Source organism: Myiozetetes cayanensis, unplaced genomic scaffold (assembly GCF_022539395.1).
Source record: "Myiozetetes cayanensis isolate MyiCay16 unplaced genomic scaffold, myiCay2020 scf2-11, whole genome shotgun sequence".
NCBI lineage: Eukaryota > Metazoa > Chordata > Aves > Passeriformes > Tyrannidae > Myiozetetes > Myiozetetes cayanensis.
Window position 1 is genome coordinate 48,340,746 of NW_026087411.1, and position 260,862 is coordinate 48,601,607.

At 38.8% G+C, this 260,862-nt stretch overlaps 2 protein-coding genes across 5 annotated transcripts; both read left to right on the plus strand.

The window, feature by feature from the left end:
* Positions 1-17,761: 17,761 nt before the first annotated feature.
* On the plus strand, positions 17,762-198,456 carry GRM1 (glutamate metabotropic receptor 1). 4 transcript variants are annotated; one of them, XM_050315114.1, is made up of 10 exons: positions 17,762-17,921; positions 18,328-18,460; positions 19,974-20,871; positions 52,695-52,944; positions 131,099-131,334; positions 154,721-154,967; positions 160,986-161,154; positions 163,021-163,147; positions 168,586-169,516; positions 196,258-198,456. In XM_050315114.1, exons 3-10 carry the CDS (start codon positions 20,109-20,111, stop codon positions 197,090-197,092), a joined length of 3,558 nt encoding a protein of 1,185 aa, XP_050171071.1. In that variant the 5' UTR covers positions 17,762-17,921; positions 18,328-18,460; positions 19,974-20,108; the 3' UTR covers positions 197,093-198,456. The 4 variants fall into 4 exon arrangements, with proteins under 4 accessions (XP_050171071.1, XP_050171074.1, XP_050171073.1 ...); XM_050315117.1 differs by lacking the exon at positions 17,762-17,921 and adding an exon at positions 186,096-186,180 and having other exon boundaries at positions 17,987-18,460; positions 196,293-196,441; XM_050315116.1 differs by lacking the exon at positions 17,762-17,921 and adding an exon at positions 186,096-186,180 and having other exon boundaries at positions 17,987-18,460; positions 196,258-196,406.
* A 36,417-nt stretch (positions 198,457-234,873) lies between these two features.
* On the plus strand, positions 234,874-258,631 carry RAB32 (RAB32, member RAS oncogene family). Its single transcript, XM_050315131.1, has 3 exons — positions 234,874-235,299; positions 252,527-252,804; positions 255,236-258,631. The coding sequence occupies exons 1-3, from the start codon at positions 235,071-235,073 to the stop codon at positions 255,383-255,385; spliced, it is 657 nt and encodes a 218-aa protein (XP_050171088.1). The 5' UTR covers positions 234,874-235,070; the 3' UTR covers positions 255,386-258,631.
* Positions 258,632-260,862: the final 2,231 nt, after the last annotated feature.

Consider the following 260,862-nt stretch of genomic DNA (forward strand, 5'->3'; position numbering starts at 1 on the left):
TAACGTGAGGAAGAGCTCATGTACTGTGCGGGTGACCAAGCACTGGAACAGGTTTCCCAAAGAGGCTATGGAATCTCCCTCATTGGAGATGCTCAAGAACCATCTGGACGCAATCCTGTGCCGTGGGTTCTGGGATGACCCTGTTTGAGCAGATGACCCACTGTGGTCCCTTCTGACCTCACCTACTCTGTGATTCTGTGGGTGAAACACCTGGGAGGAGAGAGGACACACTAAGGGCTGTTGAGATATGTGAGAAGAGCAATGTACAGAGTGGGTTTCTGGGTTGTCAGCACTGTGAAAAGGCAAAATCAGGTCAATCAATTTTTAACGATAAATACCACTTCAGTAAAACCTGTGAAAATATTTAATCCTCTCATGAAGCAGTTGATGGACTGCCAAGCCAGTGGCTTGGAGATGCCTTGGGAGGCTTTCAGTCTCCCTCCTAAAAGTAGATCTTGATAAAAGACCCTATTTTTTTTTTTTTTTTAATGGAGTTCTTTTATTTCTGGATGTGCCTTTTGGGATTTAGCTATTATGGAATCAGAATCAATTAGAATTGGAAAAGACTTCTGAGATCATTGAGTCCAACCTATGGAACACCACCATGCCAACTAGACCCTGACACTAGGTACCATGTCCAGCCTTAAACACCTCCAGGCCACTGACTCCACCACTTCCCTGAGCAGTCCATTCCAGTGTCTATTCATCCATTTGGTGAAGCAATTCTTCCTAATGTTCAACCTGAACCTCCCCTGGTACAGAGACTCTGTCTTCTCATCCTGTCCCTAGTTGCCTGGGAGAAGAAGCTGATCCCCACCTGGCTAAAACCTCATTTTGGGTAGTTGTAGAGTGATAAGGTCGCCCCTGAGCCTCCTCCTATCCAGGCTAAACAAGATCAACTCCCTCAGTTGCTCCTCATAGGACACATGCCCCAGTCCCTTCACCAGCTTTGTTGCCCTTCTCTGCACTCTTTCCAGCACCTCTGTCACAGTTTCCAAGAACCAGCAAAACCATGACAACCTCCATGTCCTTGCTGAAGTGAAGGGCCCAGAACTGGACACAGTACTCATGGAGTGGCCTCACCAGTGCCAAGTACAGGGGGACATCACTTCCCTGATCCTGCTGGCCACATTATTTCCTACACTGACCAGGATGCCTATTGATCCAATCCATAAGAGAATGAGTGAGCTGAAGTTATGTGCTACTCTACGAAGTTATGAAGCAACCTTGTCTCACTCCCCCCTGATATGCCACCATGTGCCTGGGCAGGTAGCTCCATCTAAAGGAATGACATTCAGGTTTATATTGAAAGATGTGAACATCAAATCTTCTCATTCTGAACTTGATGACAGGAGTCAGGACGGGCAGAGGACAGCAACTACCATCACGGCTACTGAGGTGAGGGGTCATGAAAGTGGCATACTGTCAGTCTGGGGCAGCTTAGATTCCCCCCACACGGGACCTCAAAGGTATGACTCCTCATACAAGTGTCCTGCACCTGCTGTTGATGACCTGATGCTGTGAGAAAGTCCCACAAGTGACTGCTGCTCACCTTCCTCCACGTCTGGACTCAGCCAGCAATGGGAAACAAGAGAGAAAATCCTACACTTCTAGAAACCTTATAGAAATAGCAGACAACAACTCATGATTCAGTGACCTCCATTAGCAGGATTATTCACAGGGCTCTTCCCAGGGCTGCAATCCTCTTAATGAGCCCTTGTCCTCTAGTTAGCTCTTCTATTTCTATGCTGTGTGTGCCTTCTATTAAATATTTCCCTCACAGGTTGGGATTTTTTCTTTCTTTGGTAGTGATGGTGGCTTTTAGAGACCTTTAATGTAAAGCACTTGTGAAACTGAACTTTATTTTCTCATATGTATGTCATAAAAACTGGTAACCGAGAAACGAACCCTTCTGCTTTCATAAGAGGGGGAAGACACAATGGCGTTGAGAGAGTTCCTGTTCTGCATGATGCTATATGTCTAAGCCTCTCTTTTTCTCTCACCCCCATTCAGTACTAAGTATTTTTCTTGGTTCTCAGAATAAACAACCTTGTCATGATCCTCCCACCAAGGGAAGGAGGAGATGATAACAACTTCAAACAGGGGAGCAGTTGAGAGCTGGTGGTTCCAAGGTAGCCATTGTCTTGGCACTGCTCAAACCTCTCCTGCCTTAAAGCTGAGAAGTCACTTCACAGATCTCCCTGCCCACTGATGGGGTCAAGATTTGGTATCTCTTATGACTTTTCAACACAGGAAGAGGAGGAAAGTTACTCAGTTTTGAAAATACCCTTGGCTAGAGGTGCAGTGAAACAACACCAGAGGCCCTTTAACAAGTAACACTTTTATTTGAAAGAGAATTCACATTTGTTAATTTAATGATAAAGGCACGTGAGTGGCAAAAGACTATATTGATAAACTTTGCAATATCATACGTGAAAGAAAATGGTGGGAAAAAAAGAGATAGAAAAGAAAAAGGGGTGGAGAAAGAGAAATCACTGGTCCTGGATCCGGTGTTGGACCAGCCAACACAGCTCTTTGGTGTGTAAGGAGTGCTCCTCCTGAAGCTCTTGGGTATACTCTGACAGAGTAGGAAGCACAAATCTTACCAGAGGTGTCTCTGCTTGGGGGAGGAGAGAGTAGCAAGTCCATTGATTTGTTTTTAAGGTAGTTGTATTCTCAGACATGTAGGATTTCATATGCCATTTATACTTTTGGAAGAAATGGAGAGTGAGACTGTACTGCTATGATAAATGGAGGTGGGGCCCACCAATTTACGTGTAACTAAGGGATCTCTAGAGTAACAAAGAGAAGGATTACAAAGACTGTGGGTCTAGCAAAAGGACAGAACAGAACCTTAGCATCACTCCCTCTTCCACCTGACTTATTGCAGTGATAATGGTCATATGTCCTCCCCTCAGCAAGCCATCTAATCTAACAAAATAAAAAGGAACAGTATAAAGAGAAGAGAATATGACATAACATGGGACCATGTGATTTTTTTGACCACACTTGAGAACACAGCCTCCCTTGCCTATGGATAAAAATTCCCCTATGCTCTCAGTAGCAACTCTTAAATCCCAGAAAAAGTAATCAAATAACGTCAGGAAACATGATGCTTTACAAAGGCTTTCTTTTTTGAGGGAGAATAGAGAAAACAGCATGTTAGTCATTTTGGTGTTTTAGGGTCCTTTTCATCAATGTTTTAGTTACAAAAGCAAACAGAAGCTTTTTAAAGAAAATAAAAATTGCATTTGTCTCCAGATTGGTTTCAGCAGAAAATGTGAATGGTTATAGTAAACGAATAAAACTGAGAGCAGACAGGCTACATTCCCTGCACTACAATGATTGTATGTTATGCTGAAGAGCTAATCATGCCATGCTTTGAGCTCTATTGATAAAAATCACCATATGATAGAAATGGAAAGATGAACACCAGTGGAGCCATAATATCATTCCAGTCTATTCCAGATTAATAAAATTTTAATCAGTATTCTGTACCCTGGTAGGAAATTATTTCTGTAGGTTCAGCCCTATCCAACTTCTGTAGTTTGGTGTTTTAATATAGCTGGCATAGTGGAACTTTGAAAGTGTTATCATAAAATTGCTACCATCCACAGCGTATAATACTGCTTTGGGCAAAAAAGTAGAGGATTTAAATACTTTTTTGGAGAGCTACAAAGAGCAGAGTATTATTGTGTGCCAGAGGCAATCATGTAAGCCAGTAAGCTAACTCCCTAGCATGAAAATAATACCATGAAGCTGCAGGATGGTAAGCCTCCCTTTGTTCACTTCTTCAAGTCTTCAGCTCTGTTTCTTCAAAAAAGAGAAGTTCAACGTACCACTTGTGCCCTTCTGCCTCTTATCACAGCATCTCCTGGGGAAATCTATCTGCTCCCCACAGAATAACACTCTTCAGGCCATCTGTCTCGGCTCACGTGTATGCACAGTTCTTGTACACACTTGTCCATCTGCCACTCAGCTGAGCTACGTGCTGGTTTTGTGAAAACCAGGTGATACACCTGACCTCAGGACTGACAGTAGCAGCTGATCAGTCACTGGTGGGAGTTAAGCCCATCTCCCTTTTTCCAAGAGAAAAGGACAGTTAAAAAGACTATCTAAATATAGAGCAGGAAAAAAAAATAACCATGTCATTGCATCTAGGACATCGTCTAGAGTTACTATGAAGGATTTGGAATCCAGTTCTTGGAGTTATTTAAATATATACACCTAAATAAGGTGTTTTCATCACTTTAATATTCCTTTTATAAGCAAAAATGCATAAAGGAAAAGTTTGCAGTTCCTGAGAAAAAACAAGACCTCTAATAAAACTGGAATTAAGTAAATAATTTTTTATAATAAAATCAGTAAAAGTATTGGGAAATTTAGTCTTAAAATATAGATGTTGGTAACATAATACATGGCATAGTGGTTTGGAGGAAGGCTGAAGGATGCTCACAATAAAGAGATATTTCAGGCATTGCCTATTAGGGATATATTTCTTGTCAGTGAAAAATCTTGGTTTTCACACTCTGGCAAGAGAAGATTTGAATTCATACCTGACTTTAATATAAAAATTAAGGAAATCAAAACTTCTTGCAAAATTCTTATCTATGTACTTTACTACGGACAAAAAAGGAAATAAAATTGAACTTGAAACAAAAATGTTCAGTCTTCTGGAACAATTTTATTTTGACCACTTTCCTCATAAAGAAGTGAGAAGCAGTCTTGGTATTTTCTGTCACAGAAAATATGAACTTTGTCAGGGATGTAATTTCTTTGATTATAAAATTAGAAGTACATAAAGATCTGCAGTACTCAAGCCACAAAACAATGCATTTATTTAACACAGATGAAAATCTGCGTCCACAGATGTTTTCTTCAAGTTTAACAAAGTTCAGTGTTAAAATTAGTTTATGAAGATTGATGTAGCTTCGTGGCAGAAGGTTAATAATCATTCCCTTTAGAGGGTGTTATATTTAATTATCTGTCCAAAATTCACCTTCGAGCCCACTTAGATTATTACCTGACTCAGAAAAAGCAGCAGGTTTCACAGGGGGTAGGCTGTGTACTCTGCACTGCCCAGCATTTGCTCCAGTTCTGGGCTGCAGGAGCAGGCAGTGCTGAATCATGGACTGCACAAGGCATGAAACATCCGAGGAGATACCACGAAGCTGTCAGCAAATTGCCCAGTACTTCAGGGTAGTTACACCTCATCTGGATGTTGTTAGTGCCAGACAGGATTTCTGGTAGAAGACATAGGGATATTTCTATCTGCAGTGTATGAGAGATACTATGTGGCACTACACCAGGGGGGAATTACAGCGAGGCAGTTCTCAGCCGGGCAGCAGAGCTGACTGCTCTCTCCTGCTGATGGGATCTTGTCCCTTATAACTGTTCTCCGAAAGGCACAGTAAATCTGGAGCAGGAGAGGCCCAAGTATGGTAGTACAAGGGTGATGCTACTGTTCACAGAGAAATGTTAAGAGCCTCTTAGAAGCCTCTAAACCCCTTGCCATGTGGGGCACTGTGGGTCCCTGTAGCAAGTCTGTAGTAGAGAGGTGCCTGAATCATCCCTGAGCTGACTTTTTACTTTGGCCTGGGGCATTGACTCACTAAGGCAGCAACTTTAACTGATGCGAGAGAATGTTTTCTCTGGATATAAATGTCATAGTATTTCCAATATTACATACGTGTAGGCTTATTAATCAAACTATGTGCATGTCTGTGGCCTAAAATTTAGAAATGCAATGAGCAGTGAAAAATGAGACATTAGTTTGGGGTTCCAAATGCATGTTTGGTTTTGTTTTCTTGCATGGTATTGCAGGAAGCCCAGCCTAGTGGGGAGCTGCTGGAATGGCCCATGTAAATGAGCAGCTCTGGTTCATGATTTATAACTAGCACAAGTAGTGCAATCAATTTAAATACTTTGATAGTCACTTATTCCAATTACAGACATTTTTAATTGAATTTTAATATTTTTTCTTTAATCTCCAGTATCTGTAGATATTCTCTTGTCATTACTCTCTGCTTTGCCTTTCCCCATTCATCCATATCCAGCTGTATGGATTGTGTTCTAGCTCTAAAACAATAATAAAAAATAATTCCATGTGTACTGTGCTCTCAATAGTGTAGGTGCATGATCTGTTAAGTAGCACTATGGTCCAAAGTTTGTACACAAATTTCAATAATAAACCATGCTTCAGCCCAATCTCTTTTGTGCTTTCAGTGGTTTTTTTTCTTTTTCTTTTTTTTTTTTCCTTGTTTTTTTCTAAAGCATTTTCCTACATGGTGTCCCATCTGTGTACCACAGGATTGTTCGTGCTTCTTAGCTTAGCTTTGTAGAATCCACAGTCTCTGACTGGGGAAATGAGTCAGCAGAAATGACTGTGCATCACTGAACACAGTCTCAGGGAAATGAAAATCCACCTCATCACACAATAAAACAATGAAATATTACATCTCACCACTCTACTTGAGTAAAAATAAACCTTTTTAATTGAGGAAGTAATTGGAAGCTGCAGAGATGAGAGAACAAGTTTTATTTGAAAAATGATTGTGAGAGAAAGTAACCGGGTCAGAGCAAAATAAATAGTTTCCTTATTTTTGGCAACAAAGTATTACTTTTCATTAACTTCAGTTTTGTTTCTTTAGGCAATAGGAACAGAATACAAAAATGTTGCAAAAAATATTCTCCTGAGGTGTTTGTAGACCTGCAGATGTTCCTGATTGATGAAGTCCGGGGTCTGCAGCACAGATGGAAAGTGATAAATGATTAAAGTGTTAGAGGATATGAATAACAATACTACAATGTTGCATGTAGAGATATCAGCAAAAACAAGGAATGCTTATCTTCTGGCTTGACAAGCATCTTGTTTATGGCTTAGTAATTTTGCAGTAGTTCTGACTCCTGCCCAAAGCATAAGTTAGTGTTTCTGTCAGGGCTCTGGGACCACCACCAGCCCTGACTGTCCCTTCCTGGTCACTCTCCTGAAGGACAACTGTGGGGATCCCCCGCCAGGGAGCCCTGTAGTGTCTAGTCTGCAAGGCGAGTGACAAGGGTGCTTCTACTGCAGGCTAGGGATGGTTTTTCCCTTCACCTGTGCTTGGAAACTGCATTTGAAGCCTTCCAGAAAAGATTAATCTGGAGGGAAATGCCCATATTATCCAATTTTAACCCCAATGACTAGAAAATTGGCAGTGCTTTGTGAAGCTCCTTGTGGGGTCTTACGAAGAGAGAAGAGTCAGGTGAGCATCCTACACTTGATGCTGCCCTGGGGTAGGTCCAGCCCTGGGCACGGATCAGTGCATTGTTAATGAGTGTGATGTCAGAAGACCTGAAGGCAGACATCACTGGTCATGCCAGGTTATTTACAGGGAACCAGCCACTTATCTTTATTTATAAATTATGCACCAAAAGTAACCCTGGATGCCAAGTTTTATTTTGCTTTGCTACCTGCTAACTCCAGAAGAATTATCTGCAGCTGGTGGTGTTGTTTCAAAATTTTGTTCCTTGTTCTTAAGCGAAATAAACAGCATCATTTGAGAAGGGAAATAGAGGTAGCATCTATACCTCTACAGATTTTTTGTCCCAGCTTCTTGTGACCTGAGTGCTTTTCTAGGAGGATTTTGCCCAGTTTGCCTGATTGGACTTGGGTTTGGTTTGCCCATTGAGGGTTTGGTGTGGTTTGACTTTTTAGTGCCAGGTTTCCCAGACAATAGGCCACTTCCACATTTGCTTCTGCACAGACAAGGTGGTTCCCTGGGGAACCAAACTGATTCTTCCCCATTCATGCCTTGCATTTCTAAGGGATTCTGGTGAAGTCAGCAAGATAACTTCGAGTGATCATTAAGATATGTGTAATGTGAAGTAACACAAGGACAATCTGCTCTCAAGTACTCCTATTTTTTTTTTCAACTGCAAACCCTTCCCTATCTCATAGCCCTAAAACCTTATATGCTAAACAAAAAGCTTTCTCCTGAATAACCAAATTCCAACACACAATTACCATCATTTTTGTAGGTATTGTATGCTTCTGTCCACAGAGTAAGAACTGCATCTAATCAAATTTATCCCATAAACTGTATAAAGAGTTGATACTCTTTAACAACATTGAATGCAGACTGACTTCAAAGTAAAGTTTTCTGAATACATTATCTATGCTATGAAATTAAAAGCAGCATCCAACTGACTAACAGCTTACTCTCACTCACATTTCATATCTTCAACCAAGGTAGTTAAAATGGGGAAACACATAAGGCAGTTTAATCTCAGCATGCTAAAAATACAATTTACAACTGTGAAATGTTAAGAGACTCTTTTTAACAACCATTAGAGCTTTCCCACACTCTCTCATGTTCCCTGCAACCTCAAGGAGCCACTATGGACTCTGGCCTTGCAGCATCATGTCCTCCTAGCAGGAACAAGTAGGCCAGGATTTCTGTCTCTTCAGCTGTGAAGGTCTTGAACTAGAAAGTATATACACAGGTAGAAGGCATAGCTGTGATGCATGGAAAACATGTGTGGTTCTTGAACTAGAAAGTATATACGTAGGTGGAAAGCATAACTCTGACGCATAGAAAACATATGTGGTCTTTGCTTCATAGAATAGTAGTTCCTTTGAACGTTTACAGGGCAGGCTTTTTTTTATTTTACTTCAATTTTTATTTTTACTGTATTAGAAATGAATAAACAAAATTAAAATTGAATGATATAATCGAAGCTGAAGGCAGTCTTCTTATCACATATCCCTGAATTCCTCTCCTTACCCTCACCTCAATTTCTGAAAAGAAAAATGAGGGCCCAAACTTAATAGCTGTGTTAAATGAGAGTGGAGTTAAGCATATATCCACATATTCTTTGGGATTAAGTTCTATACGTAAATTCATGACTCTATTTACAAGTAGCCACAAAATGAAAGCAAACGGGGAAGACTTTTCATGCAGATTTAGGTTGATGAATCAAATTTTAGTAGGATGTAGAAAATAGGTGGAAAATGTTGTATAGGTTATTTGAGCAGCACATGCTAGGTTGTCTGGCAAACGAGAGCAAGAAGGAAGAACAATGTACAGATTTGCATCCCCTGTTGACAGTGGCTGGAATTTAGAGAAAAATAGAACTTAGATAAAAAAAGATAAACTAAATGGAGGTGCCATTTAGAAATCAGAAACACAATAGGAATTAAGATGTTTATATGCAGCACTATTGAGCTTCAGTTGAATTTAAATAAAGATGTGGAAATCAATAGCTGTCTATTACTGTAGTGACAGGAGCTGCCAAATCAGCTGAGCTAGTTTGGGTTAATTTATTGGGGACTTGTGGTTTGCAGCTAAATAAAAAATGTAGTGATGATGAAAACAGTCTTTTCAGAAGCTGTTGCTAAGAGCAAGGAAAACAAAACCAAGTATATGCTATAAAAACAGGTACGTGCTATAGTTACTGAGAAAACATTCTCTAGAATAAATGTAAATGCTATACCATGAAATTAGTGTGTGCTTACATAACGGACTTGTACAGATAATTTCAAAACCACAGACATACAGTTTTCAGAGAATTGTGGTGAATATGTGGAGATTCTCTAACCACTATTTAGAAGTTTTCCCTTTAGTGAATTCTCTTAATTTAGTGAAGCAAATCTTGATTGCCATGCCCATTATTTATAGTATGGCAATGCAGCACCTCAGCCACTTCTTTTTCCTGTCCCTTCATCTATTCATTGCTGACCAAGTTTCAAGAATCACCATCTATACGCATGATTTACATACACAAGGGGAATAGTGGCTCCCTGAGGATCCCACTTGCCTACACAAACACAGTAATCAGCCTGCCTAATGATTCCTCCATGCTCCACCTCTGAAAAATCACCTCTCTTGAGTACTCAGAGGCACCCCATTCTCCAGCTGGCCTAGAGCTGTGCTGACTGCTCACCTGGTTGCAACTGCTGGTTGTTTCATAGAATCACAGAATCGTTTGGTTTGGCAAAGACTTTAAAGACCACCTAGTTCCAAGACCCCTGCCCTAGGCAGATGCTCCTTCCACTAGACCAGGATGCTCAAAGCCCCATCCAATCTGGTCTTCAACACTTTCAGGGATGGGGCAACTGCAGCTTCTCTGGACAACCTATTCCAGTGCCTCATCATCCTCACAGTGAAGAATTTCAACTGTTTCTTTCCCAGTGGGGGTATTTATGTCAGTCTACTTATTTTAGTCAACTACTGACTTTCAAAAACTTGACAAATGTATTTATCTTCAAGACTTTTTCAAATTTCATTGATTTTCCCCCCCTCAGCCACATACTGAATAATTTTTGGTATTTTGTGAGGCAGTGCTGTGGCACAGTTAGCACACTGGCCTTATTTCCTTAGACAAAGAAGATAAAAGTGTTCTTTATTGAGTGAGGTTCTTCTCTTTGAGTTTTCTTCACTGCTTCTGGCCTTCCTTTTTGATCATTTTCAATTCAGCCCCATGGCTACAGATAGTAAGTAAGATTTTTAAAAAGAAATTAATGGTTTTAGGCACATTCTTAATCTCCAAAGCATATAAGAAGGTCTGGTATTTCAGAACATTGTTACTTTATTGTTTGTAGAAAATCAGGATCTGCTATCTGCTATTACAAGTGCCTTGTAACTATGCTTTGCTCAGCAAGAGCCAAAAAATTATAGTAGTATGAGAGGAAGATATGCAGGACAGCACATCCAAGTATGATATTGGAAGCTCTGTGATCCAATGCATGAACCAAACATGAGTCATTAATCGTAAGTGAACTGGAGATATAAATAAAACATTGCCTAGTTAAAGAAAGGGTGACAAAAGGCAAATAGCTGTCAGAAATGCGAGATAAAAAGCACTGAAATGTACTTACTGAGGACAGGCATTCACAGTCAATGAATTCAAGCTGCTGGATCGGCTGGACCTTAGCCATTTTATCACAGATGGTGGTGTTACACTTGATGTTTGTTTTGCTGCCTTAATAAAGGCAGTTCTTATGATAAATACAGTGTTAAGTCAAACACAGTTGCATTGGTGGACAAGACTGAGAATGTCTGCTTCTGGAGGAACTGGGATACTGGAATTTAAAACACCCTAAAGAAACAGTTGTAGCAAGTAGCTGAGGAGCCAGGAACCCCAGTGAGGATCAAAATCTTGACATTCCTAAGTGTCAGGAGGCCACTGAGAGTGCAGCCACTTCACCATAAGGAAATCACAGAGAAAAAGCAATTAATATGTCATCAAAGACACAGCAGCATACTGTCAGGGAAGTGAAAGGTAAAAGAGTTACAACGATGATTCTAATAGATCCTAAAGTAATGAAATGCTTCCAGAAATGTGTTGCTTGGATAGAAAATCAAAATGATGAAAGTCTGTGTGCAAATTCTCTTATCAAGGCAATTCCTCATGACAACTATAAATAACTACTTTTAATAAATATATGTACTCTGATACTCTTTTTGTTTTTATTATAGTACAGAGTATGTCAGAACATGGTTAAAAACAGTGAGAACTATTTTTTACAGCACACTGAACTATCCTCTCTTTTTGTTGGTGTTGTACTTTTCTGAATCAACTTTTTGAACAAATACATGAAGTAATTTATGAATAGTTGGAGGAGCAAAGGTTGTGCACCATATCCTCATGCCGTTTCTGGGTATCAGATTCTTATTGTTCATGTCTTGCTTCAAGTAATAGCTACATTCTATAAATAAATGTAGTATTACCTAGTATTTTGTATCATGTTTCCTTGACTGAACCATTGGGTTCAGACCATGAAAAGAATTTAAACTGCACAGATATAAATATGTAAACAGTGCTATAAAAGTACATCTCTGTTCCCTTTTCCCTTTTCAGTGTGGAGGATTTTTCTATATGTGTTTGCAGGAATCAGAGCACTGCCAATACCTCTTTACCTCTTGTTCAGCATAATACGAATCTAAACCAGATTTCCTTCAGTCTGTACACCCATTAACTCACTTTACTCACTCCATAGTTTTTATAAACTATATAAACCAGCTAAAACCAATGCAGTCAGAATGAGGGCAAAGTCATGGCACCTCAATCCCTTTGAATTCACTCATGCACATCTCTGCAGCTCAATGTGTCTCAAACAACAGATCAATTTGGAGATGTATCTTTTCTTCAGCAACCCTTTAAAACATACACTTTTATAATGGTTTGACCCCAGCCAGCAACTGAGCCCATGCAGCTCTTTGCTCAGCCACGGTAAGACTAGGGAGGGAATTGAAGAGTAAAAATGAGAACACTGATGGGTTGAGACAAAGGCAGGGAAAGCAAAAGCCATGCACAAAAGCAAAGCAAATGAATGAATTCCTTCATCCACTGCTTCCCATGGGCAGGCAGGTGTTCAGTCTTCCCCAGGAAAGCAGGGCCCTATCACATGTAGTGGGGACTTTGGAGGATGAATGTTGTCTCTCTGAATGTCCCCCCTTCCTCCCTCTTCCCCCAGCTCTATATGTTGAATGTGATGCCTTATAATATGGAATATCCCTTTGTTTTGTTTAGTTGGGATCAGCTGTCCTGGCTGTATCCCCTCCCGAATTGTTGTGCACCCCCAGCCTCCTTGCTGGTGGGGTGGGGTGAGAGGCAGAAAAGGCCTTGGCTTTCTGCAAGACCAGCTCAGCAATAAAAAAACCACATCCCTGTGTAATCAGCATGGTTTCCAGGACACATCAAAAACACAGCCCCATCCCAGCTAATGTGAAGATAATTAACTCTACTCTAGCCAAAAGTACAGATTTACATTATTTTATTGAGTAACTACACAGTGATGTGCTACTCTATCATATTATCTACATTTGGAAAAGTAATCAAAATAGTAATTGTGGAACTTGAACAACAGGTCTTGAAGTTCTACTAATTGACATCTCTGAGTTCATTTACAACCAGGTACGGTGAGAACAAAATGAGTAAAAGCCAACCTACCTGGTTTTACAGAATCATTTTCACTCATCCTGAACAATTGCAAACATAGAAAGAAGGTGCAGGGTAGAAAATGAGACAATTTTAATTAAATGTCACCACAAAATCCTACTAATATTTAAGATATTCAGTTCCTCCATTCTTTATTTGCTATTGCAGACTTCAAAAATAGGTATTTATGGAAGCTGATAAAGTATCCTGTATAGCATGTTGCAGAAACAGCAATAGACTGTAATTGGGAAAATGATCATTCAGAGGTATTCAGCATGTTCCACTTCAGATCCATTAATTTGGGATATTTTTTTTTTTTTTTGGCATTGGAATGGTTCTTCAGTCTATATCAGGTATTTGTTACATGTAGTTTTATTGCTAAACTGATATTTTTAAAACTTCTTTGATTCTTTAGTCATGTGTAAAAGATTTCCATTTTGGAAAGACTGATAGCCTTTTTAATCTAGGATATTTGTGATTTTTAATATGGCTTTGTTTTACAAAGCATCTAGAAGGGCTATATGTGGAGAAATGAAGGATACAAGTAACAGCCAGTAAATACAGAGATGTTTTCTTCATTGCTAACTGTAACTATTGCTAAAATTTCAGAAATTACTAGGTACATGCAGGTTTCGCTCTGAGCAGTGCAGAGACGTCTTGTTACATTGTACAGTCTGAGTAAACTTTCGAGCTTTAAAAGTTATTTGGTTCTTTTTTAACTGCAATCTACAGCATAAGGTCTTTGAGGTCCACAGCTCCAGCCTGAAAGCCGAGATGACAGGAGGGAGCGGGAACATCTTTCCCTCATCTACACAGCAAGGACTTCCTTTCCATACGTAGGTGTTACCAGTTTTCTGTGGTACCAGACTGAATTCCTACAGATGGCTTTACACAGAGTTGTCCTTGAAAATCACTAGTAAATTTGGCTAGTGGATGCTTCAGATGCCGTATTTCCCACAAAGTACCAAATCTGTCTCCATAAGGTATGGTGACTTCTTATTAAATTCCTTGCCCTGTTAGTTACAATCCAATTAAGTGAACCTGTCTTAATCTGTATTAAATCCCATACATCCAAGATGCTGTCTTTCTCTTCATGCTTACATAAGTCCCTGTCTGGTGAGTTCAGCCAGAGTGATTCAGTCTGACATTGCCAAATTAAATTAGGAGTCTGTGGATTTTAAATTGAGAGTCTGAAGCTCAGGAATTATGGACCTTTAGCTTTGAAATGCACTTTTTTTTTTTTTTTTTTTTTTTGACCTGGTGCATCATAAGCTTGTTGGTATGCAAGTCCCAGCACAGATTTATCTATTTACTCAGGTTGTTTCTTAGGGGATGATTTCAGGGAAATCAGGGGATTTCAGGGTGAGGGAGTTTTATCAAAATTAATCGAGCTGGATACAATTGGTGGGTGTAGGAGGATGTTGTAAATATTATGTAGCATTTTGGCCTAGAGGGCACCCTAAGTACATTTTTGCAGTTAAGATATAAATACAGGAATGATTTGAAATATTATCCAGGGCTGAACAGTCATGTTGTTTAGTAAAGAAGACATTCAGCTTACCTCTCATTCACTTTTTGGGAGCCTTTCCATTGCCATCAGACCACCAGATTTTATCACTGGGTTTCACAGGAGCAGGTGCCCAGGAAACATCCAAGCTTTGATACATGTGTCCTCTCTATAAAGAGGGGAAACCTGATGCTTTTGGATATTGTATGTCATTGCTTTGAGGTTTTAGGCAAAAAAAAAATTTGCCAAATGAGTTGCCCTTGAGGAGAGACCAGGCCCTGCGTCTTCTGCACCATATACTTCCAATCGCTCCTCATAGCAGTCATCATGAAACATTTCTGCTTCTTTAATATTGAGTTATAAAAGCAATGAGTTACTTGTTTTTAAAAGTAGAAAGAATTAATCTTAGCTTATTCAGAGCTTTGTTATCCAGAGATGTAAAGATGTAAACTGCTGAACATCTGAATAAATCTGGTCTATTCATCTCTTCATGGAGTCTATAATCCTAGAGAGTGTAAAAAAATTCATTCAAGACATCCCTGAATGCTGAATTTTGCAGTGATTTAGATCTTACACTTGTTTGAAAGACATTTCAAATCATAACCAGGCAGATGCTTTTCTCCTCACTAAATCTTAGAGGAGAAATTCTGTTTACTTTAAAAGGATGTAAAGTCACCTAAGTCTGTAAAATATGCTCAAGACAGTGTGATTTGAGACAGGGGACTAGAGAGGATGACTAGCAAAGGAAGCTTTCAAATTTCTACAGATCCTTGTGTGTCTATGTCTGTAAAAAAAAAAAAAAAGAGAAGAGGAGAGTAACCCCATATAATCATAGGTGTGTGTAGAAGCTATTGCTAGTTTCTAAGTATGTCAGACGTAAGGCCAAAGTTTCATGGGTTAATCCTATTTAATTTTAATGGATCTACTAGTAGAAGGAACAGCTGAGCAATCAGACCTTTATGAATCTCCGTATATACTGACATCGATCCATTACTGTTCATTTCCTAGCAGCAGCAGCAAATAAGTGTAAGTAATCAAAAATGTTAAAAATGTTGTTGCTTTGTTTCTTACGGATAGGGTAAGTTACGAGCTTAAATATAAGAAAGGGGTTAAAAACAATGCTGTAGCTGGTACAGGTTTTAAATAAGAACCTGTGAGAAATGTTTACTTTGATAAGAGAGGAGGAGAAAATATAATGAATATATTAGTAGGATTAAAGTCGCTGTTTTGTCTGAATGGGCCTGCTAGATGATGATGTTGATGATGATTCTAAATCTTTGTTCATGAGCAAATAGTTCAGTATCTACTACAGAGGGCTACCTATGCATGTTTTGCATGCCCACTCTGTATATAGCAGGTGGCTTTTGTAAATCATGACAGGAAAGCATCTGAGTGAGCAGGATAAAAAGGACTGCAGACAATTTATTAGATAACTGGTATATATTTCAGTCTAATTCAGACAGGAACACATGAGCTTTCCACTTGTTTCCAAAGAAGAATAAAGTCATATAATTTTAGCAGCATTGATGCTTGCAGGATAGCTTTAAATGCCCAATAATTTAGCTGAGAGTCTGCACAAGTTGACAGTCAAACTGACTTGTCTCTCTTGGTAGGAAGTAAAGAAGGGAGAAGTTGTGTTTCAACAAACCAGGTTTCCAAGCTTCAGCCATCGCTACTCCAAAACAAACCCCCTTTCAAACTGTTTTCTACAATACACTGCCCTTTCTCTTTACAGCTGACCAGAACTTTTCAAGTAGAAAATGTTGTGTTGAAAGAGCTAATTTTGATGAAACATGAGTAGAAAAAAATATTTAAGAAATACTGGAATAGAACTTCCATTTTAAGTCAACAATTATTTTATTTGAAGTAAAAACTGTTCTGCACTGTATAAAATGCTTAAAAACAAAACAGAAAAAAATCACTTTGGTTGCCATCAAGACAGTATTTAAATCAACCTCCAAGAGATTTTTAAATTGTGATACATGGGAGTATGAAAATTGTTCACTTTTCCTCCATTTCACAAAGTAAAAATATTCAAAATCAGGTAATTTCCCACGACAAACAAATACTGCTTACAAGCCAGCTGTAGCCTTGTTTTGGTTTTGCCCTGATTCCCTACCTGTCTGATGACAACTCATATCTCTGCAAAAAATGCAGTCCCATGTAAAGCCTTCAACGTTGTTTACCAGACGATAAAGGTACTGTATGTTAAGAAATTTGGGAAGGTGGTAAGACCAGGAACATGGGCTGTTTCTGCCAGGAGAAATGTTAGATCTATGGGCCACAGCAGGATCAGGACGTAGGAATCAGGGACAAGAGGCAGTGGGATGACTTTGGCCTTTTTGAGGGGACAAAGGCAGCAGGGCCAAGTGATGCTACTTCCTCATGGGGAAAGCCTTTTTTTCTCCTCATAGTGGTTAAGGAAGATCAAAGCCACTGAAGGTCTAGTGCTCTTTCCCTAGCCTTTCCTAAAGCCTTTTGATACCCCAGATGTCTTCTTATGAGCCCTAGGCTTCTGCCAGTTCCCATCTACTCCCACCTGCTGTTGCAGGGGTTGGAGAGACAGCATTTGCAGCCACATGACAGGGCATCAGGACCTGGTGACCTACTCTCCAGTCTCAGCAAAACTCAGACCATTGCAGGAGGGAGAATAGCTCTGTGTGGCAGCCATGCACGAGCCTCAGCAGAAAGACCTGTCTTTGTGAATGCCAGGTTAGAGGGGAAGAAGACTACAGGGTGTTATACATTGGGAAGAACCATTAGGAGCATTTGCAAATGCTTTCCCTGCCAAAGCCAGAGGAGCAACCCAAAACTTAAACATTGGAATGATATGCTATCATGCTGCAGGTTCGTTGTGTCAAGGGCAGAGACTGAAGTTTAATCATTAAAGCATGGATGAAGGGTTAATTTTCTCCCCTTTTTGTTCATATTTGAATGTCCCTTCAGACTTTGTCCTGGCAGAACTGTCCTAGGCTGGCCCTGGGAAAGCTCCATGCCCAGAGGCAGAGGACAGGCAGCCCCTCTGGTCCTGGTTTTCTCCTTGAGTGACCTGCAGGGAAAGGGGGCATCAGCAAGCCCCTAGGCTGGGTCCTCCATAGTAAACATACCTCATGGATAAACACACAGGCAAATTACCAGCTGTGTGACAGTAAAAAAAGTGCAGATATTGATACAGGGATAAGACACTCCTGAGGCAGCATTTACTGCAAACCCTTCTCTGAACGAGCAATAGTTAAATGTTTGTCCTTGCTTCTTTCTTTCAAAAGTAGGGCAAATATCTATAGAGTTCCCAGTGGGGAGGTAATCTAACTTTAACTTTCATACAGTCAAGTAAAACACCCGAGACCTGTGTTAGGGATGCAAGCAGGTCGTCTGAATTATGATTTTTCAATCTGGTATTATTTTAATCTGGCATGCCTCTCATGTGCTTCATTTAGGTTCATCTTGACCTGAAAACTGCAATCTCAATGCCTTTATGTCTTTATCCTTACAGGTGATTTATCTTGTTGCAGTATCTTTTCTTTTTTTTTTTTTTTTTTCTTTTTTTTTTTTTTTTGCTCACTATAAATATTTATTTTATTAGCGAAACACTGCCCGTGAGGCAGATCGGCGCATTTCACTGTCTCGGGTCTCCCGAGCGCGGTGTGGGTCCCCTTCGAGCAGGAGCCTCTTGCTTTAACTCTCCCTCTTGCTAATTGAGGCAAGAAGATAATGAATTAAGAGCCGCGGGAGGTGAGATCCAACACTCACCCCTGCAGCCGCAGCGTGCTTCGGGTGATGCTTCCTTACTCGTTTACAAGACAATAGCCGAAGAAATTAAGGAGGGGGAGAAAATGACTGATCCTTCTCTATGAGATAATGGATGAGCCCGGGATGACCTGTTTTTTTTCTTGCGGTAGAGCGGTGCTGAAGACAGAGGGCACCCGCGCCCAGCCCACAGCCGTCGCCCCGTCGCCAGCGCACCAGCTCGGGGCGACCGGAGAGCCAATGCCCGCTCCCAGCAGGCAGGGAGCCACTGCCTCATCCGGCCAGGTACGTCTCAGGGGTGACCCTCCGAACGGACCGGGGACTCAGGCGAGGGGGTGCATGTACGGCAGGCAGGGCAGGCAAGAGGCACCGGGGAGCCGGGCTGCGGGGCTGCCTGTGGAAGGCGGCTTCAGGCGGCTCTGCTTGTCTGCGGGTGCGGACACATAGCCAGGACGGCGGCTCCCCCTGGGAGCATCGCCTTCCTCGGGACCGTCCCCAGCCTCCCGTGCCGATCGCCGGCCCCGGCACTCCTGCCCTGCGCCGGGAAGGGACGGGGAGAGGCGGCCATCCCGCGGCGGTGCGTGCCGCCGCTGGTCGCCGCGCCTCGGGGGGTGTGTGCGAGCCGGTGTGCGTGTGAGCGAGTGTGTGTGCGGGTGTGCCTGCGGGGACACCGCGGCGGCAGTGCAGGGCTGGGGGCAGAAGTTTTGGGTAAGCGCCCCGCCGTGCTGGCGGGCGGCCGAGCCAGCGGTGGTGGGACCGGGACAGCGGGACACTGAGACATTGGAGCACTGAGACAGCGGGGTGCCGGGACAACGGGACAGGGGGCCAGCGGGACGGGAGGCGACGGGACGGGGAGACAGCAGGATGGGTGACAAGTGGGGTCGGGGCCCGCGGTCCCACAGCTGCCCCAGGTGCCGGGCTCTGTCCCAGGTGCTGACGGCTCGTCGTGCAACAGGGACTCGGCCCGGCCGCTCTCCCTGCTCTCGCGCGGCGGTGGCATCTTCCCTCCCTGTCACGGCATTTCAAGCCACCAAGCCCTGCCGCCGGGCTCGCCTCTGCTCCCTGCCCGAAGCCTGTCTGCACGGCAGGCGTGCCCGTAAGGCACATCAGGACTTTGCCAGCAGTTGCCTTAGTAACTAAAATGTATTTTCACCTGCTTTCGTGTGTGTGTCCCTGGCTGAACTACAGTTTTGCCCCCTGCACATAAAAAAGTTAATCTAAACTGCAAAGTGGTTCCTTTCTTCCTCCCTTCGCTGACCTTTAAATGACATTTCCCGTGGCTGGCAGAGCAGACTGTTCGCTTTCTCTTTTTACCCACGTTATGTATTGAGAAAGGAAATTTCTAAACTGAGAAAGATGCCTTCAGGTAGTCAGAAAGAGAAGGGAGAAGCGCTTGTCACCCCGCTTTTAGGGGTAGGGCCTCTGAGGCCCCAAGTAGGGCTGGGGCTCTTCCCCAAAGAACTGCCTACCTCCTGAAACTTTCAAAACTTCCCGGGGCGGAGGTTGGGGAGTGTGTGCCGTCTGGAGGTGCAGGAAGTAGCCTCCTTTTCTTGAAAAGCAGATGCAAAAAGAACTGTAGAAACTCAACATATGTGAATATGTGCGGTCTTATATCAAGGCAAATAAATACATATTTTAATCCATGTTGAAGCTTCCTTTTCAGAGGCTTACCGAAGCAAATTGCCCCGGGTGTTTGCGAAAGCGGTCATCTCAGACTGCGAGAGGATGTTTTGTCGAGCTGTGGTTTGACGTTGATTTCCCAGTTAACCCATTTTATCACCTATTTCTATGCCACCAGGTTAAAAATCACTAGGATGACGGCTGTCTTGGCACCTTCGAGAGTGATACTGTGAGGTTTCGCTGTGATGGTATTTGGAGCAACTTGGGCGTCGTCGAGGAGAAGCAGATGCCTTTTCCTACATGTCCTTAAACCATGTGCAGGCAAGAGGAGCCCATGAAATTCGTAACCTGGGTCTGGATGACATCCTGCAACAAAATGATTGGCGTGCTGCTGGTCTTTTTCCCTGCTCTGCTCCTGGAGATGGACGTGCTGCCCAGGAGTGCCGGGAGGAAGGTGCTTCTCTCTGCAGCGTCCTCACAGCGGTCGGTGGCTCGGATGGACGGGGATGTCATCATCGGGGCCCTCTTCTCTGTCCATCACCAGCCGCCGGCTGAGAAAGTGCCCGAGAGGAAGTGCGGGGAAATTCGAGAGCAATACGGCATCCAGAGAGTCGAAGCCATGTTTCACACTTTGGATAAAATTAACGCCGACCCGGTCCTGCTACCTAACATCACCCTGGGCAGCGAGATCCGAGACTCCTGCTGGCACTCCTCAGTAGCCCTGGAGCAGAGCATCGAGTTCATACGGGACTCCCTCATCTCCATCAGGGACGACAAGGACGGAGGCACCCGCTGCATTTCCGAGTCGCAGCCCCAGCCCCAGACCAGAGTGAAAAAGCCCATCGCGGGGGTCATTGGCCCCGGCTCCAGCTCAGTTGCTATCCAGGTCCAAAACCTGCTCCAGCTCTTCGACATCCCCCAGATCGCTTACTCCGCCACCAGCATCGACCTGAGCGACAAAACGCTGTACAAATACTTCCTCAGGGTGGTCCCCTCCGACACGCTGCAAGCCAGGGCCATGCTTGACATAGTCAAGCGTTACAACTGGACCTACGTCTCCGCCGTCCACACGGAAGGTGGGTATGGGGCAGCACCCTGCCCCCCCGGGCCGGCCCCGGGACGCTGCGCCCTCCGCGGCGGCTCCGCAAGGACGCGCCGGGGATGGGTCACTCGCCGGGACCCCGCGGGGGGAGGCCCCTCCCCTACACAGTGCCGGGCGCTGCCATCCGCGGAGACCGTGTGGGGAACGGGGAGAAGAGTGTGGGTGCGGGGATGCAGTCTGGCAGCGCAGGAAAGCCCGCAAGAGAACGGGCATCTCCCCGGCGGTCCCGTCCCCGTCCCCTCCCTGGTTCACACGGAGTGGTTCACGTGTTTCTAAATAAAAGTTAACAGATGTGAGCAGCTGGATCTGGGGCGGACAGCCGCGGCGGGGCCGGGGGCTGTCCGTGGGGCGGGTGAGTCTGTGGGCCTGACACGCTCGATCTCTACCATCGCGGGAATTTTGGCAAAAGGGAGTCAGGGCTCAGCAGGGATTCCTGGAATAGCTGCTGGCTTTACTGCATGGGAACTGATTTCCTGGGACTGCGAGCACTGAGGAGAGAAACACGAAATCCCTCCGCAGTCCAGGTAGTCCCTGCAAAATCAGGACCCGTGGGAAAGGGCGGGCAGCCTGTCAGGAAGTCCGGGCAAGAATGTTTGCATGCAGCTTGAGCAATAGTGAAAAATATTGCTCTGTACAATATGTTCTTGCTCAACAGGTTACTTAATTTTAAATATCAAAAGAAAAATATTAATAGTAAAGGTATTTTTAAAAGGAGCCGTTGGTGTACAGCCAGGTTAGGAGCGCCAACACAAATTGTAGAAGAAATTGCATTTGATAGAAAAGGAACTCTGTGATATATTATTATGATATTTCTGTGGTCCAGTTGTGGTCCTCAAAATAGGGTTTTTTAAGTATACAAAATTGCAAACCTGACCATATTATTACTGTAGCTTTGCAACTGTTCTGTTTATCTGAGTGTATCTCTTATATGGATTTGATTTATGATTCCCTCTGGTTACTGAGCTGACTCCACACCTTTCATTCTCACAGAGATGACTAAGTAAAAAGAGATAGGAACATATATTGTGATGAATAAATAAAAGATTCTCCAGGAAGAGTTGCATATTTACAACATTCAAAGGGGAATTGGATTGATCTGAACACCTGAACCAGAAAGTGCTGCAGTTTGAGGAGGGGTGGAGGAGATGTAAGAGCTGAAGAATGACCTGACATTTGCAGTTCATTTATGCCCTATTCAGAGGAGAAAACGAACTGCTAGCAAGAGTCGGAAATGAGCTATCAAGATTCTCTATCGTTGACAGATAGGATTAGATCTTGTGGAAAGACAGGATGACAAATAAACATGAAACGGGTAAATTCCTTGTTGATGTAAATAGCCATTTCTCCCTTCAAGGCACTTCGGGGAGCTATGCTAACTCACTGTGCCCGAGGAGCTGCCTCAAGGGGCCGGTTCCCTCTCTCTCCCACTCTTCTTAAAATTAGTGGGCCTTACCTCTTCTGGAAAAGACATTTTAAAAAAAGATTATTATAAGTAGCAATTTCAATCATTACTTCTGAGAAATTTTAATTAGATCCCTATTTTTATGAATGTTACTGACTGATGAAAAATAATTGTTGCAAGATATTTTTAGACTTTGAAATGATCCTTTGGAAAATAGGCGCAGCCCACAAGGCAGCACTCTCCTTTTAGGAAAGGTCAAAAGGATTTTGCAGATAATGAAGCTTAGATTAATATTTGCTATTATTATTATTATTATTAATCTCTATCATCTATTCCTTTATCATTAGAGTTGAGCTACAACTTTCACTGGAAATATGTAGCAAACTTTAACTTCTGCTTTTCTTTCCAAACAGACAGGTTATTAACCCCCACCTAGCTACTGCTGGGTTGATTACAAAGTCTTCTTTTTTCTTTTCTTATTTAAAAGGAGATTAGTATTCATGAAAATCCGTGTAAATTGTTACATTTCTGTTGTTTCAAATCCCAGGCATCCACTGAGAGAGATCTGCTTGCTGGTTTGTTAAAGGTGAGATCATTCTTTGCAGACAACACAAAGCCACTCTGAATAATAGTCTGTGCGAAGAGGAACTGCTCCATCCATGCTATGTTTGGAAATACAGGGATAAAGAGTAGTCAGAAACATTCCTCCTCCACAATTACTCATAGGCCTCAACACTGTCTTTATGGTGGGCTGCAAAATGTGCTGGGAGGAATTCTAGGGTATCACGGGTTGGAGAAGCTCTTCAGAGGGGACTGTGAAAAAGTGGCATATTTCTAGGAAATGCATAGGTTGACACTGTGAAGAAGTAAATTCTTTTGCCCTCTGGGTACTCCGGATCCAATCTGGCCCCCTCTCTAGAGCGGCAAAGCTGCTTAGTTCCCACGCAACCTCTGGTTCTCATGGGGATGGGCAGTGCTCAGCTCTTGTAGGTGCCCAGCCACAAGGGGATGCAATGAGACCACTGAGCTGACTGACCGCCTCTGTCAGTGAGCCATGGTCCTCAGTCCTCACCGACACAGAGCAGGGTCAGGGAAACAGCCCAGAGAGATGAGCCCTTTCCCAGGCTGAACCATCCAGCTCCTTTGTTTACCCTTCCTCTACTCCTGCAGTTTAGCTGAAGTTATTTGAATGCCCGAAACAATACCAGTGTACACAATTACAGCTTTAATTATAATAAGAAATAAATACCACACAACTTTTGAGCAATGTTAACATGAAGCCTACACATGCCATCAGGATGGACATGAAGAAGTCACCCATGTAGGATGTTGTCTTTAAGTAGTTTGCATTTGACATGAAGATTTATTCTTCATATGTTAATATGATAATTGATTAATAGTGATGACTTTTAACAACATTCAGTCTTTACACTCTAGTACATGAAGTTGCATGGAGATGTGCCAGACCTGTTGGGGCTTTTTGCACAGTGGTTTGTTTATTAAGAAGTTTAAACACTATATTTGAGTAAAAATTCCTGAGTTAGTGAATAAAATCTGCTTTCAAAGGCCCACATTGCTCCTTTTCGATTAAAATTGACACATACAACTACACATTAAAGAACAAAGAAAGGGGGGTTACTAAGTTTGATTATTTTGTTATGTATCTCAGCTGAGCATAGTTGTTCATCATGAGACTGAATTTTTTCCAGAGTGGGCAGCAGTCATTAAATGATGCAAGAAATCTGTGCATCTGCTGGCTGAAGTCTGTTGACTGTATAGTAGCTGCACGGCATTTTCAAGGCTATTATTTTTTTAAGTTTTCTTCAAAGGTTGTTCAGTGTTGGAGTTCTTGGCACGTTTACATCTCAGCTGTAAGGCTTGGAAGTCATTCTTATCTTGAAATGCACTTAAATGGATACTTAACTCTGAGCCAAAGCTTCCTGTGGAAATCAAAGCCATCAAAAAGCACATGTGCTAAATTGGACATGATCTTGAGTGTGATAAGGGCAGAAGGAGCTACACTTGCTAAGGGTTACTTTCCAAGTGAGAAATGCTGGTCTTCAGTGAAACAACCTCCAAGTCAGGGATCATTCTCAACTAAACCAGGCAGCCGCTTGTTATTTGGTCATTCTGAAGAATTACAGGGGACACTTTTCTCCTTGCCTGGAGAACAACCCTCTGGCTGCCTTCAGAACTTGGCAAGAGATAGCAGGCATCACTGCTGTGCTGCTTTCATGCTGAAGGCACAGAAGTTAATAGGGTTGCCACCAGAAAATGTAGAACGGTTGTGAGACTGCTGTAGGTCACACTGACTTCGAAAACCCAAAAGACAGTTGCACCCTGGCTAGTGATCAGCAAGAAGTCTGCACCGAATCCCTCATGTTCAAGTGTTCCTCTTATGCATGGAACCTGAGAGATAATGGGGTAAGAAGTCTTACTGTCACCTCATCTCCTAAGTGCATCACTTCTGAATAAGCAAATAGAAGTACTTAGTACTTAGCACTTAGTGCCTGTGCCCAGCTTTTTATTTAAACCATTACATGCCAGTTAGTTAGCCTTATAAAATGTATGTGAGATTTTTGATTCTGTGAAAACAAAATCTAAACCTGCAGAACAGATGTTTGAGTGTTCTTTACAATTTACGGATCATGCTTACATTTTAGTGTACAAATACTCCACCATAAATGAAATTTCCAGTCCAACAGATTAACATGCAGACTTTGCAGAAGAAGCTGTGGAAATTGAGTGATTAAGTTAATTGCACCAAATTTGAATTGTTCAGAAATTAATTAGAGGACAGTGAGATGTTTCTGGTCTTGATAAAATTTTCTCAGATTTGTATCGCCAGGCTGTTTCTTTTTCTTGAGTGTAAGGTTTAAAATGAACTATGATGAAGCAGATGGCACAACTTTCAGATCAAAGTAGATGGTAAGTACATTATCTTCACAATGATTTTTGATAACCTGACTACTGCACACTGTCTATTGTAGTAACGTACAGGAAACTCATAAACATGGTTATATATGTTGGAAAAAGGATAGAAATAAATAAAATTTTGATAAAGAACACTTTATCAAAATTCACTGGAAATAAATTCTTTCAGTAGAACCCACTGAAGTAGCTTTAGACATTCTAGAAGATAATACTTCTGTTCAGGATAGGTGGGGCTCTATTCATTAAACAGCTCAAAGGAATAATTTTCGTACAATAGTGTTTAATTTTTCACAAGGTATTTCTAACTATGTTCTATTATTAATTCTATGGTGTCACTCAATGATTAATACTTTTTGATAAAATTATTGTCAGGCTATAAAGAACAGGAATTCCAGTTCAAATGTTTGAAAATTCAAAGTGTACAGTATTTCTATAGGTACCAATAATTACCAAAATGCTCTTAAAGGTTAACCTGATGAGATGGTATGACTTATGCTGAGGTGTGTGTTCACAGGTGCACATTTCAATCTATTTTTTTCTGCATTTAACTAGTTTCACTAACCATCCTCAGAGGTTTTGTGACATGAAAAAAAGGAGAGTATATGTCCCAAGGAGAACAGAAATTAGTTTCAAAACAAGTAAAAACTAGAATATTCCCTTCATTGGATGTGCTGGGAAAATCATTTACATAGATTTACACTGACAAAATTATTTCGGGTGACAAACACTGTGGAGATTAAAAGAAATTCCTTCTTGAAAATATATTGTTTCTCAGTACCCCTAAATTCACAAATAATATAGCTTTTCAACTGACACAACTGGCAGCTGCATGAGTTAAATAATCTCAAAAGACTCATCGAACTCCTGTACCTGCCTTCTCAGCAATACTGCTAGAGATGATATTTATCAGTCAGCATCATGGGTTCATTTGTTCTTTACTTCTATTTTTTTCAGCATTATGCCCTTGCTCTCAGATTTTTATGTCCCAAAATTCTTGTTAAGTCCTGTGAGTTTCTTTTAAAAATATTAAACAGACTTGACCTTCTCAAAAAGCTATGTGAAAATGCCTCTAAATTATTCCTTTGAACTAATGGTTCGTAACATGATGGTGCTTGCACAGAGGTTTTTCAGAGAAAACAAAGAGCTATGTGGAGTAAAATCATATAACTAGAAATAGTGTCACCCACTGAGAAGGATGTTTCAGGGGTCTGATGCATAAGTGAGCTGGTAACTGTAGTGGGAGACCAGAAGCATTGCACCTGCCACATGCAGCCCAGAAAAATACTGATCAAAGTCCTCACTAATTCGCTGACCCATGTGAAACTAAGTGGGAATTTCAGTGTATCTTCATGTGTGTCTGTAGATTAAGCCACTGTCACAGATGACAGTAATTAACACCTGTGCTGGCAGTCTGAACTGGAGGGTCAGGAACCGATTGGACATGAGCTACAATGGCATTGCACCTGAAGAAACTGTCCCTTCCCCTGTGGGTAGCTAAGGAATGCTAAGGGATGTCACTGGAGATGGTTGGAGCAAGGTGTGCAAGGGACAAACGCCATCCAGCGGGTAACCGGCTCAGGTGTGCTGGCTAATTTTTCAACTGTATCTTTTCTTAAACACTAGTATTGCTATTATTACTACTAACGTGCATCTAAAAAACAATTTCTAGATCTGGTTTTCCAGCCCAAAGTTGGCTGTTCAGAGGGGTGACAGGAGCCTTGTGATCCTTGAAGCCATTGTAGCCATTACTCTTTTGGGCTGTAGTCCCAGGTCCTGTCCAGTCCAAAGGAGTGCTTACAAGCAGCTATTCATGGGCCCCTAAAGTACCCTAAAGTCACTGAAGTCAACTGAGTTTATATCAGTCTTAATTCTTTGCCAGAGAAGAAACACTCAGAGGAAGAGGTCCATTTATTAAAATCCTGTCCCAATTAGAATAGCTCACAGCACAAATAAATGTTGTGTAAGAAGTGTCTTGATCATTGTTTTGTACTTCTAATTCCAATGTGAAATGTGGGCAAACAGAGCAATATTCAGTCTTCAGGATGGGGGTACACCATGGTTAAAACTCACTTGTGAAATAACATTTTCAGTATTGGTCTCAGACCTTTCCTGATAAGATTCCAGTAGTCCATTACCTTTTTAGCTACCACCATACACTGAATGGATGTAATCCAAAAATACATTAAAATTACCCCCAAACCTTCTTCCTAAATGGTAAAGCTAGTTTCTGAGGCCATTACACACAGGGTTTTCCTCATGTGTAATACTTTTAATTTATTAACACCAAATTTATTTTCTACACTTTGGCTTCTATTTGTTAGCCAATTAGTAATCCAGGACCTTCTGTCATATTCCATATTACTTCTATTTCTGCAAGAGCTTTTAAAAAGAAACCTCATCAAAAGCTTTCTTAAATTTTAAGTACTCTATAGTGATTGTATCATTCATGCAGTGAATGTTCAAACAAAGAAGTTTAATTAACTGCCGAGGTATGTATTGTCTCAGAAAAGATGTGTTTGTTTTTCCTTGATATGGCATATTTATTTATTTGTGCCTTACTTTTTTTTTTTTTGTTATTGTTCCTATCAGTTAGCTCTGTGCAGGAATATCTAAAGTCTGCAGAAATACTGTGTCTGTTCACTGGATTACCCTCTATGCCTCTGTGCTCCCATAAATTCAGTTAAAAATGAAAACTGATATGTGAAAATATAAAATTACTTTTTTGCACTTCATGACTTGTTTTGGTGCTAAGGACACTTTACCTGGTGCATGCCACAACAGAAAATTAGCTGGTATAGGCAATTTGTTAAATGCTACCTTATAGATTTGTTTTAAAATACGTTGTATTGATACTCTGAGACAATGGTTCAGTCCTATCCTACATAAGGAATGACCTTTGTATGAGAACCATCCTATCTGCCTTCAGAGGCTGTGCAGACTGAGAGAATTAATTTAACTTTTCTGTTGTGGTTTTATCTTCCCTGAGTGCTCTTTTTATATAATTGGTTATCACTGAATATCAGGCAAGTTTCCCATTTCTTGAATATTTGAAGAATGGTGGGTTATTAGATTCTATGCCTTTATGTCCCAGAATTGTTTCATCTTGTTTTATTGTGGTTTTGTATTTCAGTTGTCAAGGTATACTCTGTTCTCTTTCCCTCATTAGGACACAACTTAGATTTTTTGAAATATTTGTTTTATTTTTATTTAGTTTGGTCTTTTTTAGTGTTAATAGCATTAGGAAATTTACATTTCTGCTTTATCATGCCAGCTTTTTTGATCCTTTTGGAACTTTGGCTCTCAGACTCTCATATTTTTCTGCTTAGTCTCTGTGTGATTTATTAGTATTTCACTCTTTTGGCTGCACTTTTTAATGTCCTTGAAATTAGCTTTCTCATTTTTATATAATTTGTTTTGCTTTAAATTAAGTATTACTGTTAGTGATTTTTTATTTCACATGCAGCTTTTTTCCATCAAAGTATCACTAAAGTGCAGTCACAATTACAGGCTACGTTTTGGATAGTTAGGTCTTAACACTGTATATGGTTCAAGACTAAGTTAAGAGTTCCTTCTCCTTTTTTAAGTTCAACAAGCAAATGAGTAACACATATGAAAAAGAAACCAATACACAACATTTAAGATTTACCTTCATTTTCCTTTATCTAAACTATAGTGTGCCGTACTACATACAGAGCCAGGGTGTGTTAATAGCATTTTGGGACACGTGGGGTGCTTTTTAATGAAAAGTACTGTGCATCACAAGCTGTCCTTTCCTCTTGTGCTGAGCCACTGCCTAGGTGGCTTGTGCCTATCAAAAACCAGCGTGACGGATATTTCACTTTACTGAAAAGTCATGTTGTTTGTTATACAGTGCTATGGTCCTTTGTTTGAACAATTTTCATTCATAATCTCTCATTAGTGTTTTATAAAAAATTAATTTCTTGAAGGATATTTGAATTAGGCTAGCAACCATCCACGATTTATAGGTCCCTTCGAAATTTGGTAGTGATGTTGTAAGGGTAGATGTTTGGCAGTTCTGGTAGACAAAGCAGAGAAGGTCATGTCCCATGCTGGTGCAGTGGGTAAGTATAGCTGTAAGGTTCTTGATCCAGTGGTCATTGAAGTTAGCTGGTGGTCCAGTGGATCCTGAACGGGGCTCAGCATGGCTATCAGATGTTGTCTTTTCAGGTTATGGAGCCGACATTCATCAGTAAGTTGTAAAAATCCGCAGGAGTTGTGAATGCCACAACTAGGTGTATCTCATAGTTAATTGAAGGTAGTATGAATGTCTGTGAGAGTGAACTGTGTTTTTGTTGGATTTGCATAGATATTAGAGGATATTTAGGTACATATTTTTTTTTGCCACTAGAAGAAGGCTGAATCTAGTTCTTGCCATACAAATTCCCCACTGACTTTAACACTTGTTTCCCTTTGTGAATAGTTTGAGGAGCAAACCTTCATTTTCTTAAATGCAGTCAGTTGTTTGACCAGTAACTTTCATCCTGGTTCATCTGTGAATACAGATGGATTTGTAAAAGGTAGTAGTTTCCCAAACATTTATTTAAACAAACTTCATCCTGGCAAACTGCAATAAGAACCAGGCATGAATATTGCTGAAGTGACAGCTATTTGAAATCTGAATAAGTGTTCATAAACACTTTCTTAAAATGGATGGCCAGGCTACACTGAACATTGGGTGTCTTTTCCTATGTGGAGTAGAATGTAAAGGATAAATTTGTAATTAATTTTCAGGGAGTGAGAAAATCTTTCAAGTTTATTTATATAAGCCTTTCTTACCCACCTGGTGTTGTGAAGAGGCTTTAGCAAATGGAAGTTGGACATGTAGAAGTTCATGCTGGGTATTGAAAGTTAGTGATACTCCTATTGAGAATGTATTTCTCTTACTGCAAACTCTACATGCGTTAAGTCTCAAGTCTCTTGCCAAACCAGCAAGTATGTGAAACTGAATATTAATGCTGTTAAGGAATGAGGTATTATGAGCACTGGAAAACTGTATGATGATTTGAGAGCCTGGAAAGTAAAAATGGACTTCTATTGAACTCTTCAGAATGGGTTTTAATAGTGGGTCAAAAACATTCCTTTGGAAGATGCCCTTGTTTGCCTGGCCATGTTTCCCTGGAAGGATAATCTCCTTCAGGATCAGATTACAAACTACAGCTCTCAGCTATATGAAGCAAAGTGCTGAGCTATGACCGTTGCTGCACTGGAACAAAGGTGTACAAGATTTTAAGAAACAAAAAAAGGTGTACAAGATTTTGAGTGTTCCAGGCAGCAGCCCTGGCAGCCTGGATATCACTTTGTCCTTTCTTGTTCCCTTCCACCCTCAAGGCGCTACAATTATGGTCCTCAGGTGTCACTACATTCACTTGTAAATATGCTTAGCCTTCCTCCTTCGGGTGGAACATTCTTTGTTCCCTGTCAGGTTTGGCCAGGGCACTAATATCTGGCAGCTCAGCCTGGGCATACCAAGTGACACGGTGGCAATGTCAGGCACTCAGAGCCAGAATTCCTTCTCCTCTCCACACAGTGCCAACCTGCAAGTGAATTTGCTGCAATAACAGGAACGTTTTCCAGAAGTTGCTTATGGATTTGTCACTGACCTCAGAAAGAGATGAACAATACTAAACATGTGACCCTAACCATGCCTTAATGGTGTCCTCCAGTGTTGGCATCTTGCAAAAGGCAGTATAAGGATATAGGAAAAGTATCATGGAGACAGTAATGTGCAAAATTGATGTTGTGAAGTTAAATGAGGCAATGAATATTGATATCAATTTATTATGAAACAGCCAAAAATGCAGAGTATTGGGTTATGCCAAAAACCCAAATACAAAAGACAAATGAGCTTTGCCAGACAGCTCTGACTACCAAGACAGCAACCCCCAGAAAAATAATAAGATGGTGATTCAGACTTCAGCTGACAAAAAATTGTAATTAAATTAAAACCAATCAGTGTGACTCTATGAAAAATAGGTCTTCTCAAACAAGCCTGATTTTATTCCTTGATGAAAATGCAAACTTGGTAGCTACAGATAACAGTGTAGATGAAATATCTTAGATTTCTGTTATGGCGCTGAATTAGTATTACAGAATATTCTTATTAAAAATGCACTGTCCAATGTCAGAAAAACAGATGTCCCACAGAATTAAAATCAGTACACTGATCTCAGCTAGTAAAGTTTGACCATCAAATAATATTATGTACCGAGGTTGACAAAGGATCTAATGCCTCATTGTGTTTATCAATGACGTACAAAGCATAATTGCTGATAAGAGATGCAGATTTGTGAAACTGGGAGAAAAGAGAAGATTTAGATCTCTTGGTAAGCTAGGCACAGTCTAAGAAAATACATGCCAATACAGTCAAATGTCAACCACAAATACAGGAATAAAGCACATGTGCAACTTGCATATTGTGTTTTAAAACTGTGTTGTGAGAATTGTGTCCCTGAAAGAAGTCCTAAATACACTGTATGATTATAGATGAACTGTGTCAAAAATCCCAACTCAAAATACAAAAAGCTAATGTCAACCTTGAGAGACTGGAAACTTCACCTCAATCTAAGGATTATTAGTATCAAGTTCGCTGTTCTTTGTTCAGTTCTGATTCAACATTGAAAAAATAGTATTAAAATCTTGAAAAGAGATAGGGATAAAACTCTAAATTATTTGAGTGCTGAAAAATGTTCCCGTTATCAGGAATCTAAACCCACTTAATCTGTCTGTTTTTTTCAAAAAGAGATACAACTTAATTTATAAAAAAATATCAAAAGAATCCATTTCTTTCAAGGTAACAAAGACACTGGAAACTACAGGGCTCTGTATCCTAATGGTTAAATGCACAAGCACTGATTGCTGGTAAAGCAACAAATTCCAATTAGAAAAAAGACAAACATTTTTACTTGTGACAGTGGTTAACCACTGGAACAAATGACTGGGGAAAGTGACATATTTTCAGACTTTTGATGTTGTCTAATCAAAATTAGCTGCAGATATTCCGGACAGTTTTATTTGAAGTGCGTCTCACTGGACACAGCACAGTGGAATCTGGAGTGGATGGAACTATACAGGTGTCAGATAGCAAGAGCTGTCATGAAATCTTGTTCTTTTATGGATGGTTTTGATTATGTAAGGAGGCAAGAAAAAGGTTTAATTGAAAGAGTAGTTTAATATTATTGTACTTGTTCAGCTCCCCAGGAACATCCAAAGTATCCTGTGCTGTGGATGCTGATTATACAGGAAGAGAAACTCAGGACAGAATAATCCCCTCAGTTAAATTCAGCCACCTGTTTCAGTTTACATGCAGTATTTTAAATCAGTATTTGTCCTCTCACCAGCAGATGATGCCTGTAATGCATTTTACCCTTAGACTGCAGAGCCCTTTATTTCCTACTGGTTTTGTTTACTTTTCAGTTTCATATGGATTTTATACTGCACTTATTCTCTTTCTTCTGACATAGATGTTGTCCCTGTGACTGAAGAAAACAGCAAGTTTTCTAAAAGGATGTCGTGACATTTTCCAGTGGTCTCATTAATGAAAATACCACTTTGTACCTAAAATGATTTAATTCATGTGACAGCCCATGTAAAATAAATGAATAAATAAATGTTATGGAAGAAAAGAAGCTGATAGCTAGGTTTATTAACATTTTTACCCAGCAGTTTTTCTAGAAATGAATTCAGTGGTGAATTTTGGAGTATCTGTTTTAATTTTAACAGAGGAAATATGAACATCAATATTTCTGATTGTTTCAGAAACCAACCAGCATGTTATAATGGTATTTGTTTATGCAATGAACATAATAATGTCCTTTTACAAGGCAATTTAGAGTATAGCCATGTTTGAAAATTCACTGGCCTTGTCACACTTACTTGTGACTTTTCTACTGAGTCAAAATATATGTGAAATAATGAATTCCACTTTTGTCATAGCTGTGTTGTTATCTGTGAAGTGTGAAGTAGAAATGCACTGGTACCACAAAAATCCAAAGTCACATCACTGCTTTTTATAGTCCGTATCCTGAGGACACATGAATAATAAAATTCTCTTCGAAATTCTGGTAATACATCTCTATTAAGAGCTGTGATTTAGCTTTAATGAAGTCAATAGGAGCTATTGACTGAAATTTAGCCAAATGCCTGACTCTGTGGGATGATCTTGTAAGGTACAGAACACTCTTGCTTGATTTCAAAAAGCATGTGAACATTAGCTTACCTTTAGGTACTTGAATTATGGAGGGCAAGAACTAGGCAGACACTTAGACAATACAGTTTCTGGAGATAGTTCACATCACAGCAGTGCCCAGTGCCTTACAAGATGAGGCATGATATGCTTATTTCACAATAAAGACAGGCTTTCTACTGATAAAGCAGACATTTGAGAGTCTTGTAAAGGTCTGTGTAGTGGGTTAGGCTAGGGGGGAAATAATGAGCCTTAGAACTGTAGATATTAAGGAACTATGAAAGCTGATGAGTGGGTTAAATAAAGACAGGCTGCAGCCCGCTGGGGAAAAGGGGCAGAAGTTTGGATGTACTACTTTGAAGTGACAGGTAAAAGTTAGTTGTCAGTCTCTTTCTTAAATTAAACTGGAGTGCTGAAATGCCTAATTGGCTTGGCTTTCTAATTTGTAATTATTTTCTAATTTTATTAATAGAAGATAAAGGTAAGTAGGCAGCTAACTGATTTGAAACTTCATTGTATTTACCTATGTAAGAATTAGGATTTATTTTTAAGTATTTTATTTGTTTTGTTTTAATTAGTCATTTGCTCTATTGGATTACACTATGGTAAATGTCACCTGGATTTTTTTCCTCTCTCTTTTATAATGAATAACTTTAGAGTGCTGATATGTATGTATTTTAATTTACAAGCTCAGACAGCTCTTTTATCATAATACATGCAGGAAAATAACATGCAATGCAGAAAAAGAAAGGACCTATTTCTGTGTCTCTATCACATAAAGACTTCTGATATAAAAGGTTACTGTTTTGGTGTTTCCAGTTTCCTTATACCAGTTAGTATAAGTTAGTACAAACTAAATTTTAAGAAGGCTATCTTAAATTTTCTATCCCATAACAAATGCTAACTTAAAATAAGAATACACAATATTTTCTGAAACAGAAATTAAAAAAAAAATAGATCATATTTAGAATAAACACTATGTGTGCTTCATTTCTTAGTAGGCAGGTTTCATTTTGTAGCCAGAGCATGTAGGTGACTGGGAACTGCTGTGAAACAGAACTGGGTTGCCTTGTTTTGAGGAGAAATTTGAAATTCACTGAAATGAAAATATTCTTGTAGAATCATTTGCTTTCAGTGAATTCAACACTTTCCAAAGGGAGCAGAATCCAGCTCAAGAAACACCATATTCAGTGACTAAGTCACTCTCCTGTGTGTGTGTGTAAGATGTATTTTCTTACCCTCTTGTGCTGAAATTGATACTATATCGCCCACTTCTCTGATGATTGCCCTAAATGCTGACCTGCTTGATATGAACTTTTATGTCTACAGAGGCCTCATTGAGTTTGTAACATCATACTGAAGCTTTCACGACTTAGAGATAGCAGCATTAGCATTTTGAACTGCAGCCACTCAAGGACTTGGAAGTGTAAAATTTCTTAGTCTAGATTTATAGGCTAGAGCACTCTAATGGACAGTTCCTAGGTGGCATGCTTTGTGCTTAAGTAGCCTGAGTATCTGTGTGACTGACCGTGCTGATGAGGTATAAGAATATGTTACAGATAAATGAAATTTCATACACACCAGTTTGAAAGTTTATTCACTTTTAAAGATATTCCCAAGTGTTGTAGAAACTGTGGTGTTATGAGAACGTAATTTGTTTTGAAATAGGAGGTATATTTTAGGAATGCAGAGTAGAGACAGAAGTCCAGTTTTAGTGCCACTTGAGCAGAAGTTTCTCGAGACACAGTCCAACTCAAAATCACATGATTGTCCAAGCATCTCCCCAGCATTACCTTCAGTGTTTCCTATTATAATTACCAAGTCAGTAATTGCATCCCATGATGGATTCCAAGATTCCATGTGTGCAGCATTTTTAGTTCCTGAGAGTTTAAATTTGTGTTTAACTGCATATTTCATCGTTTATATCAAGTTTACTGATTTACTTAGATCAGGATGCATTAGTAACTTGTCTCCCAATCTTTCGGTCATTTGCAAATGTTATTGGTAACACTTTCATATTTTTGTTTTTTTCAGGTCCCTGATTAATGTTAACTAATAAAATCTAACAACAAGTCCATATGGGACACAATAAAGAGGCACCCATTCAATTAGTGTTCCTTTACTACAAGTATATGTTGAAGCCTACCAGTCAGACTTCAATCTATGCAATACTGATTCTTATAATTCCATGTTCACCGTCAAAATGTCATGTGAAATGAAGGTAGATGTCCTGCGGAATCTAACTGTACTGCATTGACATTGTTACTTTTTATAACCATGCTTGTAAATCCAATGATAAAAGATATTTTGAATAATTGGAAAGACGTAGTTTCCCCATACATATAATGACAGGCAACTCTTTCATTGACCCACTCCCTTAATTTTTTTCCTACACAAATTCCATGTCAGCTCCTGAATTGTTTTGTCCAAAATGGATGTCAGGCTGACAGACCTGCAATTATTCAGGTTAACTCACTTATTCTTTTCAAGTATTGCACAACACTGCCTTTTCAACTTTCTGGCACTTTTCAATTTCCAACAGCTACTGCAAAGAGTTTCTAGTAGTTCAGAGAGCTTGTCAGCAACTTTTGTCAGAAGTTATCTGAACACATCCATTTAAATGCCTGCTTTTTGGAGCTGCCACTTGATTTCCTTGTGAGTTGGGAAGGGAAATTACCATTCATCATCACCACCAACACCGTCATCATCTTCTGGTATGTATACATTGTCTGTCTCCCAAAATACAGAAAATAAAAGCTTATTAAATGCTTCTCTCTATTCTGCAGAATACCTTCTAGCACTGACCCATCATCATTACCCTTTTTCTTTCTTTCTTTTCTTTCTTTTCTTTCTTTTCTTTCTTTTCTTTCTTTTCTTTTCTTTCTTTTCTTTCTTTTCTTTTCTTTCTTTTCTTTCTTTTCTTTCTTTTCTTTCTTTTCTTTCTTTTCTTTCTTTTCTTTCTTTTCTTTCTTTCTTTTCTTTCTTTTCTTTCTTTTCTTTCTTTTCTTTTTTTTAAGTTCCCAGCTTCTGAAGTTTCTCTGTTGGACCTTTTGGTCCTACTGACTGTAGCCAAATGACATTACATTTTTTCTCTGAGAAAAAGGCCAGTTCAGATCCAAGGAAGGAAAGTGGCTGGGATGTCTTACTGGGAGAGGCAGAGAAAGGCACAACTCTGTTGCCCAGTTTGATCTGGAAGGCAGAGCCAGTTGGTGTCATTAAGGGCAAGAGATGACACATGAGGTGCTGCTGTGGGAGTGACAGATCTCAAGAGCAGCAGTGAGGAACACTGGCCTTCGCATCTCCAGATCTGCCAGGAGCAACCAACCTGCTGTTCCAGAGCTTTCACCCAGCCCTGTATGCTGAGACCCCTCCTCCCACCTGCTCATACTTTTGGCAAACTTTGCATCAGCTCCAGCTACAGAGCTCTGTGTGTATGTAGCAGATAGATGGTGGTTCTGTGTGTGCAGAAGATGGCAAATCTCTGATGGTGTTGCTGAGAAAGGTTGCCCAGTCAACATTTGGGCTGCTTGAGTCATTGTTGTGCCTTTAGTGGTGCCCACACTTGGGTTTGGCATTGAAGAAAGACATGTTTTGTCTCTCAAGGATGGTAAATACAGCAGTCATTTCAGGGGGATTGTCTATTCCTAGAGCAGAGTTATGAAATATCTCAACTCTATGAGAAAATAAAGAAAAGTGGTCATTTGTGACTAAAAAAAAAATCTAATAGCAACCCACTGGTTAAAGACAAAATAGTTCATTCTTCTATTGCTGTATATACATATGTGAACATACAAAAGTGCTTCAGATGTTTTTCACTGACATACTGTTTTGTGTTCATCAGTCTGTCTTGATATCCATTCAAAATAAAATACTATTTAGGAGGGAAGGAAAAAACCCAACTAATCCACTCAAATTAAGTTGTCAAGACAAAAATATCTTGCAGAGATCTAAAGAAATGTTAAAAATCCAGAAGATTTCTGCCTTTACTTTTCTTCAGTTTTGTTAGATTACAGTGCAGGCAGCATGTCAGAAAAGCAGCAGTGCTTGGGAGAAAGCATTTATCAACTGCTAACAAGAGGATGAAGGAAAATTGAAATGCCATTATAGCCTTATTCTTTGTTAAAAGTGAAATACTAAATTTTCCGCTAATTCATTTTGACAGATGATATTCTGACAGAGCTGACATCTATAACAAAATGTGACTAAAGTGGTTGCAATTCAGGAAGTGATGTTTCTTTTTTTTTTTCCCCTGGCACTATATCAGTGTAAAAGTTAATTCAGATTTGGATTTATTTTTTCTTGAATCCATTTATCTTTGATCATCAATACTTTTTGTTATAGGCAGACATCTACTTACAAAAATAGCAAACCCATTCATTAGCTTCATAGATTGTAAGCAAAATGAAGTAATTAATCTGATTAACATTGCCAAGGGAAACTGTTGCATCTAACCTCTCTTCCCAGGCAATTTGTGAGGTGATATTAAATCACAACCTTGTTAACAACCTTTTCTCTCTCAGTTTGGATTTTTTTCATTGGTAATGCAAGCATTTTGTTATAACTCTTGATGAGATTTAACAGAAGATTAAGTCTTGGGAGGAAGGTGGAGCAGAGTACTCTTGCAAGTTACTTTTCTATAAAGCTTCAGTTACAGCTCTCTTTGGGATATAGGATTGAAAGCAAGGCTGGCAGTGTTCCAACAAGATATTGTAGAGGTATTTCGGGTATAATTATTACTCAGGACTGTTTGCTGGTTGTTGAGATAGACTCTAATCTGCAGCTGAGAAGAGCCAAGCAAAACTCATCACAATAGGATTTTAGTCCAGATAAAGGCCCTGCTGTCCCTGAGCTTTTTTTTAGATATTATGATGAGGCTTTTCTATTGCTCACTGAGTGAAAGTGATTACAAGGAAAGCATCAATCACAAATGCTTTTAGCAAGCAGAACAGGGTGTAAAGCCACAAAGCCACTGCACTAGTGAAGAGGTCAATGAATGCTTACATGAAGAGATGTGATTCTCCCCAGGCAGGTGTATTAGCACTGTGCCACCAAACTTGGTCCCAGTGCCATTGAGAACCTAGCTGCTCAGTTGTCTTTCTGAGTGTTTTTTTTTGCCCACAACTGAACTGTGAAAAAATCAGATACAGTTTATTTTGCTGTAGGCTGCTACGCAATAGATTATTTCAGGAGGTTCCTATGTGTTAATTCAGTAAAAAAAGTTTGCTTGCTTTTCCCTTTTTTAATAATTGTAGTAATAATGTGTCAGACAATGTATTAAAAGTAGTATCTTTAAATATTATTTTTAGATAAGAAGTTAAATGTACCTCTAGCAGAATCTAGTGATTTACATTTTTTATCAGATCCTGTTTTGTTTCCTCCCTAATCTCTTAACTTTTAGCATGTCTTATTGGTTTGATATGCCCACTTTGTTGGCTAAGGAAGATGCAGTAAGATAGTTCAGAAATAATGTCATTCTATATTGGAAGAATTCTCAGAGGCATTGTATAAGCCTGCAATCCACAATTTTTTCATCAATCATTCACTTGAGCCTCTGTTTTTGAAAAATAAAATCAATATATATTCAGTCTAGATAATTTCGGACTTTTTTTTAAAGGGGCATTATGTTTGGTTTTAGGTAAATAAGAGCTTGAAATTTCTCAGAAAGCACTGATTTAAGATTAGGGCAGCCAAACTATTTAGGTAAAAATGGAAATCCTAAAGCAAAAATGCTATACCAAGAGTTATCAGCCAGAATAAAGCCTCTTCACAGAATCACAGAATATTCTGAGTTGGAAGAGACCCACAGGGGTCGAGTCCAACTCTTAAGTGAATAGCCTGTACAAGGGTCAGAAATAAAATACATATCTTTCACGTCTGATGACCTTTAACAGACTTCAAAAGCTTCTTGCAGAGTGATTCATCTTTTCTTATTCTTTGGTCATCTTGCCTTGACACTTTCACTCACTAACAAGATGTACCTGATGGTCCGCCAGAGTTCAGTAATGATTTCTGGGATTTTTTATGCTGCTTTTAGATTTTCCCAGTCTGTATGCTGAAGTTTTTTTTTTTAATTAATCTCAGAAGAGATAATGAATTTGTCTCTTAGGTTCCCAAAAGCCCAGGAGCGTCCCTGGTCAGCTATGCATTTGTGCTTTTAAGTGTGGCCCCACTGTACTGCTGTATTTATCCTGCTAATACAGTCCCCTCGCATCTATAGAGACAACAGGCACCAAAGAATACAAAGAGGAACATTAGAACCAAGAAAGGAAAAAGAACACAAGTGTTGCTGGTATTTACTAAAATCTCCAAACTTATACAATTTTAATGCTGTGGTCTTTCTCTGTATTGAGTCAGGTGGCATTTTGAAACTGTCAAAAATTTAAGCCCTAAGTCCCTCTGCTGTTTTTGCACTTGTATGTGCATTAACCCCAGGTTCAATCAGTGAAATCTGCATCCTCAGTACAAAGTAGGCTTTTGCCCTCACTCTGTCATTTAAAGTGCTTTCCAGCAGCTTATAAATAGTCTAGTTACCAAAGCTGGAAATTGAGATCTGCCTAAAGAATCTCCTTCTCATAGTATGTTAATATGCATAACCATATGCTTTTCTGATTACATTAAAACCTGGACAGATGAATATGATAAGATTGTAGTTCCTTTGAAAATACCATAGCAATGTGGGATATGTCTTTAAGGATAAAGCTAATCTTAGACACAAAATCTCATTAAATACAACACCTAATTGTTATTATGTAGGAGGGAGGACTACAGAAAAATCTAACAAATATACTATAAGTTCCTGCAAATTCAGGCCATAATTCTGAGGTTCTTTGTTGCCAATGATTTTTCAGGAATGAGCTTGCTCACAGTTGTGCCGGTAATTCCTGTCATCAGACTGGCACTTCAAGAGCAGCCTTCTGTATTTGTACTCACCCTTCCAGATGCATCAAAACCACACTGACAGCCCTCCTCCTCTGGTAAGGGGCTGCACTGACAGCTGCCAAGAGGCCTTCACATTAACAAACAGAGTCAGTCCATACTGTCTTTAGTGGGCATCTTTTGCTCAGTGTCCATATGGGAAGAGCTACAGCTTGAAATGAGTTGCTTTTCATTGCTCATCGAAGCTGTGCATATCGCATACATGAGGGAGTTTCTTATCTCTTTACTCCTCTGGGTAAGCATCCTAGAGGGGTTTAAACTGAATCCATAAAGGAAATAGCCTGAAATCTGTGACAGCAGTTTGTGTATGATTTCACTTACCACTAGCAGTGTTTTCTCCCTTCCTTCCCCACTGATGTTTTATCTGTGCAATCAGGAAGTCTTGAGCTGGATCCTGATTGCACGAGAGGAAATGAACAGTGGCTAATTTCAATATTACCATCTGAGGCTCAAACAGTTTCAAAGGAGAGAGAGAAAAATTTGCATCTAGACCATATCTTAAATAAAAACACTGTTCACTATTTATTTAACACATGAATGGTGAAAAATATAGCAGCATTTTAGGAACAGAGAAATTCTGCTGTTAATGAAACAGCTAAATACTTTCTACACTGTCTAATTCTCCTAGCATGTAAGTGGGATCTGAGCAGACTCACAGATGCCCCAAAGTTTCCTATTCCAAGCAGCTGTGGTTTTGTTTTGGTATACAGTTACATACAGAAACATCACTCTCTTAATCCAGTGTAATCATAGAGTCCAATAGGAGACAGCTCTTCAAAACTTGTGAAGATGAAGGTGTCCTTTAGGATCACTGTATGAAAATCAGCTACTCAAAAGACGAGTGCATGCAAAACATACAAATAAACTATTAAATTGCATGAATAATACTGCAAAGAAAGATAACATTTAGAGTTAATAAAAGGGACATATCATTACCATCCAAAGTGGTATGTGTCTTGTATATCTCCTAGTTACATCTTAAGAAGAATCATTATTTTCTTTCCACAACAGCATGGGAAGTGTCAAGATTTTCCAAGTTATTTAGCTGAAATCTTGGTTCTGTAGTAACAATCATCAAATCTAACAAATATCTTGCTTACTACTAAGGACAGGAGATTATGTGGGACTAGTATAAAGGACTAGCAGGTCTTTGCCATGCCAGAAGTGCTTTCTTGGAGGGAAAAAGTTTATGTGAAACCACAGTGGTGTACAGGATTTGCAGTAGCCTTTGCACTGCTGATTTTTTTTTCCTCTAAGAAGACTCATTTCTCCTCTCTAGCTATTTAACACTTTTATGAACCTTTTATGAGCTTGCTGTTATAAATAGCTTCTCTGGTTTTTTGCTTCTTTTAACACTTGGCCACCTTAACACCTCTGTTTAATACTAATTTGTGCTTCTGAAGCTTAGTGGTAATTAAATTAATTAAAATAGAAAGTGAACTTTTCACCCCTTTGGAAAAAAAATGGGACAAAGAAAGAAATTAAAGTGTCCAATATAATTAGAAACTCAAAATTTGTTTATTTTTTTGATCTCAGACATGTTTTTGTATCAACACCAATTCACTCATTTGCATTTGGATTAGATACAAGAAGCAGATGATATTTGGCCTGAAAACATTCTACATGTCTGAAGGATTCAGTATCTTCTCACTCAATGTTGCTTACATCTTGTCACAGAATATTATGTTATTTCACACCAGAGGCACATTAGTGATGTGAGGTTATACAAAGTAGTCATGGTTTAAGCCTAATCAGCAACCAAGCCCCACACAGCTGCTCACTCACTTCCCTACCAGCAGGATCAGGGAGAGAATCATAAGGGTAAAAGCTGGAGAACTTGTGGGTTGAGATAAAGACACTTTAATAGGGAAAGCAAAAGCTGTGCACACAAGCAAAGCAAAACAAGAAATTAATTCACTGTGGCCCACGAGCAGGTGCTCCCAAGGTGTTTAGCCTTCCACAGGAGACCAGGGCCCCATCACATGTAACACTTGGGAAAACAAATGCCATTACTCCAAATGTCCCCATAGATGCTTCCTCTATCTTCCTCCTACCTTCTGTACTGAGCATGATGTCATATGATGTGGAATATCCCTTTGGTCAGTTGTTGTCATCCTGTCCTGGCTGTGTCCCCTCCCAACTTCCCATGCACCTCCAATTTCCTCGCCATTGTGGCAGTAAAAGCAGAAAAGGCATTTGCTCTGTATGAGCACTGCTCAGCAATAACAAAAACCATATCATATTATCAGTCTTGTGTTCAGCACAAATCCAAAACATAGCCCTGCACTAGCCACTGTGAAGAAAATCAACTCTACTCCAGACGAAACCGTCATGAATACCAAAATGGAATTTCTAGTGTCTCTTGTGCTTTTGGATCATACCACCTTGGTGCACAGCCAGAGCTTCAGGGACTGATTTTCTAACACTCCCAGCATTAGAAGTATGTCTGTTGAATTGCTATATTCCTTCTTGTCTAAAGTAATATGTTGCTGGAGAGAAATATATGGAGTCTTTTAATGTGCGGATCAGACCTTACAATACTTGTTGTCACGGGATCAAGAAGCATCCATGTTGTTTTTTATTGTTTCAGTCCAGGCAGAAATGTCAAACACCCTGAAAAGTGCCATTGCTCCTCTAAACCCCTGATGAAGACCTCCATCAAAACTCCTGTCACACAGTGGGCTTTGTTGTTTCACAGCTCTGAAGCAACCATGAAGACTGCCTGAGGAGTCTCCATAATGTTTTTGCTGAAAAGATCACATCTGCACAGCTGCAGATGCATGCATTTTTCCTGGCTCTGGGCTGTGAGATCAGAGCCAGCCATGCTGATGCTGCCCTTGGGGCACTGTTGAGACTGAAAGCTTTATTTCTTTGCTGCCAGCAAAATGCCAAACCTGAGGCCAGTAGGCCACCCAAATCTGCCTCACACTGTGCCACCTCACAGCCTGCTTCATCAGCAGTTAATTACAACATTCCTGTACAGCTTGTACGCAGCAAACTGTGCAAGCATGGCTGTCTTACTCTCAGTAGCTGATGGTTTTGGATGTGCTCAATATATGCACAGCCTCGATCTCTCTTCCTGCATTTCCACCTGTCACCTTGCCATCTGAGGTTAACTGCCTCCCCGTGCTCTCCCTCTCCTTCTCATCTTGAGTTCCTCTCTCAGTAATTGGGACACAGCCTGACAGAGGTGCCTGCTGTGCCTTCAGCACCCTTGGGAGCTAGGGCAGCACAGCTGTCAGGGTGCCAGCTGCCCCTTGTGGGGCCAGCATCCCTGCTCTGCCAGCTCTGCCCTGTGTCCAGGGCATCTCCATATACCCGCTTTGCTGGTGCCTGGTTTCTCTTGTCCCTCACAGGACCAAGGCAGGAAAAGACAAGTTGATGGGAGCAAGCAGAGCTATGTCTTGCTTCCCTGGTGCAGGCAGAGGGCTGTGGTAATTTTTTGGGCCTTTGAGAAGAGCCGTTCCCCTCCCCCAGCACATCTTTCCGGGAACATTCATTTGCAGACAGAGAGATGAAGTCACGAGGGGATGACACACTCAGATTCAGATTGTTTTGTGCTGAGTACAGAAGGTTGATAGGATCTTCTGGATGATCGTACAGGTTGTGAGTCCCCAGAAGCCACTCCTCGGGAAGTATCTGTAAGCCACAGGGTTGTGGTAGAGGAGGAAGAAAAACGGCAATGTCTGCAATGTCTGAGAAAAAACCCAATATTTTTGTCTTTCTCAGTGAAACGTCTTCTCTTCTGTTTCTTAACCCAACAAAGGGTCCTTCTCTTTTCCCTCCAATGAGCCATTTTACAAGCCTGTATAGCAGCACTGCCTATGTCTCCCTAAGGATTCACAATGTGAACCTCATCAGGAGAGCTGGAAGGGCCCCCTCTTGCCAATCCTAAGGTCTCCCCCATTTGGTCCAGAAGCATGTGAGGTGGCCTGGGAGCATTCCTGGATGTGGGCATAGGTGTGGGAGGATTCTGGATGCCCGAGGTGCCATGCCTGGGGTGCAGCCTGGCAAAGCTGCACATGGATGCAGATCTACAGCCCTTCTTAACTGGCATGCAGGATCTCGTTGTCTCACATGTTCAGGATTATTACTTTCTCCTACTTGCATTAACCATTTTTTTCTATCTTACAAGACTGCCATTCTGCAGTTCACTCCTTTATATTGCCAAAATTGCCCTAAAGGTCGTGAGCATTTTTCTCTGTACTTCAGGTCAGTAGCATATTTGTTTCAATGATGTGTGTTAACAGCCAGTAAAGAGAAAAATTTAATAGTTCATTTGTCTCTCTTAAAAGTTACTAATCATCTGATAGTGTTGCCACTGAAATTTCACTTCAGTGGGAATAGGTCTGAGCAGTAACTTTTCTTTAATGAGAAAATGAGTACAAAATACACTTTGAAAAGTAATCCCATTTCTAACATACTTTCCAGATACCTCTTAAAGCCATTGATAATGCAGGTCATCAAGAAGTGTTCATACTCTTACTTACTCTTTTTGGAGCATTTCATGATGTTTGGCCTTTCTAAGTGCCAGCTTATGAAAGAATATAATTTGTGAGTGTCTTGATTCACACACACACACACACACAAAAGCCATCTCTAAAAATTATAGGGAAGGTCAGAAACTGATTGCTCTGAGCCAGCAGGTTCAGAAACCAGATAAACAGTAAAAATGTTTTTAAATTTCCATTAATTCTTTATGGTCAAACTCTCATTCATGGTAGGGTATTTGTTCACATGATTTTTGATTGCTCAAGGTTTAAGTCTTGTGCTTGAATGTGAGCTAACCTAATTGCATAAATGCCAAAGCATGGGAACTGAGCATATACTTCATTCCCTCTTCTTGAAATGTTTGCTCATTTAAAAATAAAACACCAAACATCAAAATATTGTTCTTCTACTTTGTTGTCCCTTTTAGGTATCCTTTTTATTTTTGTAAATGATTTTACTAACCGTAATATTCACAGCAGGCTTAAAAAATATTCATAGGAGTTGAAACTTTATTCTTATGTTTCCTTTCTCTGGACTCATCAAGAAACATAAAAAAATATGTGACGCCTTTTTCAACCAATGCCAGCCAAAAGAACCAACCCACAGTTAATGTTAGGCATCATTAGATTATTTTCAATACTTTCTGAACAGAACTGGAAGCTTCTTATTCATAAGTCATGAACAGAAAGACTAAGTTCAGCAAGTAAAGTTGTTACAAGCACCAGGTGTCTGCCATATTTGGAACTGAAATACTTTCATTAGAAAATAAAACTCTAAAACTTTTTAGATTCATAATAAATAATCACTGGTTGTTTGCTTTGAATACATTTAGGGGGAAAAACTACATGAGACCACATTTTGGCATTTTTCTTATTAAGGAAGTGTCATTTAGCACCAATGTTCTCATTACTTCAGACTAACTTCACCTGTGACTGTATTTCTGACATGAATATCAATTAGCTGATCAAGATGATGCATCTGCTGATTTCAGGATGAAGGTTTAAATACAACCACTTTACTCAGTGGAAGAGTTTTACTTTTGTCGTGGTCTTCTTTACTAAGGTAACGAATCACAACAGTGAGATGTTGACAAAATATGTGTACTTGGTAATTAATGACAAAAAGTAACCTAGCATTTAATAAAATCATGTGACTTTTCTTATTTGAAATATAATCTCATTTCTCTAAGAAGTTGAATTTTGTTAGGAATAGTGTACTGTTTAATGGTTATAACAATCACCTAGTTCACCCTCTCAGCTTCTGTTTTTATGTTCTCCCTTGTACTCAGTTTTATTTGACATCAGAAAACAAAAAGACTAGTCTGGCCTCAAGAGCTCACTTTCTGCACTTTTAGAAGGGCCTGAAGAAAATAATATGTAAGCACAGATGGTTGAGATCTGTAGTCTACCAAAGATGACTCAGTTCATTCATTTAACATATCCTTCTGGTTTTTGTAATGCTGGAGTGCAGTTGCTTGGAAATCTCTGGTGAATCCGGAAAACTTTGTTACTGTAGCTTAAAAGAAGACAGAGTGTTTACAATGCTGTTTCAATTTCTAATAATGAGTCCTTCTCCATAACTAAAGTACAGTGAGGCCATTATTCAACGCCAAGTATCTCCAGCAATGTCGAAGGAAATGCATGGAAATGTGAGGGAAATGCTGACTTCCACAGAGCCATGAGTTAGCCTGGGAGGCAAGCTGGTGGTGGTAAGGAGGTCTTTGATACCTATGGGTGGTAGCAAGCTAAAACCAACTTTAAAACTGAGAAGAGGAGTAGCTGGACCCCATCTAATCTAGAAGTGAACAATCCAGCTGGTCCTCAGGAGGGGAAAACCTGTAATGAGTATCTGTGATGTTCAACTTGTATTCAACTGTCTTAGGGACCAATGTTTGCAGGACTTATTTGTCTCTTCTTTAAAGCCATGGCACTTAAAAAAATTAAAATAGCCACTTCAGCATTCTTTGTAAAGCAGTTTTTGGTTTTCCTTTTTCTGCAAACCACTAAGAGTGAAAAAAGTGGTAGAGATTTTCCTTTTAAGCTTTGTAGTTAGACTGGAAATGTAGGTCTTGCGAAGTTTTTTCTTTTGATATTTTCTCTGCTATTTTGTCCTGGCTGGTAACAGAACTGGAGACCGTGTCCATACAGAATTTTTCTTATTGTATAGTGGCCAACCCTTTAGGGTTTGTGAGAAGCTCTCATATCCTAACTCACCTGCTTTGAAGTTGCTCCTTAAAAAAACACCTGAGGTGAGATATACTCAGTGAAGAAAGAAAATTACATGGAGAAAGCTATCTGAACTTTGAGAAGAAATTGTGTGGTGAAGGCTTTAGGTGGTAAAGTCAACATTAAGTAAAGAGAATTCACTGAAAAAGGAAAAACAAATCATATTTGGGATAACTGATAATTGGTAAAATGTAGCCCCTCGTGTGATAGCCTGGAAAAAGATATTCTGGGGAACAATAGAAGTGTTGAATCTTCACCCTTTTCACAGTGATGAAGAAGTCTGGCAGAGGTAGGGACGGTGCCAGTTCAATGGCCCTGAAAGTTGTGTGCCAGCAGGGCTGCTTTCTACAAGTGTAGCATTTATGCTTGGGATAGACCAAAATAACACACATTGGCAGATCCATTTATACAACTTTTCATTTTTTTGTTTGTCTGTTACATTCAGGGAATAAATATGGACTTTGGCTTTTATTTTTAACTCTTCTAATCAAAGGTGTGGACAAATAGATGTAAATAACTGAATTATTACAGCTTAGAAAAGGGCTGCTTCTCATCTGACATACATTAGCTGATTATTTATGTGGTCCCAACTTGTTACTAACATACTAGTTTAAATCTGATGACTGAACTTTTTTAGTTTGCAATGGACTAAGAGTATACACACAATTATTTAATATAGTTATACTGATAAGAATTACATTAACATTAGATAACTCAATTTTTTTTTCTTCTAAACTGACCCTATTCAAAGATGCTCATGTGGCATAGGGAAGCACAGCATATTATAAGAGAGAAAACGGTCACTCTTTTTGCCTTTTTTTTTTCTGTTCAGTAGTCTAAGACTTTCCAGTCTCCTCACACTTGTATTTGGCAACTATACAGTTACTGTCATATTTCATACCATAACTAGTTTTTACAAATTAGTTGTTGCAATGTGTCAGGAAGTAACTTGGTAATCAGATTGTGTGCTTGCTCTGCTCTTCTCAAATTATCTGCCTTTGCACTAGCAAAGCTTTTCAGTAGTTATTCCTTGCTGTTATGTCATGCAGTCCTCTTGTTCTCATCTAATTCTCTCTCTACCAAAAAGAAGTTAATTAGCTGAAGAAAAGAGATGCCTTATAGTGAATCAATACTGAACACTGAAAAAAATTTCATGCCTCCAGCAATCTACAAGCTTGGGAGAGGTGAACAAACAGATTATAATGTTGAGAAAGGAAAGAAGAGCACAGAGAATAGTTTAGCGCTTGTTATTTTGAAAAGAGGGACCTTCTTGTGATATGACTTACCTCTGTGGTACCCTGCGATGTAGGTAGATTTTGTGGTTGTATCATTAGTGCATTGCCTTTGCTGTGTGCCTCTGGGGTGTATGTTTTTATTTTTTTGTGTGTGTTCACCTTTGATCTAGGTGGTAGTTGTTGTTGTTTAGAGGAATAAATACAGTAAATAAGCCCCTAAAGGTGAGGAATAGGTGACCTCATCTGAAGAGATTGCTCTTGGCTCAGGTAGGTGAAATAACTCTTGCTCCCTAATTTTTATAATTTAAGTGCATTGGAGCATTCTTCCAGGCATGGTTCTCTGCTGTTGATTTTGTTGGTTTTGTAGGTGTTTCTCTAAAGTGGTCTTAAAAAAAGACCGCTTGGTATTTCTTATTAACACTGAAAGCAGAGTGAGAAAGAACAGTGTCAGTCTTATTCTTCAGCATTATGGTCTTCTCTAAGATTTTTTCTAAACAGGTATTAGCCTGTATTTCAAGAGAATGTTCTCTTCAGCACAAATATGAGTGGTTCGCATTTCCTTATGTTATCATATAACTAATCTCTATCCTGGAATGAAATGAGACATGGATTTATGCTGGTCACATTGTTTTGTGGCTTAGGAAGACCCATGCAGCCACTTAAAAAGACAGACTCCAGGATTCTCATAAGCACCTCATTGCAGAGTTGTTTCTACTCAATTTCATAAATGAAAAAATAAATGGTTCTCTTGACAAAGAGAATGGGGAAAAATTAGGCAAACAGCTATAATAATAAAAAAGAACATAAGCCTTTTAGATAGAGCTCATGGGTTCTGCTCCCCACACTACTCAAGTGTTAATATAAACAAATAGTGTTACTTTCAGTATAGCTGTGTCACAAATGTAATATTTATCGGCTCAGAGGAGCAATTTGTGAGGCTGATTTTTTGTTAGTTTCTTCTTTTGTATGTCTTCTGTTGATCAAGAGAACATCTTTGATTTTTGCTACAGTATCTTAATGTTTTTGTTAACATATTTAATGCATGGAATGCAATAAGTGAGAATAATTACCACTACATGTAGCTCTCAGCCGCATCTTTAGATATGTGGATCCCTCTTAGAAATAACCTTATCTGGGATCTTTGCAGTGGGGAAGCAAAGCTTTCCTTGGCACTGAGAGAAGAGTGTTATGAAAATGCTCTTTGTTAAATTGCAGCCATGACAGATTTAAAATTTAGCCTCATGCTTCTGTACAGACTCTGCTTGAAGCATATAAGGAAAACATCTGGGTTTTTTGAATAGGGTACAAGTTGAACAGAGCTTACAGAAATTGTTAAAAATTCATAAGGTATTTGTGGTGCTCAAAGTATGTTACTGGCTTGCCTAGTTTTGGGTAGGGGTCAGAAAGAAAATCAGTTGTTTGTAGTCTCACAATAATAAGTACTTTTACTTTTCATGCCTGATTCTGATAGCAAAGGTCAGTTGCAGATAAGCTTGGATCTTTTCTGATCTTTTCTTCAATGGCTCTTTCAAAGGAAAAAAGGTCCTCAGCCTGAGGCCCTCTTGCAACTCTTCATTGACTACAATCACACAGAGATTTATTTCATTACATGTTTCCCCTCTCAGCTCTCACCTGTATGTGGACTGAAATGGGTGTACCCACCAAGCTGGTACAGATGGCTGTGTTCTTGGCTGTTGCACAGAATTAATTGGTGTTTTCTATTCTATATATGCCCTTACATTGTACATTGCCCAGTAGCTGAGTGCATTAAACAATGTACGTAACATCTGTCACACATTTGTTTTCTCCCTGATGCTTTCCCTTGGGGGGAAAGATGTGCAGCATGTTGTCTTGCTCTGGGAGCACAGCAAACAGACTTTAGGAGGACCTCCTGGGTCAGCAAGTCTTGTCTCTGGCTGTTGTAGACTTCTTACTTTACATTATGCTCTTGAGAGCTGAGAAAACTCCAGTCTAACATCAGATTTCTTTGTGCTGCTGCTGGAAAGGTGGTACAGTATTTTCATGAAAGGATTAGAAAGCTTTCATTTTTAGCTGAGAATTTTCTGCCTTGTGATTTGCTTATTTCATCTTATGTCCGTATTGTTATTGATCTTAATTAGCTTTTCTCCTAGACTTTCTAGCACACTTACTGAATTTATAGACAACAGTCTTCCTCTTAGTGCATATTTTGGTAGGCTGTTGTATTGTTGATACAGGTGTGACTATGTTTGAGATAATTGTTATTTCATCAAAATTAAAGCTGAGAAAAATCATTCCAAGCAGATTAAATTTTTCGTTTCTTGAAATCATTAACTTGAACTACAGCAGAATTAATGCTGTATTGATGTATGACAAAATCCCATCTTACCTCAGTGTTTAGGTAGGAAACATGCTAGATTTATTTTCTAGTACGCATTGCCTAAACATCTAATGAAATTCAGTTTAGTCCCCCATCTCACCCTAAGCAAGACTTGAAGAATAATCCTACTGATTTCAAAGGAGTCTATGTTGAACAAAGCTCCACATAAAATTGGGAAATACATCCCAATTTTCTCCCAAAGCATAAGGTGTTTGCTAATGGCAAATCAGTGATGAGGTTGTCCTGCCTCATTCTGGGACCTGAGGCAAGTCATCAAAGCAATATTGCTCAAACCATACTGCTTTGAGGAGAATCCCTTGGTGACTGCAGCTTATGGCCTTGAAATACCTGGAAATGCCTCTATCTGTATCCTTCTCAGCATATGACAATCCCTATACAAGGCCTCATTATTTACCCCTGTACAGGATTGTGAGATGGGACTGCTGAGCCCACAGGGTGGTCTGTCTGGTGGTGTGTTCCCACCAGGCACGGCTCTTCCTCTCTTCTCTCCTCCCCACAGTTCTGCATTACTCCTGCTCTGGAGTATGTCTGGCTCACAGAAAAAAAGAAGACTGACCTGATTGCTGAATCTGGTGTTGAGTCACAGGCTAAAAAAGAGGCCATTCTGCTGTGTTTCAAATTTGTGAGAAACTAGGGCGGTTCAGTGAAAAGGGCTGGGGAACTTCAATTTCGTGTTTGACTCTAGATCTAAGAGGTTTATCTGCAGTCTAGTATGACTATGACTGCCATAGTGGAGCTGATCTACGGTAAATGATCCATGTGTCTGGGAAAATGCACTCACTTCTACTGTTTTTATACACAAATGCCTGTACTGTTTCATGAACATTCTTTCTGATGGCTATGCCTTTTGAACAGTTGTTGTTGTTTTTGTTTTTGTTTTGTTTGTTTTTGTTGTGGTTGTTTGTTTTTGTGTGTATGTGTGTATGAAGGAATTTAGGCTGATTCATAAGTCTTTCTCTTTGCAGCAACAGTTTGAAATAGCAAATGGGGAAGAGGGACCTTTTCAGTCACCCCTTGCTCAAAAAGGTCTGGGTCTAGAAGAGATCAGCATATCAGATGTTACTCTCTCCATAAATTAAGGAAGCATTTGGGATGTGGATAGCATCAAATTAGTGCTTCTTTTTTGAACCATTGCTTGTTACTGTTGATAGATATATTTTTTTGTAATCCATCTGTTCCTCTTTCCTAATGGATGTTCATCATAAATCCTTTGCTCATGGCAGGCATAAAATATTCAAAGAAAACTTGGTGTTTCACCTGTCTCCATAGTTAAAGGCAGTTTGAGTTTTGTAAAGCTGTTGATTTGGCTTCCAAAGTGTATAAATAGAAGTGAATTTGAGAATTGGTTTTTATATTGTTTGCACCTCACTGTTCAAATATTTCTATACTAGGAAGGGTTTCTTCTGAAGTTGTTTCAGATAGAAGTCTCCTATTCTAAGAGAGACATCAAGACTAAATATTAGCTATGATGAACACTGGTCAGTCAAATTGGTACAAGTGGCTTTCAAGATGTTACCAGATCAGTGTGTTTTAATTTGCATCCATCTTTCATTCACTTTTATGAGCATGGACTACACATAGTACAGAATGGCTTGGAACTGAATCCTTTTTTCTCTTTACTATAACTGTTTTTCTGGACTAGCACCACTGTCATTTTTGCCATAGAAATGTTAATAAAATTTTATTCTCACTGTCTGATCTGTCTTTATCCTCTCTTCTACCTATCCATCCCTTGTTTTCCTTTAATACCCATTGTTAAATCAATGTAAGGAAAGAAACTTGAAGTCTCAAGGTCAGTGAAAACCTACTGATACATGGATATCCTGTTCCACTGAACTCTGAGTATGCTCAACTTGATGGATTTCCTTTGCTCTTCTTTCTGCTAATGGTAGTTGATTTTGGGCAGGGAAAACAATCTCTTTCCCATCACAGCCCCCCTTAATTGGTTAAATGCATTATATAATCTAAGTTTTTTTTTTTTTTTTTAACAGGAAATTATGGGGAAAGTGGAATGGAAGCTTTCAAAGAGCTGGCTGCCCAAGAGGGTCTCTGCATTGCTCACTCTGACAAGATCTACAGCAACGCTGGGGAAAAGAGCTTTGATCGCCTGCTCCGCAAGCTGCGAGAAAGGTTACCCAAGGCCAGAGTGGTGGTTTGCTTCTGCGAGGGAATGACAGTGAGGGGGATCCTCATTGCCATGAGGCGCCTGGGAGTGCTTGGGGAGTTCCTGCTAATTGGAAGGTAAGGCTCTGGGATTTCTCTGCCTCTCTTCTCCCTCTCATCCTGCAGGCGGGCATTTGATTTCAGAACCGTGCAGCTTAGCTACCTGCAATTTCCATATTTACTTGTCTAATGAATGAGTAGAAGTGGCAAGATGGTAGAGCAGATCTCACGAAAGGTGATATGATTGTGTATGCCAGCTTAATCAGAGGTGATACCTTTTGCTGAAGTAAATGCTAATTACTAACTCCTTTATATGGAGATATGATGTTAGTGTTTTTGTGTTTTTGCACACTCTAAGGGAATGTTTCATGTACAGAATTTAGAACCAAAGTAGGGAGTGAAAGGTCCTAGTTTCAGAATGTGATCTGGAAGTGTGACAGGACTATATTTCATGTGTTTAACTAAAGATGTCTCTTGGTAATTTGAAACCCCAAATTATTGAATGCTTTTGATTACTTGAACTTTTTTCCAGTCTTGTGATTACAACCTGGCATTCTCAGTTGTATATTTTGTTCTGATCTTTTCTGTTGAAAGCTGGGGCACTAATATTATGCTGACTTGTTTGGTTTTTAAAACATCAAACTTGCTGATGCCTAAATTAGGATATATGTGTGTTTTTATATTACCAGAGTAAGAGTGCAGATGTGTTGGACAGACAAAGGGTGTTTTAATAAAAACAGGAATGATTGCTTTTTTCTGCTAGAGTTTATCTTTATAGGTATTCACAGAACTATGATAATTTTAGTTCTATGACATACAGTCTATCCACATTTCCATTTTCGTGATAGTTCTTATTTTGAGGCTTCTTTGACTTCCACCTTGATTTTTGCAACGTCTTTATGTCCTTTTTTCAGTCTTGATAAGTATTGTTCAAATGATGAGGACTGATGTTTTGTCTTCTTTATTAGATTGATAATGTCTGTTTTATTACTTCTATTTACTGTTTGATTCTTTCTTATTTATTATTTTAAAATACCTTCAAGAAATGTTTAAAGTAATTCCTTCAAGGCCTTTGACGGTTGTGTTCACACCTATTCAGCTTCTGTTGTCATCTTATTTCATCAGGCTTCTTTTTGCCCCTTTCTTTCCCTAAAGTCTTTGTGTCTGTCATTGTCATGACTGGAATCCTCTCCTTTTGCTCTGTTATAATATTGGTCTCCCACAACTGTATTGTTCCTCAAAACCCACAGTTATGATTTCTGTAAGTCAGATAGCTAATCTGGCCCAAGCAACAGTTTGAAAACAACCGGTCACTGTTAAATTTTTTTAGTTCCAGTCTTTGTTTGGAATGTATTTGGAGCAGAGGCGGTACTTCTAGAACGTTGTGAAGATAAGATGTAGAACATCTGGAGAACCCTTAGCTTTAAAATGAAACAAAGAGTAAGGTGGTATTGCAAATGGTATCATGTTCTAGACTGTGTACGTGTGGTTCACAGGCATCATTCAGTTGCATCAACTGAAATGAATAACGGAATGTTTCACTACCGACATGTTTCAACTTCAATTTTCAGTTAATGTAAGAAACTGACTATAATAAAATCAGTCTGAGTGACAGCATCTCTCATCATCACAGTTAGGCTTCGTGAACGAAGATTTGAGAAGGGCTCTACCCACGCTTGCTACAAGCGCGCTGATGGCTAAAAAGGCCAATGTGAGATAGACAAGTCCGGTTGCAGAAGGCACAGCAGAAAGACTCCCCAGGTGATACAGACGAGACGCGATTCTTTCTGCATTGTCTCTGGTCTTTTAGTAAATGCCCTGGAGCTTTAGGTAATGCTGTGGTTTCTTCACGTATTATCGCTGTTATTGTGTCCCGTTGTTCACCTGATTTTGGTGCTCCCTCTTGATGCTGTCCATACAGAGAGCCAACAAAGGAATTAAGCCTCCTATATTGACCACCAAACCTAGGTACTTTGGTAGTACAAACCTTAGTTTTCTCTTAGACCATTTACTTGATCCCCATACTCCTTGGATGTGTGGAATATTTCACCTTGAAATTTTGATGATAAGCCTTTACCAAACATTGTGCTACTCTATGTATTTCAGTTGTTTGTCTTAGAATCTACCTAACAGTGTTGCTTTGAGCTTTTTGTCAGGAATGCTTACCTATTAAATGCTAATAATGAAATTTCTTTGGGAATCACAATGTATTTTTCAGGTAGATTTCCACATACCCTTCTTTTATGATTGCAATTGAGTTCCTTTTAGGGCTGGGTGTGTTGTGCCAATCGTAAAATAAGGCAGTTATTGCTTTGCACAGTCAGGATTGTGCCCATTAGCTGGTTGAAATGGTATTAAAGGACTTGCACATTTTTTGTGCCTGCAGAACTAAAAGAAAAGACATTTTCTTTGAATTGTCCTAATTAAGTGATTTTTAAAAATGGCAAAGCAAACTGGCGAATAAGTAAGTTGCAGCAAAACTGAAGTGCTATGAATTTGGTCATCTATATACAAACAGGAACTAAGGCACACATTCACATTACTCTGACATGCTGTTTAGCCTTTTTTATTCGAGTACCCAGCTAAGCAAAAAAATCAAAAGCCTTTTAAGAACATTCTTTTAATTGAGGGAAGTGGGAGTGAATGTGAAATCAAGTTTTTTTCTAATAGTGAGCTAAACAAAGGCTTTAATTTACCCACAGGTTTATTATCAGCCACATTTTATCAACCTCAAACTCTGCTCTGACTCACTATAAAGAGGAAGCCTTTGCAAAGAAACACCTGGCTAAATAGCTCTCTTCCTGCTGCATCCTCAGTATTGCTGTTGATCAAAGCAGAAAGGAACAGCTTAGCTTAACTAAATTCAAGGTATCAGAAAGAGAGCTGGGAACTAAATTTGACTTCATTTTAATCTGAATTTCAATCTCCTGTGTTAGTGAGTAGAAAGGGAATTTCATTTTCTGAATTTGGAAGGAACCTGGAATTAGGATAAGACAATAGAATAGGTTACAAACTGGCTTGAGGTAGTATGGTAGATGTTCTGAAATTGATACACTGTTCAAATGTAGTGGAGAATTCAGTAAGAAAATTTAGTAAACTATTACATGTATAAATCTATATGATAACTATAAATCTTAAAAGTGACTGACAATGAAAGGGAAAGAAAGAAAAATTGATCATGGCTCTTTATATAAAAAGAATTATTAGAATAGTATTGGAGTAAACAAAGACAAAAATTATGCCAAGAAAATTAACTGTACTCTTAAGGGAGTTCAGGTGATAGTTCTTTTAGCAAAAATTAGTTTTGATGTAAGGAGATTATGTAGAAAGATGCTCAACATCATGTTTCTAATCATGTTTATGCAGGCCACTGGGTTTTATATTACTTAGTAAGCACCAATTAGATTTTGTGAGAATCTTGCAAGATGGATGAATTTCCTATATATCTCCTGGTATGGTGCATCAAGATAAGGCATGTAACTGACTTTTCAGCCTCTGTGTGGGTAATGCAAAGCAAATGAAAACCACAAACAAAATACCCAGTTTGAAGAGGTACTCCGAGATTATTGGAGAATTTTTTAGGTAAATAGTTGGAAATTAAAATGCTCTTTCCCAATTTGATCTCCTTAAGTCCTCCGATGGTATGTGTAAAAGCATGAGTAACTTTAGAAAGGAAGGGATATATTAGTGCATATGCTGTTTTTCAATATAACACTTTGTAATGGACTATGTACAGCTTTACTTCTGTAGGCTTTCTGAGCTTCCTGGTGTTTTATGATCTCCATTAATACGGTTATATGGGCTGTTGTAGAACTATGAATTGTAAGTCCTGGTAGGGTGACCTTTCCTGAAAGCTTGAATGCTTGGCGGTGAAGATATGGTTGGATTCTCTGCTATCAACGCTGTGCTTTATGGAGGGCAAGTCAGGCCTTTTCATATGTCTAATAAAACCCATTTGGCATAGGTTGACAGAGCTTTCAGGATGAATAGTGTAATGAAATTTTTCCTGACTGCCCTCACCTCAAAAGCCAATATTAATAATGGTGGGTTTGGCATTTAACTTCACACTTTCTGGAATACTGACAAGGCATTACCAGTGTAAGATGTTTGGTCCTATTATCCGACATTGTTGGATAGGTGGAACTTGATTGCATCCAAGTGTAAGAGTAAACAACTTGGTGAGTTGACAGTGAAACATACCCTGATGTAGTCAATCCCTGGGCAACCAGGGTGTGTGGGAGGATTTTGGCAGGTGCTTAGTGCAGTTATCACCTTCCAAATACTGGGATTTTACGCCTGTACAGACATGTAATTCCATTGAATTGGTACAACACTTGACAGAAGAGTGCCTTGCCTGTCTGGACCAGACCTATCAGACTCTAGCACTGAGTCTATTGAGCCTTTCAGCTCCATCATAGCAGAGAAAGGAGGGCCTCACCATTTGAGGATACCATGGTTAAGGCTGGGACCAAAACCGTATTTACACTGATGACCTCAGTTGTCAAAAAGAAAAACTGGTAGCAGAAATTGACAGGTCCATAACATCCTTCAGTAAGGGAGGAGGAAGAGTCTAGTCAGGAAGCTGGTTCTTCACCAAGGAAGCATAAGGAGCAGGTGGCAGAATCTTCTCACAATTTGATTCTATTTTAATTGGCAATAAATTGTCTTAATTTGCCCCAAACTGAACCTCTTTTGCCTGTGATGGTATCTATTAAGCAATCTCCCTATCTTTATTTTAACCTGTGAGATTTTTCACCCTATTTTCTACCTTTCTTCTTTTGAGTGGGTGGTTGAGTATTTGGCTACCCACCACAGAGGACACAGGTTGCACTGCCAAAAGCATGACATCATGTATTTTTCTTTCTCTTTCAGTCAGATTTGATATCACAAATTAAATAAATAAGCATATCACAAATACCACATTCCATATGTGGCTAGGAAGACTACTGCCTCTTCCTCCCAGAAGACTCCCTTGTGCCAGTGGCTCATGCCTTACCTGCAAAATGACAGAGAATATTCTACTGTTAGACTATGATGTTCTTCATAAACAAGAAGGATATCTATCGAAGGATATTACTTGTTTTTCAAGTTAGACTAGCTGAAAGGAAGATACTGTACTCTGTTCTCCAATGCACAACAATGTCTTAATTGTGTTTAATTCTGTTTTAAAAAAATTATTGTTATTAGCTATTTTTAAGCACTTTAAAGGGTACAAAAGAAATCAGTAAGAGCCAACAGTATATTGTCAATGGGGAAAACCCCCCTGGCTTGTGCTAGCTTATATTGTCTAGGATAGGTTTGGGCCTTGTAAAACTGAAAGGAAATACTAGATATGACACATTGTTGCTCATGATAGTGTTTTGCGCCAACCTGCTGTGAATGGAAATGTGGTATTAAGAAAACTGGTAATAATCCAGCATTGCCAAATGTATAGAATAGAACCCAAACCACTATCATACCACGTGTGGTTTTTCTGAGAGGGCAGTCTGAGTGGTAAAACTCAGTGGCTCAAAAGTCCAAAGTAAAGATGACAACAAAATTGGCATGCTGGAAAAAAAGAGGAAGATAGTAATTTAAGAACCAAAGGTTTACTTTTCAAGCATTTTGCAATAGGAAGAAGTCTGGTTTATCTTTCTGGTACCTCCATAGCCAAAGATGCTTAAAATGACTCTTACTTATGACTCTGCTGTTGTTGACACTTCAGGTTAGTGGAAGACTGTTCAAATAGGTGTTCAGATGTAGGCAGAGATTTAGCTTTTTCGGGATTCAAATTGCATTCATAAAATATCAATGTTCAAATACTTTCAAAATCTAACTGAAGTTGGCATTTAAGCAAAGTATTGTCAATTTAAATAGTCCCTCGTGGCAACATCAGACCATTTCTTGAGCATTATCAAGACTGGTTATAAGACCCACTGCTAATTCTAAAGTCTGAAACCTCAGAACATTTCTATAAAAATTTTTATATCTTATTCATTCAAGGTTCAATTTGTAGTTGCAATCTAACACCTGTTTACTATGATGAAAATTTATAATTGGTGTGGATGAAAACAGCATTACATGATGCAAGAAGACTCTGAACGAGCATGTTTTGTTTACCTTCTAACTTAAAATAATATCAATCCATGTTAAAGTGGGATTGCATGTCAAGTGTCAATTCAATAGGCATATATTTGAGCAGAACTGCATTTTATTTGGCTTTCCATGTAGTTTACATTTAGAGGTCACCAATAACCATTGGTTGCTTGACAGTGATAATGAATTAGATATAACATCTGGGATTTTAGGAGCATTTCCGTGCTTATCTTAATAACAGAAGCAATGTTCACTTACACAAAGACAAAATACAAGAGGGGTACCAGTTTTTTTGTGGTAAAGTGGGATTTATGTTCTCCAGTGGGCAATTTTTTAAATGGGGTGCTTTTTCATTCTTTTCACGTCTTGCTTTTATGTGACATGAGTTAAACTAGCTTTTGTATATAATCAAATCTCCTTCATATTGCCATTCATAATTAGTTTCAAAAACATGTATTAACTCCATGTAAATTCCTGTCCCAGATTGTCCAAGAAAGACATGAAATATTAGGTCTCCAATAGCTTGAAGACATAGGAAAAAGTCCAAACTCTTCATCACAGTCTTTCTGGGTTGATTTTTTCATATGATCTTTACAATTTTCTGTTTTCATATGCCTATGTATACAAAGGCTTCCTGAAATGATAGAGTTTATAGGGATTTAAAGCAGATGTGAAATGGTATGTTTTAGTTGTACTTCAGTGCTTGCAGACTATCTGTGGTAAGAAATAATTAATGGAATATAATATTTAGATAAGATGCAGCTTTTGGTGTTTTTTGTTCTTGGACAACAGTAAAAAGTCACTTTGATTTCTATATAGGAGTTTGAGGGAAAAACAATATCCAGACTAGTCTTCTTTGGAAGACTAGTTGTCATGTATTACAAAAAATAAATACAGCAATTTACCAAGACCAGAATACATGCATAAGACTAAAATGGAAGCAGCATTAATAAATAAAATACAGATATATACATTAAGATATTTTAATAAATACTCAATTTTTAAAAGAGATATGAAAGGCTGGTAGTTTAACAAACAGGACATGTGAAAACATGTTTTATGGCAATGTGCACTTTTTAATGGTAGTCATTAATATACCTTTTTCATAAATGATTACATTGAGAGGAGAAAAGGGAATGGGTTTTTCTTGTTTCTGAATGTGTAGTGCAATTGATCATAAAAGCAAATGAGTGCTGTCTCACTTGCTTAAGTCACTGGAATGGTGAGGAATAGAGGAAACGGAAACATACAACCAAGCGTCTTGAAGCACATGACAAAATGTTATACTTGAACTTCATGATGTCTAAACTTGTAGAGACAAAACCCTCATGTGTCTAGATTTCTGGTTAAAACTTCTGTGATTCTAAGGCTGTGTATGCTTCTTACATAGCAAAGGAAAACTAAGACTTGGTTCAGTGTTTTCAAGTTGTCTTGGCAGGGAGAGTTATCTAAGTAGAAATGTTCAAGAGAGTGAAAGGAAGGAACAAGCTTGGCAGAATTAATTCACCCTTAAATTTTCTGCAGTCTTCCAACACTGAAAAAGTGCAATATCTCCTTGTTGTCTATGAACTAATATGGATGTGTTGCTGACGGATTATTTCTTAGATAGTATATGTTTTATCATGCCACTGCAGAAACCAGGAGCTAGATGGCTGCTGCTCACCTGGAAGAATATGCTGTACTTTTGTGTGAATGAATCATCTTGAATGATGCTACTTCAAGGGTCTTTGCATAATTTATGTGAGGCCAGACTTTTTCAGGCATGTCTCTATGAGGCTGGATTAAGAACCAAAGCAGTTAATATTTTTACTGACAATAGTTAAAATAAGACTCTAATACTGTGACCTTTGTAATTTCTAGAGTTTGCTTCTGTTCTTTTTAGTGCTCAGATAGAAATGAAACTTAAAGAAGTTCTAGAAAGAACATAAGCAGACCCCTCCCCTAAAATATAAAACTCCATAATTTTTTGTCAAGTTTAATTAATTCTAAGCAACAAATTGATCACTTTTTCCAAGAAAACCAGACATTGAAGATGAATCTTTCCTGGAATATTTAATTCTTTAAATTGTAACATTCTATTCAACAGTAATTATTTTCACATTTCCTACCAAGTCTTGGTATAAAAATAGTTTTTCTTCTACCAGCATAGAAATATATACCACCATTTCTAGTAACAGGTCCAACTTTTGGATCACTAGAAAAATGCTTATATTAGGGGTTATTTATTGACTGAAGGTAATGAGAATTGCCTGAGCTGTGATCATGCAAACAACACTTATTTTGACAGGGAAATGCACATCAAAGAAAAAATAATTTAGGCTGCAATTTAAACAGCTTTCTACTGCATCCTGGAAAAAGTAAATGAAAAGCTTTAGAGATCCTGCAGATAATCAGCTGGCTGCATTTTCAGTGCAACAATTTACTGCTTGTTTAAGCCTTTGGCTTATTGACCAGAGAAGGTAAAATAAATAGCAGGATAAGATGTTGTGGGGAAAGATCATATATATTTCCATGCACTACCTGTTTTTCATTAATTTTTTTTCCTTTCCCTTCAAGAATGCCCTTAACCTAATGGAGAACCCCTGCCACCCTTCCAAGTCAGGAAAATGTGCACAGCTTTCGGCAATCTGAGGAACTGAATTCAGCTGAAGGGAGGCTAGCCCTGAAGTGTCTGTATGAACATGCAACATGGAAATTTTAGGTCATGGAAATGTTGTAATCTGGTAGTAAATACATAATGTCTCCAAAGCTGAAATTAAACTGGAATCAAGGCAATTGGCCTGTGTTGGTAGGTCCTCAGTCTGTTGCTTTTCTCCTGAAATTTTCAGCCAAGACAAATCCTTTTGATTTCTGAGGCATAGTAGTGCTTTAGGACACACAGATGTCAAGAACCCATTTCAAAAAGTCAAAGCTGGGTCTTTCATGTTTCACTATTGCCTCTTCAGCACTACCGGTCTGTTTTGATGTAGGATTGAAAGACTGTGGATTTGGCCAGGTCTTGACCACATTTCAATTCAGTCATTAGTATCTGCATCTTAGTTCAGTTATTTGTACCTCAGAGAGGGAGAATCAAAGAGAGAATTTTGTTTCAAAGGCTTGTGAATTCACTGCTGCCTGATAACTGAACTGGCACTTATTTTATCTGACTTTAAACCATATGCATTATTCACTATGAGCTATTTGTGGGTAAGCTTTGGTATCTAGGGCTTATACAGTTATTTTCCATGCTGGTGATTTGGCTGTAATTATTCGTTCTGTGGAGAACAAGTTCAAGTTTTTTTCCTCTTTGATTTCCTTGAGGAAAAGACAAGGCAATGCATTACAAGTCAGAGCTAGAAAAAAATATACTACTGTTGTTTAGTTTAGAAGAAATGGAATGCTATTTTTTCTGCTTTACAAAATAAAATTCAATTATTTGTTTTCCATCCCAAGAAGACATTACTTAGAAGAAGCTGAATATCAGGTCTTGCATGTTAACATAGGAATTAGGAAAAATGAATAATAGGTTACATTAAAGCACTTCTGTTTGGAGAAATGACAACATGAATGTGACTCCAGTTATGGTTTCTGCTGATTTCTCACAGGTAGTTGAATGACTGCTAGTTGCTATTTCTAATGGGAAATCTATGAATTTTCCCTGCTCTTTGTCCAGTGTATCTCTGAGTATTCAATCCTAGCTACCTCCTTATTGTTGTATATTACTTGCATTCTTCCGTTGTTTCTTGCATGGTGCTTTTTGTTCCTTGCATCTTCATCCATCCATTCTTGGTCTTTCTGCTCCATTCACCTGAGTTCCAAATTTCTTGCCAATTATAACATACTGAACTTTACTGCACCTGCTGTTTTTTGTATTAAGAAGTCTGTAATATTAGTAGAATTCGCTTTCTGTGAAGTCATGAGGAGTTTAGCATTTTCTTAATTAGAAATGGAAATAAGCAAAACTTGCTCTTGAAAATCCTGCTCATATTACAGAGCTACTTGAGGAACAGGCTACTTTCACAACTCTTTGTTTCATCTGTTTGTTCCTTTTATGTCAGGCAGATCAGCTTGTTACATCCAAAGTCATAATTAAATAAACCTGACAATTTAGGCATGATGTATCCTCTTTTTGATTGTGGATGTGCAATAGCAATCAACAAAGGACCTCACCCACAAAAGTATACATCTCTGCAAGACTGTTTTCAACTGTTCTTGGTGGGACTTTGTCTCGTTATTTTCATTAAAAAATACAGTATGAAGTATTTGTTATCATATTAACCACTGTTGCCTTTACAGACCTCCAATACTGTAAAGGAAATCAGCTTGAATCTGGTCTGACATGTCATCAGAATTTTAAAACTAAGTTCTGAGGATAAGCAGTGGTATAAAGAGGAAAAATAGGTCAGTGTTCTGACTTTGAAGGCTGACAGTTGATCATTTTCATAGTTGCAAACTGAGAAAATGTGAGGACTCACTAGGAGATAATATAAGCCAGCAAACCAGACACTGAAATCTATTGAAAGTACCACTGCTAAGACCAATGCCCAGGCTGATTGCCAGAGGAACAACTAGATTACAAAACTAGGTCCATTAATTTGCATGTATCTCAAATGAATTTGTCTCAGTAGGGTGATTACAATGTATTTTAAATGAACCTAGAGTCAGAACTGAGAGCTAAAGTGTTCACAGGAAACTCTTCACTGTCTCTCTGGTAAGCTTGAGAATAGAAAGAGAGGATGATAGAGTGCAATGACGTCTCTTGAGAGCTCTGTGTCTGGGTATGACTGACTTTTTTTTTTTCTGTTTGCCACTGTGTTTGTGGGAAAATCTTCTTAAATGGGAAGACTTAAGTAATTGCACTTAAGTAATTGCTACTCCAGCAGGGTAGGAGTTAAAGTTGTAGAAAGATGTAGGTACAATTAAGGTGGAGGAAATACAAAAGGCTAAGAAAGGAGAAGAGGTGATGCTAAAATGTGTGAGAGAAAAATTTGCATTGTAGGAAGAAGGCAAATAAAAGGGGAAGTGGGAGATGATGAGTTGTAAGAGTTTGTACATAAGATAGAGATAGGCAGTGACAGAGTTTTAATTTCAGGCAATGGCTATTTTTCCTGATCGAGATTGAGATGTGTTAAGATTCATGAAACAAGCAGAATCATGGTTACAAACTGGAGAGAGTAGTGGACTGCTAGGCCATCAGGATTCAACACAAGATTGCTTCTGTTGAACTGAACCTTTCCAGTAAAATACCGAGTGCTGAATTCTGTTTTCATGGTGTTGTGAATCATGAATAACCCTCTGGACAACAGTGCTGTTAAAGCAAGTGTGAAATGAGTATTGTTTGCTGATACAAAATTCTTACCTGTAAAAAAATAAAAATATCCATGTGTTCTAGGGTTGTGTTTGTCAGTGCTGAACATCTAGTGCTCGTGATTCAAACAAAGATCTTTTACTTCCATTTTTTTTCTCCTCTGTGAAGAAACATACCCCTAGGAGTATTTGCTCACTGGATGATTTGTTTCAAGCCAGATGATTGACATTCCTTGTAATTTTCATCGTTGGTATGGAAATTACAGACGTTGTGTTTGTTTGTTAATATCTCATTCTTGTTTAGAGCTTCCTAAGCTATTTACTTTAAGAAAAACTAAGTGGTATCTCACAGTTACCCACATTAGTCCGAATATGAAAGGATGTCTTCTTTGTACTTTACATTTGCTGACTTTTAATTAAATCAAGTCTTCCTAATGGAAGAGGGAATTGGAGTCCACCTGGATTAATTTTCGTCATTTATGTTAGACATAACATCATGTTTATCCTCATGTTGCTTTTTAACTAAATGCACTGTTTTCAAGGTTCTGCAGACTATGAATGCTTTGGGGAAAGGACAATCTCTTAGGTCTGTGAAGTACCAAACATGGAGGGGTGACCTTGGCTCATAACTGATTTACTGGTCACTGCTGCAACTCGTGCAAATAGTAAGAATATTTTAAAACTGAACAAAAATATCTTAGGAGAGAGTGTACAGGTTAGACCAAACACCAAGCAGAAGAGGGGGATAAATTATATGTACTTACCAAAACCCTCTTTTGATGTTCCATGGGGGCCATGACCTCACTGCTTAAGTGGAGCTGTTCAGGATCAACATGAGCAGCTGTGCCACATGTCCTGATGACCATGGAAAGAGGTTGGCTGGGAGCCTGGAGAAGAAAGTGTCTATCAAAGTGCTGTGGTTCTTTTAGGCTGTATGGGCCCATTGACATAAGCTTCAGTTTCACTGACAGAGCTTCAGAAACAGATTCTGCAAAGTGGTGGAGATCTACCTCAAGCCGTGCTCCTCCTTTTCCTGGCTTGAGCTGTAGTAAAGAATCTAGCTCGTCATTTTTTAAAAAGTGAAGTTTTCCTTTAAACCAGAATCCTTGGATTAGAGAAAATTGCTTCTGTGAGCCACTTGTAATACTCAGAGCTCCTGGTAATCTGTGCCTATGAGATTGCAGTTCCTGGTGCAGAACTGGGCTTTCCAATCTAAGAGTTGATGTTTCACTGCCAGGTGTTTTACTAGATTAACATTTTCTTTTCCTGCTAACCTCAAATCACTTTGAGTACCCTGGCAAGCAGAGCTTTGAGTACCTGCTCCTTACCTATCCAAATTCTTCAGCTCTCTGCTCCTGGCAACCTCTAAAATAAACTTCATACATTGTTAATGCTTAAGTCTGCCGCACAGTGAAAGCTGAAATAGTGGAGACATTGTAAGAATAAACTGAATCCAACATAAAAATAAGATATCAACTGTTACATTGGCTGCATTATTACATATTGTTTGTAACTTAATATAAAGCTCTGGGATCCATTTAAATGGAACTGCTCCAAATTTTCAGACTGAGAAGCAGAAGGAGCCTTGCTATGTAACTGAAATATCCCCATGAGGTAAGTAGTGATTTGCATCCTTCCCCTCTTGAAGGAGTCAGAAACTACTGACTGTTATGGAGTATATGGGAAGCTGAATGATAGGGACTGATGTACAGAGGGAGAAACAGCTGTACAGTACTCTAGGTGATAACTATGTGCTTGTCTTGGGTTTATAATATAGGAAGTCAATTTATGCTGCAGTGGGTGGTAGACAAAGAAAAACAAACCTCAGGACCAAGGTCTTTGGAAGGTATTCATCTCCAGTTGTTTTCTTCCCCTGCTGTTTTTTCAAAGATCAGTAGGATCTTTTTGCAAGTATAGTGGCTGAAGCAAACATTCTGGAGGCAATGCTTCTAACAACCTGAAACAACTTTTAATTACTTCAATAATTTGTTTTCCTTTCTCAGCAGGAAGAAAAAAAATTATTCTTCCCCAACCTGATCATTTTTGTTAAATCCAAAACAATCCTTTGTCAATTTCAAAACAAATATGCTGTTTCAAAATAGAAAGTAAGAATGTTTCTATTTTGAAAATACTGAAACTATATCTCCTAGAGAATGTAAAAACAAATTGTCATAATATTTAACACCCCGTTCTTTCCAAATTGGTGAATAATTTTCATTTCCCCATAAGCGTAATTCCCAGCAGATGTGTTATTCATCCATTTCTGTAGTTTACTAATGCTTTTGTAGTCCCATCTGATAGTGACTCCACAAATCAAAATCTCCCACTATTTTCAGTAGTCTGAGACTCCCTCCTGTTCTGGTGGATAATGCTAGTAATACAAACCTCTTTTTTTTTTATTCTGTGAACTGCACAAACACAAATTAAATAGACTCAAGGCCTTAGGACCATGGGACACTGCAACGTGCCTTATCAGCATCCTGAGCATCTGATATACCCTGAGGACATCAAAACCATTATCTGCTGGTTTGGTTTGGTTTGGTTTGGTTTGGTTTTTTATTTGGCTCCTGATAGAATGTCTTGGTTTCAAAATCCTTCCTTGAGGACAGCTTTCCCTTTATACTTACAGAACTTGGTAATCTTTGACAAAGCTATCTAGAAGACATCTTGGGCCAAAATGCCAAAAGGAAGATTTCTGTAACAGCATGAAATAGTACTGTGCAAAACACAAAGCTTCCGTCTGACACTGGCCTTAGGAGGTAGAGTATAAGGTATACAGTGTAACTGCTAGCTTCTCTTATCAATAATCATGAAAATATATGCATGAGAACATAAAATGAACACTCCCTAAACAACTTCCTAGCAAACAGCTGCAAACATGCATTGCAACATCATGGCTAGGCTTTGCGAACGAAGATTCGCACAACAGAGAAGCTCCATGATGTATGCAGTGCTCTGTTAGCAAAAGGAGGAGAGAACCAGAGAGGAGGTTGTTCAAGTTCACAGTCCTCCTGCTTTTCCTGCAGTACCAGAGCAAAGAGAGCAGTCACCCTAGGCTCTCTACATATGGCTTAGGCTGAGTTGACCTCGGAAGGTACTTGTCTCCCTGGACATCCTCTCTGCTTCCCTACTCCATTGACCACAGATGTAACATATACCTAAAGCTGTGCAAGAGATATCCAGGACTTCCAGCACTGCACAAACAGGTTGGAAAACATTTATACAAGAAGAAAAAACACGTTTTCTGTGAAACACTTCTGCTTTTCAGAACAGAAAACAATCCTGTGCTGACATCCCCTTGTTAACAGAGCGGTTCCTGGTAAAATAAATGACAGCTGGAGGTCACCTTTTGGTGTAGGTTGTTTTTATCCTGCAACACTTTGGTATTCCAGGAAATGTTGTGGTTCCTCCCATGTGGACTTCCCATTTCTGTCTTCAATTTTATTATTGAAGCTGTATGGGCAGGCACAGGAACAATGCTCTTGGTCTGCACAGATTTGCTTAAAAAAGGCACCAAACCTAAATTAAGCTCTGTTTTTAAATTATTTTTCCAATATTATATACTTAGAATTTAACCTTGTATTCTGGAGTACTGAATAGGTTTTTACTAGTATAAAATGTAAGAAATAAGATATTACAGCTTAAGAAGCAGCACAAAGTAACATTTAGTAGGGTAGCGAAGAATGAATAAAGCTGTACTCAACATACCTTTAGCTTGGCTTTAATCATGCTAATTAAATGACTGTACAACACAAAAGGGAAGAAGATTCAGAAACAAGAAATAAGCTGACTTGCTGGTCACAAAGGTCAAAAAGCCGGTAGGTATACTTATAAGTATTGTTTAGAATAAAATGACATGATAGATGTAGTCATGGAGGAGAGTGACACAATTTTATATCGGTGATAAAGTGTTGAGGTCTCTGAAAACATCATTCCTCTGGCTTTGGACCTGAATTTGCACTTTGGTCCTTGTCTGTGCGTGCAGCAAGATTTTATTTGTAATTTTGTATCTCAATTCAGGTATTTGAGGTAACAGTTCTTTGTAAGAGATAGGTCATCTGTTTGTCATTTTTTTCAATATATGATTTTCGTCCAATCTTTTTCTTCCTCTTATATTGTCGGTATAATCACATATTTCATCCAGCTGACATATGTAATTTCTTCTTTGTAAAAGTCTGTTGTATCTCATTTATTTACTCACTCTATGCTATATTTAATGCTTCATTTAAGTTCTTGTTTTGTCTCATACTTTAAGAACTAAAATTTCCTTGAAACATCACAGTTTCTTTTATAATTTTCAGAGTATACCTTTTGGCCAAAAAGGTGATGAGGGTTTGAGAGGACAAAGGCATGTCTATACACCAAAAGAGTTGTTAGCCAACAGATAAATTTGCATTAATGGAATACCTAGCCAAACTTTCAGAAGTGAGAAAGTGGCCATTTAGTGTGTGCTTCCTTATAATTTCTCCAGTCATATATTTCCTATTGTCTACATTCTAATGCCCCTTCACAAAATATGTTTAAAGTTGGAAAAGATGGACTTATATAATTTACATACCTTCTTCATTAGAAGTAGCACACAAGCTCTTTACTTGTAGATATAAAGAAGGTAGATTTATGATTTTGAGACATCTTTGTTCTGGATAACTTTCCATTTGGCTGTGAGATGGGAATATTTTTTTTCCTGAAGACACAAGAGTCTGTAGGAGATGAAGTTGTACTGGACAGTCTCTGTAAAAAAGATGAAGATAGGACTCTTCAACTAAGAAGCTGAAGAATCTTAGTGCTTTCTCTTTTTTAGGGAAAGAGAGGTCTGAAGTTGTATCCAGTGAGCTTCTTTCTTTGTACTATTTGGGTGGTGACCACTGACCCCAAAGCAGTGATTCAGGAAGCTATGACTCATAGCTAGAGCCAAAGTGTTGGCAGCTTTTCTGTCCTCTCAGAACATAAAGAGGAGGAATCTCTTGAGGCCTCGGTTTATCTCTGGGAACTTGGGCAACCACTGGACTCCTTTTCGGTTTGTGGTTTCTGTTGAGTGGCACAGAACAATTGATTTTTCTTATGTTAGAAGCCAGAGTTCTCCTGAAGCTTGCCGGCCTGTAGAGATAGAACCTGTCACTAATGTAGTGTATTGAACTTGCCTTCAAGTTTTTGTACTTTTAAGTGTTAATGTAGTGTGTTCAACCTTCCTTCAATTAATTTGTTTGTAGTTTTAAGAGTTAGGCATTTTATACTGGCTTCTAAATTTAGTTTTTGAAGTTTCTCAAAGAAAATGAATGTCAAAGGGAATCTTGGGGTTATTTTAGAGAGAAAACAGGACCTAGATTTATAAGGTTTTTATCTATATCAAAGTTAAGGACTGGTTTCATATATGTGATCATAGAAAAGCAATTTGGCTTCACACTGACAATCAGCTTGGTTTGAATATGCACTGCAAATTAAGAAAAAGAGTGTCTTAACTTTTCAACTTAAAATATGATTAATTTCCTGAATCTATTGTTTGTATTAGAAAATTAGATGATACACTTTTCATTTATACCAGCAATTGATACAGCTAGATGAAACGGTGATATATTTTGAAACAGGTGAATCAGTGATTTTCTTTCATAAAAGTATGTAATTAAGCAGTCTTCTTCTCTGACCTATGGGAGAAGAGGAACCTTGGCTGCAAAAAACATGTAAATAGCAGCCTTGTATTTTGAGGAACAAAGGGTGATATTTACAGCAAAGACAGTATATTATCAGTGTCATCATCTCTCTGTAGTTAACAGCAATTGTTTCCGAAGGGTCCTTCAATGTTACAAATTTTACCATTCAAAATCTGTAAAACAGTGAACCTTTGCTTTTGTTTTCTTTTTTTTTCTAATAGAAAAAATTTCTCAGTGTACAGTTGTGTATTCCAGATTGTCCAGATTCCAGCATAAAACCTGCTGACGCCATGTTAAATTTCAGTGGCTGAGGTACCAAGAAGAGCCTTTCCAGGTCCCACACTTTGCAAGGAGGGTTTCCTTGTCCCTGTTTTGTGTTTCTCTGCAGGACACAATGCACAGTTGTCTATGTACTGCTAGAGCCAAAAGATACATTTGGTAGGCACATGTGGCTGGCTCACAAATACTTCTCTATAATTTTCTTCTGCCTTGAGAAGGGAAACCACCACTTCTTCCTTCTTTTTCCATTTAATCAGTGCCATGCTAGTCTGCATTTTGGTAGTGTAGGAGAGTTTTCTGAACTGTTGAACATACCTAGGGATAGACTTTTCTCTGAGTTCTCAGCCCAGGACTTCTTATCTACTGAATTTCCCTTCTTCTATGTTCTTCCTTCTTGCTTTGTCTCTTCGCAGACATCTCCTGTCTCTGTTGGGATTCAATGCAAGTTAGAAAATCTTTCTAAGCACTTTCTTGATTACCAGCTGACATACTCCACAGCTGTACCAAAATGAAAAACTGTTCATCAACACACTATGACTGTTGTATTTGATGCAAGAGTCTTACTGATGGATAATTTAATGTAGCTTTGAGGCCAAAAGTTAGGTTTTGAGCCAAAGTTAGGTTTTTCAAGTGTTATGAAATTACTCAAAAAATATTCAAATAATGCTTCCCCATTGCATACATGTTAATTTATAAGGTGAATTAGCACTTATTTTCATGTTCTTTTCCCTTTTTGCCAAGAAGAGGAGCAGAGAGAAAATCAGAGAGCATATACTAATTAACATGTTCTAATAATGGAGTGAGCCTGTCAGAGTCCCAAGCACCGAGGTTTAGATAACTATCAGTTTCTTCTGCAGTTGCAATTATTCTACATCAACTGTTCTGTGACTGTCCCTTTTCCCCCGGACCACTGGGTAGAAGCAAGACCTGATGCAAGGTTTGCTGAGCCCAGAGAATCTATTTGGTATGTCAGTGTATGGAGTGAGGGAAGGAATGCAGTGTTGTGCTGGGGATACAGACACAGAGTTAAAAACCGTGACAGCTGGCATGGTAGGTTATGGCAAAGTAATAACTATCTACCATGTTTTGTGGACTAAAATTCAGAAACAGCTACTGGTGGCGGTCAGACTTGGCTAAATGCATGTTAGATTCATAAGAAAAAGAATCTTAATGTCTTGCAGTCTGGCAAGTGTTTCATTTATGGCAGTGTAGACCACTTACATAGGTAATGAATAACTTATATAATCAAATGACTTTTTAAAACCATTTTAATACATCAGAATACACACTCTCTAGAGACTGCTTTTAGGGTATGTTCACACTCTGTGGTTTCTACTTGCTTAAAAGATTAAAAGTCTGTGGCAAACATGATTTCTATTATTTTGAATCTGACTAAGTCCAGAGACAAACTATCTACAACCTAAATTTTATGCATGTGGTCAGCTCCCACTTCATTAATACTGATTTTTTTTTTTTTAATCACTCCTTGACATTTCTAGCACAGCTGACTTTTGGAAGATTTAGAGTCACTGAGATTGGTCACCAAAACTCAGGAATAAGAGTTACTACGAGAACAGAAACAAATGTTGGATTTCATCCTCATTCCCATCAGCACGAACACCCATTCTTTTTTTTCCCCAGCACATTTTGAAGCAATAACCTTCAATGACTCTAGCTGTAGCAGGTTACAGGCTATGTTATTGGCCTATCTTTCCTCAGGGATGTAAGGATTTTAATGCTACTTCACTTTGACTAATTTTTCTCAGTGTGGACTAGAGAATATATCTTGTTTTCGGCTTAGAGAGGAAAATGGTCATCTTTAGATAAAACTTGATAGGAAGAAAATCCTGGCTTATCGTTATTATTTCCACTTTGTGGCCCTGAGTAAACCACTCCTGTCTGGTCTTTTTGCAGTCTGTGAAATGGGCATAGTAATGCTTTTTTGTCTGTGCTTCTCTGTAGTAGAGTTGTGAGAATTAATGTGTTAATGCATTGCCATTCTTTTATGGATTAGAAGATCTGTGTGTATTCAGATGTTATATAGGAATACTGACTGTGATTGTATATTTCTCTCAGTTGTCCTGAAGTTAAAGCATGCTGAAAGTCAAACAATACTTTGGTTATATAAGGTTATATAAGGAAACTCACAAGAGACAAATGTGTGCTAGTTGGTATATATTAATAATTTTTGTTAAATTATTTTTGTCAAAAAAAAGAAGTTACTTTTCACATAGCATACTAGAGGGAAAACAGCAGAAATCTACATCCCTTACAGCCTGAACAGATATAGTATAACACCAAACACGACAATGCTCCTCATGAAAAATTATAACTGCCTTTGGTCTTCTGAATAATGATACCAAAAGATTTGCCTTCTTTTTTTTTTTTTTTTTTTTCCCCTAACGAGAAACTGGATTCATACCAATAAACATTCAGTAACAGGCACTCATTAGTATGGTGATCTACTCAGGAAGTTTTTACTTTCATTTGTATGGTCGGACCTCAATATTGATAAAAGTCTTCACATGTCATCACCTGTTCTATAAACTATCCAGTTCTTATGTATGCTGATATTTCTCAAAAAGAAATTATTTGAAAGCACCGAGATGAGTGTCTCTTACATAAATGGTTGTTTCTCAGTCATTATACATTTTTGTGAGGTTTTTTGTTTGTTTTAATTAAAAACTCTCTGTCATCAAAGGAAAAAATGTGGACCTCAAGAAAAAATATAGATATAAAACTTGGTTCTGAATTGAAGTAAGTATCTGGTATTGACAAAAAATGTACCATCAGTCAGTAATAAGAAATACCTAAGTAAGATGAAATAATTCTGTAAAGGGTTAAAATTTTGGATAATGGTGAGAAATGCAAAAATTAAAAAAAGTCATCTAGCATCCATTTGTCTTTAAATGCTACCCTACCAGTACTAATATTTATAGGAGTCGACTGTGTCCTGGGGAAGCTTAAGAATCTGAGATATTTCATTAGCAAGAATGATTGCATTTCTAAGCTTGCTAAAGTTCTTATTTCACAGTCTTGCTGGAATACTGTTAAACTTAACACAGTTCCCTTTCACAAGGGAGAAAAAAAAGATAGCGGGAAAAAAAGAAAAACTTCTGAATGTATTCTTTAATAATGTAGTATAACTTTCACTTTATGGATAATCGTACTTTCTACTGGCAAAGCTAAATCTGGAAGAGATGAACATTTGAATTCTTAGTTATTAAAATTTTAGTTCTAAAAATGAAGGTGAAAGGGAATGAATTAGGCTGAAATTCACTCTTTCTCTTACCCTAGTCTCTACAGAAAAATGCACCCTATATGATCAGGCCATCTACATGCCTAAAAGGCAACCTAGAACAAGTAGCAAGACTCTTAGCCAATTTCAAACAGATTTGGCAGAAAGTAAAGTTCTTCACATTCAAGTGTCAGTCTTGCCACAGCTGACAGTCGTGCAGACCCAAAAGCAGTGTTCTTTAGCTCCACAGGAGATAAAGTTCCCTCTTCTGCCTCCTGGCCAGTCAACCAGAGGGACTTCTGTTGAGTATGAGGTCAAGGAAAAGAAGCAGCAAGTTAAGGATCTGTGGTTATTCACTGAGGACTTTGTAGAAATGTAGCAACCTAACAGAGAGGGAATCAGTGTTTTGTTAGTTGTGGTGCTTGTGGAATTCATCTGTTACTGAAATAAATTGGTATAAATGACTTAGTACTGAATATCCTTTAGTAAAAGAGCTCATTACTGGAATCTGAAAAATCCAGTGAATTCTGATGTAAGGAGGATATAAGAAAAGATAAATGTAAGACAATTAGCATTGCATGTGGAGTTTCCTTCAGCTTTCCAGCATTATGTTTGCACTCAAACAAGTTGATACTGATCTTGTTTGAAAACACTTTTAACTCTTAAAAAAATTGGAGATTTCTTTCTTTTACAGTTAGTATTTAAAGACCTTAGTAAGACCTGTGATACCTGAAGCAGATTGATTACTCGACTGACTGATTGATATAGACAGATTGATTGATACAGATTGACACAATGTGAAGTCAAATACAATAACAACCTTGGCCAAAGTGAGATGACAAATGGATGATTTTGTTCAAAATAGAAAATATAACCTTTGGCACAATGAATGAGATTTGTTGACTGCTCAGAAATAGTATCTGCACACTACTACATAATAAAGTTAAAACGTGATTTAGAAAAGCAAGAGGTCTTGTATCAGAGAATTCTAGTTAAGCATTTGGTTAAATTGCAGAGTGTACTCTCAACTACCAAAGCAGAATCTACCAGAAAATTTGCTGGAACACATACACGCACTCACACATTCTGCTATTCTGAGCCTATACAGGAATTGGAATTAAATTCCTTTGAGCTAATGAATTCCAAAAGTAATGAAATGGCTGTTGTTGATTTGTTTGTTTTCTCTGAAGATGCCTTTACACACTGTGTTATCTTGCCAAGTACCACAAACTACATCTTTTGCCAGTTTTCTTGGAGTGTTTCCAATATTAGAGTAGCCTACAAAGCAAATTCACTTTTAGTGTTTGATCTAATATGCTTTAGTAATATATCAGTGAAGACATCTTCACACTGGAAAAACAGGAGCTGGACAGTCAATTATGATGTGTGATAATCACGGTTAGCTTTCATGGCACTGATAACATCAACGTAAAAAAGTAGCTTCCAGTAAAAAAAAAATGCAGGAGCCGTGTTTAGCTGTTTCTATAAAGAATATAGTTGACAGTTTGGGGATTCCTTTTGCCAGCATACAAGGACACAATAGATGGACGTCACAGATTTAAGTGTCTGTCCATCCTAGCAGTAAAATTCAGATGTTGGATTTGATATTTCATGTTTACATCTGGTCTCATACATCGATAAGAAAAGATAGGGACCCAGATGGCACCAGCCTTTTGGACAGTTCTTGAAAATGGGACAGTATAATTTCAACCAAGCTGAGTGATGGATGCCCTCTGCTCAGGACTAACGGTTGCTGTTGGCTACAGTCATCACATGAAGTGCATCAGAAGGAGGTGCCTTTTAATTTTATATGGTGAAAATGAGGACAATTTCCTAAGCATGTCAGTGTGGGCTCTTGCTACAGCTATGAGCAATAAAATTCTCAGAATTCTTCAATGTGAGGGACCTAAATGATACCTCAACGTCTTTGACAACTTGTAGTTCAGCATTTTGAAGACAAGAATGAGAAGCTAGATAGGTGAATGGAATGTGAAGATGACTCCCTTAGGTGTCACGTATCACAGATAAGATCTGATTTCCACTAATACCATTCTTGTTTGATACTTAAAATTACATATTTACATTTACAAGATATCAGAGTTTGTGTTGTACTTCATATGTTGTTATTTTAATGTTAGAAACCTCCTCAGCGAAATCTTAGAAACTGCCAAGCAGAGTAGCAAAAACAATATGTAAATTCTATTCACAAATCAGAAAAATATGTTTTTCCTTACTGATTTTGGGGGAGTGGTTATAATTTACAATCTTTTTTTTTGAGGAATTTTATTAGCTGTATTTGGCTTGGAAAATATATATCAAAGAGTATCTGCGGTTTAAAACTAGTCAAATAATGGAGGCTTCAAAATGTATTTTTGAATGTGAATACACAATATATCCTGCACTATCAATCCTGTCTTTGAACTATGAATGTTTTTTGTTGTCATACCAGCAGTTTGGTTGAAAGCTCAAATCTGCTAGACCTGTCTTCCTTGGATGTGAAGGACTTATCCTTTCAATAATTTCGACTCTATCACTTTTCATAAAATCAGCTCCTGTGAAATTCTGTATTATAAAGGACAATTCCACAATGGGAAAATATACCAATTCTTTCATGTAGTATGAATAGAGTAAGAAACAATTTCATATAATGATTTGGAGGCTTTGGCAGTGGACACTTTATCTCTTTTTGTTTGTTTGTTTTGGTTTTCTTTTTGGTTTTTGTTTTTTGTTTGTGGGGGTTTTTTTGTGTTTTTTTTTTTTTTTTTAAATTTTGTTTTGTTTGGTTGTTTTTTTTCTTTGGTTCATTTTCGTTTTGTATAGTTTTTTTTCACCAGGCTCCCCTGTATTCAAACAGAAAGCTTTTCTTTTTGTAAGGATTACATCACCCCTAAATCTTTCCTGCAGTCATGCAGTCTGTAATGGAAAAGATACTTCTTTGCTTAGCAACCTGGTGGATATACAAATCACAGCTTCCTTTTTTGGTTCCCATGCACCTAAGTGAAGTGCATAAATATTTTAACCCCAGACATAGCCTAGTGTGGGTTTGTTTTAAAATTTTATATGTAAACAATGAAAATAAAGATGGATGTAGATGCAAACTAGTGAAACAGCAGGAAGGAAGTACTCACATAGAGAAGAAATCACATGATGATGTCAATGTGTAGTGATTAAGTTAAAAAAAGTTTTGCATGAAATATTGTAGATCTTACGTGTCTTACTGGATAATGAAAACTTATACATCATTTAAGTGCCATCTTGCAGTGAAAGGAACTGGTTTGGGTTTGTGGTGATTATATGAGACCAAATACAAGATTAGAAGAGCAAGCTGTCTTTGAGATTCCTGAAGACAGGGTTTTAAATCCTTTTTAGACATTTCCTTTGGGATTTGGTCTGTTGGATTGTTCAGCTGAGCAGATGGGTCAGAAAGGGTGAGTGAAAGACTGGGGTGTGCTTGAAAATACTGTACATGTGTAGCTTGTTACTCCAAAGTATAATATAGTCAACTAGACATACAAATACATCCTTATGTGTATATCAGTATTTATGCATGACTCTTACTTCATTTCCTCGATCTTACATGGATGCATAACTCAACTGCAGTAGACTTAACTTCAGGCATGTTGCTCTGCCAGCTTTATCTAGCATATGGTGTTCAGAGGTAGATTCCAGATGCACTTTTGATGAAGAAATCTGTCGCTGTTTTTTTTCTGTCCTAGAAACCACTAGCTAAGTTTATTTTTGTCCCTTCAGATGACATATGTAACCCCGTAGCCCAGTAAATTTGAGGGCATTATTGCTTGTAGCAGGCCACAGGTTTTCTTCCAGGCTCTGTCTTGGCCTTTCTGGAGATTTATTTTAGATTGCAGCACCACTTATCTAATGACCACATGACTATTACCTGCATTTTTGGTGTTTATTTAGCTCTCTGTGATTGTGTGGTTGTGATGCTTACTGTTATTTCTGCAACTAGTACATAATAAGAAGCATTAATTGCATGTGGAATGAACTACCTGTAAGGCTAGAATAAACTGCAGTACAGAGCAGTAAAGGCATGGGGTGACAGGCAAAGGTCTTAAAAACACAGGTGTAGATTGATACTGGAGACTCCAGGAGTATGAGTAGCTCTCCAGTGACCAGTAAAAGAATGCAACCTTGGCAACTTTATACCTGAAACAAATTTCAACTAGAGCAGTAAAAAAAAAAAAAAAAAAATGTACAGTGAATTGACTTGCTCTGTGGACTTGCTCACCAATGAATAAAAAGCCAGGCATAGAGCATGTTAGCAAACATAAAAATTGCTCTGTGTGAGGAGGAGGAAACCATCTGCACTGCTGTCCTCCTGGAAAGATTCTCTGAATACTGAAGACTCCCCTTCTTTTCTCTCCTTCCCTTCATCCCCTCATCCCTCCCACAAGCTTTTGACTTAAAGAAGGTCAACGAAATGTGAAAGACTTCAAATTTTGGATATATATAATTTTATCTGTATACAATTATATATATGTAATACATTATATTACATTTTACATCACATTATGTAATAAGATTCTACTACCTTTATGACTAGACTAAAATTGAATTATTCAGGCTCTTAGGACTAATTAAACTGCCAATAAATTCTTTAGTTTGCATATAATGGGTGTTCCTTTGGCCTATAGCAAAATTTTTAGTGTAAGTGATGGGAATTAACAAATCTGTAATTTGGAAATGACGAATAGCAACACACATGCACAGAACATGTTATAACTGGTGGCACCCTCTGCACTGGAACGCTCTTTTAACCCTTTGTAAAAAAGAAAGCCTAAGTGCCATGATTAAGGTCATAGCTCAAAGACTCATGGGGTTTGGGTGGGATCTGGATGACTTCAGTTTAGCTGTCCATGGACAGGAGTGACCTTATGCACAATTCAGTGCTAGACCAGTTAAATAACTTCCGTTATAAATAAATTACCTGCACAACCCTGTATAGAAAAAAGATTTTGGAAATAAATAAATAATGTAAACAAATAAAAAGGAAAGATTGAGATTTGGATGGCTTTAATTAAACTGGATAGGAAGTATGTTTTGCAAAAAGTTTTTTTAAAGGAGAATACATTATTTTTCACTGTGTCCTGCTAGGCCATTCTGTGCTATTCATTTTGGGAGACAGCATTGCTTAGATGAATTGTAAATGCATGGATACACACACTGCAATCATGTGTGAGTTGACGTTCTCTGTAAATCCTTCTTAGATAGGATCTTAGATTCCCAAAAATGTTTTCCATTTGACAAAAGTTATCACTTTTGTTGTCTAACCAAAACTGCATATATTTTTCATTTTCATCATAAGACAGAGTCTGATTATTAGGCAACAGGCTTTACTTGTATTAATGTAAAAAAAAAAAAAATTACCCAGTCAGTCTCTTTTCAGCTAGCTTCAGTGAAAATCTTCATGCAATTGCTCACCAGTGCAAGAACACATCACCAATAGAATATAAGATATTTTTATTTGCATTTATTTGAATAAAAATTCATATATAATCTCCTTAAGCGGGGGAAATAATTACCTGTTTCATTTTGCAGAAGGGCTTAAACCTTAATGGTTTATTAAAGACTACTACACGTGCATACAAATCATACTGTAATACAGGTATTTTTCATTTGAAAATACTGATAAATTGCTTTCTAGTATCTCATTGGTTAAAGAAATGTAATGCTGCTTGCTCAGTCTCAAACTGGAGTGGTTAAGCCTGGCACTACAAAAGGAAATGTAGCCTTTCAGTATTGCTGAGCTAAATAAAGATAGTGCAGATGTGCTAGGTTGGTTGTTGCTTATAATTACTGAATGTTTCCTGTGGGTTTACGATCCATTTCTGGAACAGATAAAAGTCAGTGTCTGCACTGGAGCTGTATTTCTTCCTCAGAAAAGAAATACCACTTGGCAAATCTGTTTAACATTTGTTCTAAGAAAAAATTAGTTTGAATACTGTTATGGTGTAAAAGTTTAAAATGTATGATGCTCAGTTTTCCACTGTTGTTCTTCTTAATTAAGCTGTGTAGGTAAATGAAGTTTAACAAGTGCAAGGGCTAGATTCTGCACCTGGGAAGGAGCAATCCTGGTTGTGTGTATAGACTGAGGAACAGGAGGCTGGAGAGCAGTGATGCAGAAGGGCACCTGGGGGTCCTGGTCGATGGCAAGTTGAATATGAGTCAGCAGTGCCCTGGCAGCCAGGAGGGCCAACCATGTCCTGGGGGGCATCAGGCAAAGCATCACCAGCCAGCTGAGGGAGAGGATTGGCCCTCTCTGCTCTGCACTAGAGTGGCCTCACCTGGGATACTGTGTGCAGTTTTGGGCATCACAGAATAAGAAAGACACTAAGCTATCAGAGAGCATCCAAAGAAGGGCATTGAAGGTGGTGAAGGGCCTTGAGGCGAAGCCGTGTAAGGAGTGGCTGAGATCACTTGGTTTGTTCAGCCTGGAGAGGAGGAGACTTCATTGCAGTGTACAACTTGCTTATGAGGGGACAAGGAGGGGCAGGTACAGATCTCTTTGCTGTCTTGACCAGTGATAGGAGTCAAGGAAATGGCATGAAGCTGAGTTAAGGGAGGTTTAAGTCAGATGTCAGCAAAAGATTTTTCACCCAGAGGGTGGTTGGGCACTTGAACAGTCTTCCCAGGGAAGTGGTCACAGCACCAAGCCTGACAGAGTCCAAAAAGCATTTGGACAATGCTCTCAGGCACATGGTATAACTCTTTGGGTGTCCTGCACAGCACCAGGAGTTGGACTCGATATATTCTATGAATATGCTTGAGGTTGAACTAAACCGGTCAGGGCAGTTAGAGGGGGGTGTAAGGGCAGAAAAGCTCTCCAACAGCTCACTTATCACAAGAACTGTATTACAAGAGTTTCTTTAATAGCACAGTCAAGTTAGGTACTTTGCCCAGTGAAATCATCCCTGATATTCGGTTCACTCCTATGTAGGAGACCACCCCAAGGCCCTTTTACAGACTTTCCTGTATGAGCCTGGAGTTTCATACACTCAAAGCCAAGTTCTGCTTTTCCAGGTGAAAACATAATGCATTACTACCTAAGGGATGAATAGTACCCAAACATAGCACCCATGTTTACTTCTGCTGCCTTTACAACTGCCCCCTTTATTATGTTATTTTAATATGTAATGATTATAGCCTATTTTTCAGAGATATGGTTGAGATTTATGTATAAATTAAGACATCTAAACTGAAGTGTCTCAGTTTAGGTGTCCAAGTGTATGTCACATGACTGAGATCTCACTATAGTTACTGGAGAGCAAGTCAAGAGTCAAGACAACCTAAAAACTGAGTCTAGTCACTTGAAACAGTCACATGCTGCCTTAAACACTGTCTAGTCTCTGTTTCCTGCATTTGATTAAATTACCTTTGCAACTGTAACTTTGGCATTTAACTCACATATAGGTATATAAGTAGACATGCCTCCTTGTACACGCATAAATTTAGTTTTCATACTGTGAAAATGAATCACAACCAGTATATGTATTTTGAGATCCTGTAGCATAAGTACAATGTGTGGGATATAGGTTGTAATTGGCTTTAATGTAAGTGTTGCTGCAAGATTTTTTGAGAGACTGACATTGGTGAAATGACACTTAGACCTTCTATGAAAGCATAGTCTTAGTTTGTCCTTTCAAAGTAACTTTTATAATTTAAATGTTTCCTACACAATGCAAATAATAATAAAAAACAAATCCCAATTAATTTAGTATAGCATTATTTTCCTTGAAAGAGAACTTTTGTGTTTCTAAATTTCAAACCTACACGAGTCAAAACTATATTCTGAAATTACCTTCTGCGATTACCTTCTCTTACAACTGGGATGACAATTTCTATACCAAACCATGCAAGCATGAAGTGTGATTTAATTTATGAACATACCTTAAAAGAGGTCAATCCAGGTCTTCCAGTTTCTTAATTGTGTCTCCTGAACTGCAAATACCAAATGCTGCACACTTAAAAAATATGGCATGCTCAGGGAGTATAACTCCAGGGAATATGCACTGTGAGCTTTACAGAAATTCAGGATGTAGTGGTAGACTCAAATCCACAAGGATCTTTTGAGCATTTTAACTTCCATGTGAGATTTAAACTGGAGTATTTCCATCTGAATGTTCACTTGTTGTCTTGATTATTTGTAAGCAATTGGAAAGTATGAATGCAGTCAATAGCATCTAAATGTAAATAGGATGGAGAGGAATAAACACCGTAAGTTGGACTTTCTATTTTAAGCCAGCGTGAGGATACTCATATGTGTTCAACTCACTTCAGAGTAAGTCCTTCCTTAGCTGGTATCATGATCTGTTTAATATGGGTTGAACTGCAAGAAAACCAGATCATTTAGTAATGACTTACCAAATCCATTCTTCTTATGATATAGATAACTGACTCTTTGATAATTCTATTCTACAGTAGGTAAAGGGTATTTATTACGAGCCTACACTTTGACTGACAAGCCATGTATCAAAACTAGAAACAAGCAGATCTCTAAAGCTTTTCAGTTGCCTGGCCTGTGCAAAACCCAGTTGTGTTTCTATAGCAACTGCAGTGGGCCAGTAATGATGTCATCTCCCAACAACCAGCTAAAATGCATTGTGCTTTATTGCAAATACGGATACAGGTAAACATTGATTCATCTAATTGCTAGTATGAATAATGTTGCCACCTTCCTCAGCAATTTTCTACAAAGAAGAAAAGGACTCATACCTGACTGGTCAAAATATGAACTAAATGCAATAATTTGAAAGAGGGAGAAATATCTTTGTTTCCAAACTCTGTTATTTTCATGCGTGTACAATGTAGAAAACTACTGAAAATATTTTTTTGTGTTTGTAGTCAACTTGAAAAACTTTCTGAGGTGCTAAATGTAAATTCTGGGAGATACTTGTACTTTTTTTGCTGAAAATAATTACTCAAACTGAGTTACTGGCACACCTGCACGTGGCTGCCACTGTAGAGTGGAGCTCTCTGAATGATGTACAAGCCCAACACTGGATACGATAGTTGCTGTTTAATATTCTCTGCTGGCTAGACTTGAAAGAAGGCCTTTGTTTATCTCCAGATATTGGAAGGAACTATCATTTCCCTTGAATTGTTCTCCAAAAGTCAATGGGCAAGTACAAAGAGTCACAAAAAATGTCAAACAAATTTTATCATGCTTTATTAATTTATTATCAAACATATGTTGATAATTTTCTGCTTAATTCGTATAGAAGAGCTGCATAACATTTCTAGTAGGAACATTTTGGTCTTGCCCCAAAATATGGATTTCATTGTTAGTTACACCTTGCTGCTTGATATGGTTTCCACTGGTCTGGATATCTGCAGGCCTCCATTTTCAAGCAGAGACTCAGACAAAGTTTCAGTCCTTCTGGTAGGAGTTGTTCAGTGCTGTATGCCTACATTTCTGTATCTGAAAAATTACTGTCATTCTTTCAGCTCTTTCGATAAATCTATTATGAAAAATCTCGGTGTTTATGACCAAAAAGTATTTGACTCTTCCAGATTCAGCCTTCATTTGTATATTCATTTCTAGAAAATTAATTTGCTAATTAATCAGCGGTACTCTTAGCCTGTTTGGCAAATGAAAGTGATGTGTGGCTCCTATTTGGACAGATTCTCTATCCCAATCATTCAAAGAGCGCTGGTTTCTTTCATGGTGGGAGGAGAAGAAATGTGAGTTCTTCACTTGTCTTTTTGTATTTCTGTTGACTCTCCCAGAGAAGGAGATTTGGACAAGCTCTGATGCAAGGTGGCACATAGGTTGTCCTCTGACCACTGCAATATGTCTACCCTCCTTCCTCACTTCCATTTTTTGACTTCCTGATATTGCCTTTTCTTTACTCCTATTTTCAGTCCCTGCTTTGCACTGGTCTAATTTCCACAACTCTTTGCTTCTGCTCTAATCCAGGGTCTAAGTCAGCAGTTTCCTCCAGCTTTACTTTTCAGTGTCTTTCTCTAGCTCTGCCTTGGCTCCTTAGCTGCCTGTTCTAGTCCTGTCTTTGTTTCTTTCCTCTAATATTGAATGCAACAATAACTACTGCCCTCTACTACCTGCTATTATGATTTAGAATTTTTCTTTATGGTTATTTCAACATTTCCATTATTTCATTAGTCTGAAAAAAAACATACGAGCAAGAATGGCAAAGTGCAAATGTAATGACACAATCTTCAATGTAAAGGGCTTATTAAAAAAAAAAAAAAGCCATTGTCTAGCAACTAACCAGAAGAATGGAGATGACATACAGAGAAGATGTTATATCTGTAAAATTAGAGTTTTCTTATCTAAGTGATAGGATAGGTAGAGAGCTGCTTTACTTTCTGTGCCCTGAGAATGCTGTGATTTTTTTCCTGTGTACTTGCCAAGCCAGAGATGGGCTTTTGTGAAAACAGACACACATGACAAAGCTAAGCAGCAGTTGGACCAGGACTTAAGCTCTATGAGCAGATGTGAAATGAATCCTTAGGAATGAGAACAGCAAAATAAAGGCAAGAGTTGAAAATGGGCATAGACTGGGGACTAGGGAAGCAAAGAAGTGTTGAAGAACTAAACACCACATGTCCACAAAGTCTGAATGATAGCCTTGCTTTAGTCTCTTTAAGTCACAAAAACTGCTACTTACAGCATGGCCTGATCAAACCACAGAAAGAATATCATTATAGAATCAGATGGTTTGGGATGGAAGGGAGTTTAGAGACTATCTTGTTCAAGCCCCCCTCCTACCTCCTCCCATCACCTTCCACTAGACCAGTTTGCTCAAATGTCATTAGTGTTTCATCCCTTGACAGTACATCTTATGTCTTCTAGTTCCTTTCACACAGTTTTTATTTGAAACTGGGTGTTTTCCCTAGATAAAGTCCATTACACTTGCTGAAGTGTACTTACCTTATTAACCTACTTTAAGCTGAAAATAGGTAAGAAGCATATTATTCCTAGTACTGATATTTTAATTTTGTCCTCATAATTGCTTCAGTGAGTTAAGAAAGCAATTCTTTGGCTAAGTATCAGAGTCAGCTGTTAGCAGCACTGTAAGCTTGAAGATCAGGCTCAATATGCCTTCTGTATTTGATAGCCAAAGCATAAATAGTCTGTATTGGTCTTACGGTTTCAGCTAAAGATACTGACTGTCTTCTAGCAGATATTTTATGTGTTTGTCTCCATGGAATACAAGGGGACATAATGCTATATGTTCATCCTCACTATGGGTATCTATGCTCAGGATGAGGAACCTTTGTATCCCTTTAAGTGGCATGTTATACTAGAAATCCAACTTCAAAGGTTTTATGAGTTAGAGCACAAATTCAAATGAGACAAGTTTTCTGTCCTTGGAAATTGTCATTGACACAGTGAACAGCTTGCAAATCTGCGTTGTTCTGAAGGAAAATACCCGATCTAGTAAAGCGAGTTGTCCACCTGTGCCTGAATTTTCTGTGTGTATATTCAGATACATTGTTTTTGTTCTATCTTACAGCAGAATTAACTGGGTTGGTAAACTGGGTATGATTCTACCAATGTTAATTGTTTCAGCTAGCGAGTAGTTCAGTATTTTGGGTTAAAACTCTTACTGAAATATTGATTTGCTATTTTATTCTTGTGATCTGTATTGCTTGAAGATTTTTTTTTCCCAGGTAACCTTTCATATTCTGCTCTCTTGTGAAAATGTAAAGTCATGAAAAGCCATGCACATCAAATGTCCATAATATGTGGCACTTCCTATATGTTTCTAAATCAAAAAACCTAAAAAAATATGCCTCTGATAACTCATAACCACCAGCAATATCCCGCAATTCCTACTTGTTCCAGAAATTCTCTTTATTTAGAATGTTTAATCATATAAAGTGAAAGCTCACAGCTTGCAGTGTCCAGAACAATTTATAGTGGAAATGCCATGTTGATCAAAACCTACAGTGAAAGGTGTGAAGAGGCAATATGCACCTACAAGGCTTACAACTGGACAGTAGAAGTGAGGATCAAGGATGTTTCAAAAACTCCAAACCCACTTTGTGGGGTTTACTTCATCCCTCCAGTTCTTCCCATTGGCCTCCAGTTCTTCAGTCTTCCTAGTGAAAAGGTTGAAAGTCAGAGATCCAGGAATGGGTCTAATTAGAGCTGAAGCAATATATTCTTAAGTTTTTCTACCTACTCTGAAAAGTGATATACTTCCATACAAAGTGGATTAATCCAGTGATTTGTTTGTTACAAACTTTTTATAGTCAGTAATGAAATTCCCACTGATAATGGGGACTTGTAGTGCATTTCCAGTTTCACCTATATTTCTTCTTTCCTGATCTCTAGTTTTGAAATTACTGTTAAGTTTTGAAATGGTGTATCCTTTTAAAAAGCTTTTTTTTCTTCTGTAAATAAATTACCAACGTCATTCTATATTGCTGTTTTCTATTCATGTTTTAAAAACTCTGGTTCAGTTTATATTATTTTCCCATCTTCATTAGAATGTACAACTTCTTCCATTTTGTTAAAATTTTCAACATTCATCAGCAAGTTCTTGACCTTCTCTCTAGGGTTGTTAGTGGGTATGGATCTTTTTAAACTTCTGAAGGACTCTGTAGTACTTATATTGTGCTGAGTAAATTGTTTATTATTATTCTTTGGGCAGTCCCTGGGATTTTAAAAGAAGAGCAAATAATAAGCCATGAAACACTCTGATAAACAAACAACAAAACCCAACACACACCAAAAAAAAAAGAAAAACAACAAAAAAACCCACCAAACCCTCACCAACACTAAATCCAAACAGAAAACAGAGGGGAAAATACTTGCTGTTTTTAAGTGAGAGGATCAAAGTAGCAAAGTTGCTCTGTAAGTTTGTACTCTGAATTCTATTATATTTAAAACTACTTGTTTTAAAATTATAAAATTTGTATAACTCACAATACTATGTGTAGTATTGAAACTCTCTTTACCTGAAGAAAAAAAGGGATTGAAAGGTGAAGGTTGTTACAGTCTGCAGTTGTTCTGTAAACACTTCCTGAATATTTCTAACCTATGCAGTTAGACTGATTTCTGTTATATTAAATATCCTGAATATAAATACTGCAAAATGAAAGTTAAACATAACCACGTCACTCTAATAATGTGTCAGCATATGAAAATACAATGACCTCTGAATATATATATAAAAATACATATTTGTAAGCTTATTGAATTTCATTGATTGAAGTATTCAAAAAAGCATTCCTAATCTTCCATAAGGTTGTTTAATATTTAGGAACTTAAATACAATTGATAAACCTCTGGGAGAGCAATTTTAGGAAATACTGGATAACCTGGGTGGTGAGTCTTCACTCTTCTCAAAATAAAAAAATTCCAGATTGAAATTGTTCTTCTCTTTCAACATTACCAGGGGAAGCTGTTGCAAATTTATGTTCTTTTATCTTACATCTCATTAGTCTTAAAGGAAGAGATTAAAGGGCCACCAAAACCGAATTCTTTACTTATTATTTTTAAGAGCTTCTGAATTGTAAGTTTCTTTATTAAGTAGATAGATGTCACCAAAACTGTGTCATTTTCATTGCCTTTTCACAATGAAAATGTTGGACAGGACTTGGTTTCATTGATGTTGCATTCATCATAACTGAGATAAAAATGAATAATTTTTTGTGAAACAGTCAATATACCAATTATAGGACTATTTATTCACATTTCTTCATGCATATCCTCACACTATCCTAAGCCAGAAGCAGAAAAGCAAAATGGCAAAAGAAATCTTGTCCTTGAAACAGCTGAAATATGGTGCTGAAATGGATGAGGAAAGACCCAGTCATTTTCTTTAGACTTATGAAGTTGAAGTAAATGGTCTCTGACGTACTTTTATCTGGCGGTGCTTAGAAACCTCCAGTGAAAGGAATTACATGACTTTCCAAGTTAATTTGCTCCATTTTTTTCCAAAACTTTAAAAGGATTTTTCCAATACCTAATCTATATCACAGAAATTAATCCGACTACTACTGCCTGCTCCTCTGGACATGAACAAAATTCTGTGCTATGCTTTCACTACCAGATTTTACTTACTGGACATTGCTAGTCCTTAGTTTTCAAGAGCTGAAGTAAATCATTACCTTTAGCCTTTGCTAATAAATAATAATTTACATTTTTCATCTTACTCTGTCCTGACACACTACAATTTTTGACACTTCTTAATGGTCATGACTGGATAAGTACGTCAGGTTAGAGCATCAGAAGTGGCAGGTAGGCTGCAGCAATTATTTGTGGTGTCTTACATTCATGTCAGTGAATACGTCCTGGAAAAATGTTGCCCTATCACTTGATACTGGTTTTTAATTTTCAGTTTGTTATTCATTTAATATTCACCTTTGCAAATATTTTTTCCCCCCAGTTTGTTACCCTGACTTTCATTTTCTCCCTAGATATGCTACTTTCAGTTTGCTGTTAGTAAGTTGATTTTTCCAAGGTGACTTTGGATTCTGATTCCACTTTCCAGTATGTGTTCAATCCTTCTTAATTTGGGAGAACCATTTAATTTCAGACCTATTTTCTCTTTTCCAGTTCAAATGAAAATTAATAATAGACAATATATCACAGATTTCTGAACAAACACCTTTGGATCATTTGGATAATTTAATAATTTGATGGAGTGTCTTCTAGTGTCACAAGTCAGCTTGACACTTCTGTAATTCCCTAAATTCTCTCCCCACCCCCCCTCCTTTTCAAATAGGTATGTTCATCTTCCTTCAGTCCCCTGAGACTTCCCATATTCTTTTCATGGGGATCTGTCTTCCAGACAGTGCAGGGACTGCCACCATTCCTTAATACTAAAGAAAAATTTTATCTCACCTTGTAAAAGAGATATCCATAGTTTATCTTACAGCTCTAGAAGCTTCTCTCCTTGGCATCAACTTTTCTTGTTTCCTTTTGTTAATAATTGTGGTCAGCACTGACTAATCCTTTACTGAAGGCAGAGGCAAGAAAAATATTAGGTGCTGCATCATTTGTTCTCCTCTGCTGCTTAAATAATGGTCTTAATCATCATTCAAATGAACCTGTCGAACCTTTTTGTTCCTTTATATTTTTTAATTTGATTTTTATCCCTTCATACCTGCACTGCTCTTTTTATTTCTGTATTTGACACCTGCCGCTTATCTGGTTTTTGCCAGTTTCCACAGCACCAGAAGGTTGTGCCATTCTGCATTTGACACTGCCTCTCTCAGTAAATGGCACTTGTCACACACTTTTATTCATTATGTAGCCTTACTAGTATACCTGTTTCCTGAACTGGCTGAGGCTCATCCAATGAGAGAGAGAGAGAGGAAGCTCTCATTCCTTCTTTGTGTTGTTATAGTGCTGCATGTCAATTCCTGAATGCTTGGTCCCAAATTTATTTCTCTGCATTCTCAAATAATTCTTCATTTTTAGCTGGAAACAACTTCAAAATGTCATTTGCTGAGGGACTTCATTCACCTTCACAAGGAAAAAACGCTAGGGGTATCTGTGCCTTCACCCTCCATTAACTGTCTCGGCCACCACATTTGGATCAAAGGGTTTGTAGTCAGTAGGCTGTGTGTGTATTGTTCTAGTTCCTTTTATATCTGTGCAAAATATTGGACAAGCCTTTCTTTCACTGTATTATGAATTTTACATACTATTCTCAGCCTGATCAGAAAAAGGAATTACCTGTTGCTGTGAGATTTGCAGGTCATTCCTATGTGTCATATAGGTTTTGAGATTCAGCCATATGGCATCCTGACTATAAATGTTTTTTTAAAAATGAACTTTTTATTTGTATTTGATTCATTATTTTTAAGTTTCACTCACATCATAATGCCCATCTGCATAAGTGTATTTGTTTACAGGATATAACAACACAGAATGAGAAATAACTTCCTCATCACTGGAATAAATTTTTCAGCATATTCTCAAACCTCTCTCCCTTAGAAATGCGAGATAGGACAAACCTGATGGGATGTCACCTGTCATAATGGTTTAAATAAATTGTAGTTTCCCTTTCTCAACACAAACAAGCCAAAATCCCTAATTTTCAACAGACTGTTATACTATCTTTAATTAGTTTTCAGTAAATATTCAAACTTCATAATGGAGAAGCTTTAGTGAGCGTGTTATGTTCCTGTACGTCAATGACATTTATTGCAATCTAAAATAATTTGGTAGTTTTATGAGCTTCAACACAGTGTCAGTCAGTGCCTGCTCTGTATTCTCATGTAAATGCTCCTGTCAACAGGAGAAATCCTTGAAAAGAGAAAGAAGCAAGATGTTCTCTAATGTCTCATGCTGAAAAGGCAAAAAATACAGTAAAGAAAAAATAGTATGGTCCTTTTGCTATATCCCCTAATGGTATTTCCAGCAATTAGCTTTACAATGACGAGGGACCTGAAACAGGAGAAATTCTGTTTCTCTGAAGACTTCAGCAATACATTCCAGGTAGGGATAGAAAACCTGCAGCAACTGTTTTCTGTGAAAGACGCTTCAGGCTGATGAAAGGCCAGTGCTTTGCCAACTATTTAATTTTGATCTAAATTTCTTTGAAGATACTTTCCATGTCTAGGTGCTATCACTTGATCATATTATTGTCTACTTTATTATGGGAAGGTTGTAGAGGGTTCACATAGCTTGTTTCATGCTAGAAAATTGGTTAAAGTTTCTGATCTAGAGAAGGACTGCACAAAATACATCCACAAAACAGAGAGCAAGGCGAAAATTTCCTCTTGGGGTATTGCCCAGCCTGGTCCAGCAATTAGAAGTCCCTTGTGGAAGGGGACAGAAGAACCTTTGTGGAGCCAATGGTCTGATGAAACACTAGCCTGGAAAGCTGGAAACAGCTTACTTAGGCTTATATTTTGAAGACAAACACGAGAAGGCTGGCCCATTTAAAGCGATTTGATCAGCTCAGACTTCAGTCAGCCTCTCCCCATACCCTCACTACATAACTCATGCATTGTGTTGATCCAAGAATCCTTTTTTTCAGCACATTCGTTTTTCCATTATTAATAGTTAATGTTAATTAGTATCTTTTACTTTGTACTGAAATTAGTATGTTTTACTACGTATCTGTTCAATATAGGCTGTTATTAGACAGATAACAAATTCAACTGACTGCTTACAGTCAGGGATGGCACTTCACTAAAAACCTCTAACATAAAGTCTGAGTGTTATTCAAATATCAAAAGAGTATCCAAACAAAAGTTCTCTATTTAAGCCTCAGATGGAATTGCTGAGGTAGTGCGGCATGTGTTTGCTAATAGATGTGCCTCTGATTGTAGGAAGGCTAAGCTAACTGAAAGTAATTAATAATTTTATGTAAGTGTTAATGTTTTGAAGCTGACCTTCTGAATATTGAGGTTGTATTTTAATGTCAAAGATGGTATTTTGTAATTTTATTGCTACAACTTAGCTGCAATCATTAGAACTAAGGAAGCCCCAAATGTTAATTGGCAATGTCATTTGAGAGGTAATCGTAGTTTTTAAGCAGACAAAACCCACTCCCCAATGAGAATGCAAAAAAAAAAAAAAATTTCACACCTACGTTATTGCAGATCAAGTGACTAGCATTTTGTAATTTCTTTCTTGTTAAATCAGTTCTGACAAAAAAAAAAAAACTTACATCCAGACACATTTTCTAAGTTCTAAAAAGGTGTCTGAAGCCTCGTGATATAGAGAGTTCCATAATTTGTCTGATTTTCTTTATCCCCTTTAGTGAGTATGCAATTGAAAAGTTCAGAGCTGAGTAGTTTTAACTAAGAATTTCCTGGCTTGTTTTATTCTTTGTTTGATAAAAAAAATAAAAATCATGTGAAATGCATAATCAGTCCAGAAAATAGTGAGTGAAAGCTACAAGTTTTTTGCCTGATGTATTCCAGGTTATAGAAACAGACTCCACTGCATGCTCTTCTGTTTAGCATATTTTCCACACTTCAGTCTAGCTGAGACTACAAAAATTGAGAGTGATCATTGACTTCAGCAATGACTTCAAACACACTTAGAAAGAATATGGGCCTTTCAACAAGCTTAAACAAAGAATGTGAACCCAAGTTTCTGTCACTACCTGTGTGAACAGCTTTACCAGTAGGTCAGTGAGCAAAGGTAGATGATGCCCCTGCTTAATCAGATTCTGCCACCCAAGTGCCTGCCTCAAGAAGCCTGCAGTTGGTGCCCTCTGAGAGGACCAGACTGTGGACTCCTGGTCTACTGGCTAAGGAACCAAGGGCCTTCAATCGCCCAGCAGAGATGGTTACACCTCAGCTAAAAACATTCAGTTACTAACTTTATAACTCAAAATCACTCTGTTGATGGTTTTCATTCCTTTTATCTTTTCCTCTGCAGCACAGAATTTGAATCTGGTCAATCGGTGCTCTGAATCTGGCCCTTAATATAATGCGCATGTGCTATAAATGGCTGAGCAGTCCAAAGAGATGCATATTTACTCTAATTCCAGCTCTGGGAAAAAGCTCTAACATGTTCAAGATGATTCTGGCAATAATTGCAGTCTGAAATAAAAATTTCTTTCTGAAAAAGGAACCACTGCATATATTACACTTCCTAATGTTATTGAAAATTTTATGGGGAAAATACATGTCTGGGGACTAAGGTGCCTCATGTCTGATTGACTAACGCTAGGACAACACTGAAGAAACAATGCCGGCTTTATTGAAGTCACTTATGACTTGCTTTGAAGCAAAAGCAGTTTTCATTACTTCTTCTCCCCACATTCCCTTGTATATTGCCTTAGATTAAAACAAAATTGAATTGAGACATTGCTGCTACTTTACCACTGCTGTGTGGAGAGTCCCGCCAGCTGGCCAGCTCCTCAGTTGCCCATCTAATGTGTATCTGCAACTACATTTTCCTAATGTCTGGTACAATCATCAAGTTCTTGCAAAAGCACCTCAACAAATTAAAAGTTGGCTGAGGTGATTACAGATTCTGCGCTATTAACAGTGTCCATGAAAAATTTTTTCAAGTGCTACTACTGCTGGGTCTCACTGCCAGGGCAATGACAAAAGTGTATAGGATCACAGCTATATAACTCCATGCATCTACCTTTGTTGCTGTTTTTTGTAGTCACATGAGACATTTGTCTGTACAGTAAGTTACAGAAAGTAATTTCTGAATGATGAGCCAAAAGATAAAAATAAAAAAATTCCACCCTTCTGGATTAAAATTACACTTTTTAGATCTGGGTTTTTTTGGTAGTGTTGTTAGGTATTCTTTATATTTTTTCAAACAAAATATGGAGAGAAATCTCATAGGTCCATTCATTTAAGAACTGGTTTTAATGTATATCAGAAAATAAGTTTCTTCTTTTAGTGTTGGAACCACATCAGGAATGACATTTCACATAATCCATTTTCTGAGGCAAGTGCGTCTTAGTTCCCCTTCGCAAAAAAATTTCCCCTTGAAAAGAATTTTATCCTAAAATGTCACCTCAAAATGCGGTTTGAGAATATAAGACATGGGAATGTTTTGGTGACCACCAAAGAAACTGCAAAATGCTTAAGCCATTATAGTTAGCACTGCAGTCAAAGTGACCTGTGCAATTTTAAAGTTTTCTACTGTATTTACTCAAATTAATTTTTATTAGCAATTCTTCTTCTTTCTATTTGTTCTGCAGAGACATTCATATAGTTGACTCTTACCATTAAGATAGTTAACTATTTCTCAGAGTAGAAAAAATATATGTGTATGTATATATATCCTTGAGGAAACACTTGTTCCTTAAGTGCTTTCTTTTGTAATATTAGCCTCTGTAGCCTGAATTAGACTGCTAACCTGCATAAATTTTCCTCCAAGAAAAATAAATATGCTTGTTTTATAAACCACACTTTCTGTCATGCCAAGTTGCAACACAAACTGCACATACCAAATAAATTTGAATCGCTTCATAGTTCCTTCAGCATGTCTGTTTTCTGCAAGCTATCTGTCCTTTTGGACAGCTTAAGTAATAGCTGATATTAATGTTGCAACATGATGCTCATCGTCTGCACAAAACGTAGAATTCAGCTAAAGCGGTTTTAAGATGATGTATACTTGCTAATGAAGAAAAGCGAGGCAGATGGAAGTGGTGGAACCTAATGACTTGTGACAATTTTGTCTTGAGCAGTCTCATTGCTAGTTTGTTTTTCTGGGATTCAGTTTCAGGTGTTGTTTTGTTGGGCATAATCTGAACAAAAGGGATGACACAAAGATTCAGGTTTCACAAATTCTTTACCATCAGTGATGGAACTATGACACAATAGTGAGGTGTTTTCAACCCCAGTGGTGTATTCGATGTTATTTGCCACCAAAAAAAGAAATTCAGTCTTCACAAACCAAATAGTCATCAGAGTTCTTACTAAATAGAGAAGGTGTAGTTACAACAGTAGTATACTAACAACTGCCACCAGTGATTTGTGGTTCATTTTTCATCTGTTCAAATAGTGATGGAGCTAGGTACAAACCTTACATGCTAGAGATGGATCTCTAGGGTTCAGCAAATTGTAAGCAGTAAGAATGGCAGAGGAAAGAGTAGTTTCAGTCAATCCCAAATTAATTTAAGTTTGAGCTAAATCTAATAGATGATTTCATGTTGAATAAAGCGGTTGGAGAGTTAGACACCATTCACAAAGTTAGATAGAATGAACTTATAAGACTGTTTATAATCCAGTCATCAGATCAGTCATCTAAGGTTAACCAGACTGCTTCTACACATGTCAAGAATTAGAGGAAGGATGGGAAACAAAGTTCTCCATTGTTCTTCTACTGGGCATTTTGCCTCTGTTTGGGATGAAATTTGGCAGTCTGAAAACCGGGATGTTGTGTCCCAGAGGCAATGTAGTGTCCTAGGCTCTCACCCTCTCCAGTGAAGATTGTTGCACTTCGTATAAACACCTAAAATAATGATTGGAAGGGAACCTTATGTTCAGTCATGATTGCCAGTCTTTATAGAAAATCTCACTTACTCAGTGGGCATTTATAATGTTCAGCTGAGCATTATAGACAGTGTGAGTTTAAAAAAGAAAAAAACAAAGGAAAGCAACTAGCATGGTTGTTGTCCCAAAACAGGTTCTTTCACCCTGTGTGCAAGAGGCCAATCCACACACAGTCAAGATATTTGGTTTTTTTACAGTTCTGCATAGAATGGGGTGCTGGGTATTCACCAAGCCAGCACAACAATAACCAAAACTTTTCACTATTTATACATTTTATTAAAAAAAGGCAATAATGTTCATTGGCTACAAGTTACATAGTTCTCCTGTTAATTAGTATTCATTTTCTATTGGTTAAATGATTCCCCCACTTCTTATGCTAATTATTTCACATGCTCTGTCTTTCTATTCTTTTAAGTCAGTTAGTTTCTTGTGTTGATGCTCTGTCAGTCAATGGTTGAAATCTCCCCCTGCCAGAATTACTTTTGCCCAGTTGGAGCTGATTTCAGCACAGTTGCTGAATTGGTTTTGTTTGTTTCTTCCTTAACTTGGGAATTCTTCCAAAAATCCTTGTGGCCTGTAAATTCCACACTCTTTGTGTCCACTATCAGTAGTATGTCCTTCTTCCCAAGTTCTGTTTAACTGCCCCTGTGTCTGAGATCATTCAAGCATGTCAAAGTAATTTACCAGCAAGCAATTTATCTTTCTAACACTTGGACATCATGGTCATGAAATTTCTTTGTGTATGTGGCAACATCCTAAACACCACTTCATATTCCTGCTCTGAATTGGGAGGGGTGACATTCCAAATATGTCTTCCTATGGCCAGTGTCCTAATCTTATATAGGCATCTTTGTAATCTTACCCAAGACCTCTTCTGCATTCAACATTTTTCTTTTAGTAAGAAGATCCAGAAACAAATAAAGTTTTACTCGAAAAAAAATCACCTTAAGTTTTATGATAATCCTGAAATTTTGCTTTAAAATTTTGCTTCTTGATGTTGAGCACAATTAGGACATATCCTTGTTAATTGTAACTCCCTAAAGTAAGAAGCTATGTGCCTTCCAAATAATTAATATTTATATTTATTAATTAATATTTATTTTGGGTTATTTTAAAGAGGAGCTAGAAAACAAACTTATCCATCTACTACACTTTAAATCAAGCCAGGAACTGCTACTGCTGTTATCAGACTATGGCTTGACAACATAGCTGTTCCTTTAAATGTACTATTTGCATACTGTTTGTGTCTGCTGTGGCAGGGTTAGGGCCATCTCAGCAGCAATGCTTGGAAGAGGGATGAAGAAAAAAATGCTTTATATGCTGCTTACACCTGGGATATTTTTATTGTGTAGAAATGGCTGTGTTAATAAAGAGTGGGTACAAAGGATGTGTGAAAAGGTGTGAAAGCTTTCCAGATGAGGGGGTGTCCTCCTCAGGGAGTCCAGTGGTCCTGTCTGTCGTAGAGAGCCCCATGCTGGGGCTGCATGGGGCAGGTCTGAGGTGCACGTAAAATCAGGATGGTCTAATTCTGCTCTGTGGCTGCACTGTGAACTCTGTGGGTTAGATGTTCAAGCGGTGCTGAGCACACTGCCCCTTCACAGTCTCTTCAAAGCTGAGGATGAAACAGCTTGCAGGGGGTGGTGGTGGGAGACATGAGGAGGGGGATTACTGCTTTTCCTCAAGAGACTGTTGGCAAGAACTTTTTAAAAAGAAAATTTCGAGCTGATTTGACCTTGGCCTCTAAAAACTCTTTTCCCCCTCCTCCCCTCAATGAGATACATTGTCTTGCATGTAATTTATTTTTCTGAGTTGGTATGAGATGTCAGTTCCACTTGACTGCGCTTTTTGTAGAAAACGGCTTCTTTGCTATAGGTTCTCCGTTGGAAATCATACGATGGTGAGAAGGAAGACCTTGCATGTCACCCCTTTAAGCACATAAAGGAGCCATTTACACTATTAGCTGGTGAAATGATTATGGTTTTTTGTTCCTTTTTTTTTCTTCTTTTATGCTTTTGTTTTAAAAGGCAAGAAATAACAGCTTGTCTCTTTGAGACCAAATAACACTCTTTAAAAGCAGTTGCCAAGCAACCTACATTTACAGTTTTGGTGGGCTGCTGCATTTGCACTAAACTCTGGAACAGCAGCGAACCCTCCCCTTCCAACCCCAAAAATAAAATGAAGTTGAAATAACAGGCATACAGAAGACCCACCATTCTAGTGCTCAACAGATTTTTGGTACCACAAAATGTTTTTTTTACAGTGATATTCAAAGTGGAGCAACCTGCTAGTGTTGTAGAACAGCACATTCAGGTCAATGAAGGAGAATTATTTTTTCTTCCTAAATGCACTTGTTTACCACAAGTTTGAGGGTGGAAGCAGAAAAACAGTTGATAATTTTCCAGTCAAATACACAGAAGAAAATTTCACCCCAATCCCCAAGAAATGCTGTGAATCATGACTCCTTCTGGAAGGTGTGAGTGCACACATTTCCCCAACAGTTAATCTAAGCACCTTGCTTAGGATGAAAGGTGTATTCTAGGCACGTTCTAGAGTGCTACAAGGGGGATGGTTGGGGGCCACCTGGGGTAGGGAACTGCTTCTCCCACAGTTTTGCATGTTTTCTGGCATGTGAAATTTTTCAGCAGAGTTTTAGATGGAAATACAAATAGATACGTGAATAATGTGAGAAAAGTGTCAGACTATGGAATTGCCAATGAACCCATGTACTCCAACACAGAACTTGTCAAGATAGAGATGAGTGTACACACCAAATTCCTGTATCCAATCTTGTAATTGTGGTGATTTAACTCTGCACATTGTGGAGACATCAGAATGTGAGCAACAAATGTTAGTATGTGGGATTTTGCTTTTCCAAGAGGCAGATCAGAAGGTCTGAAGATAGCTGTTAAGGTCAATTCTAGACATTTTCTCCACTACAGAGTCAGACACAAGCAAGACATTCTCCTGAGCCCTGGAATCTGGAGATACCCCAGGATCTTTACCCCAGGAATTAAGTGCAACAGGTTTATGCTCTGATCTACCATTTCTCTGCTATTCCATTCAAACTGAAAAAAGCTTGTACAGAGCCCACAGACTCTCCTTTGGAACCACACCATTTTGTGCAACTCTATCATGTGCCTTTGGATATAATTTTCTTCTTTGTTTTCTCTTTTAAACTGCTGTACAGTGCTTCTGTGTACAATTAAAATTGTCTATTGCATCCTAGAAGTACATTTCATTTGGGAGGGAGTTTATTACAGCTCCTGGCAAGTTGTTAGCAATTCTGGGCTGACTGAAAAGTGAGCTTTTCAAAGATAATGGTTTTGAATGCCTTGAGTCTTCGTACTACCAGGAAAAAGACAATTAAATACGAAGATTGTAGGGGACTAAAAGGGCCTTGTTTCCTTTGGCTACTGAGTGCCAATTTCTTACTTTAATTTTATTATCAATTCTTTCTCTTTTCCACAAGAGAAAGGCACACAGAACCGCACAGATTTTAGTGCTCTGTTGGATCACTTTTGCCATGTGGCTCAGCACTGAAGCTAAGAGGCTTGTGGCCTCCATTTGGCATACTGTAAGGCTAGCAATACCTTAGGCTAGGGGTACCAGATGGACACAGCTCATTGCGCTCTTGAGGTAGGTTTTTGTCTGTAAAACACAAGAAGTAGAACACTGACGTATTGGTGCCTGCTTGTATTTCTGTCAAGGGCCGTGGAGATCGTTGTTTTTGCAGCCACTTAAGGTTGAACTGCATTTTTCACAAAAGTCTCAGACCTGTTATTGATGTCACTGATGCCTTCTCCAAATGACTTCTCCTGCACATGACCAATAACAATGGCAATGGATTCTGTCACAGGCCTGATAAAACATTTCAGCTCGTGTGACAGTCTGTGGAGAAGCTCCCTTAAAGCACTCAGAAAGCATTGTGCTTGCTTGCCTCCTGCTGTCAGCAGCACAAAAACGATTTAAGTGTCCCACATTCTTTTGACTATCTGTAGGCTTAGGTTGCTTTCTGCTCAGGGGAAGAAGGAGGACATAAAGTAGTAACTAAAGACTTAATTTGTATTGCATGACTAGGGTTTTCTACAAGAACCTTTCACAAAAGTTTAGTGGAATATTCATAGTTAAAGAAGGGAATATGAAAGACAACAAATTCAGAGTTAGCACAAAATCACAGAGTGGCTGAGGTTGGAAGTGACCTTTGGAGGTCATCTGGTCCAACTCCTTTGCTCAAGCAGGACCACCAAGGATTTGTTGCCTAGGACTATCCATACAGCTTTTGAGTATCTACAAGGATGGAGACTCCAAAATCTCCCTGGACAACCTGTGCTAGTGCTTGGTGAACCTTATATAGCATAACTCAGTGAAGATGACAACTCAGTGATTAAAAACTGTTGAATGGTACCTTTCACAACTATACAGTCTTGCTTATGTGGAGGTTTGGAATTATAGGACATAATTTTCTCTATCAATGTTTAGTTCCTTCCTATGTGCTACAACACTTACATTAAAAAGAATTGTCTAAAAAAGAAGGTCTGCATTCACAGAACTCAAAATAATCAAATTTAAATAATGTTCTGAGGTTTTTTTTTCAAGGCTTTCTGTGTTGCCAGTTCTTATGTTAAAAATTATTGGTAGGTATGGAACTTAGTCTGTCTTTTTGAGCATTAAATCAAATGTTACCTAATGTTTAAACCACTGAGACTGATTTTATCCCAGTTAGATTCTCTACAATTCTATAAGGCTGCCATAAGTATATTCCTGTTACCCTCAGTGGTGCTAATAAACACCTAGCTATTGCTATGGAAAACAGAGCCTGGTCTTCAAACTGCTTTTGCTATTAATATTATTTAAGGTAAACTAAGGTTTTCCTCTCTGCTGTGAGTACAATACTGTGTAGAATATTAGATTCCTTAATGACGTTTCAACTCTACCTGCAGACTGCAAAGCTGATAATTAACTCCATTCAAGCTTGCAGGGGTAAGAGGCTAATCATAGGGACTGTGTCCTTTGTAGTCTGGATACTGTTCCTTGTTTCGCAAACACTGTGCAAAGGGAGGGCACTGCCCTAATGTGTAAATGCCATCAACTAATTAAAAAAACCCAACAAAACAAAAAAAGATTTTTGTCAACATTACAAGGGTCATTTTGTAAATATTTCACCCAAAGTTATCCCTCTATTCTGTGGGAAACAGCAATTGCAGATATCCACATAGCAACATATGATGAGAGGCTGGTGGGGTTTCTTTCTTGCTGCTGGTAAGTGCTTACAGTACGGACCCCTTGCTTCTCGCTCAGATGTGACGATTGCACCAGTTTGTTACATCACAGGCAGGAGATATCAGAATATGAGAACCTTCAACTTGCTTTAACTAGTTATGGGCCTTAGCTATTTTAGTTTTTGTAACAGTATCAGACAACTTGTACTTCTGTGTAATTTACTACTGCAACTACTACTGCAGCTGACATACTATCAAAACACAATCAAAACACTAGCAATTCTAAATGAAGTGCTGTAGAACTAAAAAGAGACATTGAAATACTCACATGGATTTTAGGAATGACAAGTGTTTCACTGGAAAGTTCTTAGAGTGGAAAGAAATTAAGCAGGCCTTTGGTTTGTGCTGTGACCGATACGACAGATTTTTGTAGAGACTTCAGCTATCTGATTACATAAAAGCAGGGATAAGTGCTTTTGACATTTATTATTCACAAAAGACAGATATTTTACTTTGACCCACAATTTTATTCAATTTGTAACAGAATCACATTAAACTGAAAGGCTCTTTCATTTTTAGTGGTTTGTGAATTATTTGTTTTGAAAATTTTGCTATATGTTATGTATCTTCCCTTATGAATAGAAATAATGCTGTCTTCTTTCAACCACTGGATTTGGAGGCACACACTTTAAAGCCATTCTGTGGGTCAATTTTTATCTAGCAAAGATTAATTTTTATCTAGCAGCCCTCAAAAGGACTCATGTGAAAATTAAATGAGACATTTCATTTTTTTTTTTTCTAATTCAAGTATTTATTGAGTCATAGGAAACACTTTCAGGTTCAGGTTAACAGTCTTAATGGTATTCTGTTTCCAGGCTCAGGTATTCGGTAGTTCTCAGAACTCTAATTTAAAACAAATATAAATTACCATTGAATCAGCTTAACATATCCTGCTTTATATTAATTATTTCCATACATATTTGTCTGAATAAATGCTCTCTGTTGAGAGCTTGTTTTTATTTTGAAGTGGACAGTGAAAATAGATGTGTCATCTTGTTGTGGGTTTTGCTCTGGGTCAATTTTCATTTGTTTCTAGCAAATTTGTCCAACACAGCAACACAATAATAAAATTTATCATACTCAAGTCCCATGAAAAAGATCATGGAAATACTGGATTATACTTGTTTCCAACAAACTTTTTTGAAGGTAAAATTATAAATGTATCAAGTAAAATGTAATTTGAAAATTTTTTAACCACCTCCAATAATTTAATAGCAGCATGTGTCACAATAAATATTCCATATTCCTAGCTACAGAAGAGAAATGAGGTGTACATGCTGGCATACCCAGCCAATGTCCCAGATGAAATATCTACCCATAGTCAGTAAAACTTTTAAGTCATATTGATTCTGGAGGGGCTTGAGAACATGCCTAAAGCTGAGTACTCTGATGAGTAAGTATGAATTTAAGTGTGCTCTTAAATATTCTGCTGAGCACAGAACTGAACTTGTGATGTAATAGTGATCTATTGAACAGGTCTGTTGAGAAACCACTGAAATCAGCAATTCTCTGCAGGGCCATAAAAGCCTGTCATGGCGGAGGTTATTTGCAGGATTAGACCAGTATCAGAAGTAATAACTAGTGTTCATCCTCAAATTAAATACAAAGATGTCTTAATATTCATGGTTTGAAATGTGTTTAAAATTTTCTATAGTATTAAGTAGCTATACTTGGAGCAAATTGTTCAACAGGACTCCTTAGAAATGAACATGTATGCTAATATTTTTAAACTCTTAAAATTTTTGATGTAGGGTGCAATGCCAGTTGCAGCTGTGGCACACCGTTATTCAGAAGGTCTCTTTTGTTTTAGTATTCAACATTTATCTTTGCACTCAACAGCCATTAAAATACATCTACTTTTAAACCATAGTTATTGGTAGATCATGATATTTTTACCTTAATTTCTAACTTTCCTTGGTTTTGTTTTCGTTTACTTTGTTCTTAACCAGCACTTAACCAGTAACTATGCAATCTGAATGTCACTTTCTGTTTATTAGTTCATCAGCTTCTCAGGCTGATCCAGACCTCTCTCAAGTGAATAGAAAAACTCATGTGAACTTTAAATCTAGTTCAATATCTTCATGCTCTTTAGCCTTTGCTCCTGGTTAGATGCTTCTGTCCAGTTAAGATTTCCTCTACCATGGGTTATTGCTAATCAATTTTAAAAAATCATGACTTGTATAAAGTAGGGAAAAACATCTGTCCAAAACAGATATCTAATTTTGTGTTGATAAGAGTTGTCTCGAAAATGGCTATTCAAGCCACATATTTCATAGATTGTAGCATTTTTTCAATGAATACGTTAAAACACCTAAAAGAAAGACGGAATTCTTCATGGTGCAGGTAGACAGGGCACAATTATTCTCCTTATACGGCAGGACTTCACCCAGATGAATTACTTATTTTATTCTTTATTTTTTGCATTTTCAAACTTTGTGCAAAGTGTATTCTGTAGGTGCTCTAGAGTTTCATTATTGCTCACTATTGTTTAATCTTTATGCACTATAATGTTTGCCAGCATGTACAGTGAGAGTATTCCAAAGGAGGAACAATCTCTCTACAACTGTAGGACCATATCAGTTTTCAATATGTCCAAATTCAAGCAGAGGAAGATGTTTCAGGCTTCTCTCTCCTTCACATAAATGAAGTACCCTCCAGTTTTTCATGTGGCAGTAGTTCACAAGGATAAGTCCTCCTTGGAAATCACTCTGTAACTCTTCCTGCAACTTCAATTTATTTTTACCCCAGACATAAAACAGGAATAACCAGCAATAAATACCTCTCTGTACTGGTATTATCCAGAAATCATTGTCATCTTCTATACAGTTCTCTGTATTTGTCCCATTTGATAAACTGATTCTGGCTCACCAGGTCCACTGCAGAGACTCTAACAGTGCTACATGCTTTAGGCCTTTGATTGCTGGGTGGCAACAGCAGTTCATAGAGAAAAGAGTTCATATACTGGGGATCGTCCAGAAAGCTAATTCTGTGGGACAACTATTGCACTGGGTAATTTCAGATTTTGTCCATTCTAGTTTAGTGCTGTGAGAACTCATGCTGCTTCAATAACTTTGCTTCAAATCTGCTTCAGATCCTTTGCCAGATACCACTACTGCCCAGTCAAATGATGTTCAACCCAAAGTTTTTATAATGCCAAAGGTATTAGCTCCTTGACTCCTGCTGATTTTAACTGAAGCACAATAGCTTAATTTCTCTTTATTTCCCATGTGTCATTTTGAAAATCCATCCCTATAGACTGAATGATAAGTATAGGATGAACCTTATTTGCTAGACAATAGGCTATTCAAATCACTGCATTTTGTTACTCTTGTTTGCAAGGGTGGGTTTGTGGCCATTACCAAATGAAAAAGAAAAGGTCAGTGTGAGGAAAAAAAAAAGCTTCAGCTCTTTTCTAAGTGGAACATAAGTATTTCAGCTTGATAATTGTATCCTTCCCTGACCTCAAATGGTTCCTGAAGTTAAAAAATATATGCATATTGTCTGTGTTAGGTATTGAATGTACTTTTGGATAATGTCAATATTCTTGCTTAGGAAAAAGCTAAATAAATTCTGAAGCTGATTATCATACATGGAAGCTGACATAGTCACAGTTTAACATGCAGAAAGTGCTTGGATTTTTTCAACTTTGAGTGAAAACAAACAGAAAGAAGCTATAAATTCTTTTTTTTTTTTAATGATTTCCCTCAAACATCTCACCTGAGAATCAGTTTCTTTATCATAGCCATAAGGAGTATGCCCAAGGTGTGTGTTTATCAGTTGTAATTTCCTGTTGGATCCCTTCCTTAAATATCCCCCTATTTATGAAAGCAGCTGGAATTTGATTTTCTTTTCACAATATTACTGTGAGTCAAGATTAGCAGCTTTAAATTTGTGCTGAGGAGGTGGAAGTACATAGCAACAGTCATGCAAACATGACTACTGTAGCAGTCAATACAGAGAAACAGAATAATATTTCTGGACATTCTTAATTATTAATTATTTTATATGAGTTTGCCAAATTATCAGGTAAATTTATCAGCCCAAGCATGATATCTATTTTTTGCAGTCATTTACTGAGGCAGAATATTTTACCAATTTATAGAAAAATTACTTGTTAAGGACAAACAAAGAAGCAGAAAATGGTGGTAAGGCATCAGCAGATGCTGTACAGAAAAATCTGAAAGTAAACTTCCTAATCTCATGGACTACTCCAATGCCTATATCCTATTAAAAAGTAAAATCTGCTCATTAGCATCCATAGTAGTCATATGTGATCTGAATGAAATAGGCCCAAATTCCATTATCAACTCTGAAGTGATAAAAAACCTCTGTAACCTACATAAAGGGTTGAAATATTGTTACTTTTTTTCTCCCTTACTGCAATTTGAAGAAAATGTTTGCTTAGTTTCAAATGAGAATCAAAATTCAACAATGAAAAGGAAGTAAAAAGAAGAAAACAAATAAACCCCAACACTTTTATTTTCTTAATTGTTATACCCTAAGCAATACTTTCTTTGTGTTGTATTTCTCACGTGGACAGTAAAAACCAACATTTTGCTAAACTTGGTAGATTTTCAGGAAAAAATTCTTCCTTGAGAATTTTGATGTCTAACTTAGAACATGAAACTAAATCTCCTGAGCTTAAGACCTGCATTTCACTTTTGCATACACTGTTTTCCTATTTCATTTCACTTATATCTTTCAAACTTATTCTTTCTCGTCATTTGTGGCAGTCAGTACTGAACTTTTCTTCTACAATGTAGTTGAAAGCTTTGAAGGCATCTCATGGTATGAACAAAGAAATAAAAAAGCTGCATAGAACTGAGAATAGTAGATGCCCTTCAATGAGGTGAAGCACTGAAGAGGGCTAAGAGAACCTACACTTAGGTAGGACCCGTCTTCCTGTAGGAAACATGTGACTGTAGGCAGGCTGGGCATTTGAGGCTAGAAAGAGCCCTTATGAGGCAACATATGACAACATGTTGAGTAAGACCAAATTAATGCACCTTTACATAAGAACACTTAGTTAATAATGCCATCATGGAGCAATCTGTCTGCCCAAGGAATACCAAAATAAAGCAAAACCAAACCCAACACCACTTGCTGGCCAGTGGGTAGATGCCATCTGTCAAGGTAGGGATTAGCTACCACCGAATCCTTTCCCCAGGCATATCAGTACCTGTCAGCACTTCCAGAGGCATTTCATTCATGCAAAAACTTGAGCAAAGAACAGATACCATATAGACATTTTAATCGTACTCAAGCTTTCCATTTTAATTTTCTGAACTGTCACAACTGTTGTTTAAATGATTATATGTACAACTCAAATTGATTCTCTGTGGAATATAGGGCAAAATCTACATATTCAATGTCATATACTTATTTATGCTGGCCTGCATATACTTGGCCTGATTTGTTGTTATGAGGATCATTTCTTATTGGTGTAAAAACAATGATGGCATGAAAAGGATCTGGAACATAAATATGCAGTAATAGAAAGATGCATGAATCATCAAAGCTGTGTTCAGATCCTTAATTAATTTCTTGCCTGATATGGTTTCACAGGAGGAGATAGCATACAGCTTGTTATATTCCATTGCAAGGGGTTGTTGGGAAATACATTCTTAAAGAGATGGAAACAGCTGGAGGAAGAGGACATCCCTGATGCTCATGTGCACATACACAACGAGAACTACTTCATGACTTTTTTCTTAAAGTTATAAAGTAAATCACTTGGAATTAAGAATGCAATGAAGCACTACTTAATTACTTAACTATAAGGTTCTTTCTCCATAAGTCACTGACTTATTCAGTACATGCTGAAGACCTCCTCTGGGTACAGGCAAGGCTGTGTCAGAAGGCAACTGCTGTTTGGAATGACTCTGCCTCAGGGAATACTGAAATATCACACATGTAGAAAACAAATCAGGGGACAACAGGACAAGGAGGAGCAAGCTGGAGGACCATGACTGTGGGAATGATCAACTCCCAGTTGACTCTGAACTTGTGCAGGATTTGCTGCTCTGACTGGATCCCTACAGATCTATGGAACCCGATGAGATTCATCCCAGAATCCTCAAAGAGCTGGCTGATGTCATTGCAGAGCCTCTCTTCATGACTTTTGAGGGGTCTTGGGAATCCAGAAAGGTCCCAGCTGACTGGAAGCCAGCAAATATTGTCCCAATTTTCAAGAAGGGTAAGAAATAGGACCCCTGAAACTACAGACCTGTCAGTGTCACTTCAGTGCCTGGTAAGAACGTGGAAAAGATTATTCTGTGGAGTATTGAAAAACACCTGGAGGACAATGCAGTCACTGGTCACAGTCAGCATGGCCTCATGAGAAGGAAGTCCTGCTTGTCCAACCTGATTTCCTTCTACCTGATTTTCCTTCCTCCTAACCACCTAGCTGAAAAAGGAAAGCCAGTAGATGTAATACTTTTGAATTTCAGCAAAGCTTTTGATACTGTCTCTCACAGGACACCCAAATTAATCTGAATTTACTGAATTTCTCTAATGTTTCCATTTAGCTTCCATGAAGAAGAAATAACTAACACCCTTCCCCATCTTGCAAGGATGTTATGAAGCTAAATTAATTGTTAAGACATTTTTCATGTTCTGAACCTATGCAAATGAGAAAAATGCATAAGTAGTGGTGAAAAGGGTTTTTTTAATCTTTAATACTGTAGATGGCATTTTGATAGAACCAAAAATATATAAAAATTTGTGAAAACTATTAGATAATGTTTGCTTTGAAGACATGGAAATAATTATTTTTTGATTTCTCTAACAAAATATTTTCTCTATGAAAGACTGAATTATTTTATGTCAAGATTCTTGTAAATTATTCTTCTGTCTTTTGTGTCTGAGAGAAATTTGCATTTAAAAATGAGCTAAGTTAGACAAGAAAAAGAATGAAAATGTTAACCTAACACTGAAACAAAATATTTAAATTTGAACAGCATTTTAAGTTGACTTCACATAAGAATTTTAATCTTTTTGGTAACCTGCAAAGTCTAAGAATTGGGAGGGGAGGATGACATAGTTTTAAGGTTTAGACAACAACAGAAAAATGCATTTTGTTAGCTGTATCTAACAATTGGAAAAGTCACCATTCTGTCTATACCAGCAAACCCTAGAAGCAGCAGTACCATCTAGGTAGATAACAGTTACACTTTTGGAGAGTGACTGTTGGGACTAAAGAACCTTTCAAGCTGCCATAGAGGTCTCCTGTTCAATCTATTTGATCTCCCTACTCTGACCCTGATTTCAGTACTTTTTATGAGGGATCTCAGCCTGGTCTGACCTCAGAACTGACCCTCTTTTGAGCAGAAGATTGGACAAGAGCCCTTCCCTGGCCTCTGAACACTCAAGAGATTTGATGAGCATTGACTAGAGAGGTGGATTTTCAGACAAGAGTCTAATAAAAATTTTGTATGCCCTCACAAATTTCAAGATGGAAATTGAAAGCTTGCAAAATTTTGCAAAAATTCTCTCGTGACCTTCTTTTTAGAAGGCAAAACTATCTTTTGCTGCAACCATGATAGCAGAAATTACAAAATTGTTCTGGATGACATTTAGAAAAGCAATCAATAAAAAGGAAAGCCTGAGGTAAACAGTAGGCAGAGATAATTTCCATCTAGACAGGTATTTTTCCAAGTTACAAATTACTGTAAACAAAATCTTACCCTAGGAAGTCCCAGGTAGTTTTAGTAATAAATAGTAATATCAGCCCAAGTTTTAGTAAATGTTTGGGATGTGCTAGCTAGGCAAAAATATTCACTGGAAGCTGTTACCAGTGGGGTTTAGAAGAGTGAGAGAATTCAATCTGTATTCTTCAGTGATGATCAATTTAGTAAGGTGTTCTTATGTTAAGTCTAACAGGATTTTTGGTTTATTTACTAATTTTTATTCAGTTTATTTATCCATGCAATTTTTCATATTTTTCATTTTGGGTTGCTCAAAGTGAGACCTGGTTGACTGAGGAGATTACCAGTGACTGATTCAGGGAGAAAATGAACTTGGCGTTTAGGAGGGAAGTGTCAGAAATGAGAGTCTGAATAAAAAGGAAAGGGCTAAGTAAAGCTTGGCTCCTAATACTGATGCACATGTGATCTGGTGAACTTTTAGGAGGGGCAGTCAGGAAGCCCTTTGAAATGTGTAATCGCAAGAACTTTGCCATGATTACAGCTTGATAAATACAGCCAGCGTTGTTATACTTTTATATTTCACTCATTAGCTACCTTCATACAGTACTGGCTACTGCATATCTATACACACACCGCATTGCATGAAATCCCCAGACACACATACCCAGGCAAGCACACTGAACAAGGAAGATTTTTTTTCATAAACTCTTCTTGAGATGATCATCAAAGACAAAAAAGATTTTTTTTTTTTGTAAGTTGGAAATACATTGTTATCATCTGGAAAGGACCATATTGTTTTTCTTTGGATTCTTCTTTCCGCTGATACTTAATGTGATGGAAAATTACTTGTTTCCCACTGTTCACAGGTGTTATCTTTTTGATAAATCTCTAGGCCATCATTTTTCTAATCCGGTGTTATTATGGTTTGTTTGTGTCCTTTGTGTTTCATGTACTTAAAACAGGTTGGATAAATCTCAAGTTCTGAGACCCCTGTTCTATTTTGCAGTTTGTCAAGAACGCTTTGTGTTGGTATGTCCCTCTTCTTTGCTTCTTAATGATGCTATCAGGTTCAGCTATGCAGCATTAAAAATAAGATCAATGTCACAATTTCTTTAATTCTCTCACATCATGGTTTTATTATGATGGATTCAGATGGCAAACTTTCCTTGTGTTAAGCTACGGGTGTCCCATAGTTTTCTAACATTAAAACAGAAACAAAATAACTCACCTCTAAATATATGTGAGGCTCTTCCTCCTCTATCTCTCTCTATGCATGATTTCCTCTTTATGTGTTATTACTCTACTCATATTTGGTAACATTGGATTTACCAGTTCTGCTTTGCTATTCTCTGTGATATGAAGAGTTCAGAGTGGTTACTGGTGGTTAAAAGAGACTGTGAGTCAGGTAACACTGTTGTTCCTCTAAAGGTGAGATCCAGGCAATTTTTTTCTGCATGTTGTCTTTGTGAGGATGTTGTTTACAAAATCGTATTTATACAGAATGGCAATATGTGAAAAAGCTCAGCAACTCTTGATGGTCTCAACACATTAACATCATTTTAAAATCTTTACCTGGGCTTCATATGAACCTGAGATTGACTTTAAAAGCTTACAAATATCAGAAACAGGCCTTGTGTATTTGTGCTTCAAATAGCTGACTGTTTTTTCTCACCTTAGACCTGCAAATGTTTTCTCTATGTTGCTCTTTTTGGTTTGATTATTTTTTTTTTTAAATAATTGTTTCTCAGCTGGTGTGTTAACATCTTAAATATAGAGAGTTGTTTTTGTCTAGAAAAGCAATTCAGATGCATTTGCAATGGATTTTTGAGTAGGGGTTGTAAAGCAGTTCAGCTTAGATACTTGTTACGCATCTCACATCTTTGTCCTTCTCAAGTTGGAAGAGGTTAGTAAGTTTAACGAATTAATTATTTGCATGTTTCCGTAATTCTGCATATAATCTGAATATATGAGAAAAGAGCACTCATTTAGGTATATTTGCAATCAGACCTAGGAATAGATTCTGAAAAGTTCTTTTTCCTTCAGTAAGGCTTTGATACCTGAATTATAATATCTGCATTATTTCAGTAGACTTAAGTCCAAAGGAAATACTGTGTAAATTGATCCCTCAAACTCTGCTGCTATTATCTTTCACAAATTTAAGGGGGCATTTTTCATATAGCTAACAGAGATTTTAGTGAACTGCCATGTAGATCAGCTATTTCCTGCTTAGTCCTCGGTGTGTCAGACAGGGCTTTATCCTTGACTGTAAATTAGTGCAGTCTTGAAACCCATAGTGATTCCCTGCATCATTCAGCAAAGTGATTACTACAGCTTTTCAGAAATGGGTCCAGTGTGAGATTGTATCCAGGAATAAATGAAGGAAGGGAATAGAAGGAACACTAAAGCTGTCTCTAGCAAGATCTCACACATTTGCTTTCTGGGAATTTAGTTTCATTTAAAGATGAGTAAATGAATAATCATATGTTGCCCCAGCATCTTATAAAAATCTGTGTGGGTGCTCTATGTGTTTTAAATTCATTTAGCTAAGCATATATAGTTGGTAACACGCACACATTCAGTACATACTCCAGACTGTTTTAATGTTTCTGTCAGGAATTTTTTCTTCTCAAGCATGCTTTCTGTTCAATTTCACATTTCAGTGACTAGATTTAAGTACATTTGCAGTACTTCATAACCTAATGTAATGCTTCCTACGTCTGGGTATGGCACAGTAGATGCTTACACACTGCAGTTTTTTTCTCCTCTCAGAGGGTGTTTTTTTCCTTCCTTCCCCTAGAATTGCTGCTAAGAAAACATGACATATCTGTGGTTTAAATTTCTTAGTTCCAGATTTAGTCATCAATTGTTTATAATCCATGTTCTTCTTCAGATTAAAACCACAAGGCTTTTCTTCTTTAACACAATAATTAGAAGTTTGGTTAGTCTTTTCCAACTTCTGCCAGCCCCTAGGGAAATAAATTTAGTTTTCTGATAGGATCATGGACACCTCTAAGACAGTCAAGTCAGTACTGTCCCCTGAAAAGCAGCAGAAGTGAACTAGGCAAGCTCTTTCAGGTAGAAACAAGCTTTGGAAGATTCAGCTGAAGGAGAGAATGGGGCTAATGAGTTTCACTCACTCTAGAGGAATATAAAAACCTGGGATTAGAAAAAATATGGACATCTATGAAAGATCTGGAAGTACAGCTATGGAATGGCTCAAACAATGAATTCATCAAATGAAATGAATTTGGTTTTAATCCACTATCAGACTTGCCTCTTTTTTTATTATTTGCTTCCTTTCATATTCTGCTACAACCTCTACTGGATCTTTCTAAGCGTCACAAGATGTCTTTGAATTTTATTCCATAAGGGGACAAAAGTGCTGGAAGAGAGTTACTTTCTCTTAACTTGCTGTATATGTCATTTATCTTTGAATAAAACATCACTTTATAGATACTCTACCCGTTACTGCTGTCCTTTCACACCTAGAGCTTTTTAAATGGATTATGACTTTTTCTGACTTTCCTCAGTCATCGAGTTTAAGGTTTTTAGTCCAGTACATATTCACTTATAGCTACATGCTGTCTTTCTAATATTCAGTTTCCTTTGTTAAGATTTTAGTAATTCATCCTACAGGTCACATTCAGGAAAGTGGGACACTTATTCCTGTAAGGTTATTCTGCTATTTTCAACCTTTATGGGATGGTATTTTTATCACTGATCTCTTATGAAGACTGAGTGTTTTTTTGACAAGTAATCACCCTGACACTGACCAATAAACTTTTTTTTCCATCTCCCTTTTTGTGTCAGGTTTGCTATTTTTCATGATGGCACAAGTAACACTGACCTGGATTCTTCTCTAGGGTTTTTAAGACAATACCATCTTCCATATTCTGAGGTTTTATCATTCTCCTTTTTATTCTTTCCTATTTCAAGATCTGATGTAGTTCTTCAGGATGGGGATAGATGTTTTCTCAAGATGATATTATTGTATCTCTGCTCTACTGCACATATTTACTCTCAGCACAGTATCCCTTAGGTAACCTAAGCATATATTCTCCACAAAGGAAATATCATGCTTCTGGGAAAGAAAGGAGTTCAAAACACTTGATCAGGTCCAAAGAGCAGACTAGCAGTAGCCATCATAATCTGGCCCTGTGACTGTTCAGTGTCCTTGAATACCAGCTTCCCACACTTCCTCTTTTCTCTGGGCTGTCCTGAGCAGAGAGAGTGAGCCAGAAAGTTAATGCTGAGTGCACTGAATGCTAGGAAGTAATACCAGCTTGGTGTATTGTTTCACCTTCATGTCAAGGGTCTCTGGAAACTCTAAAGTTAAAACAAATTCAATTTTGTACATAGATATAAATCTTGATACTGTTTCTTCTACTACATGGTTCTATAACTTTATTAGTTTCAGCTGCTGCTCATTGAGTCTAGGCCTAGCAAGGTGAGAAATCAGCTTACATGTTGGATATGGAGTTAAAATGGTTGCACAGGTCATGGGAATTTTTCATCTCCCAGTGTTTTGGAATGAGAGCTGACTGTATAATTATTGCAGAATTGTCTGAATCCAACTAGATTCACACTTCCACAAATGCCTGATTCCTGCTGGTTATGTCACATCCGCAAAGCTTTGCTGACGTACCCAATGAAGCTTTGTTGTACACAGGTGCTGGGGAGATTGCTGATGTGGTGACAATTGTTCTGCCTGTTGGAAGTAAGGCAGTTATGTGCAACCAAGGTCCAAGTGTCTCTGCAGCTATAGCAGTATGCAAAATTAAATGCTCATATTACATATTTGGCCCATGCTGGCAAGAACCTTCCCTGTTGCTGTTTATATGTGTCATATTAACAGGGCAAAAGATAAGTACTCTACTTAAAAGGCAAGCAGTGACATCACTGGGAAATAGAAAAAACCAAGTTCTTAAACTATCTTTCACATTTTCAGTGTTGTCTGAACACAGTTCAACTGCTTCATCCCAAAGAAAAGTCATCCACTCCCCTCACTCCTCTTCCCTCCCCTGCCCCTTCTATTATTTTTTTAAATCAGAAAAAACACTGTAATGGCTTCAAGCTTACCATAAAAGTATGTTTCCAAGTTTGTATAAGACGAACAAAGCACAGTTTCACAAGTCCCTTCATATCCACCAAATGCCATTATGCATACAGTCTGTATCTCCAGGCCTCAAAAATTTTAATATCCTAGAACTCTTGTCATACTATCACTGCATCATTTTGTATTCAGAAAGAGTTTTCCATTGTCCTCTTAACCCAGGAGGTCTGATCTTGATTTTTTTGGTGTTAAAATAGATTTTAGCTAGGGGTAGACCATCCTAGAGTGGTGCCCATACATTCATCAGCACTAAGCATATATCTCTTCCAGATTTCCTTGTGAATAACTTTTTATGTGTCTTAATGGCATTTTCCACCACACTATTCAGTTAAGAATGTCTGGAACTTGACAGGTTACTTGTTGAAATCCATAATCGAGTTCTGCCTATCAGGTGGTAGACCATGATAAGGTCTAATTCTAGGACGTATCTGGCAAATGCAGATTTAATTCTTCCCATGAAAAAAATGAAGCCAATTTCCCCATGTAACCTTATAGTAACACAAATAATAATCCAACAATATATTTTCTGAGACAGATTTTTTGTTACTATTCCCACATGCAGTAATACACCTTTATTTTTGAGACTTCATCTTGAGAGTGTCTCTATCAGTATGTTTCCTGGTTTATGCTATGTTTTCAAATATTGTAATTACAATTGATAAAACTCCATCTTATTTTACAGCTATATTTACCCAGTGCCACCTTTGCTGTGAGCACAAATGTTATGTGACTAGTTCCTGCTATTGTCAATTTTCTGTAAGTGAATATGTAAAACTTCTTTCACCTACCCTCTTCCTCTCTAATAATGCACAGGGGCATTCTGATTCCAAAAGTGCTCTTTATTCAGCCTATTTGGTAAACATCCCACCCTTCAGCAATTTTCCAAACCATCTGAAAATGCCTTGGTCTTTGTACTTGTATCAAAATACTTGAGAATAGGCACTTTATTAACCCTGTAAGTTTTCAAAGTCTGTCCAAGCTTGAATACCATTGTGTGCACTTCTTTCTAAGTGCTTGACAGCTACTAATAAAGACTGTCAAGCTTGGTGTGAATTTTCCCCCAGATTTTACCATCTTTGCACACTCATTTGTCTTTTCATCTTTGAAGTCTGGAACAGCTTGGAATTCGTTACCTTCTTTAGCAGTTCTTTCAAACATTTTCTGGAGCCTGAACTTTTACATTTGTGGTGTAATTTGGGTTCTATTTCATAGTCCTGTCAAAGGTACTGTTTAGACTTTTGTGATGCTCTGCTGCTGTTTTCTCAAAAGTCAGAACATCATCTATGTACATTTCAATAGATTAAGTTTCTTTAAGAAATATGTAGCACTTAGTGAAAATTCTCAGGAGTACATTTTAAGTCAAAGGAAGCCTATGAGACTATTACCTCACGCATAGTGCATTGCAAATGACTTGCCTTGAATTCCTATTATCTGGGGAGATCTGCAAAACCAGGGCAGATATACATTTAAATTAATCAAAGATAATTGTGTCACTTCATGGAATTTTTTTCAATATATTTAGTTCCCTTATTTCTAAACGCAAACAATATGGCAGATTTTCTTTCCATGTTAATGGTGCATATTCAGAGGCCATTTCTAAACTCTGTTGCCACTTGCTGAGTAAATGGTGGAGATTCTCTTAGATTTTCTTTCTCTGTTTCTGTCTTAGAGATTTGTGATCTATGGCCAGTGTACACATATCATTGAGGACAGTTGGTCTTCTACGTTACCCTTTCAGGGCTCTTTCACAACATACAGCCTCTGCACCTTATGATGGCTGCAACATGTTTAAATTGAGCTTGGGCCAAAATATTTGTTCCCACTGACTACAATAAAATAATTTTGATTTTTTTTTCAATTGAAGTCTCTTACTTTAGCTTCCCAATATAAGCTCTTAATTCTATTGGATGTTCCACTATGTACATTGGTTTTGAGTGCCTTTCACAGTCTACTGTTACAAACTGGCCCAAAGATGCTGTCTCATTAGGAAGACCCTACAAGCATCTTCAAGGTTACCTTTCCAGATCTTGGGAGCAAGTACAAATTTGGAAAGCAGCAGGACTCTATATGCCACCGGAAAGCCTTGGAGCCACACACTTAAGAACAACCCAGACAAAAGCCATATCAGGTAACCAGCACATGCTCCAAAAGATACAGTGACAAGACACTGTAGACCAAGACTATAATATATTGGAATTCCACTGATTTAACTTCCTGCTACACACTCATCTGTGTAGCAGCCAGCCTCCTCCGACCTGGAGATGCCAGTGGTCAGTCACAGAACATAGGACAGTCAATGTAACCAGTGCTCTGTGCTTGTGTGTCCTAACAACATCTCAGTAGCTACCATACATGACTGCTGCTTACTTGGTCTGACATGCCTTGCAAGCCTCTCAACAGAAGCCAGAACAGTTAGATACTCTGGTTTTGTTATCATTTCTAAAGGGGCTGTGCTGTCCACAGCCAGGCAAACTCTTAGCTAGAGATAAGGTAAACAGGAAAGGACTTTATTTGGGTAATCACTATGCCCAAGACTGTCTCCCTTGCCACTACCTACTGACCTTCTCCCTGTTTCTCTTAATCTCCAAGTTTCACTGCCTAAATGCTGTAGAAAGGCCAGATAGACGACTATCCCACAGAATCCCACAGCTTGCTTTCTGTCTTTATCAGGAAAGAGAAATAGATTGTGAGTGAGAGGTCTTTCTTTCTGACCACACCACTATCCCTATGGGTTTTTTCCATCTCTGTGACTAAAGTTCTGAAGCAGAAATATTCAGAATCATTTTTTGATACCATTTAAACTAGCAAAGAGCTGGATTCACAAAACTCTGTCATTAAAGGTGGTTCATCCCCAGTTTCCAAGTGCATTACTTTTTCAACCAGTTATGCCAAAGTGCTCAGATAACAAAGCTGAAATTTTTTCACCTTCTCCTAGCTCTTTCGCCATGAATCCAGACCTTTTTGCATGTATGGTGAGAGTTTAATGTTCATTTTGAGTTGACAGAGATGAGAACTGAGCAGGGCTGATGTCTGCAGCTTTGACTGTGGCATGTTTTGTGTTGGAGATACACTGCCAGAAGTAATGTCCTGTAGTTCCTCTTTCCATCTTCCACACGGGACCAAATCCATTTGAACATAGGGGAGGAAGGTCAGCATGTGTGCTGGCGCTCAGTGAGGTTTGGTGATTTTTCCTGATAGTCCAAGACAGGTATTGGCAAGCTAACAGGAACAGAGCTGAGCTCAGCAGAGCGCTAGATCTCTGTGTAGCTGGGGAACTTAGGGTCTGTTAGGAAAGAAATTACTACAGTAAGTAGGTAACCAGTTTTCAACGTTTTTATTAAGCACAGGTGCATATCCTTCAAGTACTAAGCAATACACACATGCCTGAAGATTAAATCAAATATGTATTAGAAGCGCTGCTTCTGATTTGCATTATTTCAAATTAAGTACTGAAATCCCAAAGAGGTTGTTTTGGTTTTTTTTTTTTTTCTCTCCTAGGAACTTGCACTATAAATTACAAGAACAATTATTTCAATATGTATATAAGAAATGCATATCAATAAGGTACTGTGCATAATGTCGAATATGATTTGTGCAGCCTGGCTATTTGAGCATTCTTGTTTTCTGCCAAGTGGAAGGATATGACAGGAAGCCAAACCAGAATTTCATTTTCTTTTCTTCATATGAAGAAAAGAAATGACAACATATATAGAAGGAGATAGCTGGTTTGTTAAGAGAAATTGGAAAGACTTGTACAATTGCTATGAGAAAAAATAAATAGCAGGAACGAAGTAAACTCATGAATAAAGATAAAAAATAATGAGTTTAAAATTACTTAACTAGTTGTGGTTTAAATCTTTCTCAAGAAAAATGAAGATGAGGTGCACAGGGATCTAAAAAGTATTGAAGGACATTGCAAATACAGCTGCTGATAGAAGATAAAGAAATCAAATGTAGAAATGAACAGAGACAAATAATGTCAAGGATATAAACAGGCAGCAAAAAGAAAGATTCAAATTTAGGTTTTGCATGCAGAGAAATTGCAATCTAAAAATATTCAGAGGGAGATTGTTAAGGAGAGTATAAGATTCTGACAAGTCCATGTCAAGTGAGGGCATAAGAAAAATTCTGGGTGTATTCCTATGTAAATGTGAAGTTCAAAGTTAGAAACAATTTTTCCACATAACCTTTCCATCATGCAGCAGTGAGCAATTCCCAGTGTTTTGAAGTGTAAAACCAATCACTAATTGTATATCCACTTCCTTTTACTTTCCTCCCTCTTAGATATCTTTAGATATCAGATTTCAGATGTACTCTTGGTTCCGAAGACTTCTTTTTGAATCAAGAAAAATAGAATCCTTTTTTTCTTTTCAACTTGAGAAAAATAAATAATTTTTACTTTTTACTCTTTTTTAACTCTTTATCCCAGACATTCTTGGGATGTTAGAAGCTGTTTTCTTTCTGTAATGCCAGGACAGCGGTGGCCCCAAAGGAGTTGGCATTAAAAAGTTGAATAATTAGGGCTTTAGTAACATATGAAGGAGTAGCTGGTGTCCTGTCTTTCTGGGCTACGAAACTGTCAGGAGTCTGTAGGACCAGTCTGAGAGCTCAAGGGGCTTTGTACTATAAAGCTAAGATTTTGAATGGCTTTATATTGTCATAGTATATATTATGCAGTGCCATGCAGCAGTTATATCGTGCATTATTATTTTCTGCTATTTGTGAATAGATTTATGGAAAATTGACTTCAGCAAACTTGGAATGAAACAGTGGTTGCTCCTAGTCCTAGCACTGTGTCTGCAGTTAGCTTAAGTATGCTTCTCTGTTCATTGTAGAGGGGAGAAGAGCAGACCTTGTTTCTATGATTTATGAATTATTTTGTATTTCTGCTCAATTCTGTTTCCTGAAGGCATGCATCAACACAGGAATCTTCATTTTCATTTAATACAAAATGGTTGTTTAACTCTTATGATTTCAAAGAAAGCTTCAAAGAATGAAATACATAAACCAAGAAGATTTTGAAAAGTCTCTGAAAATATCAGATATTGTAATATATCTTAATTTGTACACATCCTGCTCTTTTATATCTGATATTTGGTTTATTGGTAATGTAAAAATTACAGGGACAGTATACTTGAATAAGATGTGAACAGAAAACAATAAATGCTTCAACACTGCAATCCTTCTGAGGATGAAGCATCATGTTTTTGAGTCCTGTGCATCAGCTGGGACACAGGGTAAATTACTGTTTTGCAATAGGCAGTTTTCCTCACCTCAGTTTTGAGGTAGTGTAAAGAAGTTTTTTTCTTGATTTTTGTTTTCACTTTCTATAAATAAGAAAATAGGAAGTTCTTTGCAAAGCATCTAATGACCAATATGGTAATGTTAGTTGGTTTGTGGTAATGAGATGGTATGTGGTAAAGGTATGGTATGTCAGAGAGTAAAATGGAGCCGCAGTATCTATTTCCATTATTTTTGAATGGGCTCATTGGCTTTAAATGAGCTTCTGTTTCAATATAACAAAAATCTCCAGGTCTGGTTAATTAGACCTTGGGATGTGATGAAAAAAAAAAAGAGGAAATCAAATCTGTCCCTATTGAGCTTCATGACTTTTATTTTTATATTCTTTTAAGAGAAAAAAGATTTTTACAGAGAAGGCTACAAAGTGAATACTGATATTCACTTCTCTAAGGATTTCTAAGCATTCCATTTCAAAAGGTTGTCTTATTAAACCAATTCCCATCACACACTTCTATGTCAAACCTGCCCTGAAAAATAATACTTGCTAATTCTGGACATTGATTAGACAGACACATAAAAAAGGCACTCCTCTGCTCTGTTTGGATATTAGACAACAAAGTCATTACTTTGGATATTAGACAAAAATGTCATTAGCTGGTATTCATTAGTGTCCATGGATTTTGAGTACTTCCCAACCAAGGTAGTAAAAACTGAGCTAGGAACTATTATTTTCATTGTCTGATAATTGTATTACTTTTTTCCCCCAAAAAATCCTTTCTTACCTTCCTGTTTTCTTGGTTGGAAAATTATATGGTATACACATATGTAGGACTAGAATATAACAGAAGGCTGTCTTTTTTGGAAGTGATATTTTACTCCTATCATCAAGACATAATTTTTGTATTCTCTGTGCAAAAATATAGTTTCCATTTGAGTTCACAGTAAAAGTATTATGGTATTCTACCATTTACATTTTAGACAGTTCAAGCTTCTCCTTGACCAATACTGGATCAAGTTCTAATGTTGTTAAACAGATTTTAAAGATTGTTATTTAGAACACAAACATGTATTTTTATTTTATTGGTGTTCATGTCTTGTAGCATAGTTAAACCTGATGCTAATGCAACAAAGGAAATAAATAACATTCTTGTGATTTCATTCTTTGCACTGGGTCAGTCTTCCAGAGACAGTTCTTCCTCTACCAAAACTATGTGGTTCCCACTATTACAGTGCCAGTCTTTCACAGATAGTTCTTTTTAAATGATGCAACATCCTCCTATTGTGTTTCAGTAGGGTTTAAAATACAATTTTCAGTGTCCAATATCTGGCTGTGCACGCAGAGATACTGTCTCTCATGCAAAAAACCAGGGGCTGAGAAGTTTTATGTTTCTCTGTCACATAAATCATGGTAATATCAAGGGGCTTTCATGAAATGAAGTCCCATTAGCTAGACAGTGTGAAACGGTGAAAGTCATGCAGTGTAGAAAGGAAGAATGACTGGTAAGATAACAGACAAGCAGATGGGAAAGAGAAAAAGGTGGAGTGACAAGAGATTGCTTGGCCACAGTGGAGGTCACTGTTCATGAGAGTGTGTGGCCCTGTACCCCATCATAGAAGACTTAGAGGGCAGGTGTCACAAGCTGAAAACTGATCAGCAAAAAGAGTTCATTCCCATGCAGGTAAATATCCTTTTGGCTTATATATGTGGTTGCTACATATGCAATACATCAGTTTCACAGCTCTCCCAACTCCTCCTTCCCCCAATAACAACTGCAGAGGGAAGTTTACTGCACAAATTTTAAAAATACATGACTTTTTCTAAACAATTAGTAGACAATTTTTGATTTAAAATAATGATTAATTTGGTGAAGACCTGTATTTTTACTTCATTTTAAGTAAAACCATGATGTGGTATTTCATAAAGATACTGTATCAAAAATGTTTTTTCTTCTTTCCATGAGCATAGTTTCCTAAATGTTGTCAAATGGGACACTAGGTTAAATATTTTTCCTTTTTTACAACTGGACACAGGATTAATATGTATTGGATGTATGCTCCATGTAGAACTGCTGGTCCTCCAAGGCTCAGGCTTCTATAGGACTGTCCCATGTGTTTGCTCCTTTTGCCTGGGCATATTAAGGCTCCTCATGCTTTAGTTCTCAGTGGGATGGGAAATAAGGAATTTTAATGCACTAGAAATCGAGTAGAGAGGAAGGTAGAGGACTAAGCACAGGTGGCCATCAGTAGAAGGTAAAAGGCACCTTGGAAACCTCAAACATTTGTCCTTTCTAAGACAGCAGCGAGCAGCTGAAAGGGCTCTGCCTGTTTGACTTTAATCACATCCCAGGTTTCTCCTGAGGTAGTATCAACTGTGCAATCTCCCTTTACTTACAGCTCCATAGGATATAACACAGAAAATCCATAGAGATCTTTATCTGTCTCTGTCCCCTCTATCAATTTTCCTTCCTTCATGTCTTCTACCTTTTTATGAGCAACAGTTGTTGTATCCAAACATTCAAAGTTTCAGATTGCTGTTCTTGGATTTGTCCCCCAACAGTATTTTAATTGAAAAGTCTGTTTTCCTTTATTTTTTCCCATTGTTCTGTTTGTTTTTGTTGTTGTTGGATTATTTTTGTTTTGTTTTGTTTTAAAAAAACATGTGCACATATGTGCACATGCATGTGCCTTACCTTGAACTCTGTATGTTTTGTTGTTATTTCAATGGATAAATATAAGAAGGTATTTTTTATTTTGAATGCTTCCCCAGGAGTAATTGGTTTTTTCTGGCTTTCATGTATAAACATGGGTTTAAAAATTTGCTTTCAGAGTTTATTGATAGAGGTCGAGTAGATTTCTTTGAGTAGTTCCTTTGAGAAGGATTCTTAACCTTTTGCATATTGTTCAGCCATAGACTAAATGGAAGTTTCTGCACAGTGCCCTTCAGATTTTCTTTGCACATCCCAATACTGCAGGAGACAATTGACAAGGATTTGTTTTCTCTTGGTCCATACACATTCTTCTTCTGTGGCTGGATTCATGAAAGGAGAAAGAATATAGTTCTCTATCACTGTGTCATGGAGGAGGAAAGGCAATTTATATACTTTCACAATTGTGCCTTTATGCAAAAGTGGGACAAAATCAGGTTCTATTCTTAAAAAGCTTGCTTCAGTTTTCCATTGGTAAGTTGTACCATCATCACTAATTAATAGAATTTGATCCTAGGAACATTTTGATTGTTCTGGGATCAATAGATTAAAGAAATATAAAAGAAGTTTTACCTTCCTAAATGAGAGTGTAAGGCTTAATTTATAGTAGCAGATTTGTCACATGACTTGTACTTTCTCTAATGACCTGAAAGAAATGACAGGAATGAGCCAAATAACTTGAAGGGAGATTGCATGGACCATATATTTTCCTGAGCTATGAGATCTCCAGGGATCTCTTCCAACCAAATTGTTCCATGACTGCATACATAAAGGGGACAAGTATACCTTCTACATCAGAAGGAAAGCCTCCATTCTTTCCTGGGAAAGATAGTCATTAAGATGAGTTTCCATCAGGAAAACATCTGATATTAGATAAGATATCCATACATATTGCCTGGAAGAAATCTTCCAATTCAAGTACAACTTGGGATTTAGAAGAAAAATAGATGCCTTCTCAACCTCCAGTACTGAACGAATGAGGAATAAAAATTTGTTTCATCCGTTTTTAAATTAATCTGATTACATTGTGCCTTAATTTGGCAACTTGGTAAATTAGACACTTTGAAGAATGGTGGCATTCTCAGTTGTGACTTTGATGCACTTTTGTGTTCTTTTGTGCACTTTATATTCTTACTTATTCTAATGAAATGCTAGTAATTAATTCAACCTACATTTACTTACTTTTAGATTGGCTTGACCATATAAAAAAGTGTATGGAACTATTTTATTCTTTCAATTTTAAGCATGTTTCAAGTACTTAGAAGAATAAATCCAGTGTGAGCAGGAATTTGGCAAATCACCCTACTCTTTCTAAATATACATCTGTTCACTTCACAATTTTTATTAATGAAACCTATGACTTTCAGAAAATCTTCACTTATGTTTTCTCGTGAACACTTGGATAAATCTGCATATTAATCAATTTTTACTGAAAAATAAAGATCCAGTCGCCACTTTTTCTAATCCCTAGACAGTCAGGAAGGTAGGCAGGTATCGCTGCACGAAGACTCAGTATTTAAATAGGCATCTCGCTATGGCTATTCCATGCCCCACATGCTACAGGATGGGGTTACTATGGGATGCAACTTATAATGTCAAACTTCTGCATTGTAGCAGGAGCCTGTGTGGACCTTTTCCTTACATCAGTGAGTATCTCCCATCCTAGCTTTGTCAGTGATGCCAGTGTGATACCTGAAAGGAATACCACTGGAGCAACCTGAATGATCTTTTCTTAAATAAGTACACTTGAACAAGATGGCACATATCAGTGGTTCCTCTGAGCATGATATCTGATGATTTCCAGTTATATTCTGGACATATTTTGGTTTTAGTGTAGTCTGGATGCCTGACACCTAAATGCCTAAAAGGTTGCTGGGAAGAAAGGAAGTATGCTTGCCCTTTTCCTGCTTGTAGATAGGGAAGACATCTATGAATTAATCTTTTAGGAAGTGCCACAAATTAATGGGCAAGCATCCAGCAAGATCTGCATGGAGCAGAGAGGGATGTGTGTTTACTTGTTCTTTTCCCTGTATATATACATATACCTTTCCATATATTTCCAGCCTGTTTCTCCTCCATGTTTTATCTCCCTTTCCAGTCCTCTAGATCAGGCCCCAAGACTTGAGTAGGTTGCAGTTGGCTGAAGAAGAGATAGGAAGGATTCTATTCCCCTTCTTGCTTTTGCATGATTCCACAGAAAAGACCTCAGTCTGTAATTTTAGGACAGAATGGAAGTCTTACAGGAATATTTTTGCATAATTATCCTTCCAGAAAAAGGATAACTGTTGGGCTCTTAACAGTAGGAATGACTTCTTACTATGATTTATTTATTCGTCAGTGGAGACTTCTTGCACATAACTCAAAGCAAAGCTGCAGCAGGGCTGCAAATCCCCAGGAACTGGTACAGAGATGAAAAACTAAACCTGTTTTCAGATTTGGGTGTATTAATAAGATGTTAAAAATCTTGTATTTGGCAGAACACGTTGGAGTCAAGGAGCACCTTAGATAAGGCACAATGCTCAGACTAAAGTTTCCTAGTTTTGTGTGTTTGTTTAAAATTGAATTATCTTCTTTACACACGTGCTTTCATTTGGAGAAGATATTGTGCTTTCATGATGCCTCGTGCTATGAATTTCAAGCATGCAGAGCAAAGATTCAATCCACTTTTCAGTCTAGGGTGAAAGCATGTGTATACCTTTTGAGAAATCAGCTATTGCCTTAGAGGTTATATGTACGGTTGCTGATTTTCCAAGATACGCACCACTGTGCACCCTTGAGAATGGTAAAACCTTTTCTGCATAAAAGCAGCAACTACATTTACAAAAAGCTGCACATGCCAAACGTGTCAGGAATCTTCACAGTGAAGACTCCCCAAGATATTGCCTGCATGATAGGCAGTTAAAATCCATTATGTAAATTGCATGCAAATATATGCATCACATATGATAATTAAAACCTTTGTAAATACATATTTGCAAAATACAATCCATCATGGTCCACAAGGTTATAATCTACATTTTTTAAATGAACAGTGCAAAAACTTTGAACATTCACACAGAAGTGAATGATAACAATTTGAAACATAATGAGCTCTCATTTATCAATTTTAGGTTCTTTACAGGGTGTCATTCATTTAAAAAAAAAAAAAAAAGCAAACCACTAATTCACTAAATAAAAATGGCAATCCCTTCACAACATTTTTTGTTTCCGTAAAATATAAGAACTAATTTGCTACTGTGACTGTGAGCTTTCAATAACCATGAATGGGAAGTGAAAAATTGTGTATGCAATGCAATGAAGCAGAACCTGAGAAGAACAGAAATTTTACTAAGAGACAAGACAAATCACTTGTAGGAAGTGGCCTTTGGCATTATTTTTAAACTTCATCTTTCAGTTTCTCTCAGAAAAAAACACATGGACATTAGAGTTGAAACCATGACAGACACATATTGCTATCTCAAAGGGAGCTATATAAATCTTATCAGTCTCTTCCTCAGTCACGCTGGTCCTCCCTAGAGACATTCAGTCCAAGTCCTGACCAGGTTTGACATGCTCTTCAATCTATAGTCCAATGGGAGGCTTAAAACCCGCAGTGGCATAGTATCTCTGTGTGAAGTGTGAGTCTAAAATCATTAACTTCACAGTCTGGCAGCAAATGCTCCTCTTGTACCGTCTCTTGTGTGTGTGTGTGAGATTGTCAAGGCAGCAATTTTCTATTTTCCTTTACTTTGCCCTCCCAGAAGGTGCTTCAGTGGTTTTCCCCTTGTGCTTCCAATGTGCAGAACTGATATTCCCATGACGATTTCAGCTGATTTTAGTCATGATTGACCTGTGGAGGTTAGCAAACCAGAAAAATCTAATAGCTGGAATTTGAGGTACACTTGAGCCCAGCATATTTTGTGGTGAGAGGAATCAGGCAGAAACCCCACAGTACCTTGTGATGCCTGCTGCAAAAGACAGGGAGCTTGGGCAGGTGATGACTCCTGCCTACCTCCATCCATGCCTTCAGGAGCAAAACCACTGGCTTACATTGAAGCCCATACTGAAGGAGGTGATTTTCCAAACCTACTCTGCTTTCATGAGACCCCACCTGGACTACTGTGTCCAACTCTGGGTACCCTAACATAGGAATGACTTGGGCCTGTTGGAGCAAGTCTAGAGGAGGGCCACCAAGAAGATTAGAGGAATAGAGCACCTCTCCTATGAAGACAGGCCGAGAGAGCTGGGGTTGTTAAACCTGGAGAAGAGAAGACATCAGGGCTTTTAGCACCTTTCAGTACCTAAAGAGGGCCTACAAGAGCATACAGAGGAACTTTTTACAAAGGCATGTAGTAATAGGACAGGGAGGAATGTCTTTAAACTGAAAAAAAAGTTAGGTTTAGATAACATATTAGGAAGAAATTATTTACTATGGGAGTGGTGAGACACTGGAACAGGCTTTTAAGAGAGCTTGGGGATACCCCATCTCTGGAAGTGTTCCAGGCCACGCTGGATGGGGCTTTGAGCAACCTAGTCTAATCGAAGGTGTCCTTGGCCCATGGCAGAGGGATTGGAACTAGTTGACCTTTAAGGTCCCTTCAAACCCAAGCTTTTCTATGTTATCACCCTTTTGTTTTCCTGTCAGATGACAATACTCAGTGAACTTGCTTCTTCTGGTTTTAAGGAAGTGAGTCAGTTCTCAGCAGGCCTCAGGTTTTAGCATGACAGCATACAGACTTTCAGCCTGGTCTTGCCAGCAGTGAGATACAGGCTTATCTGTAGCCATGGGAGTATTCTAATATTGCTAGGACTTGTCACAAATATAAAAGTGAAACTATGTTTTTTCCAAATTCCTGGTTGGCAACTGAGGAAAGCTCTCCCACCTTTCAGTGCCAGTAGATAGTAGCGGTGAATTAGCTGAAGGAGTAAGTGCAGAAATGGTTTTTTGTTTCTCATGTCTAAAATAATGCTCATTAGCAATAATGGTCAGCACCTTTTAGCTGACATTGGTGTTGGGATTGACTGACAATGCATAAGCCTAAGGAGGAAAGTCACTTTGTTGGTTGCTGACTTGTGAATATTGAACAGTCTCAATTTTCTTTACATGGCATCTTCTGTTTAAGGCATGTATTACACAGACAGTGGGTAACATTCCTTATTGCCAGAGAATAGGCCCATCCTTCTTGACAATAAGGTGACTGTGTTTTTTTGTTTCCCAATACACCAGGTTGATGAAATAAAGAATTTTTTAAAAGTCTACTTCCAGAAGAGAGCAGGTGAGCAGTCAGCTGGAGTGCTGTTCGTGAATAACTCTGGGCCTGATTCTGCCACCTGTGATCACAGCAAGTGGCAACACTGATTTTTTTTGCCTATGAAATTATTTCACTTGCCACACTGGTACCTTTTGTGTTGGCCTTATGCTGAGCTCTGAGTTTCCCTCCATTCTGTCAGAAAAGCAAGCAGGAGGTCATCACAGTTGTAAAACTCCTACATGCAGACATGAGAATCTGCACTGGATTTACCAGTGGTGTGCTGTCAGAAAAGACTTCTATGGAAAGAGAAATTTGCAGGCTTCCACATCTGACAAGCTCTGGAAATCCAGAGCACTGGCATTTACCAGAAGCAAATAACAAATTATTTAAATGCTACTTATCCCTATTCACTGTTTTGTAGCATTTTGACATGTGTCTATAGAAGTAGTGTCTGAGCTTCTGAAATAGCAGTGTGTGACTATCATACAGAAAGATGGTCTTGCAAAAAGCAGCCTCCAATTTAAATGCCCAGATTTTTTTTTTTAAAATATGTATAATCCAATATATAATAATGGTCTTTAAAAATACATATGACATATATGAAAAATGTCTTGGCACTTTATTGATTGTCGAATTCTCTGAGTGGTGCTGTCCTCGTATTTAAATCTTTTAGAAGTTTGACATAACAGCAAGCCAGCTGGCAACCTGGAGAGCAATAGTAAGAAAGCAGTGGGCTCTGCAGGAATGTATATTGATGTGACAAGGGAGGTATACTGACAGGGGCTTTAGTTTCGCTGAAGGGAGAGAAGGCAAGAATGTAGGCTCTGATTCTTTTGTGTGACAGCTATGATCATCTAGTGCCCTGATACCCTGTGTAAGTAGGATATCAGCAGGGAACCTCTGTGAAGGTTGAAAATTTGAAACGAATGTTACCGATTTACGTAGGTATAGTTACACGCATTATTTTCGAAGTGGATAAAAACATTCACTTGGACAGGAACAGAACCTACCCCCACAAAAAAAAAAAAAATTAAAAGAGAGATGGAAATCATGTTAATATGATTGATTCATTTGGTTTTATAATGAAAAGAACACCTGCTGTAGGCAGAAGGATTATTGCAGGAATAATTCATTTGCTCTTAATTTCTTTTATTTTATGACTTATCCAACTCATCAGAAAAAGTACCATGAATGAAAATTTCTTAAGAAAATGTTACTTAATGCAAAGGTAGTTGCAACTCTCCAATAAGAGGAGTCTAAATCAATTGCCCTCTACAGCTTTGGTCATTCAGATCAAACCTTATAATGGTGCAGGGATCAAATTACCAGTCGGTGTCCATGCTTACAAACGTGTTTCATTTTCCTTACCTGTGAAAGGATGCTACTCCCCACAATAATGACAGGGCAAGCAGTCCTCATAAACAATAGTATGCTTACTTTTGTGGGTTTGCCTGTTTTGAAAAAGCATCTAGACTAGTAACTCTCTGAGTGCTGTGCTGGGAAGCAGAGAGAAATCTGCTGCATAGCTTGAGTTAAGCCCTGTGGAGATGAAAATAGAAAGGCTGATTGCTGGTTGTCTCATCAGCCCTTGTGAAAAGCAGCTGACAGTGTTCATGTTTGAAAGATGAGAGGAAATTGGAAATCCATTCCCTTTCCCCCGGTGTTTCAGTCATAAGAATACATATGAAAAATACAGGAAGGCTAAAATGCTTAAGCCTAAACTCAGTGACGTCCACTGTCACATATTAGCAGAATAGTAAACAGGTTGAGAAAAAAATAGCTTCACTTCTTCAGACTTGGTCTGTAATAATGGAAAATGGGAATTCTGATGCTAAATGAGTTAACCTTGGGCTTTTGGCCTTTCTGTCTGATTTTTGTTTGTGACTGAATGCTGAAATTTGGATTTGGCATCATGAATGTCAGCCACCAGACTGGGACTTGGACTACAAGCAGCTTTCAGAGTATCAGTGACCATTTTGACTGTGTTAAACACCACAAAACCATAACAAAAGCAGTTCTTTCTCTTTTAAAAGCAAAAGAGTTGTTGCTAGTTTGACACCCACATGCTTTTTCCTCCCTCACTGTTTCTGTCTTCACACTGTAAACCCCCTCACAGAATTTGAGATCAACTGTTGCACAAGATACCTGGCACTTTTCAAGGCCAGATTGTCACACACATGGGCACTTATCAGGGAAGGCAGTTTGGGTAATGGATATTGAAAACCTCCTGAAATCTGTAATAAGGGCACACAGAAAGGTGGTTAGGAAAAAGTGCTATGTGTGGTGCTACTTGCTATTCAGCAGGATGAAAGAAGGATGGTAGGTGGAAAGTACTTGATTCTAACAACAAAAGAATAGTATGTGCTTCCTTTTTTATATGAAGATTCAATTTTACATTGAATCAGCTATTGGTCTTGTGATTCTGTCACTGACATGCACACTGTCATCTGGACTTCATTATCGTGCTGTTGCCCAGCATTTGAAATATGAGGTTTTTTATTATTTATAAAGCACTCAGGACGCACAGTTCCTAGACAATCTTTTAGATATATATATATGTATATATATGAACAGCAAAAAGAAATACAGAAAGATATTCTCACAGGATTTTACATCTCTAATAATCTTCCCACAGCTGCTGGTAGGGCTGCACAGCCCCTTAGGGCACCTTTCAGCCAAGTCAGCCTGCAGCTGCCAGGATGGCAGGGAACACCTAAGAGACCAGAGGACTTCTCTTTGCTTCCTTGACTTTACTGAAAGTAAAGCAAAGCTCCTATATGAGCTTCAGCACATATGAACTTTTTTCTCTGATTCCAGTGGCTTTTCTTCACATTTAGCTGAAGACAAAGTTTATCAGACAGATTTGAGGAAGTCAAAGAGAGAATAAAAAAATATTTGGGGCCAGGAGACAAAAATATTAGGTGGCAATCTGTGTTCCAGTTTAGGGAATTTTTCAATAAGCTACCCTCAGAGAACTCAAAATACACCTTCTCTTGTGTTTACAGATTTGCTTTCCTTTGCCTTCAGAGTGTATGTGGCAATTTTTCAAGCCAAACATATTGGTGGTGGGGGGGAAATAAATAACTATTTTTTGGCTGGTAAAAATCCAAACAGTAGAGAAATTACCTCCTTTCAGGAGGGTCTTGGAAAAATGACTCGATTTACATAATCTTTTTGACTCGTTTATGTTTCTGCTTGAGTCTACAGTTTGAAAGGCAAAAACATTGTGACAAATAATGAAGTAATCATGCAATTAGGACTCAATTACTCATGCTGTTAGAGTGATCTTTTGCTTATTTTTCCCCCACATAAGAAAAAATAAATATTGTGTCTTTTTCTCCCTTCTGGTGCTAATTTCCAGCTTGAATTATGTGAAATCCAGAAAGTTCGTTCTCATGGTTTTACCTTTGTAGAGTTATCCATACCAGGGTTATCTAGGCCATGGTCCGTCATGAAGCAGTCAGGATGCACAGTACATTTTATCTTCAGAATATGGACAAGTGAGCAGTGGGGGAATGCAGAGGCTTTGAACTGTGGCTTTTGTCCCCCCTTCAAAATTCAAGGCAGTCTAGTGGGGCAGGGAGCAGGGACAGACAGATAGAGCTCTCTGCACCCTTGTGGCAATTCAAGTGCAGCCGTCAGGTTCGGGCTGTGCCAGGTGGTTATCATTTGGCCTATATGGATGCAAGAAGCTGGGTAACCTGCACTACTGGGTGTGGGAATAAGGAAATATCACCAGGTTTAGCTTGACAGAGAGAGTCACTTCGGGATACTCTGACACTCTTCAGCCATCACTGTCTCCCTCCTGTGACCTACACTCTGCATCTCCCCCAGCTCTTCGCTCTCACACCACACGTGAAATGCAACACGCATACAAGTGTATCTCACGCTACATGAAGATAAGAAGTCATTGATTTGCAAGGTCAGAAATTTTGGGCAGTTCTATTTCAAGGCCAAGTCAAATGGAGAAACAAGAAATACTGTCTTGAAGGTGCCATGTAGTGTCATCTTAAAGTATAGCTTTATGAGACCAGGTTGAAAGTAATCTGTTGATTGCTCAATGCATTGCCAGATGTCCCATGTCTTAAATAAGTTCCCATAAGAGAGGCTTGGGTCATGTTTCCCATGTGGAAAACATTCAGTACATGTGTTTTCCTGTATTTTTATGGACAACCGCCCATTTTTTTCCCAGGTGTTCGGAGCATAGATGTAGCAGTTGAATGTGAATGACAGCTAAACCATGCAGCTGTTTAGCCTGGTGGTTGGGGACCAAAGACTCACAGATGCCCAGTGCTTAGTCACTTTACACTTGTTTGTCTAGGACTGTGACAGAGCTTGCTACTTCAAATCTTGTCCATTTTCCACTGTGGAGTCCCAGGTACATCTGTGCTTAGTGTCTCATAAATGGCCTCAGATTGTAATGGTCTGCACCACAATGGTCTGCATCTCAAGGCTGTGTGTAAGAGACTTCTAACAAGGACCTTCTTTCAATCTGTCTGAAATTCAGGATGCAATCCTCTTAGGGGTGAATTTGAGACTTCTCTCAGCAGTCAATTGCATTTTTCATCTTGAGCTCTTTGCTGCTGGAAGTGCTTTATCTGTCTACTTTTCACATAAGCACTGCCACTGATTTGATTCTGAGTGGATAGAACTAGAACTGGGGTGCCAGAATAATCTATTTCTCTCATGACATGCCCAGAATTTTAAAAGTTAAGAAATAGCTGACTTATATTTGCACTTAAATTAGACTGTAATAGCACTGTTCTTAGGGGACTGTAATACAAACTGGAGAATGACACTAAATCAATGGACTTCTAAAGAAGAAGAAAAAGAACTAAAGGGACTGAACTAAAACTCAGATCTTAAGCCCAATGGACTTTGTTCAAACCTGTTAAAATAAACTTTTCATGAAATAATGTTAACATGAAAAATATTTATCTTTTTTTTTTAAAATATCTCATATATGAACAGAGAAGTAAAATAGAAAGCCATTGTTTGTTAACTGGAAAAGGAGAGAAGGAAAAGAAAACATGTTATCACAAATCCCATGCAGTGTGAGAACAGCATGCAGTTTTCTTTTTAGTTTGGTCAAGTATTCATATTTCGTTCTCTTCCAACACAGTGCATTTCTCACCTTATATTTGATCTGAATTGCTCTTCTAACTGTATAATCCGTGCATGCTGAGGTTTATTCTGCAAAGCATCCAGATCCTGGCTCAGTTTCCTTTCCATCAACATTAATTTTCTCAGTTTCCACCTCTTACAGGACAGTGGAAAGAAGGCAGAATCTCTTCAGACATAACAGCACAAGCTATGCCCAGTAACCTTCCCAGAGGGACAAGGATAAATCCTCATTATTCCAGATGAGTTAATGAGGGCTCTGCATGAAATCAGTCAGACTGCTCATTACAAGTCTCTATTACTCTACTTTCTCTGCCTGAATTTTACACCTTTATATTCCCCCTTAATCATTTGCTTCCAAGGGTGCTGGCCTGCCGTTCTCTGGTTGCTTTTTCAAAACAAGCTTCCTTTCTTTGTGTAATAATGGGGTTTTGCCTCTTTTCAGTGACGGTTGGGCAGACAGAGATGAAGTCATTGAAGGTTATGAACCCGAAGCAAATGGAGGCATTACTATCAAACTGCAGTCTCCTGAGGTCTTGGCATTTGATGACTACTATCTGAAGCTGCGCCTGGACACCAACACCCGCAATCCTTGGTTTCCTGAGTTCTGGCAGCACAGATTTCAGTGCCGTATCCCAGGGCACCCACTAGAGAACCCCAACTTCCAGAAGAACTGCACTGGTAACCTGCTAATTATTTTTCTGTTTTTGAATCTGTGCTCTGGCAAAAATTTATCTTTGGTTCTGGTTTTTTTTTTTTTTTTTTTTGAGGTTCCCTTGTGGGGTTTTGTGTGTGTATGTTCTTGTTTTGTTTTGTATTTTTATGGTGTTTGGTTTGGTTTTTTGGTGGTTTTCTTTTTGTTTTGTTTTTATTTCATTTTTTTCTTTTTTTTCTTTTTTTTTTTTTTTTGGTGTGTGTCTGTTGTTGTATTTGGTTTTTGTAGAAATGGTGGAAAGGGTAATCTCAAATTGTGCAGGTATTAATCTCAGCTCCCTGGAGTATGTCTGGTATTGGTTGTACAGCCTCCACTCAATTTAGTTCTCCTCTATTATAGAGTGATTTGTTCTCTTGTTATATTTTAGGTCTATGTTAAGTCCAAGAAGGTTGTTAAAATTTATAATAGGGCTTGTAAAAAAAGTAATCATAAATTTTAATAAAAATAGGAAGAAATTTATACTTTTTTTCCCCTCAAACTCAGCTTTTCTGGAATAATGAGGAAGTTCACAGAAAATATTATGACACAAAAAATACTTTAAGGAAAATTGATGAGTCTTATATTTGGCCAGTCATCTGCTTTACCCTTTCTTTTCTTACCCATTAAAACATTTATAGTTTGTTTCCACTATGTATCACTCATATAAAAAACCACACTGTTCTACAGATGAAGGTAACTCTTAGCTCATAGAAAGGGAAGTGTACCTGTGCACAGACAGGTTTTCTCTACTTGTAGTAAGGAAGTTATTTCATTAGAAACAAAACTAGTGAAGCCTGACTTCCTATGGATTTCTGTCCTGTTTTTTACATCTCCACCTCCTCTATCCCCTAGCAGTAATCTTAGTTGGTCTTCATGTGTTCCCTGAGATGCATTCTCATAGTTTCCAGCTCTTCCTTTCTCCATCAGTAGTACTTCCTAAGAGGAGCTCCAACAGTATCTTTTGCTTCTCCCCAGTTCTCTTATTCACAGCTGAGACACATCACCAAATACAGTCACTGACTTTAACAAAACGTTGATTTATGGTATATACATTCAGTTGGCTTTGAGACAGCTTCAGCTCAGACAAAGGAGTTAATATGGGTCAACAAGGGCAAAAATTGCTTAGGAGAGTTGAGTGATTAATACACAGTGTAAATGCACAGCCCTTTTTTTGTAAGAAAAGAAGATTAAAATTACACTGTTCCGTTCATTCCATTTACACAAATAAATTTTAAGTCGATAGTCTATAAAAAGGCCTAATTTTGAGGCATCTCAGCAGCTGTTGTAAACATGGGTATTTTATTATCTGGCCTCTGTTCAGTTATGAAACTAAAAGCTTGGGTCTGAACCAGCATAGTTATCCTACATCTGCTGTATCAAAGGCAAGTACCAGGTAGTGAGTTCAGGATGGCCAAGATGGGATACTTCTGCACAGAATGAGTAGGTGAGTTTACACACAGTGATTGCTGAACAGTCCAAAACTGTACTTAAGCCAAAAACAATTAAACAAATTCATGGAAGAAAACCACTAAGGGCTGTTTAATTGAAAAAAACACCAAATAAACAAAACACCACCCCCCCCAAACCAATAAAAAAACCCACAAACAAACCAAAAAAAAACCCCAAAAAAACACTACCCAAACAAACAAGAAAACCCCACAGAACAAAATATAAAAGTCTCAGATCAGCAAAGAGCAGCTTCACAAGGTATCTATTCCCACTAATGGCGTACCTACAGAATTAAGAGACCTACATGTCTGCAGCAAATCTGGGGGCAATACATTATGGTATTTATTTTCCTTTAACTATATAAATCTGACAGCTGACTATCTGGCATCACCAGAGCTTTCTCTGCATGTATCTTTATCTGACATTTCTGCAAGGTTAAGAATGCCACTTCATATATTAGCTGCTTCAAAGTTTTTTGGTGAAGACTTTCTCTCCAAGAAGGACTAGTATGACAGTGCCAAGAAACTGCCTTCTTTACCTCTCAAAGATTTGGAGGCAGGTTGTTTCACAAACTCTCTGCCAAGAACCAATTCTGGATTGTGTCTTTTCTTATACTTCATATCTCCATGCACAAATTTGAAGGAGAGAACCTTCAATACCCAGTACTTCTATCAAGAAACTAAATTCCAGCGTATCTAAGAGCTTTTACTTCTACCTTAGGTATTCCACCAATATTCCTGTGAAAAAAGACACAGTCCTGGATTATGGAAAAAGCTGAATCCTCTGTACTCCCATGCACATTCTTAGCAAGTATTGTGACTATATCTCTGCAGACTGGTCTGTTCTGACTAGCACTTCTAGTCCTTACTGAGAACAAAACACACCCATACTTTTACATAGATAGGAATTGATTTAAAGGCAGTAATGCTCAAGTTCATCTTCCATGCCTGGAAAGTTAACATCTCAGGAAACTAGCTAATGAAAAAGAAGGCCTAAGACAAAAATTTTTGTGGTATCTAGGGCAGCATAGTGTAATGCTAGTTACCAAGAAGGGGGTTGCCTAGGGGCATCCAGGAACAAAAATAGGAAAGTCATCACTGTTCTTTGACTACCTAATTAAGAGAAGATTCAAAATACTTGAATCTATCCATTTTGAAAAGGAGTTTAATTACAAAGTTTCTATTGGAGAATCTTCAGTTAGTGCCTGCCCATTACAGTTTGCTCACATACAATCTAACCACTTCACTGAGTTTATTCAGAATTGCCACTGGCATATGAAGTTCAATTTTTATCATTTATGGATAGGCAAGGACTTCTCCTCAAGTAATTACAGCTGCTGCATTTCCAATTTTTCACATTCTGTTACTGTTGAGTCAGCACTAGCTTGAGATTCTAGGCTCTCTATAAAGCAAAGGAAACCTTGTTCCTAGAAATCTCCCTTCTCTGACGACAGGAATTTTACTGCTTGAAATTCCTCATTCAGTCTCTGAGAAGACTGGTGTTGTCCTTCAGAAATTCTCATCTAACACTGAGCTCTGAATGTACGTGCTCTGAATGTACATGCATATTATGGAAGAAAAAGGTCTGAGAACTATTAGAAGGAAGCAAGTTCAAGTGCATTCTACTGTATGAAGTCTTGTAGGATGCCTAAGAGTTGACCACATTTTCAGAATAGCTTATCTGGATGTACTAGGACTATGTAGTAGTAGCACAAATTCTTGGGAAGGGAAGAAAATCATCAAGAGTTTTGCAGTGACTGTTCCTTTGGATCATCTCTTCTTGCAAAAATTCAACAACTTACTTTCCCCACTTGGGTGGAAGCTGTATGAGTGAGAACTATTTTCAACTCATTCTTTACAATGTTCTAGCCAAATGCCTCTCATAAGGAAATGCCTCTTTTCCTGTCCCCCTTTCTTTCCCTCCCTCTTTCTCTCTCTATCTGCTATAGGAGATATTCTTTCTCAACATAATAGGATTCAAGTATGGAAATTTTCTTGTAAGTAGATTTCTTGGATCTGGCTGGGATGGAATTAACTTTCTCCATAGCAGCTCTCATAGCGCTGTGCTTTGTATTGGTAGCTAAAAAGGCGTTGGTAGCACACCAGGTTTTTGGGCACTGCTGAGCAGCGTTCAACAAAGCACTAAGGATCTCTCCAAATCCTTATGTCCACCCTCAAAGACTGGTAAACTGGGAGTGGGCAAGAGGCTGGGAGGTGGCATAGCCAAGACTGTTGACCCAAACTTACTGAAGTTTTCATGCATATGGTGTCATGGCCAGCAACAAAGCATGAGAGTAAGCATGAGGAAGTGGGGGGAGCATTCATTATTAGGGCATTTGTCTTCCAAAGCAAGTTCTACATACTAAGACCACCTTTCCCAGGAAGTAACTGGACATTATTTGTTGACAGAGGTAGAGAATACATTCTCCTTTGCTTCCATATGGTCTTTGCTTTCCTTTATTAAACTACCCTTATCTTGACCCATGAGTTTTTAATTTTATTTTCTCTCCCCTGTTCTGTTGAGGAGGGGGAGTGAGAGAATGGCTTGGTGGGTACCTGCCAGCCAGTTAAAGTCAACCCATGACGGTAGAAAAGACATATTTGTATATGGCAATTCTCTTAGAGTTTCCTTAATATCTAGCAGACCAAAACCACTTTCAGTACAGAATTGTTCTTAAACTATCCATGCCATTAAGGTATTTTCAGTGTATTCCATGAAGTAGTTACAGTTTGTAGGAAACAAACCATGACCTGAAAATCTGAATGGACACCTGACTCATTACGAAATTCAGAACTTCATACCATTTTTCATACCTTTCAGATTAAAAGTTGGAACAGAGTAGACCATTTTAACACTAACACCCCCACCCCCCAAAAAAAACAACCAACCAACCAAAACAAAAAAAGCTTTTTATGAATTTGAGGTACTGAGAAGCTATCTTACTCAGGACAGACCTGACATTAAGTTCCCTTAGCGCACAACCTCAGGCACTGCTCCAAGTAACAGCCACTGCTTGTCTTAGTTCATTAGACAACTTGGCCTCTTCCACATTTTGGAGATTGCACACGGACAGCAAGATTAGATGGTGGACTGTGTATGTCAGGCAACAGAGTTCAACATACCTTTCCAACAGTTCTGTAGGGTGGTTTCTCCTCTGTGATCTCATAGAAATAGCCCAAATAGAAATGTTTTTTCCCCCACAAAATTACAGTGGCAAATATATCTCTATTGGACTTGACAAGCCCACATAGGCCAGAATTAAATGCAAGTCACACACAGAAATGGTGTAGAACTCAGTGCAATGCAAACACTTGTGAGGAGGTCTAACTGCTCTTTTATAGAATGCCTTATTCTCCTCCTGGTAGATAATACAATGTCTGTAGTTTACATAAACCAGGTGGGATGAGTCCTCCTCTGCACCATAAGAGGTAGTTATGAAATTGGCAATGGAACTGATGCAAATATCAGATTATGCTCACAGCGGTTCATCTGCTGGGACAACAAAATATATTGGCAGGCAATCAGCACAGACATTTTTCAATATAGCAAAGTGGAACAAAGTGGGCAATTCATGATTCATTCATCGATTCAATTGATCTTTGAGAAGAAGGATTATTTCTCAGTGAATGTATTTGTTGCAGACAAGAACAAGAAATGTAGATATTTTTTGTTCCAAAGGAGGTCACAGTCCAAGTTCCCTTTAGGATGCTTACTCATACCTTGGTATGACACAAGGATTGCTTTATCTGCTAATTCCTGTCTTGGTCCAAGAGAATTGCAATCAGTCTGAGTGCAGTCACAGTCACACGGTTACAGGATCACTCAGTTTAGAAGGTAGCTCAGGAAGACTACAGTCCAACCCCCTCCCAAAGCAGGTTAAGTTATGAGTTCAGACCAGACTGATCAGAGCTTCATTTACTGGGGCCTTGAAAACCTCCAGGGTGGCACAATGTCTCTTGGCAACCTGTTCCACTGCTTGAATGTGAAAAAGTTTGGCCTCATATCCAGTATAAACCTCTCTTATTTCAAGTTATGCCCATCATCTCTTATCCTCCCACCATGCTTGACCATGAAGAACCTGTCTCGCTCTTCTTGGTAACCACCCCATAGGTATGAGGTGCTGGTGTAAGGTTCCCTGCAGCCACGTCTCCTTCAGGCTGAACAAGCCCAAACCCTTCAGTTTGTCCTCAAACAAGCACTGCAGCTCCAGGTCATCTTGATGGCCCTCTGCTGCATGTGCTTAGGTTATCAGTGTCTTTCTGTACTCTAAATGCGGCCTGATGAGTGCCAAGTAAAGGATGGTGGCAGTGGTGAGGTAATCACATGCTGCAATCGTTGGTCATGCTGTCACTACAATCCAGGATGCTGCTTGCCTTCGTGCCTACCAATGATCTGTACATCCACCCTCTTTTTATGCCAAATTTGGTCCTAAGAAGTTGTATCTTTTCCCGTCTCCTTTCTGCATCATCAGACTTACTCAGAAGGAGGACATGAGCTTTCATCACACCTGAGTAGGTCTGGATGTCCATCATAAATTTCATAACATGTCAAATCATGGGCAGAACGTAAGGAGAACGGAAAAAACTTGTGAAGAAGACTAAACATTCCACAAGAAGTAGTTATACTTTGGTACATATAATGCAGAGTCATACTTTTTGAGACAAAAAGGACAGGGAATATTGATTATTTTATTTTCAACAAGTGGTTATGAAGCCAGCTTGGGTTGTTTGCCTCTAGTTAAGATGTCTCTGAAAAGCAGCCCTAAGTTTTTCCACCATTATAACCCACTCATTAAAACGTAATTTATTTTATCTCATAGAGACGTAGAGTCCTTATAATTTTAGTGAAGTCGTTGTTTGGGTTTTTTCCTGACATAGGATAATCACATCTTTTTAGAAGATCTACAGGGCTGTCATGATGTTTCTCTGTATTTGTTTCTGTAGTTCTCTTTGATTGCACTTATTGCACCAGATATAAAGACAAAAGACTGATGACTACCTATTCCCATCCTCAGGCATAGTTGTACTTGGTTAATCATTCAGACTAGATCCAGGTCAGTAGTAATGTAGTTCAGAGCTTCTCTTAATCAAGAATTTATTTCCCAAAATCTATATGAGATAACATGGGGTTTTCATCTTCTCATATCAATAGACAAAGCACTCCAGGAAATGCACTTGATTTTTCTGCCCATTTTTGAAGGAGTGAAAGCATTTACAGTGAGAATTGATCTGAGTCCTTTTTGGAGTTGGACAAATTAGGTCCAGTAGACGTTATTAGGACTCATTCTGCTGTGTCAGTCATGCTTGTAGGTGCTTCTTTGAGAACATTCCTTTTATCTCAACATCTGCTAGTCTTCCCAATGGAGCACCTGCACCTTGAGACTTTTCATCAGCAGGAACACCTACAGTAGGAACTACTTCCACCACAGTAGTTCAGAAAAACTAATTACAAGACAACAGCCTGATGTACAATCTGTTAAGTCAGTCACTGCTTGTAAGTCACCTGTGCAGGAGACATATTTTGAAGCTTTTGAAAAAGTAATCAAGCTACAAACATATCATGATTTATTCAAGATACATTTATCTTATGTATCCTGTGACTTGCCCTCCCTAAACTCTGCTTGGCATTCCTATTACATACTTAGGTCCCTGTAGTAGAGAAGGAGCTGTGTCCTGTGTCACACTCCTTGTCATCAGTATGACTCAGGAGATCCCAGGATTCATTCCATATTAGTGATCAAAACTGATCTCAATTTCATGGACACCTAGAATAAAGCCTACTTGGGATATTTTATCTGAAAGAACTCTAGTTGCTATGCTTCTTAGTCAAGGCTTCTTTACAAAATGAGAGCTGTAGTTTCATTTTGTTTCCCAGACAAGCTTACAGACAACTTTTAAGGCTTAAAGATGAGAAAGGTTAATAATGTGCTTATCTGTTATAAATCATATGAATTATTTGGACAAGACATTATGACCAGTTTTTTGTTCATTTGCTTCTGGCTTTTTATTTCCATGTTTGGAAGAAAGCTGCTACATGTATCTAATATTTTATATTTCCAAAAATACTTTAAAACCAGACCGTCAATCAATATACAATAAAAATAAGTATCTTTCTTCTTTTGGGATCCATAACAAAAAATGAGATCATCATGAAATGAAGGAAAGAAGCAATATACACATGCCTTTGTAAACAACATAGAAGACAGTTTGCAGAAAACATACACACTACAGCAGGATATGACAAAAGCTTTGTGAATCTAATATTTACATCTCCATTTTCCATTGTGGATTTTAACAGTAGAAGTTTGCACTCCTCAGATTAAAAGGATCCTTGTGTAGGCTTGTGACATTTAGCCTTCTCCACTACATGAGCAAACTGATGGTGTTGCAAAGGATATATGAATCATGCTCCCTTGTGCCTTCCTGGGGCTCCTGTCTCCTATGCCTAGAGGGAGACTGGGGCACTTCTGACTGTTTGGACTGCTACAGAAGATTTAAACTTTTATCAGGAGTGTGGTGAGGACAAAAGAACACAATTAAAATTAATTGACTTGTTCCTAGAAATCAATTCTTTGTGCAGGTTGTACATCAGAACAATTAGCATAGATATAAATATTTAACCAAACTAGTAAGTAAATCAGATGAAATAACACAAGTAACTGATCTGAAAACAAGGCCAACTGCCTTCTGTCAGGCCCCAATGTCTTTTATTAGATGATACCTTCTCTTTCCTCATTTACCTGTAGGTGGAAAGTTTTAAATACTGGTTGCAGGTTTACAGGTTGTCACTAATGGCCAGTCTTCGCGAGCGAAGATCCGGGGAAGGTCTTTCCACCTTCCAGCCTGCGCATTGGATTTTTTAGGTGAGACACAGTGTGCGCGGAACTGAGCCCACCCTTTAATCCTAAGGTTCATCTGCCGGGGCCAAGCGAGCTTGGACGGTGGCAGCGAGGTCCTCAGGACGTAGGTGGGTTGCCTTTAAGGGCTAACGAGCCCCACCTGCCCGGGAGTGGCCCTGACCGGGACTCGAACCCGGGTCTCGGCGGTGATAGCGCCGCGCCTTTACCACTAGACCACCAGGGGCTCCAAGGTTGTCACTACTGGCAGCATTACCCCATAAATACAAGTGGAAAGGAGATGCAGTGGAGGCTAACACATGTAGGCACAGACCCACACGCTCACACACGTCTAGCTATCACCCAGAGATACTCTGTAGACAAGGATATTTTCTGAAAAATAGCCAAGTAGAGTTCTTAAAATAAATGGGTTCCTCTCAATAGATTGTGGGTAAGTAGTGGTGTAAAGAACAATAAATTGTGAGCTCAAGGGGTAAAACCTGAACCATGCAAACCACAGAATTTCCTACTCAGAATAAGATGCGTTGGTATCCATAGGGAGAATAATGTGATGGAAGGTTTGTACTCAGAAGAGTAGTGCTACTAGAATAAACTTCTATTTTCCCACTCACACTGAGAGGTCTGGGGAAGAGCAGAAGTCTGCTGGTGTGAAGGGAACTAGGAAAAATGATAAAAGCAGCTACTGCAGCTAGGCTGGGTTGCTGGCAGAGTCAGAGGGTTGTAGTAGCACAGCCAAGTAATAGACAAGAGGATTTCCACAAGTTTCCTTCAGCTGATATTTTTGAGATTCATACAGTAGAAAGCAGCTTTGAAAGAACCCACAAGTTCAAACCTTTAATTTAGCTCTGGATTCAGGCTCAGCTCTGCAGGAATGGAAAAGCAAGACTGTTCTGTTCAAAGCAGTAGCACTCTACACATCATGTTATCATCATGCAGTGCACTGTCTACTAAAGTGGCACAGGCCACTTTACTCTGATGCTTTTCCGAGGTTTATTCTGTCTAAGGGCACATTTTTCTTGTGAAATCTTAAGTACTTCAGTATTTTCTGCATTGTCACATTTTGCTACACCCAGCAAAAAGGAGGTTGTCTAAAATGAATACTTTTAAATTATTTTAAAATTCTTACAGATCTGAAAGAATTTTGTTTCTGTTTTTCTGTTGAATTTAATGTGTGAATACAGATTAGGGCCACTTATTTTATCTTCTGATTTGCTTAGCTCTAGTTGATGCTAATCAGAGAGGCATTGTCCTCATGCAGATATTTTTCAGAAACTCCTAATCTTAGTTCAGCTTTAAGATGGATCTTTTCTGTGGTATTGTAATTGAACACAGCTCTGTGCAGATGTCCAGTTAAAGTGAAAATAAAGTGGATTTTTGTGATCTGTGTATTTGCGATTAATGTGTTGCATATTGCAAGAGTTACAAGGGAATATTTGGACCCTCCCAATGAACATTTGAAAAATGTGCTTAATTTCACCAAAAGCTATGAGTATACTCTGTTAAATTATGACATGGTTCAGCTGGTTAAGGTGGTTGAGACGACTTTGATCTTCAGCTCCACAGCAGCTGCAGCACTTGCATTAGGTCCTGGGAAGCCAGGGGATTGTCTGAAAGCAACTGCATGGCTGAGGGACTGCTGTGTAGCCTGTGCCTTGCACATGTGATATCCATCCCATCAGAATGCAGCCATGTGGTTCCAGGAAGCTAACCCTTTAGACAGAAGCTTTCTCACGTGAGGGTATGGACTATTAAAAAACAAAAACCCAAAAAACCAAAACAAACCAACAAAAAAGCCAAAACCCAACAACGCAAAACCGTCAGCAAACTTGGCAAAGGAGAAATTTGGAGTAAGCTATATTTCCACAGAAGTAAGACACACTGATGTTCATACTGATTTGTATTCGGATAACTAATGCTGATGTTTTTAATAACATCTTAGCATTAAGAACAGAAGCAAGGAAGAAATAGTTTATTCTTTTAGAATAAAAAGAAAACCAGAAATAATGAAAAGAAAGAGAAAACCTATAGTATTGGCTGATGGGTGGCACACTGTCATGCAAGAATTCTGAGGCCCATCTTAAATCAATAGCGATTTAAAGAGTAATAAATATTAGATGTCTTTCCTGGCTGTTCTTTGTACTCATACAGAACCACTTGAATTTAAAATAGGAAAAGACCAGTTATGCCAAATAATCTGTGTCCTACAAGGAGGAGAGTGCTTGGTCTGTTAACATGAAATACTGTCTCATGCCTTTGAAGTCCTCATGATCTCATGCCTGTATACTGGCAACCATGATGCCAGTACTTAGATGTTTACAGGTCTAGATCAATGGATTGGAAAAGAGTTTGTGGTTTGGTCTCCATGTCAGATAGGGGCACAGATGAATATGTGTATTTTACTACCTTTATAATATTTTCCCACTCAAATCTATAGACCCTGACTATTAGTTTTGGGTGTTATGCTGGCACCAAATATTTAACATATTCAGAGAATAGATTTCTATGAACTCCTTTGCCCCATTCAGCAGAAATATATTCTATAGTTAACATGAAGGTAGATTATTTTCAACTCTGAGCCAGCCTTTTCTGATGAAGATGCTCAAAATTAGCTGCTCAATTGCATGCTCTGAGACCTAGATAAATTGGCCTGTTTTTTAAGGGTACTGATCTCCCATAATTCCCATGGAAGTCAATAGCAGCTAGGGAAGTTCAGATGTTAATCAAGTCAATAATTAGGTGCCTGAATATGTATTCAGGTTCCTAATTTAAGTATTGTAAGTTAATGTTCTGAAAGCTGCAGGACAATTACTGAGTTCAGTCTCTTTCTAGAGATGATAGTCTCAGGCTTCATATGAAAAGCATGAAACTTGAAATTTAATCAGTCCTGCATTTTCCATTTTTCTACCATTGTATGTTACAATGGAATATCTGTAAAGGTATCTGATTTGACTTCTTTTTCTTTTCATTAAGAGTGAAAAACTTGATTAAAGTTATCCAAATAGAATAAAAATATTTCTTTACATTTGTAAATGAATTTGATATTGTGTTCATTCTTGTCTCATGTAAGAGTAGCAGCAACTTATTATCTCCTAGACTTGTTCCAAATAACTGATCTGTTAAGTAGTTCTAAATATGTCTTTAATTGAGTGTGCAAATAAGGTAGCAAGGTTACATAGCTACCTGAGGGAGAGGAGAAGAATGAAGGTTGGGTCTTTCTTTTTAATTGTTTTTCCACAGGAGTTAAGGTCATGTGGAAAATGGGCTCTGTAGAATCCTGTCCTTACACAAACTTGGTCAGGATCCAGAATGGCACTGGAGAAAGGCTGTAAAGAAAGCCAGAGAAGCAGGCCCATCCAAGGTCTCTGTGATAACAACCACATTAAATAATAATCGCATTAAAATGGTTCCTGAGGCTTTGAGAGCATGGGCAGTTGTGGGAGTCTGAGAGAGAGAGGCTCAGAGATAGTTTAGTTGAACTGTGACTGACAGAAAAGACTATAGGACACGCAGTAAGAATAACAAATAAATTCCCTGTTGTCATATTCCCAAGAAAGCATACAGAAGAAAAGCAGAGAAAATAATTAAAACCAAAACAAAATAAAGAATCTCAGTCAAACATTAAATTGGGACTGGGGGATCATGATGCTGGATCAGAGTATGGACTCTGACCTGGATAAGACAGGGCAAAAGCCCTCCATTCCATTCAGCCTGTTTATGAATCTTCCACTGAAGTGATTGGTTGTTGCCTATGTCCTTTAAATGCAAAGGCTGAGTTTGACCTTTCAAATGCCTTTGTCAGCATTAAATTTTAGTCAGCTAATGAAATAATAAGATGGATTTCAGATACTATATTCCGATTTGAAATCAGCATCTGCTGATTAATAATACAAACCATTCAATCAAAGAAAAAATCATCTGGCATATTTTATTCCTATTTTTAAGATGAAATATTAATTTCTAATTAAAATAATATATTGGTGCAGAAGGTAAATAATAATTTGTCAAGTTCTCATAATAGTTACTTTCTGTCTCTAAGAAAGATTATAGAATCACTTCAGATTATGCTTCATGTTGTCTGTTTTTGGAATGAACATATCATTTAATGTTATGTCCTAACTATCTGAATTAGAGCAGTTTTTTTTTTAAAGCCTAAATTTCTTCTGACCATGTTCAGAATCACTATCAAAGTTTTATTGATTTCTAGTTTTATGCCTTGAGAATTATGTTTGGTATTAGACTGTAATAAGCCCCTGTATTTTCATGTGATTTTTATTCAGTTCCAAGAGTCTTCCAATAGGTGATTGCAGTATTTTGATCAGGTTTGTACTTCCATAAGCTAGAAGGGGCAAATATTGGTTACTTTTTTGATCATCAAGTAGGTGAATTATATATGCATCTTACTTGTTTCATCATGGAGTTAGTTCCAGACATATTCATTAGAATGTGCATAATAATGAACATCCGTAATTTTATGAGCATTATGGCAGTTTTAAGTATACTTCAGGTTTGGTGCAGGAATACAACCATGAAAATGATGGCCCATAAATACAAAGCCATGTGTCTTTTCAAACCATTTGTACTGATACTTGCCTGGGACTACAAGATACAGAAACTGATTTATTTCAAATAAGGACAGTTATTTTCTTCTGTTGTCTTCTAGTCTATTAATTCCAAAGAATAGGAATTAAGATAATAGCCAAAATGAGGTAAGCAAAAGTCTTAAAACGTAACATTTTTGGCAGTTTTTGTTGTTTTTTCACTGTTGAACATTCTGTGAATTGTGTTTCTCAAGCTAGTCTCACTGAAGTACACATGCAAATATCACAGGAATGGATTTTTTTTTTTTTTAAGTGGGCTGGGTTTTTTCTCACCTTGCACTGAACTATACTTTCTAGATCCTTCCATTTCTATTCCATTAAAAAACAGTCTACACTGCAGAGCTATTTCATCATGATTATTTCACTAAAAGCTATGAACAAAGGGAAGCAACGCTAAATTTTCCTGCCAAGCCTTTAACAGCTAATAGCAGTGGATATGTACAGAAGAGGTTTCAAATGCCAGCTTACAGGCTTGTTTAGAGGAGAAAGAATCTCATCATATCATCCTCACAGGGCCATAAACCCTAGATTTTTTCGTGAGCACAATTTCTTATGAAGAATTCTATCCCAGTGGGAAGAAACACAGAAGCTTCAGGCCATACTGCCATCCCCTACAGAAGCTTTATTAGGCTGATGAGCTTCTGTCAAGCCATCTGCTCTAAGTGGATCTCTGCAGACCAGCATTTAACAGCATGTCCCCTCTACATTGAGTTGTTTTGGAATTTCTCTGCTTGCCTCTTGCTCCTTTTCCTGCTACCATAAATACTGCTATGGACATGGATTCTTACAGCTTTTCACCTCTGTAATCAGTTTCTTTCAGTTCTCAGTGGTAGGAGTTGTAAATGCATGGGAGCAATCTGCATATGTTGCAAACCTGTGATGGTACGGAGCCACACCTTGCCAGGGTCAGTCTAGTGAAGTGAAACACCACTCTACTAGGGTAGCTGCCATGCAGACAGCTGTGCATGGTCCTTAGGTGGTGCATTATATTTCCCTTCAAGTCCTTTCTTCTGCTGCTAGCCAACACAAGACACAGAACAGACAATGCAGATTTATGGAGAAGGGGAAAAGGAGCTTTTTCTCCACCAGAGGCCTGTTTTGCTCCCACCCACCTCCCACTTCAGTGATGCAATTCTGGTAAAGCCACACTGGCAGCTGCTGCAAAGGCCTCCAGCCTCCCTCTTGCCTCTTCTGAAGGCAACCAGGGGCTGCAGCGTTGCGCATCAGTAGGGAGCGTTAGTGAATATGTAGTAACCTACCCAGATATACTGTGCCTGCTCACCTCTGAACTGTCATGTCCATCCGTCAGGCATGCCCAGTCTTCATATTCACTTAAAGCTGTAGCCAGTCTTAGGAAAATAACAGTCTTCTCATCACCTGCTTAGCTTCTTTGGGTCGTTAGGAAGAAGACACGAGGAAAGCTCTCTCTGCACGCTTGGATGAAGACATATCTGAACACAGCTTTATCACTTCCCACAGTGTAAGCATGAATTATGTGCATTGTCACTTGGTGTTTACATCTTAAATGTGCTTTTCCTGGAGCCATAATTGTGTGAGAGTCTGAAAGTCCATGGGGAAAGGCAGAAAGGGCAGGGAGAAAAGCAAGCTTCAGACTCTTACGTCTGTTTAGCAGAGTTTGCAGACTGGGAAATGAAGGAGCAGAGATTGGTTTCCCTCTGTTTTGCTCCCAAGTCATGTGGTGGATGGATTGGACCCATGAGTTCAGACTTGGCGTAGGGCTGGCAGCACTGCTCAGTCCCCTTTCTCTTGCCCTGTGCCTTAGAGACTGAGACTCCCTCTGCATCTGGTTAATGAGTGAGTCAGCGACTTGTGCAGTCAGTTTTCCCCACAATATTTCAGCTTCACTGTGGCACTGTTGTATTTGTGTATGCCAGACTCATTCTAGAGTCTTTGACACTAAGCTCTTAAAGCCCTAATGTGCTTACATAACATGATATAGAGAACCAAGAAAATAAATTTAATTATAATCTTTCCCCACTGCTTCTGACACACAGGGAGAGACAAAAGAAAGACATTTCCTTTCAAACACTGAGGAATAATGTGGCTTCCACACAAAAACAGACAGGGAAACTGAATACACTGGTGGTGTATATCTAAAAAGGGGACTAATCTTCCAAGGTTCAGGTTTTAGACACATGAAATTAGGGAAAACCTGAGTCCTGATGGCTGAATTAATGTTTTGATTTCCTTTAGCCATTAAGCTGACATCTGTGGAAGATACATTGGTAAAAATAAGTGTAAAAAAACACCCAAAAAACCAACCAAACCCTTTTAAATTCAATATCAACCTTATTCCAAGAGAGTAAACTTAATCAGTGATTTGACCAATTGCTAGTAAAAATTAATAAGCCCTTGCCTACAAATATTGGTGCAATCACCATCCTGTTAATGCCTTAGAGAATTCTAGTGCAAATTTTTGAGAAGCTTTTGCTGAATGCCCAGCTTTTGAATGGCTTTCTTTTCTCTCCAGTTATATATATGAATAGAAGTACACTAATCCCAATTAAAAAGCAACATTCACTAGATTTAACAAAGCTGTAGTATCTGGGAGTCTCATAGATTTCCCCATGCTCAGAAAGAAGACAGCAGGGTATCTCAACTGGTAACTGTAATTGTATCCTAGCTTTTCAGGGAAAAATACATCAAATGTAATTGCATGAATTGAATCTCTTTGCTTGGGGAAATAAAAACCATTTGAAGAATGGAAGCAAACCCTTTCTGATTTAATGACATCCTGAAAACAAAGTCTGCAACCCTGTGAACTCCATTTTTTGCTTCATGAGTACTGTAAGATGTCAAATGTTTATCAGCATGTTTTGAATTCTGGTGTAGAACCCTCATATTGTAAGATATTCCTTCCTTTTAGCTGCCCCCATGACAGTTCTGCTTCCTCTCCTCTTGCCAAAGGGCACAGCAACTTGCAGTTCTGTATAGAGAGATGTATTATTTTCTATATAGTGGTGACATGATGCTCAGGAGGAAGTTACGGGAAGATCTCTATTCTTAAATTATACATCCTTCCTCAACCTTACCTGACAAATAGTGGATCCTTCTCCAATCAAACAAATGGTTCACATAGAATGGGAAATGAGTTACCTGTTTCATCCTGTGTCTTTTTCATAGCTCTTCCATCCTCCCTGTATGTCCTCTCTCTCCTCTCTTTCACTGCATTTAGCTGTCTCTTAGACTTGCTTCCCTGCTGTAAAGATACAGACATCAAAGTAGGAAGTGTAGGGGTAACCATTTATTATGGTCTCTGACAATTTTTTCAGCCTATCGATTCTCTCTCATGAAAATTACAAATGGTCTTTTAATTGAGACTGAAAAAAAGCCTCCTTGTTTCTGACCATCTTTTGGCTTGGCAAAACACACACACACAAATAATAATTTTTCAACAAATTGTTGGTGCTCACATTACCTTGCACATATAGACACCTAGACAGCACTGAGACAGCCCATGACAAGTGAAACCTGGGGAACTGATCCACAATTGCTCATTCTGGTTACCAAATAGCATTTCCTGGCTTTTCCCTCATAGTCACTCAGCTTGAATTGCCTGGAAAACAGGCAGTTACTTACAAAAATAAAACTTCAGAAATTCTTGGTACTCTGTATTTGATTGTGGGCTGGAAGAGGTGAGGTTTTTTATGTTTTCACATAGAATAACTGACTGGTTGCCTGTGACTTACATTTGGACATAATGAGCACAGCAGCATGAACAGAAGTTCTCTTTATACTATCGAGGTGTGAGGATGTTATTCAGCCATACAATATTATTGAACGGAATGCATTTGTTACTAAGAAGGTGATAGGAAGAGAAAAAGTCTGTTAGTGCACAGGTTTTGAACACTCCACCATTGTACTAATCACATATAGAGGCATTATAATCTGTGTTATTCACTTTGCAGTTTCTTAAAGTGACATTGTTAAATAATTTTGTTATCTTTTATGTTAGATAATGTAAAAGATGTCATAAATAGAATATAGGAGGGAGTAAACTGGCAATATTTGTAAAATATCTGAACAAATAATGTCAAATGGGTTAAAACAAGTGAAACCCTTTGCACAAATTATTTTGTAGAATCTTAGATTGGCATAATTGTTCAGAAGATAAGTCAGTATTAAATGTTCCCATGTGCTGAAAGATAAGCCATTAGGGAAGAAGGCTAACCTGTTTGAACACAGATCTTTGGTTGGAACTCAGGGAAAAAAGGAGAGTTTAGGGCCTTTGGGTAAAAAGGCAGGCAACTCAGGAGGACTACAAGGATGTCGTGAGGTTATGCAAGGAGAATATTAGAAGGGCCAAAGTCCAACTAGAACACAACCTGGTTACTGCTGTAAAAGACAGTAAATTATGTTTCTACAAATACATCAGTAACAAAAGGAGGACTAAAGAGAATCTCCATCATTTGTTGGATGTGGGAGGAAGTACAGTGATAAAGGATGAAGAAAAGGCTGAGATACATGCATTCATTGCCTGTCTTTAATAGTAAGGCCAGTTGTTCTTGGGGTACCCAGTCCGTGAGCTGGAGACAGGAATAGGGAGAAGAACAAAGCTCTCAAAATCTGAGGCAAAATGGTCAGTGACCAGCTACACCACTTAGACACCCACAAGTCTATGGGGCAGGATGGGATCCACCCAAGAGTACTGAGGGAGCTGGCAAATGTTTTTGCCAAGCCACTTTCCATCATTTATCATCAGTCCTATATAACTAGGGTGGTAGCAATCAATGGGAGGTTGGAAAATGCAAAACCTACTCACAAGAAGGGCCAGAAGGAGGATGTGGGGAGCTATAAGCCTGTCAGCCTGACCTTGGTGCTGGGAAAGGTTATGGAACTGATAGATGCTCCTAAGTGCCATCACATGGCACATGCAGAACAACCAAGGGATCAGGCCCAGCCAGCATGGTTTGGTGAAAGGTAGGTCCCAGGTGACCAGCCTAGTGGATGAAGGAAAGGCTATGTGCATTGTCCACCTGAACTTCAATAAAGTCTTTGACACTGTTTTCCACAGAATTCTCCTGGAGAAACTGGCTTCTCATAGTTTGGACTGGTGCAGTTTTTACTGGGTAGAAAATTACTTGCATGGCCAGGCCAAGAGAGCAGTGTTGAGTGAAATCCAGTTGGTAGCTGGTTACTAGTGGGATTCCCAGGACTTAAGTGCTTTTGAACATCTTTGTCAATGCTCTGCATGAGGCAATCAAATGCACCCTACATTCCTTTCCTATTAGGGAAAATTTCTTCACTGAAAGAGTCATCAAGCACTGGAACAGGCTGCCCAGTGAAGTGGTTGACTCACCATTGCCGGAGGTATTTAAAAAATGTACATATGTGGCACTTAGGGACATGATTTAGGGGTGGGCCTAGCAGTGTCAGGTTAACGGTTGGATGCAATGATCTTAAAATTCTTTTCTAAGTGATTCCAGGTTTCTAAATAAAATGAAAAAAAAAATTTCAAGAAATTGGTGACAAAACAGAAATGTAGAATTGATTACATTTTCTCTCCTATGTATCCAAAGATAAACCCATAATTAAATAGTTGTGCATCAAACTAAACATTCTCAAATTTTTTTAAGTAGCCAAATATCCTAAAATTTTACTAAAATCACTGTAAACCGAGTTTTTTCATTGCCTTTCATGTGTTTTTTAGTTTCAGTTCTTAACTAGATTTAAAATGGCTGGTCAATTCAACGTGTTGACCTTCTGCCCTGCTCCTTGCAAATCCTATGGCACAAATTTGTTCTGGTCAAATATTGTCAGGTCTTTTCTAACATGGGACACTGTAAGATATTGACTTCCATTGTTTTCCAAGGACACACTATGACATTTCTACACAAAGTTGTGTGGAGCCAAATAAAACATTTTCTCAGAGCCATTGGGGGTTCTTTTGTTTTGTTGGAGTTTTTAAAATCCAGTTCTGCTGGAAGGAATCTACAATATCCAAATGGCTCCAAATGCTGACAGGCCTGTGACAGTGACTCCTCTTTAGGAAGCCTTTTCCAGGCTGTGGTTGAGGTGGTGTATGTTGGGACTGAAGGAGAGCATAAGAAACCTGCCTCCAGAATTTGTCCAATGCATATGAACAATTGCTATGAGGCTGGGTACTGCTCTACCAGATCATACATGCTCTGCTACCTGGAGTTTTTGGGGGAGCCCTCTTTGCTCTTTGTCTCTTTGTGCCAAGTTATTACACATGAAACCCAAGTGTGCAACCAATGTACGACAGATTTCTTTTACTTCATTTTCCCAGAAGTTTAGCCCCAATTGTCCTTACAGAATTTTTTTTTTTGCATAAATTAGCACTCATATTGAATGTAACCATCATCATGTTGTAACGTGGAACAAAGCTAAAATCTCATATGGCCTACCCATGAAGCATATTAATCCTGGGAAGAATCACTACAAATAAAGAAAGCAGTATATACAATTTTTAATACCTTTATACCTCTGTCAGGACCACCAGAAAAGAAGACAGTTCTCATAACAGAGAGACCAAGTTAGTAACTTGGTCTACTAACTAGACCAAGACACCAAAATCAATTTTTTTTGTGTGATCTTAAATATTCAGCAGATGACACCATCAAACCAAAAACTATCTGCCATGTTCCAGATGAATCATCATAATTTATAATAATTTTACTCAACAGATTTTGGCGTTTTTTAATCTAATCAAGCCTTGTCTATGAACAGACTGTGTTCTTTATCAAATACATGTTTTTGTTCAAAATTTGCCAACTGGCTAGGTAGTCATCATATTCCCCAACCAAAATGTTTTTACATTTCTTTCCATTACAAATTCTCTCCTGCCCTAGCCTTTCTGAGGACTGTAAATGAATAATCCATTGTGCTTAGTTGTATATTGAATATTAACAGACTTCCTCTATCTTCCTTTTTACATGAAATTTAACTCATGTCTTGCCATAATTCTGGTAGCATATTTTTCTTTTTTTCAGTTTGTCAAGTGGGATTTGCAAAATATGCTCTCTGTTCTCAAGAGCACTGTTAGCTTCACACTGACTTCACAGCAAAAGCACTAGACTACATTCATGACTACTTCACATTCAAGTCCTACTAAGTACTTAGCTGAAACTAATATTAATTAGCTATGAGGCACTTTATGGTAAAAGGAAAGACTCACAGTGAGCTTCATGAAAATTTGGACTGTCCTCTCTTCTTTCATTCCCCTTGTACACAGGTATCACTTTTAGCAATATTGGGAGCATTTTTCAGTTGTGTGCAGCTGGAGTGTGGTGTTTAGGGTTTTTTTTTGTGTTGGTTTTTTTGTTTGTTTGTTTTGTTTTATTTTTCCCTTTCATTTCATGCATGTATATACCCTCCTCCTTCAAGATTTACTGACAGAAACAAAGACTAAAATCAAAATTGTGATAAGAAAAAATTACGCAGACTATTGAGAAAGTGTTAAGTTATTAAAGGAAGATTTGCATTACATCCAATACAAAAATAAGTAAGTATGATATTTAGGACACCTGAATTCTTCAAGGTCATGTAAAAAAGTAACGGCCTAATTTGAGTGACTTCAATTAATCCAGTACGCAGATGACATACAATTTTTCTTTGCTTAGTGAAAGTTAAGGTCTCTAAAATTAAAAAAAAAAAGAAGAAAGCTAACAAAATACTTTTTTGTTTTTAATGTTAATAAAACTTAGTGTTCAAATTCATCTTTGTAGATCAATGGTATTTTTTTCCAAAGGATGAGAGAGGAATAAAAAAATAAAAGTTTCACAGTTCAAAATTCTGCTTTGCCCTTTGTTACATTTCAAAGACCTACTGAAGAAAAATACAGCTTTATAAAGAAGCCCCATAAAAATACAGAAAAGTTCTTGCATTTATTAAAAAGCTGCCCTATGAAAACTTAGTTGAACACTGCTGGTCTCTCTTTTATTTCTGGTTGAACATAATTACATTATTTCATTAATTTAAGAAACCCACACATTTCTTACTGATCTTCATATGTGAATTTATGAAAGTTCAAATGCATGAGTATATCAAGGACTTATAATGATGAACATAAAATAAAGCGGATTTTGAATCTAGTAAGTTAAGTTCAGGTAAAACATGACTTCTCATGCTCGATTTGATGGAAAATATCTTATTTACACATAGGGATGTTTATATTACTGAGCTGGAGATGATTCATTACTGTATAATGGTTCACATGTTGCTTTCTACTACAATACAATTACTTTACAGGTGCCATTAAGGCACACCTGCAGTGTGGGACTATGTGCTTGAAGCCTTAGTGTAAGCTAAATGTTCTCTCCTAAATAGTCAAAAGCAAATCCTTCCACCGTCAAATATTTATTCTCTTTGGAGGTATGCAGATTGTATGGAAATATGAGAAACCAAAGCATGTTTTGCTGAGTTCATATGTACTTGAGGGAAATGGCCTCTTTATAAACATTGGCTGGTTCTATTACATTTAGTTTTCTACCTCCAGCAGCCACGTGAATGCTTGCCTCAGGAAACACATATGAATACTCTCTTTATCTCCTGCAAGCATTACTGATGTTTAGGTCCCCTTTTTTTTTTTTACCTAATTGAGAAAGGGAGGATGTATCCAAGACAAACTTTCAGGTAGAAAACAGAGAAAACAGTAGATAGTGATTGCAGTGCACTATCACTCATTTTGTGATCCCTTCCACAACTGACTTAACAAGAAAGAGAGGACTGCTGCACTGAGCCCAGGTGCTTTATGCCTCTCATTCCCTTAGGGATGGAGAACACTTTCATTTTCTATCTACAAGAAAGCAGAATCAGTGATAAATTCACAGTGTGCTAAGCCTGTGAGACTAATCAGTAGATAAAACACAGCCAGAGATAGTATATTGAGTCTGCATATTAACACAGAGAGGCAACAGACATCTAGGCTATGCCATACATAAGGGAGGGTATGTATGCACTGGCACACTCTCTGCTTCCCTGGGTCAATACTTTGTCACCTCTCACATAAGGTTTTTATTCTTTCTGTGTTTCTGAACGTGGATCTGAATGGTGTTGGTTTCGTATAATTTGAATGGGAGCTATGAGCCTTCTCCTGCAAAGGAAGTGGCAGATATGTTGCCTCTGGGAAGAATTTCTCCAGCTGCTATTTCCTTCATGGCGGTGAATGTATGGCAGTGAGAAGCACATGAACTCATTCAGTCAGATTATGCTACTTTCACAAGGCTTTTTAAATTCACCATCACAACTATGCTATGTTCAGCTTATCAGGAAAGTAGTTACTGAAGCAAGATTTTCTTGTCCAGTTGCAATGAGACGCAGGGAAAGCAAGTAAGATATCCCTGCATTTGGGATCTCTGCTGTCCTAATGAATTCCTAGCTGACATTCCTGAGTTGTAGAGCAAACAAGCTGAGAAGGCCTACCAAATCAGAGCCATTTCCAAGAATAAACATAAGGATGGTCCTCATGGTTTCGTTTGAAAAACGTATCATATCTACATTAGGGTAGATATTGGAAGTTTCAGCAAACCTGTAGATTTTTACCTCTTTTCCTCATATTAAAAAGACAAGTATCTTCTCCAACCTGGATTTGAGAAGTGTCAGTTAACACCTAGTCTCTCACACATCCTACTTCTCTAGTGTATACAAGGTGTTACTTAGACAAAGTAACAGAGACCGAACTGCAAATGCCTGTTAAATATGAAAGGATCTTGCAGTTTGGAGCATATTGTGATTGAATGACTTAAGGGGAAAGAAACAAAACAAGGAAGTTTCTCACTTCCAGCTGCCTCGGGACCCCTGCAGCACAGGTCTGCAGTGACTGGGTGTTGGCACTGGCAGAATTCAGCAGCTTGTGGGGAAAGCAGGAAACAGCCCAGAACCCAGTGGGATCTGATGCAAAGTGATGCCACATACAGCACCTCCTGATTTTCTGTAGCAAAACCAAAGTGACAAATCTACTGCTACTTGTAATGAAAATTATTATTTCTGATAACTCAAGAAGTGATTTACAACATTTACTTCTTAACACTGAAAGGGATATTGCTAACTTGACCCCCAAAAACATGAGATTAAGAAAAAATAATCTTCAGCTGTGATAAGAAGTCAAATTTACAAGGAAACTGCTTTTAAAAATTGTTCCAGCTGGAATGTATAATTCTCATACTGGTCTGTTTCTTTCCTAGCATAAATAACATTGCAGAATGACAAGGAAAAATTAAAAAAATAACAAATGAAAGATGACAATTTGATTAAATTGGTACTTTTTCATGAAGCATTTCACTTGCAATGAATTAAAGATTTGGGGAGACTTATCAAAATAGTTTGATTGTTTATTTATTTATTTATTTTAAATCACTGGCTGGCTCCTTATACTTCTAAAGCTTTATAAGAAAAATTAGAAAATCTCTTTTTACATATCATTGCTTTTTCATGTTTTCATGTTATTTCATCTTTGTTTATAACAACACTTTTTTCTTATTATTGTAGGCAATGAGAGCCTAGAAGAAAATTATGTGCAAGACAGTAAAATGGGATTTGTCATCAATGCTATATATGCTATGGCTCATGGGCTACAAAATATGCATCATTCCCTTTGTCCTGGACATGTTGGACTCTGTGATGCTATGAAGCCGATTGATGGCAGCAAGCTCTTGGAGTTCCTCCTCAAATCCTCATTCATCGGTGTTTCTGGAGAAGAAGTTTGGTTTGACGAAAAGGGAGATGCCCCTGGAAGGTAAAGAGGTTTTCTCTCAACTAATTAAATCAAAGGTTGGGAAGTGGGAATGGTACTGGATTCAGTGATGGAGAATTCTTTGGCTGTTTTGCTGAAACATAAAGCATGCTAACATAAAGTTAGGCATAAATGGAGCTATCTAGATCAGGCTTTCCAATAACCAGGAGTAATACCGGTAACACATGACATATTGATAGCTACATCTTATATTGGGACAGGAACTACAGTGTAGCCCATAAAATTTCTAGTGTTTCAGGTGAAAATCTCTTTTTACATATAATTGCTTTGATATGACCAACCTTGTATCTCACAGACTTTTGGTCTTTGAGGTAAAACTAGGGTCAGAACCAGGGTTTTAGTATGTACAAAGCCTAATAAAAATGACTGGAATTTAGTGAAGAATTTGCTTGCCACAATTTTGAAGGGCGGGCTGTAGAGTACACCCCTTTCCCTGCATCTCTGCTGAAACCTTGCCAGAGACTATTTACCTCTGCTTGGTGAGCTCCTGCATGGTCTCCTTAACTTGTTCCGCTCTGAATACAATCAGCTCAGTTCCAGAGTTTAAAGACAGGTCTGAGTAGAGCAGGACAAATAATTGGCTTTATTTTGACAGAAGTTAATGTGTTTCACTCATTTGAGGTGTGGTCCCAGCCGCGGTAGCTGCTACCGTCTAGCCCTCCCTAGCCGACACTGTATGTACCCAAGCAGTGGGTCAGACAGCAACTCTGTGGGCTTGGATGTCACCCTTGTTTCTGTTATGGGATGAAGCTGACAGAGATCTTTGCCTTTCATTTAGTTCTGTGAATTCTGTTAAACTGTTTTAACAGATGGATTTTTTAGTTTGTTTGTTTTTTATAAATACATTTAATTCAGCTGCTGAGGTACAAAATCCATTATTAACTGAAACCTACTAAGGGATTGCTTTACTGAAGTTGGTTTTCCTACTGAGTTATTAAAGTGTTATAAAAGACTCTCTCACTCCATCTTTGGGTTTATTGCATTAATGCATCTGAGTGCCAACACTGCACAAAGGGAGGGCTCTGGAACAAACAAGAGTTTTCAGTCTGGCACATGCCTTCAAAGAGTATTTGTAAGACAGTGATATTAAAGCAACTCTTGTCTCTATTACTAAGCTTTATTGGGAAAACCAGCCAACTTTTTACCATTTTCTATATTGTTATATTAATTTCTGGTGTTATATTTATTTCTATTGTTATATTTAAACAGTGTATACATTTAAACACTTTGTTACATTTAATTAGTAATAAAAAGCTAGTTAGTCAGTTTGGTCTTCTTGTTCAGAGTTGTATACTTCAGATTTTTTTTAGTCATATATACACTTCAGCTAGGTCAGACTTTGAAAGTAAAGGCAAGCAAATCCCTTACACTCGAGCATACATTTATCAACACAAAAGAATAAATCAAGTCTTCACACATATAATTTAAATAATACAGAGAAATTGCTGCTCAGTGTAACTTTAGGCTTTTTACACACCATTTGTGCCCATTAAAACATTACTCCAGTTTTGCAGATACTTAATTTTCTGTCTGTTAGTTATTTGGTTTGAGTTTAGATGTAATTTTCCAATTTTAGCCCAATTCTTATTTATTATTTTGTCATCCAAGAGCATTTTCACAACTCTCATCAGTACCAATCATAGAATTAGATGGAACGGTTCTTGAATTCAGAATATAGAAGAGAATATATCAGGATATTTCTCTGAATATACCAGAATGATAGAATTTATTCTAGACATCATTTTGGTCTCATTTCTCTTGATTCCCTGGCCTATTTAGAATTTGATGGGTTATTTTAGGTAGAGTGGTTTTTTTATTGTTGTTTCTCATTTATATTTTCACAGCTGAAGCTCTCAAGTTTTGGAAAGAAAATTCAATTAACCTTTTGGTTATTCATTCTGTAATCTTTGGATCAGTCTGTGGCATTTATGACATGGGCAATATCATATCAGAGAATGGCTATGTGTATACAAAATGTGATCTTTACAGTCTGTCAGATCTTTGTATCCCCATAGCAGTTTAACAGAATAGCATTTAGCTTCACATTGGTTGTAATGTTTCCAAAGCTTCACAAGGAAGGCTCTTTGTGGATCAGTGAACAGACTACAGCACTGTATCAATACCCAAAAAAGCTTTAGTACCTCAGCAAAATGGAAAGATAAACACTACACACAACACCTAAAATATATCCAAGACAGCCTGCTCTGAAATTTTCTAGTTTTTAGGCTTTTCTATGCCAGCACAAGAATGTCACACTAATGTGTAAAAGGTTTTCATATATCCTGTCATCACATCATGTGAACAAATCAACTTCACAGGCTGGAATAAATTAATATTCCTTCTGAGAAGGCAGCAACCTTCTTCATAATTAATTCTCAAAATCTGTGAGATTCTTCGAGCAATTGACTCCCACAAAATTGGAATCATCATGGGTAGAGAGCAGATAGAGTTGCCTGTAGTTATGTTTGTCTGGCACCCACATAATCTGTTTTGATGCCCTTACAGCTTCATGAAACCTTAACCACTCGTTTAGATACAACTCTTTTTCTGTCTCAGGCTCAATTCATGGTTTCAAGCCTTTATCAAAATGAGATTAGAAAACACAAAGAACTTTTTCAAAGGTGCATTTCTTCTGTGAGGAATCTTTTCTTTGAAGATCTTTTATGCAGAAATGTGATGCAGAATTTTATCAGAAGGACACAAATGCAGTCATTTAGCTGACTGCACTGCCTCTGGGAAAAATGACGTGAATGTACGTCTGGAAACTCAACCACATGTGTTTGCTACACTGTCATTAAGAAGATGCTGGTAAAATTGCTGCACTTTCTATTTCCATTGGGTAGCTCCTGTTTCCTTTCTCTGTGCAGGAATCTTATCCCTCAAGTTTTCAGAAATTCTTGGAGAAGGTGTTAAGGATGCTGTAGTCAACACCACATCCTTCTTTCGGTCCTATGCAAAGGGCAGTGGCCAGATACATTTCTACCTCTGGTTTATTTTAGGGTAATTGCTTCCTTTTACTTTGTGGCAGGTATAAGGAACCTTACCTCTCTGGGAAAAACAATTTGCATAAACCTTTGACCATAAAATGCTTTGCGACAATGGACAGGAGAATTTCCAGCCCCTACAATAGACCTCTGATTGTGGAGAAATGCTGAGGTTCACAAACTAATAGAAACATTTCACCTAACTAAAATTTTACCTTAAGTAGACTTGGACTTAAAACCATGCAAGTTGACCTAGTTCAATATTTCCAAATAGCTGGTCTGGCTTCAGTCATGACAACTCTGCCAACACCAATGCTTTGAGTAAATTATCTAATGCTTAATGCAGACTTCAAACTTGTATGCAAAGGATTAATTTTTTTTTTCCAAATGTGCATTGCTTTTTTGGAGTTTGGATTCATGAGGTGTTTGCTTTGGCCATTTACAACCCAGCACTGCTTGGTATTGCTGTTTCCCATTTTGCCTTCCAGGATAGCAAACATCACATGCCAGTCTAGTATTATGGCTATGGGAAAAGGTAACTTCAGCTATCTCAGTTTCACCAGAGTAAGACTGTGCCTGTGACCAGTTGACTAATATTCTGGCTTACCTTACAAGTAACCTGTTCATATGATACCACCTATTTGGTCACATAATTTTCTAGTATACCAGAGACCTTGCTCTTATATTAAAAGAAGAGTTCATTTTCTTACCTGCAGAATGTTTTAATGGCTTCTGTAAATGCTGCCATATGCATGTGAAAGACAGCTGCCTCCATGGTCCTCACTCTCTTAGAGCTTCACAACTCTTGTCAACCCATACCCCATACCCCATTTCCTCTGGGGTATTATTTCTTAGCATGGACACAGACCAAAATTGTTAAAGTTGTACATAGGCAAGCAAGGGAATGGAGGGAGGTGTTCCAGCACTGAACTTGTTCTTGCTCAAAGCAGAAATTCTTCATTAAGAAAAAGAAGGAAAGGATAAAGAACTTAAGCAAATCCCAGTATACCAAGTGTATTTGTTAGACCACATTTTTTTTTCACTTAAAATTCAAGCTGCGTATCAAAGCTACAAATATTGTCATACACAAGACTGTGTCAGAGCTTTTAGTCTGCATACTTTATTCTTTGACAGATATCCTATAGAAAAGGGAATAGTATTGCAAGAAAACATAAGAAACTCGTAACTGATATTGCATTAATGCCACCCTGTGCCTTGTAATATATTTTTATATATTACATTATAAAATTTCATTAAGGAAATGTGAGATTTTAGTAATCTTTTAATTCTCTTCCTGAATTCATTTCCCGCTCAGAGTAAGTAATTTTGTATCAGTCTAATACAAGGTCTCACTAAAATCCAAGTAGATTTTTCTTGCTAGGAAGAGGCATGTATATTCCTGCTGAGTTTTACTCCTGTTTGCTGAGTCTCCATTATGAAGTGCCTGACTCTCACTGCTTCTTGCTATCCTGATTCTTCACAAGACTGGAAATACCATTCCTTTTTTTATGTACTTCCATTGCAAGAACTGGAATATGAGAAGCAATTGTTCCCTAATGGATTTGAAACTTACCCCTTTCCTAAGCAATGCCTTTATTAGTAGCCAATTGCCAACCAACGGAGCTGCCTCCGGATTGGAACTCCATTGAACTCAGTGGCAGGAATCCCTTTTCACATATGATTCAGTGGAGCTCTGCAATGGCACTGGCATTATCTGAGCATGCATATTTACAAGACTGAGATCTGATTACAGCTGTGAATATATAATTCTTTAGATAGTCTTTAACTAGAGAGACCTCAAAGAGTGAGTTAAGAAAATAAGAGATCCAGAGAGTAATTTAGCACTCCTTTCCTCTGTGAAGTGCAGAGAGAGTTGAAATTTTGCATGTTTGAACCTCAGCTTGAAAACAAAGAAGCAGATGTCTCTCTTCATTCTCAGCTGAGCATCCCAGTTTTATTTATGGCTCATACTTTGCTTACTGTACCTTTCATTTCTTAAACAAATGTAAGTTAACAGCACTCATTATAAGTAAAGAATTTTCTTTCCCCCCAGAGACTGAGACAATCCAGTAGAGAAAAGCAAGGCAATAGCTCTAAGGCTTGTAAAACAGAAGATTCTTTATTATTTTCAGCTCCAATACTGATTTCTGGTTCTGTCATCTTTCTCTTATCCTTTTTTTAAAAAAAAGCTCCCTCGCTTCTCATCTTAAGAGACCAGGCTGTAGGTTCAGCCTCTTTTGTGGTTCTTCCTCTCTGTGCACACTCCAATATTCATTCTTCCATTCTTGTTTATTTCCTACTAAGAAACAAGCCACATTCTGTGAGTAAAAGAAGGAACAGAATAATTGGTGGTAGGCGATGTGTACACATCAGGTCCAACACATTGAAGACAATGATGGAGGCTGGATGTTTATTGTAGCAGTTTCTTATGCTTTCCTTACCTTAGCCTGGGGAAGCGCTCTCCTGCTTGCTTAGGGTGTGGAAATAAATTTTGTGACTGAACTGCTAAATTTTCCTGACAGTATCACTGGGCTGAGTAACATAAATAGTTGAACTAGTGCTTGCAGTTATGGCAAACCAGTTCAGTCAGTCTGAGCACTTCTACTTGAGAGCTCCCAGCAAGGGCTATACTACAACAAACCTGTATGTAGACACCAAGTAAATGTTAAAGACATATAGGAAAATGGTATGAAAACACACCATCCAGACATAGTCTACATGTGCACTTTTAGCAGAGTTTGTTGTCTTTGATGTGCAGTTCTTCCTGGACACACAACTTTTTACCCACAGTTTCATGCAAGCAGGGAAGGCAACCAGCAATTTGGTGTCAATCAGAGCTACCATTTCTCATGATTCTGCTGCAAATCCTACAGGATTTGGTGTTCCTTTGAAACTCAAGTCCCTGGTTTAAGGGATAACATGAATATTTAGAAGCAGAGGTAGAAGGGAAAGGTAAATTTTTGTCCTTTTTTTTTTTTGCAGGACAATGACTCACTTCCTCTTTTTTCCTTTGCAGATATGACATCATGAACTTGCAGTACATAGAGCCCAACCGCTATGACTATGTCCTCATTGGGACCTGGCATGAGGGTGTGCTCAACATTGACGACTATAGGATTCAGATGAATAAGAGTGGAATGGTCCGATCAGTGTGCAGCGAGCCTTGCTTGAAGGGTCAGATTAAGGTGTGCCTCAGACACTTAATTTCTGCTATAGAAATGTGAATGTCCAGTCAGTGTTTTCCCCTAGACCCAAGCAAGCTTCTTTTTAAGCCAAGGGATAAGACCTCCTTTTCTTAAGGAAAGCCAAAATTGTAGAAGGACTCCTAGATTAATATCTTTCTTTAACAATCCCATATACAGGCCCATGTTTTCTAAAATTACCCTTTGTAAAGATGCAGAATCTTCTAGTGTGACAGGATTTGAATTTCACCTTATGTGAGAAAAAACAAGATTTACACTTAGTCATTGCCTACGATATTCAGTGGCTGTGATTCACTTGGGGGCTGATCCTGAAAATATCGTGACCCATGGGAATCCACTATTTTGTTCCAGCAATAACACCTGCAAGGAAAAGTTAAAAAAACCAACCAAACAAACAAAAAAGCCTATTTGTATCTCATGTTCACAACAGGAGATATGGAAACACGAATGAAATCACTCAGTGTTTACCAAACAGTAGCACTTGCATCAGGCTACAAATAATTTGCCACCTGTCATGTCTGGAAGACATAAAGACATGTTCCACCACTATCAAAATGGTATGGATGCAGTAAGTTTAAAATGGCAAGAATCCCATTCAGGAAAATCTCCTTAGAGCAGACCTTCCTGTCCATATTCATTTAATGAGAACATTTGCAGCTTTTTATTTCTATATTGCTACTCTAAGCAATAAGTGATTGATGATTTGGCAAAGCCACAGTGACATAATCCAGCAATCTTGGAGAAGAAACATTGTTGGTATTTACTACCCTCCAAAACATCTTTTCCCTGTTTTTGAGATTGTGCAGTTTGTGTATGTGTGTATATGTAAACACCATGCATACAAAATGCCAGCTTCATCTCTCTGAAGTCTATTGGACTCTCTCCACAGACTGCAGGAGGAAATGTTAACTAAAAAAGCCCACAAAGCCAAATATTCAATAAAACAAACATTTTGCATTTCACTACTCTAGTTATCTCTGCATATAGTTAGATAGGAAGACTCTGAAAAGAAGGCTGGATTTCTCCTTCCTGACAAATGGAGCCAGAGTCTTTGTCAGAGCCTTATGAGCTGGAGATATCATTAATCTTTCTTTCAGCCTCAGGGTAATGAAACTAGGAGTCAAGACAAGGAAAACATCTTTTCAGCATTGGATCATTACAGTTAGCGGCACTCGCAGTAAAGAAAGCAAGCTTTCAGAGACGTTTGTCTCTAAAAGAGCTGTTCTGAAACCTGTGCTTGTTCACTGCTTAATGGTTTTCTTTTCTACTAGGAAGAAATACATCCTTTTAGCGGTATGTTTTTAATTTGCTCTTATTTAAATTTCTATTTATTGAAGCCCCAAAGAGACTTCCATGTAAATTGGAATTTATGTGTATTTGAATGTGCTTGTGTATAGATGTAAATATATATGTCTATGCATAAATCACTCCTTGTTCTAACCTTTGACTTTGTTTACTGTTTTTTACTATGCAATAGATATCAAGTGTGGACTGCACTACTTGTCCTGGCCTCAACCCCCTCGCAGATTAAACCTCAAGTTTGATTGAAAATATGACACTCACTGTGCCTGTGTACCAAAAGGATAACTGTTTTGTACTTTTAACTCAGAACTGCTCTCACCAAAACAAAATAGAGTTGCCCTCAGAGATTATCCTTGAACTCCTAAACATAAATTTGAATATACACGGATAGATACAAAATCATGATTCATGTTTTGTTGCTGTTTGAAATGTGCCATATGCAGGAATCCTGTCATATTTTAAACAGCATGTGTTATCTGATGGGGGGGGGCGGCTTCTTTGTTGTCTTACAGAGGATTATAACTGGGGATGTATTTTGCATTGCAGGTGATCAGAAAAGGAGAAGTGAGCTGCTGCTGGATTTGTACTGCTTGCAAGGAGAATGAATTTGTTCAGGATGAATTCACATGTAAAGCCTGTGAGCTTGGCTGGTGGCCGAATGCTGACCTGACAGGTAGGGACGTGTCCCTCCAAACACATTCTCTTCCTACAGAGCACAAGGAGAATGCTTTGTGGTGGACAGTAAGGTGGCAGCATGCAGAGGTATTAAAGATATTTGGATACTAAAGATACTTGGACACGTATTCCAGTGCAGTTTAGAGTAAGTGAAAAGTGCTATGTCTTCTGGCTTAGTGGAGCAGTGGAGCAGTGACAATAATGACAGCAAAATTTTTACCAAGAAGAAATGTCATAGTCTGTTCCTCCCCTTCAGTTAGCACTGATAAAGCATTAATAAAGCTGTTAAGACTTCAAATGAACATAGCAGCATTTGCTGCAATTTAGCAGTGACTATCGCAGGAGTTCAGTGCATTCTTGTCATATTGACTTGATACTCTTTCTGATCATTCTACCATGCAATCTTTGTGGGATTTCAGGCCATTCAGTAACTGATTACCAGACTGTTCATATAAAGATCGTTCTCCCTGTACCCACCAGCAAGAGGAATTTCAACAAAATCCTGAGAAAAGCTGGCTGGAAAGAGCTAGAATTTGTCTCCCTTGTGTATATGCTTTTGATGAGTTGCATGTTACGGCATCTTTCTGTTTATTTTGTACCTATCAAGGTCAACCTCCACACCTGCTCTGGGCTTTCCAGTAACCCTTACCCCAAGAAGACATATATAACACATTGAGAAGCATCACCCTGACCTTAATGTTTGCTTTGTATCACTTTAAAGACTACTGGCACCTCTGTCTCATATCATCTCTGCAAATCTTGGATGCCACTATTCAGCAGGGCATCATTCCTAGTCAGAGGAACAATGTGATCATCTAGCTGAAGAGCAAATGTGCAACTTATCACATCTTCATTTGGCTGGCAACTAGATGCTGCTGCAACATTTAACACATAGACAAAGTCCTCAAACTTTGATTAAATTGTTCCAAGAGATACTTTAAGGTAGTCATTGAAGCCAAATGAGCTTTCAGAGGATGTCTTTTGAGAGAGAAAGCTGGCCACGTCTCCAGCTAAAAACATATTATTAATCACAATAGACTAGGAAACTTTACACATTGTCTATCTTGATTTTCCATGGAAAATAAGCTGTGGTCATGTCCCAGATGCATGCATAACTGTCTATACCCTATTACTCTCACTCCAGCGCTCCCACCCTCCTACTCCCACCCCTGCCCCAGCCCTGCTCTGGTGTGCAGCTGAACCTACAAACAGATTTGTTGGTATATAAAAATCTTAGTGATCATTCAGTTCCTTCAAGTTTCATGTAAGTGGGTTGTAGGAAGAGGAGTTCATGAAAAATACCTTCCATAAGGGTCTTGATTGTGATTAAAAAAAAAATCTTGTTTTACTAGAAACCAGAAAATCCACAGAACCTTTCATAAATATCCTGAGTATTGGAAAAGCTCATATTTAATTCCCACCTCCTAGGACACCAGTGTCCCTTAGTTTTAAAGCAGATCCATAGACAAACAGGTTTTGTAGGTCTTGGAGGTTCACAGAATTGTTTTTATCTACTCTTTGGGGAAGAAAATGGGCACTTCTTTTTAATCAATAAGGCAGAATAAGAACCTAGTGAGAGATCAATGTGCACTTGAAAGAACATGGTTCAGTGCTACCAGCTGCTCAAAGTAGTTCAAAAGGGGTCATGTCAAAATGACAGGCACTGCTGAAAAGAGTTGAAGAAAGCATCAGTGCTGGAAAAAATCTCAGGGGCATGTTGCAATCTATTAACTTTTAATGAAATCAGTAGATGACCTGCTGATTTGTGTTTCTTCTCAGCAAGGAGACTGGACTGATGCTGTTATAAAATCACAGTAGCGTCAGCCAAATGACAGCTTAGCCATCGACTGATTTCCTAGAGAACATTGAAATGGCAGTCTGCTCCTGCACAGCTTCTTCTCTCTGTTTTATTGAGGAAAAAAATTCTTTTTTTTTTAACCCCTGAAATTCATTTACTTGAAGTGTAGTACTAAGTACAAAGCTGTGAAGAGAAGTTGATGCCATCCTAATCCTTAGAAAAGGGTGATTTAGATAGATAAACTCTGGCTCTTGAACCTTGTGGGAGTCACCATTGGTATAATTTAATTTGGAATTCTCTTTTCTTGCCAGGACTCCCATCAAATGTCTTTTTATAGCTTGATTTTTTGTGTTGTATTCATACCCTGACAGTCATCTAGACACAGACGGTAACATCTCAAAGTTCAGATTATTTTTCTCTCTGCTTTAAATCTTAAATGCTAAACACGTACACAGTTTTAGTCCCATTTTGCATCACAGATGGAGGCTTTAAAATCCTTAATCCTTTTAAGAAACGTGAAGCACATACTAACCCATTTCCTATGACATGCTTTTCAAGGTGCTCATTCTCTCCATTTGAAATCAGTCTTTGTTGCTGAGCAATCCTTTCCTGATATTTTTATTTTATTTCTAAATGTAAACAATTTTTTTTTAGATTGCTTCCACTAAATATGAGTTCAGTGAAGTTGAGTCAGCAGGCACAAAGGATTTCTCACTGCAGATGATGAAAACCTGACCTGACAAATAGTCAGTAAAGCCAGTACCTTAGGCCTTGTGCCAAGAGAAGAGATATCTTTTATAGTACCAGACTATAAAATAAGAAGAATGAATGTCAAGTTAGCACACCTAGTTTATATAAATAATCTTAAATAAGCAATAAATCAAGGTAGGACAGAAATTATTATAGATTTATGAAATTAATCATAAAGTTTGGGGGCCATCAATTACCTGTGATGTGTCAATGACCTCAGAAAACATCATAGATTCTCTTATTGGCCTTGCACTAATACTATAATAATTACAAAAAATAATGGATTAGCCTTCTGGTCTTGCAAATCATTCATAGTTAAAGTACAGGGAAATAGTAGATGAAAGCTACCAGACAGCTTATTACTAGAAAATTTTAACTGTGAAGCTTTTGCCACTAATTCTCTGGTTTTTTGAAGTTTGGGTTAGTTGTTGTAGGAGCTTTTGTTTTTTTTGTTTTGTTTTGTTTGGTTTGGTGTTTTAAAGTCATACGTACACCATTTCCTGGGTATCCTCCCCCAGTCTCAACAAGGTTCAAGAGTCCACTTCCTCCTAGCTGGGAAATGATCCACCTTCACAGGTGTTGGCAGCCAACAACTGTTAGCTAATAATAAGCAGTGCAGGAAACTTTCTGCATTGTTTGTAGAACATGTGGTTCTTGGGCTTGCTGGTGCACAGGAATTACACTGATTTAATGAAACAGATTTCTAAGACGTTATGCAGGACAAGCTTAAAGAAATGATAGGCTTAACTACCATGTTGGATCTGGGCTAAGGCTCTGAAAATATAGTTTAAAATGGAATAATGTGAGTATGTCTTGGTGTTGCTAAGCTTAAACCCTATCTTGAAACTGAACCCTTCCAACAACCACTGATCAACTTCTTGTTTAAGAAGAGCTTCACATGTATTAGTCAATGAACAGGAGCTTCTGATCCTTAGTCTTGTTGTTAATTATAGGAGTTAGCTTCCCCTCAGGGCAGCTGAGGCCAATGGTCAGAGATTTCTGCTTCTGATAAAGAGCTTTTCCTCCATACTTCATCATAAAAATACTGTCTGAAAGTACATGTTTCCTCACCTGAGTCTTGAACAGACCATCTTGAGCAAAACAGAATTCTTTTCTTTATGAAATAAGATCTCCAACTGAAACTGCTGTAATTTTTATTGGTTTTGATAAATGACAAAGTGTACAGAATTATAGAACCTTTTTCAGTTTATATGACATTGGTAGACATTTAAAGTTCAAGCAGAAATTTTCCATGTCAGGACTTTGCCTTCGGCTGATTTTTTTTTTTTAGATTTCAAGAAAAAAAGCACATTTTTTCTCCTTCTGTTTCTCAAAATTAGGTTACAGTAAAACTGTTCCACCTTGATCCAAAATCCAGATCTCTGCTTACTTCTTTATTATTTGGAGGGAAAGACTTTACATTACAGTATTCAGTTGGTAATTTTGTGTCACCCTGTGGAAGATGCTCATAAATTAAGTGGAACTGTGGGTCTCAGAACTTTTTAGCTCATAGATGGTTTCTGCAGACACACTCCATACTGAGGAGGAAGAGTCTGACCACAATTTTTGCCCATCACAATGTCAGGGCCCTTGCCAAGGTTTTGCAACAAAGCTGAGAGAAAAAATGGTTCTCTCACAAGCTTGCTGACATCACCATCTTTTCCTGGCTCTTCTCAGCTGTGTCCAATAACTCAGACAGGCAGAGCTGATGAGCAGCCACTCCAGCTTGTGAAAAGGTGGACCAGCAGTTTGTAATGGAGACATCTGGGTGGAGAGGTGGCTAGGAAAAAAATGAACTGGAAGAGGAACTGAGATGGGGATGGCTAGGGACTGGGGAGAAAGACACTTGAGAGGTGGGGGAAGGCACAGAAGGTGAACTGGGTCCAAGGAAAACTGGAGGAGGAAAGAAAGTAGAAGCCATGGGTACTTTTGGGGGGATAAAGAAACATGCCAAAGAAATTAGAAAATGCCAGAATGAAGGTTGTCAGTAATATCTTCTAAACCTTCTAAATCTTATTAACACAAAGGATTTTATTTTCTCTGTAATGTTTATTGCTGGAATTACTTCTTCAGCACAGTGAAGAAGGTATCTAAAGACTGTTTTGGCTTGAGTGTGGGAAAGAGAAGTTAAGTACCATCTTAACAGGTACCTATGTTTGCATGCCTTTACTAGTCATAGAGCAGAACTTTTCCAGTTACTTTTTGAAGGTATGCATATTCTTTGGGTTTGATTTTTCCAAGAGAATTAAATTACATTATTTAGTGGAAAAACAGTGAGTATAGGGTTTGACAACGTAAGTTAGTAAAAAAAGTAGAAATATACTAAGAAGGTACAGTATCCATGCTAAGATTCCATTAAAATTTTGGACTTATTACTATTTTTCTGTCTATAGATCTCTAATTAATTTATGTTATGTATAGAATCACCCTCACAAAAAAGTAGTGGGTCAAAATATAATGATTTTTTTAAACATTAAAATAAGTTAACCTGAGGAGGTCAAAATGTTGCTTATTCTGATTCGTAACAGTCCTTTCCCTGCTGAAATGAAAGGATGGTGCTGAGTTTGTCTGGATTCTGTTCCCAGATTTGCCTTTGATATGCTGGGCTTGTAAGCAGGCATTTCAAGAAATATTATGAAAAATTTCTAGATCACATTTCCAGTTGTAGCATCATGAGCAAATTTTGGGAACTTCCAAAACTGTTATCTGTTTTTTGAAAATATTTTATCCAAACTTCTCCATGCTGCAGTTCACTCCTTTATAAAATGGCTCTAGTAATCCGTGGCACACAAGCATATGTTAATGTTTGGATTACACTGGGATACAGGAAAAACAGTTCTTCAGGCAGTTACCTTTCTAACACTCTGTTTCTCTTCTGTGCACTGCAGGCTGCGAACCCATCCCTGTAAAGTACCTCCAGTGGAGCAATATAGAGTCTATTGTGGCTGTGGTCTTTTCCTGCCTGGGGATCCTGGTCACCATGTTTGTCACCCTTATCTTTGTACTCTACAGAGACACCCCTGTTGTCAAGTCCTCCAGCCGGGAGCTCTGCTATATAATCCTTGCTGGCATCTTTCTGGGTTACGTCTGCCCTTTCACCCTTATAGCTAAACCCACCACGACATCCTGCTACCTCCAGCGCCTTTTAGTGGGCCTCTCCTCTGCCATGTGCTATTCTGCCCTTGTGACCAAAACCAACCGCATTGCCCGCATCCTGGCAGGCAGCAAAAAGAAGATCTGCACCCGCAAGCCACGTTTCATGAGTGCATGGGCCCAAGTGGTCATCGCCTCCATTTTGATCAGCGTGCAGCTGACACTGGTGATCACGCTGATCATCCTGGAGCCCCCCATGCCCATCCTCTCCTACCCCAGCATTAAGGAAGTTTACCTTATCTGCAACACCAGCAACCTAGGTGTCGTGGCTCCTGTGGGCTACAATGGACTCCTCATCATGAGCTGCACATACTATGCCTTCAAGACTCGCAATGTGCCTGCCAACTTCAATGAGGCCAAGTACATTGCATTCACCATGTACACCACTTGCATCATCTGGCTGGCCTTTGTGCCTATCTATTTTGGGAGCAACTACAAGATCATCACTACCTGTTTTGCAGTGAGCCTGAGCGTGACAGTGGCACTGGGGTGCATGTTCACTCCTAAGATGTACATCATTATAGCCAAGCCCGAGAGGAACGTCCGCAGTGCCTTCACCACCTCAGATGTGGTGCGTATGCATGTCGGGGATGGCAAGGCACCTTGCAAGTCCAACACTTTCCTCAACATATTCCGGAGAAAGAAGCCAGGGGCTGGAAATCCAAAGTAAGTGGATTGACTGCAGGTACACATCTGTCTGTATATGTCCCTCTCTTTGCCATTCTCTCTTGATTGACCGTAGTCTGCTGAATAGTAAGGTATGTAACAGTTTTTTATCTCACATGTAGCAGAAAAGGTGGAAATGACCCCTCAGGTCTAAGCCTCAGATGGACATTGACATGTTGCTTATTATATTCTCTCCTGCTCTAAAGGCAACCCTGTACTCAACAACCCCTACCACTGGAGCAGGTCAGGCAGTGGCAGAGTAACCAAGCTCCATTTTCAGCTTCTCCCATCTCTCTGTGCACATGACAGGGACTTTATGCCTTGACGTGAAGTTGCTCTGCATTGTGTTCAAACTGAGGTTCTGTTGTAGCCTTTTGGAATAGTGGAAAAGAAATCATTGTCTGAGGAGTGGTTGTAAATCACGTGTACTTGTCTAAGGCCACTGGATGTGTGTGTGAAAGCTGGGTATGGAACGTTAATTTTTAAGGTAGTGTTTTGTGACAGTTCTCATAATCATGATTCAAAAGCACCATCCATACTATCGCTATTTTCTATTTAATATTCAGAATTGTGACCTCTTACAGTCTTAATCAACATTATGGTAAATTTCTCAATGTTCTCAAACCCAACATTGGTGTAAAAGTTGCAGAAGTCATCTGATGATGAAAATGAACTTGCATCCACATCTACTGAACCTGTTATTTTATTTGCTAATAATTAAAAGCAATCCAGATACAGCAGAGGGGGAGAGAGAACTGTTAATTCAAATAGCGTGTCCCTGTGAGAAGCTGTCTGAAAATTTACATTCTTTATTATCTTATTCCTTTTTAATCTTTAAAGAAACACCATAGGGCTAAATATGAGCTTAGACTATTTTTGTCCCAATTTAAAAAAAAAAAATCAAAATAATAAAGCAACAGTGAAGTACACATTTCTGAGCTTCCAAATAAAATTAAAATTCAGTTAATTTCCAGTTTTATGGGATCTGCTGGTTTCTCTGAGTCACTTGAGTTGATTTTTATTCAGTTTACATAAGAACCATTTTCATCTGTCCTGGTGATGAAAATAATACTCTAGAAAAACCATGCCGTGATCGATTTTGCCTTTATGCTACTTCAATTGTCTTTTTTTTGCTAAGACAGGGGGTAGGAAGAGAAGGAAATGGATACATAACTGACCCAAATATACAGCTCAGTGTGCCATGGAGGACACAATAAGTCTGCCAGCTCCTGAGCTAGACGGAGGGACCAGGGAGTGACAAGTAGCCCTGGGAGCCTTCCCCTTCAGGGAGATGGCCAAAAATCTTTGTAGCTCAAGAGCTTGAATTCCATGCAAATAGAAAGATGGAGCCTGATCTACCTTTCTCTCCCTCTGTGGTAGTTGGATGGGGACTCAGATATCTGCTAGAAACTAGTGTGGTGTCTCTGCAGTGTCATCTCTGGATAACAGAGTTTGGTCTCTGGACAACTGTTGGATGATGTCTGTCAAAAAAAAAAAAAGACTTTAGAGTATTTTAGATCATGAGAAAATTAGTAACTAATTCTTTGTTGTGCTTACTGTTCTTCTGCTTTTACCCAAAAAAAAACCACCAAAAAAGTAATTCAAAGGTCTGAATGCAATATACTTGAATACAGTTATTAATATGAGAAAATATTTAATCCTGTTCAGAAGTTGAGCTTCCCCCTCAACACTCTAACCTTTAAAACACAACAGGGTCTACCTGAGCTTCTTAGCAATTTGTTACATTATTTTAGTATGATTTTTTTTACCTCTCTGTTGAGCTTGTGGGAATGTTATCAAGCAAAAGATTTACAGAGTTTTAAGCTACTTTTCTAAACTGAAAGCTCAATACTTAGTTAATATGCCTTTTTGTCTCAAGTTAAGCCTCCACATCTTTTAGACAGCCAAATTCCAACCTCTGACCTAAACCTCTTGTGCAGTTACTGTTATGTTCTTCTCCTAAACCAGCACAGGTGCAGAGGCATGCTGGGCTTGCTGATGGAGAAGGACAGAGTACCTCTCTATACACCTGTATAAAGAATGGAAAGCAGTTTACTATACAAACATGCAGCTTTGGAAATAAAGTCATGAGGCAAAACAAAAAGTAATTTCAGTTTTTTTGACTTTTCCAGTAACTCCTAGGTGAGTCCATTGCAAAGCTTATGAGGACATTGTGCTCACACGGATAAAGAAGTGTGAGTCACTGAAGAAACCATGAAGGAAAAAGCATATTTCCAAGAAGGAAAAAGCATAATTTGCTGCAACTTTTGAAGCACCTAGGTAGCTCAAATGTGTGGTCAGGTTCTTCCTGAAACAACACTTAAAACTATTGGTACAGGCTTAATACCCATAGGAATGGCCTGCAGACTGATTTTCTCTGATGGTTTTGGTTTTGAGGTGTTTGTTTTTGGGTTGGTTTGGTTTGGTTTGGTTTGGTTTTTTTGTTCCCTATCAAAATCTGGGATTTATTTTCCAGTTTTTCAGGAAGTCAGATCTCTGTATGTATATTGCTTTGCTTCTAGATTCTTCAGTTGTCCCTACCTATGGGTGCATTTTTCTGTCTGTAACTGGCCAGCAGCGCTGCACTCAAAAGATTTCTGTTTCAGCTCTTACAACAATTTTTCACCAATTTCCTTTTTATCCCTTCTCCCCCTCCCTAGGTTTTTTTTTTCTGCTTTACAATTTCCATCTCTTTTCCTGTCTATATCAAAACTCTTCTCTGCTTAACCCAGTGAATTCCAGTTTCTAAACAGAAAAGTGGCATCCATCTAAATTAAACTGGTGTGCAGACATAGGGTTAAGTTTAATTAGTTTTAAAAATGGAAACTAGTTTATATTTACAAGGGAAAAATCAAACATATAGGTCTTGATAAAGCACTAACATGTGAAGTTGTGCTACTAGTTTAACTAGTATAACTTGGGGACTAGAGCAAGGCAAACCACTCCTCCTTTCTCCTTCTTAGAGTAGAAGAATTAATCAGGTAAGTCTATCAACACAGGATCTAATAGTAAAATCAAAACCTTCAGCTACCTCTGTTGCTCATACAGGGGTCAGAAAAGTCCTGTTGAAAAATGTCTGTCCCAGCATTGCCAACACAATTTCAGTGAAGATAAATAGCTCAGTAACACTAGTCTTCACTTAAATTACAATGCATGCTGACTTTACTGCTCTGTTACACTTTGGAGATGCTATATGAAGTCTTGAGGGTTTGAAGTCTCTCTTATTTCGATTGAATTAAAATGCAAGAAATTACAGTCAGCACTCTTCTCAATAGAGCTGGTTGGGAACTGTCCAGTGGAACATGTTTTCCCTCAGAAAACTCGGCCTTTCGAAATATTTCATAGAATTGGGCTTTGGTGGTAGGGATTCTCCCTGGGTGGTAGGGATTCTCCATTCCCCCCATGGAGAGATGAAGGCATTGGGAAAGCATGAGGGAACTTCACACCAACAGTAAAATCACTCAATTAGGTTAAGAGCATCTCCTTCACTTCCCAGGTGAACACTCTAGACTATGCAGTGTCCCAGGGCAAGTCTCCTCTCTCTGTGTTCTCATCCAGCAGTACTGTGAAACAGACGAAAAACATCCTGATGCAAACCGCAGAGAAATACTTTGTATTATTCTGTGAGAGAGCTTGAATCTGGGTTTGAGAGATCCCTTGTGACTGTATTCAGTACCAAGCAACTGTCAGTCTTTCCCTCTTGCCAAATGAATATTTAAGTTTGTATAAAAAATAGAGCAGTTCCACTAGGAGACATGAAGAGACAGTGATATCTGCTGCTTTTACTGAAGCTTTGTGGGGACGTTTACTGTTAGTTCGCTGCTTGATGGTATTACAAGATCCTGGCTGTTACAGGAGGACAACATAGCAGCATTTGTTAGGAGAGCTTTCTGAATCTATTTTTTTTTCCTAGCTGTAAGATTGCAACTTTTGAAGATGGATCTTGATGTGATCATTAGCTTTGTTCTTGACCACAAATGTTTGGTCTACAAGGGTCTATGAGCACTCTTGTACAGTATCTGTATGATCACTTCCCTGAAGAAGCAATGCTCCCTGCTGTACTACATGCAGAAGAAAAGCATCCAGTGACACTTAGGATGATAACTCTGATGAGGGTTCAGGAAATGCCTTTCCCAGTCACTGCTTCAAATGGACCCAACTCAGTGTGCTGGAGACTGAAGCCAGACTTGCAGCCTGCAGGTCTGTTGTGTTTTTTTTCTGTAGTAGACACACAATTCAACTAGAGTTTGAGCCCCACAGCAGGGTCACCTCTTCTCTCATGCCTCTTGTGGGCTGCAGAAGCATGAAAAGGGTCACTGTTGCAGGAGGGGAAAAAGTTCATTGCGTATCCTAGGGTAATTAGCTCCAGGTTTGGCAGTGATGATTAGCTGCTGCCTCGGTAGTCACATATAAATTATTTTAAATTTATGGTTGAGACCCCAGGTCTGGATACCATTTTAGCACATTTTGAATCAGAGTAAGTAAGGATTTAGTTCTCAGTGTAAGTTCTGCAGCAAAATCTGAGTTGATAGGAAGATCAACTAGTAAGACTCACTGAATGGCCAGAACTCCACATTAATATATAGGCCACCTGTTTCTCCCTTGTAATTTTAGTATATTTGCATTCAATTATTTCTGTTCCTGAGATCTATCTGCCCTCAAAAGTGAATAGCTGATTTAAAATATTTCAAAACATGTAGTTTACCTTTTAACATGTTTTGGCAATACATGCCTCTAGAATGCTGTCACAGGCATCCACTCTCAGTACTGTCCGGGCAGTCATCTGGGCCAAGGATCTCTCAAAATAGCTTTATTTTATTCCAATAGAAAGTTCCAGAAACCCCAAAATCCCCCAGTACCTTCTCCCTGTTTCCTTCACAGGAACCTGTTCCTGTCCTTTGTACTTCCTCTCTGTGCTGGATCCTTACATACAATTTCTTAACTGGGAATCAGGGTTCTCAGCAACCTCTAGTAACATGCCTGTTCCCTTATCATGGCTTAGGGAAACCACCTGTCAGTGGTTTATAACTGTCTTACCAGCTATAAAATTATCTTTAGGTGTTCTTAAGTTACTCTTTCTATTTAAACTGACTTGATGAGTTGCCGTTTCATCTTGAGCTAGCTGTGTTGACAAGCCATGTTTTCTGGGACTCATTTCACTTGTCCACAATGAAGTATGGACTCACAGTCCACAAAGGCTTTTGGGCTCTTCAGTTGCTTAATTTTCAAAGCTTCCCACAGAAACGGGATGAGGGGAATCTTAGCATATGTAGTATGCTAAGATCTGGGCATAGTATGTCCAGAAGGCAGGATATTTTGTTTCACTGGTTTTCATGCTGGTGGGAGAAGGTAAATGCACAATGCAGTAGGGCAAGAGCTGGAGCTTCCAGAAACAGAAAATAAATATTCACCACTAAACTACCATTTAGTGCAGTATTATCTTCCTACAGCACTACTAAACCAGTATAGACATGATTGCTGAATTTAATAGGAAACGGTAGACTAATATGCTTTGCAATTTAGAAAATTGATGCAGTGGGTAAATTCATGTCCTGCAGCAGTATTGTGCACACAATAAGACAGCCCTTTATTTTTACCATTACAGACCTTGGAAAATACCACATTCCAAGGTACTTTCAAGAAGACCCTTAAACCTGCTGGTCCAGCACAGCCATCCTGCTAAGGCCTACCCCAGAGAAGAATCACACATTATGGGAGAGAGTTTTGAAACAGCAGAAAGGATGTAAAATCCTACAAGTGGGAAATAATACAAAGATTACAATGGAAAAAAAAAAAGAAAATAAAGAAAAAAGAGGGGAAAAAAAGGAAAATAGTGGGAAAAAATTGTACAGGAAAGATTGTTTATTTCAATAATCTGTTGTTTTATATCTGCCCTCTTCATTAGCCTAGCAATAAAATGTTGATGTCCATGCCCTTTTTTGGGGCTGACTCAGTACAGCAGTGACACCATGGGGCACAAGGTACTGGTCTGTGGCTTGAAGGCTCCTGGCTTCTCATTAGGGCATGGGGCTCCAAAACCCCTGGACATTTGGTTTACCCTTGCATCACACTCAGGGTATATCATGGAGGAATCTGCTTCCTTCGCAGTGCAGATACAGGTGTCTTGTCTCTAGCATGGCTCCCTGCTGACACAGGGAGCTGTCACCAGGAAGGCAGGCGGCACCCTGATCTGCCATTTGCTCAGCTTCAGTATTTAGCGTAGTCCTTCACCCTTTTTTGAGGTTACAGTGCGTTTGTGGGAAAGCATCTTGTGCTTTCACAAAGATAGCTGAAGGTGTTAATGTCAAACATCTCTCTCTCAGCAGCTGGTATGTTTGATGGCTTTGTTGGGCTGCTTACTGGTCTTAAACCATGAATGATTTTGCAGACACGTAGCATTGTGACATGTGACAGTTTTCTTGTGTATGTGATGTGAATTTCACATGAGAAAATACAACAAACTCAGTCAAGCCGTTCAGTCCTTGTCAGTATATTGATTTAAGTGAATATTTAAAAATCCCAGAAGATAGTTACATGGTTCCAAAGGGACTCCTAAAACTGACATTGAAGAACTGAGAAGGAGCACAAAATAAGAGGGGTGTCTGAAACATAATAATCCTGTTGCAATCTTTTCTAGGCCTGCTGCAGGGTTGTCCATTAAATTTGGGCTATGTCATTATACATAATATTATCCTCCATAGCCTTGAATTTTCATTGGACTGTGATGTACTTACAATGTAGTTCTGGCCCATACACCAAAACTATACAGAATAGGTGAAAGACTCTGAGATATCACTTCCACACTTACATTCTTTCTCTTTTAAATAACTACTAAATATCATATTTATTTAAAAATCAGGCATGGCAGATGTGTATACCAAATTATACACCAAATCATCTATCTGTGTATATATGTGCAAAATAACCAGTCTGGTGTTAGAAAGGTTTTTTTATCCTTATAACGAGAAATAAGGGACATGGCTACATAAAGCACGATAAGTTTTCCTTGCGAATTACACCAGCTAAAGGGAGTCCCAGCACATGCATAACTGTGTTGATCACGTGTCACTTCTAGGGCAAGCTGAGGAGAAGGGGCAGGGACAGATGCACAATACGATTGAGATGTTTGTCATCAGGTACAAGCTAAGACGTCTGGCAGTTTAGACTTAGTCCTCTGGGGTTTCTTCCGTAACCAAACAGAGGCTGCCTGAGGCTACATTTAAGAGAAATAACTTAGAAAAGCTATGAGGTTCTGCATTAAAAGCAGTGGGGATAAACCACTTTCAGATAAAACCCATGTTGTATTGAATAAGTTTACAGGATATATTGCCTGCACTCTGAGCTCCCATCCAGAATTCTGCTTCTTTTTCACCAGTCAGAGCCACATTTTATTTGTATGGTCCCTTCAAATGAGAGAGACCTGTTGCATAAGTTTTCTGCAATTTCCTCCCTTTCTACAAAATTATCAGTCCAGGGCAATGTTGACACTTTCATTTCGTGGTTACTCTCAGCTTTGTTCGCCTAGGGGATTTTGACAGGACACAAATCCAAGGAATGGTCTCTGAGTGCAGCCTGGTTCTTAACAAAGGACTGCCGGAAAACTTCACTTCGCAACTCCTGCTCTTGTTTTCTGCTGTCAGGATGCTGAATCACAAAATGTTGCTTTGCTTAGGGGCACTGCTGCAGCACCAGGCAGCTTTGTGTAATGAATCTCAATACTTAAGCACAATGAAGCATAGATAGACAGTCACATCAGAGGGGAGCTTTACAGTCATGTACCATAATCTCTGCTTCCTGACTGGGAGGAAGCAAAGGCAGTACTACATAATCCTGGGGAAAGCTAGTATCTTTCTTGGCATAAAACACAGGAATAAGGACACCACTTGTAATTTAATTTCTTGCTTGACTGGATCACTTATTGCACTTCCTTGTATTTTGGTATTTGTATACATTATTCATATCCAGTTAGGACGCCACAAAAGTACGCCAGCTCAGTAGTGAGTGATACAAACAATTGCGTCTGGGATAAAGCAAGTGCTGTTTATCTGCTTAGCAGCATAATCTCACATTGTTTTGGTTAGAATTGTCATTGTGAGAAAAATAAGGAAGAAAGCTTCACCTTTTAAGAGTATCAGATAAATAAATAGGTGCATCTAGGTAAATACCTAAACTCCTGGATATTTCTCTGTATTACATATAGAAGTCAGATTCCAACTCTCATAAGCACATAATTAGGAAAAAAAAAAAACAAACCCATCATGTTGGGTGTGATGCTCTGAAATATAAAATGTGTAACAGCCATTTATCTATTTAAATCAGTATTTTAAAATGGAAATTAAATCAAAAGGCTAAAATGCAAGTCTCCTAGAGGCTATTTTAACATTTTCAAAGACAAGAATGCATTTAAACTCCTTCCTATCCTAAAAGGTGCAATGTTTTAGCCCGTACCTCTGTTGTTCACCTCCCTTCAGCAAAAACAAACAGAGCTGTGACATTTCACAATCACATGATAACTCACATACAAATACTTGTTAAAAATAAACACTCTGGATATTCTGTAAGTGTTTATTTTGCAAGGGTCTCTGAGACACCTTGTGATTTCATACATCTTCGAGCTAATTTAGATGTGAACAAAAATTAGGGTACTGAAGGATATAATGTGGATCTCTAATATCCTTCATGTAAGGACAAGACTATAAAACAGCACAAGTACTATATAAAGTTAATACAGGAATTTGTTATTTTCCTCAAATTAAGATGTCTTACAAATATTTTTGATTCATCTCAGCGATTCAGTGCAAAATTACTGATGTGAAATGCAGAACTGCTGCTAATTTATTTAATCCTTTCCTATGCTTAGGGACACATAAGAGGCACATAAGAGCACACGAAGAGGACAGCACTCTTGGATGTTTCCTCTCTCACTGATGTGGAAGGCATTTTGCATTCTGGCTTGTCCACCAATCTTATCCCTGCTTGTGATGAGCACTCCCCTTTGCTCAGGGTTGCTTCACAAAACAAAACACTGCAAGACAAACCGCAGAGGCTGCAATCACATGCTGACAGAGCATCTGATTTTTAGCTAGACTCTGTAATTCATAAGTGAATCACATACCCCCAGAGAGAGAAAATGGTCCATTTCTGTTAAGGGAATGCAGGCATGTATGATTTTCTACCCTCACAGAAATTAAGTCAGGGTTTTATCCTGATCATACAGTGTCAAACTCAGTCCTGTATTACTCTATCTTTCATTAGAAAAATATCTGCAAAGCTCTTGGTGGATGACAGTAGCACATACGTTTTATTTTCTGTGGGAAGAGGCCCGCACATTGCTCTCTCAGTCGGTCAGTAATGTGTTTCAAAAGAAATTTGTTAGGATGATGCCTGCTGTCACCAAGGCACAAAGACCTGACTATCCTGACTTGAACCATCACTGTAATTTGGGAATGCTCCTCATATTGCTTCCCTGTCCTAAGGAAGGATTTGGAAAAATTTCTCACTATCTTACCTAATAGCTCAGGTTAGCTCCCGCACTCTGCCCTCCCATTTGTTCCCAGAGCTGGGAGTATTTTTGACATTGGGAATTTTACTAAGCTTTGGAAACAAAAGCCACACAGCTTCAGTTTACATATGCCTCGACAGCACAAACCACTGCCCGACTGCACTAGCCTTTGTGAGACTGCAGCCTTCACATCTCTGTGCCTGACAGGCAGCAGCAGGGACAGCAACACAGCAGGCTAGCCAGGCGTCTGAAGAAGCCTATTTTTCTTAAAATACCTGCAAGTTCAGACACATTCATTTACAAATACCTGTATGTGGATATGATGAATATGGCAAAGCAGAGGCTAAGTTCTGGTGCACTGCTCAGTCCAAAATCTGGATGTAGTCTTTGCTAAATGTCTGTCCCACAGATGCGTGTAATGGATCAACTTGCTTTCTTATATTTTTGTCCTTGGTGATTTAAGAGTTTGTAAAGTGAAGAGCAAGGAATTTCAAAATATCCTTTGCTTTCTTTGATTTTTTTTTTAATTATTTTTTTTTAGTTAGCTATGGTTTGGTGCTTTTCTCATCTGTCTTCTGATATTGTTTCTCATCTGCCCCAAACACACTGAGAACCATTCACATGTAGAACAGAGTTCTGATCACACTGAGCTCTATTCTCCCCATTCTCTGTGTCCCAAGGACTTTGAATGGGCAAATTCATCATTGCCAGATCTTTATTTAGGGTTTCCAGACCAAGGTGTGGATATCTGAAGAACAGACTCCACAGAGAAGACGTGCACTGTCAAAGAGTCACTAATAAACATGGCCAACATCAGAAGTTAAGTTTTCTGCTATGCCAGACTCTAAGAAACCACTTTAAGTGTGGGTTGAGAAATATATTGTATCAATAGAACATCTGCCTCCACATTGAAGTTGTTGAAGACTGTTTAATTTTGAAATAACAAGTCAGCTAATTCTTCAGAGTGTATATGTGCTCTGGCATTCAGCCTCCCACACCTGACAAGCATAGGTTAAAAGTCATTATCACTGTAAACAGCAAACAATTGTGAAGGTTTGAAGTAATCACACAAGTTGTCAGTTTAAAGCCCACTTGAAAACTGGAAACTCCAGTTTTTTTGTTACTGCATTATAGACAATTTACCATTTATAGCATACCACTTCAGTTTATCTCTTCTTAACTGTGTCCTCTGCACTGTGCTATGGTTCTTCTTTTGAGGTGTGCAAGACGTGGCCTTCTTCCCCCAGTAAAATTAACCTTGCAGAGAGGAAAAAAAGAAAACTAATTACTGTCTGCTGGATTCCTTGAGCCAAATCTCAAGGTCAGATACACAATAATAGCACCAGAGAGGGTGTCTCTGATCCCCCTGGCTTGGGAAACAGGAGTGAGAGTTGTCCATTTCAGCAGCAAATCATTAGATTAGTTCAACTCTTTTGCAGTACCACAGCCAGAGATGTCAAATCTGATCTTAAACTCTAGCAAAACAAGAGCCCGTGATCTGATTCTAGTAAATCCTCACTAGTAGATGGTTTTCTGGTGTTTGCAGTTCCAGTCTGATTAGTCCCAGAGAATCGTAGGTTCAGTTTAAATGACCATCTACAAGCCACCTTCTATTTAGTACATCCTCCTTCTCTTTACCCAACACTATTATCCTTTCCTCATCCTTAGTGTACTAAAGCCAAGAATGTTTTTCTTTCTTAAAGTTCTTGTTAGTCTTTCTCTCTATTCCAAAAGAATTTTTCTTTTTTTAATATTGTCTTCTGTCCATTTCTTTTCCTGGCACAAGCCAAATCTTCAGATTTAGGTTTAGTTTAGCCTGTTCTGGTTGGCTTGCTAGCTTTTCATTACTAAAGAAATTGGGACTTAGTCCACATTACTCACTTTTTGCATTTCAAAGCCCCCAAGACAAGCTAACTAACCAACAGCCAGCAGAAACAGACCCAAGAAACAAAGAATCAAACAAAAAAAAAAAAAAAAGAAAAAAGCAACTCCCACAGTGTAAAACCCTCATAGAGGGGGGTTTATCTACCTTGAACTGACTGACAAGGAGCTGTGCTTGAAAGCATAGCCACAGCAGCACAACTGCAAAAAGTGCTCAGTGAGCAGCTGCGGCACATGGGTGGCCATGGGTTCTGAAACCCCAGGTGGCAGATTAATTTTGTGAGCACTTGTGTGCAACCCAGTAGCTCCACAAGGTCCTCAGGAGCTCGTGCATGCACAATATGGGCTCATAGGGGTGTAGTGGGAGGTTGCGTGGGTGTGTAGCAGGAGCTCACGTGTGTGTGCAGTGGCAGCTTTTGTGTCTGGGCAGCACAGGCTCCTGTGGAGAACTAAGTATGGCCCTAGGTATCTCTGTGCTCTCCAGTGAGTAGTTCTTCCTCCTTTATTTTCCCATACCCCCTGAAACATACAGTTATGCACATTTCTTAATCCTGTGTGTTATATACACTATCTCAAAAATCTCTCCTGCCACCATCCCAGACAGCCAAGAGATTTGCTTGTGGATACTTTGGGCTATCATAGCCTGTAAATCCACAAATGCTTTAAGCTGCCCTAAACCAGAAACGACACCCAAAGCCGTCCTTTACCCCATGCCATCCCTTCACTTATCCAGGGACAAGAATCTGGACAGCCATGCTGTGAACTCCAAGTGGGAATTGATAGGGTCTTTTTTCCCCATTTTTCCCCTTTCTTTTTCTGGCATAGTTGTGACCCAGCGTAGTTGTCCCTGTCATTCTCTGCCAGTTGATTGAACAATTGCTCCAAGGGTTGTGCTGACACAGAGGGGAGGGTGGAGCAGCAGAAGGGAGCAGCTGGGGAGCACTCCCACAGGCACACAGCTGGCTATTGCTGCCCTGGTGAGACCTAAAGCACATAAGGCCTTTGCTCTGTCTTCGAAGTGCAACTCAGTGCCACATCTTTCTGGACATCCTTCTGGGAGTGTTGTCACCCTGGTGACCTTGACCCTTCCGTCCTCTTTGGCAGATGGTCACAACTTGACAGAGTGGGTGTGAGTGTGTGTGTGGTTAAATCCCTCCTGCTCCTCAGTGTTCCATGGATGATAATTATGGCCTCACTCTGCTGGGGAAGGGTGAACAACCCCGTAACCTCCGTCCCTACTGCGCTTTGCTCCACAGCTCTTAATGATTTATTTCTCTCCAAAACCTGCCACTATGCCACTGATTAGCATAATTAATTTAAAACAGAGAACAATTATTTCCAGCCACCACTTAGACTGGCATTTGCAGTGAAAACCTGTCTACCTTCCTAACTTTTTCTATTGGCTTAGAAATTCTCTATCAGATCCTGGCATAGACAGAAGTTATTGAAAATTGAGCTCCTCATCCTACAAGAAAAGGACTTGGCCTTGCTTCTTTTTATGTAGGTATCTTTTGATCCAGCCATGAAAACCGTACATAAAACCCAACCTTTCAAGGACACAAATATCTGAAGAGGAACATGCTTCTGCCTAGGAAAATGCTACAATTGGAAAGGCAAGAGGGTTTGGGATGAGTTGAACGCTTTAGTGATCTGATTCTACAGATGAAGTGTGCTTACCTTCCCAGTTACCTTGCAGACCAGAAAGTTCGTGGTGTTGGTGAGCTGTCCCTTGGGAGTGTGGAGCGCAATCAACCTGAGTGCTGGAGCAGGAACTACTCCTAAATGTGGCAGTGTGCCAAGGGACATGGTACACATAGTATTCCTTTCCTGTATTAAAGCTGTTTAAAACTATAAACATAAGCTTTTAAAAATGAGGAGTTGATTCAGGGCTATCACTCTAAGCATCAGCATGATGCCATCATCACTTGTCTTGAATTTCTTCCCCACCTTGTTTTCTTCCTAATGTTATTGATGGTCAGTTGTTTCATATGAGATTATATAAAATCTGGGGCTGTGCTATTCTGGTTTTTTTTTTTTTTTATTTGACTGGAGGAATGTGAAAGATTTTCTTACAGCTTGGACAACATCTAGTGAGGAGGATCTCTGACCATGCCTTCAAATAATAGGTAACATATCATACTGCAGTTCAGTTTTCTTGGCTGCCAGATAAAATCATTCAGTTTGTGTCTGTTTGAGGAGTTTGATTGAGCAGAGAGAGTAATTTCAGAGCAGAAGGTGAATGTTTCTAGTTTCACAGCTGTTCAGATATAAAACATTGCAGATAGCAATTTACACTTTCCTGACACAGATGTTTGCCTCATGGGATGATTCATTTACACTTAAGAGAAAAAATAGTTGCAAAAGTCACTCTTCCCTCAGATTCTTTATATTTCTCACTGCAGATTTCAACAGTCCTGTTACCTACCCTGTTCTGAATGACTAGCTAGAAGCATTTTTCTGCTTCAAAGAACATAAAGTAAAGCAATTCATCCACTTCTTTCAGAAACCGCCTGCACTGCCACCCTGCTTCCTCTGCCAGACTCCCTGTTACTGCACCCAGGGGTTTGTTATAAAGCAATTCAGACACTTTCATGATGGTATGCCAGCTTCTTGTTCAAATGCACAGAAGATCCGTCATACCTCTGGGCTCAGGATACAAATAATCACTCAGCAGGAATTACCTTGGAGAAGACTGCCCCCAAAATGACTCATTAATCCTGATATTGTAAAGACAGGCAGGCTACCTTATTTTTTGATAACCAAAGAATTGTATGTGAAGTGCCATCACTGCCTGAAAGGCTGGGAGGAGGAAGAGGGAAAACATTGCCATAATTAAAAATAGAAGAAAAAAAGAAAGGTATAGAGATCTGGGCACTAATTCTAAATAATGGCTCTGCAGTATTAGCACACACTGCTAGTAAGACAAAGCCAGCCTACAAGGCTACTCAAAGTTGAATGCTTCAAAAGTATTTATTATTATTTATGCAGTTGACAATGATTTGATAAGTAGAAAACAATTCACTGTAATACAATCCACTCATGCACTACATTTCCCATAATTATAAACCTAAATTTCACTATAAATCCAAATCCAATTCTACTGAAGCATGAGCCTTGAGATTTAGAGATGATTTCTGTAGTGTATATACTGCATATCATCATGTAGGGATCGCCCTTGACCAAAAAGGCAGACCACTGCTTTGATGGAGCTTGGCAGCATTCTGACAACAACAACCTCCTGCAGAATGCAAACCTGACCAGGAATTTTGGGTTTGCATACTCTATTATATGATTAGTGTAATAACATGTTTGATTTTGGCTGAGGAGCATAACTGCAGTCACAGTAAGAACAGAGTTTGCTGTATTTTGAACATGTCTTGAAGCATTTTGAACTGCTTGAGGAAATAGGCTTCTTTCATCCTTTCATTTAGCAAGATTTCATAACAAGACCTACAGATGCCCAAAGTTTGGAGAGCAAAATGCTCTGAACTCACTCTGGGGATACATATGAATAAGAAGAAATACAAGGCAGGTGCAACTAAGTAAACAATAAGTGATGGCCAACTGCAGCAGCTGAGGGTTGATGGCTGGCAAAGCTGTTGACTCAGGAAGACCCAAGTCCCAAGCAGTGCTTCAAAGCAAGTCTTCCACCTTTTCCAGGGTCCCTGAGCAGGGCCCTCTGTGTCTGTGTGCCCTCCGTTGTGCATACAGCAGTGGGTGTGTGTGAAACACACATAGAACTGAAACACGTTTCTCTCAGATAATCAGCTGCATGTTGCTACTTGTTTTATAAAATTTGCTCATGTGACTGAACAAAAAGCACAGGAACTAGAAAGCTCTTACTCTCTCAATTGATGAAGAAAACTGGAAGTCTGTAGAAATGTTAGATGTTCAGTTTAATCAGAAGCTTAACAATCTCTGTAACTTTAATAGGGTGTTGGAGAGAGCATGGTAGCTAAGTTCCTAATTGTGATCATGGTTACATTTACAAATCTCAGAGATCTCATTACACCTGATAAGGAATTTTATTCTATAGCATTCAAAGTGATTAGGTTTGCAAAACTGCTCAGCAGAATGTCTTGTGTTTTATTCATAATAGTTTGGAAGTCATCTCAAGGCATCTACCACTCCAAAATGGGTATGCATGTATTCTATGTACATCACATTGTGCTCTCATGCTTTAGTACGTGGTGAGAGGAATGGCTTGTTTGGCTCATGAGCAGCTGTGCTGAGTATGTAGTACATGCACATACCATCCATGAAATTGTTGTTTTGAGGTAAACAGTAGTCTGGCAAATATGCACTATGATTGTTTGATGGGAAGAAATGCTGAATTTTGATTTTCATTTTATTTGCAATACAATGACAATTTTTTTTGCAGAAATTCATTGATACCTTCCATGTGCAAATTTACCTGAGATTTTTGTCAAAGCACACATGTGTGTGCATGTATTATTTTTATTGATACCAGGGAAGACAAATGAGAATTTGCATTCACTTGATAGGGTAAGGAAGAGGAGAAAATGAAGTGGAAATTGTCTTATATTAATAGCCAAAACCACAATCTGCAATCCTGTATTGAATTACCTTTGCAGATTGAGTGCTTAGGAGACTATTCATTTTGTGTCTATCTCAATAAGGCAAATGTTTCCCTGGAAAAAAAAGGAAGCACAATAGTGAAATCACATATAATGAAAGCTAGTGACTATTCAGCTAGAGCTCCAAAAGTAAAAGTAAGGAAACATTTAGAAAAACAGATTAGGGAAATAAGAGACAGAGAAAAAAGCAGTAGCTGAGTATATCTTAAAAACTCCACCAACAGAAACTTTTGGTGGTGCTTTTGTAAATAAGGTTTGAAGGGCAGATGCTTCTTTTTCACCATTTTGTCCTGTGTTAAGAACACCATGGGTGAAGTCCCTCTGACAGCTAGATGCACAGCAGCCCTTGCCATCTGGTATGTAGAGCACATCAAGGCTCAGCAGAGGAAGCAGGAATGAACACCACAAAAATCTATTTTAAACAATATTGTGCTGGAGTCAAGAAGAAATCTATGTGGAAGTTGAGGTGACAAGAGGAGAAAAGATGGCAAAGCCCTCACATGTAGGTCAGGGACAGGCACCTATTGAGTGGTATAGCCACCATGTGTGCACATGTGTATAACCACTCACTGGGTGTCTTTTTCTTTTCAATCTTCAGGAAGAGGCAGCCAGAGTTCTCGCCCACCAGCCAGTGTCCGTCGGCACATGTGCAGCTTTGAAAAATCCCACACTGCAGTGAATGTGTAAGAGAAGCTGCATGACAAAGAGTGGTTTTATCCCTTGCTTTCTTTTTCTCATTGGTTTATCATGTCTAATGATGGGACAAATGTGGTGCATGCCATAAAATATGGGAAATTTGCTTATGTCCCCTTGTTTCACACAATGCCTTAAACTGATTGTCCAGATGTGATGAAGAGGACAATGAATTTTTTTTTTTTACAGGTGTTATTTTTTTTTCTAAAGCCTTCAATTTTATTTCTAAATGCCTACAACTTTGCAAATACATCCTCTTTTTTTGTACTAATTATATCTTCTTTTTCCATTTAGCCAGTATTTTTTTTCTTTTTACAGTTTTGCATAGATATGACATTATCCTATGTGTTTTAAAGAACAATCTAGTGTCTATCTCATGGCGAGACACCTTTGCTGTTCTCATCTTTTGTTAACTGTGCTTGTTAGTGAACTGCGACTGCACAGCCAGCAGAGGGAACACAGAAAACATTTGTTTAGTGGGATTCTTAGAACAGGTAAAACATTAGCAGGCACACGTAAATATAACCAGCAGGATTTGGCCTAGGAACAAACAGTATTTTAAAATAATAGCAGAGAACTTTTTCCTGTTATAATTTCTGAAAGATGTTCGTGTTCTGCATATTCTGCATTCAGTGAACAATAGAAAAATTCAGCTCTTCAGAAGAAAAAAGTGCAAATACTGCCCTCTCTGAGCAAACACAAACAAGAAAACATGCTAGCTGTTGCAGAAACTGAAAGGCTTTGCCTCATTTCTTCCAGATCTTTGCTCATTTCCATCTGATAAACTGCAGATGTAAAACAGTCCTGCTCCCTGCTCCGGGGAAGGTTGTGCAGTGACTAGCTGGAAAGCTGCCTATGATCCACTGACACAGCATTCTGAGCAGTGCTGTGTCGCTACAGTCAGAGATGCTCTTCCCCTGCTCTAATCAGTGCAAAGCTTTCTAGCGCTGTGTATGTCTCAGACACTTTATGCAACTTATGAACAGGTAGCAATGATGTTAATTCAATCAAATCTACCCCTCTGATTTGCAGATCAGAAGAAACCCATAGAATGCATCATACATTTGGAGCAGTAGCGATGGCTTTTACAGGGCTTGTGCAGCAACCAGATTTGGCACCCTGAAAGGCAAACTGTATACAGGCAGTGTAAGGAATAGTACAAACATTTTGTTACTAGCTTCTAATCACAACAATATGCCCTTCTTTTCTGAACTGGAACAAGTTCTGCAGATTCCCAGGGCACAGATCATCAATTGTCTGTCTGGAAATTCAAATGGGAGCCCAACACAGACATACTATTAGGAGGCAAAGGCGAATGCAACAACAAATTCTACTCAAAAAAGCATGGGCACAAGCTGTAAAACTCCTGAGCATGGGGAAGGCTGAACCTCCTGCTTTTTGCATAACAACGCTTGGGATTTTTTTTCAGTTTGGAAAAAAAAATCCCCATCCATATGAGCTCCTGAGAAACAACTCTGGTGGGACTCCAACTGGTCAGTGGGATTTCAAATGTCTGTGGCAGCTGCCCAGATAAAAAAGGTTCTAAGAAGCAGTGGAGTTTTTCAGACCTGCTGAGCATGAAGCTATTTTGGTTTCTCTGCCCATCCCTGCCCCTCAGGTTTCCTTCTCCCTCCAGCCAGGGCTGATGAATTCAGAGGCCTGGTAGTGTTGCACTGTGTCCTGGGGAAGGGCATGTCCTCCAACTGCAACTGACTGCCCAAGCTCCCTCTGGCCACAAATCCCAGTTTGAGCAGTAGACATGTGTCTGTCATATCACCAGCTGCCCAACATCTCTGCCTTGTCTCATGCCTCAGTCTCATTCACCAGAATTGCTGCAGTTTGCAAGTCAAGGTTTTTCTGGGAAAGCCCTGCTTCACTTGCTAGAAATCACCATGGGTGCTGTGATTTCCTTTACCTTCCAGTTACAGGCAAATAGATGTAGAGTCTTGAAACTGTCCTGTGTTTTGATGAACACAATACTTAGCATCAGGCTTTTATTCACTAATGTTAATCTCCATTCTCTGTATAATTCTGAAGATGATTTGAAAGGCAGAATCATGAAAATATAGAATAATAAAATTTTATTATCATATTTAAAAACACCAGAAATATCACCTCTGAGTGTCAGGGCTCTTTTCTTCTGAAGCTGCACATTCGTTGCCATGGAAACTTTCAGATACACCCAAAAAACCCACAGGCTTTACATCTGCTCTATCTACTGCAGAATATTAGGGAGAGCTGTACGTTACAAACCAGGGGCCTCATGACTAGACTTCCTGTGGCAGCAGGGTTAAGTTTGCACTCAAAATGCTGGCATGTTAAGGCAAGTCTGATATCTTTGAGCACTGTTCAAACTGTTGGGAGTATTGTCAAGTGTACCAGAGAATCTGACAAGTTCTAGTGGGAGAAAAACCTCATTGACCGCTACCTCTGCAAGGGCTGCACATATTTTGGCAGCAAATATCCAGGACAACTGGCTTGTCTGTTCATTAGGAATTTATTCCTACTGTGATACAGCTATTGACTAGAAAGCATTCTGGATGTTTAGCATAAATTGTCCCTTTTGTAGCTTCATCTAGAGGTCTCAGTTGTGCATCTATATGCCAAGTGAAATACCTCCCAGCCTCGGTGATAACGCCTTTGAGATGTTTGAAGAAAATCTGAATCTATTTGGTTATTTTAGTTTTATCTAATGCAGTCTTTTCACTGTCCCCAGTGCTTTTTGTTGCTGTTCAGTATACAGCTTTCAGCTTGTCAGTATCTTTCTGTTAAAAAACATGGTGCCCTAAATAATCTTCTATCAGAACCACAGAGGATTACAGAAAGCAAGGAAAAACCTCCAACTGTCTTAATTACTATTAAAGTGCATTAATAGGAAAGCCCTCCTGTACCACAATGTGGTGCTTTTGAGTGGGGAACACAGAATTCATGGGCAATTTTTGTGGTTGTACTGTATTCAAAGTTCATTAATTAGTGTTTCTTATTCAACAGCAGCTCCATGGCACTTCTTTTGATGTAATGTTTTTTGGAGGTTTTTGATCTTCACAGCCTCGCAGTCCTACATACTATTTTGCCTAACTTGCACCCACCTACACTCTTTCTAAATGAATTTAATTCTAGCATTTTCTTCACATTTTCCTAAGCTTTCCAGGTCCCTTTGTGCAAAACACTGTACTTTTCACTTTTCAGGTTCTATTAACTGTGTGCCTTTTCAAGCCTGTCTGAATAAATGCTTCAGTTCAGGCATTATCACTGGCTGCACTGTCATATACATTTATCTAAATGTGCAGCATGAGACATCTTCAGATAACACAAATATGCTTCTTCGTTAATAACAGATACTCTCTGATGATTTCAACTATTCTTTTTCCATGCATTAACTTTATTATCCTTAAAAAAATTACAAAAAATTATTCAGTAGGATGAATTAGTTCTGAATATTTGGTGAGGTTTATTTATTAAAAACAACAAAATAAACAGATTCAAAAGCTATTCACTAGTAAGAGCACTTTTCAATTTTGATTTGATTTGCAGGTTTCCTATCTTTGTTTCCTGAACACAGAATAAATTTTCCTGCTGTTTATGACAAATTGTTTATTATCCAGAACTTTGTATTATCTATCAGATTAAGTTGTTTTCTCAAAGCAACACATTAGTAGTTATTTGATAATTTTTTTCAAAATACCCAATGAACACACATGTGAACCAAATTTTTTTCACCAGTAATTAGAAAGATGACTGAAATGTGGCATAGCTTTGATATTTTAGATGAGACTAAAAATTTAGAGTAGTAATTATAATGAGTACTCAGACCTTCATTCAGACCTTCATACACATGATCAGTGTAATATTCTCACACCTTTTTTGAGCTGGGTAAGTAAGGTCTGTGATACATGCTGAAGTTGTAGACATTCAACTACCTTGAACTTCAACTACACTACCATCTCTCACCATCCCGCAACTCCCTGAATTCCAAGTTGTGTAAAAGTGCTAGATATAATTACTGCATCCACATTGCAGACTGTATAATATTAACATTTCAGTTTAAGAAAGAAAAAAACCAGTTACCAATAGAGTCAATGTACATTAGGTAGCCTATCTGTAACTCAGATAAAATACTATTTAACTTTTGCATTAGAGTAACCAATGAAGGGAATTAACACATTAAATTTACTTGACATAAGCCAGTGGCAAGATAGAGGGTTGGAAAGGCAGCTCTCTGGGCTTGTGCTTGCTCACAACATCTCCAAGTATCATCAGGTTCTTCCCCAGCAAGACAACATGACAGTGTTGTGTTTTCCTATGTTTTGTGTAGCAGTTTCCATCATACATTTAAAGTAGCACTCTAATTTACGCAGAATATTCTGTCCCATGCCCAAGGCAATTTTGTCCATAAAAAAAAAAAAAAAAAGGAGGTGAAGCAAAAAGGAAAAGTTAGTCCAGTAACTTAAATTTCCAGAAACACAAGTAAGAGGTTAAACTTTGCTATAATTATACAGCACCAGAGTGGAGTCCTGCTGTGAGAACTAAGTTCCTCTTATCATCCAGATAGAGGTTATAGTGTAAAAGGACTAAGGCTGAACTTGGTTTGTGACTCATGTTTTTTTTCATTTAGGTATTAATATCAGGCAAAAATCCTGAGCATACATCAGATAGGGACTGTGGTCAATGATGGCTCCCTCACTCATGGGAGAGTGCAGAGAGGTTTTACTAACCCAGGCGTAAGAGATGGATCCCTAGAAGCAATGCTCCAGAAGTTAGGCTTGTAGGAACACGTTAACCAGCATGGCTTGTTCTGCTAATGAGTGGCAGGACTGGCTGTGGCAGCTCTGAGAGGAGGGGCTGTTCAGTACAGGGAGATATCACCACCCTGGATTAAAATCAGCTCTCTCCTTTAATCAAACTTCATGCCCCAGTGGCCTTACTGAAATGGAGACAATAATAGAAGAGACCGTGGTGATACCAGCTAAGCACCCACAGGGTGCTGCAGTGCAGGTACTAGCCTTAAATTTTAAGCTTGTTAGCTTGGGCCCTGGGAACGGTGAGGCGGAAGTGGGACAGAGCTTTGCTCAGGCTCATTACTACTTCTTACATGACTGCTGGGTAGGAGAAAGCTTGTAGTTGGCTAAATACCTTTCTGTGGGCAGGGCAGAAGTTCCTCCACTGGTTTCCCTAGGACGGCATCCATTAGCAACTGCTATGTGGGATGAGAAAGGTTTTGTCCAATGCACAGTTTTGAACAGGGCATTTCCTTTTGCTCTGCATCCCCACTGTCTCCAAAGGCTGGCCATCTCTGTGTCAGTGCTCAGAATCAGCCCTGTGCACTCTGCATTCTGGAGCCAGCTGTCAGGTGGCTGTAACTCTACCCCACTCCATGAAGGTGGGAGCATTTGTTGCCTGGGAAGTACCTAACAGTGACCTCATCTGGTTGCTGATAGTTAGGGTTTCTTTTGGACGCGATTTTTGCTGACAAAGTTGATAGGCTCTTCTTGGTATGCATTTTACGTTCGCTACTAAGATTTTGTCTTCGTAGAAGGGACCGCCAGATTATCTCGATGCTTCCTACTAGCTCTGGCATTTCAGTTACTATAGTGACAACAAGGAGGTAGGCTGGGACAAAGCATCAGTCTGACAAAGAAAGAAAGGTAATATTTATCGTTTCTCCTATATCCTTTTCCTGTGGTTAATTGCCATTTCTGCTTTTTAAAAAACATACTAAAGGGATGAAACAGGAGATGAACTCTAACAGATCAAGGAATGTCCCTTGCTGTTTTAACTGGAAGGGCTCTTTCTCAAGCACTTTACCTAACTGTACCTGAAGTCATTTCCCAACTTGTGGGTTGCTGAAGTTAACTTCATCATAGAAGATATCACTCTGTTAAACCATTTCATGTGATATCAGTTAGGGATTGTTATGCATAAAATGATCAAGACAAAAAAGGACAATGTTTCAGGCACACAGAATTCAAAGTTGATTTAATTCTCTGTGCTCTGGATCTCAGGTTGTAATTGTGCTGGTGAAAGGGTCAGAGAGTTGCACAAAGTAACTTACCTTAGACCATTGGGACAATAATTTTTCACCTCAGAAGCATTCAGCCTCTAAGATATGAAGAAACCTTTGCTATCCAAAGTCTAAAGTAAGGCATCTTCAGGATCCTGCAGTATGGAGAGGAACCACCTGTTGTGGGGTGCTCAGACTTTATATTGCTCCAAGGAAGCCAACAGGGTCAGATCCTCCAGGCATTGGCAGAAGCAAAATTCTGTTCTTGGCCTGAAAATGGAGTTAAAATAAATCTGGGGGACTCCTCGTCACAAGGAAGAGCCAGATTTTGAGCATCTGGAGATACTGTCTAAAGAGCTGTAGGTATGTCCTACAGCTGAGCAGGATTATTTTGAACCACAGTCTCAGATTTGGATGCATCAGTTCTTTTAAAAACCTTCAGCTAGTAACTATTAAGGTCTGAAGTTATTTTATGTCTTGTTTAGTAATTAATAATCATCTGAAAGTACCAGAAAATGAGTGCCTCAGTCATGTAGAGAGTAAGTTATAAAGATCAATGCATGTATTAAACCAACACTTTTAATTACCAAAAATAACAGCAGATCCTCTCATAGAATTAATAAAAATTCACACAAGATATATACTTTTAATTCCTCCAAAAACCAAAACCTATAGATAAAGCTGTGAAAACTGAGAAAAAGCAGCTAAATGTATGTCCTTGCCTATAATGCATAAGCAAGCCCATCTTACGTGTTTATAAGATATCCATGAATCTGTCTCAACATTTAGGCTAGATGTGAGGATTTGAAGAAATAGTAGTTGGAGTGTTACACTGTGTATAGGTAAGCACATACCTAAAGATCCTTTGAGACTCTGGGGGTTCACATCTAGGCAGTAAGTGGGAAGTCAAGATCCTATGGGAAATTGTATACAGTACAGAGAAAATTAGGAAAGACAAATAAATACATTAAAGATATGAAATGGGTAAGCATCCTATTGATAAAAGGAAGAAACCACCAGTTAGTCCCACCTTGCCACTGAGCAATTCAGCATCAGGTTTTCAACACCCCAACTGTAATTCAGCTTGGTGCCCTCTCTTGCCTTTGAGGGGAAACCCATCCCTTCTTCCATTATGCCAGGCAAATTATTTTGATCTTCACCTTCTTCCATGGATAATTCCTTCAAAAGAGAAGATGACAATCACTTGGTGACTATGCCTCCCACGTGCAGTCAGGATTCTCATCATCACAAGTGAGGTGATTCCTTGTCTTGCTGAGACTCAGTTCAGGTCTGAGCTTTTGCAGACCCATCTTTGCTTATGTCTAAATGTCAATTAATGCCATTCAAGATGGCTGGTCTTTGTCCCAGCATAACAAGTGTTTTTCTTGCATGTTAATTATGAATTTTGTCTGAATGTGCTAATTCTGGTGTGACACCCTACCAGCAATCCAGAGCCCAGGTATTTCTATGACAGTCTTGTGACTCCAACTCAAATGTGACTCATCAACAGGCTAATGGTGCATGGACACAGCAAGGAGAGCAGGTTGAGGGAAAGAGCTGTAACAAGAATCTGAGGAAAACAGTAACAGAGAAGTTGGATATTGTCCAATAGATCCCACAGAGAGCCACTGCAGCTCTAAAGCTTTGTCACAAGTCACGAACAGTAAGGTCTGGCAAGTGGAGGCAAGGTGCATCGGCAGCGTAAGCTTTCCTCATAGAGCAAGTTGGTAACAGACAAATCCTGATGAAGTGGTTTTGTCATGTTTGAGTGTTGCAGTCCCAGCACCATGGTTGTTGATTTGAGCTCAATTAAGTGCATTATGGAGAGTGCTACAGAAGAAAGAAGTCAGAAGAGCAGAATCTGAGAGTGAGGGAGAGGGAAGTGAACTAAACAGGAGCATGAACTGAAGACAGAGGTAGTGAGTTCCTTAAAATAGCAGTGCTTGCCTTTGATGTAAAATACAAAATCTTGAGAACAAAATGAGATAGAGACTAAACAGATGGTGTGAGGAGGGATTCAAAAGTGACATGATGCACAAGAACTAGGTATGAAGAAATAAATTATGCAGAAGTGGACTTAGCACAAAAGGCAGCAGACAATCATCATATTTTTTCAGAAAAGCCCTTTGCAGTATTTGTAAGCTACAACATCAGCAAAATGCAACATGAGAGCCCTTGACTTATTTTCCTCTCCACAAGAAGAGACTTGTTTTGAAGTTAAAGCAGACAAAATGTGCTTCTGCATGAAGAGTTTGCAGATCTTGGCATGTTAAAACATTGCTTTAAAAATCTTTCACATCCAACAGTTGTATTCATTTTTTTATCTGTATAGCACTTAAAAAAAAAAAAATTATACCACAGCTCATTTTGATAAAAACCGGAATGCTTCTAAACCTTCATTCTTGTCTTTTCATTGACCAGTATAATACAATTTTCATTCTTCAGCTGGGAACTTGTCTTTTTTACTTTCTATGCCAAAGCTCTAAATCCAAGCAACTCTGGATCCTACCCACTACATGCTTTGGGGAGTTACGAATTTTTTATATCAGCCCTTTCTCGTGCCCCAGTTCCCACAGAGGTGGTGGATCCAGTGTTCAGAGTCTGGAGTTGGAGATGAACTTCCCGGCTTGGATCCAGCTCAAAAGCTTTTTCTTTTTTTCTCCAGGAATATTTACTGCTCAGCAGAAAAGCAACACATTGTCACGTACACGTTCTTTTTTTTTTTTTTTTTTGGCAGATTTACAACACTATCTGTGTTGTACCAGCTATGACAAAGTCAGTCAATATTTTTTTAAAATAAAATTCAACCAGCAATTATTTACTCCCTGAAAAAGAGAACTGCAAGAGTCTGAGGAAGGAAAAGTAAAATACTTAGAATGATACTGCAATACAGTAAAGGGAAGCAATCTCCCCTCATGTGTGTAGTAGCAGGAGACGAAGCTGCTCCCAACCAGTTTTTCACCCACATTCAGGGCAATCACATAGTCTGAAATTTAATCCTCAGGGCTCCTGGCCACTGAAGGATGAAACCCTGAGATAAGGCTGCTTTGAATAAATCATCTCGGAATTTCTCTCTGTCTCTGGTTTCCACACAGGTGATATATATTATAATTTGTCAATGATCTCTACTGCCTGACCTGCAATGAAAAAATTGCTTGATTCTCTTAAGCAACACTCAGCTCTCTGTCCCACCAGCTGCTAAGGAGCTATCATTCTGCTCTGTGTGCTGCTCCCTTCAAGGGCACAGGGAAATGCAAAACACCCTGCAGTTCCTCAGGGGCAGACATGACCCTCAGATCCTCACTTAGCCAAAGTGCCCAGCTCTTTGATGGGACCCAGCCTGTATGAGGAGCCAGAGAGTTTGACTCACTTGGTCTTGTTGCTGCTTGTTCCTCCACCCACACAAATCAAGTGTTTTCAGTCCCAGCACTTTATCCTGGTTTGTAAATAATAGTCACCTGGGAAGAAGTGCATTTGCCTCCTACCTGATGGAGGCCCCGGGAGTCCTTCATTTCTCTGATAGCTAAACTGTTCCTAAGTGCAAAAAGGGGAGAGGGAATAAAAAGGAAAGGAGGGGTTAGCAACAATTCCTCTCTCTACCCAGCATGCCAAAGGCTATAACCGTGGGTTGCTTTTCTTCCAACAGCTTGAAAATATTTCCTATAAGCTGTAAATCAGGCTTAATTAAAGCTCTTCCTGTGACTTTTTTCCTTCCCCCCTGCAAAGTAGGATGAGCAAACCTAGATACAAAAATGATATAACTCGAGTCCTCAAATCATGGCTGGCCCTCCTGGAGCCCTTCCCACAGGCTAGCCTTTCCAGACTGGCTGTAAGATGGATAACCATCAGGAATTAATCACTTTTGGATGAAATTCAAAGTAATTACTGCCGTTAAAAAAGATTGTTGTTTTCTTATGTAGTTTTTCTGGGAGGACACAAAGAACTCAAAGGGGGGGGGGGCTTATTAATGATGCAAAGCAATCAGTATTTTCATAGGCTTTTTTGTTATACTGCCTGTGTCCGCATAATGTAAATGTAAATAAACCCATCTTTATTTTATTTATAGTTCTAATGGAAAGTCTGTGTCATGGTCTGAACCAGGTGGAAGACAAGATCCCAAAGGGGAACATACATGGCACAGACTCTCAGTGCATGTGAAGAACCAGGAGACAGGGTGCAATCAGACAGCAGTGATCAAACCCCTCACTAAAGACTACCACGGCCAAAGCCTGACTTTTACCGACATCAGCAGTAAGACTCTGTGCAATGTGGTGGAGGAAGAAAATAGAGAGCCTGTTCACCTCAACCAGGCCAGCAGCCCCTCCATGATGGTGCACAGACGGGTGGCAACCACCCCACCTCTGCAGGCCACAGCAGAGGAGACCCAGCTCTTCTTGCCTGAGCAGTCCCCCAAGACCCTGCCCCTGCAGCCACAGTCTCTCATGGACCAGCTGCAAGGAGTGGTCAACAAGTTTGCCACTGGCACCCCGGAGTTCAATGCCACCCTCCCCACTCCCGGCTCAGGGAACGGCGTGCGGCCCCCGTACCAGCCCCCGCCACCGCAGCAGTCGCCCCTGCAGCCTTTCCAGGTGGCTGCCTTCAGCGAGGAGACCCTCTCTCCCCCGGCTGACGAAGCGGAGAGTGAGAAGGTAAAGCTCATTCAGGGATATGTGTATGAGAAAAACACGGAGGAGGAGGAGGACGAGGAGCCGGTGACCAGCAAACTGACTCTGGAAGACTCTCCGGCGCTGACGCCCCCGTCCCCTTTCCGCGATTCAGTGGTTTCAGGCAGCTCTGTGCCCAGCTCCCCTGTCTCGGAGTCGGTGCTCTGCACACCCCCAGATGTGACCTATGCCTCTGTCATCCTGAGGGATTATAAGCAAAGCTCATCCACCCTGTAGATGCTGCGAGAGAAAAGACAGGAAGGACTGCGGCAGCTGCCCTTTGGAAGGATTTGAGGAGACAAGTCTCCCAGGGCTGTTGGGAGAGTGAGCAGAGAACCAAGTCACAAGTGACAGGGCAAAAATTTCTTCCTGCACTTAAATAACTAAAATGAAACAAAAAAATCCATTCTGAGGGCTCAAGATTCTCTATCTGTTAAAAATAAAAATATTGTACTTTGGAAAAATGTTAGGAAACCATAACAAAGCACAAACCCAAGAGACAACTTCTATAGCAAAAAAATAAAGAATAAACTCACAGGAAAAAAAATATAATCACACGTAGTCACACCCTCTTTTGGCAATGCTTAGAAAGGACTCTGGGAAGTGTGACCTGGAGAAGTCATTAGCACACCTCATGATTGCTGTCTGTCTGCTACGGAAGCAACACACCCAGGAGCTGGAAGGGTGGAGTGTGGTGAGGGGGAACGGAGCTACTTGTATATGAGACATATATGCAAAAATATTTTTTTTCCTGGTTTCTACAGGTGGCATAACTTGCAGAATGTGTTTGGGGAAGAGGAGCTGAGATAATGTGAAAGCAAATGGCTCTTACTGACTTCTGTCTGAACGGTTTGTTCTTCATACTAGGCTGCTTTTTGGGGGTCTGGGCTTTTTTAAGGCTGATTGTGAACTGACTGGGAAACATGATTGAGACTCAAGAGGTTTCTGAAGAAAGCCCTCACTGTAGTACTTGTAATATGATAAGGACTTATAAAAACTGCCCTTTTGTATAAGATTGCAAACCATGTGGCTAAACTGTTACACAATGTTTCCTGTAGCAGAACAATATTTATTGACTATCTTTTCATAAAATAACATATTTTGCCAGGTCATTGCATCATTCCTCTGTGTTACGTTGGAATCAAATACATTACAAAATAGCTGTATACTTAGAGCAGCAACTGTTAATCTGAAAAAGAGGTAATTCCATGCTGGGGGTACAGAGCCAGCCCCAAGACAAGAGAGTGGAGTGAGCGTACGTTTGTGTATCTGTATGCGTGTGTATGGTATGCCTGAGGAGTAATGTCCAATAACTACCACTGGAAGATTGTCTTATATACTATGAATATTTTTATGTTGAAATCATGTTTTTATATTGCATTGTTACAAATATTCAATAGATATTTGGAGGTTTGTATGCTGTGCTGACACGTTCTTTTTTTCATATACAAGCTGAGACAGTTGTTACCCTTATATTAGGGTGCTTTGCAGATATTTTATGAAGTAGACATATGGTATTAATAAACCAGTGCATTGAGATCTTGTTATTTTACATGTTTGCAGCAAGTGTGATTAACAAAAAAAAAAAAAAAAAAAAAGAAGATGTAAAAAGAGAAAAGTCTATAAGTCTGTTTTAGAAATCTTGCAGGTGAGACAGGAAAAGTAATTCAACTATTTCACTGCTTCAGATAATTTAAAATAAAATCACATTCGGACAGGAAATTTCATCAGTGCTTAATGTGTGCATAACCTCCCAAGTTTTGTTATAGACAGTTCTTTTAACCAGTTTATGATGTTTAGTTGCATGTTATTTCCATATGATTTCAATTCTTGTATTTAATATACAATATAGCATCTTAAAGATCACTTCTAGGTGGCTGTAGTTCTGTCATTTACTATTCCTCCTCCTCTTGTATCTTTCATGTGTTTCCTAGAGATGGGTCTAATCCAAAGCTCCCTAATGACTGGAATGATCAAAGTCCAGGTCTAATTGCTGTGGCTTTAACTCAATTATAATGGTTATTACCCTATTTATAAATTTACTTGTTACATACAGGTCAGGATTTTAGATGCTATGATCTTTGCTTGTGATGCTGAATTCAGCTGAGGATCTATCCCACAGTTCTACACTTTATTTCCAAAAATATTTTAAAGGAATCTCTTCCTGAGATTATTAATATAGTTGCAAAACCTGATTTTAACCATGCTTTAACCACATGTGAATACTTTATCAAAGTTTTTTTCTGAATTCAGAATAATTCTGTTCTTTTTTTTTTGCTTTTCACTTGAATTTTAAGAAGACCTGCTGCCAATTATCAATTCTTCTCTGAAGATCCAAGTCTCATAGTTTTGGCCTAGTTATGCAGTATTGATATTGGAAGGTTTGGCCAGTGCTCAAAACCAGAAAAAGTCTTTTCTCCTCATCCTCTTTTCATAGTGTTTGCTCCCTTGAATACGACTAGTGGCCAGTTACTATTGTCGACCTGATATGATGAGCATGAAATGACTTTGCCCAAAGACACAGTTCTGTCTTTGTCAGAATATTGATGTCTCTATAATGAACTGAGGATGCCTGAGGGTTATTTGGTTGAGTTTTTTTTTTCTGCTTGGAGCTTTTAGGGGGATTTTTTTGTTGTTGTTGCTTCTTTTTTTTTTTTTTTTTTAATGCTGATTACTTATGAAAACAGTGAAAAAAATGCTGTATTTTCTTTGCTGATCACCACACTGGCAATGGATTCTACCTTCTAATAATCATAGTATAAGATCTGCTGTGCTGTTCCAAAAGCATGCATTGTTAGTAGCAGAGATCTGATACTAGGAAGCCAGTCTTTGAAGAACTGAGATAAAGAAGAAAAAAAAACATAAAAGATCTGTATAGATGAGGAGATGGCAATGGGGCAAGGTACAGTATTGTTTTCATATCTGTTTTGAACATATTAAGCACTGATTTTATTACTGCAATGTAATTATATCACAAGTAGGAGCTTTCTTGAAAATTCAGTATATTAGCTTTTAGTTTGTAATTGTTAAAACTGGAAACATACACATACGTAAATATATCTAAAGATCAAGAACTCACCTTGTGTATGCAGTTGTATGAGCTATGAAGCTTTCTGTAAAAGTTCTTTCTTTTAGTCTGTCAAACGCTGGATGAAAATGCCTTTTTGTCAAAATGATCTTGAAAATGCTGTAAAATAAATATTTTCTATTTATTATTTAAAAATAGAATGCCAATATTTTTAATTTTTTGTTTCCTGAGTAGAAAATAGTCATGTATAGTATTTAATCGTTCTAGGGCTTTTCAGCATCATGAATAAGAGATGGCGGGATACTCAAATGGAGGTAGGTATGGATTAGATTGTACATGTAGGTGAGATGGTGGAGGGTTGGAGGATTTTTGCTTAGAAAACAAAGCCCAACCTTTTGGTTTCCTCATAACAATCAGAAGCACTGTAGGTATGCATTCAGCCTGACAAGTTGTGGAAGAGAATTCAACGGGAAATGACAGGAAATGTTGCTTCCCAAGGACATGGGGAAACACCAGCCCTTCCCTGGAGATAGTCTTTGAAGTGTCTGCTTCTCCCATCAGGGAAACTCAAATATGTTTTCTTGACAGCTATAAGTGAGAGGCATTGATCCATCTGAGGCATTTTTTTACCTCCTTCTTTTACTGCTTGTGTATAGAGCAAAGTACTAGGACTCTCGACTCCTGCTCTGCAACTCACAGACACTGTGGCTTCTTGGTGACCTCTCAGCTGTTGTGTGCATCAGTAAGATGCTTTTTCTGGAGTGCTGCCGATGTCTTCAGACCTGGGTGGCAGTAAACACAGAAAATTCAGCTCTTTTTATCTTTATGCTTGTGAATAGGCTTTTTTCTAGTGGCTCCTTGGTTTGGGTCTGGCTTTGCAATAGCCCACGTCTGATGGTTCAGTCCAACTACAACTACTGCACTGCTGAAGTACAGAGAATCACATTGCATTCAGTGGTAAGTGCCAAAAGTTTGGTCTCTTTGTTCATAGAGCATTTTTCTTTTCCTTATCCTGGTTGGTTTTGTTTTGTTTGTTTGTTTGGTTGTTTGTTTCAAAATCTATTCTATCTATGTGCTAATGTTTTAGTAAAGGTTCTGCTGACCAAGTGCATTCAATTAAAAAACATCCTCAGAGCAACGCAGCACTTACTTCACTCCAGAGCACCCAGTGCAGTGTTACACAAGCTACTGAAAAAACACATCTGAAGTAGCTTTACACTGGGTAAATGGATGACTGGGCCAGAACCACAGAGCAGCAAAGCAGATTAGCATACTTGAGCTTTAGTCTCCAGCCTCCTGCCAAGGACAGAGTATTGGCAGCTCCACCAGCCTATTCCATGCCTGTCCCCTCAAGCTCTGCTGAATAAGTCAGGTCTCTGGACCCAGCTTGGTGTGTCACATATAGTTTGCATGGAGGAAGTGGCTACCAAAAGAAAAAGGCAATAGAAATTGGGCCCCTGGAGTTGTATTCATCACTCTTTGGGGAAAAACAGAAGCAGGTTGCTAATAGCTGTTCTACATGAGGTCTGAGTGGCTGTTAAAAATGCTTCTTACATGGGAGTGGGAAAATTGTGGGTTTGCAGATTGTATTGTTGTGGTGGTTTTTCTCCCAAATAAATGAGTCACTAGACACTTGGCAAGTCTCTGTCTGCAAATCACTGGAAAGGAGAAGCAGATGCTGTAGTGAATATCAAGTCCTATTTTTATCTATGCAAGATTCCCAACAGAGATATTAGCAAAAAGGGAGATAAGGAATGTCATGCAGCCAAGTTCATGGTACTACCACAGGCCCCATGTTTGAACCTGAATTCGCATCTTGGCAAACCTTTCAAGCTCATAAACAGAGATAGCAGAAGAGACTAAAAGTGACTGGTTACCATTTTCAGTGCTACAGATAAATTGTATCGGACTCAAAAAATAAGCAAGGTGTTCTTTGCCTTTGCTAATTCAACTATCAGGTCTCAGCAAATCACACAAAAGGGGACTACTCCCCATCTGAGAGAGGGGTCCCTCTTTCGTACCAAGTAAGATAATTTGTTGTCTCTTCAGTTTCAAAGATGGATGTAAGCAATGCACCTCTACAGAAGTAAAATATCATTGTGAGTTGTGGGTTTCCATAACCAGAAGGTCTCTAGGTAGGTGGAGATGCAGCTGGCACAGATACCAGTGCAAACAGATAAAAGTTTAGGAGTGGTATGTATCTATGACATTCAATCCACCCACTTTATTTATTTCACACCATGCAATATGTAGGTGGCATGAGATCCATTCCCCCACCCACTCCACAGTATGGTGTGTGGGACTCCTACCTCCCTGTGCTGCTCTGAGTCTGAACCAGGAACAGATCTGCAAGACCTCCTTGCTGTAAAGGTGGTGTGCCTGGAGGACTGGCTCAGGGCAAGTGAGTCTCTGGTTGGCTCCCTCTGACTCCCTCTCTTCTTAACACAGGGTGTCTTTGAAATGCACCAAGAGTGTATTTTCCTTGCAAGCATCACCTAGGCAAGTGGGATTTCAGTGCTGTGGAGTGCCTAGAAATAAGTCAATAATTTAACAAGGGCTGATTTCCCAGCTCCCCTCCAACAGCTTGTGGTAAGGTCTCCCCCACTACAGCTAAACAGACCTGCCAATCATTCAGCCATAATCCAGGGGATGATGAGCCATTGCTTTCTAAAATGTCCAGCAGCACATGCTGCCAAATGTCTGTGGTGTGTGTATGGCCCTCGAGCATGTACTTGGCGGAAACTACACACCTGTTCCTCCCTGAGCTGCTGGTGCTCAGAGGTCTGAGAGGCACTGAGGGCTCACGAGCCTGCACTGTAACCTTCACTGTCCTTACTGACACAGGGAAAGAGAAAAAAAAAAAAAAAAAAAAAATCAACTTGCTTTTATCTTTCTTGCAAGAAAGACAGGCAGGACTGCGCTGTGGAGACAGTAGTGTATCCCTAAAGGCTTCACCTAGACCCTCCCCTCTGACAAACTCCTGACAGCTCCTGTGATTTACATTTCAACAGACTCGAAGAGTTGGCACTTCATTCTTTAGCTACTCTTGTTAGAAAATCCTAAAATAGACAAACTGCAAAATTATCAGAGCAAAATTCTTAAATACCACCACTGCGATTGATGACTATTGTGGAAGCTGAATCTGAGCAATGTTTTCAGTATAGGAGTTTACAATACAGAATTTTTTTAATGTGATTTTTGGACTTAAAAATGCACTGACAAATGGACATCTTTTTATTTGGAGAAGGAGGCAAGAATGAGGGTGTTTTCCTGGGATGTATTATACATATTTTGCTTGAATACTTACACAGAACAATTAGACTGCATTTTTATTTGGCAGGTACCATAGTAATTTTTGCAATTTTTGTTGGGGTTTTATTGGGGGGTGGAGTTGGTTTTGGATTGTTGGGGTTTTTTTCTTTTCTGCTTAAAAATAATGCCTGGAATACCTAGCAAAATTATTACGTGTGCTAGGATTTTTATGTGCTTCTGTGTGATACTAATTTAGAAACTGAAGCCTTTAAGTGCTGAGATCATCAATGTATATGAATCAGCATTGAGTTCTGAATTATGTAATTTTCCTTGAAAAACTGGCTGAGTACCTATGTTACTAACTTTTGAGTTTCCTGAACATTCATTTCCCGCCCCAAGCTCTATTTTGCAGTAGTGAGGATCTTAGTCTTCTCTCTGGTTTGAGTGTGCTAACACTCGTTATTGTTATCATTTGGTGTGGTGCCTTTGCACCAGCCTTGGCACAATTGCAGGTGGAAGTGCCTGTCAGGCTGTAGTTCCCCAACAATGCCAAAAAATTTTCCTTCTCAGCTCTCTTTCCCTTTCTGAGAGGTGGTTATGCTGCATGCCCTGCCAAACTTGCTGTTTGCCCTTGGGCAATATGGTTGTTCACTTAAAAAAACCATAGAACATGAAAGTTTTGCTCTCCTGTGGTCCCTGACATTAGGATTTACACAGATGTGTGTATCCAGTGCTCATACAGGGCAGTATGACATGAGTCACACTTTTGGGGATGAACTCAGTGCATGGCAGCCTGGCCCTCAGCTCTGTCCCCAGTTCAGCTCTTGATTCATTTAGTGACTTCAGGATGTTTAGTTACCCAGGGGTGTTTCAAAGCTGCATAAGGGGGCTGGGTGCCAATTTACAATGGACACAAGTGAAAACTGGGCATAGAAATCCTTTAGATACCTGTAAAAACGCAGCCAGTCTTTCCTTCCAGCTCAGTTCAGGACTCAAGAAAGGGGTGTATAAATAAATGAAGATTTCCATAGCCCTTTTATTCTCACCTCCATCTCAATGCCAGTTCACTCTTGCTCATTTTTATCCAGCCCCTTTCTATAGCACATACTGGAAGTGGTACCATCCAGTTCAATAGTTTTGGCTGGGATCCCTCATTTTCCTTCTTGTTTCCAGTGACTTCATCATCAGTGCTAAAGAAAGAATTGGGATGTCTGTGAAAGCCTGTGGAATAAAAAGACACAATGAGAAGACACAACAGCCACATCAGCTGGGGTTAGGTCAGGTGCTGCAGCAATATAAATTATCAAATAAGGCCACAAACCACAACGCAGTTAACTCCCAGGAGGACAGAAATGCCATTAGGTCTAAGGAGAATTAACTTGCCCAGTAAGATCCAGGCTTTGAGTCTCAGCTCCAGTATAGTGCTGTGCTGTCAACTTGTAATATAACAAATTGTATATTTGTATATCACAAATTTGTATATTTGCAAAACACTTTGAACCTTTCTCTTCTTATTGCTGAGTTGTTTGTTTGTTTGTTTTAAGATAGATATCATCATCTTCAGTGGCTGCTGTGCACAGGCCTTTCCCCACCAGTTCAAAAACATTCCAACCTTTTTCTCCTTAATGTTGTTTTTCAAGATAGGTGTCAGCAACTTCAATGCAAGGCACAACCTGCACATGGCAGGGGGCACTGGGCAGTGCTGGAGCAGGATCAGGACCCAGGCAGCAAAAGCTTCTTTACATGGTACACTGCTTTGGGACATGTGTGTTGTTTGTGTTTTCCTTCTGCATTTAGAGCTCTTTGAGCTCTGCTGGCTGCAGGGAGCCTCAGCATCTCTGTTCATAGTGGCATGAACAACACAGCTGGCAGACAACACTGCAGTAAGCAGTATTTACCTTTTGACCTTAATTCCCCAGCTCAATTTCTAGGACTTTCCAATAACTACATACACCATCTTCCTGTCACGAGCAACTTGTCACCTGTGACACAAAGGAGCAAGCCTGAATGAAGAAAAAGGGGAGAAAGACACTTCTCAGTCCTAAAGGCAGGTAGCCCTGGGAACACAGGTTTACAGACACCAGGCACGAACCACAGGAAGTCCCCCATGTGGACAGTAGACAAGGTGCCCACATTGTTACTCTGTCTGAGGATGTCAGATAGGGCAAATAGAGCCCTGTCAGGTTCTTTGAGACCATTGGTTCGCCAATGCAACCAAGATGTATGCGATACCAGTCTGGGACAAAGAGCTTTGGAAAGAACAGAGACAGGCAAGGACCCCTTGATATTCTCCTCCAAGGGACTCAGGTCATGGTGTCTATCTGAGCATGGGACTTGCTGCCATGTCTGGGACAGCCTACACCCCTCCCAGCCTCAACCTCCCTTTGCCTCCAGATAAGCATGAGTTCCAGCCCTGGCTCTTCTCATTGGTTTCTCTCCTTGCACATGGGAAGATGCCTGCAGAGGGTTGCGGGACTCTGGCTATTTTTTTGTTGCTTGCTCCAGAGGTCTCTGCTGATGCATTTTCATCTGGTGTCTAAGAAAAATGCAAGCTGAAATCGAACCAATGCTTGTCCCTGAGGGCACAGGAGCCAGAGGATGGTCTGTTGTCACTATCCTGAGTGGGAAAGGGAGATCAACAGTGGCAATACCCAACAGAGTTCATATTGCACACACAGCACACAGTGACAGAAACAAAGGGAGAGAAGCTGCATGAATGGCCTCTGTGAGTTGTTTCACTCTGACATCTATTAAGTCCTGGCTAAATCATGAAAATCCAGAATTCTGGCTGGGCTCTGTCCATTAGACCTTTATGTCTTGTTCCTGATGGGCCAAGCTCAGATCCCTGTCAGCTGAGAATTCTGTTTGGGTTTGTACGTGCTGTCACAGAGGATCACACTGGAAAAGACAACAGAAGCAAGATGGAGAAGAGAAGAAGCCCCATGAGGCAACAAATGAATCACTCAGCAAGAAGAGCTTATTCTTAAAAGAGATGTATCTTCTACCGAAGTTAATAGCTGAGACATTATAAGTTACTTCAAGATTCTTCTACTAATGCTTTAGCCAAGCCAAAGGCTAAGAGTAATGCTTAGCAGAGTATCAAGAAATGAGAAGTCTCGTAGTTCTGTTATAATAACACCATGACAAGTACTTCTCCATCTTCTGCTTTTCTGAGAAAACCTGAACTCTTTTTAAAAATTTTTAAGCAGTGCTCAAACACCAAAATTTTCACAAAGATGGTTAATGTCAAGTGACCAGGACAGAGGAATCAGGATCCATCTTCTAATATAAAAGGTAGAGGATATAGTGGTAAAAAGTATTTTTCTTCTTTAATCCAGATTTGATGCAGTATCACTGTATCTGTAGAATAATCCAAGGGAAATTTCTGTCACTCCCTACTAGGAAAGGTTCACTCAAGCAGTGAAATATTAATTTTAATATTACCATACTATAAAAAAATTGCATCCCAGCTCTCACATCAGGGGTGGGGCATGTTATGAACTATGTGACCTAAAGAAGAAAAGGGAGAGGATTCTCTAATTATGACCATTTCTCCTAAGGCACTTAGTCATGTTTTATTCCATACTACAGCAACCACATTTAGAGATGCAGGCTTTCCATGTTGTCTGACTAAGGCTGAAAACCTGATATAGTAAGCTAAAGCCTGATGCTAATCATCCAGTCAAGCCAGTTTTGCTAACTTTTCCAAGAGCTCTCTCTCTTATGTGCAACTCATACCTGCTGTGAGTGGCTAATACGTAGTTATCCAGATTCAGACAAAGGAAAAGAGTCCTTAACAGAAAACTAGGTTTGATTTGCTTCCTTTATTTTGAGAGAAAAGCCCTGCATATACCCATAAAGAAGTTACACTTTGTACCGTATCTTTCCCTAGAAATATGTAGTAGGTGTTTTTCAACAAAAGGTCAAAATACATTTGCCCTAAAGAAAGAAATAGTGTGAAGTTTGTTCCTTGGGGGAAAAGAGTAAGCCTGACAGAAAGCCTGGTATTTGTAAGACAATATCCAGTCATTAATGACTGTATAGTCAGTCTTCATCATTGACATTCATGTTAAGCCACAAAGAAAAAGATGTTACTGGTTTTAATCCAATAACTAAGAGACATGATTCCACCTTTTAATTGTCAGTAAGCAGCACTTTCATTGGAAAATAGGGAGTAAACAAGCTTACCTTCTCAAGACTAATGAAACACTGAAGTTAGTCAAGACAGATTTAAGTCTCATGAACATCTGCATTCTCCATCACAAGCACCTCTGAGATTTTTTAAACTGATAGTATGGCATCTTGCAGAATAAAGTGTTTACACTTAAGCAGCTTAGCCCCAAGTCCTCTCTGCCTCTGAGATTCATGTCATTATGGATCCTGGTACAGTACACTTCAGCTCTTCAAAGGCTTCTGGAAGGCTATTAGCACGCCTCTCCTAGAACTTTACAGAGCATAAAATAATTGTGGATTCAGTCTGTCTGTAATGAAGTATGTTTGTGTGGGTTGTAGCACTGTCCTCCCCATTTGGCAGGTGAGGAGGCTGACACATCGTATACTAACACCAACATTTGCAAATATTTTCCTCAAGCTAAGCACTAAGTTTTTATTTTGACATTTAAAGAAAAAAAGTAGTTTCAGTTCTCATTTTCTCCTGAAGTTAATGATAGCTACAGATATTAAGCATATATTTATATATAAAATTTGAGCTGTTGATCTAACTTCTAATGGATTTAGGTGTCCTTCTGAAAAAAAAAAGTTTCAAACTATTGCTCCAAGGGAAGGATCTTCTAGCATGAATGGGGACCTGTGACACTGAGCAAAAAGAGAAGTGATTCTCCTCTTTCTACCTTATGATTATTTATTGATACTCATCTTGAACATGAAAACCTGTTCTAATGTTATTTGGTACCACTTAGCCCCAAATCTAGCATTCTGCAATAGGGAATGCCCAAAGTAAGACTGCTTATTCATCTGTATTTTGGATTTCTTTTTAGACATTCCTCAGGTCAAAGCCTTCAATTATGTCACCACATAACCATCTGCCATTTACAGCTCTCCCTCTCTTTCAGTGCAGGGGATGGCCTATGTTCAGATAGTGAGTAGCTTCTCAATGTTTTGCTGCTTTTCCACGATGAGAAGGTGAGAAAGGTCTCTTTCCTAAGCCACATTGAAATCAATCACATTAATTTTCTAACCCTCCTATGAGACATGAGGAAACTCAATACCACAAAGCTGTATATAAAACTGAGACAGAGAGAGAAGGGTCACACCATTAACTGTGGGTCCTTATTTTGGGCAAACTACACCAATTTACATAGCATATTAGATAGAAGTCATATACGAGATCACAGCTTTGTTACTTTGATATCACATAGCACTTCCCGAAGATGGAAAAGAAGCCTAATATCTTAGGTTGATCAAAGACAGTCTGCTGTCTTTCAGTCTCCCTCTTCATTCACTACATGATTTTCATTTACCACATGATTTTCATTTACCACATGAACCTGATTCATTCCTAAAACAAGTCCATCCTGTTACTGAACAGAAAAATAGCCTATGGGAAAATGGTGCTTGCTCCCATCTTAGAAAGCTGTCTTCACTTGCCTATATAAAAGTAACAAAACAAGGTTATGCTTTTTAAGAGTTTAAGTTTGTAGCCAGTGCGTGTTAATACTGTTCCTATGGGTAGAATTTACCATCTTTTTCAAGCTGAAATGCAGCCTGGGTTTGCACTCAGCAGCAAAGCAGTGACAGTCTGCTGGCTGCTGCCTGTGGTTTGGGCTATGTTGATTCATTGCACAGTCCCTACAGTACCTGAGTGGCTATAAGGGGTCCTCACCCCCAAGATAGCCCAGTATTACAGGATGGTGGGATGCTTTGCCAATGAGTTTACAGCATGTGTTGGGACCTCTGATTCACTCTGGGAGAAGTGATCTCTGTGTCAGATGTGTCTGCTTCCTCACTGATCTCCTACAACTTCCCTGCTCCAGGGAGAGGGTCCCACTCTCCATGCCCAGTACCTCATACCCCCTTGGCAGAAACATTGCAGGCCTAATCCCCATAGTAAATTCAGACTGAATTTCAGTGTTGTTGAATTTCAGTTGAACACAGAAGATATGTTTCTAACTGACAAAGTGAAATATTTTATTTTACCTTTTACAATTTGAAGTTGGTTGAACTCATGGAAAATCACAGCCCAAATAATTTAACAATGTTTCAAGCAGCTTCAAACAAAATTTTACAGCAGGAGATGCTATAAAGCTTTACGGCAATGCCAAGGTAGCATTCCTCAGCCAAATTCAGAAGTAAAGGAAAAGTACTTTTGCTACTCTAATTCCTGTTCAGTAACATATTTTTTTGCAGTTCCAAACCACTGTCAAGTGGCCTGTCTGGTTAAAAATCTAGAGGCATCCATTATCTTCTGATGTTTATTGTGACTGTGTGCTATTTAGATGAAAGAAAACTTGTTCATCTCGGAATCACTTGACAATATAAATGGTGTTATTTTGGGCTTTTGTTGCCACTACAATTAATCAAGTGAGAAGCAGTTACTTTTTTTTTTTTATACTATAGTGCCTCTAAGAAATCTGACATCTGCTTTCCCAGGCAGTGCTAATTTTGATATTATGTCCCTTTATAAGGCCGATTTTTATCAAGTTAGCAAAAAGGGTTCTGCAGTAGCTTTTAACATTTTCACGTGCTCAGACGTAATTGGCAAGATACAAAATGAAGGATATAAGATATGGAACAAAAACTGAGAACACTCCTTTCCCGTAGTCACTTACAGGTACAGACACTGGCAGCCACACACATCCAGCCCTGTTCCACCTGACAGCCTGTCCATTTCTTTTTGGTTTAACTATGTGCATGTGCAGTGAGGCCCTGGTGTTTCACGAGACACTTTCTGTGGAAGGGAGCATAAGCTGCTTGGGGGCCATATAAGAAGTCACAAAGGAGCCGTCAAGCCACCGATGTCTCTGGTTTTGTGGAAAAAAAAAAAAAAAAAGACATTTATAACACCAACAAAATTCTAATATTTTAACTCATAATCCACATTATTTGTGAGAAGGCACTACTTAGCTGATGCAGATAGATGTAACATGATATAATAGTCCCTAATGAATCACTTACAAATGACAAATAATTGGTATTGCCAAGTTCTTCTTCTCACACATCCAAAATAAAATTCAGTGAGCTTCTCCATAGCAAGGAAAAACCCATCTGTGATCTGAAAAGAAAGTATGATCAAATAGTCCTATGGTTCAAAAATGAGATAAAAGTTATTCTGTGTTTGTTAAGACAGACACCATCTCAGTGAAGAAAAATGGAAAAAAAAAGATAAAATGCTATAAGCTCTGGTTAGGTAATTTCCTTATAGCTTTAACTGTGCATTGGAAATAAGGAACAAAAAGTCAGGATTTTTAAGTATTGTAATTAAACTATTCATCAGCTTACAAATATTCCATCTCTTCCTTCTTTCATTCACCCAAACTGAAAAGACATTTATATATCAACCAATAGGAAAGCAATAAATAAATAAATAGATGGACATTTTATGTAATTTGCAAGAACACAGCAAGTGGTACTGGGGATTATCAGGAAGAAATAGTATATGTGCTCATATGTTTTGCTTAGATGCTCCTTCCTTTCTTATCTACTCTTATTTTGTGATTCTCTCCGAATGGCCAATTTTTATCCTATAGATGCTGAACCTGGCACTTTTTTGGATTCCATTAATACAGAGCTCATTATTCCTGCACAAATAACTCAGATCTCTGTTATTGGAGGATAGAAAAAGAGATAAAGTCTCTTGTATTAATCCAGTGGGAGATAGAGGTAAATCAATCATGTTCAGTAGTCTTCCTAAAAGGTCATTGATCTTACATTGTGTTCTCATACCATCACTAAGCAGCTAGTCTTTATTATCCCTCGGTGATGCACAGAGACCCCAGTCAACAACAGGGAGTCCTTGAGCACATTCTCTCCATAGGATGCCAATGTACACATGCAGTTGAATGCCAGACCTCTTTTCATCCGAGGTTATTCACAAAGCATGCTTGACAATACATAATGCAAGGCTGACAAAGATGACAGTATCCTTTATAAAAAAATAATAGTTGAGGTGAAAAAAAATAAAGCATTTTCACAGTTCAAAAAAGAAGAACTTCAAAAAGATTTCATAAAGTATTATCTTGGCTGTGCTCCAAAGCACTTGAGAGCTGACTGCCAAAGTATTAAGTCTCCAGTAAGATAAAAATATCTCTGCATACGCGCACACAGACACACGAACACAAACATGTTCAATATGTGTCTAAAGACCTATTCAAATAATATTAAATGATTCAAACTGGCACAAGCATAAAGCCTGCACAGAAGATGACAATTCCTTGGTAACTGTTGCGGATGTTTGGCATGACGCTCACAGAAACTTTGCCAGTATGAGATTCTATAAAAATTCAAGCGCAAGCACATCTCCTGTGTTACTGGCAGAGCACAGGAGGCACCTCTTACAGCAAGATTTTACAGCTTTTTTCCAGATTTAGGGCACCATGAACCCTTTAACACATTGTCTCCCACACTAACAGGGAAACTGCAAACACAGATGAACCATTTTTCAGTTATTAGTTTTTAATAATGCTGCAAAGTTGCTGTAAGTCTAATTTATTAATTAATATTAATTTGCTAAGCTTCTTCTGAAGGCAACTATTGCTTTTACCACTATCCAGTTTCTAGTGCCATTTTACTATGACAGCTCTGAAAAATCCTATTTTCCCAAAAAGGGAATGAATACCATAAATATCTGTCAAAGAGATACTGTCTAAAGGCACAGATGAATCTTCTCTTGGTAAGCAAGGAACTAAAGAGTAAGTGTGACTAAATGTGGTAACTAATCAAAGCCAGTCTTGGGCCACAACACTCAACTAATCCAGAGGCAATTGACCAGGTGGTCATGATTTACCATTAATTTAACACCTTATTTTTTATTAAATGCCTCTCCTGTGAACCTAGGAGAGAGAGGAGTGATTTAATGAAGGAGGGTGGGTCCTGGAACTGACAAATCAATATCTTTTCCTCTGAAATAAATATTTCAGTAAAAGCTCCACACCAGTCAGATCCCTGTAAGTTAGGATGAGGTAGGGAGGAAGTCTGTACTAACGAGTTAAGAGTCTTGCAAAGAGTGATACACTGCCACTTTTTCATATCATAGGACACATCATACCCTAGAAAATTAAAGGCAAGGATAAATAAGCAAGAGAATTGTCCATGCTTCTAGGCCAAGTAGGGCACTGACTGCCCCATTAAAATGACTAATTGAGAACTTCATACATTTATCCAGAATTTGAATGTGCATAGGCTAGTTTCTCTGGGTAAAGCTGCTCAGAACTGTGCATCTTGCTTAATTTGAGGAAAATAATTTTCAGCACATTTAAAATTGTGTTCCAGTAATGGAATACTCCCCAGTACTGAGAAACTATAATTACTTTCTATGGAGAAATTATAGGAGAGTTTTGGTTTAGAATTGTTTGGCTACTAATCTGCATTTATCTCTGCCCGATGAAATCTGTAGTTTGAAAGCTTTGAGTTTACTTTATCCTCTGTAGGCAAAGCCTCATACCGAGCCCTGTATCTTCCTGCTATGCCACAGTTTCCTTTCTCCACATTTTCTATTAGAATAAAGGCAGCATCTGATTTATCTTTCTAACCATCTGCAGCAGCAGTATGCTATTTTACAGCAGCCCGGGTTGTAATGTACATTATTGCACTGCTGGTGATGAGGGAGGTTGTATGGATTTTGCAGAAGGTAAAATTCAGATAAAATCTGTGACACATAAGAAACTGTAAGCTGTTTATGAACTTTGTGTAAACATTTGGAAATTGGGGTTTAAAATGACAATGTTGGCAGGGTATTAGCTAGAACTCCTGTTGAGAACAAGATAAATGACCAGTCTAGACTGAACATGAGGCTATTACAAAAATGAAGGATGATATTATTGCTTTTGGAGATTAGCTTAGAACTGCTGGAACATCCAGCTACTGTTGGTTGTATTTCCAAATTGCCACGTGATCCTGATGGTGAGATACTGAGTCACATATCATATGACCTCTCTTCAGACTGCATAATGAGTAGAGAGAAATACGTTTTATATTCTTTTAGTCTAAAAAGTGAACTTTCAAAATACTGATGTCATTTAGATTAAATAATTTAAAAACTCGTTCAGTAACAGAAAAAAATTATCACCATTATGTCTTTTAATGCTAGGATCACTAAAGGTTAGTGTGCTTTACACACATAATGTGCTTTGCACATTACATGTCTGTAATGTGTAATTACCACAGTAATGTAGACCACAATTCTAGCAGGAAATTTTTAATTCAGCCACTCCACTATATTGGGGTTTAGATTAAAAAAAAAAAAAAAAAAAAAAAAGGAAGAAGTAAGAAATGAGCTTCTGCTAGATAAAAGACAATATTTCCCAGAAGGATTGAAAAAGGCACAGATCTCACTGGATTGTTAAGAAAGCACAGTGAAATTTGAATCTTAACTGAGCAAAATCACCTGTCAAAAGCTTTCGTCCTTCTGATGTCAGTTCAACAGACTGCAATATTAATATGCAGATGTCACAGATCAAAATATACAGTTAACAGTGACATTTCAACAATGATTTTTATTAATTGTATCAGTATTCTTTGAAAGACAATTCCAAATATAGACACAGAAATAATTTAAAACATAATTTAAAGCACATAGGGTAGAAAATCACAATTTATTTTTTTTATAGAAAAAAGACCATTAGCTTTTGCACACAATCTGCTTTCATAAGACTACTAGAGGAATCCACCAAAGTTTATCCATTATATTGTTTTTCATCATGTTTCTTCCATCTATATTACCCCAAAAGACTATTTCTTTTTGAGTTTGGAAGCTGACCGCTCATATTCACACCAAAATTTGGGTGAGGATAGAGCCAGTTGCAGGTGAAAAGGCAGCTCAGCATTATAGAGCTCACCTCATTGACAAGCTTCTCTGATGGGAAGGCTGAGAAGATGCTCTGGGTTGGAGCTTGCTTTGTCCCAAGTGCACATGGTTTACCGATACCAAGGAATTTGCTTTCAGGGTATGCAGTACTGTATGAACTTCCAAATTCACTTCATATTCACCATAACCATCATGTGGAGCAGGTCAGCAGTGCTCAGAGTACAGTGGTTGCAGTCAGGCTGTCTGCAAAATGCAGTGCATGTGGCAAAGACAGTTGTCGAGTCCAAGTGTCCCGCAGCAGCAGGCAGTGTGCAAGAGTTTTCTGTGCAGCAAGAAGGAGTGCAGGCTTCTGCAGCTCCAGCTCAACATATCCTGCTGTATGAAGGAGCCCCAGTGGCTACAGGGATGCTAAACAGAAGGTCCAATATATGGCCCTGACTCATACGGGTTCTGCACAGCTTGAACATCTACAGTTAAAATTCCTTACTCTCCAACACAGACTAGTCATACTTGGATTGTCTTTAGGGATGGCTTCTGTTCCATACTGATGTTTGACCAATATACAGAAATTGCTTGGGAGGCTTCTCATAGGTGTGCACCAGAAGACAAGATTTCTCTTTCATAAGAAAAAACTCAAAAAAGATCAACTCATGAACTTCTTTATTCCTTGAAATTGGTTGGTTTGAGATTGACAAACTGAAGAAATGCACACATTTCTATGTTAGATGGAACACAGAAGTGTGGAAGGTGGAACACCTGAGTGTTGGTGGGAACATGATGCTCTTGAGTTTGCTCTGCATTTTAGTGTCATGCACAAAATCAAAATTTAATTCTGCTCAGTCTTGAGCCTTGGCCTTTTTAGAGAATACATGACAATAGGTATCAGCTGCACTGAAGAATTCAATGAAAGATTGCTGGAAACCACAGCAGATAACAATACCAATACATAGATTACCATTTCAGGGTTATTATTCTTCAGGCTGTGCAGATGGTGGTTTGCTTAGTGTCTGCTCTTTGTAGGCACTGGCCCTAGTTCCAGGCACTATGTCATTTGCATAATTTTAATTCAAAACAATAGTCTTTAAATTTCACAACATTTTCAAGTTCAAGGGTGCCAGCATGACCTAGACAGTGGCAGACACATGGAGACAAAAACAGACAGACAGCTGGAAATGCTGTAGATTATACTTACTCAAGCTCCAAGATTTCCAGTCCTCTGTGGTTGAAAACTTTCTTCTCTTCTTAGAGGAGGTATTTACTTCTGAAACAATTGATGCCAAGAGCAAACCAGATTACTTTCTCAATCAGGCAGGATTGGTTACCAGACTCAGTACTGAGTAGGTGCTGTGAGCTGTGCTACCCAGGCATCAACTTAGTTGACCAGATACTCTCTTCTATTCTAAAAGTCTGTAAATCTTTTAATTTATGGAGACCATCATGTTGATTTGGTTGTCGTTGTTGTTGACACTACAGGATTCCAAAGTTTGCCAAGAAGTCCTGCAAGTTGTGTCCAGCTTGATATAAAGCTCCTAGACTCAGGAAATATTGTAGATAACAGAGGGAGGGAGGTACACAAAAAAAAATCCTGGCATGACATATTATCCAACGCATGTGGCAGGGACAGGAGATGGCACAGCCAAGAGAGCAGCAACACCCAGCAGCTGTGGATGGGCTATGCACAGGCCAGTCTGTGCCAACCCGCTGTAGAGGAAAAACAGCTCTCAGATCCTCCTGCTTTCCCTTGTGGTTGGATGAAATGCTCACCACAATACTCCTCGGGTTTATTGCAGAAAGCAATTCTGTGTCTGATTTTCCCACGCCCTTTAATTGATCAGGGTTCTTACCAGCATGATGCAGTTTTCAACCCAAACATGAAACTGCAGTCAGCTTCTGTGCCAGGTATGATGATGTGAATGTGATTGTACTTGGAGGCAGGTACATGGCAGCATCACTTACAAGAGGCCAGACTGTAACGTGCTTTCCCCCCTGGGAAGCAGAGCCATCCTCACCCCACCCTGTTCATATGAGCACCCAAGCAGGAGAGGATTGAGGGAAGATTGGATTTTGTTGTGAGTTTTATACCCTTCTGCATAAGTAACTGGGAATTTTCAGCCAAAAGGAGCACTGCCAGCGGTATTTTTAGTTTCTGTAGTGTAAGTAGCTTCTACTGCTTTTCCAAAAGTAAACACCAAAGACAAATGAATGCTGCAGCATGTTCAGGGGTTCATCCATCTTGAGTGGGTGTTAGGAGCTGCTCACAGAAAGCATCGTCAGAGATGTTCTCACGCTGAATGAACTCCACAAGGTATTTTGATGAAAAACTCAGCATACAGGAGTATCGTCTTCCTTCTGAGCTGTATAATGTACCGGGCTCTATGACTTGCTACAGGACAGGTTCAAGACGTAGAAGACCGATAGCAATGGTTAGAGACACCTCTGTATTTCTTAATTAGCACCTAGCAGCCAAATATTTTTTTACACAATATGTATCAATTTCCAGATGAGTCCTTGGCTATAATTCACCTTGCAATAAGAAGCAATGCAAGAAACCTTGATTTAAGGTCCTGTTCTGGATCAAGAGGTTCTCCATTCTATTATATTGCCTATACTTACTCCCTGGCAATTATACATCAGTGATATTATCTTGATTATGAACAGAAAAACTATTGTAGGTACAACTACTTTCTCATGAAATTTGCATCAAAATGGAAATATTTCATTGATTTCTTACAGTTTCAACTAGTTAGTTTTCAAGCAAAACTCATTTCTTAAAAACCTTCTCAGTCATTCCTATCTAAAAATTAATATTATTGGGTTCCAGGTAGTGCATATCTAAACCTTAGAATTTGATGAAAGACCAGGGTTGTAAGACAGCCTTAGACTCCAGGACTGTGATGGCGCTGGTGCCACATTTAGCTCCTAGCTCTGAAGTTTACCTCCTCTTCACAAACAAGCATGCCTTTTCTTCAAAAATATTTTGTACATATTGTAAATATTTGTAAATATTTGACTACATATCCATGTTTTAAACACCTGCAGGTTTAACTATTTGGCTATTTGTTCCAAGAGAAAAAAGCAGTAGAAATAAGTAATGGGAAAAAACTCAACCAAATCCAACCCCAAAATATTTTATATAATGTTTTTCAAGAGACTCCTAATTCTGTACCTGTTGGTACTTTTCTTGATGTTCTGATAATGAAATGGTTTGACTTTATGATGTAAAGGTCTTTTATCTAAATTTCCTTCTACTTAATTTTCTAAGCATTCAGATTTTTTTTTAATCTTCTTTATATTATTATTATTGTGGAAAATATTTTTGAATTTATCCAACCGGAAATGAATTGAAAACCCAGTTTACCACTGTTTGCTCTGTTAATAACTGACTTTGTGCAAGTAAATAATCTGGTGTTCAGTTTACCTTCTATCAAATGAGAACAATAATCCTCCATAATCCTGTTTCTCTGTGTCTTGGATAGAGAAAATCCCCTCCTGCACTCCAAGGAATGCCCATCCTTCAAGTGTTGTTGGAGTTCATACAATAATAAATTCAGTATCACTGAAATGGAACCAGACCATCTTTCTCTTACCTAATAATTATATGCATGATAAAGTGTTCTCAGAGAGGTTCTCAGTATGTTTAAAACTGAGTAAAGCTTTCATTTTGCTCTTATGAGGCAGTCATTCCAGATTAAAACTCCTTTATACTTATCTTATTTTCACAATTAAGGTTTTCTCATATTGGTTTTCATTAAACTTCATTGAGTCTTCACTTTATTAAACTGTGACTCCCTTAGGTTAAGAGAAAAAGGAATTACCATGGCACGTGAATATTTCCATAAACTGACTTCTTTGTGCTCAGAGAAATATTTTATTATTTAATAATTTTAAGAACCTTTCCAGTGATAAAAAAAAGTCCAGTTTCTTGGTATCTTTCATAGCAGCTTTAGCAGTAAGCATCTTAAAAATAAGAGCAGCAACATAAAAAAGCACCAGAAGTTATATATACATAGTACTCACCTAAATATACACGAGTACTGCCTAGCCTTGAATACGCTTGTCATCATCCAGTGGCTACAACACAGAGCTGTGGCCTTCTCCTGAGTTTTCTTTGGGCCTGCTCTGTAATCTTTGTTACATCACTGTAACTTTTTGTAAACTAATCTAATTCATATGTGAAAGAATCAGACCTTGCTGTGAAGGGCTGTCTTTGTTGACTGTACAATTCTTCAAAATGTCCATTGCAATTTCCTGAGCATCTGTAGACTAAAATGGATTCTGTGAATTCTCAGGAAGATATGCACAGTATGTTGCAAAAAAACCTCCAAAAATGGAAAGGGCATTGCTGGGTGACCTTATTCACTAAGTGGATCAAAATATCTGTGTAAAACTTTTGATGAGAGTTACTTGATACACAATTTGTCTCTCATGATCCAAAGCTTATTTAGCTCAGTGCGAAAACTGACTACATAGGTTTTAGATTATAGTTTGCATCTCCATTAAATCCTTGCAGCCACTCCCTTCTTTCAGACAATCTCAGCTTCTTTTATCTGATACTTGTTTCTGGTCATGTCTTAGCTCCCCCTTTTACTTTGAAGTGGTACATTGTCTCCTTATCCTCTTCATAAAATACTTTTGTTGTGTTTTCTGAATCCAGGAGAAATTTAAAAATAAAAAAAGGTCAAATGTTTATTCTCACTGTAAGTGGCATGCAGTTTTATTCAAAAGGTATAAGAAATCATAGAGCCAAAACAAAGGCAATGACCTGATCTAGATCTCTGACTCCCATCTTTGTGAGCCCCACCGGAGAAATGCCTTCCTCAGGCTCAGAGTTCCTCGTTGCACTGACTCCAGGTCCTGCTTCATTCCCACAGGTTACCCAGGGGCTACTGCCTTGGCTTCTCAGAGTTCCCCTCCAGATGTGCAGGGCAGGGGCAGCTGAGCTGGTCTTGCACACCTCTTATCACTTGGGAGTGGTGTGGCAAGGATCTTGTGCTTGAACTACAGAGACTCTACTGCTGTAACTAATTTACATTATGAGAAGTGATCAAAACAAGCATATGTCAGTAAGACTAGGGAGAACTGAGCTAATATTATAAAGAATGATAATCACAATGTATTGCTCTGAATTGACATATAGGTGAAAAAAGCTTATCAAAACAGATGGCTTGATATATAAAATTAATACTTTGTGAATATGTGATGAGGCACGACAGTCCTTATTTTTTCACACACAGAGATTTTGATGGGACAAGTGACACCAAAATTTTTTTAATTGTGAACAAGGCTTTTTCTGCAAAGCCCCTGAGTGAAAACTTAGCATATATGAATAGCCTCTCTGTGGGTCTGCTTGAGTCAGCCACACAGATAATATAAGTAGAGCTGACAAAAGTTGTCTTCCTTCTCTACAGTTACATTTGCCAGGAGGGTCTGCTTTCATAGAGTCATCCAGTAAGGTGACACAAGTCTTTGCAGCACCAGCTGACACTGTTACCCTGTGCAGCTCATGCTAGACCTATCCTACAAGGGAGCAGCATTCAGTCTGGACACATCCTCAGGGTTCAGATCCATCTTCAACCTTGGTAGTTCACAGTAAAAGTTAACTCAGCCTGTAAAAACTGCAACCATAATTGATTAATTATTCTCAGAATAATTTTCAAGTATTTCACCTGACTGAAAGTTAACTCAGCCTGTAAAAACTGCAACCATAATTGATTAATTATTCTCAGAATAATTTTCAAGTATTTCACCTGACTGCTGTGAAACTAGAACTTAATCCATTAGGAAGTCAAATGATTTTTTCAAATGCTCTATTCACTCTTCTACCCTGAGAGCAGTTTACCCCAGCAATGGCTGATCTTGCAGTCCCATTTTAGGACCTTATCCTTGTCTTATTTCAGTCAATGACAAGAATGTCAGGGACTTAGAATAGTTAGGAAAGGCCTTCATTAATCACACAGAAATGTTGGCATCCTCCCTTTCTCCAAAACCTATACTGCTGTGCAAATAAAGTCATAAATATGATGCAGAGAAAAAAAAGGACAAGGAACACTTTTTATCTGACACATACAATAGGAAGTTACAAATATGTTGGTTTTGACAAAGAGTTGGTTTTGTTACAGTTGATCATAAAAGCAGACTCTTCCTCCTACCTGGAGATCTTTGTCTTTTTTTGGTGTGCGTGGGGATATCCCTGTGTGCAAATTGCCATTAAGTAGGAAAAGGAATCTGAACTCTATACAGAAAATACTTAAAAAAAGGATAAAGGTTGTCATAATACTTTTAGAAGAAAAGATGGGAAAGATGGGAGAAAACTGGAGTGTGGTTACTGTTACAATTACTTCTTATCTGAACATAATTTTGCTCTTGGGCAAAAAAATATCACAGAAATTAGAAGTTTATAAAATAGATTGTAATTTCCTACATTTCATAATGCTTAGTTCAATTTCACTATTTGAAAAATTATCATTGTCTTGAGAGTTCTAACATGAAAACTAATTAGCAATATTATGGCTCTCCTCACCTGTGTCTTGACTATAATTCAACAGCTGGACATGGGCACAAAAACTTTAAACAAAAGTGAGGAAATGAAAATGTGCTATAATAACATGATAATTAGATATATTGTTGGTGCTTTGGTCCTCTGTAAATCAGCTCATAGCAAGAAGATGTCAGATTATTGGAAAAAATCTGACAACTGCGAATGAAAAATTATCATAACCTGGTCTTCCAGTGAACTTCAAAAAAGGTGAAAAAGAAATCTTGAGAGAACAGGGACCTTGAGCCATACAAGTAATGATTTGTGCCTCTGCTATTAGACATGGTATCCTTATGTTTCATGCAGTTTGGTGAAAATTGTAGTGTAAGCAGTTTTAAATTAAGAACAAGGATTATCACTGTTTAGAACTGAGGGAGTAATTGATTCATTCAAGTAATTACATGTTCCAACAAGTGAAATAAGGAAAAGTGATTAGTTTACAGAGAAGAACTGGAATGTGAAAAAAAATTACACTATCTATAGACTTCTTATACTTCATGAGACTCATCTTACTGGAATCATTATTAAATACAAGTAGGTCCCTTCAGGGTTGTTTTCAATTTCAGGGTGACAAAGTTGAGAAACATGGTGTACAAGCAAAAGCTTGCAGATAAAAACAAATGATTACATGATGAAGTAGATCAGCTGGTGTGAAGTTTCTTATCTGCACAGTCTGCTCATTACATTTCACAGCAACCCTGCAATTCAAGAAACTCACTGTCAAGCAAGTAAAAATACATCAAGCAATGCTTGTAATTCAACAAGAGAAGTCATTCCTAGTCCTGCTAGTCCTTCCTAGCAGACAGGAGGTTAAAAAAGAAAGGACAGCCACGTCCTGTTCATTAGCTGTAGAATGGATTTGTTTCACTGCAAATAAGGAGAGCTGTCTTGGAATAACAAGCTAGCAGCACGTCATGCTGTGTGGAAATGTTTTTACATGCTTCCAAGCCTATTGCATGATACCTTTCCAAATAATATGCTCCATACATACTTTGGAACACTTCCTCTTTAGAAGTCCCTTGTTAATATTATATCCATGAGCCAATTAACTCAAGGGAGTGAGGTCTTATTCATTTTTGAAATAAATGAAAACAAGAAAAATAGATTAATAGCCAATGTACTTTAGGTTAGCATAACTTTATAATTCTGCTAAACTTGCCCATTGGCCACGTTTAGATTGTGAAGTTCATAGTGTAGGAGAAGTGCCTTTCTTGATCTCTTTTCTGTATGCAAGTAGGCTGCAAGTTTCTGGCGGTTACAATGACAGTAATTTCCCCTTCTAACTGCAAATATTTCCACCGCTGTGAGGTGCTTCACCACTGAGAGCTCTGTAGGTGTCATTAAAGAGGTTTAATTATATGCCACACATATTCTACCATCTCTGGTTTCAGTCTTTATATATGGGCTGCATGAACTTAGAAACCAACAATTTACGTATTTAATTTTGCATCTGTTTAAAATACCATACCAGATACCAGAAACCCCTGGGTGATTGTTCTCACAGCTGTTCAGAGTTCTCATGGAGTGGGGATGTAAAACGGAAAACACTGGTGTAATACAGTGATAGCTTAGGGCAGGCAGAGAATGTGAGTTCTCATCCAAACCTTGAGCAATGTCTAATGGTACAAGAAGCACCCAGCAGCAGCAAATGCACATGCTAGTCGATGATGAAGTGGGAGGTTCAGAAGACTTCACTGCATGATATGTGTATCACACAGACTTATTCTAGTGCTTGCCAATCTCTGCTAAAGGACAGAGTTTCCTTGCACGCAACCACGTTACCCAAAATGCCTGCAAATCAAAGCACATATGATCATCTGATTTTAAAGTCTCATCTGAAAATTCTATGAGGCATATACCACATCAAGCCCATTTATCTCTTTCCAAAAAGATGAATGGTTTGCTAATTATCTATCAACATACAAGCCCAGGAAATGGGTCTATTTCCTGAAATTCTTTTGAAAATATGCATTCCAAACATAATAAGGAAGACTTTTTAGCAAAAAAATGAACAATCACTATGCATTTATCATATATGGATTATTATAGGATATATTGCTTTTATGCTTTAACAAGTGTAACTGAGCTAAATTATATTAACCAACAGGAATATTTTTCCCAGTAAATCTAAAGAAACTACATGACCCCAGGCACTTGTATAAAAGTGTAGAGCTTTTAGTTTCTAGGGTTTTTCAAAAAAAAAATTCTGTGCTTTTTTGGGGCATCTGAAAAACATTAGCACTCATTGTCTAGTTTTAACAACATGAGGGATGAAAGAAAATAACTTTGATTTACCTATCCAAACATTTTCTGCTGCTATTATTCTTGCAAATCTAAAAGCCTTCATCTAAAGGTGGTGAAAGAGCAAAACCTCTGTATGTATCTTCAGATATCTTTGCCTTCTCAGAGCTAGAAACCCTATTCTAGTTGAACATTTTCTATAGGAATTGGATATTTCTCCTGGTTTGCCAAGGAAAGGTGCACTTTCATTTGTCCATCAGTCCCTCCCATACAAGGTGTTGAACAAGATCATTCATTTCCGTCATACATAAGAAGTTTCCAGCCTTAATTGAGTCCTAATAACTTCCAAAAAAGTAAGGAGCTGGATTTATGATATGTGCCCAAATCACACCACAGGAAAGCAGATCCTGCATTCAGCTGGGCAGCAGTATGCCAGTCCATCAGTGGTCACACCAGTTCTGGCCTAACAGTCATCCTAAGTGTAGCTCTGTGCCATCTCTAGCACAAGTGGTGTCTTCCCCAGTAAGTATGCTGAAGAAGTCACAAGGAAGAAATGTGGTTTCTGAAGTGATGACAGGGAAGCATTAGACAATGAAAATATTCAGTTTCATTTTAATTCATCATGTCCTTGAAAAGCTTGTTTAATTGTGGCATTTCTTTTTGTTGCTTCAGAGGTAGAACAACTGTATCTGTTTGGGCTTTTATTTTCTGGTTGAGCTTTTTAAGATTACCAGTGCTGTGATGGTGAACTGGCATGACGAATGTTCAAAACTGCAAAGCCAATCACAACCAAGGCTGCTCAGCACTTCCTGAAGGAAAGTGACTTGATCCAGGGAACAAGCACTGGATTGGGTCCCAAATTTCAGTTATGTCATTTGTTCCCTTCATGGCCTCCAGGGAGAATTTTGTTCCACTTCCACAGACATCAAATAGAAATAATGATCCATTTCATCTCATAGCAGCCATATGATCATTAAAGTTCATGATTCACTTGGTCACCATTGTGCTCTAGTGTGCTCTAGAAAGGATCATGAGGAAAGAAATTATTCTGCATTCACTCCATGGTGTAGCCACTAGTTAAGCAACAAGGATAAAAATAGTGAAGAGATGCTTGGATTCTCTAAGCATACTCCACTACAATGAATGGAGCTGAGAACAGAGAAAGAATATTGTTGTGCTACTAAGGACTGGCACATATATGGTGCCAAATCAAAGTTGCATGGGTAGCCTCATTTCTGGCATTTCATAATTTTGGATGTTTAGCTTTTAAGTGGAACATTATTTCCTAATTAAGTTAAAATGCAGTTTCAGGCACCTGTACTGTGCAAAAAAAGTCTGAAAAATACCCATGAAAGTGACACCACGTGGTTAGAATTTGCACTGTGTAGAACAGACAGCAGTTGTTGGCATACCAAACAAAAGAGGTGAAGAAATCAGTGGATGGTATGTTCTTCTATACAGCAAATGAGGGGTGTGGGAGAAACTCCCATTGCTGCATGTGGGTTAACAGCAGATTTTGCTCTTTCAGCAGTCATTTGATATAGCACTTAAAAACATTAGGCTTGAGTTAGGAATCTCAGCTTTCCTACACTAATTTGTAAGTTTGACAATAAGCATATCCTAAGTGCTGTTAAGACTAGCTGTTTGTCAGCCTTGCAGTTTTCAAAAATTACTAGATTTGCTCCAGGCCTCACCGCTTTATAAACATATCTTCACCGTAGTTGAGAGATATAAACTAAAGAATCACTGAAAATAAAATCAGGACTCCTGAAGTACGTTCTTGGTTTAAAAAAATTTAAATTGCTGTTAGGTCAAACTCCTCAAATTTCAAACATCTTGAGGAATTTTCTGGAGGAAGAAGCAGAATAGAGGTCATCTGAGGAAAAAAAATAAAAGACTTTAGAAGACTTCTTTGAAGTAGTGTATAAGAGGCTGCTGGAAGAAACGTTTTCATTTAGGAGAAAAAGAAAAATGTTGGTTGCTATCCATACATGTCGTGTGACAAGCTGCTACTTGAAAAGACTGTTTGTGGTTGTTAAAACTTCATACACATCTGAGAACCAATTTTGAAAGAAAAGCCCTCTGATCTCTAGCACACATACAATCACATGTAAGACAGAAAGTATTTGCTAGGTCCAGCAAAAGGAAGTAATGTCAACTGTAGCTTTGGGACATTTTAAATAAATGCCTTCAGTTCTAAATGGAACTTCTATATATGCAGTCTATAACTCCCTGTGTTCTATAAGTGAGTTTCCTTCCACTAAGAACTGGATTATTTGGTCTTTTGCATCTATGAAAGCAAGACACTGCATAAGTAGCTCAGAAGAGATGATTCCTGAGCTCTACAACCAGCCAGCTTGTTGTTTGGAAGAAAATGTCCTTCATCTGGAAGCTATGTGTGAAGAATTTAGTATCTCTGTCACAGAAACAAATCACTGACTCAGAGTTGCAACAGTAAAGAAAAGGAATGGCTTTGCGTTTTGTGGTCCACGATACTTTATCCCACTGAATTTACTGTGTGGATGTTTGAGACTAGGTTAACATTTAAGAACTATCTGTATGACAAAAGCAATTAGACACCTTTAAAATTGTTGACATCAGTGTCAGTAGTTAGAGGGCTAGATTAAAGAAACAAGGGAACAAACTGCAAACTGCATCATTTCTGAAGTAGTCGGGTATTTTTTGTATCTGTAAATTAAATGACCGACAAACTGATATGTTATCTTAACAGACTATTTTAAAAAGACATTTAGATAAATTAAATTTCTTAAGTAGAATGTCTTACCAAGAGAAAATAGGAGAAAATAATGAAAAGGGGCATTGAAGAAATAGAAGTAGGTGCTGATAGCATATCAGTAGAAACACTTCAATTTAGGCTACAACAATTTTCATTATAACTAGAATGTGAGATGTCTGTGCTGAATTAATTGCTTCTCAATGATGTAAAGTGTACAGCCTGAAAATATTATCTCTGACTTAAACAGATTGTGCTCACAAAATGAAGTACTTGGAAGTAGAAAGATTTGGTACATAACTCGTTACCATGGTGAGATGGAAAGCAAGATAAAGATTGTGACTGCACTCCAAATATTCCAGTCGCAAGAACAATCCTGAACCTAAATATGTAACCTAGTTGCAGTTTTATGTATTCTCTTGGCAGTACATCGAAAACTATCAAATAATAATCAGTCATAATTAATCCGTAGTATAACTTGATAGCAGACAATAAGCCAGATGCTCCTTTCCTTGCTCATTGGTGCTCAAGGAATTAGCCACATTTACATCCTAATGTTCAGCTTGATTGTTATTCAGCTAGCAAAAAGTTTCTAAATACCATGATCTGATATGGGTAGGGCTTAATAATTTGTTTAATTAGTTCACCTCTCTAGCTATGGAGCTTAATAGATCAAAAAAAGCAAACAAGCAAAACCCAATGAATCTGGGCTTTTGAAACATTAGGTATGGGCAAGAGTGCAATTATATACTGACAAAAACACCTGCAGCTACTTTTCAGAAGAATATATCAAAAGCATTAAACACAGACATTCAGTTACTGGGACTTATGCCTGGAGTGAGCCCTTTATTTCCTTTTATATTCAGACAGTTTAGACATGCGCAGGCAATGAGTTCTCCATAGAATAAATTTTGAGGGACTAAAGCTGCAGCTTAGCTAGATCCAGCTGACTATAGCTTATGTTTAACAGACTGCTGCTAAGAATGTGGAAAACAGGCAGTGGTGGTTTAAATGATCGCTACAAATAAAAGTGAAATTATTGGAAAAATGATAAATACATATCGTAAAAAGGAGCAAAGTGTACATAGAACAGCACTACTGTGATGAAAATTGGCACTGACCCAAGAGTCATGCCAGTCTGAAGGACAAGAATGTCTTGGGAGCCAACCAGAGCAAGAATAGATAAGCTATTGTCTTTGTCCCTCAGCTGATCAGCCAGCTGGCAAAAGCGCACAGCCCCAGTCTGCCAGCTCTCCATGGAGTGAGTACTGCTGCTCCTCAGGAAGGATCTGGCAAAAAAAGGCACATACAGCCAGGGGCAGTTCAAGAACTGGAACACAGTGATGGAGCACACACTCAAGAAAGAAAATGGCTTCAAGGGTCACTCTAATCCTAAGTATACATTCACACCAAGAAAACCCCACAAAAAAACCCCGAAAACAAACAAACAAACAAACACCAAAACCAAGCACAAGAAAAGAAGTGCTTTTTTCAGTGAATGAAAAACCTAAAGACTGTTTCATCTGCAAATACAGGTAAAGTGACTGGGCATTAAGCCCAGCTTCATTCTCACAGTCACAGTAGTCACACACTGTGTTTGTGTGCTAGATATGTTATTTCCACACTTTCCCTCAAAAAATGATGCGTAAAAAACCCTCACTATTTTGTTTAACAAAATACCTTTTGCTAACATGGATGCATCAAATCTGTAGGTCTTTAAAGAAAAAGGTATATCAGATGAAATATTTAGATGGTGAGAATGCACCACTATGGAATGATACAGGACCTTTTCCTATGTTTGAGAACAGGACAATAGCTATAAAACCATTGTCCAAATACCTACAGAACAGAGGAGCAATGGGGATAAGGTGATACAGTACTGCAGCAGAAGCGACTAGGTTTCTCAGTTATGAAGATTGGGAATCTCCATTATTTTTCCTTAACCTGCTTGAAACTTAAGCAAACTTTATCTATGCCAGGTGTCTGCCTCAGGCTAAAAAGCTCTAAAACTTGTCGACAAGATCTGTTCAGCCATTTCTCAATAATGAATTTTTGGGAAAAAAATTACTGTCCCTAGTTAAATATAAAAAGCCTTTCTTTAGACTGGAAAGGCTTGAAATCCCATACTCAGCAGCAGGATCTTGAAAACTGACACAGGGGTAGCACAGATCAAACTTCATGTATCCATAAAATCTCTTAAAATTGGTCAGGGTGCTTTTAGACACCTCAGTTCAAACATTAATTTTAGCAACTCACAGTTAAAATCAGCTGCAAGAAAAACACATAGTTGCAACCTAAATTCCATCATAATCTTCACATAAATTAGACTGAAATTACTATTTACTTTTATCCTAATGTGATGTACTCTATTATATGGGGTCATGGTCTGTTTAAGGCACAGAGTAGCACTGAGGTCAACAAAAAAACACAGTAAGTATGGTTAGCGTAATTCATAAACTTTGTTGGAGAAACTTGCCTTTTTGAATGGGAAGAGAGAAAGGGCATCTTCATATCTCCTATCATTGCTGTGAAACTGTGCAGCAAAGAACACAGTGTAAAACATCTACATTTTCAGCTGACCCTGTAATGAATGAGTAAGTGTGATGTATGTGCATGTTTACATGCATATTAGCTATATTTCCAGGTCTGGTGTAATGCTGGTCTTTTCTGTTCTGTGTTGCACCACACGAAAACAAGAAGCTGGCTGCATGTGACAAAGCTCATGCACATGAATGACCTCTAGAAAGTGGGCTGATGGGATGGCTCATGGTGTCTGACTTCCACATTTGCTTAAATGTGTAAGCAGAATGGGGACTTAGTATAACACAGTTTACAGAAGATCACAGACTGCTTTTTGTTTCAATTTTCCTACTTTGCTCCACACGTAAGATACAAGAAATGCTGATGCTTTAAAGGGTTGTTACAAAGGAAATAAATTTTAATTAATTAAAATTAAATATGTGAAACAACATGGATTTATTTACAATAGTATCCAGTTTTCACTCTTAGTCACTCTAAGTATCTATATAATTTTGTATCTATGTTTCCAAGTCACATCTTTAGTCATACTTCCGTAGCTGCAGATATTGCTGTGTGGCAGAGTGGAAGAGTACACTTCTCAAGAAAGATAAGCTAAGAACGATAAGGACTTTAGATAAGAATGACACAAAACATAATGGTAACTTTTCAACATAAAAGTAATTAGGATTTCTCAGTACTTTCCAATACTTCAATTTTAGATGTGTTTAAAATATACAAAAATGTTTTCCTAGGGCATCTCATGTCTGGTTGGTACCTTCTGCAGAGCCCAGCCTTGCTCAGCTGGAGATGCTACAGTTTGCTGATAGAGTAAATCCTTTCACCTCTCCCCACCTTCAGATGCTCACAGCCTCATATTTTGCTACAGGTGCTGTTAATCGTCACCGGGTAGGTCACTGTCTAGTCTTCTATACTGATGAGAGAATAAAACGACTCTGACTTTATTCCATTTATTCCCATTGAATGTGGGAAAAGGTGTTGGGGGAATTTTGTGAAATAAGGTCCACATACAAGCTGTAGTGAAGAGCTAGTAAAGGAAGAAGGAGTTTAACATAATAATTTCCTCAGTATTTCAACAACTATTTCATCTTGCTTAACTGAATCCCAATCAATTGCTGTTCTCCCTCCTGGCCCTCAGTCTTCAGACCTGCAATGATGTTCTACAAGTGTTTACCAATTTTGGCACAAATCTGCCTGCCAACGACACTTATAGGGCTCATTGCTCTGATTCAATTACTGAACTATTGAACTATTATCTTCTTCTGAGTGCTGATAATGAAGGCAAAGAATTTACTATTCTCATTCATAAAGAGGAAAAAAATATTTGCAGTGGAGACAATTCAGTCTGTTTCCTACATAGGTGTAGATTTATCAAAAGAATTCAAGGAAGAGATCAGCAGATCTTTGCACTTTCACAAGTGTTTGCCCCTACTTTACATGTTGCAGTCACAGCCAGAGGATGAAAGAATATCTCAGTCCCTCAGTGCCTCAGCAGTATGATATCCATTCACCTCCTGATAACTGAAAAGGTACAAAAGACTTTTCAAAATAACAGAATTAATGGTAAAAAAATATAACCCAGAATTTGGTTAACAGGAAGCCTGTAACTGGGGAAGTAAGCTTGACAGCCATGTGAAGATGGTAGTCCAAGTCCATCATTTACTTGCATAGATTACAGATGAGTTAATTGAGGAAGACTATCCTACATCTGTGCAAGACCATCAGACCTCATGAAAGAGATTTCTGTCTGGGATCATCAGGCATCTCTCCAGACGTTTGCCCAAACCTGTCAAAACCACTATTTGACATGACCTCTTCATGGCTGGTTTCTTTTCCTCTTCCAGACAGAAGAATTCTATTCATTACTGCACTGTATACAACATTATTTTACCAGTTTTAATAAAGATTAATATTTATTTTCTGGATTTTCCAGTATATATTTATAGTTGTCTAACAATAGCTCTGCATGCATGCATCCAAGATACATTTTACAAGTGACACAGAAACATTATCTGTATTTCTCCAACCACATCTTTCAAGTACCAGTAGAACTGTCCTATATGCAGGCTGTGTATGTATTACAAGTTCAAGCCCACATAATTCAGTTAAATTTGTGGTCAGGAGACAACAGTGTATCACATTGCTCTGCAGGAAGAGCAGCCAGCCCCAGGCAGGCTAATACTAACATATAATCTTGGCTTTCTGTTCATGGGTGCTCTCATACAATTGATGGAGAATGTTTTTATGGGCAAAGTCCAGGCATATATTTGTAGACTGTAAACCCATACATAAATTTCACGTAAGATTAATTCAGTCCATTTGTGTATATGCTTTGTTGTCTAGTGTTTTACTTGACCATAGAAGCATTTTCCAAAAGACCTCTAGCCTTCCACTCTTACCTTGGTCTCTATTGTTTGTTATGTTACTATCACTAAAAGCAGCACTTTGGAACATTTCCCTTGAAAAATCACTGTTAAGTGAAAGCATTCAGTCATCTATGCTGTGCCAGCAGTACACTCTGTCTGTGGTGACCGTGTTCTTTTACAACACAGATCTTTCTCTTCCTCTCGGCTTTTGGGAAACACCACGTAGAGCAGAAGAAGTGTTCTGAGCATCCTCCACCAGATCAGAGAAGCGCATGGAGATAGGCAACATGATATGCAAATCTGCTCAGTCACAGTGTCCAAGCAGCTGTGCTTCCTCATATGCACGCAGGGAAATTGCCCATGTATTGTACTTTTTGCACTTTTTCAGCTACTCACACCACCCTTTCAGCTATGAATTTCACTTCTAATGCATCTACAGGGAAGAGTAAACAAAATGTATCCCTCTGCTTCAGGCAATAATGTGCCTCCTGCAGCTTTCCTGGTCTAACTGGCTGAACCTGCTGCTGTCCCTTTCTTACTACAGGCTGACAAGTAGAAACATGAAAAATCTCTCACTTACTTCAGAGGAGAAAAAGCTCAGGAGAACAGGAAGCTGCGTATGAAAGAAAGAACAAAATAATGACAAAAAAAGCAAAAAATGAAAGGCCTACACTGAGGTCAGGTGAAGAAGAACAATCAAGGGAAAAGGAAATTAAAATATGGGGTACAAAAAGAAAAAGAAGGCAAAAAGGGAAGTTATTAAAGAATTACAGTTGGTATGCTGAAAATAGAAGGGAGATAAGGCAAAATGGTGTTGTAGAGGAAGTGGAGGAGACACTAACATGTGAAAGATTAGAAGAAGCAAGAGAGATACAGAAGACATTATAGAAAAAAAGGAAGCTACAATGTTGTCTTACAAGCTAAGCTATTTCAACAGTCCTTTGGTGTTTGTCACGTAATGATCACTAGGCTATTAAAAGTTCTGAACCATTTCCAGTGAGCAGCCAGTTCCTCGAACCGACCTGCTGTTGGAAGCCAGTATTCTGACATGGATAAATAGATAATTTAGAAAAGGAACCCAGGGATGGGCTGACAAATACCAACAAATGGCAACTGTTGAAAAAATAAATAGTTTTTATTCAGACCAAACTTTAGCCTTTGGATTGAGAGGATATAAAAAGCCTGTTTTGTAAGGCACACATTTTCTCTTCCACAGTCCTGAGACCCCTAGCACAGAGAAACAAAAAAAACCCCGAACAAAACCAAATAGCTTTTATTTTATATTTGAAATATGAAGCAGGTGTCTTATTTAAAGGCAACCAACCAGCTAAGCTAGTTAATATGGCCCAAAATAACCCTTTCCTGGTCTGCCAGTGGAGGCAGCTGAAGGTAAAATATAATGTAATCCAAATTACTGTATCATAAGGTCAACAACCCTTGCTCAGTGGGGGGTTTTGTTGACATTCAACTGACAAAAGGGAGTCAGTTAAAAAGTAGAATTACTTATAGAAGACCAAATGGCACCTAAATTTAGCTCATAATATGAAGATTACCTACGCTGCACCAGGCGGGTGTTGATTATTCTATAGCCTCATATACGATGGATTTTACTGCACCAGAGAGACAGGACTGCAAATGACTGAATTTTTCCAAGCTGTTCCACACATATATCACACAGCTTGAACAAAATTAATATTAATGAAATTAAGGCAAATTATTAGTTCAGGCAAGATCTAGTGCTATATGTTTGGCATGATGTAGTGTAATTAGTACTGATCAAACTATTAACCATAGCAAATTATCAGTCACATTTTGCCCTTGGTGTTTTTTAGTGGCTCTTCTATGATCATGATTTTTATTGACTTTCTTGGTTCTGATGTTGGCTAATACTACTCAAAATCAGTATGTGAGAAAAAAAATTACCCTAGAGGCTTCTTTTGTGCTCTTGACACCAAACTTGTATCCTTGTATCCTTAAGTACTTGCATTCAGTTTATTAATAACAGGACAGTTGGTCTTTTAATTGTCTGATTTGATAACTCCACCCCAGCCAAAACCAGAATATCTGTGTTCCCTTCTTTTACCAAAAAAAAAAAAAAAAAAAAAAAGGAATGGGGGAAGTTATTACTGTTTGACAGGTTGGGAATGAAGGCACAAAGACTACGTTTAAGCTTGAGGAGGAAAGCATTCATATTAAATCCCAGCAACATCCTTACATACACACGTGACAAATCCATCCCTCCTTGTTTTTTGCAAGAAGAGTGAAACTTTGGCACTGGTCTGAGCAGAGATCTTCAGGGCATGCAAGATAAATGCCCTCTATGAATGGACCATAGAGCACAAACCAACAGACAGCAGTCTAGAACACACTTAGAGAGGTTTACCAAAGTGCATAGTAGTTAAAGTATCACTTTATAATATACAGTCTAATATAAAATAACAAATTCACATTTATCTTCAACCTCCCAGCTAATGACAGTGTGTCTTGTTTGCCTCATTTCTTGACAGGAACCTGTGTTACCCTTGCCACCCTCCATAAAATAAATAAATAAATAAATAAATAAATAAATTTTGAGTAATAGACTTTCCCAAGCTTATATTCTGATGTCATTAGTGCTGAGAAAATACATACTAATTGGAACAATTATCTTGAAGTTAATATAGCATGACAATTTAAATTAACAAAATTAAACCAAAATCACTAAACACATTTTTTCTCCAAGAATGCTAGATTTTTTTCCCTTATTTTGCCAAACAGCTCTTATCTTCATCCACTCCCATCTACATTGCATACACTACCTTTGTATGAAATGGAAGTAAGTATTCTCCAAGCCATCTGAAGAAGTTTGGAACATTTTACTGAAGCCATTGATTTAAAGCATAACAAAGAAATTAGCATATGGAATAAACTGCTGTAGTATCAGGAGTAATTGATGATTGTTTGACAGATCAGTCCCCATATATTTTAACCATTACTTTCTTTCCCATGTAAGCATTCCTTCACTGCCAATCGGATCTTCACTTGGCTTTCCAGCCTGTGTGCATGCACGCTGTCCAGACAACCACATAATGTTTCCCTTTTGGAGTGGCTGTCTTTGTTCACCAGCAAAAATAGTTCTGTTAAAGTATTTATATTATAGACAAATATTACAACATGGAGACAGTACCACTTAGCCACACAACTTCATTGTTTTATTGCAAGCACAAACACCTGGGGTTGTGTGTTTCATTTGGAGAGTAGGTTAGCAAAGATTTTTTTTTCCTGGCACCTACAATCTGCACACATAATACTGCATAGTCCTAAGGACAGGAAACTTATTTTATTTTGGGTTCTAACAATGTGTCTGTTTCAGAGAAGCTGTGGATGCCCCATCCCCAGAAGTGTTTAAGGCGAGCTCGGATGGGGCTTTGAGGAACCTGGTCTAGTGGAACATGTGCCTGCCCATGACGGTGGGGTTGGAATGAGATGATCTTTAAGGTCCCTTCCAACGCAGGTCATTCTGTGATTCTGATTGTCTGGTATAATTTGTAAAACAACCAGAGAGTGGTAAAAAGTATTTTACTTGATCAATTTAGGAACGGAGGGGAACAAATTTAGCTGTGGGTGTTCGATGGGTTTAATAGGAATTCTGTAGATGAGCAGGTGATTTCTTCCTGGTTGCCTGAGCCTTTTCCGCACAACGCTACGTCAGTGCTGCCTGTTTGCACAGGGCGAGCTCAGCACCACCCTTCCCATGCCCAGTCCCAGGCCTTACTGCAGGGCCGGCAAGTTCAGAGAGGCAGGTGGGGTGCAACACCCTGCACCCACAGGGTCCCTAGCCGGCTTCTGGTAATGGAGAGGAGACAGGGAGCCAGCATGGGTCACTGGAACCCTCCACTTGCCACGCATCCTGATAAAGCCCCTTTTTGTCCCACAGACCTCTCTGTCATAACGCGCTTTGCCGAACGCTGGGGAGAAAACCCGAGTGTTTTCAGAGACTTCACCGGGAGAAAACTTCGCCGCCGCCACCACCACTAGAAGGGAGCAGAGGATGGCACCGGCAGGGAGCTGGAACTTCCCCGGCCTGAGCCCTCTTTCGAGGCTCAGCTCCCGCCACGGCCGCCACCCCGCTCCGCTCTCCCCGAACACTTCCAGCCCATCCCGCCCAGTCTGGCGGGTGTGGAACCTCGGCAGCTTCTGGGCGACACGCAAACCTACTCCTACTGTTCTATGCCCCGGTTCCCACCCGGTACACTGGAGCGGCGGGGCGGGCCGGGTCCCTCCCCCTGCCCCTCCCCGCCGCCCTCCCCCGGGCTGGTATAAGCCCGCGGAGTTTCCGCGTCCTGTGACTGCAGTCAGGTGGTGCCCGGGGTTCCCTTCTCCCTTCCCTCCCTCCCTCTGTCCCGCTCCGTCTTCCCCCTCCCGGCGAGGGCCGGCCCTGCGGGGAGCCGGCTGGGGAAAGTTGGAGGAAAGTTGCTAGCTGGGAAAGTTTAGAAGCGGGAGAGCCGCGGCCCCGGCAGCCCGGCCTCTCCGCCGCGCTCCACGGGAGGGAGGGCCGAGGATGGCCGGCGGGGAAGGAGCGGGCTCCGGCGTGCCGGAGTGCCGGGAGCACCTCTTCAAGGTGCTGGTGATCGGGGAGCTGGGTGTGGGGAAAACCAGCATTATCAAGCGGTACGTGCACCAGCTCTTCTCCCAGCACTACCGGGCCACTATCGGCGTGGATTTCGCGCTCAAAGTCATCAACTGGGACAGCAAGACTCTGGTGCGGCTGCAGCTCTGGGATATAGCAGGTACGGGACAAGGCGGGCTTCTCCCTGCAGGGTGAGCCCGGAGGGTGCTGCGAACCTGGCTATCGGGGGCCCGGGGCCCGGCCTCTGCGGAGGAAAGTGTGTTTTGACAGTGAAATCCGTCTTCTTGTTTTTCTCCTTCCCCTTGTTACGTGCAGCCTCCCTTGCCTGCATTTGAGGCATAAGTAGAAGGAGGTCTTGACGTGGGAGTGAAGTTTTTGACTTTTTAGCGGCTCTGTGTGCTCCTGTTAACTGAGGTTGTTGGGCTCTTGGCTTGGCCCTGGGTTTTGTAGCGGTCCTCAAACAGCTGCTTTGCTCTGACTGCCGGATCCACAGCTCACGGAGAGTTCCTGCTCATACTGCTCCTCCTGACCTGTTTGTCTGGGCGCTAGTGGCCTTGGTTATGGATACTGCTGAAATTAATTAATGGTTAAGGCTCTGTAATGCATCTAGAAGAAATAAATATCTTTTCCAAGTAGGTTATGTTTAGTAAGCAGGCTTTACAGGTTAAAGGTAACCCAAACAGCTAAAATTGCCCTCAAAAGAAGTATGCTAAACTTTATGTGTTTGGAGTCACCTCCTTGATTTAAAAGTAACTTACGTCCCTGGAACGTGGAGTGAGGGAATGGAACTTCTGTCCTGGTTAGCTCTGCATTCAAATTATGAGTGTGGTATTAGAAAGGTACTTAGAACATGTGGAAGCAGAAAAGCCCTGTTCACTTGTCCAAACTGTGCATCATTCTGTATAGTTCAAAACTGTTCTTTAGCACCTCCATTTCAGAGATTCCAACTGTATACCTACCATGGTTAACTTCTGCTGCAGTGTTAAATGCCATAGAACAATCTGTTTCGCTGTGGCCTTGTAAGAAGTCTGTCCTGTCAGCACCTTAATCACCTTGGTTGGTATTGTATTTCTAGTTTTGTGTGCAGCCCAGGTGTTAACCTGCATCTCTCTTCATCTGTGTCTGCTATGGTTAGAATATATCCAATTTTGGATATGAAAAAGTAGACTGTATTTCAAATCCTAGTGTTTAAACTTACTGCTACTGGAAGACATAAGGGAAAAAAAAATGGTAGTTACTGTTTCCATTAACTCCATGCTTTATCAGTGGAAGCTCAGAAATGAGGAAGTGTGGCTGCTGTAGCCCTGTGACAGACCAGCTGTACATCAGCTTCTGTCCTTTCTGCTATAGAATGCTACAAATGCGATTGCTCAGACTAAGCAGCCTGCTTCTCACTGCCATATGCTGAAACACCCCATGTATCTTTCTGCTGCTGGCCTGTAGGACAAATGAAAATATTTTCTAATTGCTGTTTTGAAGAGTATGTAAAATGTTGGCAAGCTTTCTCTTTTCAGGTCTCTTTTGTGTTCCTTTTGTGGATCAGCTTTAACTTTCTGTAGATCAATTAACAGTATCAGTACAAGCTGCTGCATTCCCCTGGGTATATTTTAGTAAGTCTGGGGTTCCAAAGATAGAGGAAGGGAGGCTATCAGGATCCTGGGGTTTGGCAGGCTGCCATGCTTGCATTTGACTTCTTTTCAATCCTTAGTCCCTGAGACTGGGGCAGGCTGTATGTTTTCCCAAAGCAATCAGTTTCAACAGGATAGGCAGAAACTTAGCTGTAACTTGTAACAAAGTTTGGACAGAACCTATTTATATTTTGGAAGTTCTATCAATATATCCGTGTGTTAAGTTCAAGATCAGAAGATAGTATTTTTCACTCTTGATTATTGCCCCTAGTGTGTTTTTGACACTTCTAGGTGAAGACTGAGTTAAGAGCTTCTACTTAGTCCCTGGAGGCTTGTGCTAATATTTCTGATAGATTGAAGAATTAAATTTTTTTCCTATCACTGAAATATTTTTCTTATTTCATAGTACTTTTGTATGAAATCTCTGGCTAGTCTTTCCCTAGCAAAAGTGGGAAGATACAATTGTTTTGCAATTTGCATTCTAAACTCTTAGTCTAATCTGGTAGTTTAGGCTATTCTGTTTTCAAGGGGCTGAAGGTTCTTCCCCCGAAAAACAAAAAAACCAAAACAAAAAAACCCACCAAAACAAAACAAAAAACCGAACCAAAAATGAAGACCAAGAGGGGAAGTAATCTTAGACTTAATAATTTTTGATTGGCATGTGCTTATCCAGCGTGAGAGCAACAATGTGGACTCCTATAGCACTTGACGTCTCAGAGTTAATAATTAAAATAAAGTGTTTTAATAGCCATAAGGGTTATCTGATGGTCTTAAAACTGCTGAAGTCCTCAACCTGGGAGTGTGTTCTGCAGCTATTTATGTACACAATCAGGAATATTTCCACATACCTGAAGATGTTAACTGACTTACATTGAAGTTATTAGTTAAAAAACCAGGTTGAAGATGGCTTCCATACAGTCATAGAACATATTCTCTAAAGCACTTTATTGAAGTGTGTAGCACAGTGCCCGAGCATGTGATAGTCATTCCCTTTTAACTCATCAGCCCAGCTGTCTTCTGGCTTTCAACAGCTCATGTAGATAATTTTGTCTGCTGGTGTGTGCAGACAAACTGCTTTAGATCTCTTGAAGAGATCTGAATCTTATGGTAAGTAATGTTACATGTGACTTCCCTGCAAGCAATATGGTGCTGGCATTCTGAATTGATTTTGATGCATTTAAATAGGCTTCTGAATTAAAATCTATAGCATAGAAAATCTAAAAGCACAGAAAGAGTGATTACATAAGCCAGCAGTGAGCCCAGATGGCCAAGAAGGCCAATGGCATCCTGGCCTCAGGAACAGTGTGGCCAGCAGGACCTGTGATTTTTCCACTGTACTCAGCGCTGGTGAGGCTGCACCTCGAGTGCTGTGTCCAGCTCTGGGCCCCTCAGTTCAGGAAGGATATTGAGATGCTGGAGCAGGTCCAGAGAAGAGCAACCAGGCTGGTGAAGGGACTTGAGCACAAGTCCTATGAGGAGAGGTTGAGGGAGCTGGGGCTGTTTAGCCTGGAGGAGGCTCAGGGAAGACCTCATCACTCTCTACAGCTACCTGAGAGGAGGTTGTAGCCAGGTGGGCATCAGTCTTTTCTCCCAGGCAATCAGCAGTAGGACGAGAGGCTAGGATCTTAAGCTGTGCCATAGGAGGTTTAGTTTGGATATTAGGAAGAAATTTTTTATGGAGGGAGTAATCAGACATTGGAATGGGCTGCCCAGGGAGGTGATGGATTCACCGTCCCTGGAGGTTTTTAAGATGAAGCTGGATGTGGTACTGAGTACCATGGTCTAGTAACCACAGCAGTGTTGGATCAAGGGTTGGACTTCATGATCTTGGAGGTCATTTCCAACATGGTTGATTCCGTGATAATTTTTCACTAGATCAAAGCTTGTACATAACAGTTCATCATAAAAAGCTCTCCTTAAAGACCTGGATGCTGCAGTCTAAGGTTTTGTACTTAAGTTGATGCTAAGAACTGACCATGTAGTTCATTCTTAAGGCCATAAGGCAGATATTGTGCTGGCTTCTGGTGTGATTGTAGGCAAAATGACAAGTGTTGTGCTGTGTATTGCAATGCAGCAGGTTCCTGGGTGACTTCAAATTCTTGTGCTAGCTGAGGATTTAGTTTTGTGGGTGTTTGTTTGTTTAATGTTTAGATAATTCTATCAAATAGAGCATGACAATGTTACACTGCCTATGCTATTTTTTTTCTTTTTTCTAGTGAAAATAACTGCTTTGTTGTAAGGTACAAACTAATGCAAACTTTTGCAGCAGCATCAGAGGGAAGGGGATGTGAAATGAAGGGAGAGGAAGTGTACTGTTGTGCATAGACTTATGTATTTCAGAGTTACTCAGGCATTTTAGTTTTTAGACACTGGTTGCAACTTCTTGAATAATGGAGATGAAAAAGCTTAGTAGTAAGACTAATCAGTCACTGTCAAATTATCTTGGTTACAGCATGAAGTATTCCAAAAAAAGCTGGACAGGTTACATGCATGTTCATACAGGAGCAAAGCTTCTAAACCTTAGCTGCCCTTAGGCATTACTCCCAGGTGTTTTGTTTGGTTGTTATCTTTTTAAAAAAACAAAAACTTGATGTGTGAAGTAATGATCAATTTCTCTTTCTGGATAAATTCTGAAAGTGTTAGAACCAGGTTAACCATCTTGATCAAAGGGCATAAATGATTGGCAAATAGGACACAAGAATGAATCATTGTGATAAAGAGATGTAAAACAAAGGAGTCTTAATGATAGGGAAGTGCTTTTATAGTCTGTTTCAATACACTAGAGATTCCTACTTGACAAACATGCTGTGTTAATGAGTATACTGCACTGACCACAATGTGGTCAGGAGGTGTATCTAGCGTATTGATGAAACTTAGTCAGATGATACTGAGAGAACACTTCAAGGATTTTCTATATCATAGAACCTTTTGATCTGATCTAATGAAACCAGCAACTGAGTAGCGTTAGCTGCTGCTCTATGATCACGTTGATTATCACTGTCACTCATATCAGCCTGTATGAACATGCAACTTGCTGGAGGGCAGGAGTGGTAAAGATCATAGATGACCACTTGAGCTTGGCTTCTCATGGAGGATGCCACTAATGGCAACTAGTAGACAAAGTTGATTTTAAAGCTTTGGCTGAGCAATTCTGAATTAACTTCACTGTAATAGCACCCTTCTTCCAGGACTTGATTAGAATTTTGTTATAAAAATATTTATTAAAAATGAAGTAATGCATTAACTCGAAGAGTGTGGCTATGAAATAGGCCAAACAGAAGAGGAGTTATTGTACTTTGGTATTCTAAATCTGCTTTACATGCTTTCAGGAGCTGAATGATAAGACTTGTAGCATGCAAATTTGTTATTAAAACCTGGTTTGTCTCCTTGAGAAGATCTGAACTCTAACTAAGAGTATATACCAGTCCCTGGAGCCCCTGGTGGTCTAGGGGTAAAGGCGCCGCGCTATCACCGCCGAGACCCGGGTTCGATTCCCGGTCAGGGCCACTCCCGGGCAGGTGGGGCTCGTTAGCCCTTAAAGGCAACCCACCTACGTCCTGAGGACCTCACTGTCACCGTCCAAGCTCGCTTGGCCCCGGCAGATGAACCTTAGGATTAAAGGGTGGGCTCAGTTCCGCGCACACTGTGTCTCACCTAAAAAATCCAATGCGCAGGCTGGAAGGTGTAAAGACCTTCCCCGGATCTTCGCTCGCGAAGACTGGCCATTATTATTATACCAGTCCCCAAGAGGACGGAGAAATCAGGTGAAGTATTTTGGCTGAATATTAAGTTGAAGAAGAGCTGAAAGAACCCATTCATTTGTGAGTGTTAGAAAAGATGTTAGATATGTGAGTTGATGTTAAACTTCTAAGTTATTTAGAAAATTTACTTGCTCTTATCTATAGGAAGCCATGTGAAATGGAAAAGAGGGAAGGAAACCATGGATGTGGTTGACTTTCAAAGGCATTCAGGCTGCTCCAGTATGTGAGATAGTGTACCTCCATGTGAAAACCCTTAGTTTCAAGCAGCTCAAAAATCCAGTTATTCTCAGTCTAGTTTTGTGCCACTGGCATGTCATAAGGCTGCCAAGTTGCTTCTATGTCATTAACTTGTATCTTGAAGTACGGACTGATTTTACTTATTTTTTAAGTAAGGTCTAAACCAAGCCTTAAGTGACATTAATGCATCTCTGAAAGTCTGTAGGGAGCAACCAGAAAACTTCTGCCATTTCCTATCCATACACAGCTCTGTGCCATAGAGACATACTCTTCAATTGCTTTGCAGAGGAGTCTCTCAAGTATGAAGAGCTTGGAGGCAGCAGTCTCTGAAGGTAGCCAAGGTATTCTTGTAACAACTTGTCCTTACCCACAACACATTTTGAAGGGATTGAAATGGCAACTCCTGCAAAGAGACCGTGAAAAAAATTGCTTAGCTGTGTGCCTAGTACAAGTGAGCATAGGGTGGAGGCAGGACAATCCACGCATAACCTGGCCTCAACTGTGGGGCAGCTTTTCCTCACTTATAAAAAAATATGAGTGAAAAACATGCACATAGATAACTGCATGAGAAATGTATGTGGAACTTAGAGCTCCAACCTTTTTCAGAAACTGGTAAGTTTTCTCTGAGGGTATTTCCTAGTTTATATGGTGATGAAGGTTCCAGGTGCAGCTGCCTTCATGTGGAGATGGGAGTGCTATCATTTTGCTAACAGATGATGCAGGTCAGAAAACTCCCAGTCAAGGTTGGAGAATCTTTTATTTGACTGTCTACAGACTCATGAAGAAGACGTGAAAGACTTGTGACTCAATTTCTGAATGCTTCCTGTTCACACATGTGTAAATATAAGTCCCATAAGAGAAAATTTATGTAAAGATGTTGTTGGTTGGAAACATGCAAGACTAGCAGATAAAGTTTGAGGAGGGGAAGTAGAAGGCCTGCTCGTGTTGAAAGATTTTGAACACTGATGTAGAAGCAGTAGAGGCAAGAAACAACGGAAGGTGTACTGAATGTTTCCGTCTAGAAACCACCCCTCTGTGGGAAATCTTGTGTGGGTGTCCTTTCTTACAGCTCTTCTGGAATAGCTGGATTAGGGTTATGAGAAATCAGTTGAGAATGACTGGCTGTGGTTGGAGCTCTACAGCAAAGTATCCAGATAAATGCTGAATGTGTTTAAACTTGGGGGTTTTTGGTCTGTTTCCAGCTTTTAGACATCTCTGAATACAGACTCTGGATGTTTCCTTTTTCAGGAATTCCTCTGTTTAGGTGCACTTTTAATTAAATGCTCTCAAGCGAGCTATGGCTATTGGTTTTCTTGATGAAGGGCTTTTTGTGTTTTATCAGTGGGATACCAAATCATATCAGTGAAGGTTCTTTTGCTTAGTCCTATGCTATGTAGGAACTCCAAGTGCTGTGTATATTGTCTTGTGCTAAACTTAAAACCAGTGTTCTGATGGAGTTCTGTGAGCATATGGGAAGTGCTGCTGTGGTGAACTTGGTGTTGTAAGGTAGTTTAGTATGGTAATTTTGATTATGCAAGGCAGGACTGTTCAGTTAACTTACAGTTAGAATGGTAGAATTGAGACAGATGTTCTTTGAGTGTCTTGGAAATAAGCTTAGAATTTCCTCATAAGGTTTTCCATGTGTTCTACGAGAAATGGGGTTAAAGATGTGATCCAAGAAGACCACATGATCTATTGCAGGCTTAAAAGAAAGTTCAAAGTATTTGTCATGCAGGTACTCTTAATTTCTGTCAACAATGAAAAAGGAGCTTAATGCTTCAGCTTCTGTCCTCTATGGGATAGATGGTGCTTCAGCCTTATTTTCAAATAGAAAGGGTTCATGTCACAGCAGTTGCTCAGAAGCTTTGTGCTTTTTACAAGATCACAATAAAAATGCTTTCCTGATAGCCTGATACAGAGAATAAAGGATGGATGGGTGTACCTCAAATGGCAGAGGGGTTACCTTAAATTCTTATGTGCAGTACAGCAGACAGGAGGCAAAATAGTATATATATCACACAACATAACTAATTTTTGTATTAAGTTATGAAATAATTATTTCCGCAAAGCTTTCTAGTTTATCTTATGGGGATCATAAGCTTTTCTCAGGCAAGTATTAGCTAAATTCTTGCCTTTCATGTAATACTGACTCAAGTAGTCAGAAATTAAGCTGGTTTGACAAGTCAAGCACATTATCCTTCAGAGGCAAACTGGTGTAGACAATATTTAATGTACACTTTTTTCTTCATGCATGGAGTTTACATGAATGTAAATCAAGCTTTATCAACTCTCCTTGCATCATTGTTGTAGCTTCAGAATCTTGGTGCTTCACCTTATTTACATCTCCACTTTGCCTCTTACCAGTTTGATTTTCTTTGTATGCACACTAGGACAGGGTATTACTGAAGTGCATAGCCATGAGTATGATGAGTTTGCAAGTGCTGTAAAGGGATAGTTCTCAACTGATTACCTATGAAATACAGGAAAGAAAATAATCCTAGCAGCCTGGTTTCAGAAAAGGCTCCAGCATGCTGTAAAAAAAAAATAAGATTCTTCACTTCAGCCACTGAGATTGTCTCAAGCTGTCAGAGACCTTCCATGAACTCCTGTGATAACCACTGCCTTGCTCTTGTAGTCTGCTGTAAACAGTTCCCTCCAAACATTTGCTTCAGAAGTTCAGGTATGATATGCCATGTTAGAAGGAAGTGATTTGCAGCAAGGGAATTTCTGTTTATATTTTTGCATGAAAGCATCAGAATATCTCTTGTGAAATTCTTGGACATCTTAAAGCTAGCATGAGGAGCAGTAAGCAGTGACTACAAAGCACAGCATGCTTCTCAAACAGCCTGTGGTAGAGTGCTCAGTATTCAAAATTCTCTTCTGGCTATGCAAAGACAGAAAAAGGATAAATGGGATGATATTACACTTTGAAAAACGATGGAATTTATGGAGTTTTTTTAGAAATAAATGCCTGAACTCTGTCCAGAAGGCTGGCAAACTTTCAGCAGCAGTGTCTTCTACATTAGTGGGTAATGAAAACCAATATTCCAAATTGTATGGATTTTAGAAACTTTTCAAATAATAGATTTAAAAGCAACCTCTGAATGTCACTGCAAACAGCTTATGGGAACTTGTTCTTTAAATGCTCCCAGACTGGAGGACTGGGTAAAGTGGCAGCTATTTGATACAAAATTCCAATCACACACAATGTGCCATGACACATTGACCATTTTAGAGATTAACATTTTTTCAGTCTCGTGATAAAGTTGTTCTTGAGACAAACTGACTTTAAAATTGTTCTCCCATGTAATGTTGTAGTGCCATGCAGCATCACCGTTAGGTACACAGTGCAGCTCTGGCTGCATGACAGTGCATCAAAGGATATGGATTAGAAGGTGTCGGGCAGGAAACAGCTTAACTCTGGTGATGACTTGTTTGGGCAAGTCTTGTTAAAGCAATGTGGGAAGTATGAATTCATGCTGTTGCTGGCACCAACAGTTGGAGTACGTCAACTTTTTTTGTATACTGATGCAAGGAGAACTGTTCCATACATGCTGCATTTGACAGCTAGTTAGAAATCATTTAGCTTGCTTGAACTATGCTCTTCTAGGAATGGAAATCTAGGGCTTAAACAGGGACTTTTTCTCTTGCTTGCTGTTTAGCAGAGATGCAAGTAAAATAGGTGGAACTTTCTTGTACAAGTACGACTGTCATACTGCTGCATATTATATGCTTGATGTTGGACAAAACTCACTGAACTGTAAGTGAGTTTTGTAGGTTTTTTTGTAGTTAGTAAGTTGAGTTTTGAGTTTTTGTGAGTATTGTCTCTAAACTTTTTAAAGACAAGATATTAAGGTGCTAAACTCAGTTTGGACAATTATATCATTAGATTAGCCAAAGGCTACGGGCAGCAGTAAAAAGTTTATCAGTCTTGTTGCAAAATTCCCTGTAAGATCTGTGCAATTGCTAGAGGAAGACATTCTATCTTTGTGAGAGAGAATGTTATGCTTTTTCTCTTAGACTGATAGTTGTGGTCAGAGTTTGTAGTGGAAATCAGGTGCCTAGCTTCTGAACACTTGCCATCTCAGTGCTCTTGCTGTTGGATGCCGTACTCCATGTGGGGTCTCACAAGGGCAAAGTAAAGGGCCAGAATCGCCTCTCTCAACCTGCTGGCTGCACTGCTTTTGATGTAGCCTTGAATACAGTTGGCTTTCTGGGCTGCAAGTACACATTGCTGGCTCATCCACCAGCACTCCCAAGTCCTTCTCCCCAGGGCTGCTCTCGATCTGTTCTTCCCCCAGCCTGTATTGATATTGGGGGTTGCCCTGATCTTGGTACAGCACCTTGCACTTGGTCTAGTTAAACCTCATGAGATTCCCATGGGCCCACTTGTCAAGCTTGTCCAGGTCCCACTGAATAGCATCCCGTTCTTCAGGTGTGTTAACAGCACCACTCAGCTTGGTGGCATCTGCACATTTGCTGAGGGTGCACTCAATCCCTTTGTCTGTCATTAGGTAAATATGTTGTTCAACACCTCTGGTTTTAACATATGGCAACTTTGCACTAATAGCTGAGATGGGTAAGAGTGAGGAGTGGAGAGCCATCTAGTACTGACAGTCTTGGAGTCTGTCTACTCTCAATCTGTGGCTGCTATTCATGGGAAAAAGCAGGTAGACACACTTGAACATAAGCAGTAATATTGATAGTGGTTTGGTTAACCTACTTCTTGCAGAATAACAGATCCAATCTAATTAGGTGAGACAGTTCTGGGACAAGCTGTGCTGGTTTGGGGAGATGGGGGAAGTCTGTCAGCAGCAGTAACTTGCCAGTAACATGTTTATGTATCGCTCTGGAAAGGAACCTTGGTCAGCTCACTCCTGATCCTGGTAATGCTCAAATGTACATTAGGTGTTTGGAGAACTAGGAGATGCATCCTCAGGGCAGTTCTGGATATTTACTGTATTGTGCCAAACATCCAGCTGGCAACCAAAAGTGTGGTCTCTTCCTGCCTGTAGCTCCTAAAGGGCTTAGGTGAGTTTTGAAAGTGATGGTGGTTCTAACTCAGTGAGAGGATTGGTCTGTGTGCCCAGTCATTTTGGGTGGTGCTTTAGCTAGAATCAGTTGTGCTGAATGACATTATTTGAGAGTTGGAAGAGTAAATGAGGAAACGCCACTCAGCTGCTCCTGGAAGAAAGAAAAGGGGTTCACTTATTCTTCAATTGTGCTTTTTTTACTGTCTAGGTTGAATAAAAGTACAACGTCTCATGGTCCTGAAAACTGACTGAAAATACTAACTCATGGAGTTTGGCACTGAAGCCCAGATACTAGCACTGTGCTTGCATGCTGTGTGGCCAATAGGGTCAGAGTAGTTGATAGCAAGGACCTGAGTTTTGGCAGTCAAATTAAAGTTAGTCTCACTGTCTCTAGTGACTCTTCTTGAATTTTGGTATGAGTGACTATCAGTGATCATGGTAAATAGTTGATCTGAGAACCCCTCACACAAATGGAAGGAGAATGTTCAAGTATTTCCAGACTAAACATGGTTTATTACAAACAGTCACTATAGCTTAATAAGCATCCTGTTCACTGCAGTGTATAGTAACTGCTGATAAAAAAGCAAAATGATGAAATGCATTAGCAGGATAATACTTCTATGCATTTTGATCTAACTGAATTTGATTCACTAGATCTCCTAGTTATTTTCTTTACTAATGCAGTATTGCTGGATAGTTTTGGGGGGTTTTGCCCTGGTTTCATAGATAAAACTTTTCCCATATGGCAGATTTCTTGTTTCTTCTGTGAACTTAAACTGCCTTTCCAACTATTTGAATTCTCTTCTTCAGTGTTCGAAGGACAAAATTGATGAGAGCTGTTTGACTTTATTTATAAACAAAGGACTTTTTGCTGTTTATCAGACTTTTGGCAACTCTGTATTATTGGGTCTAGGAAAAAACTACAAAACTTCATTGCAGTGATCAATAAAGCAGCAAACAACTTTGGAGTAAAACTCTTCGGGTAATTGTATATTGACTTTCAGGAGAACACAGTCTAGACTATACATCTGTGGTTTAAGATTATTTGATGTGAAACCACCAAACTTGTTAAAATCATATTCTGAGCTCTGGTTACCCATTAAGCTGATTAGCCTGTTAAAAATGACTTGAACTAATGTTACTTCAATGAAAAAAACTTAGTTTCATAATTTTTCCAGTTTTCAGGGTTTTATAACCCTTGGTCGTCTTTTTCTTCCTCATTAATGAAACAGCTTTTGGAGGATTCCAAAACTATTAGTCACATCTGTGAGAGAAAACTTTGAAGACCTTTGTCCAGTTGTCCATAGGTATTCCAGATGAGATATTAAGAGTTTAAATGAAACTAAAACAATTCTGTTTTGAGTTGTGTGGCTTCAGATAAGACTAAGCCTAGATTTTTACAAGGTAGGGGAACTCTTGCTATACTGTTGGTATTGACAGAGGTAAAGCAACAGTTACTTTCATAACAAAAAGAATAGCTGGGGAAGCTTCTTCTAGATAGGCCCTTTTATGATCTTTGAATAAGTTCTGTTAGTTCATATAAACTGCATATTAAGATTTACAGATATAGTAAGTAGTTTGGGAGAAGGGACCCTGGCTAACTCAATATTGTGCGTATTGAACAGTCACTTTTACATTCAAATTGCTCTTCCTAGCCCCAATTCCCATCATGTAGGAAGAGTTAAGAGCAGAAATAATAGTATGATTGTAGGATATATTTTGTTAACTATAGAAAAGAACTGCCACAGTAAGCCACACTCTTGTAATAAAGAGGACACTATTGTTTCTCCCTTACACTTGGAAAGATTGCTGTAGAAACTCTTTAAAATGTACTTCAAGGCAAGGTTGGCACTCTTTGACTTTTACAATGTCAACTTATCTTCTGCCGTGAAGTAAGGAACAAAGATAAAGCTTCAAACCTGGCCATATTTTTTTCATGTGGTTTTTAACTTACAGTTCACCCCCCTATTACAATGTAAACTAGAGAGTGAGAATAGCTCCCAAATTCTGATACAGTTCTAAACTCGATTCCTGTAGTGTTGCTGTAGGCAACTGTATTAGTTCCTGATGTATGCCATTGTGCAAGTATTTCACTTAAGGTTGTTGCAATTACTGGACAATATGGTGACAATATATGCAGAGTCATTTAGATGTGAAAACATTGTGGCTGAGAATGCAGAACTTTGCGTTGCATGCAGTCACTTCCCCACCTTTGAATAAACCCTCTGATCCCTGTGACTGTCCTGTAGCTTAGCTCCTCACTTATACCTGAATCCTTAAAACACAAAGTATATCTTTGTGGTACTGTCAGGTTTATGTCAAGGCAGTAGATCTATCAGAATAGTTAGTCTTGTGATGTCCTTTCTATACTGTTGTAGTAAGCAAGGAGTTTTCTTCCTGCCCTCTTCTTTCCGAGTTTATACACACTTGAGATTTTAAGTCTAGTTTAATCTGATCACTTTTAGCCTTTTTTTCCTCTGGGGGTATGATCCACTTTCTGCATTGCTCAAGACTATTGTCACACATGATGACATGAGTACAGCAAACATCTACTGAACATAGGAAGGAACATGGCAAATCTCTGAACTGTGCATGGCAAAAATTGAGGCATTTAAGAACAAAGAGAAGGAGGATCAGACTTGAGACTTTGGAGGAGTAGCGTGTTCTACAATTTGCTTTTTCCTGTATGAGGTTTCTTTTTTTTTTTATTTTTTGCAAGCAGAAAAGCAGTTGCAAAAGCTCTGTCTGAAAGTCCTGTTAAATTTTCAAAAGGCAGTCTTAAATGCTCTTCATTCCCCTACAAGAAGCTTAGTGTGTGCATTATCAGTAGTGACAGGATTGTAAAGAAATTCTACTTAGTTTAAATGGAATCCTCTTCTTGCCTCATGCCATATACCTTTTACCAAACAAAACTCTTATCTCTTGTTTCTGTCTTCTTTCTATGAAATAGGGTATATGCATCCTCATTAGGCCTCCAGACAGGATGGAAAAGCAGTCATAAGCTAGTATTTAGGTCAGATTTCTTGTTAGTGGATGAATTTTAGAGGTGAAAACAGCTCTGTAATAAACTGGTTTGGAGTTTGGGTTACTTTAGAAAAGACAGCACTCATACTGGGCTGTATTTCACCCATTAAAAGGCATTTATGTCTAAAAATACAATGATATTGAGCTTGTGTGTGTTTAAGGGAGCTATCAAATCCTTCTAATGTAAAGCTTAAATCTTATAAGTAAAGTTAGAAACTTTCATGCTGATAATGCACATAAGTTTTCTACTTTCAACCAAATCAAAATGTGGAAAAAATATGTATTAATGTTTTTTCCAAATCTAAAACTATGAGAGTTACTATAAGAGAGTTTTAACTTCTATCAATAAAGCCTGCTGGAAATAAGACGTAATGATTGTTCCATGTAGCTGAAGCCCATGGTCTCTGAAGTGGCTGCTGTAGAGTACAAGGTAACATCCACACAGGCTTGCATTTCTACCAGAACTGCTGTCTTACACATTGAGAAAAACCACTGTACAAGGCTAACCTTGTACAAGGCACCTGCATTATTCTAGAATTCTTGAGTTTTCAAGTTAGCAGCACAGCCCCATTTACAGTGGCCTTTCCTGGTGAGGCCATGATGGGATTCAGCTGGTCTGAATTGGTAGTTCTGCTGCAACCTGGTTTTTGCCTCTCTGGTACAGCATATCTGGCTGACAATTGTAGGGTGTTGAATCTTCACATAGGCTGGAAGATACTGGGACATGAAAGTCACCAGTGTCAAAGAACCATCTGGCAGGCAACCTTGGCTAGTGCAGCTCTCCAGCACGTTGTGTGTAAAGGCACTGGACCAGGTTGGTAGGGAAGATAGACTATGGTAAAATGTTGGGACTTTCTTGGAAATGTAATGAAAAAAACTTACATGAGTGATGATCAGAGTTTCTGGCAAGGGCTAGGTTCCCTGATATTTCTGTAGGAAAATTTGTTAGTGGTTAGGACTTGTCAAGTTTGGTTATGAGCTATACTTTGTAACTCAGTTTCTTTTCTTTGGAAGTTTATATGTGATGCTGTACTAATTTGACCTCTTTTTTTACACCTTAAATGCAATATTGTGCATGTTTCAGGAAGGGTTATTGCTACAGGAGGCTAGTATGGTTGCCTTGCTAGCTGTGTTTCTTAAGGCTTTTTTTGGATATGAGGGCACTAGGCTGGAAGGGATTCAGTCAATGGTAATGTCCTTCACTGTGGTTACTGATTGCAGCCATGCTCACCCACAGCATGCTCAGCTATCTGAGAAATGGTAACTTCCTGATAACTCTTTCTGCAATTCCTAAATAACTTAGTTTTCATATGTAGTGAGTATGCTGTGTCTACTCCTTGCTAGTAACAATCTAACAACCCTTTCTACAAGTAATCAATAAAACTTAATTTTCTTATGTTAATGTTCAGCAAGTTTTTGGAAAAACAGCCTTAATTAAAGACTAAAAGCCCCCCAGCTTTCCAGTAGGGAGGACTAATGGGACTGTTTCACTTGCTGCTTCAGATTCATGTTCAGTCTCATGTAAATAACAGCAAGTGGTGTTTATTTCTGCACTATTTCAGGGATGAACTGAAGAACTCTTTCTGTAGAAGACTGAGGTATAGAGAGCATTGTAGACCTTGAGATTACACTTGTTTGTTTTGTGGGCCTGTCCTATGATGTGAAGAGATATACTGCCTGAATTGGACACAGGACTCAAGCACTTTAGCGTGGTCTGAGGTGTTCCCATATGGCAGGAATTGGTGGTTAGACTGACAGCTAAACAAAGGGGAAGCTTAGGAGGAGCTCCTCATAGCTTGTGTGGTACCCTATGCAGTGACTGGCTTAATATAACTAAATTTGAGTGTAGAACTCCATTAAAGAAAAAAACCAAAACAAAACAAAAAAAAAAAAAATCCCCACAATTGAAAGGTAAAGCTTCTTTGGAAGTGACACGATTGACCTGCACAAGTAGTAAAAACCTTCTGGTCTAACTCTTTCCTAATTTGTAGTAAGGCTATACTAAAAATGCCTTTTAGGCAGAAGAGTCCAGCCTGGAAAGACCTAGGGACACAATGTGTACACTCTGTAGGAGACTTGTATTATCAATGTAGCATTTCCAGTGGCATAGTCTCAGAGATGCAGTCTTGGTGCCTGGCCTTAAAGTCCCTGGCATAAATTCTGCTTCAAAACTTAAGCTTTGAATATGGAGATAAGAACTTTCCTCTTGGATGCTGCTTGTTCTCATATGGGATAATTAACTGGTAGTAAAGAAGTTCATGTGTCATTTCCATTCTGAAGAATATGCTGGCTACTGATGCTGTTTTGTGCAACATCATTCTTTAAAGGGAACAGCCAGAAAACAAGTCAGCTTTTTCATAGTTCTCTGGAAATTTACTGCAGCTGCTGCTGCTTTCAGGCAATTCTAACAGCTGCTTAGGCAACCTTTCCAGAAAACGTCTGTAGGGAATGAGCTAATCATACACTGAAGTACTGACACTAAAATGAATGAGACAATTGAGCTAGGAAAGCATGCTGCTGAACAGGACCCCTTGTGAAGTTCCTTCACCTATTGAATTTCTGGCTTCTTATGAGACGATAATGCTCTGTTCTCCTTGTATCTGTTTGCCCTTGCTAATCAAAGGTGGACTTGAATGTTTATAAGCAGAGGACAACTAGATTTCCAAATACAATTCCTACTTTCTCTATGTATTGTAAAACCTCATATCCAGTAAGTGATAAAAACTGAAGTCATGATATACTGTAAAACTACATCGTAAAGTGCAGGGACTGCTTTTCCCAGTGAAGTCCTCCAAACAAAGCAGGAAGCCATTTTACTAGCCCAGACTTCCCAAAGAACGTGCTGGGACTTTACAGTGCTATATACAATCAAATATAAAAACACATATTCTTGTCCAAACAAGAATAACTGAACTGGCACACTGTAATTCTACAGTTCAAGGATACTGACTATAATAGTTGTACTTAATAAGAAAAGGCTTTTTTTAGTTTACCCTACTCACTGACAATTGTTTGTTTGGTTGGTTTTTTTCTGGATTTTTGTTGTGAATAATCGTACTTTAACTATTCCAGTGATCTTGTTTGAAATCCTGGGATTGCAGTAGAACTTCTATAGTTGGAAAATGATCCAGAGAAAATCTTAGGTTTAAAAGATGAAGTCGAAGGTAACAGATTTAGCTAGAACTGCTAAGCTAGCTCCTTTTGAACTTGTCCCTAAGGAAAAATCTATAATATAGGTGACTTCTTCAGAAGATGCTTTGAAGGCTGTTAGCCTTGAAGCTTGCAGAAACTCCTTTTGCTCACCCTTCAGCAAAAGCCTGAGTTTGTTTAAATCTGTAGCTGAAATAACTAGATTTGGATATAAACCTTTATTTTTTGATAAAAGAATGATTTGTGTGTAACTGTTGGTAGTGTTTTTAGTCATTACTTCTCAAAAAACACTATTCAACAAATAAGTTTAAAAAAATTCAGAGTGGTAGTTGGGGTTGCAAACTACCTTAGCACCTGACTTGTCAGGTGTAATATATATATATATAATGGCTGTTACAATGAGCTTACATAGGATAAAAGAGGCAATGTTTTATGAGCTGGGTGACTAGACTTGAATGCCAAACTTATGAACTAAGCTGGTACAGTAGTCCATTTACATTAAATACAGTTCATGCTTCAATATAAATATACTTGGTCACTTTCTTCTCTTTCAGGCCAGGAGCGCTTTGGAAATATGACCAGAGTATACTACAAAGAGGCAGTTGGTGCTTTTGTGGTCTTTGATGTCACAAGAGGCTCCACTTTTGAGGCTGTTTCAAAATGGAAGCATGATTTGGACAGTAAAGTACTACTTCCCAATGGCAGCCCCATCCCTGCTGTTCTTCTTGCAAACAAGTGTGACCAGAAGAAAGATGGCAGCCAGAATCCCTCTCAGATGGACCAGTTCTGCAGAGAAGGTGGCTTTGTTGGATGGTTTGAAACATCTGCCAAGGTGAGCATAATAGAAACACGTTTTCAGTCTCTTGAGTATTGATATAAGAATGGATGAATATAATCATGTAGGAAATAAAATTATCATGTATAGGAAATGACAGTCAAATCTCCAGTGTTCAGCAAATTTTGAAGTGGTGTGCAGGCTAGCTTCACTCCTGAGGAAGATGAGGCGTATTTGGTTTAGATTAGAACTGCATCCTTAATTCGGAGGTGCTTAAAATTGTCTGGAAATCTTGATTATGAGTTTGATATGTTTTTTCATCTTGCATGCATGAGGATCAGAGTCATTCTTTAGATGTTAACACTACTAAATGCTGATCAAACTATCTAAAAGATACAGGAAATCTTTAGGTGCAGGTTTTTAAATTATAACTTCTGTCTTGACTGTTTTCTGTAGGAAATGGCAAGACCTGAACTGAACAAACCATTTGCTCACTTATTACTACATACCCACAATGTTGCTGAAGCACTTTATTTTATCAGGCAACATCAAGACTGAACTGGATGCAAAACAAATTGTTCTGTATAGTAATTTAAGAAAGAAAGCTGCTTGATTCAAACAGTTAACTTTGAGGCATTTCATATACTGTACAGTTGTAGTCTACAGACTTTATCAATGCAGAGATAAACTTAGTTGGAAATGAAATCCAGCATTTCCTTAAAGCTCAACTGATCCTTAAAATGAAAGATTGCTCTAGATCAAGACAGTGTGGCTGACAGACCAGATTACTGATCTGGCTGGTAACTCTTTTATAAAGTAAGCCAAGCCTCAAGGTCCCACTTTTCCCTTGGCTTGCCTACTTTCTATAGCTGCTGCTGCTGAACTGTCACACAATGATGCTTCAACAACTCTTTAAAAGAAAAGTCTGTTAGAAGAATATCGGAAACAAAGTAAAAATTGCTTCTTGATCACTTTGAAATAAGGAAGGATACACAGTGAAATGAATCAGTTAAATTAGCTAAGAATCTGTTTGCATTGGAACAAATATTTGCAAAACTCACTCATCTGTCACTAAAAATTCATTTTTTAAGGTTCTCTATACTCAAAAAGAATACTGAGGTTCTGCTTGGGGTTGCATCTTCTCTGAAGCTTTATCTGTCCATAACACTGCTATTTATAAGCTTCATTATGGGGTGAAAATAAATGCAAGTAACATTGGAACAAAACCTAATGTGAAAGTGTTGTGATAGCTTGCATTTTAGGTGGCATTTAAGACATGATGATATAAAACAAGGTTCTTGGCGCAGAGAAAAATTGAGACAATGACAGTTGTAGCTCAGTTATGAATTGACTTTAGGACTCTGAAGAGGTGTAGTTAAAAGAGCTTAGCAAAAATGCAGAATAGCTTTCTTGTTTTCTGAGTATGCCAAATCAGTTTTTGGTTTCAAGTCCTGCTCACTTGAATACCTTGTTAATTTGCTTTTGCCATTTTGCTGTAACTAATACTTGAATCTTCAGTCTAGTCTTCAGTAATATAGGTCCCACTCTCTGTTGGAAGAATATTAAAAGTGAAAGAACTGCAGACAGTATAAGTATTCATAGAAATATCTTATGGACATCCTTACACTAAAATGAAGAGAATTCTTCTCTGCTCTGGGCAGGGAAAAGTGCCTATCTGTAAACTGCCAAAATCAGTTTGTGGCTGATGATCACGAGCTTGTAAAGTTCAGTAGTGATGGGTCAAACATTCTTACAATCTAACCTTGCTCATGTAGAGTTTAGATCTACAATCAGAGAGACAGAAGAGTGTACTGGGCTGTTATTTTCTTCAGAACCAAAGATGAGCAGTTCCAAACATGGCAGCCCTGTGGTTAAGTAACAAGTGGCCCAGCAAGGTCAAACCTGTGGCCAAAGACCCTGTGGTATTAGGGCCACCTTAGACCCTCAGTGACTGGGAAAGTTACTCAGTAGTGTTACTCAGTATCTTGACAAAGCACATCACTAGGTATTCTGCATACAGACCTTCTTTAGAGTGTATGTGAAGGTATTTTTCAAAGCATGCACAAGAATATGTAGAGTGGGTAGATGAAGCACTTGAAAATAGCTGTGATTTGTTTTTGTAAGGTCCCAAAAGGCCTTACAAGTCTATGGACAGTGCAGTGTAATTACCTGTGATTTTTCCTGATGCAGAAAAGCACTTTGGCATTTGTGAGTCTTCCAAATTCAGGTGATGTTTATATCCCTGACTGTCTACTAAACTAGAGCCACAGTATTCAATTTGTAATATGGGTGAATAGTTTTGTCTCAAACCTTTCTGGTAACTTTTTTCAAAAAAAAAAAATATGTGAGCAATGACCTGATGCATCTAAACTGTTTGTGTCATGCTGATGAGACTGAATAAAAGTTATTCTTTTTGGACAGCTTTTTAATAGGAATGTGTGACTATTTCAAGAAAATCACTGACTTCTTTCCTCTTAACATTTTTTAGGACAACATCAACATAGACGAAGCTGCTCGATTCTTGGTGGAAAACATCCTTGCCAACTACAAAACCTTCCCTAATGAAGAGAATGATGTGGGGAAACCAAAACTGGACATAGACCCATTGAAAGCAGAGAGTAAATCACAGTGCTGCTAATGCTACCACTGTTAAGTAAATGTGATGGGATGAGCAGCAAGACTGTTCCTTAAATCAAAATGCTGCTATGGTGCTGCATTGTGACAATCCATATGGGGTGTCTGGTACTATCTGCATTGGTGACTCGTTTGGGTGTTTACATATTTTCGTTTAGCATGAAACTGTATCTTGTGAGTTATCATTCCACTTGCTTAAATGACTGCATCTAAGTCTGATTAGTGTCTTCTTACTTGAGAACATAAGGTAGTGTTTACACTCCTAAAAAGGAACAAAGACAACATTCAGCGTCTTGTTTGCTTCTATGACATATGCTACATTCCAAATAGGACTCACTTGTCAAGGTTTTAGCTGAATAGACACTTGCACCTTTAAAGTAAACTTTTCCTTTGTCACCAATGATGTCTCACTTTAGCCTTCTCACCTGCACAATTGTCCCTATTTATTATCCCCCACCATGAGGGTCTGTCTCATTGCTAGTTGTCCTGGACCAAAACATCCCAGAAATCTTGAAGGGGGCCAATGACAGATGGGAGGTATCTTTCCTAGTGTGATCACTAGGACTGAGTGGAATAGATGGCTTTTACCACTGAGTTAAACCAATATGGTTAAATTATTGTATTTAACAAGGGAAAGACATGGTTATAGAGATAATAACAAAAATGCATCTCCAGCCATTTAAGGCAGAATATTTTCAGCTAATACTTTACATATGAAACACATTAATAATACAATTGTACTGCTGGCACATAGTTATGGTAACCTCACCTGTATGCAAACCCAGAAATAAACATTCAGTGACTTTTTCATGCACTAACACTGAAAGCTTTACCAAGAGTGCAAAAAGTACTTACCTTACTGTCCTGTGATAATGAACTTCCTTCTTTTTTCTTCTGTCTTGAGATGGTTCTGAATACCATGAGGAAAGAGAGAGGTCTTGAAGGAAATAGCTTAACTGGTTCATGCTAGTCTGTCAACCCCCTTGCCCCAAGCTCTATCTCGTTCAGTTTTAGAACAGTGCTGTGCTCTTTTGCCTACTTTGAACTGATGAACTGGCTTACCTGTTTGTAACTGTATACTGAGATGCTTGTTTCTTATAACACTCATATGCATTTTTGGCAGCAAATGAAGATCAAAAGGGTTAGAGAGATTTCATGGTTCTCGAATGCATTCTGGAACTCTGGCTCTGCCTGGCTCAAAGGCTTTGAAGCTCCTCTTTGTATTAAGGGTTTCTTCTGTCCCATAACTCATTGCTACTGAATTTGGAAGTCTTATCTTGCTTGGTTTGATGGTGCTGATGTTTACTTAAACATCAGAATTAAGTATGTGCAGGATTTGATATACTTTAATCTGTACTGAGATTTCTTAGGCTTGTTTTCTAAAGAGTAATGTAATTTTTAAGAGATAAATAAATAAATATTTTGGGGCATCTTATGTATGTTGTTGGTGTGTGCTTTTGAGAACATGAATTTTCACATATGTTCCACACTATACTCAAATGCTTTCACTGACATTTGAAAACAACTTCATCTTCTAGTACCTGCTATGTTAAAGGTTTATTTGAAATTGCCACAGTAAGGCTTGGCATAAGCTAAAACTGAGTTTAATTAGCTAAAGATCCTAAGGTAATTCCGATAAAAGGTTTCTTAGAACGCCTTCTAAGCCAACATCTTTCTCCAAGCAAAATCATAGCAGTGTGCTTAGGTGTTCACGGGGTCTGGTCTTAAACTTTAAAAAATGCAGAATATATGGCCCTGGCAAAATTATTCAATGCCTGACTGTCCCCTGAGCATTTAACTAGTGTGAACCTTTGTAACTTTCATTTATGTCCATGGTCTCCTATCTTTCTACTGTACACCATTGTAAAGAATGTGTCCTTTAGATTTGTGCAGACTTATTGGACACATAAAGCTTGATTGGTATTTTTTTCCTTTGAAAGCCTGTAGCACTTCAGAGAGGAAGTTGCATCCCATTCATGTTCCTTGCCTGCTGGTTTGTCTGAGTTGTTAACCTTTCTTGCTAACCTGAAACTACCATAATCTTCCTATTCAATCACTTGGACAACTCCATTTAGACTGTAAACTCACTCTTGATTAGGTGTCTAATCTCCTATGTACTGTCTTTTTCTAAACTTTAATTAAAGCTGCACAAATGTAAATGCCTACTTTACTGGGGAAACAGCTGGTGGAATTAGATTTTTTGTTCCCCAAACAGCTTTTTCTTGGGTTTAGTGTTTAGATTCAGTAGCAGAATGGAGACCAAACTCTGAAGCCTTGGGACTGTACCTGAATGCCAGGAATCTCAGCTGGGTCCTATGAGTAACAATGTAATCCTATGCAGGTTAGTTTCAAGAATGTCTGCCAAAATTTCTGCTTGATGTGTTTTTGCTGCTATATTAAAGCACTTTACTTATTCTGTATGTAACTTCTAAACCTCTGCATGAATGGGGAATAGTTTAAGTCATTCTTAGAGACACAATGCCTGAGTAACCATTTGATATATGGTGATAAAAGGAAATATTAGAGAAGAAGTATGTGCAGTAAAACCATGGTATTGAATCGTGGAACACTTGGCTCTTAAACTGTTGATTCCTTATCTTAGTCTTAATGTCTTGCTACTGACCTTGATTGTAAACAGAACACCTCCTTTGCTATAGTAACACAGTTCTCTAAGTGTGTTTATGCCTTCATCCTTCATATGATGAACTGCTAGAGGATTGAAGAAATGGGGTTAGCAGTATGTCAGGAATAAAAATTATATTAACAAAATTCTCGAGAGATGATAATGATTCTGAATGGAAATACATCATTCACTTGACAGTATGCAGAAGGTCACTTCAGAGTTCGTTGTCCTTAGCAAAATAATGTTGAATATAACGAATATACTAGATTCAGATCTACCTATATAGTGAAGATTATTTGTGCCTGTATTGTACATGGTCATCATGATGCTCTTTTTGTAGCTCATTTCGCTGCTTCAGTTTGTGTAAACAGGAAAAGTATTTGGTGTATTTTTAAATACGTGATTATGGCCTCTTTTTTATCACCACCTAATATAGCATTCAGTCAGTGAAAACTTGTTGCTTAGACTTCCTACATGGCTTTCATACTCATATGAATAAATTTTACTAAATGGTTATTTTATTGTTTTGATCTGTGCAAATACAAAATTCCTTCTGACCCAAGTACACTAACAAAATTCGTTTTTTTAGGTAGAGATAGCACTTTGGGTAGCTTTGGCTCAGTAAGTGTACAAGTAGAGGGCCAACATCTCTTGGTTCTTTCATTCTTTTGCAAAGATACATGAGGCCACCACACTCATTCTCTTTATCACTGGGTAAATTGTCATTTGGCCTGAACTCTAAATGAAACTAAAATATGCAAGATTTCTGGCCTTATTGCCCCATGTAACTGGGAGCAAAAGGTAGCTGCTATGTTTCATGTGGCATATTAACATGAAGGGACTCTATTTGTCTTTTGCAGGTTCTACTTAATGAAACAAATTGTTCAGCCTTTTGATAAAACATACAGGCTTCTGGTCTTACTTTTTCCTCTTTTTTACTTGAACTTTTAACCTGTGTATTATCATAACCCTTCTGAAAGCTTAACTTATGCTAATAATTATTGGTCTGTTGGAAAGCTCTTGGCTTCCTAAAGGTTGTAGATAGCATGGACAGCCTGTTAACTCTGTTTCTAAACCCCCCTGCCCTCTACTGGTATGTATCAAAACAGTACGTGGTATCCATCCAGAATAATGGACTTTCAGTCTCTTGCATTCAGATGGGTTTATTTTTTTAATTTTTTTTTTTTTTGCATTAAAAGTGTCCTGCAGACTGTGGTATTGAAGTAGTGTAGTATTTGGGCCACATTATCCATTTCTATTGTTCATAATATGTCCAAGCATCTTTGGTAATAATGAGTGAATTTTAATTGACAGTACTATCCCACCATAGATGTAGCAAAAGTCTACCCATGAGAGTAGGAGCCCACGCTGAAGCAAGTTTTCTCACAGGACTTGGGACCCTGTGGGGAACCCACACTGGAGCTGTCTGTTCCTGAAGGACTGCACCCCATGAAAGGGACCTACACTGGAGCAGTTTATGAAGCCTGTGGGGAGAATTCACAGTGAAGAAGTTTGTAGAGGACTGTCTCTCGTGAGAGGGGCCTCATGCTGGAGTGGGGGAAATGTGAGGAGTTCTTCCTGTGAGAAGGAAGGAGCAGCACAGACAATGTGTGATAAAGTGACTGCAACCTGCATTCCCCACCTCTGTGTGCCACTGGGTGGAGGAGGCAGAGAAAATTGTGAGTAAAGTTAAGCTGAAGAAGAACGGAGGGGTGGGGGAAGGTGTCTGTAAGATTTGGTTTGTATTTCTCATTATCCTACTCTGATTTGATCGGTAATAAACTAATTTCTTCAAGCCAAGTCTGTTTCCATGACAGAAAGTGGTGACTGATGTGTGTCTGTATCTTGTAACATGAGCCTTTCATTATATTTTCTCTCCTCTGTCAAGCTGAGGAGGGGAGTGATAGAGTGGCTTTGGTGGATACCTGGTATCCAGTTTGAGTCAACCTACCACAAAGGCAAACTACTTTGCTTGACACTTAGAGTATTACTGTTTTCAACTGTACTTTGCCTCAAGATACCCCACAATCACTGCCTTCCAGTATTTAGTAGTTTAGGGAGCAAGGACTTTGTCAGATGGTCCAGGGGGATGCCATTTTTCATTGGGTTATGGTTTTAGGCAGAATTAGGTGAGACTTACTGTAGTTCAAATACCAATAGTGGAAATTGTTTATATGTGTGATGGCATAAGTGTTGCAATAACTTCTGTAACTTTTGTGTTTCAGAAGTTAGAGAATGTAAACTGCATTGTAGTGTGGTTTTTTGTTTGTTTGTTTGTTTTAGAAGATAGTGTATTTTTACATGTTAGATTTGGTAAACAAGTTTGAATATATCTTGCAGACATATCAGTTTATGGTCTTGTTCTTGACTTTTTCTGAAGAATGTTAATCACATTTTAAAAAATATGTATCTAGCAATCATATATTTTGCATTTTTATAATAGTACAACTTTTTGTGTTTAGCCTGTAAGTGCACTGAAGTTAATCACTGTCAGAAAGGATATTTGTGACCTGCAGCATGCCTTTACTTTAGAACAACAACTTTTTAAATTTCCTGTAAAAAGGTTACATTCTTAATTGTAAAAAACAAAATACTGAAGTAAAACTGTGTACTAGGGGATTTAATAGATTCTACAGCAAAAAGGTTGCACTACATTAACATTGTGTATTTTCATTTTAAAACCTGAAACTGTCTTCTATCCCTCAGGCAACAGTCACAATTTCATTGTATCTTTTCACCAAATATTTAGAATAGTACTTATTCTGTCTGTATTTACGTTTTGTAACAGTTCCAATTGCCACAGTTGCCTTTACCTCCAAACTTCAGGTAGGGTTTTCATGCATTATCAAACCCAGAAA

Coding starts and splice junctions, on each gene's coding strand:
- RAB32 (XM_050315131.1), top strand. CDS start 235,071: ATGGCCGGCGGGGAAGGAGCGGGCTCCGGCGTGCCGGAGTGCCGGGAG. Junction 235,300..252,526: donor GCAGCTCTGGGATATAGCAG/GTACGGGACAAG, acceptor CTTCTCTTTCAG/GCCAGGAGCGCTTTGGAAAT. Junction 252,805..255,235: donor GGTTTGAAACATCTGCCAAG/GTGAGCATAATA, acceptor AACATTTTTTAG/GACAACATCAACATAGACGA.
- GRM1 (XM_050315114.1), top strand. CDS start 20,109: ATGTGCAGGCAAGAGGAGCCCATGAAATTCGTAACCTGGGTCTGGATG. Junction 161,155..163,020: donor GCTTGAAGGGTCAGATTAAG/GTGTGCCTCAGA, acceptor TTTGCATTGCAG/GTGATCAGAAAAGGAGAAGT. Junction 169,517..196,257: donor CCAGGGGCTGGAAATCCAAA/GTAAGTGGATTG, acceptor TTTTATTTATAG/TTCTAATGGAAAGTCTGTGT.